General features: G+C 43.5%; 1 long non-coding RNA gene across 1 annotated transcript; it reads left to right on the forward strand.

Annotated features, from left to right (window-relative positions):
• Window positions 1-20,788: 20,788 nt before the first annotated feature.
• LOC126418827 (uncharacterized) lies at window positions 20,789-185,093 on the forward strand. The gene is made up of 4 exons (XR_007575897.1): window positions 20,789-22,745; window positions 26,463-26,574; window positions 50,612-50,734; window positions 184,313-185,093. It is a non-coding gene; the product is annotated as an uncharacterized LOC126418827 (long non-coding RNA).
• Window positions 185,094-288,358: the final 103,265 nt, after the last annotated feature.

Below are 288,358 nucleotides of genomic sequence, written 5' to 3' on the forward strand. Positions count from 1 at the left end.
GAAGTTAAGTCCCATAGTGCTCACAGCCATTTTGAACCAACAGAGAGATGGACAATTTTACGAAATGTGCAACTAACTACTTTTCATATAGCTTTATTAATTTCAAGATGCTGTCCGGAATTTTACCGATATTCAGTTGTAGACTGGAAATGGGAAACGCTGAAAGATAGAAATGCGAAAATGCAAAAAAATAAAAAAGCATGACGGACTCACATTTAAAAAAAATTGCATTTGAAGGAATGCAAATTAACAGAGTTTCACATCATTCGTAACGTCTGACGGAAAAAGTGTTCCAAAAGACTGATTAGTTTAGAATTTAAAAAATCACAAAAATGAAAGTTTAGGTAAGATATGCGCCGTGCTTGATTTCCAAGAAATCACTTAATTTGGACAATCTCACACCACATATTCGTGAGCAATACCAAAGAATACATTATTGACATCACTGACACAACCAGAAATAAAATTCTGTGTATTTAATTTACGAAAATCGACCCAGACTAACAGGTCCTCGTTTTGTTTTTAGCACTGAATTTATTGGTCAATGGAAGGCAAGGAATATTTCCTAGGACAGGAAGATCATGCAGTTTGAAGCCAAAAAACACGATATTTAGTTTCATTTCATTATACCGCACAACACGCAGTTATATTCACTGCTTGCTGTTTGTAGGAAAGCGAGCGAGAAACAGGTTATAACATGTATACCAGCGCCGTCAGATACGCTCGTCACATTCAGCTTTCCTCATGTCATGAATAACGGAGCATACAAACTGCTAAATCCGGCGGAGGTATTTGGAAGTACAAGTTAAAACCAGTCTCAAGTTATTAGCCGTGACATTTTCAGTGGTTTACAGGAGAAAACGAAAATATCAATTTTGACAGTTGCACATTTTCCAGTTGTCAGTATTTAGTTGGTGCAATGCAGCTATATCTCCGTCAAGAGATGTATTTTGAACGTTGTAGCTGCCTTTTATTTTATAACTTGTAGCTCCATTTTACGTATTCTTATGCATAACACAAACGCTTTTAGCTTCTCTGATCGTAAAATGCAACTGCGCATTCATCAAGTAACCGACAAATGCGATCGTATCGGAAACTACAATATAAAATACACTGAAGCGCCAAAGAAACTGGATTCAGGCATGCGTATTCAAATACAGAGGTATGTAAACAGGCAGAATACGGCTCTGCGGTCGGCAACGCCTATATAAGACAAGTGCTGGCGCCGTTGTTAGATCAGCTACTGCTGTTAAAATGGCAGGTTATCAATATTTAAGTGGGTTTGAACGTCGTGTTATAGTCGGCGCAAGAGCGATGGGACAAAGTATCTCCAAGGTAGCGATGAAAAGGGGAGTTTCCCGTACGACCATTTCACGAGTGTGCCGTGAATATCACGAATCCGGTAAAACATCATATCTCCGACATCGCTGCGGCCGCAAAAAGATCCTGCAAGAACTGCACCAACGACGACTGGAGAGAATCGTTCAACGTGACTGAAGTGCAATCCTTCCGCAGATTGCTGCAGATTTCAGTGCTGGGCCATCAGCAAGTGTCAGCATGCAAACCAAAAACGAAACGTCATCGATATGGGCTTCCTTGATGACTGCCCGACACAAAGATGTACGCCTCGCCTTTGGACTATTGATGACTGGAAATACGTTTCCTGGTCGGACAATACTCGTTTCAAATTGTATCGAGCGGATGGACGCGTACGGGTATGGAGAGAACCTCATCAATCCATGGACCCTTCATGTCAGTAGAGGACTGTTCAAACTGGTGGAAGCTGTGTAATGATGTGGGGCGTGTGCAGTTGGAGTGATATGGTACCCCTAATCGTCTAGATACGACTCTGACATGTGACGCGTACGTAAGCATCCTGTTTGGTTCAAATGGCTCTGAGCACTAAGGGACTTAACATCTGAGGTCATCAGTCCCCTGGAACTTAGAACTACTTAAACCCAACTAACCTAAGGACATCACACACATCCATACCCGAGGCAGGATTCGAATCTACAACCGTAGCGGTCGCGCGGTTCCACACTGAAGACACGCTCTTCCACAGCAGCCGGGACATCCTGTTTGATCTCCTGCATCCATTCATGTCCACTGTGCATTTCGACAGACTTGGACAATTCCAGCAGGACATTGCGACATCCCACACATCCAGGATTGCTACAGAATGGCTCCAAGAACAATTTTTTGAGATTAAACACTTCCGATGGCCACCAAACTCCCCAGAAATGAACGTTATTGAGCATATCTTGGATGCCTCGCAACGTGCTGTTCAGAAGAGAACTCCACTCCCTCGTACTCTTACGGATCTATGGACAGCCCTGCAGGATTCATGGTGTCAGCTCCCTCCAGCACTACTCCAGACATTAGTCGAGTCTATGCCACGTCGTATTGCGACACTTCTGCGAGGTCACGGGGGCCCTACACCGTGGTGTACCAATTTCTTTGGTTCTTCAGTGTAAATACTTACGTCACTCACACGGTAAATGCTAGGCTGCATCAGTGAAGCTGGGTGCTGTAATTTTTTAAGTAATTTTACCTATAGCCACTTAGCCCAACCATCATTGCCGGCTGGCCGGGATGGCCGAGCGGTTCTAGGCGCTACAGTCTGGAACCGCGCGACCGCTACAGTCGCAGGTTCGAATCCTGCCTCGGGCATGTGTGTGTGTAATGTCCTTAGGTTAGTTAAGTTTAAGCAGTTCTAAGATCTAGGGGACTAATGACCTCAGAAATTAAGTCCCATAGTGCTGAGAGCCATTTGAACCATCGTTGCCGGCCAGGGTGGCCGAGCGGTTCTAGGTGCTTCAGTCTGGAACCGCGCGACCGCTACGGTCGCAGGTTCGAATCCTGTCTCGGGCATGGATGTGTGTGATGTCTTTAGGTTTAAGAAGTTCTAAGTTCTAGGGGACTGATAACCTCAGCAGTTAAGTCCCGTAGTGCTCAGAGCCATTTGAACCATTTTTTTGAACCATCATTAACAAGGACGATGAATGTTATACTAGTGGCAGTCTTGGGAAAGAATGACTCGTATCTCAAATCGTACGTGTTTCGACACAAATGTTTATCAATCTTTTCTTAAGATTTTTGGCCGGTACTACCTTCTGTAAGGATATGGGACCCTTTTTTGCGAATACCCCGCGCATTTGAAAGAACAAAACAAAAGCTATTCCGTTCAGCTGAGTGGTTGTTTAGGTTACTGATAGGTGCTTCGGGTGATGGCGAGACTGGCTTTGGTGTCGGTGTCAACCGAGTGCGTAAGAAACTTGGCTCGTTTCTTCTGCGCAGCCGCACACTGCAGCTAGCTGCTTTACTGCGTCACGCCCTCCATAACAGAATATCTCCGCCGTCAACCCCGACCGCCTTTGGAGTATCGAAGGCCGTAACCCCGCGTCGCGACTGAAGGGCTATGATATACTTTTACGCCCCGGCTGACGGCTCGCGTATACCTTCCACCGTCTTCGGTGGTGTAGCTTCACTCTTAGGTCGCTATAGGCGGATCCACTGCGTTACTGTAAACGGGAAGTATGAGTCTCCTCCAGATTTCTCGCTTCCCCTCCGTCTCTCGGGCTGTACGCTTTTCTGTGAGCTGTCTTATAAGCAAAAATAAAAAAGGAGAAGGAGCGCTAGATTCTGCACAAGGCAGGATTTCAACATCCTGAATCTTTACGAGAAATAAGAACCACTACATACGAAATGGGAGTTATAAATCAATGAAGCATTTCGTGGACCCACATTCTTTGCATAACGAGTAAAGCACCGCTAGTAACACATTACAGCGAATTTCTCATCACAAATAGGAAAACTTTGCATAGCACAAAGTGGGCACGAAATAGCGCTATCTAGAAATCTAAAGTAAAATTACTGGGCAGCACATCTGTTGATGGTGAATGATTATTTGACACCTCGAATTATCTTTAAATGTAGCGAGACAAAAGGTTAACTTCTTTGTTCTTTGACTCCGACTTGCTAACAGGTGTTGGCAACTCACATGGGAATACTGTCGTTGTCCGAGAGCATTCACAAAATGAAGCATGAAACCGTATACCGGACGGTTATAATTACTGTGCAGCTACTCACGGAGATCCAGTATCGGCTGTAATCATCGTATGGCAGCGAAACTTCGTAGATTTACTAATTCGTTAATGCGGAACCGTTTTACAATGGAAAAAATAATTCCATTTTTGACCACCAGGTGCAGATACGGCGCTGTACATTCCGTTTCCTAACCCATTCCATATAGAAATCCTCCAACACGTCTTTCTTCCATTCACAGCGCCAGATTTGCACCTAGAGGCCAAAACTGGAACTTTTCTTTCGGTTCCGCATTAACGCATTAGAATATCCACCAAGTTTCACTGCCATACGATAATTACAGCCCATACTGGACCTCTGTGAGTATCTGCACTTTAATTATACCAATCAGGTGCTTATATTCCAGAGCGAAGTGCTTCTCCTCTTATTGTAGTTGCTGATCTTCTTCTTCTCCGACTCCTTCTTTTGCTTCATCCACGTGCACGTCTACCCACAATTTTACCTTGAAATGTAGCAACCTGTACATTGCAGAATGCACCACCATATGACAGAGGTGTCTTATGTTTTTTATACTAACTACAGTTACAAAATATTTTCCCGTTCTCCTCAGTATTTTGTAGTTTGAAGTCTGGTCGGTCCAGGAAAACCTCCAGGTCCACATCTCAAGCGGTATACTGAATTATAGATGTGTTTTGATAAAAATCACGCAAACTTCCTGTTGGTGAATTTCTAAATTCCAGAGCGATAATGGTGTTTTTTAATTAAATTAATCGAAAACAAATGAAATTAAGATTCTGGCTAAAAAATGTTAGCGACAAGATTCGCTGACGACATTACTGTCTTCAGTAAAAGTGAGGAAGAATTACAGGACCAGTTCAGCTCAACTAACATTCGAATGAATACTGAATATTGATTGACAGTAAACCAAAGAAATACCAGAGTAATAAGAAATAGCGGAAATGAGATTAGCGATTAAATGAATTTGAAATCGTGGACTGTGGGCAGGTCGTAAAGTAAGAGAATCTAAGCGTCTGAGACGTTGTGTTACTGAAGAATACTGAGAATTAAGTGGAAGGCTCTCTGCCGATCAGGCAAAGAAAGGAATTTGGGGAAATCACTGACTAGAAGAAAGGACAGTATTAAGATAGCAGGCAATATCTTCCATGAAACTAGAGGGAACTGTAGAGGGGAAAACTTACAAGACAAGATAGAGACTGAAATGTATTCAACAAATAACTGAGGTGGAAAGAAAAACCTGACTACTCTTTGCTGTATAAAAATAGCAACACGATCAGTAAACGTCCGACTATGGATTTTTGAAAGAATCGAATTCCCATACACAAAACAGCTTGAGATGGCAGATTACTTTACAGATGAGTTAACGCGTTAAATACTTGACATTAAGCATGTAAACGAGGAGAAACTTAGAAAAAGTTTGAAATCATGTTTAAAACTTCTTCGAAGTCACTAAGTGCTCTCATTATTAAACACTGGATGAGTATTGTCTGGGTAATTTGGGCTCCTTTTTAAGCAAAATTTACTGTTTTCAAGCATCTCAGTGTTCATGACGTCATATCCCTCAAGCATCCCGTACAGTGATATAATTTTTCAAGTACATTCGGTGGTGTATGTGAATATTGTCTGCAAAGTGTGTTGCAAATAGAGTTAGTAGTAAAGAAGTAACAAACGAAAACGTCATGACAGATGACATGTTTTACAGCATGAACAACGGAAATGTAGTGCTCGATAAACTTTTTTCCTTCCATCACATTGTAATGAAGGGGGAGGAAGTGTCAGCGAGAAGGGGTTCGTAAAAGTTCGAAATTATGTGTAGAGATTGTTGGATTAAATATCTAGCACAACGTTGCAAAGCGATATGAAATGGACCAACGACATAAAGACGGCAATAGGGAAAGCGAGTGGTTGACTTCGGTTTGTTGGGCGTATTTTAGGAACATGTAGACCACACTGGAGCCGCGACAGTACCTGCACTTTTATTGTAACCACCTGGTAGATTGCATTGTAGGACCGACGAAGGGAGGACTGCCCTACAGTCCCTTCTTCTGAGTCAGCTCAGCGTCTCTCAGACATTCAGATATCTGGGAGGCTGGCGGCTGCCGGGCACGCGACAGTGGCGTCGTCCCCTCTGCTGCGAGGTGTGATGGAACAGGGAAGTTCCCCGGCGACCGTGTGAGGATACACGCAGCGGCCCTGTCCGGAGGTCACGTATTGTCGCTGGCGGACTCGTCCTAAGAACGTTACCTGCCGCCCCCCTGGCGCGGGCGACAAAGGAGCGGACCCCTCCGGAATGTGCGCCCTCCCGTGGACCAGCACCTCTCTTCCAGGGATCGTCCACAGCCTGCGCCCTGTGTCTGCCAGTTGCCAAATGCTTGAGGACGGTCAAGCCGGAAACGGCCAACTGTGGCCGATTCACACTGGGCGTCAGCAGGACTTCACGGAATGCGGGGAAACATCACCGTCAAATGGCTACGTGTTCACACTACGGTACCTAGAAGGTCAGCACAACGTGAAGTCGCTTTATTCGGTAATGAAGGGCGTAGGCGAGATTATGAAATACCGCTCACCTTACGTAAAGACGGAATATGGAGACCTACTGTGGTGGTAGGGTTAATTTATCATGAGATGCGTTACTAAAGCAAACAGCCACGATAGAGTTATACAGTCACTTTCCCAGTTCTTATTACGGGCTTCTAGCGATTGTAGACGGAACTTAGCAGGTAACTTAAGTGGCCGGCCACTGTGGCCAAGGGGCTCTAGGCGCTTCAGTCCGGAACCACGCTGCTGCTACGGTCGCAGGCTCGAATCCTGCCTCGGGCATGGATGTGTGTGATGTCCTCAGGTTAGTTAGGATTAAGTAGCTCTAAGTCTAGGGGACTGATGACCTCAGATGTTGAGTCCCACAGTGCTTAGAGCCCTTTGAACCAATTAACTTAAGTGTCCTGGTGTTCGCCGGCCGGAGTGGCGGTGCGGTTCTAGGCACTACAGTCTGGAACTGAGCGACCGCTACGGTCGCAAGTTCGAATCCTGCCTCGGGCATGGATGTGTGTGATGTCCTTAGGTTAGTTAGGTTTAATTAGTTCTTAGGCGACCGATGACCTCAGAAGTTAAGTCGCATAGTGCTCAGAGCCATTTGAACCCTTTTTGTCCTGGTGTTCATTCCATTCTTGTTAATTCAGGCTGTCGTCCGTTGTATCGTTTGGTATCGCTTTGGCATTGCCTTAACGTTTAACTTACCACTATTTTCTAAAACTTTATATGATACTTCTTTTTCGTTTTCTCATGTGTACAAGTGGGTGTAAAAATTGTTATGAGCTTCGGCCTGGTGTTTATTTTCAGTATCACACTTGGTGATGAGCATGTAGTAGCCAGAAACAAGGCGTGGGCTAAGTGTTGAAAAATAGATATAAAATCCTTAAAACTGCAGCAGTGTTTTCAGGCCGTACTAGTAGATAAAGACTTGATTAGGGACCCATCTCTGGAAATATATTGTTTCCCGGTACGAGTACTATTCGGAAAGTAAGTTCCGATCGGTTGCCAAATGGAAACCACTGCGAAAATCCGATGAAGTTTTGTACAGATGTGTTGGGTAGAGTCTCTGGTATACCTGTCGATGGCAGCACGTCGCTCTATTCAATTCTGAGAGTACAGTGAGCACTTAAACATCGCTAAAAAATAGTGTCTCTCGGCAAGTATGAGGACCTGGTGAGAGATTTCGCCTGATATCGTGCAGCCCACATAACAGAACTGTCATGCATTTCGTTCTTCATGATAATTCTCGGCCGCACTCTGCAGGGGCAATGAAGATGCTCCTGCAGCGTTTTCGATGGGAAGTGTTTGATCACCCACAAACGGCCCGTAATTGGGTCGTCCTGAGTTTCATCTGTGCTCATATGAACCACTGGCTATGAAGACAACATTTTGACGTAGACAACAAGCTGTAGATGAGCGTAGAGAATGGACGGAAAGCGCAGGCGACTGCCTTCTCTGACGAGGGTACTGGAAAGCTGGTACAATCCTACTATGGATGTCTAAATCGGAGCGGCGAGTATCTAGAGAAGCAGCTGCAAGCTGTAGCTAGCTGTTGCAAATAAAACATTTGTGATTTTAACAGTGGTTTATATTTCGCGACCGATCGAATCTTCCGCTTCCCGATACATTTTCATCCAGCACCAACAACAGCCGCGAGAAACTGGTACTTGCGCAACTATTCGTGAGGGTTGACTGTGGTGCTCCACGGACGCTCCACACTCTCAACTCTGACGAGGACAACCTGCGTCAGGTAAAAGGAAGCCGACGACGGGTACTCGAAACAATGCGCCCTGCACAGGTTTCTGTAGAGCACACAGCTTGGACTTATTGTCCCCACTGTGCATGTACCTTGAAGCTGGAGCTATTAAAGTAACCCGATCTTCAAACTTATTTTACATCCAATCGGTATATTTTAGGACATAGGTTCCTTACGAAAACTTATCTACTGACTCCCCAGTACAGCCAATAGAGTTATGTAAAAGGAACTGTGAAACACTCTGTCTGATTATAAATACAGAAACCTGCAACCAGCCACTTTTCTTAAACATTTGTTTATGCCATAAAATAGTTTTAGAATCTTCTGGCTCATCTTCAGAGAACCCAAAGGTTACAGCTTTATTTTCGTTCTGTGAAGCTGAGTACAGCTCTGTGACAAAAATCTTTTAATGTATCGCCCGAGCCAGTAACCAGCATCAAGTTGTGGAAGTGAATAAGTAACTTGGAAGTGCTTCATCTGAAGAAAACCCAAAAAAGGCTCGAAAAGTAGTTTATGGGAATAAACAGGTAGTTCAAAAAGTAACTATCTATAGTCTTCTGTGTTTATATTCGGTACACAGTCACGGGTTATAGAACATCCATAACGAAGAAGCTTAATTAAGATAGCAATGTTTATCACACGCCATAGCGGAATCTGTAAAGTTGTATCATATGGTGTATTTTCCGCTGTGCTGAGAAGTAAAGAAATAGGAATAGTGTGGTCCAAACATTTCAAAACATCAATATTTATTTGTTCTACAAAGAACATACACAAAGATGCATCAAAATATATTTAGACGACAATACATAGCGTCTGTTTATTCATTGTGTTATTTATCGATTTCTTTCTCCGTATCAAACAACGTAAAGAAACAGTACTTTTTTCATCAACAGAGTTGACTCCGCACTTTTAAAAGAAGTCTTTTTTTTTAAAAAAAAAAAGAAAATCGTTTCATCCTTTTATGTTCTTATTTAGTCCTTATTTAGGCTTATTCTTTATACAGGAAGTGTAAAATCTAAATCAGTTTTTCCATTTCAGATATTTGGCCACATTTTGAGGTCTTACACTCATAGGAGCAATTTGTAAAGAAAACTAATCAAGCAATAAAAATGATGATTACGAAGAAATAACAACACAATATCCACTACTGTAGCATGAGATACCAAGGAGGGAACAGCTAAACTCCCGATGTCATCTGACGCTACTGACCATACAACAATCGTAACGTAAAAACTTTCTTGCCGAGAATCCTTGACGATGACGCCCCGTTCTGTTCCTTTCTGATGACAGATCGAGTGAATTCTGCAACTTAACTGCCCTTCCTCCTCTTCATCCCCTTTTAAACTGACTGAAATAGACAGCTTAAACCAAATATAACAATAGGTAAGTCACCTATGGAATGATTATTTTATTTTCAAGAACTACCTTTCGAGCTATTTCAGGCTGTCTTCAGATAACGCATGCAGAAGTTTACGTATTCATACCCATAGCATGATGCTAGGCACTGGACATTGCATCACGGGGTGGTATTACTGTGTTGTTAAACTTTTTCAGTGATAATTTACGTTAGGTCAATGACGAAGATGTTCTTGTTCAGGGACTTTTGAAGTACAACTTTTAAATGAATCTATTAGGAGACAAAACGGCTTATGGCACAATTTGACTAAAGAAGGAAGTTGATATGACACGTCCTGAGAAATCAAAGATTCTTCAGTTTGATAATAGAGGGAAATGCGATTTTGGGGGGGGGGGGGGGGTGAGGAGGGATGATAAATTGTAGAGGGGAGCCGTGTTTTAAATAAAGCAAACAGTTTAAAATGGTTGTAAGCTGCGGTATTTGTGCAGAAACGAGGAGAATTGCACAGGATAAACTAGCAAAGAGAGTTACATCAAACCAGTCTTCGGACTGAAGACGACGACCAAAATACAGAGGGCACAATAGGAAGCAGCAGCCAGTAAGAGTCGATTCATTGCCCCAAAAAGAAATTTTCATCCTTGTGGTAGCTTTTGAGCTTCCAGAGTGTCGTCACCAGATGTTGGGTGTTTAATTGTGACCCGAAAAGTTTACTCTCGTATGGTGTATTCAGCTCACAGTAAACAGTCATACGTTGAATGGTATAAACTGGATACTGTTTGTTGCAGGAATATGCTTTTGATGAAACAACAACGTGTGTTGATTTGTTGTAGTATCGTTTCCACACGGGTTACTGATGAAGTTCTGTCTTTCCAGTGTAATTTCAACTGACAAATTAAGTCAATATGAAGGATTTATCATTATGTACAGGGCATAAATTTCTCTTTTGGCTCAACTTTACTATAAAACATTTCATCGCTGAACTAACTTCTTAACTCTTCACTGACTATCATTTTGTGCTGGATTTTCTTTACTGTAGCAATATGAAAAAAGGAAATAAAACTTCATTCCAAATATGTTAATTGTTTTCTTTTCTTATACCTTTCCAGAACTGTTCCAATTTCCTCTAATTCAAAAAAGATACGTTAAATTGTGACACATTATCATGTGAAATGAGTTTCCTATTAATATGTGGTCGTGAGTGGTATGGCTAAGCGCCTAATTTAAAATATTATTTACTGCCGTTGCTGAGACAGAAAGTTGAAAAAAAAGAAAAGAAAAGGCTCTCTGGGAACATTGTTAGCATTCTATCTCCAGCGGAAGGATTTCGACACATTATCATCCTAGAAACGCCGAGACATAAGGTAAGAGACTAGTAAGTTTAAACCTTTCAATTTCTGTTGAAATTCAGCTGCAGTATTGGTAGGAGAAAGGATAGGAAGATCTCACACTGAAAAGTTTTATTTTTCTTGCACCATAAATTTTGTTTCCTAGCGCATCTGACAACAGTAAAAAACCAGTAAAAAACGCAAAGAAACAGTACTCAGAAAATTAATGACTTTAAGGCAGTGGGAAGTCATCAAATGTATGAAATATCTCACTAGATTTTTTGAAAGTTGTGGATTGACCACTGCTAAATGTACACTCTTTTCTTACAAACAACACTTTAAAAAATAGAGAGACACACAAAGAAATAATTGACAATTATATCACTTATCATAGCAACAGAATCAAATCTCAAATCATATCTTATCAGTAGTTCAGTGTTTAGAGTACAAGTACAGTCTCCATGTATCACAGAGCACAGACTTACGTTATTTCCAACAATCTGAACGAAAGTTTGAATCAGCTAACATAAAGTAAATGACAGTACAGCAACAGGAAAAACAAGAATTTTAAAGTCTTTATTGGTATGGACTGTTCTCATCCCTACCTAATGAATTCATTCTGTAAGAACTAGCCAGTGTTTTGACAAAACTTTTATAATATGGTGTTCAATATTACTCAGCAAAAGCTAACTGAAGTTCCGACCAGTGTGGCACTACCTTAGTACTTACTTTCGAGAAAGGGGAACAGCGTTTCGTACACTAGTATTCTCACAAGTGGAGTGCGTTCACACGCTACGCGTCCGTAGGCCAATACACTGAATATAACAACAATGAAACTTCTGCTACACAAAACTCCTTGCACACTTTGACAAAACTTATGTGCAGTGTAACGTAAATGAATCCACATTTCATCTGAATAAACCACCTGCAGCTTTAAACAATGCTTCAGGTTTTGGCACAAAAATTAATCTGCCTATTTTGAAACTTCGTTGTCTCGTTCCCATATACGATGATTCGTTTGTTCTGTCAGCTTTTAAAACTGAATCCCATAAACACAACCATTTTCCTTCTTAGCCACGAACTACACTTATGCGCGACAAAAGCTATATAGTTTTTCGCAAAGGTATATTTCTTCGTGAAACTTCAGCTTCTCCCGGCGTAATTCATTACGGAATAGATCACGGGTGAATGGACGGATGTCGGTGCCCAACGGGCGCAATATTTCGGCAAACGAGCACGTTGTCATCATCAAATACATTGACGAAATGAATCCCCGGAGCTGCAAAAAGGCATTCAGTTCGTCAGCGCGCCCGATAATAGTAATGTGGTCGTATGCCGAAATACCCGATGGGCACAGACATTACTGTGCCCGTCGGACACAGACATCAGGCCGTTCACCTGAGAGCTACTTCGTTTTATTTCTTCGTATTGTTCTTTATATTGCTGAAATTGCTGCCTAATAACACAGTTATCCTTATTATCAATTGGATATAGATTGTGTGCACTCATTTACATCTTTGGGGCAGAGGCTTGAATCCCACTCTTCATATCTCTCCTGTCAAAACTTACACGCAGTTGAATTTCTTAATGTTTTTTTCTTGTTGGTGCGTCATCATTTCCTTCGACATTGCCTCTGCTTTCTACTTCTCAGCTTCAATAAATTTAATGATATAAACAAGTAGTTCAAATGGCTCTGAGCACCATGCGACTTAACTTCTGAGGTCATCAATCGCCTAGAACTTGGAACTAATTAAACCTAACTAACCTAAGGACATCACACACATCCAAGCCCGAGGCAGGGTTCGAATCTGCGACCGTAGCGGTCGCTCGGCTCCAGACTGTAGTGCCCAGAACCGCACGGCCACTCCGGCCGGCTAAACAAGTAGTAATCGTGGCTGCCCACGATAACTTTCCGTGCTCACACCGAGAGGTAACTACGTACACAACCTTGCACTGGAACGTGACTGCACCTAATCATGTGACCTAGTTAGCTCCCATTACGCCCTGGTCTACAGCTGGCTTTGTCGAGTAATGGATAACAACATTCCACTCAGGTAAATAAACTGTTTATTTACGAATCAGAGCACCTGAAGAACAGAAAAAAGTTTCCTTCTTTTTCCATCATACGTCCAGCATGAGAACTGTAGTTGATATGTAACCTGAAACATTTTATGTTAGTGTTATAAATACGACTTGTGTGTGACGTCAAAGATACCGACGTGTAGCAACAAAGAAGGGTTGACAGAAGTCATTAGAATTAGGGTACTTGGTTGAATGTCGGGCGTCTCAAACTGGGAGTGACATTTCGGAGCCAGGGTCTTGGCATACAATACGGATCACGTTTTCTTCCAAACTTGGAAGAGGCGATCGGCGGGGAAGAATTTGACCGTGAGCAAGACAAACAGAAGGCGGCGGCAGCGGCCCGCTGTTGGGGCCCATAAATCCGAGGGGCCTGACGGCGGCCGGCTGTGGCAGCCGGGCAGGGGCGGACCGGGCTACCTGCGCTGGATTCCAGCCGCTCCAGCCCCGGCTCCAGCCTGGAGCTACGCCGCCTCGCCTCGCATCGCGCTGCGCACGCAGACACCTGCGCATCACGAGTCGCCCATTCACGGCAAGCCTGCCTGCTTGTCTGTGCGAATAACTTAGGCCCCATTCAGTCCGCCGACTGCACCTGTTATTAGCTCCCAAAGCCGCTGCCGCAACTGACTTCCAGTAAACACACCAGTACACGCGAAGACCCTGCTTCTACTTCAGAAACGAGTTAATTTCCGGAATGAACCTTTTGCTCTGCGACGAAGTGTGTGCTCTGTTTCGAAATTTGCTGAAGCATTAGAACTACATAGTTCTAATGCTTCAGCAAATTTCGAAACAGAGCACACACTTCGTCGCAGAGTGAAAGGTTCATAGGGAGTCGAACCCGAATCCACGCCGTTCTGAAAAAAAAAGTCCCATGGCTGTCACTAAGCCTATTTAAATTTATCCATGTTATATGGACGTTACTTGAGGACAGCAACTGAACTGTAAGATTTTTATGAAATGGATAACATCATAGACTTCAATTCAATATCAGAACGTATCTCGACACTGTCCTTCAAATCAGGTAATAAAGCATAAACAATTATCAACGCACATGCACCTACAAATGACCATAACAGAAAGAAGCCACAAGGAATTGAAGACTTCTGGGAAGACATGGAGGAAGTAACTAACAACGTACAAGAAAGACATGTGAAAATTGTAATGGGTGATTTCAATGCGCAGCTTGGTAAGGAGAGAAAATTCAGAGAAATAACAGGCCCATACTCAGCACATATTCGCACGAACAAAAATGGGGAACACCTCATAAAATATTGTCAAAACTTTAACCTCAAAATCATGTCAACACAATTTCAAAAACCAATACGAAAACTTACAACATGGAAAGCACCCAACACAGTGTGGGGAGAATTTCAGATTGATCATGTGGCCATATCCAAGAAAAATTCGCGGGAAATTCTAAATGTCAGAACACGTAAAGGAGTCTTCGAGTCTGATCATTATTTGCTACAAGTTAAGATTAGGCCAATCCCAAGACTGAAACAGACAGCGCAAAACAAAATAGTCAAACCTGATCCGGAATACTTGAAGATAAACAGGGATAAAATCGTTGAAGAAATTAATAGGCACTCAATAGACACATGGACAGATCTGGCGAAGGCAGTTCAGAAGACTATGTGCTGGGGACAACCACCTAGAAAACGCAAACATAGGTGGTGGAACGCAAAGTGTGATGAAGCCATTGAGAGAAGAAAGCAAGCATGGGACAAGTTCAGTAGCTACAGAAATTCAGAAACATGGAAAGAATTTCACGAAGTTCAGAAACTAGCATCGAAGGAAATCAGAAGGGAAAAACGAGCATATGACAATAACAGACTAAAAGAAATTGAGGAAGATTTCAAAAGAAATAACACAAGAAATTTTTACAGAACTTTCAAAGAAAATATTAAGGGCTATCAACCCCCTAGCCTCTGCTTCCGAAGAACAGATGGATCCCTGGAAACAAACACAAAAGAAAACTGTAAAATTCTCAAACATTACTTTGATAAACTTCTTAATTGCAAAAAACCTACAGGAAAATTAACATTCCAAAAGACCACATCTAATGCCGATTCTGATCCACCCACAATAGAAGAGATAGAGGAAATCATAAAACAAATGAAAAATAACAAAGCTGCCGGAGAAGATGGTATTATCGCCGAGATCTGGAAACTCCAAGATGAAAACATCACCAAAAAAATCCATAAGATTATCTCCGAAATTTGGATCACAGAGAAAGTGCCAGAGGAATGGAAATGTGCATTGATCCATCCGTTACATAAAAAGGGTGATAAGTCAGATCCAAACAATTACAGAGGCATTTAGCTAGTACCAGTTACATACAAAATTTTCTCTAAGGTGCTATTAAACAGACTAGAACCACAAGCAGATCTGCAAATTGGGGAAAACCAGGCAGGCTTCAGAAAAGGGAGATCATGCATCGAACAGATCTGGAACTTGAGAACACTTTTGAAAGTCAGACAGGCAAGAAACACTGTAGTTACCTTTGTGGACTTTAAAAAAGCATATGATTCCATAGACAGACAGACACTCTTTGACGTACTGGAAGAATATGGTATCGACAGAAAAACCAGGGCACTTATACAACAGACGCTTACAGACACTACCTCCAAGATTAAGTTCATGGGAGAAATTTCGGAACCCTTCCACATACACACGGGTGTCCGACAAGGAGACGGGCTCTCACCAATCCTGTTCAACATGGTGTTAGACAAAATTATCAAGCAGTGGGAGGAACAAGTTAAAGGAATACAGCTGGGAAGAACACGTGAAACCAAAACAATCATAAAATGTCTGGCATTTGCAGATGATATAGCCATACTCAGCAATAATACACAGGAGGCAAAGGAAGCACTGGAATGCTTGCATGAAATAGCTGCCAAAGCAGGTCTGCAGGTATCTTACGAGAAGACACAATATATGGAACGACAGACCAACAATGTACACACCATGCATACGGTATATGGATACGTAGAAAGAGTCGAAAAATTTAAGTATTTAGGGGAATACATACAAATGGGAGGATCAAACAAGGCGGCTAACATGGAACGAACGAAGAAACTCCAGAAGGCATACAAACTCACATGGTCACATTATAATAAGAAAAGCATATCGAGGCAGGCCAAACTTAGGCACTACAAAACAGTTGTATTACCAGAAGCATTGTACGCGTCAGAAACAACCACAATTGGAGCATCAGGCATCATAGACACAGAAAAAATAGAACGCAAAATTCTCAGAAAAATATTTGGACCAATTCACAGAGATGGCATATGGATGAAGCGACCTACCAAAGAGCTGTACCAGCACACTGACAGACTAACAGACGCGATCAGAAAACGCAGATTAACTTTCTATGGGCACATACAGAGAATGGACAACAACCGACTTACAAAGAAAATTTTTGATGTAGTAAACAGCTCAAGCAAGAAAACAAATTGGTATCATGAAATAGACGAAGACTTAAGGCAGATAGGGATCAACAGGCAAATGATAGGAGACAGGAAATACTTCAGAAACAAAGTTAGGAGTGCAAAATTTATTGTAAAGGAGAGAAAGAAGAAAGGAACATTATGGACAGAGCAAAGGAAACAGGAGCACAGCCAAAGGATGAAGAGATTTTGGGAAGAGAAGAGGAAGAAAGGAAAGAAGTGAAAATTGTGTCATCATGTGATTTTCGAGTTCAAACACTGTCCATAAGGGCAACAATGAAATGAATGAATGAATGATATATATTTTGCAACAGTCGCTTGTTCTGTTGGGTTGTTTCGGAGGAAGAGACCAAACAGCGAGGTCATGGGCCTCATCGGATTAGGGAAGGACGGGGAAGGAAATCGGCCGTCCCTTTCAAAGGAACCATCCCGACATTTGCCTGGAGCGATTTAGGGAAATCACGGAAAACCGAAATCAGGATCGCCGGACGTGGGATTGAACCGTCGTCCTCCCGAATGAGAGTCCAGTGTGCTAACCACTGCGCCACCTCGCTCGGTCAGTCTCTTTTAATTCATATTTTATTAGCACGACGTGTTTCGGTAAAATGCTGCCATCATGACGTGCACTTACAGCTACTTTTACATTGTAATTAAAATGAAGTGAGTTTAGTTTCCTTTGCTGCATGTGTCAGTGAGGTTATGTTTCGAAAAAGACGGATTACTGTCTTTATCAACTACTCACCTATTATGTGCCAAGACATGAAATACACCTAGAAGTAAACGTTTCATCTTCATTGCGCACTACTGTTTTAACAATAGAAACTAGTTTCTCTTAGCTTTTAAGACTTTTTGGATTGATGTAAACAAAAGATTGTGAGAGCGTTAAGTTTTGATGCACTTGTTACTGTGCTAAGTATGTCAGACAACGAAATTGTCAAAGAAAAACGTAAGTAAATGCACTAACAAAATGACATAATCATGCTTATCACTTAATGTATACACAATGACATATTTATGTTCACGAACAGTCGTCCTTTTCGATACATAACCTCACTGGCATACACAGCAAAGGAAACTAGCCCCACTGTATTTTAATGACGCTGTAAATGCAACAGTAAATACACCTGATGGGGACAGCTTGCTCCTGAAACGCGTCATGCTAACGAAATATTAGTAGCAAGTGACTGTAGCAGTACATATTATTTTAAAAAAAATATATGACTAATCCACTTTCCGTTTTATGCTCTAATACACTGCAAGTAAATGTGTTACTGTATGTGACGCAAGGCTAATGTGGTATATTCTTAATGAATGAAACGTGTAGAAGGCGTAATCCACTACAAACCTCTGGAAAATTCGAAAATGAGGATGCTAGCCCTCCAAATACGTACAATACGACAAGTTATTAACCCTAGCAGCACCAATGCATTTTCCATAACGAGTAAAACCAGTGGGGCTGGGAGGGGGGGGGGAGTCTTTGATTCAACACCACAAAAACCTAAAATTATCAAATTTCGTTAAACGTGTTTAACTTCTATTAAAAACATATTTTTAAATAGGTATAATATCTCTTAGCAAAATCTTTGCAATACCAATGCATTTTCCGTAATGTGGACGGTGCTTTATGACCAGCACAAAAATTTAAAAAAATACGGGTTTCGTTTATTGTTGTTGATTTTAGTTCGGAACACACTTTTTAAAGGTATATAGATGTGTAGAAAGGGCCCTAAACTTGAAAATATGAATACGACATTTGTTGTGAATAGTTATATTCACTACTAAGGCTTAAATTTTTGGGTGAAGATTTACTGAAAAATTTAAAACAAGTACAGCATCTGATAAAATAAGTCATTAAAAACAATAAATGTTCTTTTAAAAATTTTACAATGTAAAGCACCAGACTATGTTACGATATGTTCAAAAGTTCAAAACGTGGGTACAGCGAACTTCCTCCACCCTCTCCCCCCTCCCCCCCGCCGCCCCCCCCCCCCCCCGCCCGCCCCGAACACCCTTGGTATTGCGAGGATGAGGATTAAATATTATGTGCCTCAGTCAGATAACTGTTTATATTATCTCACTGCAATCTGTTTTTGAGACCCATGACCAGGAACTAATTTTGCTTAGTTACAGCCCTTACAGTCAACGCAACGCCGGCCGGTGTGGCCGTGCGGTTCTAGGCGCTTCAGTCTGGCACCGCGTGACCGCTACGGTCGCAGGTTCGAATCCTGCCTCGGGCATGGATGTGTGTGATGTCCTTGGGTTAGTTAGGTTTAATTAGTTCTAAGTTCTAGGCGACTGATGCCCTCAGAAGTTAAGTCGCATAGTGCTCAGAGCCATGTGAACCATTCAACGCAACGAGCTTCGTCGTAATAAAGTTGGTGTGTGCAAGCCTCTACTCCACGTTTCGGCCGCCAGTATAGTAAACTTCTCCAAGGGGCTCGAACTAGCAAACATAGAAACCAATGCCAACATATAACACATCACAATTTTTGAGTCAAATTCTTCCTCGAGAATCGCTACCTTATTGGCTGGAAGAAACTAGGTGTGCCAAGTACGCCGCAATGACTCCAGCAAATTGTCCAGATTTATGACGACAATGTTCAGCCAAGCTATGCTCCGTTCACAGTAAACAGGCTCACACATCAGGTGTAGTGGATGTTTCTTTGGTAATTTATGTAGCATACTTTCATCCAGATTATGTATCATTAACGGTAGTAATAAGCTGAAAGATACAATAAGTTAAATTCAAAAGGAATTCGCTAACAAACGTTGAAACTGACAAAATAAACCAGAACACCAAACCGTGAACTGCAAACACAAAAGACAAAAACAACGCAGTAAAGGAACATGAGGAATACACGGAACAACAACATGCATGACGAGTAATAGCCACCAGAAGAATGTAATAAGAAGATTTAACTGGTAGACTGTAAGGTCTTTGAATGCCTGCTGTCCATTCTCCACGACAAGAAGCAAAAGTGAGGTATTAACGATGTTGTGAAAGTACATGTGAATCTTCCCGTCTCTAAAAAGACGTAAGAATAGCTTGAGAGGAAACCTGCTGTGATGGACGCAATGTTTTGTAAACTAGTGATAAATAATGCTATTGGAGTAAAAGAAGCTGAGACCAAGGACGACGTATGGAAACCTGGAAGAGTGAAAGCATATACTGACTCTCAAGAGTTTGGCAGTAAGTCTCATTATTCAAAACACTGGAATCCAGAGAGACAAAATTTAAGAGAAGTTGCAAGGAAAATGTCCTGCTTCCACTACATCATTACACTCATATAGACTCTCGGAGTATTCATGATCTTTACTTTTAGATTCCTTGAAGGATAATTAAACATCTTACACAACATAATACTAAAACATACCGGTACATTCTCACTTAAACTGTTTCTTTCAAGAACTTGCTTAAGACTCTTAGATACAACCAAAGAACAATTCTTTACCATAAGTGTCAACACTTTTTTACACCGTAGCAGCATTTTTGTTGAGACAGAGGAAAAAGTAGATGTGTTGTATCTAGTTCCAACCATCTGACTTCTAAATCTCCAGACATACAACACATGCTAGGATTTTCGAATAATTCCTTAGTTTCACACCCTTGGAATGACAAATTTTATCTTACATACCAACAAAACTCTTGAGATGTCTCAAATGAACAAGCTGTGCATATTTGATGAGTAACTGTACTCAGTCTGTACAAGTGACATGCTCGTTTGAGAGACAGACTTTTGAATAACAAAAACCAGTAACAAAACTGAGTCTGCTTTACCTATCTCTGCAAACTGTGCCTTGCCTGGATCATATCATCTACCACGGCGTTCAAAAGGATCCTCATTGTACTTCAGAACAACTTTCATTTACTCCGAACCAGAAAAGAAGGACATCCTTGAGACTTCAGAAGAGGCACTTTGCGAAATGCAAGACTTGAGCCTTCGTGAAGCGGTGCTCGTTCAGGTAAGTCACTTGGAAACGTTAAGTTGTACGTGCTGCACAAAATAACACAACACTTTCACACATCTGCTTCATGTAATTCACACACAAATAAATGACTTACTCTTCTTTTTGTTTAGGTAAAGATACATTACATTTGTATTAAAAATGAAGAAATAAAACAAAAGTTTGTACACAGTGCAGGAGAAAAATGTATATGAAAGTAAATTTAAACTACTCTAGAAAAAGTATCAATCAGTTTTCACAGAATATATATAATGGAAATGGGTCTTAGCTACCATTCAAGTAGTTACGTCAGTGCATAGAGATAATTCCTGTATCCAGTTCCTTGGCCACTGTGGCGTTAGGTGATAGGAAAAATATAAAAAGAGGAGTCATTATGCTTAGGAAGACACTGGACTGCAACAATCACAAAACATGGTAATCAAATCCAGTTTAATAGCACTAAGCACTTAAAACATTTGTGATGCTGACTTATTCTTTTCTTTCAAAGAAATCCTGTTAAGAACGAAAGATCCTCTATGTGATTTCGTGACTTGACGGTTGTACGTCTTCTATTGCAAAGTTAGTAGGCTCATACAACCATCCTAAAGTTATACAGAGGTGAAGAGTTACTTCACTGGAACTGCAATTTTGCTCAAATCGGACATCGGAAGTACTGTGCATGAAGGTAAGTATTATTTTCTCTCAAAGTGACCTCTCCCATGAACATTGGAGGCCTCTTAAGATATGACCTCTTAATTTCGTAGCCACACTTGAGTTCTGAAATTGTATAGACAGTTCTCATTTGTTCATAGGTCAATCTCTTCATTCCAGCTCTAACACTGTTGAGTTCTTCTTACTGACATTCAGTATCAACGTGCTCTTGTTCATTGGCAATGAAAACTTCCTAATGCGGACTTCCAACTCTTCTACTCTAGTAGAGCGGAAATGGTCAGCATGACGAATATTATTATTATTTTCACTTTAGTACAAGTACACCCCGCTGGCCACTAAAGACCTTATGTACAATGAAACTTACCTGCAGTCTTCTTGTATTATGCTTCACCCCATGTAATGTAGTGAAAGTAGATCACACTCTTGCAACAAAATCCCGAAAGAAAATCTCATTCAAACACTACAAAAATACCAAACGACCAACGAGAGAGCGACACACAAAATGACGTACATATGTAGGTGTATATATCATCAAACATTTCTTAAATGGCCACGGATTTACCACTAGGTTTTGTTGGTTCCAACAACAGACTCATAGGAAATTGGAAAATGTATACATCTGTTGACATTAGGTAAAAACAGAAGTTTTTGTGGTGTTTGTTACACGTTGCTATCCAAGCCACACTATGATACTCGTTAACGCTACTACAGCCAATTAGGTTTCACATATCTCTTATCGTCTTAATATCATCTCTGTTGAAATTGCTACATCATTTCCTTCACCGTTTCTCTTGGAATCGTTACCTCCTTCACACAGTTGTGTTAATTGTGGACTCACACATTCGTAGAATTTTTTAAAAGACTTCATATTCCCAGTGACTGTACATTTATTATAATATCCACTATTGCAGCTTCGACTTTCTGGTCATTTTCAAGTGGTTACGGGCGCTGAAGAGTCGGCAGTAGTCATCGTTCATAAAGAGAATAAAAACGACTTGAATCTCTATGGCTCGTGTCAGCCTTTGTCGCACTCACCATCGTTATGTGACAGATAGAATAGGATAAAAACACGTTAATGCTGACTACTACTGCGTTTTCAGCACCCGTAACCATTTGAAAATGACTAAAAGGTCGAAACTGCAATAATGAGTATTGTAACAAACGTATAGTCTTGGTGAATATGAAGTATTAAAAAAAAAAGGCGTAACCTCCTAGTTTCATCAGTCAGGTGACATTCTCTCTCTGTTGAGTTACACTCCGTCGATAGTCTATCGTTTCGATCAGGAGTATCATTGTGTTATGTGTCTGTCATCGTAATAAGTTTATTTGTTGATTACAGTAGTACAGCTGTGCCAATGGAGATAAGCATTTAGCAATCGACTGGAAGGAGGCAGTCCTCAGAGCTAACGAGATACCACAGCTCACTGTTGGTGATGCCGCGGCTCCAGTTTGGTTTTTGACCAGCCGTAACAGGAGCCGCAAACGACGTTCACCTCGCAAAGTCCAAGGATGTCTCCACTGGACAGTCATCTGCATCATGTAGCAGCCTACCACAACGTGAATATGAGGTAAGACAAGCAAAGGAAGTACCCATTCTTTATCCCACATGAAAGATATCTTCAGCGCTTTGTGTGTGTGTGTGTGTGGGGGGGGGGGGGGGGGGGGCGCGGGATTAGCCGACCGGTCTCAGGCGCTGCAATCGTGGACTGTGCTGCTAGTCCCGGCGGAGGTTCGAGTCCTCCCTCGGGCATGGGTGTGTGTGTTTGTCCTTAGAATAATTTAGGTTAAGTAGCGTGTAAAAATGGTTCAAATGGCTCTGAGCACTATGGGACTCAACTGCTGTGGTCATAAGTCCCCTAGAACTTAGAACTACTTAAACCTAACTAACCTAAGGACAGCACACAACACCCAGCCATCACGAGGCAGAGAAAATCCCTGACCCCGCCGGGAATCGAACCCGGGAACCCGGGCGTGGGAAGTGAGAACGCTACCGCATGACCACGAGATGCGGGCTAAATAGCGTGTAAGCATAGGGACTGATGACCTTAGCGGTTAAGTCCCATAAGATTTCACACACATTTGAACATTTGTGTGTGTGTGTGTGTGTGTGTTTGTGTGTGACTGAGTGAGTGTGCGTGTCTAAACGTGGATATTACTAGTAACTGCGAGTTTGAGGTATATATGTTACACCTCAGTTTTACAGAGAGATAAATACTAATGTTAAACTGCGCACATCAATCAGTTACTTGGGGATGATTCAGTTTTCAGGAACATCATGTAAATGTTGTGTTCGTCAAACCGCGAACACAAAAAAGGTCAACACGAAGAATTCACCGACTTGAGAACCGATCTGGCAAGTTCACCACGTTGATGAATAAGCATTTGCCGCGCGGGATTAGCCGAGCGGTCAAGTCGCTGCAGTCATAGACTGTGCGGCTGGTCCCGGCGGAGGTTCGAGTCCTCCCTCGGGCATGGGTGTGTGTGTTTGTCCTTAGGATAATTTAGGTTAAGTAGCGTGTAAGCATAGGAACTGATGACCTTAGCAGTTAAGTCCCACAAGATTTCACACACATTTGACATTTGATTTGATAAGCATTTTTGAGACTGTGGAGATAGACCTATATCTAACTAATTTGGATACATTATGACACCAATAAATTACTAAGCAACAAGGCTATTGGTTCTGAATATGAACAACAGTCAACCCCATATATAAGTCATTGAAAAAATAAAAGTATGACGCGTAAAGTTATGGCAGTGTCAGCGATTATACAGTCCGCCTCGATAGCTAAGTGGTACGCCCAACCGAGTGCTGGGCAAAGGGGCCTGGGTTCGATTCCCGGTTGGGTCGGAGATTTTCTCTTCTCAGGGACTAGCTGTTGCGTTGTCTTCATCATCACATCATCCACATCGACACGCAAGTCGCCGAAGTGTAGTCAAATCAAAAGACTTGCAGCAGGCGACCGGTCTACCCGGCGGGATGGATTTGAACAGTGTTTCATGTTCTCAAGTAGTCAAATGTATTAATTAGTCAATAACAAAGTTTGCCAAGAACTGTTAGTCTTCATTCTATTCCTACACTCTTGCTTCAGCATGCTGTGTAGACGCACTCAAAAAAATGGCTCAAATGGCTCTGAGCACTGAGGGACTTAACATCTGAGGTCATCAGTCCCCGAGACTTAGAACTGCTTAAACCTAACTAACCTAAGGGCACCACACACATCCATGTCCGAGTCGGAATTCGAACCTGCGACTGTAGCAGCAGGGCGGTTCCGGACTGAAGCACCTAGAACAGCTCGGTCACAGCGGCCGGCATAGACGCACTCCATATACGATTCCACAGCTGGTTAACGAGTATAACTCAAACCCAAGAATATACTGGGCATCTGCATACATCAATATTTACACTCTGAATGCAGTGACTAATATACCGGGTGATCAAAAAGTTAGTATACATTGGAAAACTGAATAAATCACGGAATAATGTAGATAGAGAGGTACAAATTAACACACATGCTTGCAATGACATGGGGTTTTATTAGAACCAAAAAAAAATACAAAAGTTCAAAAAATGTCCGACAGATGGCGCTGCATCTGATCAGAATAGCAATAATTAGCATAACAAAGTAAGACAAAGCAAAGATGATGTTCATTACAGGAAATGTTCAATATGTCCACCACCATTCCTCAACAATAGCTGTAGTCGAGGAATAATGTTGTGAACAGCACTGTAAAGCATGTCCGGAGTTATGGTGAGGCATTGGCGTCGGATGTTGTCTTTCAGCATCCCTAGAGATGTCGGTCGATCATGATACACTTGTGACTTCAGGTAACTCGAAAGCCAATAATCGCACGGACTGAGGTCTGGGGACCTGGGAGGCCAAGCATGACGAAAGTGGCGGCTGAGCACACAATCATCAACAAACGACACGCGCAAGAGATCTTTCTAGCAATACTTTTTTTTTTTTTTGTTCTAATAGAACCCCATGTCATTCCAAGCATGTGTGTCAGTTTTTACCTCTTTATCTACGTTATTCCGTGGTTTATTAAGTTTTCAAATTTATACTGACTTTTTGATCACCCGGTACTTACGATGGCCGCCCGGTTAGCCGAGCGGTCTAACGCACGGCTTTCTGGAGCGGGAAGGAGCGCCTGGTCCCCGGCACGAATCCGCTCGGTGGACTTGTGTCGAGGTCTGGTGAGCCGGCCAGTCTGTGGATGGTTTTTAGGTGGTTTTCCATCTGCCTCGGCGAATGCGGGCTGGTCCCCCTTATTCCGCCTCAGCTACACTATGTCGGCGATTGCTGCGCAAACAAGTTCTCCACGTATGCGTACACCACCATTACTCTGCCATGCAAACATAGGGGTTACACTCGTCTGGTGTGAAACGTTCCCTGGGGAGCCCACTGGGGGCCGAACCGCACAATAACGCTGAAAGAGTGGGTCGGTTTGGGGCGGCGGAGGGGTGAAGTGGACTGCGGTAGTCGTCGTGGGGTTGCGGACCACTGCGGCTACGGCGGGGACGGAGCTTCTCCGTCGTTTCTAGGCCCCCGGTTAACATACAACATACAATATACTTACGATTATAGATGTCGTGTATCATGTAACTATGAAAATTTGTGAGTCACATAAAAACTTAGCAATCTGTGCGTTGTTTGCATTAGCATTTTATAACATTGGCGTTGACAGTAATGAAATGCAAATGAGTAGCGACTTATGTTTATACGTTTTCGTTTAGCTGAAAAAATGCGTGAAATGAGTGGGTGACATCCCATTTTGTAATTTTCCGTGAGTGAGTGTGCTGGCAGCGTTATACTTGCAGTGACAGGTGATATGCTTTTAATGTGTTCCCGCCATTGGTATACAGGATACCAGCTGCTTTCCTGAGGACTGAAAACGGTGATAATACAAAAGTACGCATTAACAGTTCCTGGGCGTGACTTCAGGCGTTTCTTTAAGGAATAAGTAGACAAATTTCTGAAACAAGAGTTCTTTTTTCGCTTCTTCCGCGCACACATTCAGGGCGCTAGTTGTTAGGCTCTTGGGAGACATTGGACTGGTGATAAAATATTAAATCAAACGTAGTGCTTTTTTTACTGTTCTTTTTGAAAAATGATAATGATAGGTACAGTACTTGTGATAACAATAGTAATTTCTTATGCAACCTATGAAGAAAACAGTTCTCCCAGAATAGCAACTTAATTTCACAACATGACTTAGGTATTTAACTTTCCAAGCACGTAAATACATTTAGCGTAAGACCGAAACTGCATTGGGTTTTGCAGGCGGCTGTGGCTGCAGCGGCGACGTCTGAGGAGAAAGTGGCGGACTGAAAGTGCTTTGAGGGCCCGCGGTGAATGGCTGCGGGTGGCCCGGACGTCGTCAATGGCAGCTCAGGTAAAGTTCACTCCTTCATTCGTTTCACTTTCCTGTCCTCTTTGTATAGGGTTTATATTATGTTTGGGTGGACTGACACCCATCAGTTACGTGAAAGAAACAAACGATCCACTGAAAACAAAGCAGGATGGTTACGACTATGGTAAGTTTCTGCTGGCATTTAGAATGTCCTTCCTGTGTGGCTGATATAGGTAGGCAGCAGGGGGAAAGCAAAAGACAACGGGAAAACGGGAAGATAAAGCGGACCGAGCAATTACATGGACACATCCATCATGACCGGATTCCTACGTATCCTTCACCGAGTTTTTCTTGCCAGTGTTCCGACATTTGAAAAGATATCGTCAGCAGGTAGGCAGTGATGAGACGTGTGTCAAGGCAAGGGCTCCGTTCTTACTGCATGCAGTGAAACGTTTGACCTCTACACCGATTTTACATCTACTGAACGAACAGAGGAAGTGATAGTTTCGAAGAAAAACACGATTTGCTATACATATTACACTTGGTACAAAGGATAATTGATTTCAGTTTCAGCAGTACACAAGATTTTTATGTCCATAAAATGTGTCCAGATGCGCAGTAACAGCTGCTTCTGCACCACACAACACTGACCGCAGAAGATTCCGGATTCATTGAATCCAACAGTTTGTAGGTGGAAATAAACAGTAGCTACTAACGAACGAGTTAGTCGCATACTCATCTGGCAAACGAAACCATTTCCATTTCATCCGTCTAGACTATAATCCGAACAGCGTCAAATGGCTCGCCACGTCGATGCGCTTGGTACTTTTTTAAATTACTTTTTGTTTAATACAGTCGCATCGTTAGAAGTTAACCACAATCTGTAACAAGTTATCAAATGTTTTTTCATAGTTTTCCGCGATATTTTTTTAAATGAAGATCGTATTCCATGTACGAGTAGTACTCGTCAAACTGACAGAGCACATGTCTCACTTTAAGAATGGCTGTGGTCCGATTATCAGTCCGGAGATAATGATTAAGTTTTTCCGTACCTTCCCTAAATCAATTCAGGGAAAGTCGGCAGAAGCCAAATACTGTTAGATTTGAATCCTGTCAAAGATACACATTACTTGAGAATACAAGGTGGATCAAACATTTCTGGAATCATGAAAATCGGTGGAGGGGAGTACTATACCAGCGTTTATTAACGAGCCACGCTCACATTGGATGTCAAGGACATTTGTGACTGAACTGACGATTTTTTGGTGTGTGTGTGCGTGCGTGTGTGTGTGTGTGTGTGCGTGTGTGTGTGAGGGGGGGGGGGGGAGGGGGGGAGCCGTGGAAGAGGTAGAGGGCACGTTATATTGGATGTAGAGTCATCAAAAATCGTCGAAGTAACCTCAGCCGTGCCCTAGAGAAAAGGACTGGAATTCTTAGTGTTCATGTTGTATATGAATGATCTGATCTGGAAGACAGTATTAATAGAAACATCAAATTTTCTGCAGATAATACATTTGTCTACAGAGAAATATTACCTAAAAAAAGAGCTGTACAAATACCCAGTCATATCTTGATAAAGTTTAGAATGCTCCAGAAATAGGTAATGTGCTTTAAACACTCAGGAATCTAAAATAGTATACTTCACAAAAGGCAAAAAATAGGAAAATCACTTCCTGACATTATGCTCTCGATGAACAACCACGATAAAATTTCCTCCTTCATTACGTTCTTTCTCTCTCAATTTTAATGTTACTCAAATGGCGACGTTTGAATTCGGAATGGTGAAATCAGTAGATTCGGAAACCTACATTATCCTTACGGAAGGTATGTCAAGTCGTAAATGGCGCAAAGTCCCAGGAAACCGTGATCTCAGTTCTTAGAATGAGTGAAGAAGCTCCGTCTCGATCGCTATTTCTTTTATTAATGATGATCGGTTTCGATCTATCACGTCTGCGGATTGAACAGTTATCCAGATGAAATTTTTCGTTCGTTAAGTACATACTTTACATGTCTGGTGTCTCAAGACTCCTTTCCGTGCTACTGTTTCAGTTACTTTCCCATTATCACCTTGTAGTCGTAAATTTCCTTAAGTTCGAGTTGATAACACTCTGCGCTCGAGTTTTGCTACACATTCCGAATATTCCTCTCCTCTGGTTTGCCCTGATGGAGAATGTATCTTTTGCATGCTGTGAGATTCACCGAAAATATATTTTTATCTGTAAGTAAATACATAAAACTGCAACCAGTCACTTTTTTTGAATAGTTATTTATTATTCTATGAACCGGTTTTCGAACCTTTTCAGGTTCATCTTCAGCTGGTTTTCTGGACGTTACATTACTATTTCTATCATAATGCCGGTTGCTGGCTCTTTGACAAGAAGATGGAACAAGCTTTAATGTATAAAAAATGGTTCAAATGGCTCTGAGCGCTATGGGTGGTCATCAGTCCCCTAGAACTTAGAACTACTTAAACCTAACTAACCTAAGGACATCACACACATCCATGCCCGAGGCAGGATTCGAACCTGCGACCGTAGCAGTCGCGTGGTTCCGGACTGAGCGCTTAGAACCGCTAGACCACCGCGGCCGGCTTTAACGTGTCGCCATGACTATCATTTATCTGTCGATATGGATGTAAAATTTAGTTTTTTACTTACTGCGACGGTATGGCTGACTTTTTTCTTTAGTGTCTATGTGTCTGCTTCCATTTTTATGGCGAGATGGTACATCACTTCTCATACTTTTTCACAATCTGTATTTATTTACACTGTGACAGCGAAACTTTGTGTTCCAGAAGAAAAAAGGGCACTCAACTCAGCCTGACAGTTGTTCAGTGTTTAGTTCTTACTACACTAACGCCCTCGTCCGAAGAGCGTAACTCGAAACTGGCAGGTGTAAGAGCCCATTACTTCTCCTTTCATGTTAAGACGTTCTTTCTTCGGGAACAAGGTGAACGACAAGCGTTCCGTTCACGCCTTTGCTTTTCTACAACGTTTCTCACACTCCAAACAGGGTGTTTCAGGAGAAAACCCAAACACGTGGATTTTCTTTGCCTCGGGGAGATGACTGGGTGTTGTGTGTCCTTAATCATCATTTCATCATCATTGACCCGCAAGTCGCCGAAGTGGTGTCAACTAAAAAGGACTTGCAATACGGCGGCCGAACTCCCCCTCATAGGGCCTCACGTCCAACAATGCCATACGATCATTTCATTACCATCTATTTGAAACTATCAGGAACAGGATAACAGTGTGCGATTCAAGCAAATATTGGTAAACTGCATCAGTCATTATTATCTTTAATTTAACGTCACTATACATTTCAATGGTCATGCCATCATCTTGAGGTTGATTATGGTACTTTTACGTTATCCAGTTTGCTTGCGACGAACCCATCTGTAGTGTTTGTATCTAAACAGTCACAGCCCGTAACAAGCAGCTCATTACGGGTGACATATTTGTAAATTTCCGACCGTTACATCTACATCTACTTTACATGCAACTGTGCAGTGAATGGCGGAGGATTATTTATACAGATATTATCCATGCTCAGACCCATTCCATTTGCATTTGCAGAGAAGAGGACATGACTATCACTGTTTATCCATTCACGCTCTACTCTCTTTTCTCTTACTCTGATGCACTTGAGGATTTGTTACACTTTTGACGGGTGTCTCCTCGGTTTCGCGATATCTTCTACCACGTCGCCGAAGGGAAAGATCCCGACCACAGGAAAAGTACTCTACAATACGTCACACCAGAGTCCTATATGCAGTTTCCTGAACAGGTGGACTCTATCCACGCAGAATTTTCGGAAGAAATCTGGTCTACCATTGCCCTTCCCTACTGCCGGATCGCATGGTCGTACTGTGTAACGAAGTGACGTAACACTTTTGGGTTCGATTTGTGCACGACAGATGTTTTTGTCGCCTGTTGCCTAGACTACCTAATAACCTGAAAACAATGAGCCACGAAGGCGTGTCTCCAACAACCGGATTGTAGACACTAGCAGTCCTTCAGTCAAAGTCCCTCAGAGGGTCGAGGCTGGCCAGACACCAGTTGCCAGCATCGATGTGATTTCCTCAAGCTCGCAGCCACCACGCTTAGGTATGGCGCTCCTCTTGCTGAAAACTGGTGTGTTATCGGCGGGCATGTTACCAGACGATCTCCATCACCCAATGGTACCCATGGTTTCCCTCAATCCCAGAAGCCTGTCACTCTTTCTGGTTCAAAACACAGACAGAATGGGTATCTGACTGAATGCTTCGAATCCCTAAGCAGGATTACTTATGCCCTTGTAGCTATACTTCTGACATAGTCCTGTGAATAGGTTTGCTACGTACTTATGCTATTGGCTTTCTCAAGCTCGCTGTGACCCAAGTTGTTAGGGCTGACCAAACTCATAATGGGAGAGTTTCTCAGTAGCATGCAAGTGCTTTGACTTACTTCACGAGTCAAGATCCTAACCACCTCGGCCATGGCTGGCACAATAGCTCCGACTGGGGGAATGTTTTAATATAATGTCAACAACCCTGTCCAATGGCTTACTTGGTTCGATTCCCGGCGGGGTTAGGGATTTTCTCTGCCTCGTGATGACTGGGTGCTGTGTGACGTCCTTAGGTTAGTTAGGTTTAAGTAGTTCTAAGTTCTAGGGGACTGATGACCATAGATGTTAAGTCCCATAGTGCTCAGAGCCATTCGAAGCTTACTTGGTCAGCACGTTCTAGCTGCTCTCTACTGCTTGGCTGCAGTAGAAATACAACTTTAAACATTTGCAATTGGCGCTCTGAACGTTCCTGGGGTGCAGCAGTATGTTAGCTGACTGTCTCTGAAAGAAAAAGGTTGCATAACAATATACACTCAAGCGCCAAATTCAGAGATATGTTAACAGGCGGAATATGGCGCTGCCGTTAGCAACACCTGTATAAGACAAGTGTCTGGCGTCGTTTTTAGATCGATTACTGCTGCTACAATGACAGGTTATCAAGATATAAGTGCATTTGAATGTGGTGTTATAGACGGCGCACGAGCGTAAGACCATTTCACGAATGTACCGTGAATATCAGGAATCCGGTAAAACATCAAATCGGGACCAACGACGACTGAAGAAAAACGTTCAAAGTGACAGAAGTGCAAAACCTTCTGCAAATTGCTGCAGATTTCATTGCTGGGCCGTCGACAAGTGCCAGCGTGCGAACCACTCAACGAAACATCATCGAATGAGCTTTCGGAGCCGAAGGCCCACTCGTGTACCGTCGATGACTGCATGACACAAAGCTTTACGCCTCGCCTGGGCCCGTAAATACTCACTTTGGACTGTTGATGGCTGGAAACATGTTGTCTGGTCGGACGAGTGTTGTATCAAATTTTATCAAGCGGATGGACGTGTACGCGTATGGTCACCACCTCATGGAATCCATGGACCCTGCATGTCAACAAGGGACTGTTCAACCTGGTGCAGGATCTGTAATGGTGGGGGGATATGCAGTTGGGATGATATGGGACCTCTGATACGTCTAGATACGACTCTGACAGGTATCATGTACGGTAGCATCTTGACTGATCACTTGCATCCATTAGTGTCCATTACGCATTCCGATGGACTTGGGTAATTGCAGCAGGGCAATGCGACACCCCACACGTGCAGAACTGCCACAGAGCGGCTCGTGGAACACTTCCGCTGGCCACCAAACTTCCCAGATATGAACATTGTTGAGCATATCTGGGATTCCTTGCAACGCTCTGTTCAGAAGACATCCCCACCCCATCGTACGCTTATGGATTTATGGACAGCTCTGCAGGAATAATGGTGTCATTTTCCTCTAGCACTACTTCAGACAATCGCCGAGCCCATGAAGCGTCGTGTTGCGGCACTTCTGCGTGCTCGCGGGGGCCCTACACGATATTAGGCAGATATATGAGTTTCTTTGGTTCTTCAGTGTACGAAACAACTGGTGAAACATGGCAACAGACATTCTTGCAATTTGATAGCAATCTAATCATGGATGAGTGGCTTCATCCAGAAATGGCATACTTGAGACATTTATGGGCTGTATTTCTCGGCAAATTGACGCCACTGTCAATGCTAGAGACGGTGTTAGTGTGATATGTCACGGGGATGACTAATTTCTGACCCGATAAGCTTATTACGCACCTATCGGAAAAGAGCTAACGAGAATGACGCTAGGGGTGCGATTCCGGCTGAACGGCTGCTGTGATTGCGGAGCCGACTGGCACGCGCTCATCGTACTGAACTCCCCCGCACAACCCCGAGCGTTGTGGCACCTGCGGGAGCCTTTCCTGACGGCCCCAGCGAGTGCAATAACTCGGCCCGAGCGCCGACCCTCGTTAAAAATGGCGCGCGCCTCAAGGGTTGCACTGGCCGTCTCTTAATGATCTGCCCGACCGGGCTCTGCTTCCTTGCCTGCCTGCCGCCTCTCTCCACACACACACACACACACACACACACACTCACATCTGCCCGACCGGGCTCTGCTTTCTTGCCTGCCTGCCGCCTCTCTCCACACACACACACACACACTCACACACACACACACTCACAAAAAGAAACACTCTCTCGATATTGCCGGCCGCAATAAATTTACCCAAGCAATTACAGCCGAGGAAAATCTCAAGTAAAAGGACCCGGCTCTTTTTATGAACTGTTGGCCTCCCTGACAATAGCAAAATTAAAAACTTGCGCGATTATCTGCTTTATTAAGACTAAATTACGTTTTTTTCCCCTCCTTCTTCCCCCTTTCGTTACTCCTTTGAGGAGTAAAAGAGTCCGGTGCTGGGCCGTTGGGGAGACTGCCCGCGGATTGTAACGGTATTGGTGAATTATCGCCACGTTAATTAACGCGGGGCGCATTATTATTTATTAGTTTTGCCGAGGAAACTAATGAAATTTTTATTGCCAGCGACGAAGAAAAAGGAAATCGTTTTAACGCAGGAGTGGTACTGGGGTGCCCCGTACATGTGTTCCGCGAGATTAAACAAACGGAAATAAATACCGGGTATTGTTGCGGTGACAGGCGTAACGAGGCGTTCGTCTTGGCCAGTATGAGCTCGGCCGGACGCCGGCCGTAAGCCGGACCAGTCCACTGCAATTATCGCTGGCCGCCCGCTCGTCTCGTCTGCGCGGCGCAAACAAAAACAAATGACAGCCTACGGCCGGCAGTACTCAGTGACTCGGCGCCACGGATGACCCTCACGGTTGATTTTCCGGACCTCAGAAATCTGCTCACACCGCCAATTACTGCTCACAGCGACTTTACTGCCTGTTAATGTAGTCGCATATCCGCCTCTGATGCCTATTTTGGTCGTATTCTTTAAAACAAAGCGGAAAACAAGTGGCGTGTAGGTTACCCCCAATGTCGGAGGAGATAAGATTTTTTCACACTATATCTCTAAGTCTCTATATGCATTTTAAAAAAAGTCATTTTCCGCTTGCTGCTACTAATTATACTGACAATCACTTCCAATTTTCAACTTTAGCATAGTTGTCGATCAGAAGTAGACAGCATGAGAATATAGCAAATAGTTGCAATATGAAGATTACTAGTATTATATATCATTGGCTACCAGATTGCATGTTCATATGCGTTAAGTCACGTATTTGGACTCCACTCGTGCACGAAGAGGTCAGCAATACCAAATAAACACACTCACCAACAGATATTTGAGTAATCTAAACGACATTGATAATTTTTTTTACTCATCTTCCTTTTCTTACAATGGTGCACTGGAGAGAGTATTTAAGTGAGCTTTACAAACTGATGGTGTGTTGTAATTATAATGAAGCTAAAAATTAGTTCCTTATTGCAAAATTTGCTTATAAAAATCATTGCTAAAAAGAACGTATTTTGACCCAGTCTGGCCTTCTCATAAAACTATGGAGAAATTTTAAAAAAGTTATTGAAACTGTTACAGTTGGAATTCGTGGTAAAAAATAAAAGTGTTACAGACATACATTGCCGAACAAAAAAGTGAAGCAGCTAGAAAACATGATGGGAATTGAAAGTAAATCGCAGACGTACTGACCGTCTGCGAATATATAAATGTTCATAGTTTTAACTCTTTGTGACAAATAGAACGGCGTCCGAAGTGCTATAGTGTTGTTCCTGTTTAGTGTTGTTACCAGGCCTGGTAGGGTACGCAAGAGGGGTGAACAGCGTCAGATATTGGATGATCACTCTGAAGCATGCGCAGATGACGTGTTAAGCATATGAGACACTGAAACTTCCTGGCAGATTAAAACTGTATGCCAGACCGAGACTCGAACTCGGGACCTTTGCCTTTCGCGGGCAAGTGCTATACCATCTGAACTACCCAAGCACGACTCACGCCCTGTCCTCGCGGCTTTACTTCTGCCAGTACCTCGTCTCCTACTTTCCAAACTTCACCGAAGCTCTCCTGCGAACCTTGCAGAACTAGCACTCCTGGAAGAAAGTATATTGCGAAGACGTGGCTTACCCACAGCCTGGGGGATGTTTCCAGAATGAGATTTTCACTCTGCAGCGGAGTGTGCGCTGGTACGAATCTTCCTGGCAGTAGAGCACTTGCCCGCGGAAAGCAAAGGTCCCGAGTTCTAGTCTCGGTCTGGCACACTGTTTTAATCTGCCAGAAAGTTTCATATTCGCGCACACTCCGCTGCAAAGTGAAAATCTCATTCTGGAAACATTCCCCAGGCTGTGGCTAAGCCACGTCTTCGCAATATACTTTCTTCCAGGAGTGCTAGTTCTGCAAGGTTCGCAGGAGAGCTTCTGCGAAGTCTGGAAGGTAGGAGACGAGGTACTGGCAGAAGTAGAGCTGTGAGGTCAGAGCGTGAGTCGTGCTTGGGTAGCTGTGATGGTAGAGCACTTCTCCACAGAAGACAAAGGTCGTGAGTTCGAGTCTCGGTCTAGCACACAGTTTTAATCAGCTAGGCAGTTTCATATCAGCGCACACTCCGCTGCAGAGTGAAAATCTCATTCTGGATATGAGACAGTGTTGTCAGCAACTGATTATGAAAACGGGTATCCATTTGGCCGGCTAGTCGAACCGTGCAGTATCCAGGTTTGTCGGGTTTTCGGATGTGTCTGTGGCCCGATGTAGGACTGTATGGGAGCGTGAGGGGAGGCGTACTTGTCGACAATGTTCCTATCCCCAAAGGGGATGGTCATCCTGCGCACCAAGTATGTCGTAACTCCTTCATATCTACGCCTGCTATACGAGAATCAGTAGTCGCCCCCTGCAACACTCTGTATCGTCCCACAGCATTTATTGTAGGGTAGCAGCAAATGGACTAGAGAATTACTATCCCATGCATAAGCTGTCGTTGACACCATCACACAACCGGATGAGTTTGGAGTGGTGCTGTGACTGGAAATCATGGATTGCTGATGAATGGCGTTGCATTATGTTCAACGATAATAAGTGAGGGATGTCTGATAGCACAACAGTACGTCACGGACACCCTGCATACTCATGTGTTACCTCTCGTGGAACAGTATCATGGTGCCATATTTTCAATACGACAGTGCTCTCTGCATGTAGTACATGTCTCTATGAACTGTCTACGTGATGGTAAGGTGCTCCCGTGGTCAGCAACGTCCCCAACTGTGTCTTCGATAGAACGTGTGTGGGACCAGCTCGGACATCAACTCTGCATCATTTCCAATATCTAGGATGTGAAGGACCAGTTACAACAGTTGTGGACCAGCCGTCCTCAGGAGAGGATGCCCGGGCTTAATGACACCCTTCCCTATCGAATGCATACGAGGTGGAATCCAAAATTTTCGGGACTGGTTCTGCCATCTGGAAAGTAGGAGTAGTAGATCTTTGCACCGCTAGGTGACGAGAGCTTCATATCTGATGAGTCAGTGTGCGGAATGGCATTCAGCTGGGAGGACGTATTGCGTGTCCACAGTGATTTCCGTAATACTCTGTTTGGTGTGTGGCGATTTTACAATGGATCCGCGAACAGAAAAGCGCGTGTGTATCAAATTCTGTGCGAATCTCGGGGAAAGTGATACGGAGATACTTGCAATGATTCAACAAGTGTTTGGGGGACAGAGCATGAGCTGTACGTACATGTTTGAGTGGCAGTCTCGGTTCAGGGCCGTCCATACAGACGTCGAAGATGATTCTCACACTGGAAGTCCCGTTAGCCGCACAACGCCAGATATTGTTGCCAAACTTCAACTATTGTTTCGTGCGGATCGACGTAATACCATTCAAGACCTTGCGGATGAAGTGGGTATTGGTTATGGGACATGTCAACGAATGTTGACTGATGAATTGGGCATGCATCGAATCTCCGCAGAATTTATGCCAAGGATCTTGACTGCCAATCAGAAGACACAGCGTGTTGAAGTGTGCACAGACTTTCGTCAGACAGCATCTGCTGATCCACCCTTCTTGTCATGGGTTATCACCGGCGACGAGAGTTGGATTTACGGTTATGGTCCAGAGACAAAACAACAATCGTCCCAGTGGAAGAGCCTGGGCTCTCGAAGAGCCAAAAAAGGGAGACAGGCGAAGAGCTAAGGGAAGAGTATTATCATCTTTCTCTTTGGTACCAAGGGAATTGTGCACAAAGAATTCGTCCCGCCCAACCAAACAGTGAATTCCGTATACTACTGTAACGTTTTGTGACGGCTCCGTGAAAACGTGCGGCGACGACGCTCCGAACTTTGGCGTCAAGGGATATGGCTGCTGCATCACGACAACGCGCTCTGTCACACGTCCTTGCTCACCAGGACCTTTTTGGCAAAAAACAACATGGTGTTGTACCACACCCACCATACTCGCCAGATTTGGCACCTTGCGACTTGCGCTATTCCCAAAACTGAAACTCAAGTTGAAAGGCTGTCGGCTCAACACTCTAGAGAGGATTCAAGAAGCATCGCTGGCGTTGTTAAACCCCTCAAAGAACATGACTTCCAGAAAATGTTTGACCAGTGGCAAAAGCGCTGGGACTGCTGTGTGCGGATGGGAACTACTTCGAGTTTGATGGTGCCTATTAGTCCTAAGGGAACGTTTTCAACACATGGCAGCACCAGTCCCAAAGATTTTGGATAGCACCTTGTACGTCCATGCCAGAGAAGTGCAGCGTCATACTGATACTTGGTCTGATACCGCCAAATTCTTTATATTATAAATTTGTCTCGATTTTGTAATCACTGAAATAACATCACATATACTCTCAGCCCGTGAAGTTTCATTTCGTTTCCTTCCAAGTTTGTGGCTGCTTCTTGTTTCTTTGTTAGGCAGTTCTTATACTTAAACAAATACCTACTGGGATACGACTATTAGTGTCAGTGGTGTCGAGAATCAGTAGAAATCGTTAAAATTGAACAAATCTCCAGGCTACGATGGAATCCTTGTCAGATTCTATGCCGAATCTGCGGCTGAGCTAGCCCCTCCTGTAACTATAATCTATCGTAGATCCCTCGAACACGAAACCATGCCCAGTTCTTGGAACAAGGCACAGGTCACACCCGTCTACTAGAAAGGCAGTAAATGTGATCAACAAAACTACCGTCCAGTATTCTTGACATCGCTTTGTTGTAGACTCTTAGAACATATTCTGAGCTGAAACATAATGAGGTATCTTGAACAGAATGACCTCCTCAGTGCCAACCAGCCTGGATTTCAAAAACATCGATCATGTGAAACCCAACATGCACTTTCCTCACATGACACACTGAAAGCTTTGGATCAAGGGAGCCCGGTTGAGAAAGTGTTTCTTGAGTTCCTTAAAGCGTTTGGCTCAGTACCGTATCTACGTTTACTGTCAAAACTGTGATCATATGGGATATCAAGCGAAATTTGTGACTGGACTGAGAACTTTTTGATGTGTAGGACACAGCATGTTATCTTGGATGGAGCTTTATCGTCATATGTAGAAGTAACTTCAGGTGTGCTCGAGTGAAGTGTGTTGAAACCTTTGCTGCTCACGTTGTGTGTTAATGACCTTGCAGCCAATGATAATAATGAAATCAGGCTTTTTGCAGGTGATACAGTTATCTATAATGAAGTTCTATTTGAGAGAAACTGCATAAATATTCAGTCAGATCTTGGTAAGATTTCAACGTGATCCAGAACTTGGCAACTTGCTCAAAACACTAAGAAATGTAAAATTTTCGACTTCACGAAACGAAAAACAAATATTGTATGACTATATCATCAGTGAGTCACTGCTGGAATCGGGCAAGTCGTACAAATACCTGGGTGTATCACTTTGTAGGGACATGAAATGGAATGATCACATACGTTCAGTCGTGGTTAAAGCAGGTAGTGGACTTCGGTCTATTGGTAGCCTACTGGGAAAGTGCAGTCAGTCTACAAAAGAGATTTCTGACAAATCAATCGTGAGATCGCGTCTAGAATTTTGCTGAAATGCGTGGGATCCACACCCAACAGACTAACAGGGGATGTTGAACGTATACAGAGGAGGGCAGCACGAATGGTCACAGGTTTGTTACATCCGTGGGAGAAAGTCACAGGGACACTGAAGGAACTGAACTGACAGACTCTTGAAGACAGACGTAAACCATTTCGAGGAAGTCTATTAACAAAGTTTCAAGAACGGTCTTTAAATGAGTACTCTAAGTATATACTACAACCCTATACGTATGGCTCACATAGATATCATGAGGATAAGGTTAGAGTAATTACTGCACGCACGTAGGCATTCAAACAATCATTATTCATTCGCTCCGAACATGAATGGAACAGGCAGAAACGATAATAAATGGTACTATTGGACCCACCCTCTACCATGCACCCCACGGTGGTTTGCAGAGTATGGATGCAGGTGTAGATGACTTATTTATGTTGAGAACTATCAGTACTCAGCGATGCCAACAGTCTTCCTGTTGGCGTTTACTACTTGTTTCTCACTGGCTGTGTTTGCAACTTTACTTGGTACTCTGGCTGTGATGCTGTTTTCAGACTTAACATCTACACCTGTCTCCAACATCAGCCATTTTACACGCATCATTTGGAGGTTATGCTGGCATAGACAGCTAAGCACGAGAACCAAGAATATCCGAAGTATGTGAAAATTATCAGGCCTGAAGATCACCACTCCACGTCTTCCAAGAATTTCTAAGACGGAGAACTGAACATCTTCAGTTCACGATTTGTATTTTATGTACGAGTGAAGCGGTATTCACACAGAGTGGGGCGGTACTAGCAAATTACTACGAAATTCACACGTAGACAGATGAGGCAATCATGGGAGAAAAGCTTAAGGTTCGGTGTAGTATCAATGTGTTGACAGCAGTTTTGAGTGACAGGCTTATAGGGCCACACAATTTACCGAAAAATTTAATAGTTGCTCTTATTCACCAAATATCGTGTAACAATTCTCGCGCTGTTGGAGAACGTTACCCATTCTGAAAGAAATGTCATATGTTTACATGGTACAATCGGAAGTATCCTCTGCCATGCACTTCACAGGTTTTCAGAGTATAGATGTAGTTGGTTTTTGCCGGACGATGCACCATATTGTTTCTACAATCCGTACGGCAGAACATAACAAAAGTTATTAATAAGGAATGGTTTGGTCGAGGAAGTCCAGCAGCGTTGCTTCAGTCATCTAACCTTAATCACTCATATTTGTTGCTATGGATTCATCGAACGATAATGGTGTATTTCACATCCAGCGACAACGTCCACACTTCACAGAATCGTGTGCCTCTTCCATGTGACCAAATCCAGTGGCAGCATGATTTGTTCATATGGATTGGATTCGCTACTCGTTAAGCATGAGGGTCGATGACTGTGAACAATGTCCAGATTCTTATAGTGTCAATAGACATATGACTACCGTAAGACAATATGGCCTACAGCTCAACAATTATTTGTTTCTGGTAATATATTTTCCGCACCGTTCTTACATATTTGGACCTGTATTATAACAACATCGCGGAGTTTCTCTACACGTGTAGGCAGTGCTGGACGCTACCACAGTTGTTTCTGTGAAGAGTTCAGTCGTGCATACTATACGGAAATGAAGTATTTTTTTAAAAAAAAATCTAGAGCTGACAGAAGGAGCTCAAGTCATCTGTACTCGTGGAAGTACGAGGTGTTCGTTTTGAGTACCATCATGGCTTATTCTGTGACGTTCTCCTTCAGATCAGCGGTTATGTCCTCTACATTAGTGTTTGATATTTTTAAAATTTCGATTATACGTAGCCTTGATAAATCACAATATTTAACGAAAATAGGGAAATTATATATATATATTTTTAATCACGTCTTCCTATGTTTTTAAGGTAGCTCCCCCTCCCCCCTTCGGCCATTACTGCAGATACACACAGATCTAATAGAACTGGAAATGCCATGTGGCTAGGGCCTCCCGTCGGGTAGACCTTTCGCCTAGTGCAAGTCTTTCGAGTTGACGTCACTTCGGCGACTTGCTTGTCGATTGAGATGAAATGATGATGATGATAAGGACAACACAAAACCCAGTCCCTGAGCGGAGAAAATCTCCGACCCCGCCGAGAGCCGAACTCGGGCCGTTAGGTATGACATTCCATCGCGCTGACGGCTCAGCTACCAGGGGCTGACACAGATCTAATGAGACACACAATCGTAATACAAAGAACACTTTTCCACTCGGACTGGAGAATCGTATTACCTGAGATGCACGTTACTCCTGCTTACGGACACAAATGATTTCAATAAGCAGAAGGTCGTAGGTTACTTTTTGCAAATGTATTATTTTTAACATTTAGATGACACAAGTGCTTGGGTACTACTGTTATGAACTTTCGCCTTAACTCTCAAAAATTAGACCGTGACGGGGGAACTGCAGAGTCCCACTGGTATCCGACATTATGTTCAAATCCGTTTTCACGTGGAAAGCCACGTAGTATCTACGGCCGTACGTTTTACAAAAACATTAAAGGAGACTGAGGTGTACGATATCGCAGAAGATCAGATAACTAGAGACGAAACGGATGCTCGGATGAGGAGGTTGGGAAGGAAACGGGCTGTGTCTTTCTCCTAGGAACCTACCCAGTTTGCACCTGAAGTCATTTCGCGAAACCATGAGAAACTTAAATCTGTATAAACCGATAGGCACGTCATTGTCCCTGCTTCTGAATGCGAATGAATGAATTAAGAACTGTTCGATACTCATTTTGAAGTACAGTTTGTTCAGTAATTTTGACCATGGCACTAGTTTTTTCGGTCATCAGTTTGTATTCTTAGCACACTCTATATTAGCATGCACAATAAATGAACTGTAGGCTATTTGATCAAAGGAATCTGGACACTAATGTGTAAGGCCGAGCGGTTCTAGGCGCTACTGCCTGGAACCGCGCGACCGCTACGGTCGCAGCTTCGAAACCTGCCTCGGCCATGGATGTGTGTGATGCCCTTAGGTTAGTTAGGTTTAAGTAGTTCTAAGTTCTAGGGGTCAGAAGTTAAGTTCCATAGTGCTCAGAGCCATTTGAACCATTTTTTGAACCAATGTCTAATGCAGAATTGACCACTAGATATCATGGGAGGTGGACGCAGTAATATAGAAGGAGGCGGCTAAACCAAGACCAGGCAAAATGAGATTCTCACTCGGCAGCGGAGAATGTGCTGATATGAAACTTCCGAAAGGCTAAAATTGTGTGCCGCACCGAGACTCGAAATCGGGAATTTTGCCTTTCGCGGGCAAGTGCTCTGCCAATGATTAGAGGAGACGAGGTACTGGTAGATGTAAAGCTGTGAGGAGGGGGGCGTGAGTTGTGCTTGTGTAGCTCAGTTAGTAGAGTACTTGCCAGCGAAAGGCAAAGGTCCCGGGTTCGAGTCTCGGTCCGGGCGCAGTCTGCCTTCGGCAGTGACACAGTGCGGACCGTGTTGCCTGCCGGCCGCGCTGTGGTGCGCGCGCCTGTTTGTTTACGCCGGAGCAGCTTCGCGTGTGCGGTGTTGTGAGTCTAGAACGAGATGGCACACTCGTACAGAAAAACGACTTTGAAGTTCAGTTTTGCGAACGACTATACACGACCAAAGGCACACGAGATTGAACGTTTTTTCAGAGAAGAGGTAAAAATCGATCCACAGGAAATCGTGGGAATCAATTTATCGCTCGTTTCAAGCGTCGTCTATGTCAAGCTTGTTGACGAGGCTGCTTGCGAAAGACTTCTACAACGATCACCGAACGGGTATCGTTTCTGTCATGCCGACGGGAATGTTGGTGCGGTTACAGTCGATCACGCGGGAATGGGGATCCGCACTATACGAGTCTTCGAACTTCCGTTTGAGGTCCCGTCTGAACTTGTTACCGACGCCTTTCGACCATACGGTACAGTTCTATCCCATGTGGCCGAAAAATGGACGAGTTTTACCACGTACCCCGTTTTAAATGGGGTGAGACAAATACGGATAGAACTACGCAAGCACGTTCCCTCTTATTTATACATAGGAGGTTGTCGAGCGATTATAATCTATGATGGGCAACCTCGCACTTGCTCGGGGTGCGGGAAAGAAGGTCACGTCCGCTCGGAATGCCTCCAGCGACGTTTAGTGCAAACTCCACGGGATGACGTTCAGTCGCCACAACCAACGACTGTCTTACCGTTGACCTTTGTGGAAGCCCTGAGAGGCGACGTGAGGGAGACTTCCGATGGGCACCAGCAGCTGCCCCCTATAGAGAACATGGACACCAACGGACTGGAACTCCGACCACCGGTTCCACCACAGCAGACACAGGACACCACAGAAGAGATGCAGCTGACGGCCGCTCCAGGCTCATCCGTGGTGGCTACCAGTGCTTCCACCGAGAGCGTGATAGGCCAGGACCAAGACGGAGGATACGCAACCCCAACAGCCCATGCGGAAGCAAGGCAACGGAAACAGCGTTCGCCGAAGAGAAGAAAGAAGCGTCGACTGACTTCTGCTGACGATAGCCATAGTCCCGAGGGGACAGTGGACGACAACGACAGTATAGACCTGAGACCAGTGGATTCAACAGATACCGAGATGACGATGCAGGAACTACACAGTGACGATAACTTCAACTCTCCTTCTGGTGACCGGAAGGCGGAAGTGGAGACGACAACTGTCCAACATCAGAGCGATGACAACGTTGCCTCCCATCCTTCGACCAGTTCCGGAAATATGCTGGGGGACTGGGCGCAAGAAATGGACCAACAGGAACAGGACGCAAATACGAACGCGACGATTGAGGATAGTCCTGGCCAGAGGCCGGGAGGGGTCGGGAAATGTTGACCAACTTAGGTGTGTTGAGGAGCGCCGGGGGTGCAGATGGACGCTTAATGACACCGCTCTACAACTGATGAACACAAGCCAGGCGTACCGCATTGCCACGATAAACATTAATGGCATACGGACACCGCTTAAAATTCAAATGCTGAAAGATATGTTACGCGCTGCGGACGTGGATATTGTACTCCTACAAGAAGTGCGTTTCACATCGCCGCCGGAGTTCTACGGTTACGAGGCACATTATTCAGTGCACGATGAAAGTGGATGCGGTGTGGCGATTCTCACCAGGGAAGGAATAGGAGTGGAGGACGTCGGGTCTCTCCCTTCGGCACGCGGCATAGCGATCACTGTCGACGGAGTTCGTTTCATCAATTTATATGCACCATCTGGCTCCACAAAACGAAGAGAAAGGACGACTTTTTACACCGAAGAGATAGCACCGTTGTTCGCTGGACGCTTTGATAACTATATAGTGGGCGGCGACTTTAATTGTGTCGTCGACAAAAAGGACCAAGTACCTCATTATGTGCCATGCATGGAACTGCGTGCGTTGATTACCGAAATGGCGCTTCTGGATACCTGGGAACTGCAGCATGGTGACAGACCGGGTTATACGTTTATCACGGGACACTCGGCGAGTAGACTTGATAGAGTGTACGTGACACGAGCTCTACGGACGACGATACTGGATGCCGAAATCTGGCCAGCGGCTTTTACGGATCATATGGCGTACGTCTGTACGATGTCACTAACGCGTCAGAAGATATGGCGGAGTAAAGGTCACTGGAAAATGAATTGTGCACTTTTACGTGACACTGAATGTCACCGGTCGATAGATACGGCCTGGGAGACCTGCGTTCGCCGCCAACGAGCATACACCTCGGTTCTCCAGTGGTGGATTAAATGCGCAAAACCAACGTTACGGAGAACGTTCATACGATACCGGCAGGACAAATCGCAGTGGAACCACACAACGGCTGATTTTTATTTTACAGCCCTGAGGGAGCTGATGACCCAACAACCATCGCCGGAAAGGCACACGGCCATGCGCAGGATCAAAGCCAAGTTATTACAGCTGACGAGACTAAGAATGGAAGGTATAATGGTCCGGGCGAGATTGGCGGACACAGTTGCTGCCGAAACCCCCTCCATGCACCACGTGGTACGTGAACGCCAACGACGACGCAGGACATTGATCAGGGAACTAATCTCTGAAACTGGCCAGCAAGTTGTGCACCAGCGTGATATTGCGCATGTGTTTACCGACTATTTCCGCCAGTTATATGGACCTGTACATGTGAACCACGAGACACTACATGATGTCATCTCGGAAATGCCAGATAGAGGACCACCACTGGATGCAGAGACTTTCATCACCGCGATAACAGAGGACGAGCTGACAGACGCAATTGCCAGGGGGGCTCCGAACAAGTCCCCAGGACAGGACGGCTTCCCAATTGAATTTTACCGCGCCTTTGCATACCTCATGGGACGGACCTGGATTCAGATGTACAACGAACTCCTGTTACCACAGACTGAGATACCTGCCGAATCCACGGAGGGTATCATCATCCCAATACCCAAACCACGCGGTGGCAGAAATCCAGGAGATTATAGACCACTCACTCTCTTGAACTGCGACTATAAGATTTTCGCGCGCATCCTTGGGGCTCGCCTGCGGTCTTCACTTTCTGATAGACTCATAGATCAAACTTGCCTCGGCGGTAAGAGCAACGTACATACGGCGCTCAGTGACTACCGAGATATCATCGCATTAGCAGCGGCATGCCGAGTGCGTGGGGCACTAGTCGCTATTGACTTCGATCATGCATTCGACAGAGTGGATCATACCTTTTTGCATGCGGTGATGGGCAGGTTGGGAATCCCACAGGCCTTCATCCTAGTGATCATGCGACTGTTACACGGCGTACGATCAAAGGTCTCGGTGAATGGGCGGGGCACTGACTACATTGTTATTTCAAGGTCAGTTCGTCAAGGTTGCCCCCTTTCGATATTTTTGTATGCAATGGCTTTGGAACCCTGTCTATATGGTCTCCGATGACGGTTGGAGGGAGTGCCGTTGCCTCAACTGACCTTTCATTGCCGCGCTTATGCTGACGATGTGATGCTGGTGGCACGGACAGGCGAAGAAGTACGTACGGCGTTGGCATGGATACAGCGATACGGGATGGCGGCAGGAAGCGTGCATAATCTACAAAAATCACGCTGCATGAATGTCGGTCGAGGATTACAACCGGGGGAGGAAGGCCCGCTCATCTTAGTTAAGACCATAAAATTCCTAGGTATTACGTTCCACACGGATGTGCAACGGTCAGCAGCGGATAACTACCGACGCATATTGAAGCTGATGCGGACAATGGTGCTGTTACAGAAATTAAGAGCGTTGGATATGATTCAGAGGGTGACCTATGTTAACGTATACCTAGCACCGAGACTCACTCACGTAGCGCATGTCCTGCCTTTAACGCGCACAATGGCATCACGGATACAAGCAACTTTCGGAACCTACGTGAGTGTGGGACACCTGTTTAAGATCCGATACACAACGCTTACGCTACCACCTGGAGAGGGTGGACTTGGTCTAGTGAACGTATATGAAAAGGCACGGGCGTTATTCGTCAGTACGATTTTCCGACAGTGGCGAGGTCGATTTCGCAATATCTCGGGTGCGTTGGCCGATGTACTAGCGCCCACTTCAATGCTGCCCCCCGTCGATGTGGGCAATATTTCATCGAAGCTGTCACATTTCAAGTCTTTTTTTTTGGAACTTAGCTATGTCAAAGATTCCTTCCCAACAACACGACTACCGACGACGCGAGACGTATACCAACTCTTACTGCGCCGGTGCCCCAGGAATACCCTGGAAAAGAAGTACCCAGACAAGAACTGGCGACAGATATGGCACGTTATACGGAACGTTTACCTCCCAACGTCGGTACGCTCAACCTGGTATGTGGTGATAAATAGCAAGTTCGCAACGAATCAACGGCGGCACGCGATTCATTTGGCAGACACTCCACTATGTTTAGGCTGCGCAACAGTGGACACTGATGAACATCGTTTAGCATGTAGTGGGACGGCTCCAGTGTGGCACTTGGCACAACAGATATTGGCGTTCCTGTTACGCTCCACCCCTCACAAAATTTCATCAGACACACTTTTTTTCCCCCAAGAATCTTATTTCCCGGTCCAAAAAGCCAATGCAGTGACATGGGTGCGGGGAATGGTGGTGGGCTACGTGTATAACGAATCGGAAAAGGACAAAATTGATTTTTGGCATTTTCTCCTGGATGGACACACGAAGCTGCAACAGCATAAGAAATATAGGCAAGACTTCGCTAATTACTTGCGACTTACATTTACCGACCCGCCGGCCAGATGGGGTGTAACGGGTGAGAGATGAGATAGACGAAGGAGCCGAGATAGACATCGATCACACTTACGGACCCTTAGTTAATTTCGAGAAGACGACCCAGTCTTACACCAACGTCTGGAGAACGAGTCGATAGATGGCTCTCTTGCTCTATCGAACGTCGGGTCGTGAGCAGGTGTCGCCCCCGACACGAATTTCATTTCATTGCTACAGGAGCATGTTTCTTTTGTATTTGTACTATCCGCAATTGTCTTCATGTCTTTCATTTGAACATTTTCAGTTTTATTCATTTCCTTAATTAATTAAGTTTCTAATTAGCCACTATTTGTCAACATATGGACTTTGTAGACACTATTTATGCGATAGTACAACAAGATGTATGTCACAAAGGTGGTAAGCCTGACATTGGATACAAAAAGAAAAAAAAAAGTGGTCTAGGGGTAGCGTCTAAAAAAAAAAAAAAAAAAAAAAAGAGTTGGTAGAGCACTTGCCCGCGAAAGGCAAAGGTCCTATTAAAAAAAAAATTAAGAAAAAAAATGGATAGAGCATCTGCCATGTAAACAGAATGTCCCGGGTTCGAGTCCTGTTTGAAAAAAAAAAAAGTTAGTAGAGTACTTGCCAGCGAAAGGCAAAGGTCGCGGGTTCGAGTCTCGGTCCGGTACACAGTTTTAATCTGCCAGGAAGCTTCAAGACGAGGCAGACCTGTACTGACGGAGAGGGGCCGTCGTGCATTGCGGACAGTGGTTGTAAAATTTCGTACGAAGTCAACTGAAGGAAAAACTCGCGAGTTCTAAAGTGCTATCAGCAGGTCAGCTAGAGCGATGACTGTGCATAGAGAATTAAAAAGAATGAGGTACAATGGTGGAGAAGCTCCTCATAAGCTACACATTTCGGTAGTCAGTGCTAAGAAACGCTTGAGCTAGTATAGGGAACAACGCCACTGGACAGTGGACGACTGAAAAAAGTGTGATTCGGAGTGATGCATTACACTGTACCCTGTGGCATTGCGTTGGAGGGGTTCCGGTTTGATGAATATCTGGAGAACGTTATCTGCCCTCTTCTGCAGTGCCAACAGTGAACTGCGGAGAGGTGGTGTTAAGGTATATAGGTGTAAGGGCTATTTTTCTTGGCTAGGCTGTGGTCTCCTTTTTGCGCTTAAGAAAGCACTAAAAGTGGAAGGATGCGAACACATTTTACAGCACTGCGTATTGTATGCGGTAGAGGAAGGTTCTGGGGACGGTGAACGTATCAGCATGAAACTGCACTGTGTCATAAAGCATCCAGTGTGGTGCATTCCTCAAATCGACTGGCCTGTCCACAGTCACCACCTAAATCTAGTGGAACTCCTTTAGAATGATTTAGAAAGTCGAATCCGCTCCAGATTCCACCATCAAAAGTCAATATTTTCTCTGGTTTCGGCTCTTTAGGAAGTATAGGGTTCTTGGCCTCCACAAATGTTTCGGTGCTTCATTGCAAGCGTCAATAGCACAGTTAAAGTCGTCATAGAGGCGAAGGGAGGACGCACGCCATATTAACGTCAATTAACAGATGCTTGGTTATATTTGATCAGATAGTATAAGACAGGTGAAATACCCTCAGACTTCAAAGACAACATAATAATTCCAATCCCAAAGAAAGCACTTGTTGACAGGCGCGATAATTATCGAACTATCAGTTTAATAAGTCACGGCTGCAAAATACAAACACGAATTCTTTACAGCCGAATGTAGAAATTGGTAGAAGCCGACCTCAGGGAACATCAGTTTGGATTCCGTAGAAATGTTGGAACACGTGAGGCAATACTGACCCTACGCCTCATCTTAGAAGATAGATTAATCAAAGGCAAACCTACGTTCTAACATTAGTAGACTTACAGAAAGCTATTGACAATGTTGACTGGAATACTCTCTTTCAAATTCTGAAGGTGGCAGGGGTCAAGTACAGGGAGCGAAAGGCTATTTACATTACGTACAGAAACCACATGGCAGTTATAAGAGTCGAGAGGCATGAAAAATGTTCAAATGTGTGTGAAATCTTATGGGATTTAAGTGCTAAGGTCATCAGTCCCTAAGCTTACACACTACTTAACCTAAATTATCCTAATGACAAACACACACACCCATGCCCGAGGGAGGACTCCAACCTCCGCCGGGACCAGCCGCACAGTCGATGACTGCAGCGCTCGAGACCGCTCGGCTAATCCCGTGCGGCAGAGGCATGAAAGGGAAGCAGTGGTTGAGAAGGGAGTGAGACAGAGTTGTAGCCTATCCTCGATGTAATTCAATCTGTATACTGCGCAAGCAGTAAAGGAAACGAAATTTGGAGTAGGACTTGAAATCCCTGGAGAAGAAATAAAAACTTTAAGCTTTGCCGATGACATTGTAATTCTGTCAGAGACAGTAAAGGACCTGGAAGAGCAGTTGAACGGAACGAAGGATATAAGATGAACATTAACAAAAGCAAAACAAGGGTAGTGGAATGTAGTCGAATTAAATCAGGTGATGCTAAGGGAATTAGATTAGGAAATGGGACACTTAAAGTAGTAGATGAGTTTTTCTATTTGTGGAACAATGTAACTGATGATGGAGGAAGTAGAGAGGATGTAAAATGTAGACTGGTATGGCAAGGAAAGAGTTTCTCAAGAAGAGAAATTTGTTAACATCAAGTATAGATTTAAGTTTCAGGAAGTCTTTTCTGAAAGAGTTTGTACGGAATGTAGCTTTGTATGGAAATGAAACATGGACGGCAAGAAGAGAACAGAAACTTTTGAAATGTGGTGCTACAGATGATTGCTGAAGATTAGATGGGTAGATCACGTAACAAATGAGGAGGTACTGAACAGAATTGGGGAGAAGATGAATTTGTGCCACATCTTCAGTAGAAATACGAATCGCTTGGGAGGACACGCTCTGACGTATCAAGAGTTCACCAATTCGGTACTGAAGGGAAGTGTAGACGGTAAAAATCGCAGAGGGAGAGCAAGAGATGAATACACTGGGCAGATCCAGAAGGATGCAGATTGCATTACTTACTCGGAGATGAAGAAGCTTGCAGAGTAGCAAGGAGAGCTGCATCAAATCAGTGGTTCAAATGGCTCTGAGCACTATGCGACTGAACTTCTGTGGTCATCAGTCGCCTAGAACTTAGAACTAATTAAACCTAACTAACCTAAGGACATCACACACATCCATGCCCGAGGCAGGATTCGAACCTGCGACCGTAGCAGTCGCGTGGTTCCGGACTGCGCGCCTAGAACCGCTAGACCACCGCGGCCGGCTGCATCAAATCAGTCTCTGCACTGAAGATCACAACAACAGCAGTGTTTAGTTACAGATGTGTGAATTCTCTCACAAATAAACATAATTAAAATGAAGTCTGAATGTTTATCTTTGTGTTTTCTTTGTAAATTTTTAACATTAGCGATATGTGTAAGTGTGAAGTATGTGTGCTAAATAGACGTTCCCGTTTACAGTGTTGGTGTTGATGCTGACTTGTCAACAACGGCATCATTCTCACTTGTAATGGAGTCATCTGTTACACTTCTGAACTAATATGGACGGAGGTGCATAGAGGAATTCCGTGCCACTTAAAAGAGGTAAGTAACACTTCACCGTTTACAGATTTTATGATTTCTATTTTTGGAATGAAATCTTAGGTGACCATTTGTTACAAGTTAAAACTGTGTGACACCTAAGGCTCGGGGAATTATGTGCTTCAGACTGCACTTTCCGATGACACCTGACAACTCGACTCAATTATGGCGGTTTGCACTGGTTCGTCTCGGCATCTTAGAAACTCCACAGAAGTACTCCTGCTTTGTTGTTGGGGTTTTCCTCAGTATTCTCTCTCCCAGAAGTTCTAATCAGTAGAGAGCGAGATGGCATAGTGGTAAGACACTGGACTCGTATTCTAGAGGGTGACAGTTAAAATCCCTGGTCGGTTATCCCGATTTGGGTTTTGCACTATGTCCCTAAATCATTTTGGAGAAATGCCGCAAAGGTTCCCCTGAAAAGGCACAATCGGTTTCCTTTCGCATTCTTCTCTGATCAAAGTGTGTGCTCTCTAATGAAATCTTCATCAACACGACGACAACCCTAGTATTCTTTCTTTCTATTCCGACTGACAAACACACCCTGGTAGTGAAACTGGTAGCTCCATGCTGTCGAAAAGTAGAGTATGAGTTCGAATTCCAATTCAGCATCTGTATTTAACTTCTAACAAATTATCGCCACAGTTAAAAAGCTGCTAAAAAGTAGCTATGCCTTATCTCATAAACGTTAGTACCTTTTCGTGCAACATTAGGCCATGTTTATTGATTTACTAGAACCTAATATTTACAAATAGTTATGAGAAAGAAAAGTAAAACAGTAACGGCCATATCAGAAAAAGACGCAGCTTAAATTCGTCAGTGAGGAATAGAATAATGAAGATAATGTGCAGGACGTGAATCTGCCCTGTGGAACGTGGTAGAAATGACAGCAAGAGATAAGACGAGAGAGAGAAAGAGAGAGAGAGAGAGACAGAGAGAGAGATAGTACACGCAGAAGCAGTGGGTCAGAAGTAATGAATAGAGAAGGAAAAAAATAATGTTACATGACTGATTCAAAAACTAAAAGAAAGGGAAGCGTACCTAGGAAAAGAAGAAAGCATTTGGCCTACTGTTAGATGGGGAGAATTGGCCGTATACGTCAGTTTTTTAGGAAAGCCTCTACAAGACTTTTAAAAGAAAATACACTTGGCACTGAATTAAGTGCATGTGTGGGGTTGCTTGTTCCAGAAGCAGATTGCATCAGTGTAGAAGTAGATTGGCAAGTGAGACTTAGCATTTCGATTTTGATGATATTATAGGTATTCGATCTCTGATACAGGGCGCTAGAGGCACACACGTTGAGAAGCTTACGCGGTAGGCATAGCCTATGTTAGTCATATAGCTTGTCTAACCGCTTCTATCCGAACTCGGCGTATAAGGCACTAGCATGGTCGAAGAGGTGGATGCCGCAAACGCATGGATCACATCGTACTGGTGATTGATCGGGAAAGCGAATGACTGCACAGATTTCCGGCTCGCGCCCTGTGGAAATATTTCACGAAATTTTTCGAGGGAACAAAAGCGATCTCGTGAAGTGTTGGATCACGTCGCAATGGTGGAGGTCCGACAAAACGAATGTTTGCACAAGATTCTGCCTCACTCTCTGTGGAAATATCTTCCAAAACTTATGGAGGGAACAGAGGTGATTAGAAATCTTCCTGAGCGTGCCTTTAGTATTTCATGTCCAAATGAGATGATAATTTAAGCTACTTAGATTCTTAACCATTTTCAGAAGAATAGAGAGTAAGTTCACAGAGTTCAGCTCTAATCAACTTCCATGAGATACTAAAACCGCTTGGGTCTTCTTTGCATTTATTTTTAGTCCAGCTTGGTGCCTACTTCAACAATAAAAAGAGAACACATGATCAGAGGTTAGCGTCGTGCCGATCGCAGCTAAAGCTTGGAGCGCGAAGTACGGGGAAAGAAATGGTCTATCTTCCTTTCCTGTCTTAGAAAAGCTAAATCTGGTTGTCCGGGCGGAGATTGAAACTGCCGCTCTCCTCAAAAAGAGTTCAGTGTGTTGTCCAATGCTCCTCCTTGGTCGGTCTGAACACTTGATAGGGGGCGGTCGGATAGCATTGTACACGTAAACTTTTTCAAAGTTATAATTTTTCTGCAGGTTTATTTGGAACAAAACAATACTATTATGCGTCACTTAACATAATAATAAAACTCAATATCATTAGAATATATGTTCATTGATTTTACAATAATTTTTTCCATCTTCTGCAATTTAAATGTTTGGAGAATTGTATCGGGCATCAAATTGTGATATGTAGGAAAGTCATTTTTGCTGCAAAAGTTTTACGTTGATCGTAAATGATTATAAACTTCGACTTCTCCGTCATCTCACCTAGTTTGACAAAGAATCTGTCTGCTTGCCCCTTGCTCAGTCCTGCTGCTAGCTGTAAACTCGTAGATTCGGCTTTCCTTAGCCGCACGTCTTCATGCCGTTTCATAAAATGCTAGTCCTTACCCGCTTTACTGAACCGAAGATTTATTTTCATTTACCCTGCATACATATTTGTGCACCAATTTTAAGAAATCATCTGTTACCTTTACAGCAACTGTGTTGTATATATATATATATATATATATATATATATATATATATATATATATATATAAAATTGTCATTTCAAGTCGTCTCACTCTTTCTACAGCTCTTTATCCTAGTTATATCCTGACTTCTCTCTCTTTGCCTATTAAAGAAACAAATCGAGATATCTTTAGTTTTTATGCTATCTATTTTGTTCCCCCACAAATCACACAGAAGCGCGAAACTGTCCGAGAAAATCCACTGTGCGATACAACCAGGTATTCCCTTACACGTCATTATTCATCTTAATGGATGTATTGCCATTATTAGGTGTAGCAAGTACGAGCTTCTGGTAGTCGTCGTCACAGAAACGGTTTTTACAAGAGAACAGTACGAGCGACATATCTCTCACATACAAGGAGAGCAATAATGGACCCAGTGCCGACCTCTTTCCCACTTCTGAGAGAACGTGCCTCCCAGTGCAGTTTCTGAGCCCCACAGATAAGACGCTGGTGTGCGTTTATCAAACAGCTACTGAGCACACTAAAATTACGTACCAGACATGCTATTCGTCGCGGCCTTTTGTTTTCAGCCCCCAATCAGACGATACATCTTGAGAGCTGATTCAAGGTCCATTGTTTTAATACGTCAGGTACTTAATATGAAATTTCTTGCCTTACTTTCTTCGGTAAAAAGAATTTCCATTGGTTAAAATATCCCGTATCATATACATATGTATCTGATGTCATAAGCTCAAAATAGGGATAGGGTGGAATGTGTGCATTTTCTTTCCTCGCCGTTTTGGAGTAAAATGTGAAAGTATGCCATTAGTTATTTCATCCACAATGGGTACGTAGATCCCTGTGGCTATTTCTGATGTCGCTAGTCACTAATTTCGACACAGTCGTTTCGGTCGCGTAACACAACTGCTGTGGGCTTCATAATATATTTTACAGTTTTATGTACAGCCTATAAACTTGCATCAACACTCACAGATTGTATGCTTACGGAGTGCTACGATCGATCAGGGGAAAGAAAGCGGTATACGATCTTAAACAGTAAAATAGTTATTTGAAAACAAGAAGACTTCATTAAGCACCACAAACACGAATAAAAAACGACAGAAGTGCATTCCACTGCATGGCAAGGTCAGAAAACGCTTATTTTGAGAGGTTGTAGCCTATTAACTAGTGTAGTGAAAACTTTTGAAATGTGGACTCTGATTTTTGGGCATGTTCTAAAAAAAATATCCAGAAACAAATTAACTTCCATGTGAGACGAACAGGTCGCAAAAATGGAGAAAGGCATAAGTTTTACAAATTCTAGTAACATGTGTGTCAAAAGTTGGTGTAACGCCATGAATGCAAGCTTATACAGTCGTTCTTAATTTAATGATTATAATAAGGGCATACAAAAGGTATATAAAGAATAAAATTTGGTGATACATGAAAATATTGTCAAAAATCAGCTATACATAAATCGTAGGCTGATGAACGTGCGTAAACGTGTTTACCGTACCAACACGCACACCACGCGTATAAGACTGGTAGAAAACTACTTTTACGAATGAGGAAAAACACGCACACCACGCGTGTAAGACTTGTAGAAAACTACTTTTACGAATGAGGAAAAACTACTTTTACGAGGCCGCGACGGCGCACTTGAAAAACAAGGCATTTTAAACGAGCGTCATCTATGGCTGATAGTATTATTCTCTGCGAACATAAAAAAAACAAAGTGGTAGACGAAAAAGGAAATACTAATGCCAGCAGTAATACTTTTGTCAATGACACAATATAAAGTAAACATACATCTGTAGCCTAGGACGCTACCCACGCTTGTGCAGTTTCAATCATCTCGGAGATACCTATGCGAATGCTGGTGGTGGAAAATAATTTCACTACCAGTACTAGTCCGGCAAGTGAAGGGGAGATGGTGTCCTTTAGTTCCTGGTGAAAGAGAGATGATGGCCTTTAGTTCCTGGTCAACTACAACCGCAGTGTTGTATGGGGTGAGTGCATGTGAGACTGTTTGTTGATGATGAACCGTTCTTAGAATGGATGCCCCCTTGGTGCTATTCGAGAGGGGCACAATATTTTCTGGCATTGGATTTTACTCTCTACCATCTCACTCATCACGGGCAACAATACAATCTCACTGTTAAAAGCTCTGCACGTACTAGTCACAGTCACCTACACGCAGACTGAGTGTGGAGGCTAAGATAGTGTACTAGCATTCTGGAGTTTGGCGGTCCAAATTCCTAAGCCGTCATCAAGATTTAGATTTACTGTGTTTGACCTAAATCGCTTCAGCAAGATCCGGGGCGGTTCTATCGGCAGAGCCGATTTCCTCCATTATCCTTCATGAAACCGAGCTCATGTTGTCCGACTTCATGACCCAGTCATAGACGAGACCCTAAATCCTAATCTTCTTTTCTTCGACTGGTATACTTACGGTACGACACATTTTGGAAAGGAAGTTCTAAGGTGCACGAAGGAAGAAAAATCTTCCCATGTAAACAGTTCAACATGGCTATCTGGATCTCTCAACCAATTACGTCATCAATTTTTAAGTGACATACTGTGTTAATAGTAATGGCTCAACATTTTCACCTACGGAATTCAAGGAGAAAGCAAGTGATCTGATAATAATCTGTCAGACATGCCCAAAGATTCCTGACATTTGTGTGAAAATTTAGAAAACCACGAGTAGCTTACTAACAGTAATTTATTCATCCACTGAGCATTTTGCAACGCTTGTAAGATTTCTTAGCTCAGTATAAGAGAGAAACAAAGTCTTATATACAGTCTTGAAAGTCTGCACACGCATGTCTATTGAGAAACAGAGGGCGGATAGTGAGCCGTGGTCCCGTAGAAGGAAATAATCCGGCACTTACCTGAAGTGAGTCAGAAAAACCGTGGAAAATCCAAGTCAGGGTGACATCTTAATAAATCAACTACTTCAGCCGGTTTTACCTAACGCACAATTTTTTTAATGTTAGTACATGCTCGGGACAAGTCAGCTAAATAACATGAAAAATAATTATAGCACACTAATTATTTAGTCCCAGTTTCAATTGGACAGAGGATAGAAATCCGGCTTACAGCAAGTAAATTAAGAAGTACTACGACAAGAAAAGAAAAAAATATTTATCGAAAAGTAGATACAAGTCCCGAAGTCATCAGTAGGCCCAAACGACGACGGCGACGAAGTTTCTTTACACTTCTCCCAATAAATATTCCTTCGTTTTAACAGGCTCTGAATACACCATATTATTCGCACGGCATTACATAAATTAGTCTTAATTCTGGTTTCCTTGGTGATCGACCACCTGCTTCTCCCCTCACCAAATATTACTAAGATGTGCAGAAATCGTATTATTGTGGAACTTCATGACTGTATGTTCATGAAGCCATCCTTAGGTAAATGTGTCTATCCTTCAGGTGCTACTAATTTGCAAGAATTAACGCTCTTCAGAAAAATAACTAAGTGATTTCGAGCAGTTAGTTGCTATCTGATTTTATGTACTTGTCATTTCTTGAATTTTATAAAGTATATACCCTCGCTCTGTTTATGTGTTCTTGAATATAAATATATACTGTTAGTTCTTAACGTATTTATCTTCAAACAGCTCATAATGCCAAATCATACAATAGAAATATTTTTGGAGTGAGCATCCAGACGCGGAGAATTAATTTTGTGGTGTCCATATGCATTACCATCGTGGTCACGTGATCTCATGACGGGGTAGGTTTGTCCATAATGCGTCCTATAAATTTCCAGTGTCATTACATCACTAGAACAGACAGATTTCCTTCGTAGGTGCTGTGAATTTGGTACAAGCGTTTTGTAGACACCATAACAATCTGCATTTGATACCTGGAATAAATTAGCCTCTTAGCTCTGAAGAGATAAAATGAACGGGTATCGCGTCACGCACCGCCACGTCAGGGTGTATTCCTTCTGTCTGTCACATCACATCAGTTCGCTTAGCCCAGTACCGAATGGCGAAAGTGTAGTTATTAGTCACCATCCGTGATACAAAAAGTCTGAGTATAATATCAGGGTTGAAGAACTAATAACGTATGTTCTTGATCAGTTGTGGTTGGTAATGCGATGAGAAGTAAAACAACATTTCAAAACATACATTTACTTTCTAGGGAATTTGAAGGGTGTCCCAGAAAACACCGACAAACTTTAGGGACAGGTTCCTTCTACAGAAATAGGTAAAAAAGTCTAATAAACATGGGCTCTTAATGCATACCTCAAGAGGTATGAGTAGTTGTTCATCTTAGATACTATGAATCAGATATCTTCTCCTGCAAGGTCTTTGCTTTTCATATTTTGAGAGGATTTGACAGGAGGAGATGCTGACGAAAGCAAAAAAAAGGAGAAGAAAATGGATGCTTTAAGAGCTATGGTCACTTGATCATTTTCACTAGTGTGAAACACGACTGTTCTACTGAATAAGTGCTCATAGCTCTTAAGATATGCTTCTTAGAGCCCATGCTTACTACACTTTTTTTCCTACTTTGGTCCGTACTAGCTCCACCAAAAATGAACAGCAAAGAGTTTGCAGTGGAAGAGATGTTTTTCATACCATCGAATGTGAACAAGTGGTCACGTCTCTTGAATTACCGTATGCACTAGAGCGCTTGTTTACTAGGCATATTTTCTTGTTTTGTTGTAAGGAACCTGTCCCTAGAGTTTGTGGGTGTTTTTTTGAAACATCCTGTATATACATACAAACACATCAAACAATGGCTGTGAAGAATGAACGGTGCCTGTTACCTTATTCACTGTGCTTTTTTCTTTCCCTTTGCGGAACTAACAATGCCATAAACAATTGCATTTTTCTCCACCATTAAAACTGACCGTTCCATTTAAAATGTTACGTAATAGGAACTGCCTCGTGAACTTATATTCTTGTTATATACATTGTGGGTGTCAGCTCTGTTCTTTTATTGTAAAATGCGAATAATTTTTCGCTTTGAGATAACTTACCTCGCATGTTTAAGGACACTCAATGGAAGAAATATCAAAGTCGTCAAAGAAAATTTGCAATTTGCCACGAAAAAAATCATAGTGATAAAATAAATATTATGAAGATACAATAAAAGGAATTCCAATACTATAACACGAGTAAGCAAGGTGAAAATAGGTTAATTTACGACGTCAGCAGACGATGATACTGTCAAAACTTTCATCCCGAAAAACCTTGACATACCGTGCCGTGACGTAACGTGACACGATGGTTCATTCACCTACTTAATATGCCAAATGAAGGTGTCGATTTGCCCAAGCTTATTTGCGTTATATCTTTGCTTCTGTTTATAACGTTTCTGTATCTGAAACAGCTGAATAAAGAAAGCAGTGGAACGACTCGAGCCCTTAGCTGCTGTTTATTGGGCACTGCAAGCGGGTTGTCCCTTCAAAATTAGATCTTCACCCAGTACTTTTGAAAGTACTGTTCAAAATTACCCTTACTTACGACGTAACTTCATAATAGTCGTGAGAATGAGTCTAGACAAACTTCTGTTAGAAGCTGTTCACGTACGTCCTCAATTTACTGTAAGTGTAGAAGAAATAATTTAAGCAACAAAAGGCAAACTTCGGCCAGAAACGTACTTGCAAAGTTAAATAGCCGATTGTTATTCTTAACCTACAGCTTTTGCATGCATTGTAAACTGAAGGGATACTGTAGTCGTTTAGAATACACGGGTTAACAGGCGGATTTCTATTTAATATAATTTATTTAAAGGGATAGTTTCCAGGATTACTTGCAAGCGGTATTAAGCGCTCGTCTGTCATAGCACCGGATATGGATTTTGTTTACACCGTTGACAACAACAACGACAAAAGAGGACAGCTGTATAACTTACCTTCCTCGACATCCAGAGCTTCATGAACGTCAGTTCCGCGTTTTGTGTTCGCAGACTGGAGCTATACTTTTTTGCCTTAGCCAATACAAATACTGAATTATGTAGTTCGTCACAACAGCATAACAGATCTCACGACAGAAGCTATAATAATCGCAGACAGTATTTGTGGATAATCCAGTTTCTGAAGCAGAGACTTCTAACGCACATTCTGTAACCCAGGAAGAGGCTACAATAAACTCTGCTATATCCACAGCTTACATGTATCGAACCACGTGTTTTTTTCCTCATCATAGTTCTCTTGCTACATTTCATACAGTAGGGCATAACTGAAAGAGGAAATGAACGTTGGTCGTGTTTGTTAGCAAGTTTTACACATGTCTCCTCATGACAATCCAGCAGTTCCTGAAATAGTGATTCGGCACTAAATGAAATCCAGACCACTTTCCACAGTACACAAGTCTCGCAATGAACTCCAGCAAGGTAAGAGTAGTAGACACTGGGCCGGCTTCAGTTCATTCATCTGTAGAGTACTTCTGACACAGTTCACCGTTGCAAGATGTTTTGTTATCAACGCTGTAAACAAAAGCAATAAGTAATTTATATCTGGCGCCACGACAGCTGCACTCTCTTGCAGCTAATCTTGAATTCAGCTTTAAAAGGAGATGTCTTAGCTTTTGACGTAGCCCTTACTTCCAAATACGATAATATTATAAACACTGCAACAATTACGCGTAGTTAACATCTCACTACATATTTTTCTCTGGGAATTCCATATGTGATAAGATGTAGGCCTATCAACAACCATACAATATCTTTTTTTTTTTAGTTTAAGCTCTCGAAACTGAAATGGGAATGTGATAAGATAGTTGACAATCATATTGCGTGTAGTGGAGATAACGAATATGATGGGGGAAGTTTTCCTTCCTAAATACAGTTAGCCACATTTGAAACTGAGAAATATTTTTAAATTTCGTCATTTTATATGAATATAATTATTCTTCTGTCAGATCTTCCCGCATACGAAAATTTGGCACGCTTTCATGTTAAACTCTTCCCTCTAATCGAATGTTAAGAATATTAAGACGTACTGGGCTCATTACTGTATACTTATAGGCAGGAAGTATCTCAAGACATACACATGGCAGGTTTAAATACATTTGTAATCTACTTGACAGTCGCTTTTACGGCTTCTGAACGTTGTACTTAAGCTATACCCTACGTCATTCACAAAGTTCACGTTGTGTAACTCCTTTGACGTACGCTTGTGTCAGACAGGAAAGCAAAAACGTTTAAGGGTCGACGGGTAGAGCCTTATTAAACGTAACTGATAAGACGATTATTTCACGTCTAAGGTAAATTCAGAACATTGAATATGGTTCCCATACTTACAATTAGCATAAGTTACGGTAGCCGGAAACAGTCTAGAAAGCTTGCAAGGATTTTGAATGGTAAATTGTACTGAGGAATAATTGTTAAGGAAACAATTTCGATAAACTGCGCCGTTTCCGAGTTAATTAGCACTGAAGTTAGCTAATCAGGATGTCGGGCGCACAGATTCAAGTGGTCAGCAAGACACAATTGGCGTGAGTTGTTCTCATAGCGTAGATGATAGCGCACGAGACTGATTAGTCTCTGTGTTGGGTTCGAGCCTTAATACAGTCCTATGTCCAATATTTATATCCCTCTCTTTTTCGGTTTTAGGAAACCAAACTTAATACACGTTTAACGACATCGTCTCCGGCGGGCCGCTTGAATTGGCGCGCGCAATGACCTGAATGTCGACGTCACTGCAAATTAAACTGGAAACGGCGCAACGTATCGAATTTTTTCTTAACAGATATTTCTTTGTGCAGCCTACCCTGCTGCAAAATCATAACAAGATTTCCAGACTCTTTCCGACTAATCTGTGTATCGCATCACAAGATGTTTCCAAGAAAGTTACTTAAAAAGAAAAGCTTTCCTTTTAATTCTCCGGAGTGCATACTCATGTCCTTAGCAAGCTTCTTGCTAATCAGCAGTTGTCTGTGTCATATAATCAGAGGAATAATGTCTTCCGAGACGTAGAAATGATCCTACACCTTCACTGTAAAATACCTCATCTTACACTCGACTGAGACTTATTCATGTTAATTAAGTGAAACATTTATTAAAGACAAATCTGTAAAATTTTACATAAAAGTCTAAGAACACAAAACGTGCCCTGAAATATTCATAAAGCGATCAAAATAAAATCTCAGTAGTTGGGAAGTACCGTAGTATTCGAAGTTCAATTCTTACTCGCCATTCAAAATTTTTTGTCCATAAAAGCATGGTCTACCATTCCAGTCCCAAATTTGTGGTCTAGGAAGTACGTCACTCGACACGACCGTGAGTGATTCGCATCCTAGCGTTGAAAATATTTCCAGTGTTTAAATTTGACTGCCACGAGAAGGGTAAGTTCCTGATCATATGATAATGCGTCTCCATATTTTCTTGAGTAGGGATGGCTCTTGATAATTCTGTTGATCCATCTTTCCAGGGAGGCTGTTAACATGAGCTATCCTTCTGTTGTCATTCGTGGGAAGTAGGTCTAATTCCATTGCCACCGTATGTTACACATTTGATTCAACATTGCCGACACTGCAGAATACTGCCAGCACATATAGTCGCAAAACTCATGGCTGTGAAAGTTGTTATCGTTTGACAGCTGGGGCGACACAGGCTCTCGAGGTGGCAAGAAAGCAGGTCGCCTCATAGTACTACATACGACGTAGAAAGCGTTAGTTTCGCGTCCAAGTTCTACGAACTTTATGAAATAGTATTGTGGTGTCGCCTGCCAAGTGTTGGTCAAATGTTAAGAGATGACAAAATAATCATAAATATGGCTAAAACCAAAGCAAAGTCAAAAACCAGCGTGTTCATGAAGAAATGTTTGTGAAATTGATATCAGTACTACCCTCAAAAAGAAAACTTAAACACACATGGACGTATGCTCTTATGTGTAAAGATGGACACCATTTGTCGTTTGGGTCTGCTTTGTAGTCCTTAGAAAACCAACTGTCAAAAATACGTCCTTTGTCTTTATAGTTGTTCTATGTGATACGAAATATTGCCTATCAACATTACGACTTTATTGTTACGCTCTAATTACACTACAGTTTTCCTAAAAAAAATATCTTACGGCAATAATTGTCTAGAACTCTGCAACTGAAAAAAAATCCAGGCAACACGATGTCATCAAATGAAACTATTATACGAGTACTGCAAGTAAAATTTGACAGCGTACACGGCTTTCCTGTATGCCGTAGTATAAGAACATAAATTATTAATGCAGCGATAAATATAGAAATTATCTTTTAGAAAGAAAAGTATAAAGATGTACAGAAATCTGTGATGTACTAAGAGACAGATGCCGTAAAGTGAGCGTAGACGGATATAAAGTAACATATTTGTTCTGCCCGCCCGGTTAGCGGTCTAACGCACGGCTTTCCAGAGTGGGAAGGAGCGCCTGGTCCCCGGCACGAATCCACCCGGCGGACTTGTGTCGAGGTCCGGTGAGCCGGAGAAACTGTGGGTGGTTTTTAGGCGGTTTTTCATCTGCCTCGGTGAATGAGGGCTGGTTTCCCTTATTCCACCTCAGCTACACTATGTCGGCGATTTGTGCGCAAATAGGTTCTCCACGTACGTGTACACCACCGTTACTCTACCACGCAAACGTAGGGGCTACACTCTCGTCTGGTGTGAGACGTTCCCTGGAGGGGGGGGGGGGGGAAGGGGGTGTCCACTGGGGGCCGAACCGCACAATAATCCTGAAAGAGTGGTTCGGTGTGGGGCGGCGGAGGTGTGAAGTGGACTGCGGTAGTCGTCGTGCGGTTGTGGACCACTGCGGCTGCGGTGGGGTCGGAGCCTCTCCGTCGTTTCTAGGTCCCCGGTTAACATACAATACAACATATTTGGCAAACAGTGATCTGATTGAGATGTCTAATTCAAATAAAAATGTAAGTAATATCTCATTTCCTTCAATGAGAGGAAGTCAGTGATAGTCAAATTGAGATCATACATTAATGTGACCACCTGTCGAAGCCTGAACAACCACCTTTTGCAGCGTGAACCGCTGCGAGACACACAGGAAGAGATCCAGTGATGTTCTGGAAGGTACCAACAGGGATGTGGAGCCTTCAGTGGCGATAGGTTTCTCAGCTGAAAAATCTAAGCGCGAACAGCCTGATCGAGGGTATTCCACAGATTCTCGATATGATGTAAATTTGGAGACTTTGGTGGCCAGGGTATCAGCATCTTCTTGATGCTTTTCAACCCACGCACCTACACTGCGAGCTGGTAATAAGTTGCATTGTCCTGCTGGTAGATTCCTTCGTGCCGAGTAAAAACAAATTGCATGTAGCGATGGACATGATCCGTAATGATAGACGCATACTTGTGTTGACCCATTGTACCTTGACGAGATCGTCCAGGGAATGTCACGAAAACATTACTCGGACCATCACGCTCCCTCCTCTGGTCGACAGTTGTTGCAGGATGTTTGTTCTCAGATGTTTCAACCCTTACACATCAACGTCCATCTGTCTGATGAAGCATAAAAGGTGATTCATCTGAGAAGACTACCTGTGTCCAGTCGCCGCATTGGCAAGCAACTTCCAGCCTTCGTCGCCGATGAACAGCAGTCAGCATGGGTGCGACAAGCAGGTGCTTGCTGCGGAGGCCCATACGCAGCAACGTTCGCTTAACTGTCATTGAGGAGATACTGTTGGTAGCCCTTGTTTCAACTGGGTGGACAGTTTTCCAACAGATGCACGTCTACTCGACGGTACACATTTCCTCACCCGTCTTTTTCCCCATAATCTACAGCCCGTTGTGCACCACCGCTGACTCGACGTTGATTTTGGATAGCGCCATTTTGCCTTGCACAGTGTACTTTAACAACGGCGGCACACGAACAGTTTACAAATTTAGCCTTTGCGGAAATGCCTCCACCCTTGACCCGAAAGTCAATGGTCATATCCTTTTGGACGTCAGATAAATCGCTCCGTTTCCGAATTAAGACAACGACTGCACTGTTATCCGCGTCCCCCCTTCACATTTTATATACACTCCACTCCTAGTGCTTCCACCTGCCGTCTGTGAGTGGTTACTGTACGTTGATGTGGAACGCAGGCGATATTCATGTTAATATGACTGGACAATGACTAATGTACCTAACCAGCTGTTGTTGGTCATTATTTACTACTCTGGTATACAGGGCATAAAATCCCGTCTGAGGCCTGCGATCATTTTTATGTTAATAATTGGCAACCAATGCTGTACAATCGCAATCAAGTAATGAGATGTTCAACTGACTCTTTTATTAGAGCATGTTACGCGTTTCGGGATACACCCATCTTCAGACATCACAAACTTCAACTCAAAGAAAGTGTCCAATAACATATGACATTGTTGCAGTTATAGTCATATGTTATTGGACACTTCCTTTGAGTTGTCAAGGCTACACGCCTGGTTGGTTAGGAAGGAGTTGAAGTTTGTGATGTCTGAAGATGGGTGTATCCCGAAACGTGTAACATGTTCTAATAAAAAATGGCTCTGAGCACTATGGGACTTAACTTCTGTCATCAGTCCCCTAGAACTGAGAACTACTTAAACCTAACTAACCTAAGGACTTCACACATATCCATGCACGAGGCAAGATTCGAACTTGCGACCGTAGCGGTGGCGCGGTTCCAGACTGTAGCGCCTAGAACCGCTCGGCCACCCCGGCCGGCATGTTCTAATAAAAGAGTCAATTGAACATCTCATGACTTTATTGCGATTGTACAGAACTGGTTACCAATTGTTTACTACTATTCCACGTTAGGCCTCTTAAAGCTGATGACCTCTCTGGGTCCTTAGGAAACCTAAAAATGATCCATACTGTCCACTTCCCTCTTTTCCACAGTTTATTACACTAAACATGCTATTACATAAACCTATAAACGACAATACAATCCAGGTGCTGTATTCCGCTGTACAGCCTGCAGCCAGCTGGCCGCATAATGTCGCAATAGATAACAAAAAAACATGATGAATGTTAAGCTGTATGACTTATAATGTGCTTCCACTGCCTTCACTAGGATAGACGAATCATCGGATTGCAACCTTGCTGTCAAAGTTGAATTTTCAGTTCACACGGGCGCTGCTGTCGTGACAAATGCTGGTATAGTTCTCTCAGTGGATCCTAATGTATTTCTGTGAGGTACATACGCGTCGCTTTGGGTGCAGAATTCATTCACTCTTTAACAGCGAAGGTTTTTAAGGAATGATTTATACGGCACTGTTGACGATAGTGGAATAACATTTTTGAAAACAAAAAGCAAAAAATAGTTTGGAAATGTACGAGCGATGTAGTGCTGCTCACAACCTGTCACTTTCCACAAAATGCGTACGGATGAGTATGTGGTTGATTAAGCTACAAACTTAGGCCAGTACATATGCTGAACGATTAGATTTGTTAGATACATTCCCTCCTGTTAGCCGGCTGCTGTGGCCGAGTGGTTCTAGGCGCTTCAGTCCGGAACCGCGCTGCTGTTACGGTTGCAGGTTCGAGTCCTGCCTCGGGCATGGATGTGTGTGATGTCCTTAGGTTAGTCAAGTTTAATTAGATATAAGTCCAGGGGACTGATGACCTCAGATGTTAAGTCCCATAGTGCTTAGAACCATTTTAACCGTCTTAACCCTGCCGTTAGGAGAGAGCGTATACTTAAAAGTTTGTTTGGAGTCGCTATAAAGGGTCACATAACTATGAAAGAAACTAAAACATAAAAATAAAACCAAAACTGGTAGCCTATCGAAGAGAGGCTACCAGCATGTCTCGAAAACTTACACAATATATCCCTAGAACCTCTTTTCTTGGCCCAACCTACGAATATCATTAAGCTCCGTATAATACTTCCTGAGATGTCCTATGAAGACGGGGGTGTGAAAGATCTCCCTTCTGTTCTTGAACGGGACATAAAGATACCTTACTTAATGAAACAGACTTTGCAGTAGTATGAAGAGTATATACAGGGTGTTTCAAAAATGACCGGTATATTTGAAACGGCAATAAAAACTAAACGAGCAGCGATAGAAATACACCGTTTGTTGCAATATGCTTGGGACAACAGTACATTTTCAGGCGGACAAACTTTCGAAATTACAGTAGTTACAATTTTCAACAACAGATGGCGCTGCGGTCTGGGAAACTCTATAGTACGATATTTTCCACATATCCACCATGCGTAGCAATAATATGGCGTAGTCTCTGAATGAAATTACCCGAAACCTTTGACAATGTGTCTGGCGGAATGGTTTATTCGTTAGCGAATGTCTCTCGTGCAGCAATGGTAGCGGCGCTGAGGGGTTGCCGCGTTTGAATTTTGTATGGATAGAGGTGTAAACTCTGGCGCATGAGACGATACGTGGACGTTGGCGTCATTCGGACCGCAGCTGCAACACGGCGAACGGAAACCCGAGGCCGCTGTTGGATCACCTGCTGCACTAGTTGCGCGTTGCCCTCTGTGGTTGCGTACGCGTTCGCCCTACCTTTCCAGCACGTTCATCCGTCACGTTCCCAGTCCATTGAAATTTTTCAAACAGATCCTTTATTGTATCGCTTTTCGGTCCTTTGGTTACATTAAACCTCCGTTGAAAACTTCGTCCTGTTGCAACAACACTGTGTTCTAGGCGGTGGATTTCCAACACCAGAAAAATCCTCTGTTCTAAGGAATAAACCATGTTGTCTACAGCACACTTGCACTTTGTGAACAGCACACGCTTACAGCAGAAAGACGACGTACAGAATGGCGCACCCACAGACTGCGTTGTCTTCTATATCTTTCACATCGCTTGCAGCGCCATCTGTTGTTGAAAATTGTAACTACTGTAATTTCGAAAGTTTGTCCGCCTGAAAATGTACTGTTGTCCCAAGCATATTGCAACAAACGGTGTATTTCTATCGCTGCTCGTTTAGTTTTTATTGCCGTTTCAAATATACCGGTCATTTTTGAAACACCCTGTATATAGAGAGTTGAAAAATCAAATAAGAACAATACGGATTACTGTACATGTGCCCTTTTTGGACACTCACAAGGGAACCTCCCCATCGCACCCCCCTCAGATTTAGTTATAAGTTGGCACAGTGGATAGGCCTTGAAAAATTGATCACAGATCAATCGAGAAAACAGGAAGAAGTTGTGTGGAACTATGATAAAAATAAGCAAAATATACAAACTGAGTAGTCCATGTGAAGATAGGCAACAAAAAGGATACGGCAAGGTCAGGAATGCCGTGGTCCCGTGGTTAGCGTGAGCAGCTGTGGATCGACAGGTCCTTGGTTCAATTCCCCCCTCAACTGAAAATTTTAATTTTTTACTTTCAGACAATTATCAAAGTTCAGGCACTCACACATAATCAACTTCGCTCTCCAAAATTCCAGGACATGTTCAGATTTGCTTGGACATATGCAGGATTTGACGGTCTACACACGGAAAAATTTGAAAACGTTAAAAACATATGTTTTGACAGAGCACAGGGAAAACTGCGCGACTGTGAAACTGTTGCATTCATTTGTTGGAGTTTATGTCACAAACTCTTATGTATTCATCACTTTTTTGGGAATGATTATCACATCCACAAGAAAACCTAAATCGAGTAAGGTAGAAGAATCTTTTTACCCATTCGCCAACTGCACGCGTTAAGTTCAAATGGCTCAAATGGCTCTGAGCACTATGCGACTTAACTTCTGAGGTCATCAGTCACCTAGAACTTACAACTAATTAAACCTAACTAACCTAAGGACATCACACACATCCATGCCCGAGGCAGGATTCGAACCTGCGACCGTAGCGGTCGCTCGGCGCCAGACACACGTTAGGTGGGTCGACAATATATTCCTGTCATGTGACGCACATGCCGTCACCAGTGTCGTATAGAATACATCAGACGTGGTTTCCTGTGGAGGAATCGGTTGACCTATGACCTTGCAATCAAATGTTTTCGGTTCGCATTGGAGAGGCACGTCCTTTCGTCTACTAATCGCGCCGTTTTGCGGTGCGGTCGCAAAACACAGACACTTAACTTATTACAGTGAACAGAGACGTCCATGAACGAATGGACAGATCATAACTTTGCAAAAATAGAAAAAGTAAACTTTTCACTCGACGGAAGACTCGAACGGAGGATCTCTCGTTCCACAGCTGCTCACGCTAACCACGGGACCACAGCGCTCCTGAGCTCACACTATCCGCGATGTTGCCTATCTTACGCATAGACTACTCAGTTTGTATATTTTGCTAATTTTTTTCATAGTTCCACACAACTTCTTCCTGTTTCCTCGATTGATCTGTGTTCAGTTTTTCAATACCTATCCACTGTGCCAACTTATAACTAAATCTGAGGGGGGTGCGATGGGAAGGTTCCCTTGTCAGTATTATCTCCTAGCTTTGCTTTCGGGTTGAACGCTTGCTGAAGCTATCTGCACATAATTTTTCCAATGTTCTGTATGAAATGTGCGGCAGAGAAATACGAAATATCGCACATGGGAAAGAATCATTGAAACGACAGCACTGAATAAAATATTCATAACCTTCTTTATAGATCAAATTAGAAAAAGAAAACCTCAAGTTTTAGATGATAACGTTCATCTACTTCGGGAATGACTGACTATCGCCACAGGAGGGGCTATGACAGTCAGTTTTTGTGACGAAGGTGGTAAAGGCTATCATTGAAAGTTGAAGACTTTATTTTGAGTCAAAGTGGCAAAAAGACCGACATTATTTTATGCAGGGGATTTACATGGTTTGCGAAACTACCGCAGATAAATTATTTAGAATTACCAAATGGAAGATCAATAATTAAGTATGGCGATATGTATTCAGACTGCAGAACATTTGACAAGTTCGTGCACGGTACGTATTTCAACAATGGATTTTGCTCTCATCAGATGCAGGGAGCCGTTTTCTTAAATGTGCTTGTTCCCTGACTGAACATCTGCCAGGAGGTAGGATGTTGGTGTTGTAGACAGGTAGAATTATCGAAGCACCTACACTGTACTTCGAAACGCTTATTTCTTTCGGTACCGGGCCATTGCTTCGTGGGATAGAATCTCTTGTTACGACAGCGTGCTGAAAAGTAATTCCTCCGAATCTTTTATTCTGTTCTGAATATCTGTAGAAGTATTTACATGTCATGCATACTACTCGATCGACTTTCCCGTTTCGATGAGGCAAGTTGCAACTCTCTGCCTCTAAGAAGGCTTCAAATTGTAACGTGTAACATGGCGGTGTGTAACGAAACTATGTTGGTGCTACAGAAACAGCGTACTGTAATCGGGTTTATCATTGCAGAAAACGTGCCTCCAACCGAAATGAATAAAAGAATGGAAGCAGTGTACGGTGATGATTGTATCGACACCGTTACTGTGCGACGTCTGGTTGTACGTTGTTCACCATTTTGACCCCTCCACAAAGTATCATCAACGCCAAGAAAGTTCAAGACCATACCTTCAGCAGGCAGACTCAAACTTACAACGTTCTGAGATGTTCCAAGGTGTGACGCATTTGGAATTCATGCCAAAAGGCACAACTCTGTAAGGTACTGAGAGATCCGTAGAAAACTGAATGCATGAATCGAAGAGTTCGTCCACATATTATTTAACACCCTCTCCTTCAGCGCTGTGACACATTGAAACGTCCCCTGGGGACGTTTCAATGTACAACGGTCCTACGTCTTGGTTCCATAGTCGTCGATTACCCTTCATGCAGTCCCGATCACGCTCCATTCGTTTTCCGTCTGTTTCCTAAACTTAGGTACGCCTTCAAGGGCTTCACTTGGATAGTGATGAAGCGGTACAATTACAGATTAGGTCGTGGCTCCGTCAACAAAACCAAACATTGTAGAGTGACGGTACGGCAATCTGGTCTCTCGTTCGGAGAAATGTGTTCATCGCCAGGGTGACTATGTTGAGAAATAAATACGTAGACTTGAGGATTAAAGCTGTGGAATGTTTATAAAGTTTGTTTTATTTAAAAAGCGTCGAGAGTTTTCACGTATAAAATTCGGGGACATTACTTTTAAGCACGCCAGCGTACTTTTAATTTTGACGGCTACGTCATAAATCGAGTGCCGGATCTCAAAGCTTGTTTACTGCGACTCTTCTGTTCCTATCAAATTTCCAACAGAGTTCTTTATCAGGCAGTGCCATTAATTCGGAACCTGCATACAAAAATATTGGCGTGTCGTCGTAGACACAGCTATATAACAGCTGAATTCTGTAATAGTTTTCGTCTAATTATGAGTTCCTTATGTGTAAATCACTTTGGCAGTGAACGTGGAGGCCTGCCTCGCCTTCTGCTTGTCCGAGAAGACTTTTTTTTTTTTCAATGGAAGTGAAATTCATCCAAAGGCAGACATCCGTTAATGTTAATCGATATATCAACAGCTTCGGCTACGGTATAGACCACGTGACTAGGAGAACTATCTCAGTCGTGGAAGTATTGCGCACAAACACGAAATAATCGACTCACATGGGCCCAGAAAGAAGTATTACGGTGAGAACCAAGGATGAATGTTTCACTCTGCAGCGCAGATTGTGCTATTTTGAAACTGGTTGATCAAAAGTGTGTGTCTATCCAGGATTGGAATCTGGAAGAATGACTTACAGTTATCTTACGCACTAAGCTTTCATATTTGCCTTAATGAACCGCAGTCCTAAATTCAGTTTTGCCACTATCTGTCTTCTCCTTTTTAAACTATATTCAAATTATGAGGATGGTTCATTAGAGAGTAGGTGAAGTGGCGTCGTCGGCCGGTGTGGACGAGCGGTTCCAGGCGCTTCAGTCTGCAACCGCGCGACCGCTACGGTCGCAGGTTTGAATCCTGCCTCGGGCATGGCTGTGTGTGATGTCCTTAGGTTAGTTAGGTTTAAGTAGTTCTAAGTTCTAGGGGACTGATGACCTCAGCTCTTAAGTCCCATAGTGCTCAGAGCCATTTTTTGAAGTGGTGTCAAATGGAAAGACTTTCAGGAAGAATAACCCTACTCCCTGCTAATAACGAATACGATCCTTCCATTTCTCATTCCTTAACAGCTCGGTTGGAAACAGCTTTTCCCGGGAAAGACCGGGTCTCAGATTCGAATTTGGATCCACTAGATAATTTTAATCTGCCAGGAAGTTTCGCGCTGCGGGAAACTTTGAGATTAAATCAGTATGTGGGTTTACTGCGATATTACGTTAAGGAAAAAGCAAGAAATGAAATGAAAGTAAGTAATGTCATGTATCATTGTAGCCTGGGAAATCCCCAGGGGTAGGTTGAGCCACCTAATTAGAAAGGTTTCTTTTGCGATGTGTGATAGTTGTGTGTATCTGTTTAGTGCAGATGACTGTAACTGGTTTGTGTGTAAAGTATGATGTGTTTATCCTGTATGAAATTGAGAAAAAGGAGAAGTGAAACTCAGCGCCGGCACACAGCACGCTCCTCTAGTAAATCAAAAAGAGTGCTGCCGGGCCTAACGTTTCCATCTGACACATGGATCAACAACAACGACGTCGCATGCATTTACGCCATGAGACACTGGAATTTAATTCAGGACACTGGCGCAAAATCTGGTGATCGGGAAGTACACAGCACGACCTCTCCTCCCCTTTCCGATTAGATACTGGAGGTTAAAATTTCTTCTACCACTTGGATTCGATTGGGGTATTTCACGTTCGAAACTTGAGCTGTCGGCACAAAGACCGTGCGTTCGAACGTCAACGTTGAGCGTACCGAGTACAAAGTGCTACTGAACGCTTAGAGCGACGACGTGGCTTGTGCATACGGTACATGTGCCTCAACGTGATATATGCGATCGCAGCGCGCTCCACTGGCAATTTTCCTCTGAAACTGGCTCGCAAGTCACATTGTTTTAGGGAACAGACGGGCGTAAAAGACCTACGTTAGCTCTATAAAAACGCACATTTTCAGCCTTTTCCACATGCCAGCCGAGTTATTTTGTCTGTAGCGCACATAAATAAAAGATAAAGGAAAGTACGGTCTACCATGTCCAATGAATAAGGACATCGCCAGATAAAAATTCCATTGCAAACAGAGCGATGAAAATTTGCAATAGTTATCCACGTAAGATAAAAATTAATTCATCACTCTCACTTTTTAGTAAAATCCTACCGTTGCTCCTACTTGATAACCGTTTCTATTCTGTAGCAGAATTCTCAGATATGAAATACAAAACTTGAAACAAAGAAGTGCAAGCAATGAAAGCTGTCTTGTAGATAAACCCAGTCGAACGAATTTATTCCTCAAAAACAGCGCACTTCTGTTTACATAAAATCTAATGTTATAGAGAATATTATTCTGTTAAACGTATAAGAAAGGATCAGAACCTGTTGGAGAACGTGAAGGTGAGTAAAAAGAAGTATTTGAATCGAGTCTGACGCGAACCAGCAACACATTATCTGTCTCAACACTAATCTCCGTCTCTACTCATTTCGCTACAACGGCCACATGTGATTTAATTAACATACGTGGCATGTTACGATCTCCTGAAAGCTTTAATCGTAGATATGTTGCTGACTGACATTTAATTATAACGAATTATACCGAGAACAATGCATTTTAGGTGAGTCCTGAATATCGCATGTTTCATAAAAATCAAGTTCCAATAATTCTTTAACCAGCAATATGTCATTTCCTGTCATTTTATTACGAGAAGTCGCACAATTAACTACGGGTTTTCGAGAGGTCAGCAATTTGCAGGTGCTTAGAAATGGCATATGTGCGCAAGGGCTTCAATTGAAAGCCAAAATAATCTTTCGCGACGCTGTAGAGGAGAGTGAAGGCGTCATCTGACGTTGGTGGTATTCTTCCATCTCATCGGTCTACGTTCAAAAGCATGTTCAAAGCTTTAATGCTAGATATTGCCCTGCACGTTCAGAAAGACTCCCGAAGGTGCTTTTTTCATGCCGTGACCTCAAAAAGTTGGCACTCTCGACCCTCAACGTTCGAATACACAGTGCGCAAGCCGACTGCTTTATTGCACGTGCAAGCTTCTTCATCTCCGAGTAACTACTGCAATCTACATCCTTCAGAATCAGCTTAGTGTATTCATCTCTTGGTTTACTTCTACGATTTTTACCCTTCACTATTCCCTCCAGTACTGAATTGGTGATCTACGGAGGCGAGTCCCGGAAATGAAATGACAATGTAGCAGTCCGTAACTACGCATATTAGTTACAAAAGTCCACAGAAGATGAACGTGTGTTACTAATAACAAGAACGTGAATATTATTAAGTAAGATTGGTTTTTGGTGACTGCGTACTGTTTGTGATACTCTGGGTGTTGGTGTGTGATTTTTACCTTCCTTGGTTACACTTAGTTGTTGCTGTTGTTATGGTCTTCAGTCTATGGACTGGTTTGATGCAGCTATGCATGCTACTCTATCCTGTGCAAACTTCTTCATCTCCGAGTAACTACTGCAATCTACATCCTTCTGAATCAGCTTAGTGTATTCATCTCTTGGTTTACTTCTACGATTTTTACCCTTCACTATTCCCTCCAGTACTGAATTGGTAATCTCTTGATGCCTCAGAACGTGTCCTACGAACCGATCCCTTTTTTTACTCAATTTGTGCCACAATTTCGTCTTCTCCCCAATTCTATTCAGTACCTCCTCATTAGTTACGTGATGTACCCACTTAATCTTCAGCATTCTTCTGTAGCACCACATTCCGAAAGCTTCTATTCTCTTCTTGCTAAACTATATATCGTCCATGTTTCACTTCCACACACGGCAACACCTCTCTTCTTCAGAAACGCTTTCTTGCCATAGCCAGTTTACATTTCATATCTTCTATATTTCGGCCATCATCAGTTATTCTGCCCCCCAAATAGCAAAACTTCACTACTACTTTAAGTGTCTCATTTCCTAACCTAATTCCCTCAGTATCACCTGATTTAATTCGACTACATTCCATTATCCTTGTTTTGCTTTTGTTGATGTTCATCTTATACCCTCCGTTCAAGACACTGCCCATTCCGTTCAACTGCTCTTCCAAGTCCTTTGCTGTCTCTAACAGAATTACAATGTCATCGGCAAACTTCAAAGTTTTTATTTCTTCTCCATGTCACCTTCAGAAATATAAAGAAAGTATTCCAGTGAACATTGTCGAAAGCCTTCTCCAAATGCTAGAAATGTTGGTTTGCCTTTCCTTAATCTATCTTCTAAGATAAGTCGTAGGGTCAGTATGGCCTCGCGTGCTCCAACATTTCTACGGAATCCAAATTGATCTTCTCCGAGTTCGGCTTCTACCAGTTTTCCATTCGTCTGTAAAGAATTCGTGTTAGTATTTTGTAGTCATGACTTATTAAGCTGATAGTTCGCTAATTTTCACACCTATCGGCACCTTCTTTCTTTGGAATTGGAATTATTACATTCTTCTTGAAGTCTGAGGGTATTTCGCCAGTCTCATACATTTTGCTCACCAGATGGTATAGTTTTTTTATGGCTGGCTCACCCAAGGCTATCAGTACCTCTAAAGGAATGTTGTATACTCCCGGGCCCTTTTTTTGACTTAGGTCTTTCAGTGTTGTGTCAAATTCTTTACGTTGTATGATATCTCCCATCTCATTTTCATCTACGTCCTCTTCCATTTCCATAATGCTCCCCTCAAGGAAATCGCCCTTGCATAGACCCTCTATAATACTGCTTCCACCATTCTGCTTTTCCGTCTTTGCTTAGAACTGGTTTTCCATATGAGCTCTTGATGTCTACACAGGTGGTTCTCTCTTCTCCAATGGTCTCTTTAATTTTCCTGTAGGCAGTATCTATCTTACCTCCTTACATTTGTCCTCTAGCCATCCTTGCTTAGCCACGTGTACTTCCTGTCGATCTTATTTTTGAGACGTTTGTATTCCGTTTCGCCTGCTTCATTTACTGCATTTTTATATTTTCTCCTTTCATCAGTTAAACTCAATATCGCTTCTGTTACCCAAGGATTTCTACTACCAATCTTCTTTTTACCTGCTTGAATCTCTGCTGCCTTCACTATTTCATCTCTCAAAGCTACCCACTCTTTTTCTACTGTATTTCTATCCCCTGAATTTGTCAATCGTTCCCTAATGCTCTCAAGCCGCAATAAATTCTATATCGTTTAAGAGTGATAAGCTTAATAACAGGGGGCTCCTTTTCTACGCCGAAATTCGATTTGGTCTTGGAAAAGTTCCAATGTGGATTGCATGTAGATGAGGAGAAACTCATAAAATACTGTTATGTTATAGTCTTATTTCTACCAAGCGAAAGTTCAAAGTGGTTTGGGTCGATATTAGTTCCATCCAGAAAGTTTGATTTAGGAGATCTGTGGCGTCTTTAAATCAAGATTCCCGCTTTGTGCGGCGGTTACTTAATACGGACTGCGAGCAAACGCATTCGGTCGAGCGGCATCTTCATGGAGTCTGGAATTCTCGGAGGGCGACTGTCTCCCGAGGTTTCTGAGACCACCGGCCGTCGCTGGCGGTCCGGGCTGCTGTCACCGGCGCCAAGGACGGCCCTGATGGATTTTTATGTTCCGGATACGTTCCATTAACGCGACACACAGAAGCAGGGCAGTCCCGTGTCGCGAAAACACCCCGGCCCGGCTCCCTTATACAGGCACGCCCGCGGAGCGGTTATTACGTGCTATTATCGGTAACTTATTACCGCGCCGCTGGAGACACGTTCCCCCTGGAATGAAGGCGCGACCATTAACGAGCTTTCTGCTCGTCCGCCACCAATAACTCAGCAGCTGCGGGTGACCTACGACCGCCTACCGGCTGCCGTTGAAAAATCTCGTCTCGTACCCCGCACGATACATTGCTCACTTTGTCTTTCGCCGAAGGACTTCCTGTGTTCGCGTCGGGGCTAAACTCTACCCGGCGGTGCAAAAAAATTGACATACTTGGAGCGACCATTGAAACACGGCTTGGTTTCAGCAACGCTTTTGGTAATGTTGATTTCGATATGTTACTTGAACGGCTTGACGAAAAAAAAAAAAGAAAAAAAGTGGAGCACATAGAAGACATGATTGTCTGTTATTGTTGCTTTGTAGACGTATGCACCATCGGTCGGTATGTAAATGATTGAGAGATGCAATTCTCCGTTAGAAGTAGAACGGCCTGGAGATTTCATTACTGTTGTTCGTGTTTAGTATTGTTACCAGGCGTGGTAGGATGTGTAAGAGGTGTGATCAGAGTGAGATTTTGAGTGATCACTGTGAAGGACACGTAGATGCCACGTACTTGTGTGAGACAGTGTTATCAGAGTCTGAAAACGGTCTCACTGAGGGTATCCATTTGGCCGCCTGATTGAATCATGCAGTATTTCGATTTTTGGGGCATTTGGATGCGAGAATGGTCCGATGTTGGACTGCACATGAAGACGAGATCAGGCATATTCGTAGTCAGTGTCCAGTCGACCACAACTGACCATCACGGAGGACCGTTGTGTTGTGTACCAGGAACATTGTAACCTCTTCAAATTGCTCCTGACACCGGAGAACAAGTATGCCCACTGGGCTCGCTGCGAAATTCTGTGTCATCCTGTACCGATAACCGAGGATTGGTAACAGCCGCAGTAGGAAATTACTGTCCCATGCTTAAACTGCCGTTGACACCACAATACCAATTGTTAAATTGTGAAAAGCGACGTCACCGGGAAGCATTAAATGCTGAATGGCGTCACATTGTGTTCAGTGGCGGACGGGGTTCTGCATCGTCAGCAAGTATGAAGCCGACTTGAGAAGATGTCCCATCCTTCCAATGTTTTCGAGAGGAACAGTAATGGTACACCAGGGATCATGACTGTCCCTGTCTTGGAGGTATGGAGAACCATCGTATATGACTTCAGACCGCGCCTGGTTGTGACTGAGAGAGCTGTGATGGTACAACAGTATTTCGCGAATATATAGCTTGCTCATGTCTTACCTCATATGCGATATTCTGGCACCATTTTTCAACAGGACCGCATGTGGCACATGTGCCTGTGAATTGTATGGGTGAAGTTTGTAAGCGGGCTGCTTTCGCGTTGGCAGCGCTGTGTAGCGCTTTGCATTGGATCTCTCACTGCCCTTTCTTTGTAAGAGACTGTGGCTGGTCGGACTTGTTGTTGGAAGTTAATCGCCAGTACTGTTGGGCAGTTGGCAGTTAGTCGCCAGCAGTGATGGATGTACTGTTGGGCAGTTGGAGGTGAACAGCCAGCAGTGATGGATGTTAGATGTGAGAAGTTAGCATTGATGGAGGGTAGATGTCTGAAATGTTAGCGTAGGCTAGCGATCTGTACATGTTCGACTTGGGAGACTGAATATTATTCATGATTATATACCTTTGTACTAGATATCAATGACTATTTATATTCGTGTTTGAACTGGATGTCACATTATTAAGGTAAAAAATAGGTTATTTGGTTTGCAACAAAATCTTTCCTTTGCTAACCACATGCCTATTAGTAGTCAGTGGCTTTAGTAGTTATAATCTTTAATTTTGCTGGTATTATTGACGCTTGCTGCATTGCAGTAGTTCGCATAATGAAGATGAAAATTTTTGTGAGGTAAGTACTTAATGAAATGTATAGGTTATTGTTAAGATTTCTTTTTAGTCAGTGCCATTCTTTTGAATTAATTATTTGAAGTCAGGCCGGCCGCGGTGGCCAAGCTGCTCTAGGCGCTTCAGTTCGGAACCGCGCGACTGCTACGGTCGCAGTTTCGAATCCTGCCTCGTGCATGGATGCGTGTGATGTCCTTAGTTTAGTTAGGTTTAAGTAGTTCTAAGTTCTAGGGGACTGATGACCTCCGATGTTAAGTCCCATAGTGCTCAGAGCCATTTGAACCATTTTTTTTTTAAAGTCAGGTTGTACTTTTTTTGAGCAGTCAGATTGCGTTGCGCTAGAATCTTGTGCGTCGGTGTTGACATGATAAGAAAAAGTGAAGAGAAAGTAGGTTCAGTACGTTCAGTTTTACTGAGCTGTTTCAAAATCAAATAACGTAGAAGTTTCATCTTCTCAGTCATTCCGCAAATTAAGTACTGACACGCTCATTTAAATAAAGAAGTTTCAAGTTTAAGTATCCCCGTGGCCAGCAAGAGCCACAGATGAGTCCGTGATAGAACAAATGTAGGACCAGCTCTGATGTCGACATGACATTAAATATCAGTTACAGTAGTTCTGGACAAGCCTGCCACAGTAGAGGACACAACGGTTTTATGGCGCCCAAGTGAACCGAATCAATACACACATCCGGATGATGAGTGGGCTCACATTGCCAAGTTCTTTGTTAAGTGGACTGGATTCATTGAAATAACGTCACATACCATCTCAACCAGTGAAATTTCATTTCGTTTCCTTCCGCTCTCCTGGATGCCTCGCTTTTTTTTTCTCAGTGAGAGCATTAAAATGAAACAATTGAATTCCTCAAACTGCGTAATGTTGTTGTTCGACAGTTAATTCAAAAACTCATGTCAGTGAGTCATTTGTGGGTCTGACACGACATCACGTAAACGTGTGTTCTCTAGAGTCCTGTGCCCTAGAGCTATTTGTTTCTTCGTTATATGTCAATGATATTTCTTCAGTGTTTCAATTTTCCTACTACCGCTAATATGCCAACGATACCTTCTCCTGCCGTCTGAAGTATGTACGTCGATCTTTATTCAGCATCATAATGGGCATAAAATCTGGAGCTTAATCAAATCCTAAGAAGTCACAGGACATCGTCATATCAGTTGGTCAGCGAACGTTTGTCTGAAACAGTTGCTCGAATGGTACCTAATCACTGTTTCAAAAAATTGTTAAGGATCTTGGCATAGTATCCGATACACATCTAAATCAGGTTAAAAACAAATTGTTGCAGCATAAAAGTAAAATATTTACGTTCAAATTTTAAAGAAATCCAGTTTTTAGTTCTGCCTGTTCTTCACTACTGTGATGTAGCTCAACGCGGCACGAATAATAACAACTCCAGGCGACTCGAACCATCTGTGAGAGCTTGCGTGAGGTATTTGTACAGCACTTGCTTGTTCGATCGTCCCAGTCCTTCCTATACTCAGTTTGGTTGGAGGCGATGGATAGGCGGCCATATTTTCACACATTCAGTTTACCTCACAGGTTTCTGAGTCACTGGTTTTTCCTCAAAACCTCTCCCAGATATCAAACATCAGACATCATTCCGTAATAGCAAAACACTGGATACGTCCAGCATCTCGGCTGTACCCTTACATAACGCGAAATATTTCTCTATCTTCCTCTCCATTTCAGTCAGACGACCGTGGAACGAATTTTCCTGTAACGTGCGTCTTATCCAAAACCACTCAGCATTCAGGAGGAGATTAAAGCTGTATCTTGTTTCATCGGCGTAGTTTTCCTCTTGTCCTATCCCAGTTGTTTTACTTCCGTCCGTCAGAGAAGAAGTATCTCTGTCACAGTGTAAACTATGCTTTCCTCATCGCGTACTTCTATTTTCTCCTTCCACTATATGCCAATATTACTGTATTACTTATCGCCCTTCTTCTGACCAGTCAACGTCTTCTTCACGTTGATTCCTTCAGTTTTGCTGTCACACGTTTCTGCTAGATGTCACTTCTCATGTTCCACATAAACACAATGAGGAAATTACTTAATGTTAATAAAATTGGTTTTACTTAACTTTTACATATTCATTGCTACACGTATCGTCATTATTATTATTATTGTTATTATTATCGTTATTATTATTGTATACTACTCGTGTGCTACACAAATTATGTTGACTCACTAAATGTTCGATCGCTGCATTCGACCGAACCACTGCAGAGTGCTGCCCTCTCTGGAGATATTTGTACCTAAGGGGCAATGGTCAGTTGGCCACTCCTCCAAGGGAACATAACGGTACACTCACAGCGGCGAGGGTGAGAACAGTTTGTGAATGGACTGTCGATTGGTTGACTGTTCTTAGCCCGTGGCCTTGTAAAACGGCAGATACGTATATTTTCACTTGTAAATATTAATCTAATTGATAATAATAAGTTATTATCGCAACTGTCGTCATTCATTACAGTCAGAATGAATTCGAGCCATTACCAAGTCTTCCTAAATACGTAGTCCTCCGGAAAATTTACGATTTATGTTTTCGTCGGTGGACGGTAACTCTAAGTGTGTCGAGTCAGACGTAAGAGAAGGCCCAAAGTCCGTAATCTCGACAGATGAAATAATTGCATAAGCCAACACAAATATTCTTCATTTGTCCGTAGTTGCTTTAAGATTTTTGTGTCTACTTTTGTTCCGTCGTTACAGCTACAGGAAGGGCGTGGTTTTTCGCCAGACGCGTTTCGCTTTATTGAAGTAAAGCATCAACGGTGGTCTGCAATTAAAGATATTTACGATCTGATTTGTTTTTAGATCGAAAAATGGTCCTTCAACAAATTGTTCGCATTTACTTATGGTAATTTCTTCTTCGCTTCTCGCCTACATGGGTAAATGCCGCCTGGTAGAACTTCTTTGGTTCCTTTCTCCGTTAGGTACTGATAATTGTGGTCTAATTTTACGCTGCTTTGCAGAGCTACGTATTTTTGATGTTTAACCCAGCACTATTTCGTACACCACTGTTCACTTTTTATTTGGATACTTTTAAGCGTGTATTGTGTTTCTTAGTGTTCTCAACATTACCACTAGCTTTCCTTTTATCTAATTTTTTTTCTTTTCTCTGTCTCTCTATAGCTTACTACATATGTGTTAGTCCACTTAATTATGGTACTATATATTTATATACTGCGTAAGAGAAGTGAAGGAGTAGTGGTACAGTTTTAATTTTGTGTGGTGAGTAGGTGGGGGAGGGTACGGGGAGAAGCAAAGATGTGTTGAAAGAAAGTGCACAGTAGTGTTACGGTGAGTGAATTGGTGGAAAAATCGAGCAGAAATTGCCGTAAGTAAAAACCAACAATTTGCTAACAAGTTGTTTTTTGATCTAGAAAACAAATCAGGTAAATATATTTAATGACAGACCACTGATGAGCTTTACATCAATAAAGCGAAACGCGTCTGGCGAGAAAAATGCACATTTTCTTGCACCTGTAACGACGGAACAGAAATTCCCTCAGAAACAAGAATATTCCGAGTTTTGCCGGGACGAGTTTTTCGTTAATTGTCTGCTTTGGAGGTTATTTTCGGGAATATTATTACATTCATGAAGTTTGTGTGTGTGTGTGTGTGTGTGTGTGTGTGTGTGTGTGTGTGCGTGACAGAGAGAGAGAGAGAGAGAGAGCGCCTCAGCATGGGCGTAATATCTTGCATTTGAGACTGCAGGTATCAGGTAAATTGTCCACATAGGTAGTGTCTGGTCCAGTTACAAGAAGGTGTGGCTAATATGCCAGCAGGTACATCAGTGAATGGATTTCTTCAGGCCGAATTGTATTTGACTGTCAAAATATTCTTACGATGCAGGCTGTAGGCTGTTCCACAGCAGCCTGTGCCTCACAGTGAAAGCCTTGCGATTTAACAGTTTCTTTTAGTACAAGATTGGTGGATAAATGGGAGGGGCGCGTCTTTGCACCAAAACTGGGGCTCAATGAATATGTGTAGGTTAAAACAGGGATAGAGAGCCAGGCGGGAGAGATAGTCAAAGGCTGTGGCTCTCCAACTACCAGTCTTACAGCGCTTCCTATCGGGTGATAGTGAGTGTTTGGCGCGAGAGACACGTTGATGCTCCCCTTGAATCTCAGTATAAAAAAAAAGTAAATACTTTTCATGATTTTAATTTTTAATACAGATTCATGTTGTGTAGCATGTCAGTACTTTTCCGTTTTCCGTCAGTAGGACTGTGAATAGGTACTAAAATTTATATTTCACGGTGTGCAGGTCTAGCTGTATACCATCTTGTTGTTTCTCTTTGCGTTATCGTCTACCATGTTCGATGACGCGCTATGGTCATCTCTCCCTGCGGATTGGGACAGATGGCCATACCATCTTTGACATAGTTAGCCATCCCGTAAAACTTTATTTTTTAGTTTTGACGGAAACTCTCTTTACATGCGCCAACTAAGAACGTTCCCAAGACTGTTTCTATTAAAGGCAAATGGAGAGAAGAAGACTTCAAACTGTTATTAATAAAGTAAGAAAAGAAAATTATTCAATCAGAAAAGGTTCTATAGAGTTTAATATTGCAAGGAAAACGCTTGAGCGAAATATAAAACCCGGTTGTCATTCAGAAACTGCAATGGGTCCAGGCTCCTGCTTGTGTTTAGCCAGTGAGGAACCCCTCGTGCGATTTCCAGTAATTTTACTTACAAAACTTACCTGCAATAAGGAGTTCAACAAAAGCATGTTAAGATTATTGAATACTCTTTTAATAATATCTCCTCTTTGCTTTTAAAGTGATTTGCCACTTGGCCATCTATCCCTTGTGTGTCTGGCCATCTAACTCTGATACACGAGGAAGATGGTCAAGTCTTACATAGTAAAAAGATAAATTCTTAGTTAATTTGAAATTTGGTCTAACTTCGTACACGAAGTCTTATTTTTTATGATTATGTAAAGCGATATATATAAATTTCTCTTTTTTTGTGTATTTGTGTTTGATATTAGCATCTGAGAAAATTATGTCCATCTATCACTGTTTTACCCTATTCAACAAATTGATGTAGGCCGAGTTCAAGTACTGAGCTAATTCACTGTTCCTAATCATTGGAGGTGTATTCATAGAATGAATGAAAAAAATTATAAGAGATTATATATCGCTCAGTCCGGAATTCCAGTACTCAAGAAAATGTACATACCGATTTTGGTAACCTCGAAGGAGCTGGCATATGCTCAATTGGGTAACTCAGTGAATGTCAAATGATGCACTGGTCAGGGGAAGTGGCTAACCACAGAAAAAATATCAGACTATGCATAAAATAGCAAGATTATCCTGCATACTTATAGGTTAGGTGGACAGATCCAAAAAGGAATAATTTATAAATGAAGAGGTAACTGGCTAAAACGCGGAATGTCAAAAATCTTTAGGAGCGGTCGTGGATGGAAACTCTATCTTCCAAAGCACAGGTTCACTGCAAAGGAATATTCGTACAATGGAATTTGATGAGATGATGTGAGGGATGATTTATACATTCTACATCTACGTCTACATGACTACTATGCAATTCACAGTCAAATGCCTGGCAGAGGGTTCGCTGAGCCACCTGAGGACTATTCTAACATTCCGCTCTCGTACGGCGTTCAGGAATAATAAACAGTTAAACCTTTTCGTGCGAGCGCGGATTGTTCATAGTTCATTTGAACTTTTTTGATATCGTCTGTCAAACGTATCTTGTCTCATACCCTTCTGTAATTCTCCAGAAGAGGACGGCAAAGCGTAGTGTAGGCCAGGGCCTTGTAACTCGTTCAAGGTCTTTTGGTCCACCACCAGTCCACTTGGAGCGCAGAAAGCATCAGTTCATCGTCTCGGTTTCTTATTGAATAATTTAAGGTGCAGTAAGTTCGTTTTTGTTACGTATTAAACAGAAGCTGAATTCACTGCACTGTGTTCCTGATTACCATTCCTTGTGTGTATTACACTGTTGAATTGCATTGTGTATATTTTGCTCGCCTTCTGCTTGATTTTTGCCCACAGCTGCAAATATTACATTTTTGTCTTTGTTTCATATAAATAGAAGTTGGTTTCGTTGCATAGTGTTTCCGCCTACAAGTCAGTGTGTGAACAGCTTGATTTAAATGTGTTGTATGTATATTGCTCGTATTCTAAGTTATTCTTGTTCGCGTCTGTTTTTCGTGCTTTCTCACATTTAAAGGAGAAATCCTTGTTAGCAGGTTTTTACAGAATTGGTGTAAAGCTTCATCACTTTTTGTCGTGGGATGGGTATGTATTTCTGCTTTGAATTGCGTTGCTTCTTGCCACTGAGGATGCTTTGTAGTGTTGGTGACAGAGTGCATAGTTATTGCGTCAGGTACCATTATACAGCAAAAAAATATTCTACATCGAAGAGCATATTTGGACATATGACCGTATGCTATAGTGTGAATGTACTTCCATCGTACTGACTGACACTGCATGTAGTAAACTGTAGTTACACAGAATTCATTAGTACAAGGATTGACTTCTTCCAAAAGGTATGGTTTGTAGTTCCTGTTAGCTTACGAACACATTAACGTAACTACTGTTCCATTTTCAGCACTTGCAAGGAAGACTGCTTTAGTCACTAAGACTACAAGGCAACACGATTCAAAGCAGAAATACGAGTAAATACTCATTCTGTGAAAAGACGAAATAATGCTGAATACCAAATCTGTCAAAAGCTGCTAACAGGGAGGTCTCCAGTAAATGTTTAAAAGTTCAAAACCTGGATACGAACTAAAAACAATACTGTAACCTTACGCGTATTTAGACGAGCTAGTAGGCAGTGGATTATTGGTACATGGTAAGATGGATTTGTTGTAAGGCAGAACGCTAGCGTGTCCGGGTCCCAAGGCGTGCCTTGGCAGTTCTGATTCCGGCTAGGTGGCTGGTGAGGGCGAGTCCTGGTACAAAGATGAGCAGCATCGCTGGAAACGAGTAAATACCAAAGTTGGGAGTTTGATGGCTGCTGCTCGTATGGCGTTTGTGCAGGAAAAAATGCTCCAAGAAATGGTGGCGTATCGGACAAGCCGAAAGATAGCTTCATACAGCTCTATGAGAGTCTGTAATTATTCACATCAAGCATTAAAGCAAATCTGAATGTAGTGGCAATCTCAGCTATATAAGACGCATCCAATGACACAACATCATTTCGATATCCTTAAAAATAAAGAGGACAATATTTCACAGGGAATAAACATTTACGCAATGGATCTCTGAATTAATAACTTTTAATCGCTTAATGCGATCTCAACATGCGATTTCTCAGATGGTAGCATTGTTCTGCAGCTATGATAGCTGAAAGCTACATATCTGTTTCTGTTTTACCTCTTTGCTTATTACTTTCCTAATATCTTTCCATTATGCAGATGTTCGTCAGACATCGTACTCTCCACTATTACACAGCAAATGAATACTGCTTGAATACATCACACTTTGTCATACTCATGTAGTTATGTAATTAACAGTTTACTATTTTGCCAGTAACTTCATTTAAATGCCGTGCTATTAAAAACCGTTATAATTTAAAAGTGGTCAGTCACATTTGTTTGTGGACACCACAATTGAAAAGAGAACCAAGAGACACTTCTGTCAAGAAGGCTTAAATAATTGTTTAAGCAATATTTAAGGACAGTCTGCTGTCATTTATCATGAGCATACTTGCACAAGTGTGCTAGCTTATCTATTTAGGAACTAATTATTACTTATATTTATTGTAAGTGATCTGAGAGTAACTTAATGTTTATGACATTTCTTTATTTACTGTCGTAATACAAATATATTTCAGTTTAGTCTGGGAAGCGGTCAAATTGAGTCAAATCACGTCTGTAGATCTTACGAACGATGTGTTTTTGGTGGCGTCGGCCTTCAGGCAATGGAAAAGCAGACAGCAATTGAACACTACAGGAGTCAAGTGGAGATAGGGACTTTGTGATTCAAGAGCTCAAGAAGCAATTCTGGACACTTTATGTCGAGTTGTTGAAGGCAGACCAGTCTGAGGTAGTTTGCGTGATTTCGTAGTATAAGTGTTTGGTTCTGGACGGTCAACGGTCGCTACATACCTTAATTTCTGAAGGGACTTACATTTAAGGAGGTTTGAATGTGCTCCAGATTAGGAATGTACCTGTTGCCGCTTTCTTTATGGAACTTGAAATGAGCAGAGTATGAATGAGTATTCTTTGTATCAAGTGTGTTAATTTACGAACTATCATGGTGAAGTCTGAACTGTTTTGAGCTGGTGAATATTTCGCGTATTGCGATTACGAAATGGATTTAGTTTTCGCATACCTTTGATGACTATTTAGTTCGAGGATTTTGCTACCATTCTCGTATATCTCTCATCGCAATTTTACTGCAACTGATATGGGTATTTTCTGTCTGTGTTTCAACTGAATATCGGAGGATCACCTCCCGTTTACTTGAGATATCTTTCTTGAATAAACGTTATTGAGCATAATTTTCTGTCGTCTACATCAGTTACCTACGTTAGAATAGAACCTTTGTTATTAAATTAATCATGTAACCTTTATTTTGTATTTTTGTGCATTTCATTAATTTACAATTCTGGCGAACGCATACACCATCTGACTGCGGAATCAGAGCCACAAGTTATTATTTGAGGGAAATTAGCTGCGGGGCATGAGAGGAGACGTGCGTGGCACAACCCTGTGGCTACATCGAGCTCTTCTTTTAAATAGAGCCGTGAGTAGCCAAAGTACCTAAGGTACGAGCAATATCAGACAAAGTCGCAACTGGTTTGCTCATAGGGGATGCTATTAGGCAGAGCAGCTACATAGCAGTAACCGTTAGGTACCGTCGCAGTACTAACAATATATTTACATCATATTTAAATCGAAGAGTTGACACATGGATTCATAAGCTGGAATAATGTACATTGCCCCACAGACCACTATGCAACGGAACGAGATTCTGCTTTATATGAAACAAAAGCAAGTAGACTTTAACCCAGTATACAAATAACATTCAAAATGAAATTCAAAGAGTGCTATACACAGAAGAATTCGCAGTCAGTAACGTAATGCAATGAAACCAGTTTCTGTGCCACGTCATATCAGATGACTTTTAGGTTTTGATGTGGCGCAATTTGTTCCACCTGATGATGGCCACAAGGTGAAAATTGCAATGTTGGGTTTTACCAATAAATAATTTTACAGTCAAAAGCCCACCTTGGTGTAATTTGCCATATTTTACACGATTGTGATCTCCAGCTACGATAGGTTAATCTTCGCTTTTGATAGATATTTCTCAAATATATTACTTTGCAAGGCCACAGAAATCTTTCGGCTTCCAGGCACTCCACTATCGGGCTGGGGTAGGGCCATCCATAAAGTATAAATGTAAAGTATTGTCATCTAAATACTGTATTTCGAATTAAAAATACGGATTTCTAAGCAAAATTTTCTCGTGTTTGGAGTTCGTTGACAGGCAACTAGGATCGGTGCTTCTAATATTTAGGAATTTCTTGGAGTAAGCAGTCTCATTAGTAGATATGTTGCATCTTCTGAGTGTCCCCGACAACATTTTTGTGTGCTCGTTCCAGTTTAAGTGGTTAATAATTGCATTCCCTAGACATTTAGTTGAATTGACAGCCTTTATATTTGTGTGATTTCTCGTGTATTCGAAGTTTAATGGATTGCTTTTAGTATTAAAGTGGATGACGTTATACTTTTTAGTATTTGGAGTCGGTTTCCACTTTTTGTCCCATACAGATATCTTGTCTGAATCATTTGGCAATTGGTATAGATCGTCTGATGACATTATTAGGTGGTAAACTACAGTGTCAGATCCAAACAGTCTAAAAGGACTGCTCAGAATGACCCCGGAAACATTTATATAGTTTAAAAGAATCAAGATGCCTAAACACTTCCAAGGGCGACGCAAGATATCATTTCTGTTTTACTTGATGACTGTCTGTCAGCAGAAATTTCTAACAGGAAATCACGAATCCAGTCGCACAACATAAATGATGCTTCATAGGCACGCAATTAGATTAAAAGCCGCTTGTGAGGAGTGGCGTCAAAAGACTTCTAGAAATCTTAGAAATATGTGATCGATTTGAGATACGTCTTCGATAGCACTGAGTACTTCGTAGCATAAATAGCTAGTTGTGTTTCATAAGAACCATATTTTCGGAATCCGTGCTGAGTGTGTGTCAGTAGATTGTTTCCTTCGAGATAATTCATAAATGTTTTAATGCAAGCACTGATATCGATAATCATCATTCTATACAGTTGCTGTGTTCCTAAGTTGTTGCTATAAGGTGTTAGTTACTTACGACAGTAAAAAAAAATCGTTAGGGCCCATTTTTACCTCCTTTCAAATTATTCAGTTTAGGACGTTCTACCGTCTGTTTAATACTGACCCTGCTGGTTTTGGACAACCTCTAACATTTTTGTGTATTTTTCCTGTCTTGTGGAGTACAACCAGTGCAGCACTTTCGAGTTGTGGAAGTTGTTTTCGGTCGTAAACATTCTATAAATAATTTTGTAAGCTCTTTCATTACTACTCCTCTAGGTTTAATCTTTTCTGTTGAAGCACTTCTCCTTCTTTCATACAAAGAATAACGCTGTATATCGCGTCTAAGATTACTTCTGATGTGCCATGATATTTAATGTTATCTTTCTTTGTGATTCATCTTTGGAACTATCTAAATATTTAAGGCAGTTTTTGAATATTTGTACAATTTTTTTTTTGAATTTTCTCATATCCTCTCAAAGATATGTTGCAACAGTTCTCTTTGATTCATCATATTCTCTCATGCCACTACTACAGTTTGATTGAATCTCTGGCTTTTTCTTAAGTACGTACGCCTCTTTTCTTTGTACAGTTTCTTTCTTCATACCGCAACATATATTACAGTTTGGCCAAATACCTTTATTAATATCACGTCCTTCTACAGAGTGGCTGAAAAACTGGTAAGGGTATTTGATGTGTTGGCAAATGTGCCGACACCTTGTAGATAGAGGAGGCCGAAATGCACGCTATCTAATGCAGACGGGCGTGAATTCTGGAACAGGATAAGTAGTGAATGGTAGCAAGAAAAGTATGCAGCTCCTCAATACTTAACTTTTATCTATCCTTTTGTACATCGCTCTTGATAATAACAAATAAGACTATCTTCAGATACGGTTAATGGCGCCTTGCTAGGTCGTAGCCATGGACTTAGCTGAAGGCTATTCTAACTGTCTCTCGGCAAATGAGAAAAAGGCTTCGTCAGTGTAGTCGCTAGCAAAGTCGTCGTACAACTGGGGCGAGTGCTATTCCGTATCTCGAGACCTGCCTTGTGGTGGCGCTCGGTCTGCGATCACACAGTGGCGACACGCGGGTCCGACATGTACTAAATGGACCGCGGCCGATTTAAGCTACCACCTAGCAAGTGTGGTGTCTGGCGGTGACACCACAGTATTTTAGGGAGGTTATGTTGAGAAACAATTATTTAGAAAAACTTCGACACGTTACGACGTTTCCGAGTCAACTGGCATTGAAGTCAGCCAAGCAGGTCTTTGAGCGCACAATTCTAGCGGTCCGCCAGAGACGGCGTCTCCAAAAGTGTCCATCGTTAGATTTCCTGAAACCGATCAAGAGAGCGATACAGAAATTGTTCTTGACACGATAGTAAGAATTGAACCCGAGCAAACGACCGAGCAGTCTCGTGCAGCATCATCTACGCTATGAGAGCAAATGGCACCAACCGTATTTGGCGGGCCGCTTGAATTTGTGAGCGCAGTGGCCTGATTAGCTAACTTGAATGTTGATTAACTCGCAAACAGTGCAACATGTCGAATTTTTTTCTTAGCAGTTTTTTCCTAGCAGAGTCTGCCTTACAACACCCATACAAACTTTTCAGAATGTTTCTGACCATCCTGTATACATGTTTCGCATTGTTGTTGTTGTTGTTGTTGTGGTCTTCAGTCCTGAGACTGGTTTGACGCAGCTCTCCATGCTACTCTATCCTGTGCAAGGTTCTTCATCTCCCAGTACCTACTGCAACCTACATCCTTCTGAATCTGCTTAGTGTATTCATCTCTTGGCCTCCCTCTACGATTTTTACCCTCCACGCTGCCCTCCAATACTAAATTGGTGATCCCTTGATGCCTCAGAACATGTCCTACCAACCGATCCCTTCTTCTGGTCAAGTTGTGCCACAAACTTCTCTTCTCCCCAATCCTATTCAATACTTCCTCATTAGTTATGTGATCTACCCATCTAATCTTCAGCATTCTTCTGTAGCACCACATTTCGAAAGCTTCTATTCTCTTCTTGTCCAAACTATTTATCGTCCATGTTTCACTTCCATACATGGCTACACTCCATACAAATACTTTCAGAAAAGACTTCCTGACACTTAAATCTATACTCGATGTTAACAAATTTCTCTTCTTCAGAAACGCTTTCCTTGCCATTGCCAGTCTACATTTTATATCCTCTCTACTTCGACCATCATCAGTTATTTTGCTCCCCAAATAGCAAAACTCCTTTACCACTTTAAGTGTCTCATTTCCTAATCTAATTCCCTCAGCATCACCCGACTTAATTCTACCACATTCCATTATCCTCGTTTTGCTTTTGTTGATGTTCATCTTATATACTCCTCTCAAGACACTGTCCATTCCATTCAACTGCTCTTCCAAGTCCTTTGCTGTCTCTGACAGAATTACAATGTCATCGGCGAACCTCAAAGTTTTTATTTCTTCATCTGCAGAGCTAGTTGGCATATAAACTTGTACTACTGTAGTAGGTGTGGGCTTCGTATCTATCTTGGCCACAATAATGCGTTCACTATGCTGTTTGTAGTAGCTTACCCGCATTCCTATTTTCCTATTCATTATTAAACCTACTCCTGCGTTACCCCTATTTGATTTTGTGTTTATAACCCTGTATTCACCTGACCAGAAGTCTTGTTCCTCCCGCCACCGAACTTCACTAATTCCCACTATATCTAACTTTAACCTATCCATTTCCTTTTTTAAATTTTCTAACCTACCTGCCCAATTAAAGGATCTGACATTCCACGCTCCGATCCGTAGAACGCCAGTTTTCTTTCTCCTGATAACGACATCCTCTTGAGTAGTCCCCGCCCGGAGATCCGAATGGGGGACTATTTTACCTCCGGAATATCTTACCCAAGAGGACACCATCATCATTTAATCATACAGTAAAACTGCATGCTCTCAGGAAAAATTACGCCGTAGTTTCCCCTTGCTTTCAGCCGTTCGCAGTACCAGCACAGCAAGGCTGTTTTTGTTATTGTTCCAAGGCCATATCAGTTAGTCATCCAGACTGTTGCCCTTGCAACTACTGAAAAGGCTGCTGCCCCTCTTCAGGAACCATAAGTTTGTCTGGCCTCTCAACAGATACCCCTCCGTTGTGGTTGTACCTACGGTACGGCTATCTGAATCGCTGAGGCACGCAAGCCTCCCCACCAACGACAAGGTCCATGGTTCATGGGGGGGATGTTTTGCATTGTGTTTCTAAATTACTACATTTGATGCTTAATTAACGTAACGTACCTCCTTATTTTAGAATAAATTCCACAGTCTGAAGTTCTGATCTTCTGGCTGACTTCCGCAGTTGAAACACTGTTCCGGTCGGTAACCCGCCGATCTCTAGTAGATAGGTAACTGCATACACGAGTTAGAGTTCTGTATCGCTAATGTTGAGTACAGCCTTTCTTAAGCTCATATACGCGTTGTTTCCGAATTGCCTGGTTCTAAACGGACTTTGACACTAGCAACCAGAAGGAAATGAACTTTTCAGTAATATGAATAGAAATTTTACGGTGCCGTACACAGCACCTAACAGGGAGCTAGAGTACTGACCAGAATTCGTAGGCATTCCACCATCAGGTACGAAGATATCACTCAGTACCTAGAAGAGAAGGCATGATTAGAGTTTAAAGTATCAATAGCAAAGATATTGGAGGCGGAACACTACCTTTCTTAGCCAGTGATGGGGTTCCTCCTCCAGCGGCATTCATATCGTCAGAGCTACCGTCCCGGATTCCCCTGACGAAATTTAGAAGAATTACAGAAAAACATTAGGCATCATGACAAAATTATCCGAAAACGCGTCCCGTGTCTTAACCATGTTACACAAAGCGAACAAGTGGTGACAGTTCCTTCTATATCAGAGTCACACTTCATTTAGAGAAGGAGGAAGAAAAGACTGAAGCGAGGCCTTACCGAAAGAATGAGCCCGCCACTCACTCAAGGCGAATTAGAAAGCCACGGAAATAATAAGCTTTGCAACACCTTGGCAGTTTCTTTCCATAGAAGCTCCACAACGACAAGTAACTATAGAATTTCTATAAATAACCTTAGGCTTTACTAACCATAATTTTTAATACGGATCAAATATCAGGATTTTTTCTGAAGTCGTCTGTTTATCAGTTTGAAGGACCAAACTGGATACGAGATATATGAGTGTGCCTTAACTCAACCACTTTCTCTGTTATCTTCAAAATAGCTTCAGAGATAATTCGTCATCAGTGGCGTTTTCTCTTTTAATTCTTGCAATTTTCTCTGTTCCATGTACTCCAGAAAATTTATAGCTTCATTTACTACTTCGCCAAATGTTAGTCTTCTGCAAATTGAATCCAGTACACGGCATGTTGTATGAGGAAACACAACAGGTTATTAATTTTGTAACGTGGGTGGAATACAAAAAGTAAAAAGAATCAAAGGAAAATCGGAGAATGGAGGGTTACCGCTGAAACTACTTTATAAATAACAAAGAGTCTGCATTAAAGCGCACCGACAAATCTCATATTATTTCCTGTAGACACGGATCACTCAAGATAAGACCTTGATGAATAATGCTAACGGCGGAACCAACAAGAACGTAACCTTCCACAGTGTAGAATCGGATGGTACAATTAGTTATAGTGTAGAACACCATATGTGGTAACAGTGTTCGTTTTCCATCTCTCGGCAGCACTTTACAGATAACTATATTTGTAAGGGTAGAAGAGAAAGGCTCAACTGAATATAAAACAACATGTTTTGTTTTCAACTCATGAAAACCTCGTTTGCATGTGTTCTTCAGTTTCCAAGTCCTTCCAAGCATTGGGAAATAGTGAAATAAACTACGTCAGGTGAGGCAACCGTAATTAGTGTACAGCTGGTAAGAATATCTTACAATCACTGCTCGCAGTACACCAGACTCGATGGCTGTTAATATGTGTATTCATCATTGTTCATCGGGACTCATTTCACTCAATCGAAGTTTTTCGAATAATTGCTGTGTTACGTATTCATTCTATCTGACTGCAGCGAATGGTCTATTTCATGGTACTTTTAGCCAGTGATTGGCAGTGGCAAAATTTAGAGGCACAAACGTAAAGCAGTGATAATGTACTTACGATCTGTTGTGACTGGCACGACCGCACAACACGCTAGCACTCAGCTAACCGCTTGATCGTATTCAGGAGATAAGAGCCCTCCAGTTTCCGATGCACTGGCTCCATTTACTCTCGTTTAGGAATATCCTTTCTACGTCATCCCACTCAGTAACCTGATATTTACACCACAGCTCTGACGGTTGAGAGGGCACTGCAATAGAGCTACCCGAATAACGATGAGAGTGCACTCATTTGGACGCATCATCCGGGAAACCCACCCGATTAATTCTTCGCTCTCATCGCTGTGTACCATTTCCACCATAAACAGGGCAAACCAGAAGTTTATACGGAAGTACTGCGCATCTACTTATACTTACACACACAGAGAAATGTTCCAGGGTAAAACGAGTTTCCAATTGCTAATGGTTCACGTATCTCTAAATTACTTTCTTCAAAATTCGCAACACTTCTTAGCACTCACCGTCTCTAGTGAGAGGCAGAAGGGAATGTCATGGCTAAGGAAGGATCAGTGTGTGAACATCACCGAACATGCCACCCGGAATGTATTTAGAACACCTAAACACACTCCAAGAGAAACTGAAACGAAAGAAGGAAAAACGACGCACCACGAAGGATTTATCCGAATGGGATGTACATGTACAGAGAAACAAATGACTACAACTTCAGAAAAACAGAATGATTTATTCGAGATAAAGAGCGTCACGAATTGAGAAAGTCAGTAACGTCTTTGTCCACCTCTGGTCCTAATGCGAGCTGTCATTCGGCTTGATATTGATTGACAGAGTTGTTGTATATCCTCCTTAGGGATATCATGCCAAATTCTGTCCAATTAGCGCGTTAGATCGTCAAAATCTCGAGCTGGTTGGAGGACCTTGCCCATAATCTTAACGAAATAACGAAAGAGTCGAGAGGATAATGCAGACGACAGTAAAATGTGACATACTATCAGTTCCTAATTTGCTAGATTCTGACGTCCTGTGAATTAAAGGCATTAATTTTACAGAAGACGCATTTAAAATACTAAATTTGTTCCACGAACCGACAAAACTAACACTATGTTCACCGAGATGACTAGTGTAAGTGGAACTAATAAGTTTAAAATAAGTCAAAATGTGGGTAAAGAATCTGTTTAACGAATACCGCATCGTCTTGTTTAATCTGCGAATACTGTGTTTGCAAATATTTCATTTTTTATCATTTAGTACTCTCGAAATTCAATATTACTACTTTCTGACGGAAATGCAACATGGTTCAACAAAGATTAGTTTTGCGCAGGTGCTACCTAACAGTCTGGGATAGTTTGACAAAAATCTTTGCCCTCTTCATGAGAGTTTCAGACTGCCGTTCGAGTCACTACACGAGAAGCTTTCAGTCGCAAACGGCTTGAGTTTATCGAAAACTATGTGCTAGCGCATCTATTGCTCGGTGCTTGTGCATGAGTTTACGGAAGAGCTGTTCGTAAAAAGCTGCCACGCAGCCTACTTCCGATGGTACATGTACTTGACTGATAGTTCAGTTTCAGAGAGAAAGGATTTACGAATAATTCACAAACATTATCCTTTTACAGATCTGCGCCTAAGCCAAACATCGCCCCTTTCTTCAGTGACTATCACTTGCTTAATTTTCCCCCTATAGTAGTGATCGGAAAGGAGATACATAGTCTATCGTCCTTTTACGTAACCAAACTGAAGCGCCAAAGAATCTGCTATATTCATGAGTATTCAAATACAGAGATATGTAGACAGGCAGGAAACGGCGCTGCGATCGGCAACACCTCTATAGGAAAACAAGTGTCTGGCGCTACAAGGGAAGGTTATCAAGACTGAAGTGAGTTTGAACGTGATATTATAATCGGCACACGACCGATGGGACACAGTATCTCCGAGGTATCGATGAAGTGGGGATTTTCCAGTACGACCATTTCACGAGTGTACCGTGAATGTCAGGAATCCGGCAAAACATCAAATGTCCGACATGCTGCGGCCGGAAAAAGATCCTGCACGAACTGGACCAACGACAACTGAATAAAATCGTTCAGCGTGACAGAAAATCAACTCGTCCGCAAATTACTGCAGATTTCAATGCTGGGCCATCAACAAGTGTCAGCGAGCGAACCGTTCAACGAAATATCGTCGACATGGGCTTTCGGAGCCGAAGGCCCACTCGTGTACCCTTGAGGACTGCACGACACAAAGCTTTACGTCTCGCCTGGTCCCGTCAACATCGACATTGAACTGTTGATGATTGGAAACATGTTGCCTGGTTGTTTCAAATTGTATGAAACGAGTGGACGTGTACGGATATGGAGACAACCTCATGAATCCATGGACCCTGTACGCCAGCGGCGCACTGTGGAGTCTCTGTAAGGATCTGGGGAGTGTGCAGTTGTAGTGATAAGGGACCCTGATACGTCTAGATACGACTCTGATAGGTGACATGTACGTAAGCATCGTATCTGATCATCTGCATCCATTCATGTCATTGTGCATTCCGACAGACTTGGGCAATTCCAGCAGGACAATACGACACCCCGCACGTCCAGATGTGCTACGGAGTGGCTCCAGGAACAGTCTTCTGAGTTTAAACACTTCCTGTGGTCACCAAAGTCTCCAAACGTGAACATTATTGAGCATATGTGGGATACCTTGCAACATGCTGTTGACTAGAGACTCCCACCCCGTCGTACTCTTACGGATTTATGGAAAGCTCTGCAGAATTCATGGTGTCAGTTCCCTTCAGCGCTACTTCAGTCATTAGTCGAGTCCATGCCACGTCGTGGTGCGGCACTTCGGCTTGCTCGCAGTGGTTCTACATGTTACTAGGCAGGTGTATCATTTCTTTAGCTCTTCAGTATAGTTCGCCAGTAGTCGTCACGTTGCGCATATCCTGTTTCACACTGTAGGCATAGTTTTCTAACAGTGTATGGGGAATGTCCAAATAAGTAACGCGAATGCATCCGGATGACGTCATCGACAACTGCTGGTATTTTTACAGGAGCACACCCTTCCATTTTCAGGGCATAACTGTTCGCAGTTATGCCTCGAAAATGGCTGGATATATTCCGATCGAAATATCGGTAGTTGTCGAGGACGACAACCGGCTGCATTCCTGTAAATTATTTGAACACTGCACACGCCGTTAGAAACTCAGATCCCACAGTGTAGGTGCACTTTCTGTGCAGGCGTCTAACGCGAATTTGACCACTGGCGTGCAGAGTCACATACAGATGAAGAAAGTCAATTACGGTCTGTATCTAATACACAGCAACGTCTCTGTTCATGTGCAAACAGTCTGGGGGAACTCGGAGCCCATACCTGAGCGTCCACAGCAGCAGGCTGCTTCCACGAATTAAGAGATCATTTGACAATTTGTGTCGGCCGGCACCGCCTCGCCTGTAATCCTGCGATGTGTCAGCTTTTATTGGCTGCAATTAACAAGTTTACAGCGGCGCTGTGGTGGCGCGGCCGCGATAATTGTACCGATTATAAAGCGGCCTTCTATTCGAATGCCAGCGCACCTCTCCGCCGAATGGCTCGTCACGAAGCGCGTGTTTTATCACCCGGCCAGCTGTGGTGACTGCATACTGCGCGAGAGGCAGGTATATCGTTTGTTTGTTGATGATTATGTCCGTGTTATACTGAAGGTCGAAAGAAGGACCACCTCCATACAATTCAGCGTGGAGTCTGGGAACACCGATCGAGCGAAAATTAACTTTTTTCTCTGGACGTCCTGCTGAAGCCACGCATTAAGGTAGTCAGGTAGTCAGTTACATACCAGATTTCTTCACTTACCAAAACCATTTGACTCAGTCCAATGCCAACGCTTATTTGGTATCAAACATAATTTTTGATTGTATCGACGATATCAGAGTAAAGAGGTCGTTGAATGTTGTCCTGGATGAAGACACATTGACAGATATTGAAGTAACTTCAGGTGTGCCCAAGGAAATGTACTGGAACCATTGCTGTTCGTGTTGTTCGTTAATGTCGGGCTGACAATATTAAAAATACAGTCACATTATTCGAAGATGATGTAATGACTTACTCTCAAAAAATGGTTCGAATGGCTCTGAGCACTATGGGACTATCAGTCCCCTAGAACTTAGAACTACTTAAACCTAACTAACCTAAGGACATCACACACATCCATGCCCGAGGCAGGATTCGAACCTGCGACCGTAGCAGTCGCGTGGTTCCGGACTGCGCGCCTAGAACCGCTAGACCACCGCGGCCGGCACTTACTCTCAACTGGTGTGAAAAATTTAAGGACGGAAGTTACTTCCGCATGATGCGCCACTAATAAGAGCTCGCTGAAACTTGGACAATACATAGAAAGAACTGCTCCAATATAGTTCAGTGAGACGAAGAGAAATGATACTTTTATTCGAACAAAATAATAATACTGAACTCACCGCGATTAATGATGATCTCATGATCATTATAAATGGCGGGACATAGTTTTTAATATGGTGTGTGATCACCACAGACGACCGTGCATGCTCTGCGACGTCCTCTCATGCTGGCGAGAATGTAGGCAAGAAGTTTGTGTGGTAGGGCTATCGTTTCCTCCACCAACACGAGTGACAACAGCTGGATGCCCGTTAGTGCATGTGAACGTGCTGCAGTACATCACACCATCGTATGCCACGCTTATTCATTGCGATTTAAGTACTGATAAAGGGCAGGCCGCTCCATGCGCCGAATAGCCTCTCGTTCCACGAGATCCTCCACATGCGCTGCTTGATGAGGTCGTGAATTGTCGTACATAAAAATTAATTCTGGGCCGAATGCACCTATCAAAATGTACAACTAGGAAAGAAGTGCAGTGTCACAATAACGTTGACCGATGAATGTAACGTGGCCGGTCGTTGTGGCCGAGCGTTCTAGGCGCTTCACTCCGGAACCACGCTGCTGCTACGGTCGCAGGTTCGAATCCTGCCTAGGGCATGGATGTGTGTGATGTCCTTAGGTTAGTTAGGTCCACGTAGTTCTAAGTCTAGGGGAATGATGACCTCAGATGTTAAGTCCCATAGTGCTTAGAGCCATGTGAACCATTTTGAATGTAACGTGTTCAAAGATTTGGAGGCCAGTACACCTATGCAACATTATGGTCCCTACACCATTATACCTGGACGAACAATCATTCTCGACTTTGCTGGACGTACCCTCATACACCGAGAAATATGAGTACGTATTGCACCAAGGAAAATTATGCAACATAGTCGTTTTGGTGATCCAGGTATAATGGTGTGGGGTGGCAAAACGTTGCATTGGTGTGCTGACTTCCAGCTCATTGAAGACGGTACACTCATCGTTCAACATTATTATGACGCCGTATTCCTTCCACGTGTGCCTCTTTTCAGTGGTGTATTCACTCGTGACTCCACTTTTATGAATGATATTGCGCCACATCATCGAACAGCTGAGGTGGAATGAGCTCTTGGAACAAGAAGATATTCAGCGAATGGATTGGCCTGCCCATTCCCTCTACTTAAATTCCATCGAGCACGTGTGGGATACTTTGGGGGGATGTATTTCACCAACGATCACCCAGCAGTTGTCAACCGCACTGGTGGAAGAGTTACAAGAGGCGAGGTTCCAGGTTCGATTCTCGACCTGGTCTTTGTTATCGAGCAACATTGTCCTCATTATTCTCATCCCCTCTACGTCTGTGTCCATTGCCGCCGTCAGGGTGCAGCTAGTTGCAGGTGACAGCTCATGCCGGTACCAATGATGTGTGTCGCTTTGGATCGGAGGAGATTGGTTTCGGGCGCTAGCGGAGATGGTAAGGACTGCCAGTCATTGATTGCGAGATTAAGGCGGAGCACACCAACTGCAGCCTCGTCGATAGAACCGACTTGGTCTTTTGGCGCAGAGCCGAGTGGATGATTTGAATCAGAGGCTCATACGGTTCTGTCACCGTGTAGGCTGCAGACTCTTTGACTTGCGCCATCGGGTGGTGGGTGTCCGGGTTCCGCTTAATAGGTCAAGAGTCCACTACACACAAGAAGTTATTACACGGCTAGCGGGGGCTGTGTGGAAGGGACTGGGCGTTTTTTGTTTTTTAGGTTAGACGTTAGAGTGTCTCAGGAAACTACAGAAAGGGCGTCCGTCTAAACGGGGACAGGTAAAACACAGTAAGGTAGTTGTAGAAACGATCGGTATTGTAGTTGTAAATTGTCGTAGCTGTGTTGGGAGAGGACCAGAGCTCCAAGTCCTAACAGGAAGCACTGTAGCTCATATAGTTGTCGGTACGGGAAGCTAGCTAAAGCCGGAAATAAGTTCCACCGAAATTTTTTCAAACGATCCAACAGTGTTCAGAAATGACAGATTAAATACAGTTGGTGGTGGAGTATTTATTCCTATTAGAAGTAGTTTACTTTCTAGTGAAATTGAAGGAGATAGTTCATGCGAAACAGTATGGGTAGAGGTTATACTTGACAATCGGACTGAACTATTAATTGGATCGTTTTACCGATTCCCCCCCCCTCCCCCCCCCCCCCCCCGACTCAGAAGATATAGTTTCTAAACAGTTCGAAGAAAACTGGAGTCACATTTCAAATAGGTTTCCCACTCATACTATTATAGTAGGTGGTGACTTCAGTCTACCCTCGATATGCTGGAAAAATGATACGTTTAAAGCCGACGGCAGGCATAAAACGCTATCCGAAATTGTACTGAATGCTTTCTCACAAAATTATTTTGAACGATTAGTTCATGAGGCCACTCGAAGCGTAAATGGTAGCTAAAGCATACTTGACGTCCAGAATGAGATTTTCACTCTGCAGCGGAGTGTGCGCTGATATGAAACTTCCTGGCAGATTAAAACTGTGTGCCCGACCGAGACTCGAACTCGGGACCTTTGCCTTTCGCGGGCAAGTGCTCTACCAACAGAGCTACCGAAGCACGACTCACGCCCGGTACCCACAGCTTTACTTCTGCCAGTACCTCGTCTCCTACCTTCCAAACTTTACAGAAGCTCTCCTGCGAACCTTGCAGAACTAGCACTCCTGAAAGAAAGGATACTGCGGAGACATGGCTTAGCCACAGCCTGGGGGATGTTTCCAGAATGAGATTTTCACTCTGCAGCGGAGTGTGCGCTGATATGAAACTTCCTGGCAGATTAAAACTGTGTGCCCGACCGAGACTCGAACTCCTTTCTTTCAGGAGTGCTAGTTCTGCAAGGTTCGCAGGAGAGCTTCTGTAAAGTTTGGAAGGTAGGAGACGAGGTACTGGCAGAAGTAAAGCTGTGGGTACCGGGCGTGAGTCGTGCTTCGGTAGCTCTGTTGGTAGAGCACTTGCCCGCGAAAGGCAAAGGTCCCGAGTTCGAGTCTCGGTCGGGCACACAGTTTTAATCTGCCAGGAAGTTTCATATCAGCGCACACTCCGCTGCAGAGTGAAAATCTCATTCTGGAAACATCCCCCAGGCTGTGGCTAAGCCATGTCTCCGCAGTATCCTTTCTTTCAGGAGTGCTAGTTCTGCAAGGTTCGCAGGAGAGCTTCTGTAAAGTTTGGAAGGTAGGAGACGAGGTACTGGCAGAAGTAAAGCTGTGGGTACCGGGCGTGAGTCGTGCTTCGGTAGCTCTGTTGGTAGAGCACTTGCCCGCGAAAGGCAAAGGTCCCGAGTTCGAGTCTCGGTCGGGCACACAGTTTTAATCTGCCAGGAAGTTTCATACTTGACGTCTTAGCAACAAATAATCCCGGACAGCCGGCCGGGGTGGCCGAGCGGTTCTAGGCGCTACAGTCTGGAACGCGCAACCGTTACGGTCGCTGGTTCGAATCCTGCCTCGGGCATGGATGTCTGTGATGTCCTTAGGTTAGTTAGGTTTAAGTAGTTCTAAGTTCGTGGGGACTGATGACCACAGCAGTTAAGTCCCATAGTGCTCAGAACCATTTGGAATCCCGAACAAATAGTGAGTATCGTGACGAATACAGGGACTAGTGACCACAAGGCAGTTGCTGTTAGGCTGAATACCGTAACACGTACAACAATAAAAAAGAAACGCAAAGCGTATCTATATTAAAAAGCTGATAAAAATGTTCTTAACGTCTTTTTAAGAGACAATCATTCTCCTTCCGAACTGATCATGTAAGCGTAGAAAAGATGTGGAATGATTTCAAAGAGATAGTATCGACGGCAATTGAGAGATGTATACCAAGTAAATAAATAAGTGGTGGTACTGACCTCCCGCCGTACACAAAACTGTTCAGATCGCTGTTGCAGAAGAATCGAGAAAAGTATACCAAATTTGAAAGAACGCTAAATCCCCAAGATTGGCAAAGTGTTGCAGAAGTTTGAAAAATAGCGCGTAATTCAATGTGAGATGCTTTTAATAATTTCCACAGCTAAACTCTGTTTCGGAATCTGGCAGAAAACCCAACGAGATTCTGGTCATACATAAAGCACACCAGTGGCAAGTCTCAATCAATACCTTCACTTTGCGATGACAACTGTAAAATCACTGATGATAGTGCCTCTAAAGCGGAGTTACTAAACATGGTTTTTCGAAAGTCCTTAAAAAAAAGCCGAACTAAATATTCCTGAATTCCAATCAAGAACAACTACCAAGATGAGAAACATAGAAGTAGATACCCTCGGTGTACAAAGCAGCTTCAAAGGCAAGGCCTCTGGTTCAGGCTGTATACCAGTCAGGTTCCTTTCAGAGTTAACAATTATGTACAACCGCTCGCTCACAGAAAGATCCTTAACTGAAGATTGGAAAATCGCTGAAGTCACACCAACACCCAAAAAGCTAAGTAGCAGTAATGCGCTGAATTACAGGCCCATATCACTAACGTCGATTTGCAGCGGCGTTTTGGAACATGTACTGTGTTCGAACATTATGAATTAATTCGAAAAAACGATTTATTGACACATTGTCAGCACGGATTCAGAAAATATCGTTCTTGTGGAACTCAAATAGCTCTTTATACTCATGAATTAATGAGTGCTATCGACAGGGGATGTCAAATTGATTCCATATTTTTAGATTTCCAGAAGGCTTTTTACACCGTTCCTCACAAGCGCCTTCTAACGAAACTGCGTGCCTGTGGAATATCGCCTCAGTCGTGCGACTGGATTCGTGATTTCCTGTCAGAAAGGTCACAGTTCGTAGTTATAGACGGAAAGTCATCGAGTAAAACAGAAGTAATATCCGGGGTTTCCCATGGTAGTGTTATATACCCTTTACTGTTTCTTATCTATATTAACGACGTTGAGGACAATCTGAGTAGCCCTCTTAGACTGTTTGCAGATTATGCTGTCATTTAACGTCTTGCAAAGTCATCAGATAACCAAAACTAAATACAAAATGATTTAGATACGATATCTTGAAAGGTCTCTGTTGGATTCCTTTCATGTTAATTTCTTAAATATGTTGTCATTTACGGCATAAATTCCTCTTCTAAATTTACTGTGGTGTTTCTGACTATCTGGGAGGAGACTGAGCAGTGGAACGTGTTACTTTTACACGTAAACAAGAACGATCTGACACACTACTACACTTTAAAACACAGTTTATATGTAATTCATGTCACACAGTCTCATACGGAACCTATATCCGCTTTCTTTTATATACTGTATGTGATAAGATACTGTCATCCCCCTTCCCTTCTGTGTGAGAGGATGAATGAGCAAATGTATTTCTAGTTGCATGCTGGATGGTAGCAGACAAGCCTGTCTGCTAGAGAACAGTAGGACCAACGTCGGAACAGGTAGCTACGCTTTCTAAAAGCAAAGAGGTTTCTATCCTCAGTATGGTCCTGTCCGTCTCTTGTCATGTTGGTACAGGAAGCTGCCTCTCTGGCCACTTCCGTTTGTATTTGTGAGCCACCCTCAGAAAGGGACCAGGCCAGTCTGTCCGCGGCGAGCGTCTGAAGTCGTAAGATCTCCGGCTAAGCGCGTGTCTGCTAAGTCCGTAGGACAATGGATTTCTTAAGTTCAGCCTAACTGAAAATTTAATCACCTTTATTTCAGGTTTAGCTCTAAAATATCTAATGTTATCTTAAATTGCAGCGCAGGGTAATTCGAGTGTGAAGTTCAGAATATATTCCGGTAGTTGCTTTGTCACTACTTTGTGAGTAAAGTGGAACCACGTGTTGATCAGTAACTCTAACTAAGATCATCAATCTTAAATGCTAATGTGCGTGAGATTATAACGTCTCGTCTTGACAATATTTTTCAATATAGCAACTTTTCTTTATGCTCAACCCACGTGGGGTGTACTTTGTGAGACCAGTACCACGTGCTTATACAATTGTTTGACCCATCAGGTTAATAGTAAGACGATAGTAACCAGTTCGAGGTTTTTCTTTTGTAAATTGTTTTTCGATCTAATTTATTTTAATTATCAAAATTATTGTGGAGTTACATTCTTTGTGTAAACCAAGTTGACCACGTGAAGCATGTGGTGTAATCATCAAAGTAGCCCTCAGCTATTCTTTTCGGGAAGATTTCACAGAGAGTTAGTATGAATTTAGTATACCAGTGTGTGGTAATTACATGACGGACAGGATTGCGCTACGAACGTAACTTCTTTGGGTGAAAATTGAATCGGTTGGTTGTGATTAATTTCCTCTTGCATATGTTTCAACGTTATTCGTGTGTTATTTTATGAATGCAGTGTTGTATGCAGTCTCCCAATCTTGGCTCCATATTTGATGTGTTCCGTAAGATTACAATCTCACATTTTCACAATCCTAAGTAAGGCACCAGTTTAGTTATGAATCAAGTTTAATATGCTGAAATTTCAATGATCAATGTTAAAATAAATTTCCAAATATAAACTGATTTATTTCTTTTTATTTAAATTCTCTTTTTTATATATATATCACCGGTTATCGTATGATTATTAAAAGATTATAATTAATGTTAGTCTGGTTGGGAATTTGGTAAGCTAGACTGGATACCTGGTGAAACAGTTGCGCAGTAATGCAAGGTTAACTTCCCCAGACAGCTCACAGCTTTTAAACCGCTTTTATTGTCTATCAGCACCGCTTTCAGAAGAAATTAAAGCAACAACATTACAATCTGTATAGTGAGTAAAGTGGCAACTGACCCTGTATAAATAAAAGTGTGAAGTTATTCACATAAGTACTAAAATAAACCAGATAAATTTCGATTACTCTGTAAGTCACTCAAATCTGAGGGCTGTAAATTCAACTAAAAACTTAGGGATTACAATTAAAAATAACCTAAAGTGGAACGATCACATAGAGAGCGTTGTGCGTAGAGCACAACAAAGACTGCGATTCATTGGTAGCACTCTTAGAAGGTGCAACAAGTCTACTAAAGAGGCTGCTTACACCACGCTTGTCCACCCTATTCTGGAGTATTGCTGTGCGGTGTGGGATCCGCATAAGGTTGCATTGACGGATGACATCGCAAAAGTTCAAAGAAGGGCTGCTCGTTTTGTATTATTGCGAAATAGGGGAGATAGTGTCACAGACATGATACGTGAATTGGAGCGGCAGTCATTAAAACAATGGCGTTTTTCGTTGCGACGGGATCCTGTCATGAAACGTCAATCACCAGGTTTATCTTCCTATTGCGAAAACATTCTGTTGGCACCCACCTTCATAGGGAGAAATGATCATCACGATAAAGTAAGAGAAATGAGAGCTTGCACAGAAAAATTTAAGTGCTCGTTTTTCCCGCGTGCCGCTCGAAAATGGAACGGTAGAGAGACGCCTGAACGCTCTGCCAGGCACTTTATTGTGAAAAGCTGAGTAATCACGTAGATGTAGATGTCATTACCATCTTACTTATGTAATTGCTCTGCAACTGATAATTCTTTCTTTTTCTGACTTCCTTCCATCGTCTCCAGTCTTAGTAATGCCTTCATGAAGTCCTCTTGCTGTCATCAAATCACAAACATCTTCATACCGGCGTTTAGAAAATCGTCCACGCTGTCCTCTCTGTTGTGATAAAACCTTTCCACACTCTTTTCGACAATTTGTTTTCATTCATCCTCTCTTTATGTCCTAAAGTTGTTCTCTCTATTATTGTCTTATAAATTCTCATTGATTCTTACGGCGTCGTTTCGCACATGGTTTTTCCAAAAGATATCGGTACTACTCCAACAGAAGTCTACTCTCAGAGCAAGTAATGTCTGTTGTGCTTCTAATTCAGCTATTAAATCTCTAGCCGTAAGTGGCAATTTTTTTCACCTGTAATCTTGTAGATAACATTTTGATAATTTTTTGCACATCTGTGCTGAAAGGTGCGAGGCTCATTTGAAGTATTGCGCCTTTATCCGAAACGATATTGCTGTTTATATCAAACTTAGTTTTATAGTTTGATGTTTACGTGATTGCCAGGTACTTAGATGATTTTCCGCCTCTGCTTCTCTCTGTTTCAAAATCCAAGTTCTTGAACGTCATTGTGACGCACATAAAGATATTATTATTCTTTCTACTGATTAAGAACCCAAATTATTATGATCTTCTCTCAGCTTTAGCAGCGTACATCTTGCATCTTCTGTGTTTCTAGCTCCTGATCATAGGGAAAAGGAAGAGCATATAGGATGCAGTTATTAATAGGTTTTCGCAAGCTACCACGTTTGTCTCCCAAGTCTTCAGAACTTGGTCTGAGTATATCTAGATGAAAACTGGTGCTGCTGCGTAGAGTTGTTGCGATCGCTTTGAAACCATAAATTTTGGAGAAAATTCATTCAGATCCTACGTAGGTACCTTTAAAAACAAAAGAAACAGCATGTATCATTGATTTATCAGGGGCAGGTAGTTTCACTGAAACAGTTTATATTTCGATTATATTTCAAGAGTAATGAAATATCATTCATTATCCTCAGAACTAAAAATGAAGCATTACTCTTTCATGAAGATGCAGTGCCGTTAGTGGTTGTCTCAAGAATCTGGGGCTGATGTAGTATAGATTACTGGTTTTCCTTGCACCTGTTTCATTCTGGTGCCCTTCATATTGAGCGAACCAGTTGTCCAAGTGAAAACTCGTAATCAAATGACACCTGCTGCGGTAAAAAAATTAAACGGGTTGTTGGTGCAAAATAAGCGTGGAAGGAATGGTCAATAAAAGGAGATAAAGTAATCCCACTTAGTTTGCAACACGCTTACGTATTGCTAGGCAGGAACTACAAGAAAATCAGAGAGATAGAGAGAGAGAGAATGAACCGGATACAGGTGCCACGAGAAAAGAACTCCAGAGAGGGCAGAGTACCTATTGCGATATAGGAGTAGTACGACCAAGTTACCACCATAAGATTAGTTTTTGTTGAGATACGGTACAGCAGCTTCTGTACCTAAACAAATCAAATCAAAGACACTTGATGTCAGGTAACGTTATCTCCAACAGTACTCCGATTCATGTTCCCCGTGACTAGCGACTGGGCTAGCGACAAATGAGTGCGTACGATTTTGAACAAATTGCCAACATGCATGCCAGAAGGGCAAAAATTGAAAGAAATTGGTCACGGTATGGTGTTGGCGTATGATGGAATATAACGGCTAAAGTACTTAGTGCCTAAAGTTTACCCACACTGGTTTATACCAGGCAAAGTGTCACCAGTGCGTTACATTAACCCGTGGTGCCCAATACGTACAGTCAAGACCGTTATTCGCTCTTGTCGTATATGACCCTGAACCGACGACATCTGAGGCTGGAATGCCTGGATGAGTGTAAGCAATGGCCGCGTTGTACAAAGTTTAGCTTTTCGTTCGTTACAATGATTGACACATACACGTCATTTGGCTGATATTTCTGCAAGTGCATTTCGGTATTATGTACATGCAAAATAGCATTATGATGTCAGGAGTATTCACCTTCTTTTGCTGATCCAAGTTAACTGCGTATACGGTCGCATCGTTAGCTGAATGGTCAGCGCCTCTGACTGCTATGCAATGGGCCCGTGTTCCGTTATCGTCCGGGTCGGAGATTTTCTCCTCTTGGGGTTGGATGTTGTGTTGTCCTCATCATCATTTCATCGTCATCGACACGCGAGTCGCCCAATTTGGCGTCAACTGAAAAGACTTACAACTCGACGGCCGAACTTCCCCGGGTGGTGACTGCCGGCTATCAGTGCAATCCGATTGTTTCATGCACACGCGTAGTTCTCGCTCGTAACACCAACTGTCGGAAATTGTGAGAGAACTGAGCGGCATTCTTCTTCCAGCAAACGCCTGATATTCATATAGGAAGATTACAGTATACTGCCTCAACAACTACCGGGTGGAAATGGTTCAAATGGCTCTGTATACTATGGGACTTAACATCTGAGGTCATCAGTCGCCTAGAACTTAGAACTGCTTAAACCTAACTAACCTAAGAACATCACACGCATCCATGTCCGAGGCAGGATTCTAACCTGCGACCGTAGCGATCGCGCGGTTCCAGACTGAAGCGTCTAGAACCACTCGGCCACACCGGCCGGCCTACTGGGTGGAAATTTCAGAGAGTTTCTTATGTAAACGTAGCCACATGCGTCCATCTATAATACAATTTAGTAATTTCTGCCTACTACCTTTTACATATTACGTAAGCAAAAAACTTTTCTACGAAACAGGAGGAGCTGTGTAGGACAAACTTTTTCAGTTTGTTTTCAAATATTAATGTACTATCTGTCTGTATGACATTTTGTATCACTGCGTAGGTAATGGAGATTTTGGTGAGAACGTGCTGCCCTCTTTTTCGACTAAAGTCAACCTTAATTTGGAACAGTGAATGTCTTTTTTTTCTTCATGAGGGAGTACATATAGTGTGAAGCAGTAGTCAAAATGCCTAATGCTTTAAACAGATGTCTACAAGATGATCATGGGTGAGGACCACGTATCATTCTTACAGCAAGTTTTCTAACGAGTAGATCATCCTAACTTACTAGCGCAAATGAATTGTAAACTCTGATCTGAATAGGTTTGTATGTGAAGCCTTAAAGACATACGAAACGGTTCTCTCGTTTATTATATCGACGTTAAATAGGTCTTGCACCAGATCGTTGTGACATCGTAAAGTTATATTTAGCAGTAATCCCACTGTTTTGGTCTGAAATATTTGTTTATTTGGCCACCATTTGCCCTGTGTGGAAAAGTGTCCATATTTCCCTAACCTATCGTTTCAGTGATGGTTCTAGCGTCCAGCGTGTTTCCGTAAATAAATTACATCAGTTTTCTACTGCATGCCTTGTACAAGTCAGGCAGTGAACCATTATCCTATTTTCCTTGATACTGTCGAGAACTTCCACTATAGTCTTACTCCCTGACTGTTACTTCTGTAATTTTTTTTTTTTTTTGTAAATTATGATTGATAGGTATGCTACTAGAATTCTCGCTTTCCCATGTTATCAGGCATGTCTTTTTCACTATTTGCTTAAAGATCGATTATAACCATTGTTAAGACTTTCCATTGTTATCGTCCTATTTCCCAATAGACAAGAAGTTCGATAGTGTTTGAAGGTAATGTAGCTGTACTTCTGTATCGTGTTAGGGAGAACACTAGCTATGTCGGTTCGCAAATTTCTTTTTCGTCTGTTAAGATATTATATTTTTAGCGCCCCATATTTATTTAGTAATAATATTTACATTTGAGTTTAATCATGTAAAACTAGTAATAGCCTGATATATTTATAACGAATTTATTCAACGATACAATACGTATATATTTTTAGCTTTACATGAATATTTTGTTCTTTAAGTGCTGGCGAGTGTAGGAGCGTATTTGGAATGTGCGATTGTGACGTCACATCCTAGATGTCATCGAACGTAAGAACTGTGCTGTCTCGCTCGTACACCTGCATCAGCGCTCAGTAGGTTTACTGGGTTAATAGTGAACATGTGAGATGGTTTTAACTGACTTTTAATTGTGAGAACGTGATATACTGCTGGTGCAAACATTTTACCTTGTAACAGGAATGCTACATCCGCCAACTATGAAGTTAAATTGGGTTAATGATACTTGGTTACGCGATAAACCACGCAAATCTAAGACCTGTTCGTTTACTTAAAATCCTAGCGATTTCTGCTACGAACAGCTTGAAATGGAAGTACACTGTGATCAAAAGTATCCGGACACCTCCAAAAACGGACTTGGAACGTTGTCAGCTGACTAGGTGCCACTTGTTCATACGTCTGTATGCGGGATTTCCACACTCCTAAACATTCCTAGGTCCACTGTTTCCGATATGGTAGTCAAGTGGAAACGTGAAGGGACATGTACAGCACAAAAGCGTACAGGCCGACCTCGTCTGTTGACTGACAGAGACCGCCGACAGTTGAAGAGGGTCGTAATGTATAATAGGCAGGCTCTATTCTGACGATCACACAGGAATTCCAAACTGCATCAGGATTCACTGCAACTACTATGACAGTTAGACTGGAGGTGAGAAAATTTGGATTTCATGGTCGAGCGGCTGCTCATAAGCCACACATCACGCCGTTAAGCCGGCCGGAGTGGCCGTGCGGTACTAGGCGCTACAGTCTGGAGCCGAGCGACCGCTACGGTCGCAGGTTCGAATCCTGCCTCGGACATGGATGTTTGTGATGTCCTTAGGTTAGTTAGGTTTAATTAGTTCTAAGTTCTAGGCGACTGATGACCTCAGAAGTTAAGTCGCATAGTGCTCAGAGCCATTTGAGAGCCACGCCGTTAAATGTCAAACGACGCCTCGCTTGCTGTAAGGAGCGTAAACATTGGACGACTGAACAGTGGAAAAACGTGTGAAGTGACGAATCACGGTACACAATGTGGCGATCTGATGCCAGGGTATGGGTATGGTGAATGCCCGATGAACGTCGTCTGCCAGCGTGTATAGTGCCAACACTAAATTCAGATGCGGTGTTGTTATGGTGTGGCGGTGTCTTTCATGGAAGGGCTAGAACCCATTGTGGTTTTGCGTTGCACTATCACCGCACAGGCCTATATTGATGTAGGCTTCCTACTGTTGAAGAGCAATTCGGAGATCGCGAATGCATCTTTAAACACGATCGAGCACTTGTTCATAATGCAATGCCTGTGGTGGAGTGGTTACACGATAATAACATCCCTGTAATGGACTGGCCTGCACAGAGACCTGACCTGAATCCCATAGAACACCTTTGGTATGTGCTGGAACGCCGACTTCGTTCCAGGCCTCACCGACCGACATCGATACCCCTCCTCAGTGCAGCACTCTGTGAAGAATGGGCTGCCATTTCCCAGGAAACCTTCCAGCACCTGATAGAACGTACGCCTGCGAGAGTTGAAGCTGTCATCAAGGCTAAGTGTGGGCCAACAACATACTAAATTCCAACATTACCGATGGAGGGCGCCACGAACTTGTAAGTCATTTTCAGCTAGATGCCCAGATACTTTTGATCACGTACTTTAGCACATAGATAATATTGGGGGATGGCGAACCGAAGACTGCGATATATTGCCGGAACATTTATTCGTAGAATATGCAAGAGGTCTGCTAACGAGACTGACTACATTTAGCTTGTCCGTCCTCGTGTGGAATACTGCTGCACGATATGGGATCTGTGCCAGGTAGGATTGACATTGAAAAGGTTCAACGAAGGACATCTCGCTTTATAGTATCGCGAAATAGAGGTTAGAATTTAACGAATAAGAAACCCGGGTTCGAGTGGCAGTCATTAAAACAGTGGCATTTTTCGTTGCGGCGAATTCTGTTCACGAAATTTCAGTCACCAACTTTCATCTCCGAATGCGAATGTAAGTATTTAATTGACACCCACTTACATGGAGAGAAATGATCATCGTAATAAAATAAGAGAGATCAGAGTTTGCACGAAAAGATTTACGTGTTCCCGCGCACAGTTCGAGAGTGAAACGATAGGAAAACAGTCTGAAAATGATTGTATGAACTTGTGTGAACTGCAGAATAGTCTTGTAGAAATAATACTGCTAATATTTACGGTTATTCTTCCTAGGTTGGTGCATAGATTAGGTTTATCAAAAACCAGTGCCTAAGCGTACACTCTTAAAAATCAAAATGGACTTCCATCTGTATCTCGCGACTTATTTTCTTTCAACCTTTTCAGTTGCTTCTCACCGCCTACAGGAATTTGTGCTACTGTCAAACGATTATGCGTCTGTACAATCATTCTGCGTTAATGATTTCTTAAATGCAGAATTTAAAACGTGAACTTTCGTTTCATTGTGTTCCGTTTCTACGTCAGACTGGACGACAAGTGACTGAACAGAAGCCGCCGATCCGCTTAGCCACTTTACGTGGATCCAGAATTTTATGGGATTCTTCACAAGTTCTTTCGCTAGCGTACGGCGGTAGAGGTTATGTGCTTTGCGCATCGATCTTTTTATAAGCACAAGATTTTTTACTAGCTTTTGAGCGTCAACTTTTCTGAGTTCGTTTTTGAACCGAGAGTGCAACAATCTCTTGCTTCTCGGCAGTTTCTGTGTTTTGCTCTTATACCCCGCTTGATATTTTCCGTTCGTAATACACTTACTCGACACACACTTGTCCAAATCACGATTTATAGTCAGTTTAAACTTTGTGGACAATTCCTTTTCGTCCCTCATACTGGAGATAAACGTTGTTCATTCGGTGTCTAAGTAGGATGCTATTAACTGCCCATCTACTCTTTCAAGCATAACAACTCTCCTAGCGTTCTTGATGGATTTATTAACTTTAGTAACCATCGTCGCTATGGCATGATCACTGATCCCTGTCTCATACTGTGTATACGATCACGTCTGTCCAGGGTCCAAAATATTTCCATTGTGGGTCGAACTAGTTGTTCGAGGCAATTTTCGGATAATGTGTTCAGGATTGTAAGGAGGCGATACAAAATTTTCCGATTGATGACATTGCTGCAGCTTACAGTACATGCCACGTAACGCGACTCGGATGCGGGCATCTAAGCACACACATGTAGGTAGGGGATTAGTGTCGCATTCTTGTCTTCCGACGTGAGTGCGGAAAATGCAGAAACGTCAAATATGGCGACGTTATTACCAAAATCGGTCCAAACAGGGCGAACATGCTGTTATTCTTTCTCTGCTGCCCAATGACAAGCCGGCCGCGGTGGTCTAGCGGTTCAGGCGCTCAGTCCGGAACCGCGCGACTGCTACGGTCGCAGGTTCGAATCCTGCCTCGGGCATGGATGTGTGTGATGTCCTTAGGTTAGTTAGGTTTAAGTAGTTCTAAGTTCTAGGGGACTGATGACCACAGATGTTAAGTCCCATAGTGCTCAGAGCCATTTGAACCATTTTTGAACCCAATGACAAACATCTGTAGACAGCCATCGGCTATCTGTCGAAAATCACCGTTGTGAAATTGTGCAGCAACGGGTGGTGCTACTTCATGATAACTCATGTCCCCCCATCGCAAATGTAACGCTGTAACGCAGAAGTTTCATCAACTTCACTAGAAGACACTCGATTACCTGCGCTATAGTTCTGATCTCTCCTCATGCGATTAACATACCTTCGGTCTCTTAAAAACTACTTTGAATGTTTGACGATTCCTGTCGGACGAAAATGTCCAGCATGCAGTTACGGGCCTCTTCACTTATCAGGAAACTGTGTTTTACCTAACGGGTATCTTCAAGTTGGTTCGTTTGTGGGTTGATTGCCTCAACTCTCACGGCGATTTTACATGATTAACATACCGATTTTGGACTGTACTGCTTTCAACGGAAACTTTCTGATCATCCTTTATACTTCACAAGGCCGACTGTCGACACCACCCTCAGTGAATCCATTGACTTTCCTGTCTATGCTGTCCGCAGCTCGTGGTCGTGCAGTAGCGTTCTCGCTTCCCGCGCCCGTGTTCCCGGTTTCGATTCCCGGCGGGGTCAGGGATTTTCTCTGCCTCGTGATGACTAGGTGTTGTGTGATGTCCTTAGGTTAGTTAGGTGTAAGTAGTTCTAAGTTCTAGGGGACTGATGACCATAGATGTTAAGTCCCATAGTGCTCAGAGCCATTTGAGCCATTTTGAGCCTGTCTATGCTCGGTAAGTTAAAGAAGCCTCCAGCTAATACTGCATGGTTGGGGTACTTCTGCGCTACTGAGGAAAGCCTTTTTTGAATGACCCTACAACTGTTACGGTGGAATGAGGAAGCTGGGAAAAACAATTGATGATCAAGTAGAGTTCACCTACGTAGGTCACTCGAGGCGAGATAGCTTCGCAGTCAGGCTTAATTTCATCTTCGATAGGCATAATGTTTTTCCCTGCTGCAATGAACAGTCCCCTTTCCATGACATGTAACATGCCGTTCAGGTGTACAGTCCACGCCTCGTTAAACATATCCAATCTTTCTACTTAGAGTTTCATCCAGTTCTCGCTTCGGAGTGTGATTTGAGCGTAACAACTTTCCCGGAAGGTGGTTAAATCGGGAACTTTGTTATGAAAGCTCGACAATTTGCTGCTAGAACTTAGCCATTCCAACTGTCTTTACGTACGTCTGCAGGTTTTCGTGGCTGTTGTCACTGAAGGTAATATGTTTTGCGTTGATAGGCTGCATCATATTTCATCCATGCGATCGACGTTTCAACCCTCTGGTGGGATCTTCCTCAGGATTTTGTGGTGTCCTCGGTTGACTGAACACTGTCAGATACCAGTGACACATTCTCTTATAAAAGAAAGTTGTCCCGTGCTTATGTTGGAGAAGTGGATTTACTGTTTAAAACTATTGTGGCTATCATTGGTAGCCCCTTGTCATTGGATAGAAAATTATTTCTCCCACTCTTACGATGTAGAAGAGTTACTGGTTAAAATGTTTCCTGCTACTATTGGTGGGCCACCGTTTTTGGATAGAAGCGAAACGGGCAGACGAAGAGAGGGGAAATGTTCGTAAAAAATAATATTGTGCGCAGAAGTGGTTACCTGGACGTTGTTTGTATTGTTCGCACACTGCAGTCGCGTATTTACTTCCTCGATGGCGAGGAGCCACGAAGCCGGAAGGCCATAGCTGTAGTCTCTATTGAAGTCACATACGTCCTCAGAAATTTCAATCGCTTCTCGGATTTTACTTCTATAAATGTTGATTTCCTTACCCGGCACACGTTGTTGAAATAAATGTCAAGGCCACAGTCCTCTTTGTGTTCCGGTGCCGCAGATTTCACACTACGTGTAGCCGCGTGTAGCATTCGTGTTTTTCGATACGTTGTTTAACAGTCCTTACCTTCCGTCTACATACATCTCACCATAGCCACACGTCATTTCATAGATGTCCGCTATGTGGAGGTAATGGGATGCCATATTAGGCAATGTATAACACTTAAAACACTTGATAATGGCACTTTGAAGCCGAAATCATGATTGTGTATGTGTAAATGTAACACTGTAAATAAACAAGAGTCTAATGGCGGTACTGACTTTAAAGAAATATATTATGACTGTGGCCCCGCATTATGAAAAAATTAGTAATGGGATGCATCCGTTTTGCATCAGGAAAAGTCTTTTATTTTGTTTTGTCTGAAGAAAGAGCTCTGACTACCAGTTATTCGTAGAAATTTGGTTGGCGATCACGGACCTCAGAAACAAACGATAGCTTAACATAATGAAAAGGCGGTGCCTAACCATTCCTCTTAGTGCAATTAACATTTCGGTTAAAAGCCCTGTCTGTGTACTATCATAGCCAGCGGTCTCCATCTCTTCTTTAAGAAAGCCAACTAAGGTTCCAAGTTCTTGAAATCGCTAGTACGGAAGGGCATGTGAAGAAAGTACATTGAGCACTGCTGCTTCTGGGCTGTGGTGGTGCAAAGTGGTATCTCAATACCTGTTTTAGAGTAAGCTTTCTATACACTCTGTGTCCTAGAGAGTTGCCATAACTTCTACACACTTCTATATACCGAGGGAGCAGGAGACATCTCACTCTCATCCTCCAAGGTAAGGCTGATTTTGGTGTGAATACTATTTAAGAAATTGTGGAACTGTGTAGCTCTTCTTCGATGTGTGGCCATTTTGTGTCATCCTCATAGCGGAATCAGCAGGAAGACTTTAAAGAAGCATTATAAAAAGTCAGCTGCTACCGACGACAAGGGTGACCTCACAGCAACACCGTCACACTGTTCATAAAGTTTTCCTCTATACTGGAAATAGCTCTGTCCTAAACATAATGCAGTTAAGTCAAAAAGATGTGGAGCAACTTTCTCTATTATGACGTGGCCTAACAAACCAGAATATTTTACCTATAGTGTCATCAGTTTGTATGCGATCTGATTTTGCTCTCTGCGTAATGCACTGCAGCCACGTCCCATAGCTGGTCACTTAAGGTAGCGTGCGAGTAGCCTACAAGCTTCGTTTTGTCCGAGAGGTTCGTTCCCAGTCGTAATAATCTACCCATCGTCAGACGGACTATTTCGGTGGATTTCCCCATTTGCCGTGTCGCTGTTAGGATGATTTCTCATACGTCTATGCTCCGTTTATGTACTTTCCTTGCTATCTGAGATGCCTACAACACCACCGGGCTGCATTGTCTCGCGGTGGGCAGCGATCATCATGATTTGACGCGTAGGTGTGTGCATGCGTGGGCGTTTACGTGCGCTCGGTCTCTCTCTAGCGCGCGCGACTGTGTGTGTGTGTGTGTGTGTGACGTTTTTTCTGGATTTGACTAGTAAGAATATGAGAAATTTTTCTTTTAAACACTGATAGAAGTCAAATATTGTCATAGGTTTACACGTAATTCCACATAGAACCACTTGTGGAAGAATTTTTGAGGCGTATCAACTGATAGTGTAGCAGTGTTGGATTGCGTCAGCGAAGCGTACTGAAGCGACAGGCAGTCCCGCAGGGCAAGTCCCCTGCTCTGACAAGAGCGGTGCGACCTGTTTAGAAACGCAACCGGACCGGTCCCCAGTTGCTGCTATCACGTCGTCCCGGAGATAACGCTAGGAACCGTGTTCACAGCCGCGAACGTGCACCATAATTCTGCTTCCTTCTCTCGATTCGCATTCTAATAACAATTGCGAGCGCTACGTTACATATTTATTCTTTAATTTTCCCGTATTAACAAGCTAAATTGAAGAAAAAAATAAAATGTTAGTCAGCCACTTAAATAATGCTCCAGTCATTTTGGAACTGTCGATGGTGTTAAATTAGTTAGTCTCATGTTCCATGCATCATTTGCGCGATAAATCGTAATGATATGGAACAATTCATGTTACATCCACACCGAAAATTAATTTGTAAATATGGCAGCACACTCGGCCGAAGTGGCCGTGCGGTTAAAGGCGCTGCAGTCTGGAACCGCAAGACCGCTACGGTCGCAGGTTCGAATCCTGCCTCGGGCACGGATGTTTGTGATGTCTTTAGGTTAGTAAGGTTTAACTAGTTCTAAGTTCTAGGGGACTAATGACCTCAGCAGTTGAGTCCCATAGTGGTCAGCCATTTGAACCATAGTGCTCAGAGCCATGGCAGCACACTGAATATTTGTGAGTTTTTAAATATATAGATGTGAGTTCGTAATTCCTACCAACCACCTCTTACTCATTACAGTAATAGAAATTCTTCTACGGAATACGGGAAATTGTCAAGGAGAAAATTTAACAGCTCTTTTTAAATTTTTCTATGCAGTCTGTCAGCCTTTTTTGTCACCGGGTAAGTTACCAAACATTTTAGTTGCAGCACTGGAAACCCATTTTCGTGCTAAATACAATCCTAATGTGGGGTAATAAATGTCATTATTCCTTCTTGTATTGTATTTATGCAAATAATTGTTCCTTTTGAACTGTGGTGGATAACCACGGCAACGAACTTCATGAGTGAATAAATATGCTGTGAAGAAGTAGTCAAAATGCCCAACTCCTTAAGCAGATATCTATAAGATGAACGTGAGTGAACGCCACGTGCTGTTCTTACAGCACGATTTGGCCAATGAATACTTTCTTTCTTAGAGATAAGCTACCCCACAACATTATTCCATGCGACATTACTGAATGAAAATATGTAAAAAAAAGTCAGACTACTGATTTGTCTCTCCCCAAGATTTTCAATGATTCTAAGAACAAATGTGGCTGAAGTGAGTTGTTTTAGGAGTTCTAAAATGCATTTTTTCCAGTTTAAATTCTAGTTACTATGGACACCAAGAATTTTTAAAGTTTGCACAATATTTATTACTTCCTCGCTATGTGGTACACCTAATATGCGTGTACTACCCCTAGACATGCAGTCATCTTAAAACTGAGAATAAGACTATTTGCAGAAAATCACTCAATCATACTTTTATGAACATTGTTTCAATTTATTCTGTTTCTGTGTGGTTGCTTGGAACGATTACGATACTAGCGTCATCAGAGAAAAGGACTAATTCTGCTCATCGTATATTAGATGGAAGATCGTTTACATACACGAGGAAAAATAGTGGACCTAAGATTGAGCCTTGGGGAGCCCCATACATGATTTCTCCACAATCAGAATAATGTCCACGAACTGCGTTGGATGAATTACTGAGTATAGCTTAATACAGTGTTTTGATTAGACATGACATTATGGATTGGTTGGCTGTACCATCAGTCCGATAAAACTTCGGTTTATCTAGGAGAATACTGTGATTCACACAGTCAGATGCCTTCGATAGGTCGCAGAAACTACCAGCCGGTACTGTTTTTTTGTTTAATGTTCGTAAAATTTGGTGAGTGAACATTTAATTGGCATTCTCAGTAGAGAAACTCTTTTGAAATCCAAACTGTGATTTGCTGAGGATGTTATTGTTACTCAGGTGAGATATTATTCTAGAATACACCACCTACTCAAAAAATCTGGAAAATGATGTCAGCAGTGAATAAGATCAATAGACATTGACATCTTTCCTGCCATCTTTATTACGAAGGGGTTTGATAACGGCATATTTCACTGTCTGTGGAATAAGTCTTGAGTTAGTGATGCATTACATATTCCATATAAGATAGGGCGTGTTATAATTATGGAAACAAATCTTTAGTATTCTATTGGAAACACCGTCTATATATAATTTTCTTAATTTCTGAAGGTAACGTCGCCGCTGACGATATAGCTAAGCGACGTTTTGAGTACTTACAGGTCTGTTCAAAAAATTCCGGAATTTTGTCCACAAAATTTTTCTACTCTTACCCTTTACTAATTTGCTTGGCCTCGTTCCAGGTACTCTCCCCCATAGCTGAAACACTGCTCCCAACGCCGTTTCCACTTCCGGATGTAGTCTTCGTCCGCCTCTTGCTGGATTACAGGAAGCTTGTCTGCGAATTTACTTTATCTCGTCTATCGTTGCAAATCCTCGTCCTTTCAACAGGGTCCGTAGGGAGCAGGTTTGGAGAGTGCGGAGGATGAAGCAGCACAGTTATTCGTTTATTGTACAATAGTCACGCTGCAACAGCGATGAATGTGCGGGTGCTTTATCGTGATGCAAGAGTCATGAATTCTCTCGTCATATTTCAGGCCGTTTCCCTCTCACATATTCTCGCAAGCGTGCTAACACGTCCCGATAGTACCATCGACTAACAGTTAGCCCCTGTGGCACGAATTCATGATGAACTAATCTTTCAAAGTCAAAGAAAACTATCAGCATGGCTGTGACATTTAACCCGACCTGAGGAGCTTTTTTTGATCTTGGATAACCCTTCCTGTCCCATTGTGAACATTCAATTTTGGTCTCAACATCATAACTAGTTATGATTCTCTTAAGGAACATCTCGTTCTCATCTGCGCAATCCAAAAGCTCCTCACAGGTTACGAGGTGAAGGTCTTTCTGGTCTTGACTCATGAGTCGTGGGACGAACTTGACGGGAACACTATGCATTCCAAGATGCTGTGTCAGGATTTCGTGACTTTATCCAACTGAAATGTTATATTCATCTGAAATCTCTCGGACAGTCAGTCTGCGATTGGGACTCACAGTTTCGTTGATGTTCCTGACATGAGCGTCATCGGCAGACGCCGAAGAGCTTGCTTGACGAGGGTCAACTATAACTTCCGTCATGCCATTTTTAAACTGTGAACCATTCATAACATCGAGTACGGCTTAAGTACCCATCACCGTAGGCTTCATGCATCATTTGGTGAGTCTCTGTAAAAGTTTTCTCGAGTTTCACGAAAAATTTAATGCACACGCGTTGCTCCTCTAACGCTGCCATCTCGAAATTCGCAAACTGCGTGGCACAACGTTCTACTCAATGCAGCACTGAACAATAACTAACAGACATATAAAAATGAAACTTCCAGCAGTTACACAATAAACACTGGTGTATGCAGGGAAGCCAACCGCACTTCGCTCCAACACACCATTGGTGCGAAATTACGAATGTTTCGGAAATTTTTGAACAGACCTCGTATGTTACATGGAATAAACGCAGTAAGGTGAGTCAGCATAGGGTCGAGACAGAACTTCAGAAAGAAGCTAACTTATTTGGACTACACTGTGAAAGAAGATACTCAATTTGTTGGTGTATCAATGTGGACTTTCTAACGTGTATGCACGGATTGGTGAACCACTCGTGGCCATGTAACGCTGTGGAAGACTAGTGGTCGTAAGAAACGTGCTAGCCGACAGGGACTGGCGACCAGTGCCATATTTCGAAAACGACTAAAAATACTGCTGGTAGTAAATGCGACCAGTTTCAGTCTCAATGCGAACTGCATGCAGTCAATATTTGAAGTCGGATACGTCGCTAAAGACCGTTGCTCACAGTTACACGTTCTGAATAGGATAAACAGCACAGAAACTGCATAGTAGCTGACTGGAGGCGTTTAATGTAGTCCGAGAACTCGCAGTTGGGTTGAAAATGGCTCTGAGCAGTATGGGACTTAACATCTGAGGTCATCAGTCCCCTAGACTTAAAACTACTTAAACCAAACTAACCTAAGGGCATCACACACATCCATACCCGAGGCAGGATTCGAACCTGCGACCATAGCAGCAGCGCGGTTCCGGACTGAAGTGCCTAGAACCGCTCGGCCACAGCCGCTGGCTCACAGTTGGGCCCCTTTTCGGATGACGCATTTCGTCGAGGCACCAACGGTGCCGTGAGGCTTTTAATTCAAGTGGTAAGGAGTGTAATTAAGTTCTGGGATGGCTCTGAAATGCTTTGGAGTTGTTCTCGTACCACGACTTGGACCTACTTATTTAGGTTACTGTGAACGTGAACGAGGATATTTATATGAATATTCTCGGTGACCAAGTATTGCTCTTTCTCCTACGACTTCATAAAGAGTAGGGTAAGGAGACTTCTGTCTTCTAAGTTGAGAAGAGTCGCATTCACGGGCTATACACGTGTTTCTAGTTTGAGGAACATCCCCGACTCTATCGCACCTCGTCGGATTCTATAAGTCAACCGATGTTAATCGCTTGGAAATTGTGTGAAACTATGTGGAAAATTGGGGGAAATGTAGCAATAAACATTGAAAAGTGTATATATGGGAAATGGCAGTTCGGTTGAAAAGTTTCCTAGTATGAGAGTCTTTGGTTGCTCGAACACATGAGTGATAATATGTATTACACCAGGGAGAGACAGAGAGAGAGAGGGGGGGGGGGGGGAGAGAGAGAGAGACGGGGAGAGAGAGAGAGGAAGAGAAAGAGAGAGTAAGACAGAGAGGATGGAGAGTGAAAGAGAGAGAGAGAGAGAGAGAGAGAGAGAGAGAGAGAGAGAAAGAGAGTGCTGAAACACGGTTGAATGAGGAGCTTTGATGGTGGACGTGTTGTACAGAGAATGGAATTTTATTTGAGATGCACCCCCCATGTGTAAATGAGGATAGAGGACTATTTTTACATAATTTCACTGAAACGAGACACTTAAGGAACAAGTTACGTGCATTGAGGTTTATTTACTGCAAGAGGTAGCCGAATAATTATTGTAAGGATTATATTGTGTTTAAAAATATCTACGTTTTTGGTACACCTGGTGAATCAGCAATCAGCTGTTCAGAATGTTGATTATTATTCTTCGCTTTTCAACCTCAATTAAAGATGTATCACTGGAAAAGCAAAGAGTAACTATTACGTTATTTAAATGTTATCCATATGAGTTAATTTTTATTATGTATGACAATGCTAGGAAAAAGTCGTAGTTCGTCTTAGTACGACTCACTTGTGTGTTATTAAAAGGAATTGAATATAATTTCATAATACACTTGTATTCATTTTCAAATAATTCGCTGCAGCTGATACTCGTTGTCTAAAGGGAAAGTATAACTTTCAACGCATTGTCACGCCATGCATTATTGCCTGGACAGCTAGCTGCAGTTGGGAAAGACAACAAAACTCTCGTTTGGCGAAGTAGCCTAAGGAAAATGATATGGAACTTAGCTTAGCAGTGATTTATTTCAGAGCCACACATTTCAGAACTTTGTATTCCTGCAGTGTCCAGACGTAGTGGAGCTGAGTACCCGTTGCAAAGCAAGAAACAACTGCAGGGCAAACTATTTGAGGGCAGATTAGGAACTGATTTCATTTGCAAAATTGTCATATAATTCAGTACATGCATTTTTCTAACACGGAACAGTTTCAGTGCGAAACAGTTAGTCATTGTGTGATTATTTCATGAGGAAGTCAGTCTGCATATTAGTGATAACCTTTCTTTGTATTTAACTTCATTTACAAATATCAATTCCGTTCAGATATAGATTAAATGTCTTGTGGCTAGGGCCTCCCGTCGGGTAGACCGGTCGCTGGTGCAAGTCTTTTGAGTTGACGCCGCCATTTCGGCGACTTGCGCTTCGATGGGGCTGAGAGGAAGGCAAGACAAAACCCAGTCCCTGAGCGGAGAAAATCTCCGACCCAGCCGGGAATCGAACCCGGGCCCCTTGACATGGTATTCCGTAGCGCTGACCACTCTGCTATCGAGAAGGCTAATTCAGTTCAGATTAATTAGTACCACACACATTTACATAGTTAAAGATCATGTACAAAAGTAGAGCAGCAAAGGTTATTTCGCATCAGAGTAAATGGGCGACAGTGTAATCGGAATTTTTGAGCACTTGCTGTCACATCGCTAGCGAGGGGTTTTGTCGCACACAGTTTACGTTTACGAAGTTTAAGCGTAAAAGTTTCAACATTCCCTCAGGTTGGTACTTCCACTGACACTAATCATCATTAAGTGCCTTGCTCTAGATGTAGCTTATCCGAAAATACTTGTGGACTCTCTTCCCCGCCGGATTGAAGCCATTATCAAGGATACAAGCGGTACTGCACGGCATTAGTCTGATGTCTCTTGGGGGTGGCTAATGGTTCAAATGGCTTTAAGCGCTATGGGACTTAACATCTGAGGTCATCAGTCCCGCCGACCAGAGTGGCCGAGCGGTTCTAGGCGCTACAGTCTGGAACCGCGCGACCGCTACGGTCGCAGGTTTGAATCCTGCCTCGGGTATGGACGTGTGTGTTGTCCTTAGGTTAGTTGCGTTTAAGTAGTTCTAAGTTCTAGGGGACTGATGACCTCAGAAATTATGTCCCATAGTGCTCAGAGCCATTTTTTCATAAGTCCCCTAGACTTAGAACTACTTAAACCAATCTAACCTAAGGACATCACACACATCCATGCCCCAGGCAGGATCCGAACCTGCGACCGTAGCAGCAGCGCGGTTCCGGACTGAAGCACCTAGAAGTGCTCGGCCACAGCTGCCGGCACTAATCTATGGTTCGGCATGTTTATTGAACCTCTAATTTTATCTTCAGCTACATCCGTTAAGAGCAGAAACAGCAGCTGTATGAACTATAAGTGACACCCCGCTTATATCTAGAGCGAGTTTGTCCGCTATGGCTATCACGGCTTTTGGAAGGTACGTTGTTATGGAAGATTCACGGATCCTCTCGAAGCTGTATTCATCTCTATTAAGTTCCCCTAGTGCATCTCAAAAATACCAGTAAAATGTAGAGTAGTAGGTGACAGGAGTAGTTATATATTTTGTCATGGCAGATGTTAAAATTCGATTTCTAGTAAACAGTGACTGAATTGTAGTCTCACGTACATGCATAAATTTTAGTTCCACTTGAAATCATTAAACGATGTGCCAAGACGACTTCCGACTGGTTGGATTCTTGACTGGAGCACGCTCTTTGAAAATCTGAATAGATAAAATACAGGAACGAAAAGTTGTGTACAGCTTGTGCAAAATCAAGACAACAGCTGTAAAAGTCGAAGGTCACGCAAGGAAGGCAACAGTTATGAAGGAAATGAGGAATGTCTGAATCCTACAAACCAAGTTATTCAATCTGTGCATACAGCAGACATCCAAGGAAACTAAGGAGAAATTTGGAAATGTACTTAAAGTTCAGAGCAAAGAAATCTCGGTAAAAACTTAATGACTCGTCGGTGACATTCTGTCAGAGGCAGTAAAATACTTGGGAGATCTGAGCGGATTTATTATTGGTGGTACCTAAGAGCTTACGATTGTAAATCAACGTGGGTCTGTTTATGAAATAACGGTTCTGCTGCCAGTGAGTGATCTTGATTACTAGCAGAAAACTTATTTCATAAATTTGGAAGATAACAGGAAAGATTTTACAGTGCATTGAAAAGAGATTATAAAAACAACGTTCAGAAAATTAAACGCAAGGGTGAAGCAATATAGTACAATTAATTGTTTGTTTGTATTTTCTGCTAACAGTCACTTTTGTTTTACGTTTAATTTAACGTAGCCCAACGCGTTTCGCGAATGTTCTGCCCAACTTCAGGCGGCTGTGCATACAGAAAATTGTAACTTATAAAAATAAATATTCTTAAACTAGATTAACATGCAACTTTTTGTTTACTGCTCGCTACCGGAGAGAAGACATCACTGTTCATTAATTTCCCGCCGACCATTGCCCTTCCCCTCCTCCCTTCAATTATCTCAACAGCTCCTCGAGTAGCGAAAATAAACAAAAGCTGACATCAAGAAACAATTTTCTGGAAAGGGAAATTTGATAATACTTTGAAATTCTTTTCTCATAATATTTTCCTGGAGCGTAGCTTTATGTGGAAGTGAAACGAGGACGGTAAAGCACACAGCAGGCAAAAAGATAACAGAAGTTTTTGAAAAGCAATGATCTAGAATCGAGGAACACAGAACAGGATAGATTGATTGGTTAATTTGGTAATGAACGGAACTGCGTGTTGGGCTGGCAGAGAGAGAGAGAGAGAGGGGGGGGGGGAGGGGGGTAGGAAGTGGAGGGAGGGAAGTTATAGAGAGACAAACGCGTGACTACGCTAAACAGGGTCCAGCGGGTTAGCGACAGAATGATATCTGTGAACTGATACGGGAATGAGCGAATAATAATGTGGACAAGTTTAGTAGAAAAGACGGAAAACGGGAAATGAATGAGGGATATTAGGATAGTGTTAACATTGTCACAGAAATACTGGTCGTTGTTGGAAAGGACGACAGCTGGAATGTGCTGAGAGGGAAGTTGTTGCCGAATCACACGTAAGGTTTTAATCTCATACTATATGCAGAGTGGTTTTCGGGGTAATTTGTTCTAGATACGTGTGGCTGAAATGGAACAACAGATGGAGCAAGGATTAGTTTTAAGTATAGGTACAGCGAGTATGTATCGGACCTTGCATTTCAGTTGTGGAATAATGAAAATTATCTGATTTTCGAGAAGACTTATTGAGAACACAAGCGAGTGCGAAATGGATGAAAAAGATAGAGCGTGTGAAAATCTAAATGTATATTCGGCCGCCTTCACAATATCTGAAGAAATGAAGTTCTTAGGTGATCAGACACACCAGTGTTATACATACGATACGTAGTAACTTAAGGGTACACACGTGTCTTACGAATTCATTAACGTCTACTTCTAGTCGTCTGGAGTTTTCTCATTAGCGTCGTGTTGAGAATTAAATCACAGTTGATGCGATTCGGCAGAGCTAATGACTGGACTAGCTTTTGTCTAATTTTAGATGAAAATATTTCTCTTAATTTTCGAATTGCATGTAAGGCAAGAGACAGATCCTTGTTGTCAATTTATATGTTCCAAGTTTATGCTGAGATCTTTTACTGTTTTTCTAATACGATTAAAGACAGCATCAAAAAGTGTGGTAGGACGAACATGGCCAAATATTTTCCTGTGAAACAGGAGCTGCTTGCATTAAAAACACCATCAGTTACATTACACAGTTCCTGAAATGGATCTGTAACAATTATACTTTTGTAATTTGACATCAAACAAGTTTGATGGGATTGCCAACTGTAGTTAAGGACATGTCTTCAACGTATGTTATGCTCCAGTCAAATGTAAGATCATTCCATATAATATGAGACTGGGAAAGCAGATACTATTTCCTACTTTTCATATGAGACAGAAATTAACAGAATATCTTTGCACTAATTCGTTAATGGTGAAACGTCCCCTTTGAACAATTATAAAGGACTGTGCTTAAACTGACACACAATATTTTTAGCGCAACGCAAACTGACTTTCAAAAACCCCTACAAAAGAATGGCCATGACTAACATTAGCCTATACGTTTCACAAATCACTTACCTCACCAAAATCTTGGTTACTCGAACTACTGCAATACAGCGAGCGCCACTACTGCCAGCTAAATAAAAGATTCAAACTACGGAAGGCACTAACTACTGATAGACATAGTTAGCAAATGAAAGATTTTAATAGAGAACAAACAATGTATTTACCTTAATAGTCATCAAAAGTCATAATATATATAGCAGTTCATGACATCCAGTCTTACAAATTTCAAAACTCCGCCATTTCTCTCCCCACATCCACCAATGCTGTCGGCTCACCTCCAACTGCTCAACGCAACGCGCTGTTAACATCCATCTGCCCAACACTACATTTGCGGACAACAATGCAAACTAGCCACAGACTGCACACAGCACAGCTAGTGATTTTTCATACGGAGCGCTACGTGGCGTTACCAATAAGAAAACCTGAACAGCCTACTTACAATGGAACGCTGTCGCTGACTGGACCTGAAACATGATACAAATGTTTAGGCTTCCTTGTTAAAATTATCAAATTCTCTACTGTTTGAATTAATTCTGTAAATGTTTATAGCGAAGGAGTGCATGATACTGAATAGTAACCTCGTATAAATGTCTATTCAAATCCAAGCGTTTTGGGTGACATTATCACGTCTCTATATGTACACGTAATGGTACAAAGCTTGAAGCGTTAAGTGACTTACTAAATGGAACTGTGGAGGACAAGCTTATACCGTCTTCCGTCTTCCAGAGTAACAAGCAAGAATGAAGCAGAAGAAGCCAAAAATTGTCAGCCATGCGACCTTCTTACCTGTTCCCAGAAAAGTGTGTGAAGTTATTCCACTCATTTTGATTACAGAATACTGCCGCTGTTTTCGTGAATTACACTGCAGGAAATACTGCTTCCAGCCACAAATTTTTCGAAATGGTCTTATTGTACCGTTACTAGTTTCGGACATGAGCCCATCACCAGAAGGTGGCTGTGACTTCTTTACAAGTTTTACATTCGTGTCCTAAACCAAAATAAGTTTTTTGTGATTGTATGGTTTACAAAGGTTTTTAATTTGCATCCTGAAATGTAACAAACTTTTACTTATACTTATATATACTCCATTCATTGCACAAACTTGCTTCTTGAAAAGTCCTCCTTTACGTGTTATAAGACAGAGGTTTGATTTGCTCTTATGATATATGAACTGAACTAAATATATGTTGCCGAACACATCTGTTTACATCACGTGCTTGCTTGATGTGCCGAAAAACGTGATATGTATGTATATATGGCACACAGTATTGGAGGGCAGCGTGGAGGGTAAAAATCGTAGAGGGAGACCAAGAGATGAATACACTAAGCATATTCAGATGGATGTAGGCTGCAGTAGGTACTGGGAGATGAAGAAGCTTGCACAGGATAGAGTAGCATGGAGAGCTGCATCAAACCAGTCTCAGAACTGATGACCACAACAACAACAAAAAAGGCACACTTCTGGAGATGCGTAGTTACTTCTTCGTGTTTCATGTACTGTGGGAAAACCGAAACAGAAGGGAATCGAAGCATTTGAGATGAGGTGCTACAGACGAATGTTGAAAATTAGGTGGGCTGATAAGGTAAGGAATGAGGAGGTTCTGCACAGAATCGGAGAGGAAAGGAGTATGTGGAAAACACTGACAAGGAGAAGGGACAGGATGATTAGGACATCTGTTAAGACTTGAGGAAATGACGTCCATGGTACTAGAGGGAGCTGTAGAGCGCAAAATCTGTAGAGGAAGACAGAGATTGGAATACATCCAGAAAATAACGGAGGATGTAGGTTCTAAGTGCTCCTCTGAAATGAAGAGGTTGGCACAGAAGAGGAATTAGTGAAACGCTGCAGCAAACAATCAGAAGACTAATAACAGAAAATAAGTAAAAATTAAAAAGAATTCTTCGTAGTTCAGATAGTTCTATTCAGTTATACATTCAATTATTTAGGTTTAATAGATGCAGGTAATGACCAATGAAGAATTTTATCTCTGTCAAACTGCTTTCACATAAATGCTTTAGCTTTAATAACAAATTTTATGAATAGGAGGATGGTCATGCAATGGGCAGTTGCCCGGCTAGCCTGCTAGCCAACGTTTACGTAATTCATTTACAAACATCCTTTCTGAATGCCTATACAACAATAAAGAAAAAGTATCACATATTACCGTCGCTATGTGGATGACACACTTTTCTTATTTGATGTAAGAGCAGAAGAAATTGATCAGTTTGCAAAAGAGCTCAACAACCTCTACCAGAATATAATATTTGCTGTTGAGCATGAAACTGATAATGGTATAAATTTCTTGGAATTAGAAATTAGTAAATACAATGGTAAACACAAAATTAAAATCTACAGGAAACTCACTGTAACGGATGAAACAGTTAGCAGCTCATTTTGTCACCCCAAGGAACACACAGTGGCATATTACACGGCAATGTTCAACAGAATGGAAATAATTCCTGCAGATAAACTGCAAGAACTGAAGACAATCAAATTAATATCCCACAATAATGGTTACAGCTGTGACACCACCACAAAACTCCTCAGCAGAATTAAAAACAAATACACTAACAAAGATAGCTCAAAGTCCAACCAAACAGTACTTAAGCACAAATAGCTCCTCAAAACTCTACCAAACATGTGTACATACTATTCACTGGCATAATGCCATATCAGATTGAAAATTTATTCTGTACTAAAAACAACAAACTTACTTTCTCCACAAACAATAAAATGAGAGACAAAATTGTTCACAACTTAGAATTTTAAAACTGAAGTTCACCACTGATATGGCAGTTACAAATTAAATTGTTATTAGCGCCCCAACTTTTACATTGGCAGATGTTCGATGCTGCGAACACGTGACTGCTCTCAGGCCCAACAACCTAAATAAGTTCGCTTCTCACTTGGCCCAAAACGGGGCACAGAGATAAGCATCGAAGAAAATTCAGAGATGTACGAGGGTCATTCAATAATTAAAGAGACAAATAGCACTGGGGAAAAAACTGTTAGCAAGGCAAGTTAGGTACTCTTATGGCTTTAAGTTGGCATCACTGGGATCAGCCCTGATTAGCTGATGTATCAGCATTGTTTTGTTTATAACCTAAAAAATACGTTTCAAGATGGCGACGCCGCTTGAAACGTCCACATTAGTTGAACAACGTTCAGTTATTCGTTTTTTTAATTGCTGAAGGCGAGAAACCAGTGAATATATACTATAGAATGTTTAAAGCTTATGGTGAAAGTAAATGAATCGTGCAAAGTTTTACAAGTGGGTAGAGCAGTTCAAAATGGTTGCGACTCAGTGACTGACGGAAAGGTTTTCTGGCCGACCAGTTGTAGTTTCAACTCCTTCGCCTGAGAGTCGAATTGATGACACTATTCGTGCCGACCACCGTGTGACTGTGGAAATGATAGTTGATAAGGTTCAAGTTAGTACTGGTACAGTTCATAACATTATCTGTAACAGGATGAAGTACCGTAAAACATGTGCAAGATGGGTCCCAAAGGAGGTGACGCAGTTACACAAAGAAACAAGGTTGAGAGTGTGCACAGAACTAAAGGAACATTATGAAAGAGAAGGTGAGCACTTCCTCAACAAAATTTTAACTTATGATGAAACCTGGGTTCACTATTATCAGCCAGAATTACAAAGGCAAAGCATGGAGTGGAGGCACAGCAACTCACTTGTCAAGATAAAATTAAAAACCGAAGCATCAGGAGGAAAAGTCATCTTGACGGTGTTTTGGCATGCTGAACGTCCAGTATGTTGTGATTATCCCGAATAACAGCGTACAATGAACAGCCAATACTACTCGGATTTGCTTTTAAAGAAGGTGACACCAACCATGAGAAAGAGACGTCGTGGAACTCAAAGGAGAGGTGTGATTCTCCAGCGAGACAACGCACGTCCTCATATTGCTCAAATAACCCGTGAAATCATGACAAAATGGGCTGCAAAGCACTGCCTCATCCCCCTTACTGTCCTAATTTAGCACGTAGTGATTTCCATGGAAGGAGGTATTACGTGGGAAGAGATTCCAAGGCAATGAGGACATGAAAAATTTTAAGGGAAATTGGTTAAAACATCAAGATAAAGAGTTCTTTGCAGCCGGATTAAAAAAAACTGCATAAAAGTGCATAAAAGTTCAACTGGATTACGTTGAAAAGTAGAAAAAATATTGTTTTGTAAAAATTAACGCTTTCTTATGCAGACCAATTTGTCTCTTTAATTATTGAACGACTCTCGTACATTGGGCTAAAAAAGAGTACAGATGAAGTTGATAGAGGAATTATAAGTATACAGCCACATTCACAATAAATCTGACGGCATACTGAATGAGTAACTAGAATTAAATAACCAAATGTAAGTTCAAAATTTCATACAACTTCTATAACTTGAAATGAGAGAAATAATAATTTGATGGAGATAAATTTCTTCATTGTTAATTACCAATATCTTTCGAACCTAAATAATTAATTGTACAGCTGTATAAAATTAGCTGCACTATGAAGAAGTGCCTTCGGAATAACTACAGAATTTTGCCAAATCTGTTAAGACATCAGGTTCTTTGGCACATCAGATGAGCTGCCGATGTAAAGAAATGAAATCGCCATCTTGTATTCAGTTCAGCTCATTGACCAGCATGGACCGTAAAAGAAAATCAAATCACTGTCTTATAATATGTGAAGGAGAACTTTTCAGGAAGTAAGTACAATTAATAGGATATATAAGTGTAAAACGATGTAACCACAAGAAATCTGTTATATTTCACGACGCAAATGAAAACTCTTTGCAAAACATACAATCACTATTTTTTTTATATATTTTAGGGCACAAACGTAAAGCATGCAAACAACTCAACACTACCGTCTGGCGATGGGCTCAGGCCCGAAAATGTTACTGGTACAATAAAATCCTAAAAACTAGTCGCTGGTTCCAGTATTTCCTACACTGTATGTCTGTGACTGTTATTTTCTATCATGCGAAGTAAATATAAGGTCTACGAAATGGCGTCATAATATTTATGTTCGCAAAAGTTACGTGAATCTTTTTATTTTGTTTTAAAAGAAATATAGCACCAAGAGAGAACTTTTTTTCAGGCAGCGAAGTCTTGTAATTCGTCTCGGAGATACTGGGGGTGAAGCAGATCTCGAGGCCAATTTTCTCCTGTAAATTAACCATCAATCACAGGACGCAAAGTCGCCACCCCGCAGACGAGTCTGACTGCTGAGCTAACAAGAAATTTTTCAAACGCTCGGAAAAGTATTAGGACCTCTCTGCAGGTAGGCGCGGGCTTGCCATGGCCAGAGGGTGGTTGTTGGGTGGGTGGGGCAGGTAGCGACTCGCGCCTCGCGCCGGGACAAAGGAACAGGAACGAAACGAAACGAAACGTCCGCTCTGCGCCGGCCTTACCTGCGAATGCCTCTCGCCGACTTCTCTAGCAACAAAACGCCGCCATGTTTTCTGTAGTTCGGAGGTTCAGCTAATGGCTTGTAGTGGAGAATGAAACCGAGTAATTATTCACCGCTGGCAGCCCGTTTCGCAAGAGCGCCATTAACACGTCAGGCGGCCGCAAAGCAGGTGCATTTGCGCAAAGGAAACTCTTTAAGACTCTACCCGCTACGCATTGAAAGAGCAGAAAATCACTGTTAATATTATGGCTAATACCTGTACATTCAACTACAGAAGTAGCACAGTCAGGACTGCTCGTCGTGTACTCATACATAGGGTACCGGCATGGATGAGGTGTGGTGGGGGCAGGCGGGGGGGGGGGGGGGGGGGGGGGAGCGAGGTGAGATGGTTGATTGATTTGGAGGAGGGGACCGAAGAGCGAGGTCATGGCTCCAATCGGATTGATGAAGGATGGGGAAGAAAGTCTGCTTGCCCATTCATGGGAACCATCGCGGCATTTGCCGGAAGCGATTTAGGGAAACCACGAAAAACCTAAATCAGGATGCCCAGACGCGAGTTTGAACCGTCGTGCTTCCGAATACGAGTCCAGTGTGCTAACCACTGCACTACCTTGCTCGGTGGTTGCTTGGAGGTCGGGGTGAGATGCCTGTAGTTTTTACTAGGTTTATCGAGCTTTATTCTCCGTAGGTTTGCTGCTGCCGTTTTGCATTCCTGCAGTCGATTAGTGGGTCAAATGGTTCAAATGGCTCTGAGCACTATGGGACTTCACATCTAAGATCATCAGTCCCCTAAACTTAGAACTACCTAAACCTACCTAACCTAAGGACATCACACACATCCATGCCTAAGGCAGGATTCGAACCTGCGATCATAGTGGTCACGCGGTTCCAGATTGAAGCGCCTAGAACTGCACATCCACACCGGCTGGTGCGATTAGTGAACGGCTTGATTTTCACTTCCTACAAATTTGCCACACACTAATTCTTATTATGTAGAATCCGCTAACTTTCGGCTGGCGTCTCTTACCCAATCCATTGCACCGTCGTGCAGACACGTCACTCAGGCTTATAAGTAGTCAGCACCCTGTGAGGGAGCGATGGAGATATATATATAATGACTAGTGAAAAGGGCAAGAGACTGTTGGCGACAGACGGTTATAAATTCTGTTTCCGTAAGTGTCTCGTCTATGGCGTTCATAGATACAAGAGTGCGAGCAGAACATGTAAGCGTTTTGTGGAATTCTTAAAATTGCGCAGTCGGTTCACAGTTAGGCCATTACCACGAAAGGTTTGACTCTGGCGTAAACCATCAGAGAGTCAGGGTAATATTGTAAGGTGAAGGCCGAAAAAAATTGTGTGAGCGACCCTCCAAACTGATACGCCTCGTGTTAGCTAATGGTGCTATTGACACTCTCACAACTCAGGATTTGGTTCGAATAAAGAAATATATTAGTGCCACTCGATTACGCAAGCTTACGAAGTTTGCAAATAACTTACCGGAAGTACATGAAGCACAAACAGAGTAGAAAATATTTTAATTAGTGTACGACTTTGAAATGAATATTGTCGGTTTCTCACGCAAAAGCAATGTGATTTTTCTGCAAGAGTCGAGAACTTTATTTATGGGTGTGACCGTCAAGAGTTGCCCTAAGCTGTCCCACCACATAATTAATGGGGTAAATGCGAAAACTATTCACCGTTGGTCTTTTTATGCTTCCGAACAAAAGACTGAAACATATAAGGGAGCTTTGTTCTTAATTGCAAGTAACACCAATCCGAACAGTTCTAATGAGAAAATATATATATATATATGTTGTGTTGTTGTTGTGGTCTTCAGTCCTGAGACTGGTTTGATGCAGCTCTCCATGCTACTCTATCCTGTGCAAGCTTTTTCATCTCCCAGTACCTACTGCAACCTACATCCTTCTGAATCTGCTTAGTGTATTCATCTCTTGGTCTCCCTCTATATATATATATAAATTATTTATTATGTAAAATGAACGGATGATAATGGGGAAGAAATGGCTTTAAATATTTTTGTTATTTACTCTTACAGTACGAACTTTGTTGTAGAACCCCTTTTTTTACGTGTGGTAATAAAAATTCATTTAGACCGAATTAAGCACATTTAAAATTACGTGAACTTTAGCAACCCTCTCATGCTGATAAATTCAAACTAACTGATTAATAACATTTATGACTTTGAAAATTAATTAAATTAAACTTTTTACGTATTTTGGCATTGGCACACATTTTCTAAATCCAGTGGTTTTTTAAATATTTACTGAATTCTGTCCCGGCGTTAGCTATGGAACACAAGACTGTCTCTGTTAGCATAAAATGGTTAAATATTGCCAAGCCGACCTGAACGTTTAATTATCATTGACAAAACACACTTCACTATACGTTTAAGTTATTTGCTTTAGAAACTGAAAGAACCAACAGATTAACAACTTCAACGTTAATTATCCGCCTATGAATGCACAAATGTAAAACCAGTAATAAATTCAGTCAGCCTCAGGATCACTGTAAAAGAAAAATATTTCGTAATTCACTGCTAATTTTACCTGCTCCCGATTTACGGGTTTGGTTAATTTTATAGCGGAACAATTTTTTAAATGTGCCACCGCTGCAAATCGTTCGGTCGCGGCACAGCCCAGCAACACCAACGATAATCGCTAAAAATGCTGAAAATTCTTTAAGGAAATATTATAGATGACATGGGCAAGCTAATTTACATTAGTAATACACAATTTTGATAAATTATAATGTATTTAGACCATAACAATAATTTAAATTACACACCTTTATGATATCTCCTCTAATGGCGGCTGAAGATAGATACAGACTAAAGAAGTCTACTCATTCATATAAGGCTACGTTACAGGTTCCTCTCTCTCTCAGCTCTCGAGGAAGACGACAAAGAATGCACATTATGTAGTGCTTTTTATAGTATTGCTGATAATGAATATCTCTTTGTAATCTTACAACATTATTTTCCTCTATGGCTATATTTTACATTTTTTCATCGCAGATATTAACATATTTCGTAATTACATTATGAGTATAGAAATATTACAATCATATATACATCGAGAATATTATTACAGAAAATATTACAATAATAACCAACGTCCTTTACACAAAATTAAATAATATTTTTTGTTAAACAATTATAGTACATACGAATTGCTTTTTTGTTGGTATGAACTGTACGTAGTGTTCTCATTACCGTACAGGTTCCTAACAGGCGTGCCACAGTTGTTGTTAAGCATTTGCAAATGTGCACGCTCGAGTTCGGCAGTTCTGTGTGTCATTTCATTTTATTAATAGTGTGTGTGCTGCCAGGGAACGTTACATTGCCCCCTGGCAGCATTTGGCAAAGAGTTTCTATACTTTGACACAATGCTGCCGGTAACGTTCTTTACAATTCTGGTTTTTTTAATGGAATGGCTCTTTTAATTAATCCCAGGGTTATATATGTTCATGGCTCCCCCATTTAGGCGAAGGCAGACAGGAAACCTGGGCAAAACTGTGCCGGAGCCCAGCCATCCCAGTTGGTTCATGATTAATCTTGTCTCTTTAACAGTCATTGTTTTGAAATGATTTAGCAGTTTGTCACCAACGGTTACATAACATCACAGTTACATACAGTTCAACGAAAGTTTGTTGTGTGTGTTTAACAACTCGTAATTATCATTTTTGTGATATACTGCAAGGTCACTTGTCCTAGGATATATCACTTAGTTTTTTGAAATCATTTAGTACAACGTCACTTTTCATAATGTTCTCACTACCTACGTGTTACAAATCCATCTCCTACGCTTGTTAGTGTTCATTTTCTCTCGTCAATTTATGGGTATACATAATAAGTGTTCAATGTTTGTCAAAAATCGAGTTCATTGACATGTTATGCAGTTAATGTAAATATTTTGGAATATGTCAATAATGCTGTAGTTGGTGAGCGGTGCGGAGTGATTGTTGAGCGGCGCTCGGCGCGGCGCGTCGGCTCCGTGTAGGTCACCGCCCTCGGTGTTGACAGCTACGGCGCGGAGAGGCGTGTGGCTGTCTGGTCTGTTACGGGTTGCTGCGGCCGCTGCATGGCTGAAGTAGCCGGATGCGCGTTGTATATCAGCTCGCCCGTGTGACATCTTCTTGCAGTGCTCCAGCAAACATGCAACAAGTTCACAAACAGTGTACTATCCTTACGGGCATTTTTCCTGCTGTGGGAAAGAACGCACACAGTTATTGGCAGTTATTATTCAGTTGGCCTTCACTAGTCTGGTTTGCACAATGTTTCGTTGTCACAGTAACGCGTTTTATGGGCACACAATATTTTTTCACCATGTCATGACTTGTCATTAGTCACACGCAAGTTTTCACCTTAGAACAAAATGTATCTCTGTAGTCAATGCGCTTTCCTGACGTCCCTTGACACACAAAGAATATTTTTATTTTGTACACACGCACAGTACAAGTTATAGTTTCGTGTTAGTTCCCTGTCCACTTGCACACACGACGATGATAGTTTCTTATTGCTTGTTCGAAACAACCTCGTGACATATTGCTGCAGTTTTAACAGTCACCGTCTGTCTCTACCACACAATACTGCACTTTTGTTTCAGTTTTTTTTCAGTTACAATGTCCGTTGTGCAATTTTTTGTAACAGCACATTCGTAACTTCTTTGTTCGCTCTTTACCAAGAACTTAGAACTACTTAAACCTAACTAACCTAAAGACATCACACACATCCTTGCCCGAGGCAGGATTCGAACCTGCGACCTTAGCAGTCCCGCGGTTCCGGACTGCAGCGCCTAGAACCGCACGACCACCGCGGCCGGCCGGCAATTTTATAGTAATTTAGGAAAGCGTCAGAATTACTCGTATGGGGAAAGCGCCAATAAATGACTGACATGAAATTTATTGGAGGTATCACTGCAATTGTGAACTCTGTGATCGATTTGCTGCCATGCGATCAGTTCCGTTGAAAGGTCACTGCTTAAATGAATGATATCATGTTTAAGATCGAGTAAGAGAACGTTCTATGTTTGCGCTAATGACTACAAAAAAAAAAAATCTTTTCCAGAATGAACGAAGCATAGGTTCCCTCAACACAAGCACAGAAACAAAAGCTATTAATATCTGATCAGAGCTTTATAACCCTTATGACCCGCATTATCCCTCGTCATTGTTCGTAGTAGCACAACGAAAAATTTTATGCGGGTAGTCGTTTCTTGCTTACAGGAAGTTACATATGGTTCGAGCAATGCCCGGTGCGTATTTCTTCCGGCAGTATCTTGCAAGCCCGTTCGTTACGCAAGGACAAGGTGTTACTTCAGAACAATGCAGTGTTGACAGGTGTCGCACGTAATTCCATTTAGTGAGCACAGATGAAGGCTGTTAGCGTAATTTAATTCTGCCATAACTTCTCGACGCCTCTCTTTATTCATTTTATTAATATTCAGCCATGTATACCAATCAATTTTCTTTACTTCAATGTTTTGTTCTGCCTTTCTTCTCTTTCCAACATTCTGCTATTCTTTCCGACGAAGTCTTCAGACTTACGTGAAATACAATTGAAGGATTATCAAGCTAAGGGTGGTAAATAACAAAACGTACTTTGTAGGATATCCACAAAGAAGTTCATACAAATAATATGAATATAAATGTGCAGTAACTCCTCATTAACACTTGCTCATCGACTTTAGGAAAGCAAGTTACTACTTGACATGAACCAAAAATTGCAATTAAACACTGACTATTCTAAACAAATTTGAACCGAAATGGTAAACGCATTCTGCACTTATTCCGTTTGGCATGAACAAGTCATAGGAGTTACCTGCCGTGCCTTCGTAGCACCTAAATAAGCCATCATTGGAGAAAGCCATTTTAGTATGTAAACGCCCTGTTCACACACCACCTAAAGAAACAGAAAAAACTTTTTATGAAAAACTGGTGCTTAGCTCCTGTAGGATGATAATCATTCAATTGCAATGTTGATGTCTTTTTATAGGTATTCTTCTAATTCCGATAACACTTCTGTTTTCATTTCGCGTTGTCTTTGTACTGTGAAATCACAATTCGCATCACTATTCAGCATATAAGGAATAATAGATTCACAATACAGAGAAATCACAGCTGGAATGTGCCGTTCTGACAGTCTGGAACTATTTCCATAACCAAGAATCGAGCCCAGTTACCTTTCGCGCGTTACATATTGGAAACAAGCAGACAAGAGGGAAACAGTCGTGCTTGTGTATCCTATCTGGAAGTGTTTCCAGTTGAATAACATTCAGCACTGTTCCATGTTCTAGATTACGAACTGTTCTCCAAGCTCGATAACACCTGTATTTAAAGCTGTCCTGTTCTTATTTTTTCTAGTTTAGAGAGCCTGTTAAATGCCTATAGAAAGCTACACTTCAAAGCAACCTCTTCTCTAATTAATATGTAGACGATAATTTCATCAACTCTTTCACCATATACTCTGTTCCAGTTATTCTGTTAGAAATACGGAGCAAGTATGTAGTTATCACGAAAAAAGAGTACACACTTAAACTCATTTTCGGCCTATCTATATATATATATTCGTAAAGAAGAAGAGAGTTTGTTCATTTTTTATGTGTCAAGCTCTTCCCTACTGTCTGGAGTAGTAGCTTAACTAAAATTTAAGCGTGCCACATGTGAGCAAGGACCCTGTAAACTTCTAGCATACTGAAATAATTTTACGTCAGCACTCTAAGTCAGCAGCATTGTAAGTTAATCAGTACAATGAAAAACCGGTCGAAGTTGCAAACTTCACATTTTTCTTATTTACGCGATGACTTGCTTCGTACCGGAACCCGTTTTCAAATCATCGTAACATAGTCGTAAACGGTATTTCTGAAAATACAAAAACCTTGTCAAAAATGTGCTAACGAACAGTTACAGCGTGCACAGATAATATATAGATTAGACATACGGATTATCTGTATGCCCTGTAACCGTTCGTTTGCACGATTTTGACATAGTTCTTGTATCTTCGGAAACACCGTTTTTGACTGTATTACGGTGATCTGTAAATGGGTCCCGGCGCGAAACTAGTCATCGAGCGAATAAGAAAAGTGAAACTTGGTGCTTTGGTTGGTTTTCCGTTGTACCAAGGAACTTGTGCCCTTACTAGTGTCTCAGGAATTACAGGCGCCTTTAGAGGCTGTACTTTAAAAATTGGCTATATTATTGATAAGAATTACTATTATTCGTCCTCTACAACTTAATTATATTTTTGCTTTTAACCATACGTTTTTCCGAATGGTTTTAGGCATCTACAGTCTTCTAGACAGGAAATACTCATTATGATTATTATCTGCTTAACGTTTTTTAACTGGTTTGAAATAAGATACATAATAACACCAATTTTAGATTAAATCATTTTTTACATTAAAGTGATGCTACGCAGTACTACGTACAAAAATTCAAATAACCCAAAACAAAATATTTATAGCTAAGCAAATCATTAGCAAAATAACAATTTCGAACAGAGAAGATAGTCACAAGTTAAGGGACACGTTTTTCGTTTAAACCAAAAATGAAATTCAGATACAAAAGACTAATATTGGTTATTCTTATCCGCAAGATAAACAGCTGTTAAGTACATTCTATAAAAACGGCTGTTAGATTTCGAAGGCACATTCAATAACTGTAATGAAAAATTTCTAACACGTGGCTACTTGTTGGTAAGTTTTCTTCACGTACAAGATACGACTTCCGGATTTAAACAGTGTCCTATAGTCAACGTGTCAATATAAATTTTTTCTTGTGCAACTTTTCGGGTGGACAGCGAAATAATTAGTTAATTATAGCATTAAAAGGATCCACCACTAAACTAAAAATTATAGAAATTTTACACTTTTATTTTCTCAGTGTAATAGATATTACAATCCTATTGCAGCTATAATACAATAGGCCTCGTACTTTCCGCTTTCACTAAGAACTTTAGGCTTTTTAGGATCTCAGCAATTATCTTTAATGGAAATGAATTGCTTTTCTTTTAATATTTTACACTGTAACAAAATTATGAAACGTTACAGGGGTACTAAGAGCGTATTATTTCCTTTCAAAGAAAAACGCAACATATTTTCACGAGCATTAGATTTAGATTTATCTTAAAAGTCTCACCAGGAGGGCAAGTGAGGGTTTTTTTTTTTTTTTTTTCTACCGACGGTTGATAAAGAAAAGGCTGCATTCGACTCCAGATAAAAAATGGTAAATGTAGAATGGAAAAGGTATAGTGATCTAGTGATAACATTTACAAAAAAGTGCTACACACGCTCTTTTCTGTAATACAAAAAATTTAGATTATTATTTTTGTTCATTCTGCTTGTACGCACAGTCTGTCACATGTCTAAGGTTTGTTGTTTTAAGAATCACGTATACAGGCACTGTATGACCACAGACTCCTCTTCAGGCCTTAGACAAAGTAGCAACCCTGATGTGTAAAAATTGTACATCACCCGATATTAAGAGCCGGAGCTAGGGGAAGCACCTCAATTAGGGGAGCTTGCAGGGCGCAGCAAGGGAAACGAGCGCTCGAAACCGGCAGAGGTCTGTGAAGGACTGTCTGATCGAGTGGACGTGCAAGCCACTGCCTCGGATGTCACAACATTATGCGGACTTAAAGTCCATTGAAGGACTTGCAATGTTGATAACCGTAATACTTTTGGCCCAATGGATACGCCAGCAATATTCGTCCGTCGGTATTCTTAAGATGATAGCAATAATGTGTGAGCGTTGCGTGGAATAACATGTGAACGACGCTACCAGCGTCGTCTCACGACTGCCTGCAGATCATCTTCACCATGTCAAGGCAACATGTATGCTACCAATCCAACAGTATATCAGGACGTGGACCAGTGACCATATTAACTGTGTTATTGTACGCTCAAAAGTGAATTCCGTGACGCTTCGTTTACTTCGAAACACTAACGTGTGGACATTTATAAGGACGCTACACCTGATCTAAAGAGGTGATCCTGCATTACAAAAGTAACCAAGATAGTAAAATACAGCTAGAAGTTTTAAAAAGTTTCCTTTAGTCAGTGTGCAGAACATTGTTTCATTTCATAATCTTTCCGTAATTTATTTCATTTCCTGTCGCCGGATATTTGCTGCGTGTTACTGTGTTCTCTAGCATGCGCAGAAGTACTGTATCAGTTCTTTCAATTCATGTGTCGCTGTAAGGGCGTTGCTATGTTTGTTATTGCCTGAAACATATCATTATGATGCAGGCTTCCATGGTTTTAAGTAATCGCAGTTCAGGTACGCAATGATGTATACATTTGTTTAAGGTAACAAAATCTCAGTGATTATAACTTAATTTCATATGATGAATTATTTTTCTTTAATTATCTGTCTTTTACAATAAAGTAAAAATTGTTACGAAAATGTTTCTTTTATTTCAAAAGAAGAAGTCAATTGTTGTAATGAACAAACAGAGAAGCTTAAAAATGATTTGTGTATTGATAGCCGTATTACACGACACTATCGTTTTTTATGAAACTGGACAAAATTTACCGTGATAACTTATTCATACAAGACAGCATGCATGTTGTGTGTTCATAGTGTGATGTTCTTATGAGATATAAACTGAAATCAAACAAAAGTAAAGGTTTTATAAATCTCCTACATTAATGAAATGCTCTCTATCCCGGTGTATGAAATAGAACTAAAACAGACCTCCTTATTTCATTACGCAAAACACAACACTGTAATTTCCATCTGAAATACGTAAGCTGCCCTCCTTTTCGCTAAATACTAAAATTCTTTTAATCGGATATTTAGAAGGAAAACGTTGTCGCAAACAGACCATGCCCGGGACAATGATGAAACCGTGTGCCTACTGCTCGTGACATGTTTATAATTAGCTGCCACACAAAATTAATAACCAGTGACAACAAGTGTCTTCTGCGGTAAAAGACGACATCCACTGACTTTGTTTATGAAGCATGAAACAATAGAATACACCTGACAATGTCCCCCTCAATCACACTGCTATAATACACAGTTCAACATCAGTTTATTCTAGAGAAGCCAAACTCTCCTCGTGCTGGTTCAGTACAAATATGACCATAAACACAGGAACGCCTCCCGTGAATTATTCCACGTGCCTGTAGCCACACTTACATGAGTATTCACATAAATTGCGTAAGTCGACATCTAACCCTGTAAACTTACTTCTCTCAACTCGAAATGGGCGCATTTTAATTAATGTTTATGTATCAAATAATATACCCGGCGAGATAAGTGCTTAAATACTTGCTAACTTATATCCCCCCAGCCCATTTGCCGCGATCCTATCTACAAACGTTAAATTAGACCTCAAAATCTAACCGAATAACCACTGCTGAATCCTCGCGCTCGCTTCTGCAAGCAGAGTCGGCGCGACACGACACTGCTCCAGCCGCCAGAAAAGATGCACGGTAACAAAAAATACTACACTGAAGAGCCAAAGAAACTGGTACACCTGACTAATATCGAGTAGTACCCCCGCGATCACGCAGAAGTGCCACAATTCAACGTGGCATAGACTCGACTAATGTTTGAAATAGTGCTGGAGGTAACTGACACCATGTATCCTACTGGGCTGTCCATAAATCCGTGAGAGTACGAGAGGCTGGAGATCTCTTCTGAACAGCACATTGCAAGGCATCCCACATATACTCAACAATGTTCACGTCCGGGGAATTTGGTGGCCAGCAGAAGTGTTTAAACTCAGAGGAGTGTTCCTGGAGCCAAGTTGTAGCAATTCTGGACGTGTGGGGTGTCGTATTGTCCAGCTGGAATTGCTCAAGTCCGTCGCAATGCACAATGGTCATGAATGGATGCAGGTGATCAGACAGGATACTTACTTACGTGTCACCTATCGGAGTCGTATCTGGACGTATCAGTGGTCCCATATCGCTCCAACTGCACACGACCCACACCATTACAGAGACTCCACCAGCTTGAACAGTTCCCTGCTCGCATGCAGGGTCCACGGATTTATGAGGTTGTATTCATACCCGTACACGTCCATCAGGCGATGCAATTTGGAACAAGACTCGTCCGACCAGGCAACATGTTTCCAGTCAACAACAGTCCAATGTCGGCGTTGACCGGCCCAGGCGAGGCGTACAGCTTTTTGTCGTGCAGTCATCAAGGGTACCGGCGAGGGTCTTCGGTTCCGAAAGATCATGTCGATGACGTTTTGTTGAATGGTTCGCATGCTGACTCTTGCTGATGGTCCAGCTTTGAAATCTGCAACAATTTGCAGAAGAGTTGCATTTCTGTCAAGCTGAACGATTCTCTTCAGTCGTTGTTGTTCCCGTTCTCGCAGGGTCTTTTTCCAGCCGCAGCGATGTCAGAGATTTGATGTGTTACCGGATTCCCGATGTTGACAGTACATTCGGGAAGTGGTCGTACGGGAAAATCCCCACTTCATCGCTACCTTGGAGATGCTGTGTCCCATCGCTCACACACCAAATATAATAACACGTTCAAACTCACTTAAATCTTGATAACCTGCCACTGTAACAGCAGCAACTGATCTAACAACTGTGTCAGACACTCGTTGTCTTAGTCGGAACCACGCGACTGCTACGGTCGCAGTTTCGAATCCTGCCTCGGGCATGAATGTATGTGATGTCCTTAGGTTAGTTAGGTTTAAACAGTTCTAAGTTCTAGGGGACTCATGGCCTCAGATGTTAAGTCCCATAGTGCTCAGAGCCATTTGAACCATTTGTTCTTGTTGTCTTATATAGGCGTTGCGGATCGCAGCACCGTATTCTGACTGTTTACTTATCTCTGCATTTAATACGCATGCCCATACCAGTTTCTTTGGCGCCTCAGTGTAGGAGGAAAGGCGAACAGGCTAGTGCGTACTAAGAGTCAAAGAAGTTGTGCTCCTACAAATAGATTCATTGCCGTAAAAGAACTGCGTCACTCTCAAGGACTGCGTTCTTTGGCACCAGGTATCGGAGTGTTGTGATTTATATGGCACGGTCGTCGGCGACCGGGTGGTACTCAACAGGTATGTCTGTGCACCCTCTGTATTTAGCAGGCAGTGACTGTGCTGAGTTTAGAGGTGAAGAGTGTTTGTAAAATTCTCTCTAGGTTGCAGTTATTTCAACAAAACAGTCATTTAAAAAAATCACGTTGTGGACCTACGGGAATCTGCATGGACATATTGACGTATGGCTGCACGTGTTGGGCACAACCTATCGGTGGCGTGTCGCTGCTTTCAGCAGTGGTCTGTGCAACATTGCTACATCTGTAGATCATGTTCTGGACATGCGTGCGGTACAGACGCAAGTCAAGATCGTTACAGCAGTGACCAACCGAACATCATCGGGGAACGAAATCTGGGCGCCTTTTGGACCATTGGGAACCGTCTGGTTGCAGGAGGCCTAAGAACACGTGTGAATCTGTCCTGGTTACTACCGGCACCACGACACTACCAGTCATGGCTACTCTGGTGTCGTAAAGGAATTGACTGGAGAATCGAATGGCGCTCTGATATTTCGGTAATGAGAGTAAGTTCTGTCTGCATGCGATGATAGACGTACACGTATATGGAGCACACATGGTAAGCTGCCTATTCCTGAGTGCCTTCGTCCACGACACACAGGTCCCGTCCTAGGCTTCTTGGTCGGGTGGGCATAAGCTATAACTCATGGTTACATTTGGTGTTGCCCGGCCCATTGCACAGGTTTGCTATCCCTGTGCTATTGCCATTTCTTTGACAGGAAGGTGACGTGTTTTTCCAACAGAACAACGCACGACCACATACAGCTACTGCGAAGCAGCGTGCTTTTTGTGATGTAGAACTATTGCCCTGGCGAACAACGTCAACAGATCTCTCGCCAGTTGAACATGTACGGGACATGATGAAGCGGGAACCTACTCATTTTCCAAGGATTGCAGGAACCATTGCCGAATTTCAACAAAAGACGAAAAATGCGTGGGACAGTGTGTCGCCGGATTCGACATTTTCATGATCGTTTGCATGCAAGAACACACGCCTGCGTTGCCGGCAGACCGGGGGGAGGGGGGGGGGGGAGGGTGTTGGGGTGGTACACTCCGTCCGAATTTATCGTATTCGAATTACCTGCCACCTCACTTGTCAATAAAATGACCTTGTCGTTGAGTGTGTTGCAGTTTTGTTTCCGGCACTGTATCATCCGACGACGTGCAGCTAAGTTAGTTGCTGCGTGTCCAAACTAGGTACGAACATGCACATTGTTCGCTAACATAGAAGACGAACTACATAAATGGCATCTCGATCGCATGGCGCTAGCATCTCGGAGGTATACTGCTGAGTTTTTGTGTGTCTGACGGTGTGCGTATCGTTGATGAGGTGGAGCTCCCCCAGGAGTGAATATCCGACAATCAGCAGGTAGGAGCGCCTAGGCCAGACTCCAGCGGAAAGGGACGCAACGGGGAGGGACGAGAGGGGGGAGGAGGCGGAGGATAGCGGAAGTGAGGCGACTATTAAAACAATGGGCGACGTGCCGCGCATCACAACACCCGCCCGTCTCCGTCTCCGTCGCTGTCTCCTGCACCCCGTCAGCCTGACGGCGTTACAATACAGCACAATGCAACACCGTACAATGCAGTCTCTGCGCTCAAATTCCCCTCCATTCTCAGCTCTTATTGCGGATGAGCGAGCGCAATTTTTGTCGCTTGCTGGTATACCGTAAATAGCGAGTGGTCACTACGAAAAGCTCACGCCATTGTTCATCGCTAAATCCCTGTAGGAGCATCTCCTCACTTTCTGTTGTGTGATCAGATTACTTCTTATTTTCGCTCGTGTCTGGACTGGTGGGTAATTGTACTCCACCAGGCTTTCATATTTTTGTTCGGGATACATTGTCTCAGAAGTAAATTAAAATCAGCGAAGTCCTCCGGTTCTGGTCGACATTTTCTGGACGTTTTCCCTGGTAGTGAGACAAACGTAGCAACTGGAACCTCCTCCCGAATATTCTCAATTGGGATCCTATTTTCTCTCCCCCCCTCCCCCTCCGTACCAGGTCCCATACGAGGTTTGTTCAGAAAGTAAGTGTACTGTGACTATAATGGGCTGCGGTGTTTCCAGTTTTTTTGGTGGTCGGTCTCGGCAACACTGAATGATGGAGGGGACCCCCTGACCAGAGCGAACATCACAGGAACGCAGTAGTACGTAAACACGCGTTATGGTGTCAATTAGCGTTAAAGATATCGGAAAGAAATCCCGTGAAGTGCGAGGCACATGCTGTGATGCGCTTTCTCCTCGTGGAAGCAATAATTACTACCAGTTTTTTTTTCGCCCATCAAAACTGTTTACGACGAAGATGTTAAGAAGGGAAAGAGTATGTTTAAGTAGTGTAGGGAGATCAGTAAAGGCAGAACAACTGTTCATGACGAACAGAGGAGTGGAGACCTTCAATTTTGACTGATAAGCTGCTGCAAAAAATCGAGGAAATTATTCATCGAGACCACCGATTGACAGTGGAGATACTTATTGGAACGCTGAAATACCGGAAATTGTACCCAAGATATATCCCAAAACAGCTGACAGAGCATCACAAAAAACTAAATCGGGTCAATAGCGCCTGCGAGTTTCTTAAGCGAGTTGAACTGGAAGGTGAGGATTTTATGAGATGTGTTGTGACTGGAAATAAACGTGGGTGGCTCATTACACGCCTGAAACAAAAAAACAGTCGTCATAGTGGCGTCATACAAAATCCCCATTTGCCAAAATATTCAGAACTACCTTTTACGATTAAGAAATCGTGGCTTCACAATTTTGTGAACATAAAGGCGTGATTTCGATCGAATTCCAGCCTCAGGGTGAGACCATCAATTCACAACAATACGAGGTGCGGCTAGAAAAAAACCGGACTGATGCTGGAAAAAACATTTATTTACAATTATTTACAATTTCATGTTATCTCCTTCAATGTACTCTCCTCCTCGGTCTCTACACCGCTCCATACGAATTTTCCACTGTTCATAGCAATGCAGCAGATCATTTTCGGTAAGTCCATACATTACTTCCATCGCTTTTTCTTTTACTGCTTCAACAGTCTCAAATCTAGTTCCTTTCAAAGCTGACTTGACTTTAGGGAAAAGAAAAAAGTCACAGGGGGCCAAATCAGGTGAGTAGGGTGGATGATCTAAGATGGGAATGTTGTGTTTTGCCAAAAACGTCTTCACTGACAACGCACTGTGAACTGGGGCATTGTCTTGGTGAAGGATCCATGACTTTTTTCTCCACAAATCGTTCCGTTTTCTCCGTACTCGCTCACGTAGGGTAGCCAGGACGCTAATGTAGTAATGCTGATTCACTGTTTGTCCCTCTGGTACCCAATCAATGTGCACAATCCCTTTGATGTCAAAAAAAAAAAAAAAAAAAAAAAAAACAATCATCATTGCCTTGAATTTCGATTTTGACATTCGTGCTTTTTTTTGTCGTGGAGAACCAGGAGTTTTCCAATGCATCGATTGGCGTTTAGTTTCGGGATCGTAAGTAAAAAACCACGATTCATCGCAAGTAATAACATTTTGTAAGAAGGTGGGATCACTTTCAATGTTTTCCAGGATGTCAGAACAAATCATTCTTCGGCGTTCCTTCTGTTCAATTGTGAGACACTTTGGAACCATTTTTGAACACACTTTGTTCATGTTGAAACTTTCATGAAGAATCTGCCTAACACTTTCCTTGTCAACTCCTGTTAACTCAGACACTGCTCTGATTGTTAAACGGCGATCTTGTCGAACAAGTTTACCGATTTTTTCAATGTTTGCATCAGTTTTTGCTGACAATGGTCTGCCAGTGCGAGTGTCATCACTGGTGTCTTCGCGGCCATCTTTAAATCGTTTAAACCACTCAAACACTTGTGTTCGCGATAAACAATCATCGCCGTACACTTGTTGTAACATTACAAACGTTTCACTTGCAGATTTTCCTAGTTTGAAACAAAATTTGATGTTAACACGCTGTTCTTTCTGTACATTCAACATTTTCCGACGCACAGACAAAACGTCAACTACTTAAAACAGACGCCACGGGCAGACTGAGTGCAGGAGGCAGATGAAACTCGAGCAGTAGGCGGAGCGAGAGTCACGTGACAGGCCACGCGACTTTCAGCCTTATTGCATTCGTTTTATTGTTTCACCAGTACTAGTCCGGTTTTTTTCTAGCCACACCTCGTATTATGGGGCTCAAAAAAACTCAGAAGGAGCATGAAGGAGCATTTGGAACAGGAGGGGAACGCTCACGAGAAGAGTGGGGTTGTTGCACGACAACGCCCGTCCTCTCACAGCTTTAGCCACCAGGTCGGTCTTGGACTCATGTGGCTGGGATGCTTGAACCACCCCGCATTTTCCTGACTTGGCGCCTTCAGATTATCATCTTTTCACCTCCCTGAAGGCATATACGAGTGGGTTAAGTTTTCAACAGACGAACTCGTACAGAAAGAGGTTGTGAAGTGGGGAAAGGAGATGGCGGGAGAGTTAATCTAGGAGCGCATAAAGTAGCTCACCTCAAGCACTGAACGGAATGGCGATTACGTGGAAGAATAACAAGTGTATCGACAATACCATGCAATTTGTTTCAAATACACTTTTCCTAAAAAAAATGTATTAATATCTAGTATGCTTACTGTCTGGACATGCCTCATAGTATTCGGCCGATGTTTGGAAAAGAGCTCAGATCAGTGGGTACTGACACAAATTTTATGCAGTTTTTCCCTTTTGGTTATCAGACAATTAGTGAAACTGACAACGTTGTTCTAAACTTTGCCACCACTTGGGGCGCTATTTCCCTAAACCTACCTTCAAGGTATTTCACTGACGAGATTGAAGAGTACAACTGCTCATCCGAATGTCAAATAAAAGACGAAATAATCTTTCGTAAGACGTTACACATTTTAATATCGTATGGAGAACGTCAAACACAGTGTCAATAAACAGGTTTCTGTTCAGCAATGTGCGATCATAAGTGTATATTCCAGCATGCAGGGTGCACCAGAACACTCGAAAAACTTTCAAAGGTGCCAGTATGGACGAAAACAAGAAAAAATCCAGTAAATCTGGGCTCTTAAATGTATACCTTATGAGAGATGGCAGCTTGTTCAGTAGAGATGTCTTCAACAATAGCGAAGACGAGCGAGTGTTCATTGCTCTTCAGGTATGCGCTTTAGAGCTCTTGTTTATTGGACATTTTTTCCTTGTTTTGGTCCATACTCCAATCTCTCAAAATATGGAAAGCAAAGAACTTTCAGGAGAAGAGGTTTTTCGCAGTAGCGAAGGGTGGCTCATACCTCTTAAGGTATGCATTTTAGAGCCCATCTTTACTAGACATTTTTTCTTGTTTTGATCCATACTAACCCTTCTGAGTTTGTCGGTGGAATTGTGGTTCATCCGCTATACAGGGTTTATAGCGGGTGCGACAGTGGTGTGCTGGAAGTCTAGACAAAAATTCAGCATAAGACACTTGCGGTCTGTCAAATAGGGAAACTGCCACAAACTGGCCAATGAAAACCACCTAAGCTACAGCGATTGCGCGTCGCGCTAGATCATACCGGCCCTGTATCAGTGCCCCATGTACGCGGTTTTACAGTATTAATGCTCTGCTTTCTCTTTTTAGTCTCACTGTTGCCCATGTTTCACTTTCTTGCACTGCCCTCCTAAAAATGTACATGATGGTCAAAACGAAATTATTCTGACAAGTGTTTTCGGCTTTTTACGACAACGTAATCTAAACAGCAAGGAAGCAACTAGGAAACTATCTGAAACTAACAGGGAGGGCAATCGAAACTGGCCCAGAAAATATTTTGTACACCTTAAGATAGGCCATCAAACTTAAGTCATTTGACCTGAGAGCGGATGATGTAAGCTGGGTTGCCTGTCTTAAGGCACACAAAATTTTTCCCGAGAGACTTTTATTTCGTGCACCCTGTAGTTGCTGAAGTAATAGACAGGCAGCACAAAAGTCCAACACAGCAGAAATGCTGGTTAGCTGTACGAATGAAAATCAAATAATTGTCGTGTTAGAACATTATCAGACATCAGTGAATTAACAGCTGACGCATGAAGTTCAGAGTGGCGTTTGATGCGCAGTTTTATGATCAGTTACATTTTATGCAATCTGAATAATCTTTGTAATATTTTTCCTTAATTTCAGCTTCCTCCACTTTGTGCAGTGGTGTTACCTAAGCAGTTAAATTACGCCTGTTATCTCTCACTCATTTTGATATCTGCAAAGTTATTAACTTCGTTACCTTCATGGTTCACCTGAACATTCCCTAGAAGGAATCAGTTGTAAGCAGACCACCCATTTCATTCAACAGTTGTTCGACTGGTTATTAAATGCCTATCTGAAAGAACTATTAGCACTACCATTCTTAACACCACATTTAATGGTATTGTGATTTTATAACTCCGTTCTTTGGTAACCGATGTTTTGTACCATCTTGTTAATTGGTAACAAAAAGAAAAGCCTTTTGCATCTCAGAAGACGCTGCTGCTAACATTTTCGGCAGACGAATTCGATTTTGCTTTTTTTCGGTGCATTGCTCTTTCGTTTCTGATATGAAGTGTTTTATCCGCATATGATACGTAGTGAAAAATAATCAAAGCACTGAGGGATGCAGAGCACCAAATGGCAGGTTTCAGCTTTGTGTCAGTCCATAAGCTGGGTATGATGTTTCATGGAGAACGCTATTGCACGGTATGGAATGGTATAAGGGTTTGAGTACCATTGGCATACATATTTTCACTTGCCACACACAATCAGCATAGGCGACACTGCAAATACGTCTTTCTTGTACTACCAGAGAATCGGTTAACCCATTTCATTCTACAAATAAAATTATCTTTACGAAGGCTTTCGCTCTTATAAAATGCCACGCACAAGCCAGTTACAATCTCAGAATATGTTTATATTTTAATTAGATTGATCTGTAGTTTTGTGCCTTCATTGCAGACACGCCAACTGTCTAAAGTAAGAATAATTTAGCTAAGAAACTAACTGCTGCTTCACAACTGTTACGAATTTCGTACAGCAGTTATCACATAAGTACGTCTTAAGCACAGTTATGGGGAGTAAACTGAAGGATTTAATGCCCGCGTGGTGTTTTCTCAAATGAGATGACTTGCTAAGAAGATAAAACATAGAGGAACTGATTTCTTTTGATAAAGTAAGCAGAACGAGTCTGTTTGAATTGCCGCACATCTGGTATTACGACAGCATCTGCGTTTCAGTTCTATCACTTTGCAACGGTCAGGGGAAGACTGTTGCACATTCCTTCAAAACTAATGAAGACATCACAGGCGTCCAGCAAGATCTGCTTCTCGTTACAGACCAGTTGGAGTACTGAGGATGTCGTAAATATTCGGAATTTAGAGACGTGACCGTCGGGAATAAAACAAAAATTACGAATGACTTTCCGTATCAGTGTATCGGTGTTAACATCAAAGGTATAATGGACTGAATCACAGATTGTTAGAGTGAGCGCTTAGTGTGTAACCCAAGCAAGGCAATAAAAAGTAGAAATACTGCTCAACATTGGTCACTCAGAAAAAATTCGATAATGTAAAGTCTAACATTCCTTCGGCGTAGGGATCTTCTGCGGTGGAGCTCTACAACAGTAAGACAAGAGCGGATCAGAAAAGCAAATAACGGAGTTAGAACAAGAAAAACTATGGAAACCGTAACTCAATTTTCGCAGATGAGCGTTTCGATCCCTCTATTACTAACTTCCTACAGGTTTTGGCAAAGAGAAAGATGAGTATTAATAGATATGATTTCCTTCTAAAATGACATTTTCACTCTGCAGCGGAGTGTGCGTTCATATGAAACTTTCTGGCAGATTAAAACTGTGTGCCGGACCGAGACTCGGACTCGGGACCTTTGCCTTTCGCGGGCAAGTGCTCTGCCAACTGAGCTACTCAAGCACGACTCAACGCTCCGTCCTCACAGCTTTACTTCTGCCAGTACCTCGCCTCCAACCTTCCAAACTTTAGAGAAGCTCTCCTGCGAACCTGCAGAACTAGCACTCCTGAAAGAAAGGAGGTTCGCAGGAGAGCTTCTGTAAAGTTTGGAAGGTTGGAGACGAGGTACTGGCAGAAGTAAAGCTGTGAGGACGCGCCGTGAGTCGTGCTTGGGTAGCTCAGTTGGTAGAGCACTTGCCCGCGAAAGGCAAAGGTCGAGTTCGAGTCTCGGTCCGGCACACAGTTTTAATCTGCCAGAAAGTTTCATGATTTCCTTCTGTTTCCTTTTTATTGATTTATTTACTTGAGTTGTGGTCCATTGGTTCTTGGACTCAGAATATTAATTCTATACGTGATGCAGAAGTTCTCATATATTTGGGTTAGGAATACTGTAGCTCGTTTTCTGACCGAAAACTGTATGTAGCAGATTTGATCCCTTTTACACACAGTAATTCTTGCACATGTCCTTTTGTGGCTAAGTAGGTCTTGGCGCTGAGATTTAGGCAAGTTATGGTATCTGGAAAACTTTTACGCTACTCTATTGCATATGCCAGTTGTACAAGATGTAGAACATCTGCTATCATCATGGTTTGGAAAGTGAGCATCGGAAATCGGAAGAAGATTTAAAATACTGATAATCCTGGTATAGAGTTTGTATAACCTGACTCAAATGGTTCAAATGGCTCTGAGCACTATGGGACTTAACATCTGTGGTCATCAGTCCCCTAGAACTTAGAACTACTTAAACCTAACGAACCTAAGGACATTACACACATCCATGCCCGAGGCAGGATTCGAACCTGCGACCGTAGTAGTAGCGCGGTTCGGGACTGAGCGCCTGAACCGCTAGACCACCGCGGCCGACCCTGACTCAAAACAAAAGGATATAGGAAATACTCCAAAACATTCGTAGCATGGAACTTACCTCAAGCACACTTAGCACTGTGTAGCAGGAGTAAGAAAACATGTCGCTCCTTACTACTAACCTATTAATTCCTGAATATGGAAGTTAACAATTCGTCACAAAAAGATTACGCAAGAAATACACTGAGAACAAAATAGAATGCTAGCGTGTATTACAAGTAATTGGGTCCAGTGAGAGATTCTGAAAAATATAAATATAGCATTAAACAGTCCAGTATTAGATGCAATAATGAATTTTTGTTCGAGATGCTAATAGTTTCATTTTACAATGAACAGTGAATATGCAGGCGTACTTATTTACATTAAACACCTCATTAGAAATTTCACAAACTACATCGCAACCACATACACTGCTTGTATATAAATACATAACCAAGAAAAAGTCTGCACTGGTGGAATCATATACACTCCCGGAAATGGAAAAAAGAACACATTGACACCGGTGTGTCAGACCCACCATACTTGCTCCGGACACTGCGAGAGGGCTGTACAAGCAATGATCACACGCACGGCACAGCGGACACACCAGGAACCGCGGTGTTGGCCGTCGAATGGCGCTAGCTGCGCAGCATTTGTGCACCGCCGCCGTCAGTGTCAGCCAGTTTGCCGTGGCATACGGAGCTCCATCGCAGTCTTTAACACTGGTAGCATGCCGCGACAGCGTGGACGTGAACCGTATGTGCAGTTGACGGACTTTGAGCGAGGGCGTATAGTGGGCATGCGGGAGGCCGGGTGGACGTACCGCCGAATTGCTCAACACGTGGGGCGTGAGGTCTCCACAGTACATCGATGTTGTCGCCAGTGGTCGGTGGAAGGTGCACGTGCCTGTCGACCTGGGACCGGACCGCAGCGACGCACGGATGCACGCCAAGACCGTAGGATCCTACGCAGTGCCGTAGGGGACCGCACCGCCACTTCCCAGCAAATTAGGGACACTGTTGCTCCTGGGGTATCGGCGAGGACCATTCGCAACCGTCTCCATGAAGCTGGGCTACGGTCCCGCACACCGTTAGGCCGTCTTCCGCTCACGCCCCAACATCGTGCAGCCCGCCTCCAGTGGTGTCGCGACAGGCGTGAATGGAGGGACGAATGGAGACGTGTCGTCTTCAGTGATGAGAGTCGCTTCTGCCTTGGTGCCAATGATGGTCGTATGCGTGTATGGCGCCGTGCAGGTGAGCGCCACAATCAGGACTGCATACGACCGAGGTACACAGGGCCAACACCCGGCATCATGGTGTGGGGAGCGATCTCCTACACTGGCCGTACACCACTGGTGATCGTCGAGGGGACACTGAATAGTGCACGGTACATCCAAACCGTCATCGAACCCATCGTTCTACCATTCCTAGACCGGCAAGGGAACTTGCTGTTCCAACAGGACAATGCACGTCCGCATGTATCCCGTGCCACCCAACGTGCTCTAGAAGGTGTAAGTCAACTACCCTGGCCAGCAAGATCTCCGGATCTGTCCCCCATTGAGCATGTTTGGGACTGGATGAAGCGTCGTCTCACGCGGTCTGCACGTCCAGCACGAACGCTGGTCCAACTGAAGCGCCAGGTGGAAATGGCATGGCAAGCCGTTCCACAGGACTACATCCAGCATCTCTACGATCGTCTCCATGGGAGAATAGCAGCCTGCATTGCTGCGAAAGGTGGATATACACTGTACTAGTGCCGCCATTGTGCATGCTCTGTTGCCTGTGTCTATGTGCCTGTGGTTCTGTCAGTGTGATCATGTGATGTATCTGACCCCAGGAATGTGTCAATAAAGTTTCCCCTTCCTGGGACAATGAATTCACGGTGTTCTTATTTCAATTTCCAGGAGTATATTATGGCTTGCAAGGCTATTCTCCTAAATTACATCAGTATATATTCAGCGACGTTCTAGACATAGTTCGCAAGATTATTCTGTGATTTATATTATCTGTAGGAGAAATGCGAAGTCAAGAAGGGAGAGTCGAACAACTACACAGTCAGAACGTTACTCTTTAGTTCGACGCATATGTCTGGCTACAGCGTTGGACCACTAATTTTACAATTGGAACGTTTGTGTTTTTGCAAGACAGGCTTATTAAAGGTAGATTCGGTACATTTTTGCCCTTTGTCTCTTTTTAAAATGTTACAGAAAATGGAGAGAAGTATAATTGAATATGTCCTTCATACTCCTTCTCCCATTACTGGAAATGCTATTACTGATTCGTGTTTGATGATCAGTCGGTTATTAGACAGCATTCTGATACCACAAGGATACGCCTGTTAACGTATCGGTCAAATATTTTGAGTTCACACCGTGAAGCGAATCGGACGATTTCGATTTGCTATGAGAATTCTGAGAAAGCTTAGCGCACCTGTAAAGGAGATGGTGTATTCTTCCCCTCTTCCTACATCTAAGTACTTTTAGGAGTCGGGGAGGCAACTCCTACATATCGGAAGATGTGGGAAATCATACATTGTGCTCTTGTTGGAGATACTTTCCTAGCACTCTGTAAATGTTGAGGTTGTTTTTATATTATAGGATTTAAAAATTTCCATAAGATTAAGTTTGTAGTAGTTTAACCCGTCGTTACTTTTGAAAATTCACAATTTCTCTCTAGGTACTTTCATTTCTCTCTAAGTACATTCGTTTCTACGTTGTCCTAAGTCGTACATTTATTGATGGACATATGATAATTTAACTTTCATACCCTTCACACGTACATCATCCATTTTTGTCATTATTCTGGTTTCAGTAGCAGACTTACGTAGAAATTATCATTAGGATGTTGTAGCTCTTGTTATTTCTGTAGTTTCTGAGAAAAATTGGAGAGGAACTCCGTCTTATGCAAGATAACTTTTATGGTTTTGTTTTATGAGGACTTGTTTCAGCGTTTTGCGCCATCTTCAGAGGTTCCTTTTTTTTTGCTTATGAAACTTTATTGCTTCATGTGTAGATTACTGAATTTTTCTCAGAAGTATTTACATTTGCAAAGGAGCAATCATCAAATAACACTACTCCTAACACAGTCTGAAACGGCCTCCGTAACTGAATAGTCACCGTTGCTGCCTTCGGTGCGGAAAGTTCCGAGCTTGATTCCCGAAGCCTCTTCAGTTTTTTCTGAGGTAGTGAGATATGGAACAGGGGCCACACAGCGTCATAGGGCCAAATGAGGATCTGATTTAATAAAGAAGTAGCGGAATCATCTATCAGAAACGGCTGCAGACATTGGCCAAATACCAATAACATGTCCGACGATCATAAATTGCTCGTAGCACTGTCTTACACGAACTGTCAGCCAATGGACTAGGCCTAAGGTGTGAACTTCGAGTGGTGTTCACGCTCGCGTGGTTTGGATTTTGAAGAACTTCGAAATTTACCTAACAAGAAAGACTTTCAACTGATAAATTCCTTACCTGTGATGGCATAGCGGATTGAGGTGTTCGTTGCAACGTAGTCCTTGTAAGTGTGTTCTCTATTTTTGAATTAACTGCCACCAAATTTTAGAGCGTATGTGGAAAATTAAACTTCCTTTCGCTGGAAATGTTTACCACGTGAGCTACTCTCCTGTTTATTTACGACTGTATTTACCGAATTTGTAACCTCATTTCGAATTAAATAATTTAGGTCTGTCGAAACGTCGGCAGTTTCGTTGCTTTAGTATATTACAGTGGCGCATCCTGATACCCAAAATATCACTGGCCGTATATGATATTACGCGCGACTCTAGTAATCACATGTTAGAAGATAATTCATTACGGTAAACGATCAGACATTTCACGGAAGCTTTCAGTAGTTTCACTGCAGCCTGGACTTCGCATCATAGTAGAAATGTCGATCAAATTTTCTAAAATTTTTGTGGCTCACTACTGCCAAAGACGAACTTCCGCAGAAGCAAAAGCCAGCACTATTTTCACTGATCACCGTATAACGCAGTGAAGCTTTCAGATGACAGTCGCTTAGTTCTTGCTTCTGCGACAGTGGCGGACAAGTACTTTTATGGCACAAGGAAGACTGGTAGTACTAAGAAGATTTTCCTCGTAATTTCTCTCTCATCGTGTTCGATTTTGCATCACGAGGACGTTAGTCTTGGAAGACAAAAGTATGCGTTTGAAGTTAATACTAAAGAGGGAAATAACTTCGTAAGACAGATATCCTCACTGTAACGTTTTGATTTAGTCAGTTCTAGAACAAGAGGTGCGTCAGTGTCTGTGGTTTTTTTTTCCTCTGAAACATCTAGAAAGTAGTGTATGTAACCCGTAAGCAAACAATGTAAGTAATTCAAAACCAGACCTGTATTTTTACGAGAGAAAGTCAAAAAGTAAAGGGGCCTCTGAGAAAGGGACTATTTATTCTAATGATAGAAAACTGAAACATACTTTATTTTTCTACATAACCTTCCTGCACTTCAACGCACTCCGTCCAACGTTTCACAGGTTTTTGATTCAGTCGGAAAAACATTTTTTGGTTGCACCTAAAACCACTTTTGCACTGCACCACTGACTTCTGCATCGGGTGCAAACCTTCTTCCCCTGAGCGCTTCCTCCAACGGTCCAAACATATGGAAACCACTTGGAGCTAGGTCTGGACTGTATGGGTGGCCTTCCAGCAGTTCGAATACGAACACCTTCATTATGTTGGCCGTCTGTTTGACAGACTGTGGCCGAGCGTTATCTTGCTGCAAAATGACACCTTTTCGCAGTTTTCCGCAACGTATGGATCTGATTACACGTTAAAGTTTAGTTTCGCAACACGTCACAATAGTTCTCACTGTTCATAGTTTCTCCTCTTGGCGTGAAATGAACTGCTACCACACCTTCCATGCCCGAAATAGTGTTAGCAGCTGATGGTTGACGTTTAAATTTCTTAACTTCTGGTGGTGATGGTGTTTCCAGACCATGCTCAAAGCCTTCCTTTCCGGTTCGTAATGATGGACCCACGTTTAGTCTACTGCAGCAACGATTTGCTGTAGAAATCCATCTCCCTCGCGATGATAACGAGCCGGATGTTCACGAGAGATTCCCATCCGTTGCTCCCTATGCTGCGCTGACAATTTTTTCGGTATCCACCTTGCACACATTTTTCGAAAATTTTGCCTGTCGCCGCGCGGTCTAAGGCACCTTGTCACGGTCCGTGCGGCTCCCCCGTCCGAGGTTCGAGTCCTCCCTCGGACATGGGTGTATGTGTTGTCCTTAGCGTAAGTTAGTTTAAGTTACATTAAGTAGTGTATAAGTTTAGGGACAGATGACTTAAGCAGTTTGGTCCCATAAGATCTTACCACAAATTAGCCTGTCGTGTAAGATGGAATATACTGAACCATGACTGATATGTAAAATATTGGCGATTTCGTCGACCGTGATTCGTCTGTTTTCCATCACTGTACCCTCAACGACTTGCAAATTGTCCTCACTAGTTGATGTCGATGGCCTGCCCGATCTTTCTTCGTCACATAGAGAAGTTATTCCACGTTTGAAGAGAGCTAGCCATTTGTAGATCTTGCTTCGCGATAAACAGCTGTCATCACACTGCGCAAACATGTGACGAGTAATTTCTGCAGGTTTAATACCTTCGCTTCCTTCTTAGTGCAGATCGACAACGGAGCTGCCACACTTCACGGTCTGCTACAAACAACGACTAACATGGGAATGAGAGTGACATGTTTTGTTTAATTGTTGCAGACGACAATTCTGCAGCCCTGGATGCTAGCAGTGTTACCAAGCTCTATGGCGAGAAATTGCAAAAGTTCCTTTACTTTTTAACTTCCCCTCGTATTTCTGTTATTTTACCACCTCTCAGAATCAGACTCACATTAGATTACAAGTTAGGAGGAGCTTAGCATGACAGAGTGAATTGATGAAGGACAAAGTGGTCGCGAAATAAGGGCTGAGTTTGCTGCTCTGGCTTGCTGACCGATGCATTACTTGATTGAGGTTGACACAATGACGAGTTGCTTATACGTAAAGAGTAAATACACAGCATGGAGTAAGTTGTAGAAGATATACTTAATACCACTAGAATCACAATTTAGCCTGAGGCGTTCATTCAACGACTGGACCAAAAATATTTTTTAAAGTAGTAAGGGATTATGTGTAATTATGAGCAAAGTTATTTATTCATTCTGCGGATGATGTTGTCTGCAAAAGTCCTTCTGTTTCCACGTGCGAAAACGTATTTGTTAATCCATTGTTTGACATTCCTAAGACGGCTCATCACGATAAATGTCGGAATCCATAGTGTGTGTTGTACTGCTGGAACGTCCCACAGTTTCAGTGATAATTTCTTTTGTGTATTTTGCAAAATCTGCAAAAACCTGCCATCGAGAGACAAAACAGGTTACACATGCAAATTTGTTTAGGAATGTCCATTAACATAATTATGAACAATAGTCAAATACTTAGTAATGCTGTCACTGCATTTTCAAAAGCGGAAGACACTGAACAGCAAACGGAACCAGAAACTACACTGACCATTACATAAAAGAAAGCTAATGACTGTATCGTAAATTATAGCAATTTAACCTACGAGAAAACAAATATTCCCGTGTTCCCACAACACAGAGCAGACATCAGATCAGTCCATCCGCCTTCATGGCATTACTATACACTTAGTATGTGTTCTACAATCATAATCAGTAAATGAATCCACATCATCAGTGCATTTCGCTATAACACACAAAGTCCTGTCTAACTATCCAAAAGTGCTACTTGACAACAAAAAGATATTACCAACCCATAATCGGTGTTTTTCGTCACGGCTTCGTTTAGTAACCGGGAGAGCATTGTGGAGGTGCTCCTCTAAGTCCTGTGACTGACGTTACACGAGAGGTGATGTGCATCATAGAGAAGTTACTGTTAAATAAAGAGACTCTATGTTCCAGGAAGAGCAAAGCAACAATTTAATTCTTTCCGTACACAACTTGCATAATGGCCATCGTCTTTCTGCATCTTAAGTCTTTCGTGGTCATAGGCCGCTGTTCTGAACAATGGCAACTTATAAGATTAGTATCAGGCCTGATCCCCAATCAACTATATCATGCCTTAAATACACTTTAAAACAAAACAAACGATGCACCACGAGGAAACTATCCGAATAGGGCAGAAATCGGTAAATGTGATGTCCATGCATAGACAAACAAATTATTACAATTTCGAAATACTGGATGATTTATTCAAGAGAAACAGCTTCACAAATTGAGCACGTAAATAACGCGGTCGTCCACATCTGGTCCTTATGCAAGCAGTTATTCGGCTTCGCATTGATTGACAGAGTGGTGGATGTCCTCCTGAGGGATATCGTGGCAAATTCTGTCCAATTGGTGCTTTAGAACACCAGAATCCCAACAATGCTCTGAACGTTCTCAAATGGGGAGAGATCTGGCGACCTTGCTAATCAAGGTAGGGTATAGTAAGTATGAAGGCAGGCGGCTATTATCTTGCTGAAATATAAGTCAAGCATAGCTTGCTATGAAGAGCAAGAAAATGGTGCGTAGAATATCATCTACGTATCGCTGTGTTGTAAGGTTGCCGCAACTGACGACCAAAGATGTCCAACTATGAAAAGAAATGACACCCCAGACCATCACTCCTGGTCGTCGAGGCGCACGGCGGGCGACAGTCAAGCGCCTCCGGACACGTCTTCGCTGGTATTCGGGGCTCAGTTCAAAGTGGGACTCATCACCGAAGACAATTCTACTCCAGTCAGTGATGTCTCAGGCCGAAGACGTGTCTGGAAGGTGTTACAAGCGATGTTTTTCTTGAAGTTCTCCCGGATGCACGGCCAATAGTAGATGGAATAATCTGTCCGTCGGGACAACTTCAAGAAACACGTCTCATACCTCTTTGGGAGGGGATCACTTAATATGTCCAGACATTGTGCAAACAGCCCCATGTGAGAGCAAGATTATCACTCCACAGTACACCACTCTGTCAAGTGGTTTCAGTTTAGTAAACGCCTTGAAGATAGCTGTACGGTTAACAGCCGAAACAATGAACGGAAAAATTCTGTCATACCGGATGCATGCCCAAAATATGGAGTAAAATAGGCTCAAAACAAGTCCACGCTGTGTGAGAGCTTGGTTTCGAGAGGAGTAATAATGAAAGAATTAGCTTTGTGGAACTGAAGAAAATACCCTTACAGCGAGCTACATTCAGTATCGCGCTGCTGCACCCCATGCTAAGTAAAAGCGTGATCTCCGCCCTGAGGCCATGTCGGCTCCGTCGGTGGCGACCGACCGCCGTGTCATCCTCTGACAACGGCGTCACTGGGTGCGGTCTGGATGGGTGTGCGCTCAGCACACTGCCCCCTTGCCGATTCTCACTGTTCGTGACCCAGCGCCGCTACTACTCTGCCAAGTTCATCTTCAGCTGCCATCACGAGGCTGAGTACACCCCGTTTCAGTCCTACAACCAAGGAAAAGTTTCTGGCAGGTTCGGGAATCGAACCCGGATTCTCTACACGACAGTGAGCCGCTCTCACCACGCAGCTACGGAGGCGGAGGTGCATAGTAGGTAACGTGCTAAGATCGTCCTTGGGATGTTGTCCTCACGTTACTCACAACGTTGCAGCTCAGTCCTATTTCACTCTCCCTCAGTGGCCCTGTTGAGATAATTCAGTATTTGAGAGTGCTTCCTGCGACGAGGCACTGGAGGTTCCAACTCTTCACAACGGCTCGACCGGATTTATCACAACCTTCAGAAAGTCCTTCACCAAAGAAGACGAAGTAAATATTCAATAAATCCAATCAAGAACTGTTGCCAACATGAGAAACTTAGAAGCAGATATCCTCGGAATAGTGAAGCGGCTTAAATCGATTAATAGAAACAAGTCTTCCGATCCAGACAGTATACCAATAGGTTCCTTTCTGGAAAGTTACACAAGTCACACCAATATTGAAGAAAGGTAGTATGAGTAATCCGCTAAATTACTGGCCCATATCATTAACGTCGATATGCAACAGGGTTTTGGAGCATATATTGTGTTCGAACATTATGAATTACCTCGAAGAGAACGGTCAGTCAACACTTAGTGTTGAAACACAAGTTGCTCTTTACACACACGAAGTGTTGAGTGCTATTGACAAGGGATTTCAAATTGATTCCATATTTCTATATTTTCAGAAGGCTTTTGACACTGTACCACACAAGCGACTTACGGTGAATTCCGTGCTTATGGAATACCGTCTCAGTCGTGTGACTGGATTCTTGATATACTGTCAGAGGGGTCAAAGTTCGTAGTAACTAACAGTAAGTTATTGAGTGAAACAGAAGTGATTTCTGGTGTTCCCGAAGGTAGTGTTATAGGAGCTCTGCTGTTCCTAATCTGTATAAGTGATTTAGGAGACAATCTGAGCAGACGTCTCAGGTTGTTTGCATATGAAGCTATCGTTTATCGTCTAGTAAAGTCATCAGAATATCAACAAAAATTGCAAAACGATTTAGAAAAGATATCTGAATGGTGCGAAAATTGGCAATTGACCCCAAATTACGAAAAGTGTAAGGTCATCCACATGAGTGCTCTAACTAATCCATTAAACTTAGGTTACACGATAAATGAATCAAATCTAAAAGCCGTAAATGCAACTGAATACCTAGGATATACAATTATGAACAACTTAAACTGGGAAAAACACATAGTAAATACTGGGGTGTTTATTAGCAGAACACTTAGGAGGTGCAACAGATTTACTAAAGAGACTGTCTATACTGCGCCTGTCTGTCCTCTTTTGGAGTACTGCTGCGCAGTCTGGGATCCTTGCCAGATAGGATTAAGGGTGTACATCGAGAAAGTTCAAAGTAGAGCATCACGCTTTTTTATATTACCGAGAATTAGGGCAGAGGGTATCACTGAAATGATACGTGATTTGGGGTGAACATCGTTAAAACAAAGGCGCCTTTCGCTGCGACAGAACCTTCTCACGAAATTTCAGCCTGCAACTTTGCTCTCCAAATGCGAAAATATTTGGTTGATGCCGACCAACGTAGGGAGAAACGATCACGATAATAAAATAAGGGAAATCAGGGATCGCACAGAAAGATACAGGTGTTAGTTTTTTTTTCGCTCACTGTTCATGATGGGAATAATAGAGAATTATTGTGAAGGTGGTTCCATGAAGCCCCTGCCAAGTACTTACGTGTGATTTGCAGAGTATCTATGCAGATGTAGATGTGGCAGAAAGTGGAGACCAGTCAAATAGAGTGATTCCCTCCGGGTGAAAGAATATGAGCATGACTGCGCACGTGCATCATAATTAGAAAATACTAACCAATTAGGGAAACATTGTAGAAATGGACGAAACGCTTGAGGATCCCATCTCAGTACCGCACTGCTCTCGACAGGGATGTGAGATAACCAACATCCGTAAGTGGGATCGACCCTAAATATGACTGGCCCATTTCCCTAGCGAATCGGAGGGACTGCATGCCTGAAACGCGCACTGGTAACTTGCGGTATAATTCTGTTAAACTCACCGTGTTTTCGTGAATCCGAGAACGACCAGTCTATTTATTCCAAGTAATGTTCATCACAACATAACCATATGGACTAAAAGTTGGTTCTGATGCAATGTAACACAAACTTTCGGCCGCTACACGTAACTGGTTTAAATTATACGCCCTTTTCCTATGAATCCTTTTACTTACGATGTTCGTTTTACTGTGCGCTGTGTGCCAAAAAACGAAATTACCAACAAAACTACAGAAACGAAATGACCTAATCATGCTTAACACATGGTGTGCGCGCTATAACATATTTACATATTTGTCCTCGTAAACAGGTGTCTTTTTCGAATATAACCTTAATGTCACAAATAGGGGAGGAAACTCACATCACTTCATATTAATTACAATTTGAAAGTAACTGTGAATGCAGCTGACGACGGCAGCATGCTGCCTAAACGCGTCGTCTAATAAAATATTAGTAACAAGTGACTGTTGCAGTATATATTATTAATACAGATTACTTTTTTCTAAACGAGCCGTCTCTTTACGGAATCATCTCAGCTCCTCCCTAATTCTCAAACTGCATCATCCCAAATAAGAAATTCATTCTCTGTGCTGCACATCTGCCATCCAGACTCCTCACGCTGCCATGACACAATACTGTCGCTCTCTGGCGCGCAACAGTTCCCAGATCCTTCGCTCGGTCGAGCTCTGGTAGCCAAAGAGTACGTATCACTCATGTGTTCGGCATGCAAAGATGTACGAAGTGTTCAAAAATGTTCAAATGTGTGTGAAATCTTATGGGACTTAACTGCTAAGGTCATCAGTCCCTAAGCTTACACACTACTTGACCTAAATTATTCTAAGGACAAACACACAGACCCATGCCCGACGGAGGACTCGAACCTATGCCAGGACCAGCCGCACAGTCCATGACTGCAGCGCCTCAGACCGCTCGGCTAATAACGGGCGGCGCAAGAAGTGGTAAACATTCCAAATAAACTGTCAAATACGCGGAACGAACTGACATTTCTCACGATATATAAAGCTTTCATCACATTTTCCCCTAATACGTACAACTTTGAGACTGAAAGTTTCTGCATAATCCTGAATATTGACTATCCGTCCCGGGAGAGCCTGTATGCCCACTCGATGGTTCGGAGTATGTCTCCTGCAGGGCCGCAGTTTCTCAGTACACGATACCATTAAACTGAAAATTCATGAACTTTGAATTCGATTGCAAGAATGTGTTGCAAAATCTGATAACCAGAAAGTAACTTGAAATTGCTTATCTGGTTCCCTGTCAGTTCAGACATCCTTAATGGCAAGAATTACTGTCTAAATTCAACGCTCTACATCATCAAGCTTTTAAACTAATAAATTGGTCCTGGAAAAACACAATGTTCCTTTTTTTCTTATTTAATTGTGGCTTATCTCTTGCATAATGGAAACACAGTGACACTAGTGTTGTCTTGAAAGCGAGTCGAATATAACTCGTAGCTCGTACTATGGCATGGACTTTGGGTGCGGACAACGACTTCGGATAAATTATAATATCAAATGCAATTAGGTTTCTGATTAGAAAAGTTATATATTGAAATATTACTTCTTTTTTTCCTTTGCAAATATTAACACACAAAAAGTTACAGTTCTTGAGTGGACAAAAGTAGTAGTCTTTAAGATCAAAATAGGTCTTTTCACAAATGAAACTCGTAAAAATGACATTAAATATTAGACAGTTATTCCTCCCCTAAATTCAAACTGAAAATTATGCATAGCTATTCATCTTTTCCTGTACTCAAGTCTCTGCACCAAGAATGCGCAACTACAGGCTGCAGCAATGATGTACAAAATCTGAAATCAGTTACTTTCATTCTCCGTCTTCAGGCCACGAGTGGCCTACCGGGACCATCCGACCGCCGTGTCATCCTCAGAGGAGGATGCGGATAGGGGAGGCGTGGGGTCAGCACACCGCTCTCCCGGTCGTTGTGATGGTATTCGTGACCGAAGCCACTACTATTCGGTCGAATAGCTCCTCAGTTGGCATCACGAGGCTAAATGCACCCCGAAACATGGCAACAGCGCATGGCGGCCTGGATAGTCACCCATCCAAGTGCCGACCGCGCCCGACAGCGCTTAACTTCGGTGGTCTCACGGAAACCGGTATATCCACTGCGGCAAGGCCGTTGCCTGAAATTAGTTACCTTAAATTACATCCACTTCTATTAGTCATCAAAGTTATTCTCAAAATGATTCAGTCTCTTTCTTTATCTCAAATAATTAATAAATTAACATGTTCCAGTTCCACAGTATATAATTACAACTGTGCCACTCGGCCTGTGCCGTACTACTACTCATAACACAGCCCTGCCGACTACTGTAACTGCTCATCTCACGATTCTTCTTCTTCTTCTTCTTCTTGCGTTACGGCCTCTGTAGGACCAAGGGTAGCCCCTTCGTGGACTGCATTTTCCTCTTCTTCTCCCAGGACCTCTTCATTCTTTCTCTTCTCCTTTCCCGCTCTTCTTCCGGGATCTTCAGTTTCCGTTTCTCCTGGGGACTCCACTGGTGACATTCTAATCTTTTCCTGTATTCTTCTCTGTCATTTATCTCCGGCATATTAGTCGGTGTATATTTGTTCCTCCAATTTTCCTTTCCTTCGACCTTGATCCCCAATTCCAACCAGTCCTTTCAAAGTTCAACAATCCACTTGGTTCCTGTCTTTCCCCTTGTCCTCCCTGTTATTTCCCATACTCTCTTCGTCATTCTGTCCATACTCATCCTAACTACATGCCCAGCAAACCTTGCCCTTTTGAGTCTGATTTCCCCGGATGTTGTTCTCATGTTACGGTACAATTCTTCCCTAGGTCTTCGCATCCACCTCTTTTGGGACCTAGTATTTTTCTCACCATTTTCCTCTCTTCTTTCTCTAGTTGCTCTGCCCCATTTCTTGCTAGTGTCATCGTCTCAGCAGCATGTAATACTGCATTCCTCACTGTTGCCTTGTTGTGGCTTATCTTTGCCTCTGTGGATATATTCTTTTTATTGTATACCTCTCTCGTCATGAAGAAGCCTGACCTCATCTTCCTTATCCTCTCTGTTATTCCCTCCTTGCTCCTGTTCCTTCCTGTTATAAATTCCCCCAGGTATTTAAATTTGTCCACCATTTGCACAGTGCCTTCCGGTGTTTCGCAGTTTGCAGTGGTGTTTAATGTCTTTGCCTTGTTATAGGCGATCCTCAGTCCCACCTTTCTGGCTACCTTACTTAAGTTGTCGAGTTGTGTCTTTGCGTCTTCTTCCGTCTCACTTACTATTGCTATGTCATCTGCAAAGGCTAGGCAGTCCACTTGAGCCCTGTTGTCCTTTTTGTCCCCCACATGGGTCTTTTGTATTCCCATTTCCTCGTTTATTGCTCTCCACTGCCTGATCACTTCGTCCAGTGCTATATTGAACAACAATGGTGACAATCCATTTCCCTGTTTAACACCAATCTTGATCTTAAATTCTTCTGAGAGTGCTGCTCAGAATCTCACCCTTGCTTTTGTGTCTGCCAGGATTTCTTTTATGAGTTCTTGTGTAGTTCCATTGTAAATAGGCTGTATAGGTTTTTTATTGGTAACACCACATAGCGCTCTGTATGAAAATCACTGGCTGTGCTGTGTGCAGTCTGTGGCTGGTTTGCATTGTTGTTGGCTATTGTAGTGTTGGGCAGTTGTCTGTTAACAGCGCGTAGCGCTGCGCAGTTGGAGGTGAGCCGCCAGCAGTGGAGGATGTGGGGAGTGAGATGGCGGAGTTTTGAGAGCGGATGATCTGGACAGAGAAAGTAAATTTGCATGGCTGGGTATCATGGACTGATATATATATATATATTATTATTATTATTGATGTTTTGCCCTTAAAGAGCGCATTTGGACTAAACTACATGGCCAGTTCCTTTTGCTGCCTTCCTTGCTGCCCAAACTTCCCTCATTCGCTCGCTGTGTTTCTGTTTCCGGTCCTCTGTCCATGCTTCTTGTCGGCTTTGTGTCTTCGGCTTCATCTTGATTGCCTTTTTGGTTGCCCATATTTCTTTCATCTTCTGGCTGTGATATTGCTTGCGTTCTTCGGTCCATTTTATGCCTGTTCGTTTGTCGCATTGTATCTCATGTAGTTTACTTTTCTTAATGATGTTTCTGAACTTTATTCTGTCGTTTACTGTGTCTGCTGTTATGTTGAGCTGGTTCAGGTCGTTTTCTACCTCTGCCACCCATTTGTTGTTTCTAGTGGTTACCCAGTCAAAGATCTGTTTGGTCAGCTTGTGTGATGGCATTCTGTATAGGTGTCCATAGAATTGTAGTCTGCGTTTTCTAATCTTTTCTGTGATTGTCTCCGTATGTTTGTACAGTTCCTCTGTAGGTTTCTTGATCCATATTCCATTGTTGTTAGTTGCGCCAAATATTTTCCTAAGTATTTTCCGTTCTACTTTTTCTAATTGCCTGATACGTGTATGCCCTAGGATTAGTGTGGTCTCTGCTGCATATAGTGCCTCGGGGAGCACCACCGTGTCGTAATGGCGTAATTTGGCTTTTTGTGAGATAGACTTCTTGTTGTAATGATTCCACACTACTTTGTATGCCTTGTCCAGTTTAGTCTTTCTTTCTTCGTTTGAGTCTCTGTTATGTCCACTCATTTGTAGTGTTTCACCGAGGTATTTGAAGTTTGCCGTTTTGTAAATCGTGCCATACTTTGTGTTCAGAGATGAGAGTTTCTTTGTGCTCATAAACTGTGTCTTTTCGTAAGAGATCTGTAGTCCAGTTTTGGAAGCGATTTCGTGCAGTTTTTCAATAGCGTCTTTTGTTTCCTTTATACCTTTCGTGACAATCGCCAAATCGTCTGCAAAAGCCAGGCATTTAATCTGTAGGTTTCCTAAGGTTATCCCCTGTTGTGATGTTTCCCATTCTTTTATGACCTTATCTAACACCAGATTGAAAAGGAGAGGTGAGAGGCCATCGCCTTGTCAGACACCTGTGCGAATTTCAAAGGGCTCTGATAGTTCCCCACAGAACTTTACTTTGGAGGTCGTGTTGGTTAAAGTTTGCTCTATGATAGCCCGTGTTTTGTTGTCTACTTTGTATTCTGCTAGAATTTTGAAGAGAGTTTTCCGGTCGATAGAGTCGTACGCCTTTTTGAAGTCAACAAAGATAATGATCAGGTTCTGTTTGTGTTGTAAAATCATTTTCAGGTTCCAAATTTGTTCCGCACAAGACCGCCCTTTACGGAAGCCTGCTTGGTATTCCCCAATCAAGTGGTCGGTTTGGCATTCTAGTCTGTTCAGTAAAGCTTTAGAGAGGATCTTGTATGTGACCGGTAGTAGGGATATTCCTCTGTAGTTGTTCGGGTCAGTCTTGTCACCTTTTTTGTGTAGTGGATGTATCAGGGCAGTTATCCAGTCGCCAGGAATTTTCATGGTCTTCCAGATGTCTTCCAAGATCCTGTGGATGTCTTTGGTGAGTTCTGGGTCTTACAACTTCCAGATTTCCGCGATGATGCCATCTTCTCCTGGTGCTCTACGATTCTTGAGTGACTTTATTATTTCTTTAACTTCTTCTAGAGTTGGAGGTTCACTATCTGGATTGTATGTGCTCGTTTCTGTCAACATTTCTTCCATGGGGGGGTCCGTGTTGAGCAGTTTTTCAAAGTACTTTGCCAGAATGTCACAATTGTTTTTGGTATTGGTTTCTAGGGTTCCATCCGGTCTTCTGAAGCACAAGTTGGGTGGTTGACATCCAGTCATATTTTCTCTGAACGTTCTGTACAAGTTTCTTGTATTGTTCTTCATGAAGTCCGATCCGATCTCTGTCAGTCGCCGTTTGTCATACTGTCGTTTTTCACTGCGAATGATTTTGCTTGATTGCTTCTGTGTTTTCAAGAAGTTCATCCAATTCTCTTGGGATTTATGTCTACTAAATTTTTTCCATGCACTGATTCGTTGGTCAATAGCTTGGTCACATGTGTGGTTCCACCAACGGTGTTTCCGTGTTCGTGGTGCTTGTGCTAGTTTCATGGCCTCTCGGATTCTTCGTGAAAGTTGTGTCCAGTCTGTCGTTTTCTCCATTTTAATTTTGTGTAATATTTGCGTCTGGTTTAAAGTAACGTATTCTGGATCTGGTCTAACAATTTTGTTCTTCTGGAGCTTTTTCTTGGGCAAAAGACGAATCCTGATCTGTAGTAGGTGGTGGTCTGAGTCGAAGTAGCCTTTACGGGTGTCTATGTTCAAAATTTCTTTTTGTGAGTCTTTCTGCACTATTACGTGGTCGATTTGTAGTTCTTGCTTTCCGCTGAGGAATTTCTATGTAGTAAGTTTTCGTGTTGGTTTCTTGAATTTTGTTGACATAATGGCGAGGTCGTGGCTTTTGCAAAAGTCTATCAGATGTTTTCCGTTTTTGTTGGTGTCCTTGTGTGGAGTATGTTTTCCTGTGATATGTCTGTATATCTTTTCTTTTCCGAGTTTGGCGTTGAAGTCTCCCAGTATTATTTTGACTCTATGTGCAGGAATTTTTCTGATAGTTTCTTCCATTGTCGTCCAGAAGTCATCAATTTCGTCCGGGTTTCTCCTGTTGTAGTCATTAGTCGGTGCATGTGCGTTGATTATTGTGTAGGATTTATTGGCTGATTTCACTGTGATGGTGCTGATTCTTTCGTTTGGTGACGAAAAGTCGATTATGCTGTCCGTGATGGACCTGTGTACTGCAAATCCTGTGCCAAAAAGCCTTAGGTTTTTCAGTTGTCTCGATGGTTTTCCTGTGTATATTCTGAAATTCTCCGTGTTGAAATGGTTTTCGTCTGTGAATCGTGTTTCTTGCAGTGCACATATTTTGATTTGAAATTTTTCAAGAGTGTCTGTCAGTTGTTTCATCTTTCCTGTCTTCATCAGTGTGTTCACGTTGAGTGTGCCGATGTAGTGTTTGCGTTTGGTCTTGAGGGAGTTTGAGAAGCTCCGATTCTTCTCATGATGTCCGTGAGCCCCCGGAATCCGATGCTCACGACAATCCCAGTCTATTGACTGGGGCCCGGGGTAATGAGATTTTTCTCGTTGTACCATCATGATTGGTGGATTGTGGAGTATGTATGTAGATGATGTTTAGTAGTTGGATGTATGGCATGCTGCCGAGTACAGCCTGACTTTCCAGATCAGGAGGTTGGTTGAGGCCGCCACTGACATGTGGAGCAGACGCCTTTTGTAGCCGCCCACTGTGGGAACAGACGCTACTAGTAGTTTTGGTCCGCCCCGAGTATTTCATTTCCTCGGTACCACCTATATCTAGGAGGCATTCCCGTATTCGCCACCTGGGGAGGCGCTCGGTTGCGGGTCTACTAACCGCCCCGAGATATATATATATATATAATGACTTTTGTACACTATTAAGGTAAATACATTGTTTGTTCTCTATCAAAATCTTTCATTTGCTAACTATGCCTATCAGTAGTTAGTGCCTTCAGTAGTTTGAATCTTTTATTTAGCTGGCAGTAGTGGCGCTCGCTGTATTGCAGCAGCTCGAGTAACGAAGATTTTTGTGAGGTATATATATATATGCAGCGTCCCCTTAGAAAAATTACACATGACTGTGCTTAAACTGACACACAATATTTCTAGCGCAACTCAATCTGACTTTCAATAATCCCTACAAAAGAATGGCCCTTACTAACATTAACCTATACCTTTCATGAATCACTTACCTCACAAAAATCTTCGTTACTCGAGCTACTGCAATACAGCCAGCGCCACTACTGCCAGCTAAATAAAATATTCTAACTACTGAAGGCACTAACTACTGATAGGCGTAGTTAGCAAATGAAAGATTTTGATATAGAACAAACAATGTATTTACCTTAATAGTGTTCAAAAGTCATAAGCAGTTCATGACATCCAGTCTTACAAATTTACTGTCTCTGTCCAGATCATCCGCTCTCAAAACTCCGCCATCTCACTCCCCACATCGACCACTGCTGGCGGCTCACCTCCAACTGCGCAACGCTACGCGCTGTTAACAGCCAACTGCCCAACACTACAATAGCCGCCAACAATGCAAACCAGCCACAGACTGCACACAGCACAGCCAGTGATTTTCATACAGAGCGCTACGTGGCGTTACCAATAAAAAAAACCTATACAGCCTACTTACACCATCAAGTCCCCTGTTCATCTAACGATTAACAATGTGCATCCTCTCCCGCACATCTTGCAAGGCAGAAATGGTCCAAGCAAGCTTCCAGGCAACACAGCATCTCTAATGACACTGCACACTTATAATTTCAAACAGTACAAAGGCGCTTACGAAGTTCATTAAAGCAAATTACTAGAGAAATGCCTATGAAATTATCTACTGCCCTCTATCAGCCTCAACCACGGATGTGTTAGGACCACCACCGGTTACAACACGACCGTCGTGACTACACTTAAAGCCCGTCTCGCACGGAGCAAGATTCACTGTAAGTTTCCGAGTTGGCTCGCGCGACGGCTACCTTGCGGGCTCCGTCGTTTGCTAGCGGGCTACCTTGCTGGGAACCTTGTAAGATTTCCAGGATAGGTCCGGTGCTATTTTTCTTGTAAGGTTCCCTGCGTGCCACCTGCGTTGGCCAATCATGAGACGTTTCGTTTGTGACGTCAGTCGCGGAAAGCTTGGGCGGGAAGCCATTGTTGATAGTCGCTTTCCTGCTGTTGTGAGGTGCGGTAGGAAGTTCGTATAATTATTAAATAATGGCACCGCAGTGGTCCAAGGAAGCGATTAAATCATTGATATGTACTTATAGAGAAGAACAGTGTCCGTACGTCATGAAAAGCGCAAACTACTATAATAAACACTTGCGTGCAGAAGCACTCGGAAGAGTTGCAAGTGACGTGTGTCTTCTTCGACCATATCCATACGTATAAAATTTGCAAAGGATGTACGATCTTCTATCCTATAAAATAAAGTCGTATATAACAGTCATTATTGGTATATTTATAAAGTCAAACAGTAATGAAATGGTGATACTTTTCAAACAAAAGTAGGTATTATGCGAACTAACCTCAACTCTTTATGAAGCATGGAGAGCACACCCTTTCCAGCGTTTCTCCTCTTAATACAGTTTTTCGTCAATTCTTTCTTTCTTCTTCTCTCATTAGCATGCATTTCTGCATCGTTTAGCACCAAAACAGCTAATAATGGCAGTTTGCTCTGAACATCTGTACCTGAAGGAGCCATCTTCGTTCGATACAACATGCAGCCGATCACAACACAACTAGCTGCCGATCTTGCACCGTGGGAGAGCTTCGACATGGAAGATAGCCGGCTCCCTTCCCTGCAAGCCGGCGATCATGCACGCCATCTCGCAAACTTGCGGCGAACCTTGCTCCGTGTGAGACGGGCTTAAGGGATGGCGTGGGAGTGAGGAAGGTCCTAGGAAGGTAGCAGCGGCAGGTGGCGCTGGGTCAACAGGTAGACGAGCGCGGTCGGCCGTTGCTCGGCCACTGCGGGGCGCCCCGCGGCGCCACGCCTACACGGCCGCGCTATGTCCGCGCTCCAGCCGTCGCGCTACAAATTTATCCGACGCTGCCGAGCAGTGCTGTCGCCGCGACAAGGTGAGACGGGTCGCGCTGCCGGCCCGGCTCTGTTTTACCGACGCACATTTGCATAGCGGGAACGCGCTCCCGCGTCACCCCGCGATTTATGCGCGTAATTACTTCCTCTTACTGTGAATGTAATAGTACAATATTTGAATAATAAATTGAATTTATCGCGTTATATATTTCCGACGCGACAAACTCTCGCGGCCATCTCGCGCGCGCACCTCCTCGGCCCCGAGGAGGTCGGAGGTAAGAGTTTTACGCGCGCGGACCCGAAACGAGTTAATATGGATGGCTCCGGTTTCGGAAAGGCTGGGAGGCTGTGTGTGTGCGGCGACGGCGCGCGGCGCTAGCATGATGACTTGTGGCCCGGCTGCGGCCTGGCGTTGTTGCTCTCCGGCCGCGTGGCGATTAATTCCTGAGCGCGACGGGCGCGCGTGGGCGTCCCGCGTCCTCAGGGCGCGACGGCTCAATCCCGGCGGCCCACGCGGCGTTGCGTCCGAGGCGACCCGGCTGAACCCCGCTCCACGCCGTCGCGGCGACACCTCGGAACTGGAACCAGTGTACCCACACTGTGAAGACGTGTCTCCCACATGTGGTGCCTGCACCGCGTAAATTCAAATGGCTCTGAGCACTATGGGACTTAACTGCTGAGGTCATCAGCCCACTAGAACTTAGAACTACTTAAACCTGACTAACCTAAGGACATCACACACATCCATGCCCGAGGCAGGATTAGAACCTGCGACCGTAGCTGTCGCGTGGTTCCAGACTGTAGCGCCTAGAACCGCTCGGCCACCTCGGCCGGCTGCACCGATCTATGGTCCTTCCAATGCTGCAACATGACTATCACAGCCCGCCCGGTTGGCCGTGCAGTCTAACGCACGGCTTGACGGGCGGAAAGGAGCGCCTGGTCCCTGGCCCGAGGCAGGATTTGAACCTGCGACCGTAGCTGTCGCGTGGTTCCAGACTGTAGCGCCTAGAACCGCTCGGCCACCTCGGCCGGCTGCACCGATCTATGGTCCTTCCAATGCTGCAACATGACTATCACAGCCCGCCTGGTTGGCCGTGCAGTCTAACGCACGGCTTTACGGGCGGAAAGGAGCGCCTGGTCCCCGGCACGAATCCGCCCTGCGTATTTCTGTCGAGGTCCGGTTAACCGACCAGTCTGTGAATGGTTTTTTGCGGTTTTCGATCTGCCTCGGCGAATGCGGGCTGGTTCCCCTTATTCCGCCTCAGTTACACTATGTCGGCGGTTGCTGCGCAAACAAGTTCTCCACGTACGCGTACACCACCATTACTCTACCACGCAAACTTAGGGGCTACACTCGTCTGGTGTGAGGCGTTCCATGGGGGCTCCACCGGGGGCCGAAGCGCACAATAAGCCTGATTTCGGTGTGGGGCGGCGGAAGGGTGAAGCGGACTGCGGTAGTCGTCGTGGGGTTGTGGACCACTGCGGCTGCGGTGGGGACGGAGCCTCTCCGTCGTTTCTAGGTCCCTGGTTAACATACAATACAATACAATGACTGTCACAACGCCTACAAAATTGTTCTTGTAAACAGGGTAGGGTGGTACCTTCTGAATCATATTGCTGTGTAGGCAAAACAAGAAAATATTCTACTGCTCAGCCCATGTGCACATCCTGGACGACATTGTCTTACTTGACCGTTGCTAGACAGGCCGTGCACAACCGACAATAAGTTTTTTTCCAAATGCACTGAAGCGCCAAAGAAACTGGTGTACGTAAGCGTGTTCAAATACAGAGATATGTAAACTAGCAGAATACGGTGCTGCGGTAGGCAACGCCTATATACGACAACAAGTGTCTGGTGCAGTTGTTAGATCGGTTACTGCTGCTACCGTAGCAGGTTATCAAGATGTAAATGAGTGTTATAGTGGGCGAGCGACCGGTGGGACACATCACCTCCGATGTAGCTATGAAGTGGGGATTTTTCCGTACGACCACTTCACAAGCGTACCGTCAACATCAGGAATCCGGTAAAACGTCAAATCTCCTACATCGCTGGGGCCGGAAAAAGATCTTGCATGAACTGGATCAAAGACAACTCAATAGAATCGTTCAGCGTGTCAGCAAAGCAACTCTTCCGCACATGGCTGCAGATTTCCGTGCTGGACCATCAACAAGTGTCAGCGTGCGAACCATTCAACAAAACATCATCGATATGGGCTTTCGGAGCCGAAGACACACGCGTTTTCCTTTGATGACTGTACGACACAAAGCTTTACGCCTCGCCTGGGCCCACCGACACCGACATTGGACTGTTGATGACTGGAAACATGTTGCCTGGTCGAATGAGTCTCGTTTCAGATTGTATCTAGCGGATGGACGTCTACCAGTAAGGAGATAACCTCAAGAATTAATGGACCCTGAATGTCAGCAGGGGACTGTTCAAGATGGTCGGGGTTCTGTAATGGTTTGGGGCATGCGCAGTTGGAGTGATATGCGACCCGTGATACGTCTAGATACGACTCTGACGAGTGACACGTACGTAAGCTTCCTTTCTGATGATCTGCATCCATTTATGTCCATTGTGCATTCCGACAGACTTGGGCAATTCCCGCAGGATAATGCTACACCAACGTGTCCAGGAACACTATTCTGAGGTTAAACACTTCCGCTGGCCACCAAACTCTTCACACAGGAACATTATTGAGCATATCTGAGATGCCTTGCAACTTTTTGTTCAGAAGATATCTCCACCCTCTCGTACTCTTACAGATTTATGGACAGCCCTCCAGGATTCATGGTGTCAGTTCCCTCCAGCACTACTTCAGGCATTAGTCGACTCCATGCCACGTCGCGTTGCGGCACTTATGCGTGCTGCCTGGGACCATAAACGATATTAGGCAGGTGTACCAGTTTACTCGGCTCTTCTGTGTGCATTGAATTCAGACAGTAAACATCCAGAAAGAAATATAAGAGGTTAGACAATATCGCTTGTAACAAACTGCCATGCAATATTAAGTCTTTCTAAAATAAGATCCATTGTTAAAAACCGAGCGAGGTGGCGCAGTGGCTAGCACACTGGACTCGCATTCGGGAGGACGACGGTTCAATCCAGCGTCTGGCCATCCTGATTTAGGTTTTCCGTGATTTCCCTAAATAGCTCCAGGCAAATGCCGGGATGGTTCCTTTGAAACGGCACTACCGACGTCCTTCCCCGTCCCTCCCTAATCCGATGAGATCGATGACCTCGCTGTCTGGTCTGCTTATCACGTGGAACTCCTGCCACTCCCCCTTTTTCTGCAGTATGTATGTCGCTCTCAGACATCCGACCCGTCAGTCGCAAGACTCGCCTCTGAAGATGACCAGCGCAGTTCTGGACGAAACGTCAGGAGAGGGAGAATGGGCTGCCATTCCGTCACAGATATTCATATCCCTCACTGAAAGAGTATCTAGCAGAGTTCAAGCAGTTGTAGAGACTAAGGATGGACACAACCCATATTAATATCAACTATTTGTGTCCGGATACTTTAGATCTGATAGTGTAAGGTAAGATGGGACTAAATGAATCGTTTTGACTTTTTGGGCCCAAAATGTGTGGTAAACATTGTACTACCCGTGTAAAGTTGTAATGGTGAACAGACCACAGTTATAATTTTGTATGATAAAGGTACATTGCTAGTGGTAAACCTTTCTGAGTATGAGGTCAGGGTCCACTCAAACACTACCGCTGAGTTGTTGGTGCGCAGCACGGTAAGTATTAGAGTTAAAATACCAGTACCGAGAACTTCCGTTCCAAGAAGAATCAGGGAAGATATTACTTTTTCCCTCACATTTCTCTCGAAATGACTATGAAGGAAAAATCAGAGAAATTTCAGCTCATGTGTAGGTTTATTTACAGTCCTTCTTTCCACGTACCATTCATGAGTGGAACAAGAATCGGAGTGAAAGGTACGGTCAAACCTTAGGGAGACATGTTTATGTATATAGAAAATCTTTTATGGTGATGGGACCGCGAATACTTTATTTTTATGTTAGATCTCATTTTCTACTATGTGATCAGATTATAAATTACGTAAGTTGTGGCAGCAGTCCTCAAGCAACCGACGAAGCTAGGCATCATTAAGATTTTTCCCTGAATGTTTGAACTGTCATGTTCTTTCAACCAAGCTCAACAGATGAACCTACAGTGCTTACTCAAAGAAGACTACGCCAATCTACTAGAAGATGTGTTTTCATCAGTGCGACGAAACGTATTCTTCATATTATTCGCTTATTTCAGTGTTAATGCAAATCGACTTCTAATTAACAGATTCTACGAAAGACTGCGATAGAAAAACAGTGGACTAGCTCTTTGGCGTACACGTCCTCTGGACCTAAACCCACGAAACTTTCAGTTGTAGAGTCGTCCGAACGCTATTGCGCGTCGAACCACAGTAAAATTTGCAGAGAGCAGTTTTCTTATTCTGTATTCCAGGAGTTTGACCTGACAGTCTGGTCATCGTGTTTTGTCACGTTATGAATAAGACTGCTTGTATGCACCATCCTAGGATTAATGCACTTGAGCATCCACTTCGCTGGTGTCTGACTAGACGTATAAACATAAAATTCAGGGAAGGAAAATTATTCTTATAATGTCCCATCAGTTGTGATGTCATGGCAGACAACGAACAACCCCGGCTGGTTCAGAAATGGGGAAGGAAACAGGACGTGTTTTTTTTTAAGGTATCCTCCCAGAATTGGCCTTAGCCACAAACTTCAAACCGTGTGACGGGACGAGGGACGCGAAGCCTGTTTCTCATAAACAAAACTTCAACGCCTTAAACATATACACCTCTACTATAAGAATCATTGTCAGATAAGTGGCAAAAGGGCACTTCTTATCAGTTTAGTGGGGGTGGGGTGGACGTGGGGAGTTCTTCAAACGGTGCATTAATACCTTAAAAGGCGTGGGGTACTGTTCATGACGAGACGGATGACGACATAAAGTTCGCCGACAACTGCCGTTTGTTCCCCTTTTTCACTCTCCCTCAAACACGACACAGCCCCTACGCTCTACTTACTGTCAAATGTGAGACACCCAAGTCGCAAGCCACCGAAGTAGCATCAAGTCAGAAGTCCCACTCACACTGTGAGTCTCACCACATTGCACTACATCGGGAGCCGTATACAATTTCTGACCTTTCATTGTTCATTAGTACGCTACAGTGGTGTCCGATCATGCTGCCAAACGAAGAACTTTCCTGGTTGTCGCTACGATGACTGCTGTAACTTTCACAGTTGCCTTAAATTCTCTCTTATCACTCGAAAAGTCGAAGCTGTGGTGTCCGTATACCTTGCTCTGATCGACTCACCACTTTCGTGTTCCTGCTAACTCCATCCCTCTGCGTACAGTTACAGGGGTTGATCGGTGGCATTATATTTCACCTTATGATTTAGGTAAAGTGTGACATCCACAAGTTTGATGTAAGATACGACAAAAGAATATCCATTACTAACGAAAGAGAACTTCGACAGGAAAGGTTGTACAGTTCCATTGTTTCTGTCCCTTATGGCACTGTAACACAAAGGGCCCCCTGAATGCCAGGTAGTTGGTCACGAATGGACACTGAGAAGTCGATGACCGCCGAAGCGCAGAGGAAGGCCGTCGCGGCGGAGAGAGCCGTGTGCGTGCACGCACGCGTGTTGCTGTGCGTGTCGTGACGTGACGTCAGGTGCGTGCGGAACGCCGCCTCCCCCGCGCATTCCACTGACCGCCGGAGGCACGCCCCATCTCGACGGCCCGTGCCCTGCAGCTGCGAATGAAAACTGCTAGCCCACCAGCATTCCGCACTGATGATTCATCCTTTCCTCTAGAATTGCCCATTCCTCCTTAACACCTATAGTAATACCGTCGTTTCAGAACTTGAAATCATCGTACATGTTTTGCTGTGCCCTCAAAACATCTGGAGAATCTAAAGTACTTTGTCCGATTAAAAAGTGATGCTCACAGAAGGAGATAGGAGAAAATGACATGAAACTTCACGTGTTGAGAGGGTCTGTGATATTATTTCAGTGACTACAAACTCGAGTCATTCTTACGAAGAACTTCGCAGTAAGCGCCCACTTCTCAACATGTCGTTCTCGACGTCCTTTTACCTCCCCTGAATTGCGTCTGAGGGACACCATTCTTCCTTTTAGAGACGCTGTGAGGTTCCTGGGCCTCACTTTTGATTCCAAGTTGTCGTGGTTGCCGCACCTTAAAGACCTCAAGGTGCGGGCCCTGAAGGCACTGAATATTTTGAAGTGTCTGAGCCATCGGTCCTGGGGAGCAGATCGGGCGAGTCTGCTGTAGTTTTATAGGGATTTTGTCCAGTCGCGTCTTGACTATGGATGCACTGTGTATGGGTCAGCGAGGCCTTCGTATCGGAAGATTCTTGACGCAGTACATTATGAGGGTATCAGGCTGGCCACTGGTGCATTCCCTACTAATCCCATCCCCAGCCTGTGTGCTGAGGCAGGGGAACCGCCGCTCGCCATCCGGCGGAAACTCCTCATGGTGCGACGGGTGTGTCAATTCCTTGCCTGTCCTACCTCCCTTGCGTACCCAACCGTTGCCCGACCGCCTATGGAACGTCTCTTTTCCAGTCGTCCCAGGGCAACGAGACCATTTGGGATTCGTGCCAAGCATTTTCTAGAGTCCCTTGGTGTGCAGCGTGTGGCACCCAACTCCAGGGTTTTACCCGCCTGCCTCCCTGGTTGCTCCAGAGGCCCAGCGTCCTTTTAGACTTGAGAAGCTGCACTCCTGCGTTTGTTTTTATCTTCTTATTTTACGATATTTTAAACCAGCATCCCGACCATGTACCAGTATTTACGGATGGCTCTAAACAGGGGGACTCTGTTGGTTGTGCTGTTGTTTTCCCTGATCGAGTCGTCAAGTTACGGCTTCCTGCGGCGTTTACCATCGTTGATGCCGAATTGTTTGCGATCTTGCGGGCATTGGAGCAGATGAGATGTGTTCCCAGTCTCAAGTTTCTCATCTGTTCTCCCTGAGTGCCCCTCAAACCATGCAACACTTGTACCCAGCGGATACGGTCGTCCAGAACATCCATGATGCCCTACTCCACCTGCAACGGCAGGGGAAGGAGGTTTCTTTCTGCTGGGTGCCGGGGCACGTGGGTATTAGGGGAAACGAACTGGCGGATGTGGCTGCCAAAGATGCATGTTCCCTCCCTCACGTTGTTGTATGTGCCGTTCCCCTCCATGCTGTTACCTCCCTTTTGCGTTTTCGTGTTATGCGTCAATGGGAAGAGGAGTGGTTGGCAGTCGGTGAAAATAAGCTGTGTCTGGTCAAGGCCACCACGCGGCCATGGCGTACGTCCTACCAGTCATGCAGGCGGGATGAGGTTCTCCTCACTCGCCTCCGCATCGGGCACAGACCCCTAACGCATGGTTTTTTACTCCGGCGGGAGGACCCCCAAATTTGTAGTGCTTGTGGCGTCCAGATTACTGTACGCCACATTTTGCTTAACTGTCCTTTATTCTCTGACCAGAGGGCAATGGTTTCCTTGCCACCGGATTTGCCCTCTATTTTGCAAGACGACGCAACGACTGTGATTAAGATCTTACGGTTTTGTGTCCTGTCCAGTTTGTTTCCTCGGATTTTAGGGAGAGGATTTTAATGTGCTGCTGGGTGACTGGCTCACCCAGGTTTTAGATAAGAGGTCCGCCAGTCACGATTACCTACTTGTTTCACTTCGATTTCTGTTCTCTTTTCCTTGTGTTTCCTTTCCTTTTTTAGTGTGTGTCTTCTCTTGTTTTGCCCCTGTGTGTGAGGATTTGGAACTGCGTCAGGTCTGTGTCTTTTAGCCGTTCTCCTTGTTCGCTGTCCGTCTTCGTCCCTTCACCGCATGTGTTCTTGTTTCTATGCGTTTGGGCGCTGATGACCACGCTGTTTAGCGCCGAAAACCTCAAACCACACACACACACACACACACACACACACACACACACACACACACACACAACATGTCGTTGCACCCCTTCCGGCTCGCAGGTATGTGCCGATTAGACTGAAAGGATGCCACAAAGCGATCTTGTACTCTAGTGAGGAAAGCTGGCTCGCAACTGTTGTAACTGGTCTTTGGTATTCTGGATACGGGTTCTGGGACGGAGGTGATGTCCAAGCTGGTCCAGCACATCCTGTATCGGGGGCATATCTTGGGATCTTGCTGGCCATACGAGTACCTCAGCGTAACACAGACACTTCATGGAGACGAGCACAGCCTGTCGATAAACGGCATCGTGGTATTGCTGCTATAGAGGTAACACAATATTTGTATCTATAAATGACACAGAATCATTATACGAGTCCTCCATCATTATCATAGTCAATGGGATTGTCCATCTTGACACCTTTTTACATTTTTCTTACAAAAAATATCACGCAGGTTGTTCTTGACGTACTGCGATGACCTGAGCCATAACTGATGGCTCCACACACTATGACGCCAGGATAACACTGCTGTAGCTCTCCAAAACACTGGAAGAATGGACCGCTGTCCAGGTGGCCGTCATAATCGCCGACGTTGGTCATCCATAGTAGAGCAGAGCCGCGATTCGTCGCTATTGCGATTCATCAACAGTCCATTCTTGCCGGTCACGGCACCAAATCGAGCCATTTCTCTTGTGGTGTTCGCTACAGCGTACACGTGAAACGGTAATTCCCTAGTCCTTCTGCTGCTGGTCTCCGATCAATGGTGCGGAACGACAAAGAGTGTTGCAGGGACTCCATTACTTGTTCTCGAATAGCAGGCGCAGATGTGAAGGGGTTATGGTGTCCTTGGTGCTCCGAAAGGCAGTCCCCCCTTGTTGTGGTCAGATACGGTCGACCGGAGCCTTGTAGACGAACATGCCCTTCACGCCCGCTGCCATTCAGTCCAACATCGGGCCACTGTCACGTCCGAATTCGCCATATCTCTGGATATTGCAGGATTAGACCAGGCACCAAATTGAGACTCCCATTGAGGCCTCTTTCAAAGGGTCAGGCATTCTACATCTACATCTACATTTACATTTAGACTCCGCAAGCCACCCAACGGTGTGTGGTGGAGGGCACTTTAAGTGCCACTGTCATTACCTCCCTTTCCTGTTCCAGTCGCGTGTGGTTCGCGGGAAGAACGACTGCGGGAAAGGCGTGCTCGAATCTCTCTAATTTTACATTCGTGACCTCCTTGGGAAGTCTAAGCAGGGGGAAGCAATACGTATATTCGATACCTCATCCAGAAACGCACCCTCTCGAAACCTGGACAGCAAGCTGCACCTCGATGCAGAGCGCCTCGCTTGCAGAGTCTGCCACTTGAGTTTATTAAACATCTCCGTAACGCTATCACGCTTACCAAATAACCCTGTGACGAAACGCGCCGCTCTTCTTTGGATCTTCTCTATCTCTTCTGTCAACCCGACCTGGTACGGATCCCACACTGATGAGCAATACTCAAGTATAGGTCGAATGAGTGTTTTGTAAGCCACCTCCTTTGTTGATGGACTACATTTTCTAAGGACTCTCCCAATGAATCTCAACCTGGTACCCGCTTACCAACAATTAATTTTATTTGATCATTCCACTTCAGATCGTTCCGTACGCATACTCCCAGATATTTTACAGAAGTAGCTGCTACCAGTGTTTTCCGCTATCATATAAGCATACAATAAAGGATCCTTCTCTCTATGTATTCGCAATACATTACATTTGTCTATGTAAAGGGTTAGTTGCCACTCCCTGCACCAAGTGCCTATCCGCTGCAGATCTTCCTGCATTTCGCTACAATTTTCCAATGCTGCAACTTCTCTGTATACTACAGCATCATCCGCTAAAAGCCGCATGGAACTTCCGACACTATCTACTAGGTCATTTATATATATTGTGAAAAGCAATGGTCCCATAACACTCCCCTGTGGCACGCCAGAGGTTACTTTAACGTCTGTAGACGTCTCTCCATTGAGAACAACATGCTGTGTTCTGTTTGCTAAAAACTCTTCAATCCAGCCACACAGCTGGTCTGATATTCCGTAGGCTCTTACTTTATTTATCAGGCGACAGTGCGGAACTGTATCGAACGCCTTCCGGAAGTCAAGGAAAATGGCATCTACCTGGGAGCCTGTATCTAATATTTTCTGGGTCTCATGAACAAATAAAGCGAGTTAGGTCTCACACGATCGCTGTTTCCGGAATCCATGTTGATTCCTACAGAGTAGATTGTGGGTTTTCAGAAATGACATGATACGCGGGCAAAAAACATGTTCTAAAATTGTAGAACAGATCGAGGTCAGAGATATAGGCCTATAGTTTTGCTTATCTGCTCGACGACCCTTCTTGAGAATTGGAACTACCTGTGCCCTTTTCCAGTCATTTGAAACCTTCCGTTCCTCTAGAGACTTGCGGTACACGGCTGTTAGAAGGGGGGCAAGTTCTTTCGCATACTCTGTGTAGAATCGAATTGGTATCCCGTCAGGTCCAGTGGACTTTCCTCTCTTGAGTGATTTCAGTTGCTTTTCTATGCCTTGGACGCTTATTTCGATGTCAGCCACTTTTTCGTTCGTGCGAGTATTTAGGGAAGGAACTGCATTGATGATTGATGACACTGTCTTACATGGCTACGCCGAATTTACGTTGTGAGGCATCCACTTGTACCTGGAGCCCGATTTTGTAATATATTTCATGAAAAATGATATAAAATGGCTATCATACGTAGAAGAGATTGTATCTTTGATACCACTGAACCAAAGATGTTGCTGAGTGGCAGAATCGCTTGTTAAGTGGGGGCGCACGGAGCGTAGTAGCAGTTGCCGTCGCACTGTGTGAAAGGTAGGATGTAAGGCTTTAAAGCTAGTGGCTAGCTGTGGGAATGAGCTGTTGGCCTATGGACGCAGCATGATAAAGTTCTGTAAGGTAATGAAATTTTGCATATTTAGTTTTAAGTATGCAGCAACGCAATGTGGATCTTGCTAATTTTACTGTACTGACCCTTGAGTGTAGGAATCAAGTATTTGTCATCACATTTAATGTATAGCTTGATTAGGTATGCCAGATTTGTAATATTGTGTGTGTTTTATAATCCTGGTTTTATAACCCTGGTAGAGACAAGTTAAATTACGGAATCTGTTTTGCTAAACCAAGACATCACACAGTAAATTTGGATAACACAAGTTATTTTTTAAAGAACGTTACAACGTGTCCTTCAAGGATCACTCAATATGTGACATTGTTTATGCCTCCTCATATACCCTGCCACGCCAGTTAGCAACAGCAGTGTAGAGTTTTAGTCTGTTGTCCGTTGTATCTGTCACAGAGAAATGTAACTCTAATTATTTTCATAACCACTGGTGGTATGTGTGTGTGTATGTGTGTGTGTGTGTGTGTGTGTTTTTGTGTGTGAGCAAAGCTACAGTGCCAACCGACGGAGTTTTGTGGGTGCTTCACATTATTTTCCATCAGGAAGTGTATAAACAGGAATGAGTACGTTCTGTTCCAACAACCTGTGACTATTTTAACAATCTGTAACTCAAAATCATTGTGCTGGCAATCCCCAGTGCAGATAGTGTGCTTATGTCTATTCCCAATGTTTAGTTTGAAGACTGCAACAAGAATATGGCCTGGAAACAGGGTATCCGAGAAGACTACCTCTACCGGGATGTTGATTAGTAGACTAGAGATACCAATTAAAATCTATAATAATAGGGGATGTACTACTACTACTACTACGGCTGCTGCTGCTGCTAATAATAATAGTAATAGTAATAATAATAATAATAATAATAATAACAGCAATAGTAACGATATAATAATATTTCTTCGAAACGGAGTTCTAATAGAGATATTTCAATCATAGAATTTTCGAGAATGTTTGGACTGCAGCAAAAAAAATAAAAAATGATGAACGATACTGACATATTACCTACACCCACTAACGACAACGACATGTCACTGAAACATGCACAGGTGAAAAAAATAAGAATTTAAAAAAAAATAACTATTGTCATAGACACAAGTAATGAGATTTCGCAGAGAAAAGTCAGCTCAAGATGGTAGTTTCTGTAATAGTATATTACTTGGTTTGTTTGCGTGAATTTATGGACCTTTTCTGACCTGTAATGGTGGTTTATGGTTGTTTCTCCGAATCATATTTACGTTCTAGTCATAGTATTTGAAGAAGCAAAGCAAATGATTTAATGTAAATACTATTCAGTGAATCAGTCTTTGAAATCGATAAACAGAGCAGAATTTTCCCGGTAAGTAGAACATAACAACCACCTGTGTTACGTTAATTTTAAGTAAATTTGCCTGATGATAGATGTACAGTCCTCCGAAACTGTAAAGACATTCTCTTTCGAAACATTTGTAGTCAATTTCTTGTAATATCCTTTTGTAACAATGTACAGTATCTCTCAAAATGTACGCTAAAACAGCAATTTGTTATAGCAACAGAACTAATTCATATATTTGCACCATGTTTCGCTTATGTAACGGACAACCTCAACAAGTTTTGCTTGTGTGTGTTCCAGGTTGTCGTGAGTGAAGCATAATGATAACGCTTCAAGAAAAGGCTCAGTGTGTGGAATGGTTCACTTAGATCAAATCGGAAGAATAGAGTCAAAGGGAACTTCCAGGCACGGTATCGGAAACACCCACCCTCGCAGACGTCGGTACGCAGGTGGTACAGACGTTTGATGCACACAGCAAGCGTTGATTTGAAGCATAGTGGACGACGTGGAACAAGTGAACCCGAAACAGGATGGATACGGTAGGCATTTCAACGTTCTCCACGGAAGTCTGTTCAGAGTTCATCGCAGCAGCTGCAAATCCCTGGAGCGACAGTGCATCGGGTCCTTCGGCAACGTGTGCGTGTGTATCCATGCCGGCTGCAGTTGTTATAAGTATTGACACCAGATTACGAGCCACAACGTATGCAGTTCGTCGTGGACGTTCTTTACAGTTTAGAGAAGGATAGATATTTTCTAAACAACCTAGAATTTTCTGACGGAGAAACATATCACTTGTGTGGTACGGTAAACAAACACAATGTTTGCGTTTGGGGCACAATCAATCCTCCGCATACTGTGACGGATGAAGTACGAGGCCTGTTCAGAAAGTAAGCTCCGATTGATTGCCAAATTGAAACCACAGTGAACATCAGAAATGTTTTACTTGTAACAATTAGCTACACCTTTCAGCTACTTTTCTACGTAGTCGCCGTTCTGACTTAGACTTTTGTCATAGCGTTGTACCAACTTTTCAATAGCCTCATCATAGAAGGCAGCCCCCAGTGCTTTCCGCCAATTCTCCACGCTGGCCTACACCTCGTTGTCTGTGTCAAAATGTTGTCTTCAAAGACAGCGGTTCATGTGACCAGAGATGAAACTCAGGGGGAGACAATTGCGGACTGTATTGTGGGTAATCTCACATTTCCATTTGAAAACGATGCAGGAGCATCTTCATTGCCCCTGCAGAATGCGGCTGTGAATTGTCTTGAAGAAGAAACAGCACGACAGTTATGTAATGTTAGCTGCATAGCTTCAGGCGAAATTTCTCACCAGGCCCTCGTACTTGGCGGCAGACACTATTTTCTAGACATCTTTACGCACTCACTGCGAGCTCAGAAATGAGAAGAGCGACGTGATGCTAACTGGGGTTATACTAGAGACACTACCCAACACATCTGTGCAAGGCTTTATCGGATTTTCATAGTCGTTTCCATTTCGCGACCGATCGGAGCTTACTTTCTGAACGCCCCTCGTACGTTGCCGCCCGAAAGTGAATGTGTTGTTTGAAGGTTAATCGCATTGTGGGACGACTTTTTTTTTTTTTTTTTTTTTTTTTTGGATGAAGTAATTCTATTGGTCCTGTTGCTCTGTTATACTGGAGCTGTTTGCGTTACCACAACTGACTGGCCGCCAAATTACATAGTTACAGTCGTTTTACAACGAGATGGTGCACCACCACTTTGGGCTGAGACTGTGTCAAATGTTCTAGATCACGTGTTTCCAGATTGCTGGATGGGCAGGGGTGGTCCAATTCTCTGGCCTGCTAGATCATCTGTCCTTAAACCGTTAGGCTTCTTTCAATGGGGTTATATGAAGTGCAGTGTCCATCAAACGCCTGTGAACTGCATAACTGATTTAAAGAACCAAATCGAGGCTGCCATTACCACAGTTGGTGTGGATATGTTGTGCCGAGTGCGGATCGTGCTTGAATACAGGCTGGATGTTGTGCGTGCCACAAAAGGCACACATTACGAAAAGGACTGAATAGTATAAAAACTTGGTGAACTACTGTGTCACATAAGCCAAAAATGTTGTGAATATCTTAATTAGTTTGGTTGCTATAACACATTAAAGTTTTACTGTACCTTTTGAGACATCCTGTATTTCAAAAACGTCTAATTTGTACTTCACCAGTTCTGCTTTCTTACACATTTCACGTCTACAAGAAGCTCCTTAATAGCCCTTAATATGCGCCACTAAGATTTTAAGAAGTTGAGAAGAAATCAATGCTTTTCGTTACTCATTCACAACATTGTACAGTAGCAACCAGTAAATATCAAGTGGACCTCATCAAACAAAAGCAATGATTAGGTCCCTAAGAAAGTCAGCGTTTACACCTAGTTAGCAGACAGAAGACGGTCGTCCATAAAACAAGAAGTCCGTCACCGGAGAATGCAGCCGGTCACTTAGCATAGCCGAGATTACAGTGGTCGTTACACAGCTTTTTACGGTACACTTGAACCTTCGTGTGCCTGTGTGCAGCGAGGAACTCAGGAGGTATTAAGTTGTTTACGTCACAGCCGTGAAGATACTAGACGACAAAATGATGCCGGCCGATACTGTTCCACTCCACTCTGTGAAGATTCCCCGGTTAATGCATGTTTTATTAGAGTACTGACATGGGCAGCAGCCTGACGTCCTTTAGCCGCAGACTACGCGAGGGCTCATTCTGGTACGCCCTGCGCTTGAAATACGCGCCCGAGTGCTTTTTAATAGCCTGCCCAGCCGAACAACGACCTGTACAGGAGGGAGCTCTTCTGACCCGACAGAAACAAGACTTGAAATTACATTACTGACGCTGGAATACTCAAAAATATGACCTCATAGCATCTTTAAATTGTTCAGACACTTTCGATTCATGAGAAGTACATAACATTAAAGGCAAAATGTCAAATCACGAGAGGAAAATAAACATTGAAAATCAGATTAAAAATGCAACCGAAATTGGAATGACTTTCTGCCTTAGCAGGCGGCACCGTGTTGTGGATTGACTTCGCAAATGCCTAAGTATGTCAGATTAACAGTATGATCGCACTTATAACTGGTCCAATGATTCCAAACCACACCCAAAAGTGCATAATGTGACGCGAAAAGTGGATTTTAGCTTACAGTTATGTTAGCCGCGGTATGGGCTTTGAGACGCTTTAATTATTCGTAAGCATCACTTAAGTCGTTGCTTAGTAAAATGTCTCTGGAAAGGGTGACATGAAAAAAGTTGACGATTTTGTTAACACTTCAGCACGCAAACAAGACAACAGACGCTCTGCAAATAGGCGCTCCTGGAATCAAAATTACCATATTTCTCGTGTTAAATATCTTAATTGATTTCGTCATCACGAGTGAAATGTTAGAATTGCACAATGCACATAGAACAATGTCTGAAACAGCAACAAAACGAATGATTTCAACGCTAATAAGCCGAGAATTGTGAAGGGGTCGGCAAGCGCGTATTCGACCTGTGACCCCGTAAGAAAGAACACAAGTGTCGTCAATATATGTAAAAATTAATTTTAAGAGACATGTGAATGTCATAAATCTTCATCATCATCTGCATCAGGGGTTGGGCTTTTTGGTACATTCTGTCGCATTCAGAATTGTTTAAGCCATCTGTGCTTTGCTATTCCTGAAGATCTATTGCCTCATGGTTTATATTGCTTTACTGTTTTAGTGGTTCTTGCATCTGTCTTACTGTTTATGTGCCCTTTCCACCTTAACTGATATTGTTTTATTGTGTCTCTTATGTTTTGCGTATTCAGTTCATCTCTAATGTCACCATTTCTCTTTTTATCCGTTAAAGTATATCCAACCAAGTGTTCAAGGAAGTTAATTTCACATGCTTCTATTCCATTTCCATCTCTCTTGTTAAGGATTCAGTTTTCACACGCATAGAACAGCGCAGGTATAGCGATAACCTTGAAGTACTTCAATAGAGCGTCTCTGTGGACTTCCTTGTCCAACGTTCTGTGTGTCGTTGTACAGAAATAGTCAATTAGATGTAACTTATTTTGTATTTCATTATTTTCCCCTGTATAAAACTGTATTTGAATGTATTTACTCGCTCTATGATCCCCTTATCAATCTAGATTTCAATACGCACAGGCTAGTATCCCAAAAATGCTGTTGATTTTGTCTTCGTAATGGCGATGTTTATATTGTATTCTCTGGCTGCTTTACTTCCATAAAAACAGCTTCTTGTAGGTCATTTTCATTCTGACTAACAATTACTTGATCACCAAGAAAAAGCATTGCACTAAAAACCAAATTTGTAATTTTAAAATTCTTAATGAGCGTATCCAAGTTCTGATTACATCATATAAAAAGAGTTTATGAAAGGGAATACCTTTTTGTAACCCCTAGATTTATCCCAGTAATATTATGTCTGCTGTCCCCTATTTTTATTTATATTTTATTATTTATATATAAATCCTGTACAGGTCTTGCAAGATGACATTCCTTTATTTCTTAAAATTTCCCAGTTTGTTTTGATTTATGCATTTTATGAAACGCCTTTGCTTATTCACTTTTCCTATTACTTGCCTTGCAGTGAACATACAAACTAAGCATCATCTTCCATTACGAAACATATATACCACATCTGTTAACATAGGTTCAGCGACAGTCGATAGTCGTTAGTCATTATATCTGATGTTTACAATTAATTCTTACAACAACAAAAATTGTGTGCAAAATCCGACGAGTTACTGAAGACGTCTTTCTCTTAAAAGGAAAATGCTATTGGGATGAAAAATATGAAAATTTCCTGTATAAAAAGAGGCATTCGTTTGTTGTCATTTCAGTCATCAGCCCTAAGATTGGTTTGATACAGTTTTTCTTTTCTGTTGCTAGACAGCTTTCCTGCCTCATGTCGCACCCCTGACGATCTGCTTTGTTTACTCATCTTCAGGCTGGTTCAAATGGCTCTGAGCACTATGGGACTTAACATCTTAGGTCATCAGTCCCCTGAACTTAGAACTACTTAAACCTAACTAACCTAAAGACATCACACACATTCATGCCCGAGGCAGGATTCGAACCTGCGACCTTAGCAGTCCCGCGGTTCCGGACTGCAGCGCCTAGAACCGCACGGTCACCGCGGCCGGCTCATATTCAAGCCTAGCCTTTAAGATTCCCTGCTTCCAGCATACATTAAACTATAGTTTTAGCAACTACTCATGCCTTACTGTGTGTCCAACCATTATATCTCTCCATTATATCTTATCTAACCTTTTCCTCGTTTCTCGTTGAAGAAGGCTTCATTACTCAATCCATCAGTGTCACAGATCATGAAAAGGTTGTTTTAACACCAGATTTCAAACATTTACAATCCTTTCATTGTTTCGATGTCACCCCGCTTCTCATAGTCTACGTTTCGCAGCCATATTGGCTTGCACTTCAAAAACAACGTTTCATGTACTTTTTCCGAGCTCAGGGTTCATACTTTAGGATGTAAGCAGCTTTTTATGAATAAATTCTTATCCTTTCAGCTGAGTGTGCTCTGTCTGAAACTCCCTGGCAGATTAAAACTGTGTGCCGCGCTGGGACTCCAACACGAGCATTGCTCTTACCAACAACTGAGTTATCCACGCTCTACTCATGAGCCTACCTCACAAACTTACGTCCCGCCTCTCTCCTCTTCGAAGGAAGCATATGGCTGAGAAATGACTCAGCCACAACCTGCGGGGTTGTTTCCAGAAATATTTTTTCGTTCTATAGCTGAGTGTGCACACATCTTTGAAAATTTTGTAGTGTAGTGCGGGATCACGCTGTATAACTCTACTCATTCGTATGTTATTTTAATCTTAATTAGACCTGCTGTTATCAGTACCTAATACTTCGTAAGAAATAGAAAAAAAATTGAGCTTTTCGTGTAAATGAAGATGGAGGTGGGAGAGAGGAAAGGAAAGGGAAGGAACTCATCATGACAGTTGCATCTTGATTTAATGCGCCGGTTCGAATCCCGCCTCTGGCATGGATGTGTGTGGTGTCCTTAGGTTAGTTAGGTTTAAGTAGTTCTAAGTTCTAGGGGGCTGATGACCTCAGATGTTAAGTCCCATAGTGATCAGAGCCATTTTGACTTCATGCGGATTCAGCGGCGCCTAGTGAAAATGTGTGCCAGACTGGGATTCGAACCGGAATCTCCAACTTACTAGTCAAGTCATGTCCGAAAGAACAGACATCACACATTCGTATAATATTAGGCTTTATTCGCAAAAAAAAGTTCTGAATCGTGAGCCTCGTTTGTTTAGTGTGTGATCTCACAGAAACTTCATAGCAGAGTGCAAAAACAGCAGCGTCGTAAACTACTCGTCCATTACCACAGGGGCGATATTTTGATGCTATTTATCACTACATAAAGACATAGCTTAAGGTCGAGTACAGCCGCACAACAATACTCCAAATAAGTACTTCCTTAACAGTGGGTTAGTCCGTCGAGGTAGTATGCCCTCACACAGAAGTCTGGAGGCCTCGTGAATGTAAGAGGACGTCTCCAGCTGTGGAGGTGCTTTGGAGAAAAAGCGCTTCCTCTCTAAATGAGAGCCATCCAGTGTCTGATGCACTGAGACAGCAACGTCACCACAAAATAGTGTCGGTGCGGGTTGGATAAATGAGTCACAGGTGAAACAATTAACACTAGAAACCAAGGCATCTTCGGAACATAGACAGGTTGTAACTGTCACGGATTGAACAGGGTTACAAATCAACGCACATGTAAGACAACGTAATGCTGCTGATAGTTTATTTTTATTTCTAGCTACTGTAATCCAACGTTAAATTTGGAAAAGGAAATAAAGTTCATGGAGGAGAAAAAAAAAAACTTTAAAGTTTGTCGATGACATTTCTGCTCTGTCGGGACGGCAATGACGTGGAAAGTAAGTCGGACGGTATGCGGAGTCTCTAGGACAGAGATTATGAGGTAAGTGTCAACAAAAGTAAAGTGAAATTAAGGAGTGCAACTGAATCATATTAGCTGACTCCGAGAGAATTGTTATGAAATAGTTAGAAGTAGTAGACGAATTTGTTATTTGGGTAGTTGGGTTGCAGAGCAACTGGCGAGCGCTGAAATAGAGGGGCATACGATGCAGATTTTCAGTAAAATGAAGCATTTCTGAAAAAGAAACAAATAATTGACGTCTAATGTAAATTTAAGTGTTAGGAAGTCTTTTCGGAGAGGATTTGTCTGGAGCGTAGGTTTATACGGGAGTGAAACTTGGACGATGAACAGTGCAGACACCAAGAGAATAGAGGGTGTATATTAAGTCTGGGAACACTTTCAGTTATTTATTGCACATGAAATAAACATTGTACAGATGTTATACATATTGAATTTTGTAATGAAACTCATAAAGTTCATTTTTTACAAACATTCGATATGCGAACCATGAGTGACCCGGCAGACGTCATTACAGTAATCGAATTCTTGCCATATCCGTCCCAGCACTGTGGCAGTCGCTTCTTGAAACAGCTTTCCCCTTCTGTAGCACGGCCGATCCATCGATGCGGCAGTTTCGTGTTCGGGTACCCACGAACTTCATGATGAAAATGGGGTGGAGCCCCATCCTGATGAAAGATGAACGGAGAGTCCGATTGCATTTGAGGCATCAGCCATTGCTGCAACATGTCCAAGTAGGAATATCCGGTGACGGTGCTCTCAGTGAAGAAGAATGGCCCTACAGTTTTCGACGTGACAAGGCACTTTGGGGAATCACACTCAAATTCAGTGCATTCGTGTGGATGCTTTGTACCCCAAATTCAACAATTATGCCTTTTCACTTTCCCATTAGTGTGAAAAGTGGCTTCATCGCTAAAAATTAACAACAATGCCATCCTCATCCTCATTCAATTGTCGCAACTGATAACAAAACTCCAAACGCTTGTCTTTGTTGTCGTCATTGAGCTTCTGCACTAGCTCCAACGTGAATGGTTTCATAGACAGCATTTCTCGCAGGACATTCCACACTGTCATTGGAGCCATTTCGAGTTCACGGGATGCAGGACGCACCGATTTCTTTGGACGCCTTATCAATGTCTCTCGTATGCGCTCCACATTCACTTCACTCACACTGGGACATCTGCTTATCTTTGCCGGGCTCAAGCATCCAGTCGTAACGAATTTGTTATACCAATGGTAAATGGCCTTCCTTGTTGGTGGCTTCTTACCGTACTTGGTCCTAAACATCAGCTAACAGCTGTAGCATACTTGTTTTTGTCGAACTCCAACACACAGAAAGCTCGCTACGCACCTGAACTCACCATCTTTGCGACTAGCGCTGACTATCGGAAAATTACCAAACTACGCTTTGGCGGTATATATGAAAGAAGACTTTCAGAGTTTCTCTTCAAAATGACATACGTGTATCTGTACAGTGTTTGATTCCTGTGCAATAAATTATTGGAAGTGTTCCCGGACTTTATGTACATCCTGTAGAAGCGTTTTAATAGTGATGCTTCAGAAAATTGACAAAAATTAGATGTGTGTATTTGATAACTAATGAAGTGCTTTCGTACAGAAGCGGGAGGAACAGAAATTTATAGCGCAACTTGACCGAAAGAAGGATTCTCTTAATAGGACATACCCTGCAGCACCATGTAGTAGTTGACTTGGTACTGGAGGGATTAATGGGGAATAAAAACTAATGGGAGAGACCAAGGCAGATTATTGCGTAACAGGTTAAGGTGGATCTAGCTTGCAGGAGTTACGTAGAGATGATGAGACCATGACACTACAGGTTAGTATGGAACACTGCGTGAAACCAGTCTTCGGACTCAAAACAGCAGCAACAACAACAGGAGCAACATTACCACCTCCAACATAAACAACAAAAACAACAATAATAACGAAACTTCCTGGCAGATTAAAACTGTATGCCGGACTAGAACTCGAACTCGGGACCTTTGCCTTTCTCGGACAAGTGCTCTACCATCAGAACTACCCAAGCACGACATTGCTGAGCCATATCTCCGCAGTATCCTTTCTTTCAGGAGTGCTAGTTCTGCAAGGTTCGCTGGAGAGCTTCTGTGAAGTTTGGAATGTAGGAGACGAGGTACTGGGAAAATTGAAGCTGTGAGGACGGGTCGTGAGTCGTGCTTGGGTAGCTCTGATGGTAGAGCACTTGCCCGCGAAAGACAAAGGTCCCGACTTCGAGTCTCGGTCCGGCACACAATTTTAATCTGCCAGGAAGTTTCATATCAGAGCACACTCCGCTGCAGAGGGAAAATCTCATTCTGGAACAATAATAACGACAACAACACCAACAACAGGTCAATATTGAAGTGATCACTTTGTTTCACACCTGAAGAAAGAGGAATCTACCCTGTAAATGTCTGTACATTGTAGAAACCGTAATGAAGCACGGATAAGTCTTATTTAGTCCACCTACCACTAATGAAGAGGTCAGTTTATGAATCTATTAAATACAGTATCGGTAAGTGTTTAGTCCTCCTGCATGGAGCAGCAAGTACCCAAACACGTTTTTGCGCTTTATTCAAAGTCCCAGCCGGTATTTTCTTTGTTGACTTTCATCCGTGGAAGGCTACCTAGTGTAATGGTTAATCTAGTATCAACGAAATCAAAGATTAAAACAAAAATTAAAGTGGAAAACTACTTATGAAAGTGGCACAAGGAACTATGGTCGAGTAAAGATGTAAATCAGAACTGTGTTTCTCTAAAACAAGAGAAAAACATTCCAGTAATCTGGAAACAAATTTATTAGAGAGCAGAAATAATCAGTGGTTTATCGCTTAGAGATGAAACGGAAAGAAATAGCTAATAGTGCTGTACAGCGAAAAGTCACGGCTCCACCTCGTTTACGGGCTCGACTGGTGGTCGCCGAGCTGGCTAAATCTCGGCAAATCCTCTTTAAGAGTTTTCCGAGAGTGACGGCGGCTGTTAGGGGAGGATGCGCCCTGCTTGACCGCGAGCCACAGGGTCCGCGCCGAGGTCGAGCGAGGGAGGCGCAGGGCAGGCTATCGGGAATCAGGGAAAGCGATAGGCCGGCGACGCTGCCCCACCCCGTGCAGCGGCCACCGAGTCCCTCCTGGAGAGCGACAAGTGAGAGTTTTGGCAGGGCAACTCGGCACGCAGGCAGCTGCCAAACAACGTCCACTCCTCTCTTACCACACGGCATCATAGTTTATCCACTGTTGTTCCTGTTACAAAATGCAAATATTTCATCACACCTCCAAGAATCAGAAATACACTATTGGCCATTAAAATTGCTACACCACGAATATGACGTGCTACAGATGCGAAATTTAACCGACAGGAAGAAGATGCTGTGATATGCAAATGATTAGCTTTTCAGAGCATTCAAACAAGGTTGGCGCCGGAGACGACACCTACAACGTGCTGACATGAGGAATGTTTCCAACCGATTTCTCATACACAAACAGCAGTTGACCGGCGTTGACTGGTGAAATGTTGTTGTGATGCCTCGTGTAACGAGGAGAAATGAGTACAATCACGTTTGCGACTTTGATAAAGGTCGGATTGTAGCCTATCGCGATTGCGGTTTGTCGTATCGCGGCATTGCTCCTCGCGTTGGTCGAGATCCAATGACTGTTAGAAGAATACGGAATAGGTGGATTCAGAAGGGTAATAGGGAACGCCGTGCTGGATCCCAACGGCCTCGTATCACTAGCAGTCGAGATGAGAGACATCTTAGCTGCATGGCTGTAACGGATCGTGCAGCCGCGATCCTTGAGACAACAGATCGGGACGTTTGCAAGACAAACACCATCTGCACGAACAGTTCGACGACGTTTGCAGCAGCATAGACAATCAGCTAGGAGACCGTGGCTGCGGTTACCCTTGACGCTGCATCAATGACAGGAGAGCCTGTGTTGGTGTACTGAACAACGAACCTGGGTGCACGAATGGGAAAACGGTATTTTTTCGGATGAATCCAGGTTCTGTTTACAGCATCAAGATGGTCGCATCCGTGTTTGGCGACATCGCGGTGAACGCACATTGGAAGCGTGTATTCGTCATCGCCATACTGGCGTATTACCCGGGGTGATGGTATGGGGTGCCATTGGTTACACGTCTCGGTCACCTCTTGTTCGCATTGACGGCACTTTGAACGGTGTACGCTACGACTCGTCGCTCTACCATTCATTCGATCCCTACGAAACCCTACATTTCAGCAGGATAATGCACGACCGAATGTTGCAGGTCCTGTACGGGCCTTTCTCGATACAGAAAATGTCCGACTGCTGCCCTGGCCAGCACATTCTCCAAATCTCTCACCAACTGAAAGCGTCTGGTCAATGGTTGCCGAGCAACTGGCTCGTCACAATACGGCAGTCACTACTCTTGATGAACTGTGGTATCGTATTGAAGCTGCATGGGCAGCTGTACCTGTACACGCCATCCAAGCTCTGTTTGACTCAATGCCCAGGCGTATCAAGGCCGTTATTACGGCCAGAGGTCGTTGTTCTGTGTACTGATTTCTCAGGATCTATGCACCCAAATTGCGTGAAAATGTAATCACATGTCAGTTCTAGTATAATATATTTGTCCAATGAATACCCGTTTATCATCTACATTTCTTCTAGGTGTAGCAATTTTAATGGCCAATAGTGTAGTTTTCTTTGCTGATGATTTACGTACAGGGATCGCACAAGAGTATGCAAACGTCAAAAACATGACAATCTACCAGGCCTAGTATGTTTTAGGAAACCTGTTGTCATTTAGAACAACATGCAGCGACTCGTAATGATGATGATGGTTTTGTGGCCGCTCAGTATCGTGGTCATCAGTGCCCGTACAAGTTCCAAAACTTTCCATTTCCAGTCTCGGCACTTCCCGAATGATGATGAGACGATGAGGACAACACAAACACACAGTCCCCGGGCGGAGGAAATACCCGACCCGGCCGGGAGTCGAACCTGGCAGCCCGTGACCCAGAGGTAGCAGTGCTAGCCACTAGACCACGAGCTGCGTAAGTGACTCGTAATGGATAAATAAAAGTCCTGTGTGAGTTTCCTGAAAATGAATGGCAAGTTCAGGACACGCTTGGTGTCAAGGGCAGATTCGACGATTCATCCTCGGGCTTATAAAATCCATCCTGAATTATGCGGGCTATGTGAGTAGGGGTCCCATCGTCTTGGAAAACAGCACCACTACTGGGGGACCAACATGCAATGGGCCTGATCTACCTAAATGGCCACACAATCACTGGCAGTAATACAACCTTGCTAATAGCCATGAGGCCAAAGTAATACCACGATATCGTTGTCCAAAATGTGACCTAACCTTCGTCATATTTCAATCTTGAGAGGTAAACTCGGCCAGAGGTTGTATACAATGTGAAACAAGGCTCATCCGACCAAATGGCATTCTTCCGTAGCCCCATAACCTAGGTTTTATAGTTTCGGCACCATGTTACGCTGTTACAGGGACTTGCATCACTGATGATGAGTTTTTTTGGAAATCCTACTCACCCTTCAATCCCCTGCTTATGGAATTCCCTTTGTATTGTTTTGGTGCTGACGGGGTTCGAGAGCGCGACATTGAGTCCTGCAGGGATTTTTGCAGCTGCTGTCTTTTTGTTTTTCGTCACAATTCTCTTCAGTGATCGACCGTGGTGATCACTCCACACACAAACTTTCGTCCGTGTCGTCAATTAGCTGATTATGTTTTCCCGCTTTCCCTGCATGCTTGGTCATGAAAGCATTCACCATACGAGTACCAACGAATTCCTCACGTTCGAAATCACTTAGATCCGACATAATGCACTTACAACTGCACAGAACACTGTTCTGACACTGCAACGTGATGAGGAGTTGGCAAAGGTGCCGTTGTGGTTAGGGACAACAGCATAAGCTGCATGCTTGGCCGGCATTTGCGTTTATCTTGAAGCAGGCATTCCTCCCGGTCTTCCTATATTTATGTCGAGCCTCTGTATTTTATAAAGAAGAAACTTCAGCACTTTAAAATGTAAATAACTTTTTCTTGAAAATTAACAGTAGGTTATCTGGAAATGGATTGGCAGTGAATTACGTAAGGCACAGTACGTACAATTCATTACTGCGTATGGCCTGACCAAACCACTGGCAATAATGCGTGAGGGTAAATGAAACAAAATATTCTACATGCTTAGATATTTCTACTCATTAGAACACGAACTGGAAGTCATATGTTACAGTTTCTTCTCAGACGTCTAAATCCTGCAACGTTCGTGCAACGTTTAATATCAGACTTTGGTAGTAAAACTACTGCATATCTTTGTGATCACATTATGGTGTAACTCGTGATTGAGGAAAGATCTGCTCGACGCACAGAAACGTGTAATCAGCGTAGTATGGTATTCATTCCAGTACATATTGTAAACAACTCTTTAAACAGCCTTGCAGCTAAGGCAGCGGATCCATCGTACGTATACTTTGTTCTGAAGTTCATTGTGAAGAATCTAGCACAGTTCGAGGGGTTGGGTTGTTTGGGGGAAGAGACCAGCGAGGTCATCGGTCTCATCGGATAAGGGAAGGAAGTCGGCCGTGCCCTTTCAAAGGAACCATCCCAGCATTTGCCTGGAGCGATTTAGGGAAATCACGGAAAACCTAAATCAGGATGGTCGTTCTCCTGAATGCGAGTCCAGTGTGCTACCACTGCGCCACCTCGCTCGGTACCACAGTTCGAAAACAATAGTAAAGTTCATAAACAGCATAACAGAACGAGGAGTGATTTACTCTGTCTACCACTCAGTCTTGATATGCCATAGGAAGGAATGACATCTTCAGCCTTAAAAGTATTTGACTACTATGCAGAGATGTAAAGAATTTAGTAGATAATGTAATTAACTTCAATCACGAACTGAAACCATATTAGCTTTTCAATTCCTCTCGTTGCACAGAATTATTTCTGATCGTATAGTACAACGGTCAGTGTGTGTGTGTGTGTGTGTGTGTGTGTGTGTGTGTGTGTGCGTGTGCGTGTGCGTGTGCGTGTGCGTGTTTTAAGTAAACTTACGTTCGGAAATAGAGACTGCGGCCTAATATGCTCTGTACCATGCAGCCACAGTTACAGTATGCATGATTTCCTCCTGGGGGGAGATACTATTCCTCATACGTCTCATACGTCATGCCCTAGCGCCTTCTCCTGCCATACTCTCTGGTAGTGTTGTGTCCGATTCACTTCTCTCGGTGACTCACCTTGCAGTGGATGTGACACAGCGTTGACCAGAATGGCTCCGTATTCGAATCGAGAGCTTGCCGACGTGGTGTTTACTTAAGGAAAGCTAAATGGCAACGAGCGGCGGTCAGCAACGTTATATCGGCAGACCTATTCCTGCCGACAACAACCACAGCATTCAATGTTTGCAGCAGTGTTTCGCCGTTTGTCTGATACAGGGTCGTTTCAGGAAGCTGGAAATCATGAAGGACGTCCCCGAAATGTTCCCACACCAGACTTGGAGCAAAATGTGAGTCACATTGTGGAAGGTGACCGCCATGTCAATACCAGGTAGTTGGCCCAGACGACCGTGTGTAACATTCTCCATGACAACTACTGCTACCCTTATCACTCATAGCGTGTGCAGGGCTTACTAGCGACAGACTTTCCACATCGGGAGCAGTTTTGTCACTGGTTTCTTCACCAACCAACCACGATTTCAGGATTTGTGTCAACTGTCCTACTGACAGATGAGGCCACTTTGATGAGGAGTGGTATATTCAACTTTCATAGCAGTCACCTTTGGGATGTGTGCAGAACCCTCATGGTATGGTGACAGCGAATCATCAGCACCGATGCAGCCGGAATGTGTGGGCCGGTATAATTGGCGAGCGTATTTTGGTACCAGTCTGTCTTCCACGTCTCCTAACAGGCCGGATCCATCGGCGTTTCTTGCTGGTGACTTTGCCTTCCCTGATGGAAGAAGTGCCATTGATGATTCGAAGGGTTATGTCGCTACTGCATGATGGTGCTCTAGCTCATTTCGCCGTTAACGTCCGGACGCACCTCAATCGTGCCTCCCGTGGTCGATGGATCAGACGAGGGGTCCAGTTGCAAGGCCTGCTCGTTCAGCGGGTCTCAACCCGTGTGATTTATGGTTGTGGGGCCATCTCAAACGTGTCGTGTATGCAGAGCCCATTGCAGATGTGGAGATACTGGAGCAGCGTCTTCATGCTGCCTTTGACAATCTTCGAATGCAGCCTAGCCGATGTGAACGTGTGAGACAGAACATGCTACGGCGAGTACATATATGCACGCGTTGAGGCACTTGGAAACTATTTTCAGCACTTACTGTAACTGTGGCTGCGGGGTACAGCATGTACTAGACCACAGTCACTGTAACAATGTATAATTGAATAAATGGCCTCTAGTATGAAAACCATGCATTTACGGACACAAGTTCATTAGATCTTTTTTGCTCCGTATCCTCCCATCGATCGGTCTCTAGAGTTTATAAGCGGTGGAAAAAATCACTCTGTATGTATTATTGAGTGAATATAAAAAACATAGTGATTAATTTGTTGCCGTATCTTTCACCAAATAGTGTACTATTATTGTAAAGCTGACTCGTTGCACATGATAAACAGACTCACAGTTATGATCCACGAAACAAACCGATAGCTACGTAATTATCACGCCATTACTACTACCGAAAAGTGGAAACAGTCCATGTTGTCCATAATGTAATGCGTGCTTTCGTATGTCAGTTTTATTCACGAAAATGTCGTACATTCACATGGCGTTCCAAACATTTAAGGTATCGGTTATGCAGAATCCAAAGTGAGTACTTCGGGGCAAGGTAATTATTATAAAAATGATATATTCATTGCCAGTTAGCTGGCGCTTTACAAAAAATGTTCAAATGTGTGTGAAATCTTATGGGACTTAATTGCTAAAGTCATCAGTCCCTAAGCTTAGACACTACTTAACCTAAATTATCCTAAGGACAAACACAGAACCCATGCCCTAGAGAGGACTCAAACCCCCGCCGGGACCGGCATTTTATAAGAACTGTTCAAAGTGACAACAGCCTCTATCAGTACAGTCATTAGTTCCTGGTGGTCTGACACGAGCGCTTGAGATTTGTCTATTGCGGCAGTTGAAAGCACCAACACGCTTATGAGAGGTGTCATCCAAGAATAATTGAAGCTGTATGGGGTTCAACATCGCAGTACTACGACGAATAATTCATTGATACAAGTGAATTAAAGATTCATAACTGTTTAGCCCCAATGTCTATATGATTTGTTTTTCATACGGGGTAATCTTTACTTCACCAGTAGTTTCCACACTAAATTCCATATTTCATGGACAAGTTGAAGGGAGCTTATTGGTGATACTTCTCTCACAGTATCCAGAATCAGCTTCTCAAATTTTACCACACGAATAATTGCTACTGACTAGTTCTGCGACGAACGACGCAGTTTCTTGTAATCTGCTATCCATGGCGATAAAGTTCTTCCAGTTAGGATGATATACACTGAACAGCCTTTCTCTGTGCATCTGTTCGGGACAACGTCCTATTTCAACATGCGTTCGATACTCGTCTTAAAGTTTCTGTAATAAATGATGGTCCATTTTTGACAACAACTACACATTGTTGCTCCCTAGTCGCTCATAGGGTTACGTTTTGTTACCGTGGTTCCACAATGTTGCATATTCAATTTATTGTTATTCATAAAATTTTGGCAGATTCGACATGTTTTACTCTACTCTGAACACAGTACAATATGTTCCGTTTCTTCCAACAGTACGTCTTGTTCTTTTTCTCCTCATAACTATCCCGTTACCTATGTAAGCATTACTTTTTTTGATCAATAAATTGTAGTCAGAACAGATGTGATTCAATTTGTGATTTGCGAGTTTTTTGCCAGTACATCAGACCACGCCTAGTTGTATGTGAAAAGAGTAGCTGAATGCAACATTCCTGTTGGACACCTAGATTTGTAACTGTTTGCTAACAACTTGATTTTGGCTGGTCAGTTGTTATTTTAATAGTCTTGTATAAAGCTCTAATAAAGTTTATTAGTGTTTTGTGCAGCCATGTTGTTGAAGGATCTGCCATATGAGTTTTCTGTTCTCTCGATGTAAGGGATTTTTGAAATATATGTATGAGAAATTAGGAAAAAATTTGAAAGTAAAATTAAAGGTCAGGTATAGGAAATAAAAACTGAGGTTTAATGATAAGATTGTAACTCTTTCAGAGACGGCAAAGGACTTCAGAAAGCATTTGAATCGAATTTGTAGTATCCAGAATGAGATTTTCACTCTGCAGCGGAGTGTGCGCTGATATGAAACTTCCTGGCAGATTGAAACTGTGTGCCCGACCGAGACTCGAACTCGGTACCTTTGCCTTTCGTGGGCAAGTGCTCGACCATCTGAGCTCCCGAAGCACGACTCAAGCCCGGGTGGTAGTTCAGATGGTAGAGCACTTGCCCGCGAAAGGCAAAGGTCCCGAGTTCGAGTCTCGGTCGGGCACACAGTTTTAATCTACCAGGAAGTTTCGAATCTATAGTAACTTGAAAATCTGTTACAAAAAGAATATCAAGAGAAGTAAATGAAGGTTAATGGAATGTAGACGAATCGAATGAGAGGATGCCGAAGGAATTAGGTCCTAAATGAGACACAAAAAATAGAAGACCAGTTTCAGTATTTTGACAGAAAAATGACTAATGATGGCAGAGGTAGAGAGGCTGTAAAACACAGACTTACAACAACAAGAAAATCATTTCAGAAAAAGAGAAACTCATTGACATCGAATACAAATTTCTGACTGTATTTGCCTTATGGATGATAAACAGTTCACACAAGGAGGGCATAGAAGATTTTGAAATATGGTGTAGCAGAAGAATACAAGGGTGAAATCGATTGTTGTAGAAGCAAAGATGAAATACTGAACAGAATCCGAAAGGAAAGGAAATTGTGACGTAATCTGAACAAAAGAAATGATCGGTTGCTAGGAGACATCCTGAGGCATTCAGGCGCCATCCACTTGGTAATAGAGACAAGAATGAAGGGTAAAAGTTGTAGAGGAAGAAAAAGGATTGTTAAGCAGGTTAAAGTGCATGCACGTTGTAGTAGTCACGCAGAGAGTCTCAGAGAATCGACTAGCGTGAAGGGCTGTATCTTCGGACTGAAGACAACACCAATTGGGTTCAAATGGCTCTGAGCACTATGGGACTCAACATCTTAGGTCATAAGTCCCCTAGAACTTAGAACTACTTAAACCCAACTAACCTAAGGACATCACACACACCTATGCCCGAGGCAGGATTCGAACCTGCGACCGTAGCAGTCCCGCGGTTCCGGACTGCAGATCCAGAACCGCACGGCCACCGCGGCCGGCTGAAGACAACACCACAAGTACCATGTGGGAAGTCATACTGATTTCTTTGTGCTTTTCTATTACTTGTTTAATGGTAGTTCCGTATATGCGCAGTTAGTAGAGGTGCAAAGTCTGTTACTCAGAGTAGCAGTGGAATAATTGCTTGTGCGGAAAGGTGACGAGAACTTTTAGAAAATGTCACAGGTTGTGGTGGAAGAGTAAGAAGAAACTGAAGATGAACGAGAAAATATGAGGCGGAGGCAAGGCATGAAGCTCTCCTACAGTCACACTCTGTGTAATCTTGTGGGAAGGCACACATTCACTTCGTATGCCCCGCGAGGAACCGTTTCGCAGAGCGACGGTCAAGTGGTCAATTAGCTACGAGCGCCGGCTCTGGATGTGGACGGCTGGGCGCGGGACAACAGTAAAATATAAAATTAGCGCGGGGCCAGTCCCGTCCCGGGCCGAGATGCGCATCTCGCCATTAGCATAAGTATTCATTTGGCGGCTTTCTCAAATAGGGGCGGGCGTCGCGCGCTGCGCTACTTTCCAATTTGGCAGCCCATTAACTGCGCGGCGCGGCCGGCGGACACGCAACCACTTAGGCCCGCGCCGCGCCGAGCTGGCTCCGGTCCCGGACCCTCCCGGGCCATGATTTACAGCCCGCTGAAAACGAGAGGACCTCCCCGGCCTCGGGACGGCGCTAACTGACAGCGAGCAGTCGGGCACCCGGCCCACACGCCATACGCACACACTCACCACACCGCGCCGGCTCCGCGCGCGTCCATCCACCGCCAGGACGCCAGGGTGCCGGAGTCGAGGCGCTCCTCAACATCCCCAATAGCTTCGCCTGCTCGCTTCATGAGATACCGTATTAATCTTACATACAAAAATTATTCCTTAGATTTCGCTATGAATATTATGTTAACTGGAGGTGGAGGGGGGATAAAGGAAAGGAACTAATGATATCAGTTGCATTGGGACGTTATGCACAATCAGCGGCGATGAGTGACAATGTGACCAGGACTCGAACGTAGATCTCCTGTTCACTTGGCAGTTGCGTTAACCACTGCACCACCCGGACACAGTGTTTATCGCAAACGCGCGGACTACCTGGCACACTCTCCGGGTGACTTACATTCGCTCCTAGCGCCACCTACCCACAGTCCTCGTCCACGTCCTCCATGCTCGCTAATTTTCGATTCCCGCTAGAGGTCGAACGTAAATGTGCATCCGCACTCAAGGTTGTGGGTTCACTACCCATAGAGGCGAATCGTTTATACGAATGCATGGTATCTGTTCTTTCAGACATTTCCAATCGTTCCTGTTGTGTCCAAGTAAAGTCCCAATGCAGCTGATACCACCAGTGCCTTCCCTTTCCTTTCCTTTCTCTTCCCTTGTTACATAATTTTTATGATGTCGGCTCTTTGCACACTACCTATGTTACCATCCATAACACAGATTCCTGCACTTTCTATCTCTCCACCGGTGTGCCAAAATGTTCCGTCCTCTCCCACCTTCTCTACCTTCTCTACACGGCGGACATGCCGCCGCCTTCACCTCCCCTACACCTTCTCCAGTACGCCGATGACACCGCCTTCCTTGCGCCCACCCAACAACGCTTCCAGGACCTTCTCCAATCCCATCTTGACCGATTCACCACTTGGTGTAACCAGTGGCTGCTCAAGGTGAATCCTTCCCAGGCGACCATTGTAGGGAAAACCACCCCTTCCTTCTATCTCCTCGATTTCTGTCTCACTATCTACGGCCGTCCTATCAACCTCACCCCCACCCTCAATTACCTTGGCGTCACCCTTGACCGTCGCCTCTCCTGGACCCCCTATCTCTGGACGATCCAAGCCAAGGCACGCTCCCGACTCCACCTCCTCAAGCTCCTTTATGGCTGAACATGAGGTCTGAACCCCTCCACTGTCCTCCACACCTATAAATCCCTCATCCGCCCTATCCTCTGCTATGCCCATCCCGCTGGGGTCGTCGCCCCTCCTACCTTCAAATCCTGGAATGTCATGCGCTCCACCTCGCCTATCGTATCCGCCTCCCCTCCCCCACGTGGATCCTCTACGACTTAATTCCGTTCCCACACCTCCTTCTTTTCCTCGAACAGATACAGATCCTTTACACCTCCCACAAACTTGATCCCCCTCACCTGCTTATCTCTCCCATCCGTTCCCACCACAGCCACTGCTGCACCTGAACTCACACATCCCACCCACTCTCCATCTCTCCACACTTGATACCCTTGCCCAAGGAGGCTTCTGCCAATCCCCCTCACTGGTGATGCCCTCATCCCCTCCATCTACCCCTCCGACCAACTTTGATCCTCCCCTTTCTCCCCCTGTTATTCCTCCAGGACACTGTCTTTCCCTCCTCTCCCTCCTCTCTTCCTCCCTCCCCCCTCCCCCTGGGCTTCCACAACCCGCCCTACCCTCTCCCCTCCCCCTCCCTTCTCCTCTCCCACTGGCATCAACACCCTCCCTCTCTCCCTCCTTCCCGCACCTCTTTCCTTTGCAAGTTCCTGGCTTTGTTCGTGAACAGTGCAATTTCGTGTGCCAGAGGTCGTCGCCAGTGCTTGTGTGTGTCTTCGCGTCAGTGTTTCAGTGACCCCGTTTGCGCTCCTCCGTTCACGTGTGTAAACTCGTTCTTCCCCATTGTGTACACTGATGAACGTTTTTTATCGAAGCAGTACGCCCGTGAACGGCTTCATTTATTCTTACTATGTCTGTCTCCCGTTTTTGTCCACCATGTTTGTTTGTTTTTCTGTCTTTCTGTTTCCTGTATGGGTTAACTGTGCTGCAGTCATGGACTGTGCAGCTGGTCCCGGAGGAGGTTTGAGTCCTCCCTCGGGCATGGGTGTGCGTATGTTTGTCCTTAAATAATTTTGGTTATGTAGTGTGTAAGCTTAGGGACTGATGACCTTAGCAGTTAAGTCCCACAAGATTTCATACACATTTGACCATTTTTTTGTTCACTGTGGCTGAAGAGCGGCGCTGATAGGCCGCTGCCGGCCTATCTTTGATGTAAATGTATTAAAATAACAATAAAGAAAAAAATTGCACACCATGCATTCGTAAGACAGATTCGCCTCCATGAATCCACAACTTTCAATGCGAATGCACATTTATGTTCGACCTTCAGTTCGAATCTAAAATTAGCGAGCATGGAGGAGGCAGATTTGTGGCGCTTGGAGGCAATGTACCTCGGCCGGAGAGCGTGCCGAAACAGTCCACGCATTAGCCATAAACACTGTGTTTGGGTCTCGCAGTGATTAACGCAACTACTTAGTAAGCAAGAGATCCTGGGTTCGAGTGCCAGTCCGGCACCCGTTTTAACTAGTCGCTGCTGATTCTGCGTAAAGTCCCGATGCGGCTGGTATACTTACATTTCTTTCTTCCCCTCCACCTCCAAGTTACATAATATGTATCACAGCTGCGTATTCTGCTTGGTGCTTGTTCTTTCGAACATGTCCGAGAGGACAGACCCCTCGCCCTTATATATAACATAATTTACCGTGAGGTCACTGATATTGAATCAAACAAGAAGTTGACCTTGTTATCATGTAAGTGATGTAACAGGACAGGAAAAGAACCCTGTCACTGCTGGATAAAGTGCCACGGTTTACTCCACAGTCGTAACACAACACATACACTATGTGATCAAAAGAATCCGGACACCACCAAAAATGTATGTTTTTCATGTTAGGTGCATTGTGCTGCCACCTACTGTCAGGTACTTCATATCAGCAATCTCAGTAGTCATTAGACATCGTGAAAGAGCGGAATGGGGCGCTCCGCGGAACTCACGGACTTCGAACGTGGTTAGGTGTTGGGTGTCACTTGTGTCATACGTCTGTACGCGAGATTTCCAACCTCATAAACATCCATAGGTTCACTGTTTCCCATGTGTTAGTGAAGTGGAAACGTGAAGGGATATGTACAGCATAAAAGCGTACAGGCCTATCTCGTCTGTTGACTGACAGAGAACATCGACTGTTGAAGAGGGTCATAATGTGTAATAGGAAGATATCTATCCAGACCATCACACAGGAATTCCAAACTGCATCAGAATCCACTACAAGTTCTATGACAATTAAGCGGGAGGTGAGAAAACTTGGATTTCATGGCCGAGCGACTGCTCATAAGCCATATATAACGCTGGTAGGTGCTAAACGACACTTCGCTTGGTGTAACGAGCGTAACCATTGGATGACTGAACAGTGGAAAATCTTTGTGTGGAGTGACGAATCACGGTACACAATGTGGCGTTGCGACGGTAGTGTGTGGGTATGCCGAATGCCGGGTGAACATCATCAGCCAGGGTGTGTAGTGCCAACAGTAAAAAAAATGGCTCAGAGCACTATGGGACTTAGCCGGACGGTGTGGCCGTGCGGTTCTAGGCGCTTCAGTCTGGAACCGCGTGACCGCTACGGTCGCAGGTTCGAATCCTGCCTCGGGCATGGATGTGTGTGATGTCCTTAGGTTAGTTAGGTTTAAGTAGTTCTAAGTTCTAGGGGACTGATGACGTCAGATGTTAAGTTCAAATGGTTCAAATGGCTCTGAGCACTATGGGACTTAACTACTGAGGTCATCAGTCCCCGTAGAACTTAGAACTACTTAAATCTAACTAACCTAAAGACATCACACACATCCATGCCCGAGGCAGGATTCGAACCTGCGACCGTAGCGGTCACGCGGTTCCAAACTGACGCGCTTAGAACCGCACGGCTACACAGGCCGGCAGATGTTAAGTCCCATAGTGCTCAGAGCCATTTGAACCATTTGAACCACTATGCTACTTATCATCTGAGGTCATCAGTCCCCTAGAACGTAGAACTACTTAAACCTAACTAACCTAAGGACATCACACACATCCATGCCCGAGGCAGGGTTCGAACCTGCGACCGTAGCAGTTGCGCGGTTCCGGGCTGAAGCGCCTAGAACCGCTCGGCCACCGCGGCCGGCGTGCCAACAGTAAAATTCGGTGGCGGTGGTGTTATGGTGTGGTCGTGTTTTTCATGGAGGGCTTGCACTCCTTGTTGTTTTGCGTGGCACTATCACAGCACATGCCTATATTGTTGTTTTAAGCTCCTCCTTGCTTCGCACTGTTGAAGAGCAATTTGGGGATGGCGATTGCATCTTTCAACACTATCGAGCACGATCATAATGCACGGCCTGTGGTGGAGTGGTCACACGACATTAACATCCCTGTAATGGACTGGACTGCACAGTCTTCACCTGAATCCTATAGAACACCTTTGGGGTGTTTTGGAACGCCGACTACGCGCCAGGCCTCACCGACCGACATCGATACCTCTCCTCAGTGCAGCACTCCATGATGAACGGTCTCCCATTCCCCAAGAAACCTTCCAGCACCTGACTGAACGTATGCCTGCGAGAGTGGAAGCTGCCACCAAGGCTAAGGATAAGCCAACATCATATTGAATTCCAGCATTACGGATGAAGGGCGCCACGGCCTTGTAAGTCATTTCCAGCCAGATGGTGTCCGGATACTATTGATCACATAGTGTACATGCCATACTGATTAACACGAATCCAGATGACGATGGAAGCATAAGCCCCCCAAAAAGCGTCGTGGAAATAAATTAATAATGACTTGTAACGTTAAACTTGTTGTTTATTTCGGGATATCGTATGTTACGGTAAATCATCCTACACGAAGAGCTCGAAACGCCACTGAAGTATCTCTCAAAGTCATTTAAATTGCGTGACTAACGGTAATTACTGCCTATCTTTCCTATTACGAGAGCTATTCGGAGAGTAAGAAACGATCGGTCGTGAAATGGATATCACAGTGAAAATCAAATTTGTTTTATTTGCAACATTTGAACAGTTAGCTACACCTTCCAGCTATTTCTCTACATTGTTGCCGTTCCGGCTTAGACATCTGCTGTAGAGATGTAACGACTTTCTAACACCGTCGTCATGGAAGGTAACCTACTGTGCTTTCCGACAATTTTCTACTCTTGACAGCAGCTTATTGTCTGTTACAAAATTTTGTCTTCATAGCCAGCGGTTCATTTGAGCAGAGATGTCTGGGCTGTATCGCTAGTGATCAAACACTTCCTACTGCAGGAGCTCATTTATTGCCCCCGCAGTGTGCGACTAGGAACAGTCGTGAGAAGGGTACTGCATGAGAGTTATATTATGTGGGTTCGTATGAAATCAGGAGAAATCTCTCGGAAAATTTTGGAAATTTGTGGTAAGATCTTATGGTACCAAACAGCAGAGGTCATCGGTCCCTAAGCTTACACACTACTTAATCTAACTTAAACTAACTGATGCTAAGGACAACACACACACCCACGCCCGAGGGATGACTCGAACCTCCGACGAGGGATCCGCGCGGACCTCGCGGCTACATCTCACGACATCTCGAAATCTCTAGGCGCGACCCCATACTTGGCCGGAGCCACTTCCTTCTAGGCATTTTTACGCCTCCCTGCGCTCTCAGAACTGGGGAGAGTGATGTGACGCTATATACGGGCATACTAGAGACACTGCCAAATACATCTGAGCAAAGCTTCATGGGATTTTCAATCTGGCTTCCATTTTGTAACCTACAGTAGCTTACTTTCCGAATAGTCCTCGTCCATTCATGGTTATTTTACTTATGTATATTTATTTGCAACTGAAACCGTGCAGTTTGGCGTTAATTTATGACAGGTGGTCATTATGTTTATCACTTAGAAAGAAATCAAGCTGCGATCATGTACGGTCAGTCCTAAAAGTTTCGAGACTGATTTTACTCCTGACGTAAAAGTGACGTCAGGGTAGTACCTATGGTGGTTGTTTTGAGAAGAGAAGTAGATCGACGGGCCAGTTGTGAATAACCAGTGTTAAACAGCAGACGCGTGGTGTCAAAACGCCGAATTGAGTGAAATCTCTAAATCAGATTTTCATTACTTTTTCAGACTCTATTGAAGAACAGAAAGAATGATGAGTGGATGCCTGTCGCGACGTGATTAACTGCAACACGCTTGTAATTATTTTCTGGAAAAACAAAAATCGGCACGGATGACCAAGCTTTTTTTATCAGCACTAACCTAATCCACAAAACGACGAAGTATAAAAATTCACCTGAAGCGTCAAGGCTTTGGCGACATATCCGACATTCAAGCCAGTGTGACGCGCGAATTGAACAACATCCACTAGAGCATTTTTCTGAGAGTTTGAAACGTCCCCTTTGAAAAATTATACAAGACTGTCCTTAAACTGACATACAATATTTTTTAGCGCAACGCAATCTGACTTTCAATAATCCCTACAAAAGAATGGCCCTGACTAACATTAACCTATACCTTTCAGAGATCACTTACCTCACAAAAACCTTCATTACTCGAATTACTGCAGTACAGCGAGCGCCACTACTGCCAGCTAAATAAAATATTCAAACTACGGAAGGCACTAACTACTGATAGGGATAGTCAGCAAATGAAAGATATTAATAGAGAACAAACAATGTATTTACCTTAATAGTCATAATATATATAGCAGTTCATGACAAATTACAAAACTTCGCCATCTCTCTCCCCACATCCACCACTGCTGGCGGCTCACCTCCAACTGCGCAACGCTACGCGCTGTTCACAGCCAGCTGCCTAACACTACAATGGCGAGTATTACAACAATGCAAAGCAGCCACAGACTGCACACAGCACAACAATGCAAAGCAGCCACAGACTGCACACAGCACAGCTAGTGATTTTCATACAGAGGTGGCGTTACCAATAAAAAAACCTAAACAGCCTACTTACAAGTTTCACGTGGTTGTATAGTTCTGTGTGTTTTTTTCACTTGGACACATGAAGCCTTAAACTAAGATTTTGTGGTTTCTGTATTTTTTTTATGAATCCAGTCTCGAAACTTACTGGATTTGCTGGACTAAAAACTTCTCTCTCTACATCTTCAGCCTATTAAAAAGACACATTTTTTTCCAACTGTGAGTGACTTCAAATAAAATTATCTGCTTCCAGATATATTTTCTAGACTCAAACATCTATAATGTGTATATGCAGAGTGAAGCGACAAATGAAATTTGTCTTTCTTTAAATTTTCAGGCTTCAAAAGCGACGTACTTGTTTGCAGCGATGAGGGATTTGACCGACACCAAGGTTGTAGATGTCTGCATTTACGATGTTCGGGAAACTTTCCGGCTCAAAAATCACCTCGTCATCATTTCTGAAATGCCCACCACACAGTGATTTCTTCATCTGAGGGAAGAGGAGATGTTCAGTGGGTGCCGTGTCAGGAGAATATAGGGGGGGGGGGGGAGGAGGAGGGGGATGAGGAGGTGAAGTAAATCCAAATTTAGTAGCCCATAGAGGCCTTTGCAGAAGGAAGTGGGTGTGAAAGACCAAAGACACCGCCTTGGACACCTGACCACGACTCTTCGACCTCACAGTCTCCCATAACCATCCTCCTGCGTCATTTTCCCTACAAGCATAAGCTGTTAACAGCGCACCGTGGTAGTCCCGTAAAACACTCATAATCATCTTTCCCGATGGCGATTGGCTTTTCGCCCTTTTCAGCTGTGGCGAATCCACACGTTTTCACTGCTTGCTTTGCTCCTTTGTTTCGGGGTCACAGCAACAGACCCACCACCCGTCCAAAATACTTGAAACATTTTCTCTGTCACCTCGGTCTGTGGAGCTTTTCGAACGGATGTGAGCAGCACCGAGTTCAGGGTGTTCGGGCATTTGCCATCTTCTAAATATCATGCAATATTTTGAAAATTATCCATGTCTGATTTTCACTTTTCAATACCCCTGCGATTGCGGCACAACGATATTCGAGCACCAGGGCCTCCGTTTGGCCTGTGTTCCGCGGTTTTCCAAAAAAAAAAAAAAAAAAAAAAATGGTTCAAATGGCTCTGAGCACTATGGGACTTAACAGCTGTGGTCATCAGTCCCCTAGAACTTAGAACTACTTAAACCTAACTAACCTAAGGACATCACACACATCCATGCCCGAGGCAGGATTCGAACCTGCGACGGTAGCAGTCGCGCGGTTCCGGACTGCGCGCCTAGAACCGCGAGACCACCGCGGCCGGCACGCGGTTTTCCAAAGGGACATAGTGTGCCATATTGTTCTTCAACATTCTTTGATCACACTGGAAACGTGACTTGCCGTCTGTGACAAAGGAAGATGCATTGCTGCAGTACACTATCACGAGTCGGCATATTTTGTCGTAGATTTGTTGCCCCACAAAAGCAAAAACGGATACTCCACTGTATCAACGGGCTGCGGCCTTTTGCTTTGGTTCATCCAGCGGCCTGTTACGGTACTTCCGAATGGGAATTTCAGTGTGTATCAGAACCGTAGACCTGTAACTGCAAATAAACAAATAAAGATTACGTAACTATTTTTTCGAGACTGTAATTTCAACCGACTTTGACTACCTCTCGTACTGAGGCATCTTCAATGACTTGAAATAAATTAATAAAGTACGTAAAAAAAAAACTGAAGCACCCAGAACGGGAGGATGAAACGAAATTTCAATGATAAAAATATGGAGTTAGATTTACAAAGGACATGCCAGTAAGAGCCTATTTAAAAATATGACGTTAAATCCCTCTGGTCTGGAGGCGTGAACTGATTCGGTTGGGAAAGGTGTCATAAAGCCGTCATACATAAAACAGTTTTAGCAGCGTTTGTACCGAGTAGAACACAAAATTTCACAGCGGCACGTTGTTCACTTAAACTTGCGCCATAAAAAATGAAACTAGAACAAAACAGCGCTAGCAAAAGCAATCGCTGCAGATGAACAAAACAAGCCAGGTCAACAACACGGACGGCACTGAACTGGCAATAAGTACACTACTAGCCATTAAAATTGCTACACCACGAAGATGACGTGCTACAGACGCGAAATTTAGCCGACAGGAAGAATATGCTGTGATATGCAAATGATTAGCTTTTCAGCGCATTCACACAAGGTTGGCGCCGGTGGCGACATCTACGACGTGTTGACATGAGGAAAGTTTCCAACCGATTTCTCATACACAAACAGCAGTTGACCGGCGTTGCCTGGTGAAACGTTGTTGTGATGCCTCGTGTAAGGAGGAGAAATGCGTACCATCACGTTTCCGACTTTGATAAAGGTCGGATTGTAGCCTATCGCGATTGCGGTTTATCGTATCGCGACATTACTGCTCGCGTTGGTCGGGATCCAATGACTGTTAGCAGAATATGGAGTCGGTGGGTTCAGGAGGGTAATACGGAACGCAGTGCTGGATCCCAATGGCCTCGTATCACTAGCAGTAGAGATGACAGGTATATTCTCCGCGTGGCTGCAACGGATCGTGCAGCCACGTCTCGATCCCTGAGTCAACAGCTGGGGACTTTTGCAAGACAACAACCATCTGCACGAACAGTTCGACGACGTTTGCAGTAGCGTGGACTATCAGCTCGGAGACCATGGCTGCGGTTACCCTTGACGCTGCATCACAGACAGGAGCGCCTGCGATGGTGTACTCAACGACGAACCTGGGTGTACGAATGGTACAACGTCATTTTTTTCGGATAAACCCAGGTTCTGTTTACAACATCATGATGGTCGCATCCGTGTTGGCGATCTCTCACCAACTGAAAACGTCTGGTCAATGGTGGCCGAGCAACTGGCTCGTCACAATACGCCAGTCACTACTCTTGATGAACTGTGGTATCGTGTTGATGCTGTGTGGGCAGCCGTACCTTTACACGCCATCCAAGCTCTGTTTGACTCAGTGGCCAGGCGTATCAAGGCCGTTATTACGGCGAGAGGTGGTTGTTCTGGGTACTGATTTCTCAGGATCTATGCACCCAAACTGCGTGAAAATGTAACCACATGTGAGTTCTAGTATAATACATTTGTCCAATGAATACACGTTGATCATCAGCATTTCTTCTTGGTGTAGCAATTTTAATGGCCAGTAGTGTAGCTGCAGAAATGCGTACCACACAAGTTCCTTCCACGGCAGTGTTATTCTTTTTTTTCGGATACCCCCTCGTATACTCATGTGAGGTAATTCCGGTCACAGCTGTCGAAACCGATTCTGAAAACTGACAATGGTAAGCAGCTGGCGTCCGATCTGATCCCATACATGTCCTATCGGGTCAACTCTGGGGTGTCTTGATGGCCTCGTGAGTATCTCAACATCACGCAGACGGTCCATAGATGAGCGTTGTCTTCTTAGAAATAGTACCACCGTCATTTCGCTTGACAGGTAACACATGAGAGGGCAGGATGTTCGTATCGTACCGTTGTGTCGTCAGACTCCCTAGATCAGTATCATCTGTGACCTGAAGTCATAATATATTGGCTCCCAACGCCATGACGTCAGGAGTGACACCGTTGCGCCTCTCCAAAACATTGGAAGAATGTAACCTCTGCCAATTTCGCCACCATACTCGTCGACGATGGTCATCTGGTTCAGGGAAGAGCCGTTAATCTTCGCTGAACGCAATGCGATGCCATTCATCGGCAGTCCAGGTTCCTGGTCACGACACCACCCCAAACGCATCCGTTTGTGTTAGGCTGTTAACGACAGCCTACCTATGGGATAATGACTCCTAACCCTGCTGCATCTAACGTCCGGTCAATGTTGTGGGGTGACACAGAAAGTTGCATGGAGCCCATTACTTATACTTGGATTGGAGGCGCAGATATGAAAGGGATATGATGTGCTTGGTGCATAATACGGCTATCATTCCTTGTGGAGGTCAGATGTGGTCGACCGGAACCTGGACGAGGAGTATACCTGCCCTCACATTCCCGTGCAGTCCAACATTGGACCACTATTAAGTCCGAATGTCCCACAAATCTGGATACTGCACGATTCGATCAGCCGGTCAAATGGAGACCCACAATGAAGTTCTTTTCAGACTCTGTCAGGTGCTGATAACCTTGTGTCACACGAGTACACAGATGCTTCTTGTCTATTGCAGTGATCACCTAACATCTAACGCCGTTCACGACCCCTACATACTTGAAAGGTGGTTATAATTTCGCACCTTACCAGCACTCATCCATATACCTTGCTGTGATCTACAAACACAATTAGGTATCATGTGATCGGTTGTACATCGTACATAAGGAGACTGACATTGTCACGAATGCCTTGTAAATAATTGTTAACGCTTATTGCATGAAAGGTGACGGAGTGTCTTTATTATCAGAACGGCGTAATGAATGATTGCCTACACTAGTAGAGGTTGGAACGACAGTGGAAATGAAAGGGCAGACAGAACTCAAGCCCTGGGTGGAAGGCCCACATAGGTGTGGTGGTCCAGCTCCACACAGGAAGTGCCAAGACGGACAGTCTGGGCACCTGAGCGCGAAGATATAATACAGGGGCGGCCGGCCGTTATCGTGGTAGGGCCGAAAGGATAACCGGAGAGGCCGGCCGCGGTGGCCGAGTGGTTCCAGGCGTTTCAGCCCGGAACCGCACGACCCCTACGGTCGCAGGTTCGAATCCTACCTCGGTCATGGATGTGTGTGGTGTCCTTAGGTTAGTTAGGTTTAAGTAGTTCTACGTTCTAGGGGACTGATGACCTTAGATGTTAAGTCCCATAGTACTCAGAGCTATTTGAACCATTTCATAACTGGGTAATACTTCAGAACTGTGGAAAGCTTGGACATAGCTGAGAGGAAGGAAGAAGTGTCACCTTGGAAACCACGTAGGATGGGTTATTTCCAAGGATTTTTACTCAGAAGTGTACTGTTGTAGGAGTATAGGTTTTTCCTGCAAACGTTGCGCGCTGGACGACAAAAGACTAAAATGTGGTTGATCGGCGTTCGGAGGAAGCTGTAGAGAGGGAGAACATTCCGTGGTTTCGGGAATATGATTCGTTCCTGGGATTACGAGGGTGGGGAGCAGAGCTTTGCCGAGAAGCCAGTGATGGAGAGACGAGGTCTTCCGTTGTGAGCACCCTTGTATGATGGTCGCTCGGTATCAGCTTTGTTGGTACAGACGGACTTGCTGTCGTTGCTCTGAGGAGAGTTTATAGTTAGAACAGTTAGGCACTGTACTGTTGCGAACCTATACGATTCTGGACTTCACCTCCGGGTTTGAAGTCGTCGTTGAGTACGCAGCGTTCAGTAATTGAGAGCACTTCTGCCTATACTTACGTTGAGACGTTATCTGAACTCCGTCCTTGTGGCTGGGAGTTCGCGTTTCTCGTCTGTAGAACACACAAAGGAGACGACAGTATTAGAGTATATTAGCCAGAGGACCGCCTTCTGCCGTCCTAGTGTTTGAAAAAGTTTATTTTTGGCTGGAGTTCTTCCATCGTCGCAGACGAGTGCGAGAACTATCACTTCGACACACCGGAAGCAGTACATACGGTGATATCGCAAATTGCTTCTGCTTATTAGGGCTACAAAGCTAAACAGCTGGGATCATGTTAGTTTATTTACACTGAGGTTTCACACCACCGTAGATAATCTTTGAAAGTAGTGTCTTCTAGTGTTTGGTATGTAGATGATGTCAGTCATCTCGCGTATTGATATTAGTTGGCGCAGTCGTAATAAGGGGCAGAGATTGGCAATTGATTAATAATTTTATTTATGAAATATATACAATTGTAGCTAAAGGGTTGATTTTAATCTACAATAAATATACATTGATCGTGAACAGGCCAAATATCTCACGAAATAAGCGTCAATCGAAAAAACTACAAAGAACGAAACTTATCTAGCTTGAAGGGGAAAACCAGATGGCGCTATGGTTGGCCCATTAGATGGCGCTGCCATAGGTCAAACGGATATCAACTGCGTTTTTTTTTAAATAGGAACCCCCATTTTTTATTACATATTCGTGTAGTACGTAAAGAAATATGAATGTTTTAATTGGACCACTTTTTTCGCTTTGTGATAGATGGCGCTGTAATAGCCACAAACATATAGCTCACAAATTTAGACGAACAGTTGGTAACAGGTAGGTTTTTTAAATTAAAATACAGAACGTAGGTACGTTTGAACATTTTATTTCGGTTGTTCCAATGTGATACACGTACCTTTGTGAACTTATCATTTCTGAGAACGCATGCTGTTACAGCGTGATTACCTGTAAATACCACATTAATGCAATAAATGCTCAAAGTGATGTCCGTCAACCTCGATGCATTTGGCAATACGTGTAACGACATTCCTCTCAACAGCGAGTAGTTCACCTTCCGTAATGTTCGCACCTGCATTGACAATGCGCTGACGAATGCTGTCAGGCGTTGTCGGTGGATCACGATAGCAAATATCTTTCAACTTTCCCCACAGAATGAAACCCGGTGGCGTCAGATCCGGTGAACGTGCGGGCCATGGTATGGTGCTTCGACGACCAATTCACCTGTCATTAAATATGCTACTCAATACCGCCTCAACCGCACGCGAGCTATGTGCCGGACATCCAACATGTTGGAAGTACATCGCCATTCTGCCATGCAGTGAAACATCTTGTAGTAACGTTGGTAGAATAGTACGTAAGAAATCAGCATACATTGCACCATTTAGATTGCCATCGATAAAATGTGGGCCAGTTATCCTTCCTCCCATTATGCCGCACAATACATCAACCCGCCAAGGTCGCTGATGTTCCACTTGTGGCAGCCATCGTGGATATTCCGTTGCCCCATAGTGTATATTATTCCGGTTTACGTTACCGCTGTTGGTGAATGGCGCTTCATCGCTAAATAGAACGCGTACAAAAAATCTGTCATCGTCCCGTAATTTCTCTTTTGCCCAGTGGCAGAACTGTACACGCAGTTCATATCCCATGGCAGCCCCATCTAGCTGTCCAACCATAGAGCCATCTCGTTTCCCCCTTCAAGGCAGACGAGTTTCGTTCTTTGTAGTTTTTTCGTTTGATGCTTATTTCGTGAGATATTTGGCCCGGTCACTATCAGTGGACCACCCTGTGTATTGAACTACAACGTTTATCACTTAGTAGTATCAGTTGCCTTCATCATTCTTTTGTGTTTAGAATGTAATTTACATGTTAGAAAAGAGCATTAAGAGAACCTAAGAGCTGCTTCAGGGGAATGGTCAGATAGGGCCATATCATCTTTTTAGCGTTCATTGTTTTCCGTTGCGCAGATTCATTTTACACCTGCCTGGAATAGCATCTTGGATACTCTACCAGGCCTGGTAACAACATGCACTCTGATCTTTGTTCTACTGCCACAGGGAATTGAAACTATGGTTTGTACCTATTAGATTTTACATTGAAATCCGACTACGTCTTCTGTGTGCTCACTTTTTTTGTCAGCAGTGTATTTTCTCTCTAATGTAATACACCTCTTACTTAGGAGCTATAAACATTTCTGACCCAGACACTTTCTTGGTTAATATATACGTTCTTATACTTCCATTAAAGTGTTGATGTGTTTCACATGTATGCTGACTGAGTAAACTCTTAAATTGAGCACTTTGAAGTATGCAGTCTATAGCCAGGAATGAATATGTCAATCGGTATGGAGTTCGAATGAACACCACGTTTGAAGTAAATGTTTGCAAAAGTCTTATGTATTATAATAAACAACTGTGTATCTCTTTGAAACTGGTGCCAAAACCTTGAAAAATAAGAGAAAGGTGTTGGTTACGTGTATGCTTGTTTGTGGTATATCTGCTTGCCACTTACACATTTCATGGTCGGTTGCTGAAGTTGGAGCTTTACTTCTTAAAGGAATTTCCGAACAATTATTTAAGAACAGATGGGTTGGTAGGTCACTTTCTGAGGCATCAAGGGATCACCAATATAGTATTGGAGGTATGCTTGGAGGGTAAAAATTGTAGAGGGAGACCAAGAGATGAATCCACTAAGCAGATTCAGAAGGATGTAGGTTACAGTAGTTAGTCGGAGAAGAGGCTTGCCCAAGATAGAGTAGCATGGAGAGCTGCATCAAATCAGTCTTTGGAATGAACACCACAACAACAACAACATTTAAAATATGGTGGAACAGGATGTACAGCTCGGGAAGCCAAACAAGTGCACAGGGAAAAGTTGCACGAGAAGCATCATTCAGTTCTAAGAAGTTTTCCACTATGGATAGACACTTTAGTGAAAATGAGTCATTTAAGTCACAAAGAGTGATACAATAGCTTTGACACAGAACTATTCGCACAGCAGAATTTGAGAGATGATGTGGGGAGGTGTGCGAGATAAATTAAACCTATCAACTTACCCATGAAAAGGACACTGCAAGGAATACAACCTGATGTGTTTTACTGGTGCAGGAAGTAAAGCACTCAGTTTAGGACTCTCTTCCATCTATGAAATTCTGACTCTAAATATTTCGGTAATTTGGATGATACTGATACCTCAAACAATAGTCTTGGTTGTTATCAGGGCTTACCGAGGACCTCGTACTAACACGTCAAGTGTATAAGAGCGGGCTTGGTTAAGAATCGTTGTGGATGCCCATTTTCTGCATCTGAGGCAAATAAGTTGAAAGCTGTATCAATACGGAAATGTGAGTGATGAGCTATTCTTTCAAAATCGTAATATGATTTTGGCTAAACTACCTGTTGAAGTTATTGCTTGTAGTTAATAAGAGCCATTTCTATACTGCCAGAGGAGAGCCATACCGGAAGAGAAGTGTGAAGCCTGCCACCACAAACTGGTTTCTCGCTGCTAATCTCAGGACAAAAACCTGGTGCTACAAATCCCATTGAAGTAAGAGGCTGAAGAAGCCAACAACACGCTCAGAGCGACAAGTACGATTTATGGACTGGAAAGTAGCAATAATAACAGTAATAACGCGCAGGAGAGTGACCGTTAAATGACTGGGCGACTGGAGCAGGTGTCGGTCTAGTCACCGCGAAATAAAGATATATGACAGTTCTGGAAATGCGGTTTGGAGCGATACCTACGATTCTTATTATTAGATCATTCTCGCGAGTGCGACAAAGAGCACGAAGTCCTAACACATTAAAATCTTTCTTTCAGTTTTATCGCATAGTAGCTTCCAGCACTTACACATCGCAACGACCCGTTTATAAAATTTGCAGAGAGTTTGTTAATGTCGTACTCGAGAAGCACAAGAAAACTTTACTCTGGACGACCGACGTTCGACCTGCAAACGTTACGAATAATAATATTTAAGGGAATAGCGATATGGAGTGACGTAGCAACAGTTCAGGTTAAGATTCGGTGTACAAGTATTAAGTGTGTACGAGCAGAAGAACATTCGTTTTTGTTTTTCGACAGCCAAGCAGCGAGAAAAATTACGGGAGGAGGATAATATTTACGAGTAATTGTGAGATATTTAAGCACTAGAAAAAAAATTGACTCATTTTTAGCCAAGGTGTGTTTATTGCGCATTTTTATGAAATAAAAATTAGGATTTAAAGTGCAGTAGACAACACGGTAATTAGAAACGAAGTACATACAGAGAGACAGCAAGAATGAGGACGGATAATCGGAACTGTTAATCTCGAAGGAACAATCGAAGTTTTCATTTCAGTTGACTTAGAGAAATTACATTGGGAAGGACCTGGAAGAGCAGCTGAACGGAATGGACAGTGTCTTGAAAGGAGGATGTAAGATGAACACCAACAGAAGCAAAACGAGGATAATGGAATGTAGTCGAATTAAATCGGGTGATGCTGCGGGAATTAGATTAGTAAATGAGAAGCTTAAAGTAGTAAAGGAGTTTTGCTATTTGGGGAGCAAAGTAACCGATGACGGTCGAAGTAGAGAGGATATAAAATGTATACTGTCAATGGCAAGGAAAGCGTTTCTGAAGAAGAGAAATTTGTTAACATCGAGTATAGATTTAAGTGTCCGGAAGTCTTTTCTGAAAGTATTCTATGGAGTGTAGCCATGTATGGAAGTGAAACATGGACGATAAGTAGTTTGGACAAGAAGAGAATAGAAGCTTTCGAAATGTGGTGCTACAGAAGAATGCTGAAGATTAGATGGGTAGATCACATAACTAATGAGGGATCGATTGGTGGGGCATATTCTGAGGCATCAAAGGATCGCCAATTTAGTATTGGAGGGGATCGTGGAGGGTAAAAATCGTAGAGACCAAGAGATGAACACACTAAACAGATTTAGAAGGGTGTAGGTTGTAGTAGGTACTGGGAGATGAAGACGCTTGCACAGGATACTGTAGCTTGGAGAGCTGCATCAAACCAGTCTCAGGACTGAAGACCACAACAACAACATTTGTTAGTGAGAAAGAAATGATGTTAAAATTCGAAATAGCACGTGTGTTCAAATGGTTAATTAATTAAAAGCTGGACGCACCTTTAAGGCGCAAGCTTAATTACTGTGCACGAACGGATTAACGAGCACTTAGAATTAAGGCCCCTAGCGATAGATCCTAAAGTGCAGCGTTACATAACATTAAAAATGAGATTAACTGAAGGTGTTAACAGTAACGAGTTTCAAATGAACACATTAATTTAATTCAGTTAAAGTACGAACATTTAATGCGGCTCAGAAAACCCCTCAGTGAATATTACAAAGCTACACGGCATGGATTACACAAAGTGAACCTGCTGATCCTCAGAGTTACTTGAAATTCTTTAGAATGTGCCCTTTAGACGCAATTGACTTTCTAACAACGACTCGTGAGCTTTTAACTAAACGACACAGTCAGTGTTGGCCTGACCATCGGACTAAGTAACACACGCATCTCCCAAAGCACTGCTGGACTCGAGAAAGATGACTGCAGTGGTGTGACTAAATTCTGTCCAAGGGTTCTCTAAGGTCCGGTGCTGCTAATAATGTTAACCTAAAATTATAAGCAAGAGGCGTGCAGAGCATTTCCACCACAACCGTCTCTCAGAAGCACAGGGTGAGGGGTAGTCTTCCGCTGATACGGACTCTGGAGCACCGATTGGCTACTAGAATGGAGACAAGTCACAACGATCTGTTTAGCGTGAAGACTTTCCGGGAGATTCGCAGTTAATGTAAGCTACCCCCTTCTGCCATAACAGGATTGCTGTTTCTTAAGGCACTCCGCAGCTTCGCTCTGTCGTCCAGAACAGGTGAAACTGCACAGAGAGCTAGTTCTGGCCGTGGAGTAGCGGAGCGCGTGCGAGCGGCGAGCGGCGGGCAGCGCGGTCGCGTCCCTGAGCGAGCGCCGGCCGCGCGCGCCCTTGACGTGTCGCGCGCCGATTAATTAGCCGACACCAGGCACTCCTAACGAGACGCGGGCGCGCCACCACCTCCCAGCCTCCCAGTCACCGGCTGCTGCTGCTCGCGGCTACCTAACCTCACACCTTGCACTGCTCCTGTCACTACCGGCACGTACCAAGTACCGAGCTGCCATTCCAGCTAGCGACAGTGGGCCAGTCCACCTGGCCACTTTGAAAGCTACCATGGGAACCGCGCTTTGTCCAGTTTACAGATAGAATCGGACATCTCATGATCCTTCTGTGTGGTGTTGTCATAGACATTTAAGCCATTAAGTGGCTGAGCCGTGCGTGGCTCGTGTTCCCGCCATCATCTGTTTTTCACCCTGTTCTTAACGTACTTCCACCTCATTACGTTAATTTAAATTACTACTGGCACTGAGTTGCTGCTTTGCCTGACCATGAGCGGCGTTAGCAGCGCGTATCGTTATATCCCCTCTCGTTGTATCTTTTCTCGATTACTATTACTTCCCGGTCGTCGTCTGTCGTAAGGAGTTCGCGTCGCGAGTTCGGGCTGGCAGTCAGTTGGAATGTGTCTGTACCTGCCAGTTGGGGAGTTGCAATGCGGCACTAGTGCAGTCGGGTTGGAGCAGTGAGGTTGTAAGTAGGCTGTTTAGGTTTCTTATATTGGTAACGCCACCGCCACGTAGCGCTCTGAATGAAAATCACTGGCTGTACTGTGTGCAGTCTGTGGCTGGGTGGCATTGTTGGAATTTGCTATTGTGATGTTGGGCAATTGGCTGTGAACAGCGTGTAGCATCGCGCAATTGGAGGTGGGCGGCCAGCAGTGGTGGATATGGGGAGAGAAATGGCAGAGTTTTGAGAACGGATGATCTGGACGTGTGTCCATCAGAGACAGTAAGACAGGATGCCATGAACTGTTTTTCTATACAACAATGAAAGACTGCAACTACAAATGAGATTCTCTCTACAATTACGCACTATCAATAAACAAAAGCTTCACTAATTACACAAACTACAAGAAAAAATCAGAAGATTCCAGTGACTCATCCTGGCAGGGTCGCCATATGAAACGTCCCCTTATAAAAATTATAAATGACTGTGCTGAAACTGACACACAATATTTTTTTAGCGCAACGCAATCTGACTTTCAAAAATCCCTACAAAAGAATGGCCGTGACTAACATTAACCTATACCTTTCATAAATCACTTACCTCACAAAAATCTTCGTTACTCGAACTACTGCAATACAGCGAGCGCTACTACTGCCAGCTAAATAAAAGATTCAAACTACTGAAGGCACTAACTACTGATAGGCACAGGTAGGAAATGAAAGATTTTGATAGAGAACAAGCAATGTATTTACCTTAGTAGTGTTCAAAAGTCATAATATATATAGCAGTTCATGGCATCCAGTCTTACAAATTTACTGTCTCTGATGGACACACGTCCAGATCATCCGCTCTCAAAACTCCGCCATTTCTCTCCCCACATCCACCACTGCTGGCGGCTCACCTCCAACTGCGCAACGCTACGCGCTGTTCACAGCCAACTGCCCAACACTACAATAGCAAATTCCAACAATGCCACCCAGCCACAGACTGCACACAGCACAGCCAGTGATTTTCATATAGAGCGCTACGTGCAAGTGGCGTTACCAATATAAGAACCTAAACAGCCTACTTACAAGGTCTGCGTCGACATGGCTCGCCCGACCATTGCCGCCACGCATCACTTGAGCTGCGCCACGGTCTTGGTGGATCGTCCGTCGGTCGTCCTATCAGACGACGCGTTTTGGCTCGCCGATCATTCATGAGTCGGCTGTGTGTGTGTGTGTGTGTGTGTGTGTGTGTGTGTGTGTGTGTGTGTGTGTGTGTGTGTGCGCTCGCGCGCACGCATCGACTCCCGATTTGTCAGGTTGTGTGTGTATTTCGCGTTATTTCCACTGACGACTATTTTAGATGTTGTCTGCATTCTGAGGGAGTCGGTCGGTTGCTGCGGACCAGGGAAGTTATCTCCGCGCGGTGCAGTCGGCTGGGTCCGCTGCCGGTCCCTGCTCAGTGTCGGAGAGTTTGTGGAGCCGTCCGATCGCTACGAGCCTCATGGTTCACCGACCCAGGACGTCAAAGTTGAGTATAGTTTCAACCACCCAAGCCACGTCCATTCATGTTGCGTGGTTCGTTTCGGTGGTTCGCTGTTGGGGAAGTTTTCATGTGAACAACACCGAGCGTTTCTATTGCTGAAATTTAGCCGCCATGCGGTGCAACTAACCATGTTAGTTGACTACAATTCAATTGCACCAGCGGAATTTTCTGCCTTTTGGCCGTTAGTTTGTTGGTTACCTGCCTGGCCGCTACCGTAGTTTTTAGGGAGTGTCTTTTCCTCACCTGTTGTTGCTGCCCAACGTGATGTGTAGTTTTGACAGCTCAGTTCACATACGTATTTGTTTGGGGATAGTAATACGTGTAATTTTTTTTTTGGAGGGGGGGGGGGGGGGCTTGAATTCTCGTGTACTCCGTCGTGTCAAGCAAGCGGTTTATCGGTCGGTCCGTGGCTGTCCCTTGGTTGGGTTCGCACGAATTAAGTGTAGTTGGACTCACCACCTGCCTTGCATAAGTGAACGAGGGCTGACCGATCCACAGGAGACTCCTGAGTGCCGTTTTCTTAATTACCCTTTTTGCAGTGTTAATGTTGTTGTAATTTAACTGTATTTTTAATTTGACAAGGTTAGTTGTGGGCCTTCAGCCCTGGGAACATGTTCTCGATGTTTCCTTCAAGTCCAAACATGATGATAGATAAACTCCAGTGGAAGACTCTGCAGGAGAGACGCTCAGTAGCTCGGTACGGGCTTTTGTTGAAGTTTCGAGAACATACCTTCACCGAAGAATCAAGCAGTATATTGCTCCCTTCTACGTATATCTCGCGAAAAGACCATGAGGATAAAATCAGAGAGATTAGAGCCCACACAGAGGCATACCGACAATCCTTCTTTCCACGAAAAAACGAGACTGGAATAGAAGGGAGAACCGATAGAGGTACCCAAGGTACCCTCCGCCACACACCGTCAGGTGGCTTGCGGAGTATGGATGTAGATGTAGATGTAAAACATTATCGCCTTCAGCTCTTAAAAGGTTATTGTAATTTCCTCTGAAAGATTTTGCAAGTTATTGTGGACCTTCCGCCGTTGATGTTGCAAAAAGGAAATTTTTAAACTTAATGTATTGTTTTACCGATTTTTGCAATGTATATTTGCTTAATTTGCAGAATTTAGCTTTTTGTCCTTCAGCCACCTTATTGCGTTTGTTTATCTCTTTCTGTGCACCTTGTGGGCCTTCAACCCTGTTAGCATCTTAAAATACCGTGGCCTTCTGCCTTCAGTAATCATCATAATATATTTGGAATTTTGAAGATTTAATCCGGTGGCCTTCAACCGCTCCGCATTCTGATCTCATATATGTATACGATTTATCTTATTCGTAAATTTAACTGTGTGTCATGTCTTTTCAAAATTGAACTTATTCTAAAGCATCTGTTTGGAGGCCTCAGCCGCGAAGCAAATTTAATTCTTTCAAAACTAAATGATAATAAATCACAATTGTGAAATGAATCCTACCGCTACTCCCTTGGCCCTTCCACAATCGTAATTACCTGTTAGCCCTGCGTGATTTAGCGGGTAGTGACAAAAGGTATACTTGCAACACAACAATGAAATTCGTCTGTAGGTCTCATTGGGAATAGCAAAGAATAAACCTGTTAAATTTATTATCTATATTAAAATCTACCAAGACGTATGGTGTAATAGAGAATCATGCCACTGAATAACAAGAAAAACGATTATACATGGTATTACCACTTCCTTACCAGTGGAATGTATACGGTGTCTACATCTACATCCAATTCGATACTCTGGAAATCACATTTAAGTGCCTTGCAGAGGATTCGTCGAACCACCGTCACAGTTCTCTATCTTTCCAATCTCGTACAGCGCGCGAAAGAACGGACATCTATGTCTTTCCGTACGAGCTCTGATTTCCCTTATTTTATTGTGGTGATCGTTTCTCCCTATGCAGGTCGGTGCCAACAAAATACTTTCACATTCGGAGGAGAAAATTGGTCATTGGAATTTCGTGAGAAGATTTCGTCGCAACGAAAAATACCTTTCTTTTAATGACGTCCAGCCCAAATCCAATATCATTTCAGTGACACTCTCTCCCATACTTCGCGATAATACAAAACATGCTGCCATTCTTTGAGCTTTTTCGCTGAACTCCGTCAGTCCTACCCGGTAAGGATCCCAACCCGCGCAGCAGTATTCTAAAAAGAGAACGGACAAGCGTAGTGTAGGCAATCTCCTTAGTAGATCTGTTACACTTTCTAAGTGTCCTGCCAATAAAATGCAATCTGTGGTTAGCCTTCCCCACAACATTTTCTATCTGTTGCTTCCAACTTAAGTTGTTCATAATTGTAATTCTTAGGTATTTAGTTCAATTTACTGCCTTTAGATTGGACTGATTTGTTGTGTAACCGAAGTTCAACGGATTCCATTTAGCACTCATGTGGATGACCTCACACTTTTCGTTATTTAGTGTCAACTGCCAATTTTCGCACCATTCAGATATCTTTTCTAAATCGTTTCGCAGTTTTTATTTTATGATGACTTTACTAGTCGATAGACGACAGCGTCGTCTGCAAACAACGTAAGTCGGCTGCGCAGATTGTCTCCCAAATCGTCTATATAGATAAGGAACAGCAAAGGGCTTACAGCACTACTTTGGGGAACGCCAGAAATCACTCCTGCTTTACTCGATGACTTTCCGTCAGTTACCACTAACTGTGACCTCTCTGACAGGATATCACGAATCCAGTCACATAGTGGAGACGATATTCCATAGGCACGTTTCTGGTCGGCCCCATGACTTTGCGCGCTCAGCGTCCTGACAGGCTAACTTCTTCTAAACGGCGTAATGTATCGAACAAGTTCTTAACAATTATTTCTCAGCACGACCTACGGTGCAACAAACTTACAAGCTTTTCAGACTGTTTCTGACCATCCAATATACCAGTCTTCACCTCTCTATACTGGTTGAGGCGTAGCTTTGTATCGGCACTCAACGGGAACTCTTAACGAGAAAGGAGAGAAAAAGGACAGTTTTCAGGGCAGCTCTTAAGACAAGAAGTTTTGCTCATGGCATAGGCCGCCGCTCTCTGGATGCTGCGACTGCTTCTACCTACTGAAAACACCTGCTGATACTGATCTTCCTTGAAACTTCCTGGCAGACCAAAACTGTGTGCCGGAGCGAAACTCGAATTCTGGACCTTTGCCTTTCGCGGGCAAGCACTCTACCAACTAAAGCTACCAAAGCATGACTCACGACCCCTCGTCACAGCTCTACTTCCTCCAGTACCTCGTCTGCTATCTTCCAAACTTCACAGAAGCTCTCCTGCGAAACTTGAAGAACTAGCACTGCTGGAAGAAAGGATGTTATGGAGACGTGGCTTTGCCACAGCCTGGGGGATGTTTCCAGAATGAAATTTTCCGCTTCGGAGTGCGAGTCTCGGTCCGGCACACAGCTTTACTCTGGAAAGATGTTTCATGTCAGCGCGCACTCTGCTGCAGCCACAGGACGTCGTGTTACGACTCAAACTGGTCGCAATAGGCTGCATGATGCACAACTTCACTCCCGACGTCCATGGTGAGGTCCATCTTCGCGACCACGACGCCATGCAACGCGGTACTGATGGGCCCAACAACATGCCGAATGGACCGCACAGGATTGGCATCATGTTCTCTTAACCGATGAGTGTCGCATATGCCTTGAACCAGACAATCGTCGGAGACATGTTTGGAGGCAACTGTTTTGGGGTGGCATTATGTGGGGCAGACGTAGGCCACTGGTGGTCATGGAAGGCGCCATAATGGTTTTACGGTACGTGAATGCCATCCTCCGACCGATAGTGCAACCATATCGGCAGCATATTGGCGAGGTATTCGTCTTCATGGACGCCAGTTCCCGCTCCCATTCGTGCACATCTTGTGAATGACTTCCTTCAGGATAACGACATCGCTCGGCTGGAGTGGTCAGCATATTCTCAAGACATGAACCTTATCGAACATGCCTGGATAGAATGGGCGACGAGACCCACCAACCATTCTGAGAATCGCCGATGAGGAGTGGGAAAATCTGGACCAACAGTGCCTTGATGAACTTTTGGATAGTATGCCACTACGAAACCAGGCATGTATCAGAGCAAGAGGACCTGCTACTGAGTATTAGAGGTACCGGTGTGTACAGCAGTTTGGACCACCACCTTTGAAGGTCTCGCTGTATGGTGGGACAACATGCAAAGTGTGGTTTTCATGAGCAATAAAAAGGATGGAAATGAAGTTTATATTGATCTCTATTCCAATTTTCTGTACAGATTCCGGAACTCTCGGAGCCGAGGTGATGCAAAACTTTTTTCACGCCTGCTGCGTTTAGACTGAAATGCAAAACATGGATAATATATACATCACCTGTTCATAATGCACTGTCTGTGGTGGAGTGGTTCCACGACAATAACATCCCTGTAATGCATTGGCCTGCACCGAGTCCTGACCGGAATCCTATAGAACACCTTTGGGATGTTTTGGAACGTCGATTTCGTGCCAGGCCTCACCGACCGACATCGATACGTCTCCTCAGTGCAACACTCCGTGAAGAATGGGCTGCCATTCCCCAAGATACCTTCCAGCACTTGACTGAACGTGTGCCTGCAAGAGTGGAAGCTGTCATCAAGGCTAAGGGTGGACCAACACCATACTGAATTCCAGATTTACCGATGGAGGGCGGCACGAACTTGTAACTCCTTTTCAGCCTGGTGTCCGGATACTTTTGATCACGCAGTATAACTGAAGATGATGATTAATGGAGCCACTTGTTTCAGTTGAAATATAACTGTGGTGTTTGTGTGATTTTTTTCCGTGTTAAATAGTTTCTATCTCTTGGTGTACATGTGGAGATTACCGTCATTAGCGTCAGTCCGAAAAGCTTCAAGTCTGATTTTATTCCTGCCGTATAAGCGACGCCAGCACAGGATCCACAGGGGCATCTTGAACTATCACCCGTAAACAAGAGATGTGCATTCGGCCAGTTATGAGCAGACAGTGTTAATCAGCGGACCATCGGCTGTAGTTGCTCAACGTGGTTACATCACAAATCACAATGGAGCAAGACCTCTAAATGAAGGGTTCGAGACATACTCTCAAATGTTCTGGAAAAGAGAAAAAGTGTGTGGAAGATTAGTCCCGCACGCCCCGACTTTCGATCAAACGTAAAGACGCATCAAAGCGTGCTGCGCTTAGATTGAAATTCAAAACATGGAAAATTTTGTTGTGGTAATAAATAATGAAAGATGACGAGAGTTGGCGTTGTGAATGTGTAAAGTTACAAAAAGTGGTTCAATTGGCTCTGAGCACTATGGGACTTAAATTCTGAGGTCATCAGTCCCCTAGAACTTAGAAATACTTAAACCTAACTAACGTAAGGACATCACACGCAACCATGTTCGAGGCAGGATTCGAACCTGCGACCGTAGTGGTCGCGCGGTTTCAGACTGTAGCGCATAGAACCGCTCGGCCACCCCGGCCGGCTGTAAAGTTCACAAAACGAGAAAGTGCAGGAACTCAGATGAGGGATCAAAGCTTTGGCCACATTGCGAACATTCAAGCCAAGATGACGCACGAGATGAGCATCATCCCAAAGGAGGACTTTCCTGACAGATTCACAAACGTTCTGTGCGTTGTACTCAAGTGAGGAAAGACTACATAGAACTTGAGGAATTAGAACCACCATCTTAACTTTGATCTGTTTTTCACTACAGCAGTCTCGAAAATTTTTGGGCCGACAGGGTATGCCACTATAAAGCAGCTGGAAAAGACGTATTAACCATCTTTTGTGTACATATCCTGGACCAGTGGTCAGTACTCGGAATTTTGTTAAATGCAGTTTGATAGCTACAGGGCATTCATTATTGGTTTAGAGTCGTGAAAAGCTTCTAGCCGGTCAAAATAACACAGTGTCCGTCATTTAGACTCGTCTTAACAGAGTAGCAGTGAAGAGAATTAATTCTGGCCCGATAATAAGCATTTCGAGTAAATCTTCGGAGCATTACATCGTCTTCTACTTAGTATACTTGGTGTGGCGACTGCACACTCTAACCTTGAATACCAGTAACACAACCAATTTGTAGTTGCATCACTTCTTTATTGATTACACATGCACATGAATTCATCAGCAGTAATAATCAATTAACAACATTTGTATATCAAGGCCCTATCTACAATTAGTATTTACAATATTAACCGTCACACTTGTGACAACGGCACCTTTACGCGCTGGTAACAACAACCAAAATAATAGATGTAATAGATAACTAAATGTTTGCATGGTCGGCTGTCGCCTTTCTCACTCAGTTTTACACTTACTGAAAAGGTAAAATTAATTTGACTCTATCTGACCTGAAGGGTACTATTAATCGTTTTGTTTACACTTAGCATTCTGCTACACTCAACGTCCGGAAGATTCCAGACTTTATGCAAGCTTAAGGCAAAATGTCAATTTGATGATCATGTGATGGACGCGAGCAAACGTTAATCTATTTCACAAACACACGATCCAAAGGGTGAACTTATACTCAACTTTGGGCAGTAGGAAATCTTCTGCCTAAAACAAGCCTCGTTGAATGGAATAGAGAAATCGCTCGTTAACGGGGTCCGGACGGTCCTGAGTTCAAATCCTGAGATTTCCATCACACTGCAAGCTCGCGGGGCAAGGTTTGCTCGCGTCAACCACTATACACGTTTCTGAAAATAGGAAAACATGAGCGGTAGACTCACTGTAATATATACAAGTTACACAAATATATATACAGAAAAGCAATACCTTAATATAAACATATTACAAGTTAATCAATGAACAGAATTAAGGAGCCTAGTTTCCTTTGATACAAAAAAAGTCTAGATACTACGTGAAAAGATGTGTCAGTCCACACCCAATGACTTAAGGTCCATCTTACAAGATAATCTGTCTTTGCTGAATGGCTGACACGACATAAATCAAACGTGCAGTACCTAACGTGGCAATCAACCTTCGGATAGGTATTTGAAATTGCAATACAAAACTAATGTCACTTCAATAGGTCGCTAATGCAATAAGTACAGCCCCTATAGCCACAGACCAAAATACACACGGCCTCTATCCGATCATAAAACAGAATGTGAACTATATTTATCAGGGCCACTTGCCTTCCACACACACACATAAGAAATTATTAAGAAACAACAAATACCACTAATTCGTAAAACCAGAAAATTCTAAATCTATAACTAAATTAAGAAATGACCAGCCACCTTCAGCGTGCCACTAAGCACCAAATCCAAACTTACAAATGCGAGGCGCTACTTCTAGCCACTTTAGTAACATAATTTCATGGCCGTTCCAGAGTATAACTCGCATCGCCACCACTGCAGTGATTGTCTTGCTGGGCACTAGCACGAGCAACTGCAACAGGAAACAATCCTTAAGTACACAATAATATTGACTATATATAGGAGGAACCCACCACGAAAGCTTGGCGATCAATTTTTTCTTCTTCATGTGAAATTCACATGCCATCCATCCGCATAGCTCTCGAGGTATTAGCAAATTCTGGTCGCCACTGGCCAGCCGTGTCAGTACAACTTATATACCTTCCGGCAGCGGCCCATGCTTCTTTGTTGCTCCAACTCAACTGGTCCTCACGGCATACGGCCGTGACACGTGACATGGTGTCGCCAACTCCCCACAACGACAACATCGAAAGCACGTCACGTCACAGACTGACTCGTCTCATGCGCGGACCCACTCCCCTCGACTTGAGCACGCGCGCCACCATAAATACCCTGCCTCAAAGACGCAAGACAACGAGGCACAGGGACAACGATCAAAGATGGAAGTAAGAATCGATATCGCCTGGCGCCAGAAACCCACCGCCTCGATACTGTTTCGATACCACTAATCTAGCTTGCAGTAGATACAGATGTCACTATTTGAACATCCATCAGCTTTCTGGATATCCAGTATCTTGCATTCAGTTTCTCACCGGACCGAGCAGAACCATTGCTGATCGGCTCTGTCATTGCGTGACGTCCTGATTGTTCAGTATTAATTGGCGTTTGTCAACGTTCTGACGACTCTGCGCTTGTAGGCTCTGCATCTAACGCGACGCTCGTCTTTTCTGTCTTTGCTTAGCTGTCACACTCTTATTCAAATTGAGTGAATTCAGGGATTTTATTTTGCACTCTGGTAAAAATTTCCCATTGATTGCAGTACTGGAGAAGTTTCTGCACATTTCGTATCTGGTAGAAGCTGCCCCTCCTCGGAGGCTGCTGTCGTCTGGGAGTAATCTCGTAACTCTAGAGGTATTATCCGCCAGGTCATATGTAAATACACTCCTGGAAATTGAAATAAGAACACCGTGAATTCATTGTCCCATGAAGGGGAAACTTTATTGACACATTCCTGGGGTCAGATACATCACATGATCACACTGACAGAACCACAGGCACATAGACACAGGCAACAGAGCATGCACAATGTCGGCACTAGTACAGTGTATATCCACCTTTCGCAGCAATGCAGGCTGCTATTCTCCCATGGAGACGATCGTAGAGATGCTGGATGTAGTCCTGTGGAACGGCTTGCCATGCCATTTCCACCTGGCGCCTCAGTTGGACCAGCGTTCGTGCTGGACGTGCAGACCGTGTGAGACGACGCTTCATCCAGTCCCAAACATGCTCAATGGGGGACAGATCCGGAGATCTTGCTGGCCAGGGTAGTTGACTTACACCTTCTAGAGCACGTTGGGTGGCACGGGATACATTCGGACGTGCATTGTCCTGTTGGGACAGCAAGTTCCCTTGCCGGTCTAGGTATGGTAGAACGATGGGTTCGATGACGGTTTGGATGTACCTTGCACTATTCAGTGTCCCCTCGACGATCACCAGTGGTGTACGGCCAGTGTAGGAGATCGCTCCCCACACCATGATGCCGAGTGTTGGCCCTGTGTGCCTCGGTCGTATGCAGTCCTGATTGTGGCGCTCACCTGCATGGCGCCAAACACGCATACGACCATCATTGGCACCAAGGCAGAAGCGACTCTCATCGCTGAAGACGACACGTCTCCATTCGTCCCTCCATTCACGCCTGTCGCGACACCACTGGAGGCGGGCTGCACGATGTTGGGGCGTGAGCGGAAGACGGCCTAACGGTGTGCGGGACCGTAGCCCAGCTTCATGGAGACGGTTGCGAATGGTCCTCGCCGATACCCCAGGAGCAACAGTGTCCCTAATTTGCTGGGAAGTGGCGGTGCGGTCCCGTACGGCACTGCGTAGGATCCTACGGTCTTGGCGTGCATCCGTGAGTCGCTGCGGTCCGGTCCCAAGTCGACGGGCACGTGCACCTTCCGCCGACCACTGGCGACAACATCGATGTACTGTGGAGACCTCACGCCCCACGTGTTGAGCAATTCGGCGGTACGTCCACCCGGCCTCCCGCATGCCCACTATACGCCCTCGCTCAAAGTCCGTCAACTGCACATACGGTTCACGTCCATGCTGTCGCGGCATGCTACCAGTGTTAAAGACTGCGATGGAGCTCCGTATGCCACGGCAAACTGGCTGACACTGACGGCGGCGGTGCACAAATGCTGCGCAGCTAGCGCCATTCGACGGCCAACACTGCGGTTCCTGGTGTGTCCGCTGTGCCGTGCGTGTGATCATTGCTTGTACAGCCCTCTCGCAGTGTCCGGAGCAAGTATGGTGGGTCTGACACACCGGTGTCAATGTGTTCTTTTTTCCATTTCCAGGAGTGTATATCAGCGGTGGTCCTACCACATACTGTTGAGGTAGGCCCCACGTTACCTTTACTTCTGATGATGCCTTTTTATTAAAAGCTACATGCAGAGTTCGGTCTGCTTAGGCGTTTAAATCTAATCTCACCTCTGCAAATGAGCAAATGTTTCAGGAGGCCTTGTCATAGCGTAGTGGTAAGAGTGCGAGAACTTTTTGCAGTCGCAGACGCCTTTCGTAACAGGACTCGGTGAAGTGTCTGCTGTAACGGAGAAATCTAGTGCAGCGTGTACCTGTAACAGAGCGGAGGGCGATGTAGGTAGAACAGTAAAAGAGAGCAGTTGTCACGCGGCCGATTGTAAACCCTGGGTTTGAGTGCGGCGCGACTCGCAGCGGACAGGCCGGCTTTTTCCGAGCCGCGGATGGGCAGAATTTAGTGCTGTCGCCTGCAGGTCGGCGCCTTGAAAAACGCTGTTAGCGGCGCGGCGAGTGTGCAGCGGGCGTCGCTGGAGAAAGCCTGGCAGACAAGCAGGCGGAAAGGCTGGCTGGCTGGCTGGCGTGTCGCCAGGGGAGCCCGCTGCCGCTGCCGCTGCCGCCGTAGCTGGCCGGGAAGCGGCCGCTGCGGGCCCCGTGCACCTGTGCGCCCGCCGTCTGCACCGACACGTATACAAGGCAACGCGTGACACGTCTAATTACCTGCATATTTTGTCTACTGCTGCTTATTCATTCTCAAGTGACCACAGGAAATCGCTACATGCAAAAGTTGGGGAAAAAAAGAAAACCGTGGAAATACAGCGAGAAAAGCGTGCTTGAAACATAAATGCAGACGTTAGTTAAGCCTGCAGGTTGTGGTGTTGTATTTGACCTCCAACTGTAGATGTGCAATGGCAGCAATACGTTACCAGTAGCAGTCGTGGACAAACGGTGTTCTGTGTAGATATGAGTTTGTTGTGTCGAAGTTAAGTGAATTCGAACGTGGGTATGGTATTGGTGTGCGTATTGTGAGTGCTTCCGTAACAAAGGGAGCCGAAGTGTTTTGTGTTTCATGACGCACCGTATCGGAGATTTATACCACATACAGGGAAAGCGGTAAAACATCATCCGCTAACTCACAACGCTGACGAAAATGCACTACTGGCCATTAAAATTGCTACACCAAGAAGAAATGCAGATGATAAACGGGTATTCATTGGAAAAATATTTTATACTGGAACTGACATGTGATTACATTTTCACGCAATTTGGGTGCATAGAACCTGAGAAATCAGTACTCAGAACAACCACCTCTGGCCGTAATAACGGCCTTGATACGCCTGGGCATTGAGTCAAACAGAGCTTAGATGGCGTGTACAGGTAGTACAGCTGCCCATGCAGCTTCTAGACGATAACACAGTTCCTCAAGAGTAGTAAGTGGTATATTGTGACGAGCCAGTTGCTCGGCCACCAGACGTTTTCAGTTGGTGAGAGATCTGGAGAATGTGCAGCCTAGGGCACCAGTCGAACATTTTCTGTATCCAGAAAGGCCCGTACAGCACCAGCAACATCCGGTCGTGCATTGTCCTGCTAAAATCTAGGGTTTCGCAGGGATCGAATGAAGGGTAGAGCATCGGGACGTAACACATCTGAAATGTAACGTCCACTGTTCAAAGGGCCGTCAATGCGAACAAGAGGTGAGCGAGACGTGTAACCAAAGGCACCCCATACCATCTCGCCGGTTGATATGCCAGTATGGCAATGAATATACGCTTCCAATGTGCGTTCACCGCGATGTCGGCAAAAACACGGATGCGACCATCATGATGCTGTAAACAGAACCTGGATTCATCAGAAAAAACGACGTTTTGCCATTCGTGCACCCAGATTGGTCGCTGAGTACACCATCGCAGTCACTCCTGTCTGTGATGCAGCGTCAAGGGTAACCGCAGCCACGATCTCCGAGCTGATTGTCCATGATGCTGCAAACGTCGTCGAACTGTTCGTGCAGATGGTTGTTGTCTTGCAAACGTCCCCATCTGTTGACTAAGGGATCGAGGCGTGGCTGCACGATCCGTTACAGCCATGCGGATAAAATGCATGCATCTCGACTGTTAGTGATACGAGGCCGTTGGGATCCAGCACGGCGTTCTGTATTACCCTCCTGAACCCACCGATTCCATATTCTGCTAACAGTCATTGGATATCGACCAACGTGAGCAGCAATGTCGTGATACGATAAACCGCAATCGCGGTAGACTACAATCCGACCTTAATCAAAGTCGGAAACGTGATGGTACGCATTTCTCCTCCTTACACGAGACATCACAACAACGTTTCACCAGGCAACGCCGGTCAACTGCTGTTTGTGTATGAGAAATCGGTTGGAAACTTTCCTCACGTCAGCACGTTGTAGGTGTCGCCACCGGCGCCAACCTTGTGTGAATGCTCTGAAAACCTAATCAATTGCATATCACAGCCTCTTCTTCCTGTCGGTTAAATTTCGCGTCTGCAGCACGTCATCTTCGAGGTGTAGCAATTTTAATGGTCAGCAGTGTACATATGTCGTAATAGACAGTGAGCGAAGTGAACTGTGACGAAAATGAAGAGGACGACAGGTCCAAATGCCATTGCAGAACTGAATGCCTCGCCCGCGAGAGTTATCAGCACCAAAGCAACGTGAAGGGAGGGAATTGCACCTCCAGCTGGAATGCCTAAACCATGTAAATGACCTTAAACGGAAAAAGTGGTGCCGAAGCCATAAAACCTGCACTTTGGAACAATGGAGGGAAGACATTTGGTTCGATCGTCTTGTTGCACACTGTTTCCAACTAGTGGCCGAGTTTACATCTTAGGCAGCTATGTTGTCGTATTGCGTGGGCCTCATGTTTACTCTGACAGTTCGCAGTATTGCCAAGAATTGTGTGGCAATTTTCGCTGATCAGGTCCATCCCGTGGCTAAATTTTTGTTCTATAATGGTGTCGCTGTCTTCCAAGACGACAGGGTCTCCGTTGACACAGCTCGCGTCGTCGAGGACTGGTTTTGTGAGCGCGAGGATGAATCGTCGCATCTCCCCTGGACACCACAGTCACCAGATCTCAATATTATAGAGTCTTTGCAGTTTGTTGTTGACCGAAGGGTACGTAATCGCTATCCACGTCCATCATCGATAACGGAGCAGCAACTATTTTGCAGGGATAGTCTAAGATAGTGAGCCATATGTTTGTGACTATCAAAGCGAGAAATGTGGTCCAACTAAAACATGCATGTTTTTTTACGTACTACACGAATATGTAATAAAAAATGGGGTTCCTATTTAAAAAAAACTCAGTTGATATCCGTTTGACCTATGGCGCTGGCCACCCATAGCGCCATCTATTTGGCCCGGTCACCGTCAACGGACCACTCTCTCTCTCTCTCTCTCTCTCTCTCTCTCTCTCTCTCTCTCTCTCTCTATATATATATATATATATATATATATATATATATATATATATGAAACTAACATATAAGTACACGTATATGAAAAATGAATTTCATGAATGGTTACAAATGGTCTCCAAGAAACCGAATATAATCAATCCATTCCAGGAAAAGATAACCCACAACACTGTGGAACCACCAGGCGATATCGTAATGTAAGCAAAGGCACTCGAGTCGGTCGTCTGCTGCCATAGCCCGTTAACGCCAAAATCGCCGCACTGTCCTAGCAGATACGTACGTCGGACGTCCCATATTGATTACTGTAGTTGTGTTACGCAGAGTTGCATGTCTGTTATCACTAACAACTGTACGCACACGCCGTTGCCCTCGGTCGTTAAGTGAAGGCTGTCGGCTATTGCGTTGTCCTTGGTGAGAGGCAATCTGTGAAATTTGGTGTTTTCGACACACTATTGACACAGTGGATCTCAGAATATCGAATTTCCTGACGATTCCCGAAATGGAATGTCCCATGCGTCCAGCTCCAGCTACTACTCCTCATTCGAAGTCCGTTAATTCCCGTCGTGCCACTAAAACCACATGGGACGCCATTTCACATGAATCACGAGTGTACAAATGATAGCTCCCCCATTGCACTGCCCTTTTTTACCTTGAGTACGTGATAGCACAGCTATCTGTATACTCGAATGCCGGTGTGCTGTGTGAGTACTGTTATCTCATAACTTTTGTCACTTCAGTGTATGATCGTTATTACACTCCTGGAAATTGAAATAAGAACACCGTGAATTCATTGTCCCATGAAGGGGAAACTTTATTGACACATTCCTGGGGTCAGATACATCACATGATCACACTGACAGAACCACAGGCACATAGACACAGGCAACAGAGCATGCACAATGTCGGCACTAGTACAGTGTATATCCACCTTTCGCAGCAATGCAGGCTGCTATTCTCCCATGGAGACGATCGTAGAGATGCTGGATGTAGTCCTGTGGAACGGCTTGCCATGCCATTTCCACCTGGCGCCTCAGTTGGACCAGCGTTCGTGCTGGACGTGCAGACCGCGTGAGACGACGCTTCATCCACTCCCAAACATGCTCAATGGGGGACAGATCCGGAGATCTTGCTGGCCAGGGTAGTTGACTTACACCTTCTAGAGCACGTTTGGTGGCACGGGATACATGCGGACGTGCATTGTCCTGTTGGAACAGCAAGTTCCCTTGCCGGTCTAGGTATGGTAGAACGATGGGTTCGATGATGGTTTGGATGTACCGTGCACTATTCAGTGTCCCCTCGACGATCACCAGTGGTGTACGGCCAGTGTAGGAGATCGCTCCCCACACCATGATGCCGGGTGTTCGCCCTGTGTGCCTCGGTCGTATGCAGTTCTGATTGTGGCGCTCACCTGCACGGCGCCAAACACGCATACGACCATCATTGGCACCAAGGCAGAAGCGACTCTCATCGCTGAAGACGACACGTCTCCATTCGTCCCTCCATTCACGCCTGTCGCGACACCACTGGAGGCGGGCTGCACGATGTTGGGGCGTGAGCGGAAGACGGCCTAACGGTGTGCGGGACCGTAGCCCAGCTTCATGGAGACGGTTGCGAATGGTCCTCGCCGATACCCCAGGAGCAACAGTGTCCCTAATTTGCTGGGAAGTGGCGGTGCGGTCCCCTAAGGCACTGCGTAGAATCCTACGGTCTTGGCGTGCATCCGTGCGTCGCTGCGGTCCGGTCCCAGGTCGACGGGCACGTGCACCTTCCGCCGACCACTGGCGACAACATCGATGTACTGAGGAGACCTCACGCCCCACGTGTTGAGCAATTCGGCGGAACGTCCACCCGGCCTCCCGCAAGCCCACTTTACGCACTCGCTCAAAGTCCGTCAACTGCACATACGGTTCACGTCCACGCTGTCGCGGCATGCTACCAGTGTTAAAGACTACGATGGAGCTCCGTATGCCACGGCAAACTGGCTGACACTGACGGCGGCGGTGCACAAATGCTGCGCAGCTAGCGCCATTCGACGGCCAACACCGCGATTCCTGGTGTGTCCGCTGTGCCGTGCGTGTGATCATTGCTTGTACAGCCCTCTCGCAGTGTCCGGAGCAAGTATGGTGGGTCTGACACACCGATTTCAGTGTGTTCTTTTTTCCATTTCCAGGAGTGTATTTACAGTTATTGAGTTTCAGTGTTATGAGTCATGTTATATGCATGTAGAAGTATTAATAAAATAAGTTTAAACGTTCCATGCAATTATTTAATTTCAACTGCTGTCTCCCAGAGCACACCTGGGTGGTTACGTGCATTGTCCTAGGTGAAAAAGAGTTAAACTGCCAAATGAAGAGGCACCTTTCGAACTGTAATGGGCCTTGCAAACGGCAACACGGCACAAATTATCAACCTTCGAAAGGATATGTGCTTGTCGTGAATCCGTCAGAGTATAACGCCTCTTCTTCTTGATGATTTGGTTTGATTTGTACTTGGCCTCGGCTAAAGCTCGGCGACAGTCGGTGGAGTGTTGAGATCGTTATCAAGTTACGAAGCCGGCCGGAGTGGCTGAGCGGTTCTAGGCGCTACAGTCTGGAACCGCGCGACCGCTACGGTCGCAGGTTCGAATCCTGCCTCGGGCATGGATGTGTGTGATGTCCTTAGGTTAGTTAGGTTTAAGTAGTTCTAAGTTCTAGGGGAGTGATGACCTCAGAAGTTAAGTCCCATAGTGCTCAGAGCCATTTTTGAACCAAGTTACCAAGACGACGTTACACAAAATAACAGTGCGGAACCGAAATGTCGACGTGCGAGAGATATTTACTTCACCAAGAATCGTAATTAATCGTTCGTAATCGATGTTCAACTGATTAATGACGAAATATTAATGATAAAAACAATACAGTCACATCCACAACAAATTCCCTACAAGCTGGTCGTAATTGCAAGTATCTAAGAAATCGTAACAGTGGGCTTGTTATTTGAGTCAAAGATTCTACACAAGCGCCGAGCGCTACAGTCAAATATCGCTGCGCGTAATTATTATTCGGGAGTTTCATGTCAATAATTTGATAGAATTAAATCACAAATGCACGACTGGGCATGAGAGAGTGTTTTATTGCACAATATGAGTCACTTCCTAACCGAGCCTTGAGAAGAAAACTTTCCCAGGTGTTAGGGGGATTTAAATTATATGCTTCGGATCTATCACTGAAGTTCCATAAACCACGGGCTATTATGAATGAAAACTGTCTATCAGTGTTCGTTGCCTAAATCACTGTCTAAGTAATGTTTAGTTCAATTATCTAGGTAAAAGTTCACTTTATTCTAGTTGGTAAAAGTCCTCCGTTCGAATTCTAATGCCGTGATATTTGAAGTCAGAAGATCGTATTACTGCGTCATAATAGATCACAATTATTCAATCTCAAAAACAATCTAAGCGCGCCTACATGTACGAGCTTTCAAATATATGACCTGCTTCGGCTAACTCTCGTAACGAAGTGACAATGCATTGAATTGTACTTAGTCATTACTCGCGATTCCCAAAGAGTACTCACACGGAGTAATCTTTGGGATCGTTGGTTCTACTTTGCGAATGATAATTTATGCTAATTTTGCGATTTATTATAATTCTGATTTTAATTTTAATGAAATTTAATCTTTCTTTCGTAGATTGCAAAATTATCAAGTCTTAGATTCCTGATTTAATTTCTTGTTATTGTCCTAATAATAGTGATAAATGGAACTTCGTTCGCTTATTCACTTTTCTGGAAATCTGAGACTTGGGGGGAAATCTTTGGGGTGTTGGGAACTAATTTTTGATTTTTATTTCTCGTCCGAGGAAGTGGCATTACAAGAGGTTTTCTACACAGCAGTGTCGGTACGACAAGCTGTTGGCAGAGGGCAGTCAGTGGCTTGCCGGACATGGATGTGGCAGGTGATATTCGCACAAGGTACGCTTCCTCCTTGTTTTGCGTGCGCGTGGCTGGACGCTGCGTAGCGTCGCGTGACCCGGCGCCGTCCTTCGCCGGCGCTGGAATGCCGCCCATATTTACGGCGTCGACGTTTCTGGGCTGCGCCGCCCTTGTCGGCCGAGCTGCTCCGCGCACTCCTCCGCTTATACGCAATCACAGCCTTCGGTGTCGGCCACACGGGTGACTGTCCTCCTGCGTACACCGGAACGTTTACGATAACTCTCTCACTCACGCAAGCCACTTGCCAGGCAAAGTGGTACGTCGACGTTAGAGTGCTTTTTGCCGTCGTCAGACTTATATTGTCAGTAAAATACACTGAAGCCCCAAAGAAACTGGTAAAGGCATGCGTATTCAAATACAGAGATATGTAAACAGGCAGAATACGGCGCTGCGGTCGGAAACGCCTACATTAGACAAGTGTGCGGCGCACTTGTTAGATCGATTACTACAACGGCAGGTTATCATGATTTAAGTGTGTTTGAAAGTGGTGTTATAGTTGGTGCACGAGCGATGGGACACAGCATCTCCGAGGTTGGCGTTGAAGTGGGGATTTTCCAGTACGACTATTTCACGAGTGTACCCTGAATATCAGGAAGCCAGTAAAACTTCAAATCTCCGACATCACTGCGGTCGGAAAAAGATACTGCAAGAACGGGACCAACTTGGCTGAAGATAATCGTTCAACTTGACAGAAGTGCAACACTTCCAAAAACTGCTGCAGATATCAGTTCTGGGCCATCAACAAGTCTCAGCTTGCGAACCATTCAAAGAAACATCAACGATATGGGATTATGGAGCCGAGGCCAACTCGTGTACCCTTGATGACTGCACGACACAAAGCTTTGCGCCTCGCCTGGGCCCGTCAACACCGACAATGGACTGTTGACGACTGGAAACATGTTGGCTGGTCGGACGAGCCTCGTTTCAATTTGTATTGAGCGGGTGGACGTGTACAGATATGGAGACAACCTCATCAATCCACAGACCTTGCATGTCAGCAGGGACTGTTCGAGCTGGTGAAGGCTCTGTAATGGTGTGGGTCGTGTGCAGTTGGAGTGATACGTGACGTCTAGATGCGACTCTGACAGGTGACACGTACGTAAGCATCCTGTGTGATCACCTGCATCCATTCATGTCCATTGTGCTTTCCGTCGGAATTGGGAAATTCTAGCAGGACAATCCGACACTCTACACGTCCAAGATTGCTACAGAGTGACTTCAGGAACACTCTTTTGAGTTTAAACACTTCGGCTGGCCGCCAACCCCCCCCCCCCCTTGACATGGACATTACAGATTTATTAACAGCCCTCAAGAGTTGTGTCAGTTCCATCCAGCACTACTTCAGACATTAGTCGAGTCCATGCCGTGTCGTGTTGAGGCACTTCTGCTTGCTTGCGGGGGCCCTATACGATATTAGGCAGGTGTACCAGTCTCTTTGATTCTTCAGTTTATATTCTTAAGTGATGGTAGTGGGGCTCGAGTTGTAAGTTATCTTGAAAAGTGACAAGTAGATTGCGCGTTCGAGAAGCCAAGGAATACAAATGCGAAAGAAAGGCTTTAGTAACAGACAGATGTGTAGCTTATCTTAATAGCTACGCCCGTGCCACATGTAACGTACTTCGACATATTTAATGCACTTCGTTAGATAACCTAAAACTGAAAGATAACTTCAGAGAACCAATGTTTAGCTTACCGCCAGTCCTCCGATGAGTAGTTTGGTACATATGAAAAGTGCAAGGAGGGGAGGTGGTGAGTACTATGTAATTTTTACCCTCTGGGCGTGATCATAAGGTAGTATTTCCTTTTCTTAACCATAAAGTCTACAAATCCAAAAAGTTTTATGTTGATTTGCTCTCTGCAACTGAAGGAATGGACATGTTAACACAAGAGTGCAGTGACTCAATGTGTTTCCATTTTATTTAAATTTTTTTAGGTTTATTTTTCAGCGCAGACACTTATTACATGAATCATATCCGCAAAAAAAAGGACTGTTTGATATAAAAATATATATTGTTTGAAAAAGCTTTTATTGGCGGATATATTTCACTACAGACCCACTTCACTTTTCTACGTAAATTCCGTCGACGTCTACAGTCCTCCTGCATAGTTCTCCGTCAGGGAAATGAACCAGCTGATAACGTCTGCCTCGAGTTCCTCTCATCTACAAACTGTTGTCCATCAAGGCAGTCTTTTTTTGAGGTACAAGGATAAGCAAAAGTAAAACTGTGTGAGGTCTTACCTATTCAGTGGGTGGTCGAAAAGTTCCCAATGAAAGTTCTGAATATTATCCTCGGTAATTGAAAGGGGGGTGGGGGGATGGACGCGCGATTTCGGTATACAAATTGCACACAATCCGCGATGTCCGAACTTCTCCGTGACTGTCATGTAAATAGTGGCACAAACACCAGGAAGAAATTCATCACTCATAGCACCAATTGTGAATCAGATCGCAGTTTTTTGGCACATCTGTTCTGTACGATTTCATTAGCATGGGTGCTGGGCTTGTGACTCCGCTTTTCACAATGCATATTTGCTCGAGAAATTTTGAACTCTCGACACAACTGTATAAACTATCTTTCACTATTACTTTAGGCTCACAAACCAGGCACAAGTAATCAATTTGCGCAAGCGTCTATTCTTTTGCGCAGATATATCGAATTACAGCGCGCACCTAGCGACTGACGGGAGTAACGTCTTACAAAGCTAATTGTTGTTTTCTTTTAGTCATAGCTGACTACTGAATCATTGTAACGTTTCCTGTGGCTTCCTTCGTAAGGAATTCGTATATTTCGCTGGATTCGTGCAGTCTCGTTCTAATCTGCCAATATCTAAATATCGGGTGGTTGTAATTGAAGTACAGCTACTCACATAGGTCCAGAGTGGGCTATAATTTTCGTACGGCAGAGAAATTTGGTAGATATGCTAATGCATTAATGAGGTGCCAATCTACGCTGGGAAACAAATTAGTCCGCATTTTGACCACCAGGTGCTAATCTGGCGCCGTTCACTGTTCGTATGAGGGTATGGCACGCATGGTGTCATTTGACAAGCCATAACGTGAGTGAACAGTATGGCTATAACTATCGAGAAGGGAGACTGTGTGCTGATATCGAAACTGCTTTCTTCTGAACGGCACGAAATACAGTGCTGAGTTGAGAGAGTACCGACGACTGAAAGGTTTGAGGAAAGGTTCGATGTCATTAAATGGTTTAAAGAAAGTACTAATGAAATTCGGGAATACGGGTCAGCTTGTAGGACGTGCAAAAGGAAGACGTCCTATCCAGGTGGAAGTTAATCACGAAGTTGCTGTCGCTGTAACTCACCATGCAACACACGCTAGGGCTCGCACCGTGTCACTAGAATTAATTTCCTTTACTCTACGTCTGTGGTCACAATTTTTTTGTCATCTAACTACCGGTTTCGGTCTATAATGACCATCTTCAGATCTGTTTTGTAAAAACATCTCCTAATGTACTGCAGCCATATTGGCATCGTCAAAAGTTAAACACACAATTTAGTCGATGCCACTATGGCTGCAGTACATTAGAACATGTTGTTATAGAACAGATTTGAAGATTTATAAATTATAGACCTCAGAAATCAGTCGTCTTATTTTGCAGGTTTTATTTGGCAAATCCAGATTTCGGCTAGTGCTTAGCCGTCATCAGTGCACTATTCTGTGGTCTCGATTCGTGTCAGTTCCCTGTTGTTCGGGCGTCAGTCGGGATTTGCCAAATAAAACCTGCAAAGAAGGACGACTTATTGCTGCGCTCTATAATTTGTAAATAATATCACAGTCGCTGAGTACACCCACTTTCCCAATGGAAGGTAACCTGATGAAGATTTTGCATAGCGGGCCAACACTGCATTTTACAGGTACAAGATGCTCAAGTTAAAAGCTGGCGGTCACCATCCAGCACATAGCATTCAACAAAACGTGCACTTCTAAAAAGCTCACCCCGAGGTATGTACAGTCACAGTTCAACAACAAGAAAACAAACAGGATTCAAAGAACTGTCACTGACGCCCGAACAACAGGGATCTGACATGAATCGAGAGTAGAAAATAGTGCATTGATAGTCGCTAGGCATTAGCCGAAATCTGGACTTGCCAAATAAAACCTGCAGAAAAGGACTACTGATTGCTGCGCTCTATAATTTATAAGTAATATCACAGTCGCTGAGTGCACCCACTTTCCTAATGGAAGGTAACCGGATGAAGATTTGAAGATGGTCATTATAGACCGAAACCGGTAGTCTGATGAGAAAAAAGTTATAACCACAGACGTAAAGTAAAGGAATTTTTTTCTATATTCGGGTCGGTCTTTTATTCGCGACCATGCTGCAGCCTGTGTCACTAGAATTGTCCATACCATGGTCAGCAGTAAGGAAAGTTAAGCTGTCAGTTTTATACTGGTACGTATACAAGGCGCAGCAACTGAAACCTCATGATTCGCAATAACGTTTTGAATTTTCACTTAGGCTTCAGGCACAAATCGAAACTGACAGCATGTGGCCGGGCAATATTCTTAGTAGTGATGAAACACATTTTACACTACGGGATACATTGTATACACACTGCCGCTGAATTTGGGGTACTATTAAACGGCGTGTTGTACACGAAGAGCCATTGCACTCGTGGTATGTGACTGTGTGGTGTGAATTCACAAGCAACTCCAGCGTAAATCGGTTCCGCATTAACGCATTAGCATATCTGCGAAGTTTCGCTGCCATACGATAATTACAGCTTCACCGGACCTCTGTGAGTAGCTGCACTTTAATTATAACCACTCGGTATAAACCTACGGCTTTTTTTTTTTTAATTCGCGTCGTATGTATGTTTCATCGTACAGCGCATACGACATTATAGTAATGCCTTCAGCAGTTAGTGAAAACAGATGCTAAGTGATTCTACACTTGAAACCCCCGCCCTTGCTGAAAGCGAGACTCAAACCGCGACTATTTGTTAATAATGCATAGGTAGTTTATCATTCAGAAATTTTAGCCAAAGGGTTTTAAGAGCAGTGGAATAGGTTTTAAAACGCATATGTTTATTCACTGAAATACAGTTGATATACGATGAGTTTTTCAAAAACTGAAACGTCAGTTTCGTTGATGGTTTAGGAAATGTATGTAGACAAAAGCGGATGCCTTCAGCAGTGTTGTCCTTGCTGGCAATGAGAGAGAGGCAGAGACTGGAGATGGCAAGGGAGTAGGATGGAAGAAGGTGGGGAAATTTACTGACGTGTTCAGTGGTCGTGGATTTGGTAGAAGGGGACAACTGGTGTGAGGTTTGTGTGAAAGAGCGAGACTCAAAACCGCGACCGTTTGTTAATAATGCATAGGTAGCTCATTATTCAGAAATTTTAGCCAAAGGGTTTTAAGAGCAGTGGAATAGGTTCTAAAAGGCATTGAATGATGTGGAAGAACATCTCGGTCAAAGTTGTTGGAAATGGAGGGAGAACATTCCTGACGTGGTGACATTAATGAAGGTTCTGTTAAATCTGCACTGATGGTTAGATCACTGAGTCGATTTGATGGCGAGGTAGAACACAGATTACAGAAATTTGTACTGAGGTAGTTCTTTCTACCGATCGATTATATGTAAATTATGCATCCGAATCGTTCACTGATCTTAAAGTTTATTTCATTTCAATACACTCAAAAAACAAAGAAATACGCAGCGTACCGCAGCTCCGCACCCTCCCCGCTCTTCGCAAAATTTTTAGCCAACAGAACTCGAACCCCGTACACGAAACAGACAGTCGTAGGCATACAAATTCGCTGGTTGTTACAAGAGAATTAGAGCGTATGGACATTGAATGATAGCTAGTGTGTATAACCGGAGTCGTTTATTACCATCGCGAAATCTAACATGAGCTTCCTATCCCCCTCCGTATCCCTATTGCAGCTCCCTACAACCCCCTACCCCAATAGTACAAATACTCGGTACACTCTCGGTATGACACAAATATTGCAAACCACCACCACAATGTTTAGACAGCTACGATAGTCTTTCATCAGTTCCTTTCAAATTAAAGTGTTATATTTTTATCGGCCCAATGTGTCTTCCAGTAAATTGGAGAAAAATGAGGCTTCCCGCGCTGTGAAAATATTTACCCGCAAGAATAGACGTCTAGTTTGAAACTGACTCCTTTCATTATTCTTCGAATCATTAAGACATTTTTTTCGCAAATTGGTGCTTTCTTACGACGGTTAACCGTCTGACGATCAAAACTAGGTCCGTGGAGCTGGGCCGCACCTGCTAGTAGCCTGTACGTCGTGGCCAGCGAGTTGCGCTCTTAGAGAGTAGGTTGGGCGTTTGTCGTCTCGAGACACGTCGTTATTTAAGTGGAAATAAACTGTTGGCACAAGCCGGGAAACTTAGTTTCAGGATCTGCGAGCACCGACCGCCACCCTCCGTGAAGCGCGGAATGGCACCATAAAGTATCGGAGACAAACAGACATAAAGGTCTATCAGGTGAAAGGCCTTCTGTGCGATAAATCCTCCATGTCCGACGTGACCTCGTTGGTGGAGCCGTTACTCCCGGCTGGCGGAGCGATCCCCCGCGCTCCTGAGGTCGGTGTAGGACAGCTCTGGGGGGACGCGTAGAAAGCACCCGCTGCCTGGGCCCGGATGTGTGTCCGGCGCGCGCACTTCCTGCCGAGGTGTCGTCCGAGCCCCCGCTTCTTCCTCAGGAGCCGACCACGGCTCCCTGTAACTCACACTTGATGACAATGCTGGTAACGCAAAATACGCTGAATACGATATTGCAGCACCTTTCTTGTTCAGAAGCACGAAGCAAAGTTCCTTTGGACATGCATGCATGTTCGATAGAACATGCGCTGCGGCGATTAGTGCCGTTATCAAACACATCAAAAAAATTTGCAGTTGTGAACATGGACAACCATCAGCTATGTAACAGAATGACGATAACGAAAATTGGTATCTGAGTGGGACTCGAACCCGGACTTTCCGTTTATCGCAAGCTGTCCCCTTACCATTAGGCTATTCGAGCGCTCTCCACGGCCTCATTTCTGAACAATGCAAGCACTGCAGTTTCACGTCTATCCGCCGTCACCGGGCAGGCGACTTTCAATTTAAATGTCTCCCTTGTACGGGAATATACGTGATGAATGTACGAGTACAGGTTGTAGAGGCGTGGTTGACGACATATTGAAGATCATGTATGGGCGTGAAGCGTGCTCGGGTCGCCTAATAATAAGGCGACCGCTCGCGATAAGTGGGAAATCCGGGATCGATTCCCGGCCTGTCACAAATTTTCATTGCCTTCATTTAATTATACAGCTGATGGCTGTCCATCTTCGCAACTACGAATACATTTCGTATAAGTACGCTACATGTTGGAGCGGAAACTACAAAATACTGTTTGTGAAAGGTAAAGGTGTCGGATGAACCAAAGCGTGCGATATCACTCATCGGCTTTAACTAATTACGTCATTTCAAGCCCCAAAATGCTACACAAACTTGATTTCCAGATGGCGCCCAATAACATCTGAAACGTCCCCGTAGAAAAATTATAAATGGCTGTGCTGGTAAACCCCTTACGTTATTTTATTTTCAAAAATCTGAGCAGAACAGAACGTACTGAGACATTTCTCTCTTTACTTATTCTGATCAACACTAAACTGACACAATATTTTTAGCGCAACGCAGTCTGACTTTCAATAATGCCTACAAAAGAATGGCCCTGACTAACAATAACCTATACCTTTCTCGAATCACTTACCTCACAATAATCTTCGTTACTCGAACTACTGCAATACAGCGAGCGCCAATACTGCCAGATAAATAAAGCATTCTAACTACTGAAGGCACTAACTACTGATAGGCATAGTTAGCAACTGAAAGATTTTGATAGAGAACAAAGAATGTATTTACCTTAATAATGATCAAAAGTCATCATATATATACCAGCTCATGATATCCAGTATTACAAATTTACTTTTTCTGATGGACACACGTCCAGATCGTCCGCTCTCAAAATTCTGTCATCTCTCTCCCGACTTCAACTACTGCTGGCGGCTCACCTCCAACTGCGCAACGCTACGCGCTGTTCACATCCAACTGCCCAACACTACAATAGCGAATATTCCAACAATGCCAACCAGCCACAGACTGCACACACCACAGCCAGTGGTTTTCATACAGAGCGCTACGTGACGTTGCCAACATAAAAACCTAAACAGCCTACTTACACATTACTTTTCTTTATAAACATTAAATACAGAATAGTGCATATTCTTAATAATAAATTATTTAGCTTCCGGGACAGCTGCACGAAATTGCGGCATTCTGGCGCGGAAAAACTGAATTCTAAAACAATTAACGCAGCATCACAATAATAGTAAAATATACAAAACGAAATAACCACAGAAACACGATACATTTTGACATCCAAAATTCTCTAAAATCAGTTTGCGTATTCTAGTTGTATTTGTCTGCTCCTACTGGTTTCCGACAGTAATTTTCCTTCCATGGTTACGTTAATCACTGCTGGCTGTAACAGCAGATTTCCCATACGCTTGTCCCTTACATCCTCACTCATTCGTAGTAATGTTAGAGAATGTTACTGACCTTTAGAAAACACAGCCATGACTGGAACTGTCAAAGAAGAATAAGTATGGAGGAAAAAGAGAACAGAGAGCTGTGGGTATTGAGTAGAGCGCCTGACATAGTAGTACAATTAAACAAAAGCGATTAACCAGGAATGGGTACGTAACGCAGAGCTGTGAAGAAATTGGACGAGCGTTGATTAAATGAAACACGGATGCAGTGTGATCGAGGAAAGTACCGAGACAAACGAATTAGGTGTGGTTGTCGTTAGGGTCTTCAGTACGAAGAGGAGTTTCAAGCAGTCTACTCGATAGCCCATCACGTGCAAGACTCTTCATCGCTGCGAAGTATTGCAACCTACGAGGGCATACTGAATAGTAACGCCTCCGAATTTTTGATGTGAAAACTCTCAAAGCTTTTGAAATAAAATAAACATTATTATCGTTCTACATATTTATTCTTCACGTCTACATGTCTATTTCTCAAGATATTCACCCTGACGACGAACACATTTCTCTCAACGAGAGAGTAGTTCGTCGATAGCGTCGCTGTAGAATGTTTGATTTTGTTGACGGAGCCACAACGTCACGTCTGGTTGCGCCGCTTCATCACTATCAAAGTGAAGTGCTCAAGGCTTTCTTTAAGTTTTGGAAATAGATGAAAATCGAATGGGGCCAAGTCAAGAATGTATGGAGGATAAGCGATGACAGTGAACCCAAAGCGTCGGATAGCCGTAGATGTCGCAGCGCTCGTTGTAGTCAGGCTGTATCATGCCGATGTAGAAGATGCTCAATGTGCGGACGAACTCTTCGAAATCTAAATTCGATTCCAGCGCGCTGATCCTCACGCACCGAAATACGTTACACACCGCCATGTTACACGTTACAATTTGGAGCCCTCTGGCGGCAGAAGGCTACCAATATGTAGACATGAAGAGTAAAGATGTGGAATGTTAACAATCCTTATTTTATTTTAATAGCTTTATGGGTTTTCACTCGAAAAATTTGAAGGCAAACTGGGTATGACTGAGAAGTAGCGGCTTCGGTCACGAAAACTGACAACGGCGGGAAAGTGGTGTGCTGATCTTACGCCTCTCCGTATCCGCGTCCAGTGACACCTATAGGCTGAGGATGACACGGAGGTCGGTCAGTACCGTTATGTCTTTCGAGACTTGTTCGGACGGAGTTTAATTTATGTTAGAACTTCTCCTACTGGACAGAAGTAGTGATCCAGACTTAGGGTTTGTGAAGTTACGACACGATACCTCGGAGCATACGTCGACTGAAAGCTTTCATTCAAAGACCACGCAAAACCGGTGACTGACAAAGCGTCGAAACTGATGCATATACTAGCCAGATTCAACACTGCTCAGTTTAGGCTACCACTGCACATAATACGAATCTACAATATCACCATGGTTGAGTCCATTCTGAGCCTTGCATTCAGCACATGGGCCCATCGTCTCTGTCTCACATCACAGAAAACCATAGTACTGCGCCGACAGAGAAGCACGCTCTTAAGAATGTCGGGAGCGTTTGGGGCCACATCTATACAGACATTACGCGTCGCCCTGGGTATGTACCCAATGTACTTTACCGTACGTTTCAGAGCTGCAGCATACTAGACGAAACAGGCACGACAGGACGAAGTATAGGAAATTACAGGAAAGTAGATAACTGACAAGGAACAACTTAATGAATGGCGAAAAGAGGCCTGGCAGGCCGAATGAGACACAGCAGACAAAGTACGCTTAGTACACACATTCTGCCCGAACATCCGAGAACGAATGAGCATGAAATATATAGATCCGACAGTTGGTATGGTCCACTTTCTTACAGGGCATGGACCGTACCCACAACATTTAAGTGGCGCGGACATATGCAGATATGGAGAAATCGACGCAGCGGAACACATCACATTACACTGTGACACGTTTAGACATATACGACCACGACAACACGACAGCGATGATAGACCACAATGGGTAAGACACCAGATAACTGGTTAGAACTAAACACCATCACAGACCAAATTTCACAAGCACTCCACACACCATACAGACAGGAACGACCATACATGAGACGGAGAATAGGGAATCACCCTACAAGACAAGGCGACACGACAACAACACAACCACTGATTTGGGTGTCTTAACGAAGTCAGAACAAGACGACATGAGTACAAAGAGCAATATAAAAGTAAGTAACAGAAGAATGAAAAAATTATTTAAATAACAGAAGAATGAAAAATTAAACTATATATACCTGGTGTCTTATCCATTGTGTTTTATCATCACTGTCGTGTTGTTGTGGTCGTACATGCCTAAACATGTCGCAGTGTAATGTGATGTGTTCCGCTGCGCCGATTTCTCCATATCTGCATATGTCCGCGTCTCGTTAATGTTGTGGGTACGGTCCATGCCTTGTAAGAAAGTGGACCATACCAAGTGTCGGATCTATAAATGTCATGCTTATATATATATATATATATATATATATATATATATATATATATATATATATATATATATATCTGGCAACGATACAAAACATATAAGGATTGTAAATAATTGCTAAGATTAATTTCATAACGCTTTACATTAAAGCAATACGCTGAACTAAATCTTTCTGGGGAGGCGAGGACCGACGAACTTCTGAAGCTCCCCTTGCACAGGAAAACCTATGTCATTGCCAGTAATTATTCAAGAATATCATACTACTGTCAAATGCCTTCTAAGCTGAAAATATCCCATAGTAGATCGTTTTCCACAAAGCATTGCCAATAACTGCATTATAACGGTAAAATTAATATTAGAAATGTGTACTAATTTATTATATGTAATGAAAAATTGTAAATAACGTAATACAGTACAATCTACATCTAAGCAAACTGCTGCTCCATCTGGGACTGGCTCGAAGTTGATCCGATGTCCTCCTATATGGAACAGCCAGGTAGGGGGACACCTTCTATTAAAAAGCCTCTCCTATCATCAATTCGCTTCCTCTTAAATAAGCTAATTGCTTCCATTTTCTTTTCCTCAAATTACATTCATTTTATACCAGTATTGACTCATTGTTGTTACTCTTGTTTTATTGCTAAAAACAAAATTTTTAGAAGTATGGAACACTGTACTGTGACACGTAATATTGTAAAACGCACCACCTGCTTTTTAAAATAGCAGCAGGTTTCTAAATGCGCAATAAATGAAGTGAAATGGTCCAGTAAGAACGACCTTTGGGTTCTACCAAAACGTGAGAATGATAAAATTATTTTTGCCTTATGTGAAAAAATAATTTAAATTTGTATTGTACTATTTGTAATGGAGATTTTCTAAGACACAGTCTTTACTAAGGAAATGGGCGTTTAACGTCCTGTCAACATGGAATTTCCTACAGACTGTGCACAGGCTCGGATTGTTTCAAGGATGGGGAAGGAAATCTGCCGTGCCCTTCAAAGGAGCCATCCCGGCATTTGCCTGGCGTGTTTTGAGGAAATGAGGGAACACCTAAATAAGGACGATCGAATGTGAATTTGAACTGTTGTTCTCTTGAACGGAAGTCCACTGTGTTACCCACTGCACCACTTTGCTTAGTGACGTCCTTACTGGTGATTGGATACAGAACTTCCGTAGCTTCCTTATAATATGTTCATGGATATTGATGCTTTTATTTATGCGTACTATATACACAACTACATAAAACTTCCTGGCAGATTAAAACTGTATGCCGGACTAAGACACGAAGTCGGGACCTTTGCCTTTCGGTGGCAAGTGCGCTGGCATAAAATTTCCTGGCAGATTACGTATCGCTTGTTTCAGGAGCATTAATCCTGCAAGTTTGCAAGACAGCTCCTGTGAAGTTTGAAATGTAGGAGAAGAGGCATTTGCGAAAGTAAAGTTACTAGGACGGGTCTTGAATAGTGCTTGGGTATCTCATTCAGTTGACATTGATCAAAACAGTAGTAGTTTACTATCTCTTTCGGTACGGTACAAAGGATGTGCTCCAATATTGGGTTTCCATACAGAAAGGACATAAATCTTTGATGAAACTTTCACGATACCAGCAGCTCTTTGCCAGTCATTTGAGTAGTGTTTTCACGGTAACCCCCCACCCCTTCCCTTTCACCAACCTCAGTTAGGGCATACAGTCCAGGAGAAGATGACATGATGCTACCCTTGTTATGGACCCTGACATGGAACACGTAACTACGGACATAGTCTTCGAAAATTCTTCGTCTCGGAGTGTGCTGGGGATGTACCACTCGTTTTTTTTTTTTTTTTTCATTATACTGTGGCCGCGGAAAAGTTTTACTTTTGATTGAGAAGCTATCCTGGTTTTTTTTTTTTTTTTTTTTTTTTTTGTGGACGGCCGAAGTGGCCGTGCGGTTCTAGGCGCTACAGTCTGGAACCGCAAGACCGCTACGGTCGCAGGTTCGAATCCTGCCTCGGGCATGGATGTTTGTGATGTCCTTAGGTTAGTTAGGTTTAACTAGTTCTAAGTTCTAGGGGACTAATGACCTCAGCAGTTGAGTCCCATAGTACTCAGAGACATTTTTGTTTTTTTTGGTCGCATCTATTAAATAGAAATAAAAATAAAAAGCTATTGTTGTTGTTGTTGTGGTCTTCAGTCATGAGACTGGTTTGATGCAGCTCTCCATGCAACTCTATCCTGTGCAAGCTTCTTCATCTCCCAGTACCTACTGCAACCTCCATCCTTCTGAATCTGCTTGGTGTATTCATCTCATGGTCTCCCTCTACAATTTTTACCCTCCACGCTGCCGTACAATAGTAAATTGGTGATCCCTTGATGCCTCAGAACATATCCTACCAATAGATCCCTTCTTCTAGTCACGTTGTGCCACTAACTTCTCTTCTCCCCAATCCTATTCAATACCTCCTCATTAGTTATGTGATCTACCCATCTAATCTTCAGCATTCTTCTGTAGCACCACATTTCGAAAGCTTCTATTCTCTTCTTGTCTAAACTATTTATCGTCCATGTTTCACTTCCATACATGGCTACACTCCATACAAATACTTTCAGAAACGACTTCCTGACACTTAAATCTATACTCGATGTTAAGAAATTTCTCTTCTTCAGGAACGCTTTCCTTGCCATTGCCAGTCTACATTTTATATCCTCTCTACTTCGACCATCATCAGTTATTTTGCTCCCCCAATAGCAAAACTCCTTTACTACTTTAAGTGTCTCATTTCCTAATCTAATACTCTCAGTATCACGCGACTTAATTCGACTACATTCCATTATCCTAGTTTTGCTTTTGTTGATGTTCATCTTATATCCTCCTTTCAAGACACTATCCATTCCGTTCAACTGCTCATCCCAGTTCTTTGCTGTCTCTGACAGAATTACAATGTCATCGGCGAGCCTCAAAGTTTTTATTTCTTCTCCATGGATTTTAATACCTACTCCGAATTTTTGTTTTGTTTCCTTTACTGCTTGCTCAATATAGAGATTGAATAACATCGGGGAGAGGCTGCAACCCTGTCTCACTCCCTTCCCAACCACTGCTTCCCATTCATGCCCCTCAACTCTTACAACTGCCATTTGGTTTCTATACAAATTGTAAATAGCCTTTCGCTCCCTGTATTTTACCCCTGCCACCTTCAGAATTTGAAAGAGAGTATTCCGCCACCTTCAGAATTTGAAAGAGAGTATTCCAGTCAACATTGTCAAAAGCTTTCTCTAAGTCTACAAATGCTAGAAACGTAGGTTTGCCTTTCCTTAATCTAGCTTCTAAGATAAGTCGTAGGGTCAGTATTGCCTCACGTGTTCCAATATTTCTACGGAATCCAAACTGATCTTCCCCGACGTCGGCTTCTACTAGTTTTTCCATTCGTCTATAAAGAATTCGCGTTAGTATTTTGCATCGGTGACTTATTAAACTGATAGTTCGGTAATTTTCACATCTGTCAACACCTGCTTTCTTTGGGATTGGAATTATTATATTCTTCTTGAAGTCTGAGGGTATTTCGCCTGTCTCATACATCTTGCTCACCAGACAGTGGAGTTTTGTCAGGACTGGGTCTCCCAAGGCTGTCAGTAGTTCTAATGGAATGTTGTCTACTCCCGGGGCCTTGTTTCGACTTAGGTCTTTCAGTGCTCTGTCAAACCCTTCACGCAGTATCATATCTCCCATTTCATCTTCATCTACATCGTCTTCCATTTCCATAATATTGTCCTCAAGTACATTGCCCTTGTATAGCCCTCTATATACTCCTTCCACCTTTCTGCTTTCCCTTCTTTGCTTAGAACTAGATTTCCATCTGAGCTCTTGATATTCATAGAAGTGGTTCCCGTTTCTCCAAAGGTCTCTTTAATTTTCATGTAGGCTGTATCTATCTTACCCCTATTCAGACAAGCCTCAACATCCTTACATTTGTCCCCTAGCCATCCCTGCTTAGCCATTTTGCACTTCCTGTCGATCTCATTTTTGAGACGTTTATATTCCTTTTTGGCTGCTTCATTTACTGCGTTTTTCTATTTTCTCCTTTCATCAATTAAATTCAATATATCCTCTGTTACCCAAGGATTTCTACTAGCCCTCGTCTTTTTACCTACTTGATCCTCAGCTGCCTTCACTACTTCATCCCTCAAAGCTACACATTCTTATTCTACTGAATTTCTTTCCCCCATTCCTGTCAATTGTTCCCTTATGTTCTCCCTGAAACTCTGTACAACCTCTGGTTCTGTCAGTTTATCCAGGTCCCATCTCCTTAAATTCCCACCTTTGTGCAGTTCCTTCAGTTTTAATCTACAGTTCAAATAACCAACAGATTGTGGTCTGAGTCCATATCTGCCCCTGGAAATGTCTTACAATTTAAAATCTGGTTCCTAAATCTCAGTCTTACCATTATATAATCTATCTGAAACCTGTCCGTATCTCCAGGCTTCTTCCATGTATACAACATTCTTTTATGATTCTTGAACCAAGTGTTAGCTATAATTAAGTTGTGGTCTGTACAAAATTCTACCAGGCGGCTTCCTCTTTCATTTCTTACCCCCAATCCATATTCACCTATTACGTTTCCTTCTCTCCCTTTTCCTACTACCGAATTCCAGTCACCCATGACTATTAAATTTTCGTCTCCCTCCACTATCTGAATAATCTCTTTTATTTCATCATACATTTGTTCAATTTCTTCATCATCTGCAGAGCTAGTTGGCATATAAACTTGTACTACTGTAGTAGGCGTGGGCTTCGTGTCTGTCTTGGCTACAATAATGCGTTCACTATGCTGTTTGTAGTAGCTTACCCGCATTCCTATTTTTTTATTCATTATTAAACCTACTCCTGCATTACCCCTCTTTGATTTTGTAATTATAACCTTCTATTCGCGTGACCAAAAGTCTTGTTCCTCCTGCCACCGAACTTCACTAACTCCCACTATATCTAACTTTAACCTATCCATTTCCCTTTTTAAATTTTCTAACCTACCTGCCCGATTAAGGGATCTGACAGTCCACGCTCCGATTCGTAGAACGCCAGTTTTCTTTCTCCTGATAACGGCGTCCTCCTGAGTAGCCCCCGCCCGGAGATCCGAATGGGGGACTATTTTACCTCCGGAATATTTTACCCAAGAGGACGCCATCATATTGCTATGGTACAATATCTCATTGACTGAATTATTTAACTTTGTTTCTCTTGTTGTTGCTTAAGGCCTGTCAAATATCCAGTTGGTTATTATAGAGGAGCATTCGATACATATATTTCCATTGTCGTTCTGATGTACAATGAGAATGACTGTTAAACAAGAGCTATGTTACAAAAGTCATCTATAAAATAAAAAAGAAAATATCCAGAGGGGGCGGTGCAGGAAAGGGAAGGCTTAGAATCGGGTTTCGATCCCTGCCCACCCTGTCGTCACGAGCCTGAAGAAGACCGCGCTAATTCGTTAATAAAAAACATAAAAAGGAAAAAGTAAAAAAAGAAAAGAACAAAAAATAATATTAATAAAAATAAAAAAGCTCCACAATCGGTTTATCCCTGAATCGAGCCCCGCTAAATCTTTTTTTAAGTCATACGATTTTCAACAGTAAAAAAAGACAAAAAAAGATTAGGGAAGGACTTTACCGCAAAAGGCAGAAGTCCCGAGTTCGAATCTCGCCCCAGCAGACAGTTTTAATCTGCCATGAAGTTTCATACCAGGAAATATTCTGCTACAGGGTGAAAATTTGATTTCACACTAATACATGTATAGCAAACGGTCAATGGACTAAATATGTGTGTTTTACTACAGCTACAATTGTAATTTTGAGCTTCACGGTAAATGATAACAGCTAAACAGCTGCAGGAAAAATATTTATTAAAATCCTTGACCACGGTTTCGGTATATCTAAATATACCTTCATCAGAAGTACAATACAGTACAATCACATCATGTAATGGTACAATTGTTTTATGTATCTCCACTACATGATGTGATTTTAGTGTATTTTACTTCTGATGAAGGTATATTTAGATATACGAAACCGTGGTCAAGGACTTTTAATAGATCTTTATCTTGCAACCGTTTGGCTGTTATCATTTACCGTGAAGAATTTCAACAGTTGCTCTTTCAGCCATGTTTAAAATCTTGAAGTAATTTTAAGCCCGCCAGCTTTCGTGAACAGACTGTGTAATTTAGGAGCCAAATACAGCGGAAACCGCCTCTGGACAGCAGTGGAATCACAGATCCTTGTGAGGGGCGCGTTTCGTGTCATGCACCAACTCTATTCGAATCGAGGTAACCACGATGTAAGCCGCGTCTGTCGTTGTTAACGATGAGAAACGTGTCCAGCTTGAGCCCGGCTTGAGCTGAGATTGGGTGAAGAGAACAACACCGAACTGGCAGAGAGTCGTTCGTGAGGTGAGGGACCGCTACGAGTTGGAGTAACCACAGTGGTAGGGACGACGAAGTTGCGGATGGAGCTCCGCCGCAACGGATGCGCTCCATTTGTGGGGGCGGCGGGGAGGCGTGCAGCAGGGCGGTGCGCCCCGCTGGGGCTGCGAATTGAGCCGCGGCTGGAGGCGGCCCGGCTGCCAAAGGCGGCGCGCGTCGCGTCGCGCAGCTCGTTACCTGCCGGCCGGCCCCGCAGATGCTGCGCGCCGATTACCTCTCTGTTTACCAGGAGGTCGCGCCGTCAACAGCCGCGGCGCAGCCCGCGGGCGAGAGCGGTTGGCGGCGGGCGTCGTATTAAATTACGGCCGGTGATTTGTGGGTGAGGCGGGTGTTGCGGCGAGACAAAGCGCTGCGCTGCGCCCAGGGTGTCGGCGCTTCGTGACCCGGCGCGTCACGACGGCGACACACCCCGTCCGGCGAACCCGGCCGGCCGGCCGCGCGCGGCCCAGCGCTTCCTCCTGGCGCGGCCGCCCAGGCCAGCGAAACCTCGGGCCGCCGCGCAGGGGACCCCAAGTCTGCCAACGTGTTCCGCAGTTTGTCACTGAACCCACGTAGGTCATGAGGCTGTGCTGAGCTCAGACCGACGTAACCAACGTGGTCGCTAGAAGTGGGTAATTTTCTTTAATTATGTTAGGTTGGTGTTTAACTCCGTACCGTCTTTCTATAATTTCAATACACTACTGGCCATTAAAATTGCTACACCATGAAGATGACGTGCTACAGACGCTAAATTTAACCGACAGGAAGAAGATGCTGTCATTTGCAAATGATTAGCTTTTCAGAGCATTCCCACAAGGTTGGCACCGGTGGCGACACCTGCAACGTGCTGACATGAGGAAAGTTTCCAACCGATTTCTCGTACACAGTTGACCGGCGTTGCCTGGTGAAACGTTGTTGTGATACCTCGCGTAAGGAGGAGAAATGCGTACCATCATGTTTCCGACTTCGTATATAAATGTCGGATTGTAGCCTATCGCGATTGAGGTTTATCGTATCGCGACATTACTGCTCGCGTTGGTCGAGATCCAATGACTGTTAGCAGAATATGGAATCGGTGGGTTCAGGAGGGTAATACGGAACGCCGTGCTGGACCCCAACGGCCTCGTATCACTAGCAGTCGAGATGACGGGCATCTTATCAGCATGGCTGTAACACATCGTGCAGCCACGTCTCGATCCCTGAGTCAACAGATGGAGACGTTTGAAAGACAACAACCATCGGCACGAACAGTTCGACGACGTTTGAAGCAGCATGGACTATCAGTTCGGAGACCATCGCTGCGGTTACCCTTGAGGCTGAATCACAGAGAGGAGCGCCTGCGATGGTTTACTCAATGACGAACCTGGGTGCGCGCATGGCAATACGTCATTTTTTCGGATGAATGCAGGTTATGTTTACAGCATCATGATGGTCGCATCCTTATTTGGCGACATAGTGGTGAACGCACATCGGAAGCGTGTATTCGTCATCGCCATACTGGCGAATCACCCGGCGTGATGGTATGGGGTGCCATTGGTTATACGTCTCGGTCACCTCGCACTGACGGCACTTTGAACTGTGGACGTTACATTTCAGATGTTTTACTACCCGTGCCTCTACCCTCCATTCGATCCCTGCGAAACCCTACATTCCAGCAGGATAATGCACGGCCGCATGTTGCAGGTCCTGTACCGGCCTTTCTGGATACAGAAAATGTTCGACTGTTGCTCTGGCCAGCACATTCTCCAGATCTGTCACCAATTGAAAACGTCTGGTCAATGGTGGCGGGGCAACTGCCTCGTCACAATACGCCAGTCACTAATATTGATGAACTGTGGTATCGTGTTGAAGCTGCATGGGCAGTTGTACTTGTTCACGCTATCCAAGCTCTGTTTGACTCAATGCCCAGGCGTATCAAGGCCGTTATTACGGCCAGATGTGGTTGTTCTGGGTACTGATTTCTCAGGATCTAAGCACCCAAATTGCGTGAAAATGTAATCACACGTCAGTTCTAGTATACTTTCCAATGCATACCCGTTTATCATTTGCATTTTTTTCTTGGTGTAGCAATTTTAATGGCCAGTAGTGTAAACACAACCTGGTACAGGTAATACACACTTTATTCATAAATAATATGTCCTCCTTCACTATTTACAAGAATCTGACAACACTGGGATAGTTTTTTGACTCAGCGATTGTAGAAATCACGTGGTATTCACTCATAGAACTCGTCAACTGACGTTCGGAGCACATTTTCATCCGGAAAGGAAGTTCCTTGAACGTTGTTCGGTAGAGACCGGAAAAGGTGAAAATATGAGGGTACAAGATCAGGTGAATACCGTGGGCGCGCAATGACTTCCCAACCCAACTACTGTGTAGTGACGTTATCGTGAAGAAGCAGCACTTCACACAGGTTTTCTTATTGTTGTTCATCGACTGCGTCTGCAAGGCGTCTCAATTGTTGACAGTAAATGGCAGCAGTGATCATAAGTCGTGGAAGCAAGTCGAAGTACACCACATCGTAGCTGTTCCTCCAGATGTGTAACGTTATCTATTGTATGCGTGCGGGTCTTTGTACGGGGAGTTGCTGCTTTTTTTGAGCTCAGCCACTTCTTTCGTTTCGTTATGGTAGCATAAAGACGCCATCGCTAGGCACCAGTAACGGTACAGCACAGAATGGTGGGTGTTGTTCAAGAGCCAATTGATGACGAGCAAGCGCCGGCCGGTGTGGCCGTGCGGTTAAAGGCGCTTCAGTCTGGAACCGTGTGACCGCTGCGGTCGCGGGTTCGAATCCTGCCTCGGGCATGGATGTGTGTGCTGTCCTTAGGTTAGTTAGGTTTAATTAGTTCTAAGTTCTAGGCGACTGATGACCTCAGAAGTTAAGTCGCATAGTGCTCAGAGCCATTTGAACCATGACGAGCAAGCACATATGCCCAATGGGCACCCGCTGATTTTTGTGATTTTGGCTCGGGCATTCTGTACCAATACACCCGATAATTGAACTTTTCCAATAGCATTCAAATGTTGCACGATGGTGGAATGACCACAGTTCATCGCATCTGTCAGTTCTCCCGTACAATGACGTGGATCATTTTGGAGTAATGCATTTAACGATCTTCACAAAGCTCCAAATGTTTCTTTGAACATAGAGATAAACCATTTTCGTGCAGTTCTCTGATCAATGGCATTATCTCCATACACGGTGCAAATGTTTCTGGCTGCTTCCGCTGCTGTCACCCCTGACCTCAAACAGAAGAATATGTCGCAAATGTTCCGATTTCTTCGCTTGCCCTTCCATTTTGTAGCGTCCACATTCCACTCACTATCACCGAATGACAAAGAAACAATACCTGAAGTGAAATAGCAACATTCAACTACAAATGCAAATGGCAGCCGATAAATAAAGCCATTGAAACCGGAGCATCAACGTGGAAAATAATAACACCACAGTCTTATTCATCAACCTAAAATAAACGAGACACGCCGCAACATTACGGTTTGTTTGCCTCCTGGAGCTGATAAGCGCACCACACAGTCACCCCCAGGAGACATGACGCTAATACATGGCAGCTAACCTTCATAATGACCTTAATTCTATGAGCAAGAAAGTCTACAATTTTTTCCGCGTATACTGCATCACTACATCCAGGTGAATCGTTCATTGAGGAATAGAGCTACCAAAGTGAAGGGGGGTTCATGGCTACATTTCACCCGCTGTTTCACAAAGACCAAGACAAAATCAGTGGGATTCAGATCGGGGTGATTTAATGGGCTAGTCGAGTGCGATATGGTGTCAGTGTGGTGTCAAAACGGGAATATACGGCTATCGTCGTCTTGGAAGACGAAAATGGTCGCAATAAACACACCACGAATTTTGTTTAGAGGTCCGGGGTGAGCGACCTGTCCACATTCAGGGTTGACTTGAGGGTGGAAGTAGTTTTGAGGATGATGGCCGATGGCTGCTCAGAGAAACTTCGTTATTAGTCATACATTTCATTGGGATCAAAACACAGCATACTTAGTGGTGCTCTGTGATGTCACTGCCCACCAGGGCGTGTGTTGAAGGCAGGGAAACGGAAGGCGCTGGTGCAGCGGGCGGCTGTTCCATGCTGTGACGGTAGCAGCTCAGCAGATTTGTGGAGTATGTGGCAGTGAGTGTGACGTCCGGGTACAGTCTTGCAGCCGATAGGAGGATGTACGGGAAGGCGCAGTAGCCCACTGTGGTCCTTGTAGAGGAAGACAGCCCTAAGCAGTATCGGCTGCACCGCCCTGGCCTTGAATGGCTACCCTACAGAGCAGAAGCTCGCCTGTGGCTGAACCAACCCTCGAGGTGGCCCACCAACTGGAAGTCTACAGCACTGGACTTAGAGCCAGCAGTAGGCCTGCAGTTAGAAGGTCAAGTCTCGTGGTGGTTTTTTGCAGAACCATATCGCCTGGTCGTCTGGTGTGGACCTCGCGCATTGTGCCTGCTGGACTGCTATCCCTTTGACTAAAAATGACAAGTGTTCATACCAACTCGGTGTGCACTTGTTTTGCCGAAGCAGCTCTTTATACCACGTATACCATAACAAGCCTGTGGGTTGGATGTGTAGCAAACTATGTCCTTGTTCCATTACCTCTAACTTTCTCGCGTGTGGCGGGGCTACAGTTGAAACAAACATCATGGTTTATGTTGATAGTTACTTGAATGACTGAGAGCAAGAAGGAAAGGAAGCTGAAGTTTTAAATTTCGCGTTTAGGAAATCGCTCACGCAAGAGAATCGTACAAACATAGCCTCGTTTGACCATTGCACAGGCTTCCCTAGGAGGACATAGCAATAAGCACTCCTATGGTAGAGAAACAACTGAAAGAGTTGAAACCAATACGTCGCCACGTACGGATGGAATTTCAGTACCCTAAAGCATTGGCCCCTTATTACTTGCCGGCCGGTGTAGCCGAGCGGTTCTAGGCGCTTCAGTCTGGAACCGCGCGATCGCTACAGTCGCAGGTTCGAATCCTGCCTCGGGCATGGATGTATGTAATGTCCTTAGGTTAGTTAGGTTTACATAGTTCTAAGTTCTACGGGGCTGATGACCTCAGATGTTAAGTCCCATAGTGCTCAGAGCCATTTGAACCTTATTACTTAGCGTTTATCACGGATCTATTGCCCAGCGCAAAACCCCAAGTGACTGGAAACGTGTGCGGGTGACTCTTGTACATAAGAAGGGTAAAACAGCGGACCCGCAAAATTACGGATCAGTATCTTTAACACTGGTTTCCTGCAAAATTGTTAAAAACATTCTCACTTCGAGTATAATAAATCTCCTTGAGATAGAAAGGCTTCTGTCTAGCAATCAGCACGGTTTCAGATAGCATCGCTCGTGCGAAACAGGTTCCCAGATATGTGAGTGGTAGGAAGAGTTCTTAAGTAAAAGAATGTACCTCGTTGTCCTCGGCGGCGAGTGTTCATCAGGCACAAGGGTGTCGTCGAGAGTGTCCCAGTGCAATCTGCTGCTGTTTGCTGATGACGCTGTGGCGTACGGGAAGGGGTCGTCGTTGAGTGACCGTAGGATGATACGAGATGACTTAGAAATTCCAGTTGATGTGATGACTGGCAGATAGCTCTGAAAGTAGAAAAATGGAAGTTAATTTTCGAATACTGAACTAGTAATATGCTGCTTGACACAGTCACGTCGATTGAATTTCTGCGCGTAACGTTGCAAAGCGATATGAAATGGATGAACATGTGTGAATTTTAGTAGGGAACGCAAATGGTCGACTTAAGTTTGTTGGGAGAATTTTAGGAAAGTGTGGTTCATCTGCAAAGGAGACGACACTTCGGACACTAGTGCGACCCATTCCTGAGTACTGCTGCAGGTCAGATTAAAGGAAGATATCGAAGCAAGTCAGGTGCGAGCCGCTGTATTTGTTATCTGTAGGTTCGAGCAACACGCAATTATTTCAGAGATGCTTCGAGAACTCAAATGGGAATCCTTCAAGGAAAGGTGACGTGGTTTCCGAAGAACGCTGTTGAGAAAATTTAGAGATCAGACAGTTGAAGCTGATGACGGAACGATTCTACTGCCGCCCATGTACACTTCGCGTAAAGACGCCAAAGATAAGATAAAAAAATTAGGGCTCTTACGAAGGCACATAGACTGTCGTTATTTCTCTCTGTCATTGCGAGTGGAACAGAAAAGGAAGCAACTAGTAGTGGTACAGGGTACCCTTCGCCATGCACAGTACGATGACTTGTTTGTAGATATAGGTGTAGGTGGTACGTGAGAAACACCAACAAAACTTCACAGAAGTATCTCCACCGTGAACTAAAGTTTCCTTACACTGCAAATTAGACCCCTCATTGGGTCGTTGGTGCACTCGACACCTTGCATCATCTGAGAAGAACAAAGTTGCGACCCATCAGACCACACTATACATCTATAATAAGCTACTGTTCAGTTTATGTGTTGTGAGGACGATTGAAACTGTCTGGCTTTATGAACCGCCGTGAACGTTGGCCTTTTGTGACATACTCGACTGTAAATATCCACAGTACGCAAATCCCTTCCAAATTTTCTCTTGCAAAACGATTTAAATTGAACTTTATTCTCTGATAGTACCAATTCCAGTCGTGTTGATGCCGATTCTCATTGACATGGCGTGACACATATCTCCGGTACCTGTCTCTTCTGATCTTTCTGCGACCACTGTTCTTACGCCGTGTTACATGGCTGCAAGTGGTACACTATTCCTTGTAGATACGATAGACACTGCGATTTTATGCCCCAGCAAGTCGGGCAGTTTCATTACTGCGTGATCATGGACACGTCCAAACGTGATAGATCCTCTGCCATGTCCCGAAAGGCAGATGGAAGCAGAGGACAGCGGATATCACCACAGTCGGCGCAGTCGACGAGAGAAAGTAGCGTGGGGTGGCCCGAATACAACCTAAAAGTATTTCCAAGTCCAGAATTCAGTGTAAACCTCACGAAAGCAGGATAGAAATCAAAGTCAGAATGGAGATGCAATAATGGAATTCTACTTCAGGCACTGTTTCAAGGCTAAGACTTACTTACTTAAATTCTGTGTCCAACTCCGATTTCGTGCCGATGTAATTCGGATAAATATTCCTTAGAATCTATCTCGTTAGCAGTGGTGGCATACCGAGGCAAACAAATGTACTACGTCCGAGACCGGACGACGAGCGACGGAGGGTAATGTCTCTCTACTACCGCAGGCCTGTCCTCTCCTGGGTCGCGGACGGAGCCGTATTTATATTGGACACAAAGTTCGCGCTCGTGGACCATGCCGTATTAGGAAACATTCTCCTCTGACGTCTGTGTCTGGCGCGTCTGTAGTCACGTATTCAGCACAACCTCCCTTAATTTGGGTGTGCGATGCCTGTTTGTAGCTGGTCACCGGGATGACAGCAGTTTGGACGTACTTTCCAAATGATGTTGCAACGCTCCGGCTGGTTCTGGCTCCCAGCTCCCAGCTGCAGGTTATGAACAACTTCTGAGTTCGAAACTTTTTACCTCTTACGTGACTATGGTTTGCGACACCTTCCAGCCATTCTCAACCGTCTCCACGTCGACGCGCCTCACTTAGTTGATTGCATAGAGACGATAGGCATATAAGCGTCATTTCACCACCATGTCTTACGCATCGCTGAAGGGTCATGTGATCACTTGGTGTTACCTGTACCCCATCTGCAGCTCTCCAATTGAGCAGTGTGTCCCTTTAAAGGGGTCCGGTGAGGATACGTTGTCTCGCTTAAATCACTATTCCAGACGTTCCATCAGAAGTAACGGCTAGAAAAGAGAAGACGAAAGCAACAGCACTAGAAGGTCATTGCCTGCCAGATTATAAGAAGGATCTTCGACGGTTAAAATTGAGAAAGACATTCTGTACGCCATCTAAGGGACTAGTATCTCGATCACAGCGAACCAGACTATTACGCGACATAGCGAAGGGTAGAGTCAGTCGTAGTGGGAAATAATTTTATCACGTGACTAGCTCTAGCAACACAGTGCAGGCAAGCAAAGCGCCTATGCAAAATGTCTTCATGGGCACACGCGGCAGCTCACTGTAGACAATTAAATTTATGGACGACGAGAAGGAAAAGAAAGCGACTGTGCTGACGGAAAAGGTGACAGAACATAAAGGAAATCAACATTGAGTCAGTCGATGACGTGAAAATTACGGCTGAACGGAGCCGGATTCATGTACCTATCTCAAAAGAAGAAGAAGAAAATTGTGGACAATTATTATCCCGGTGACAGTATGGATCATTGTGTTACTAGGCAGAAATTTCTGCGATACATGAACAATACAAAGAAACTATCAGTTAAAGAAAATTTCACATCTTTTGTGACACATAAATTTAGGGCAATGGTCCCCAATCTGTGAATAAATACCCCTTGAAGGGTAAAGTGAAATTTTCTGATGGGTGAAAACAGAGTGTTCGATTGTGTTAAAGTCACTAAACTAAATTATTTTTAAAACACCGTCACTGTAACCATCATTTCATAAGACTGTAATACTAATGACATAAGTAACCAAGAACTACATTTTTTAATACTAGCGTTAACATGTGTACAGTGCGGTGGAGGATACATCTTGTGAAAGGAATTTATGAATCTCTTCTACACACTACTTACATGTTTTGCATTTTGTACCATGCATCTGTGACAGTAAAATTGGGACGCACTCAAGACATATGCTTAAATATCTCATGAAAACGCCTTTAGTGAGTTCTAGGCAGTTTCCGCAGTGGACGAGGAATTACTTCATAATTCAATTGGCAAGAGGTAAACGAACTACTTGACAGCACAGCAACACGGATGTGTAATGGCTACGACATTGCTGAAGGGCCCACACAGTACTATTATCATTATTATTATTATTTTACAGAAATCAGACACAAATCACTGACAGCCTTTAGTCTCCCAGTTTCTACCAATTCAGAAGTAAGGGGTACAGTGATTAATTGTCTTACAAACTAAACATTATTATTATTATTATTATTTGGGAAGGTCGTGCACAAAGCACTGGTAGCTTGAAGTAATCCAGCGATCAAATGACTTATAACCTAAGAATAATGCATGCATTTTAAATTGGTTCGTTTTAAATGGAGGTGCAACGAGTGGCTGAAGCAAAGTCGGTCGGGTCAGGAGTGTTTCAGGGAAAGCGTGTTTTTTAACAAGTGTATACTACCAATGTGGACAGTTAACTTTTTCCCCTGCGAAGGAGTTTTGGGTAGCACTCGTGATACATTGACAATTTCTTATCACTCTATATACAAGAAACAGGTTGGTAAAAATAAGCAGTACCAGTTGTATCATTGCCCCATTAGTTAGTGGTATACAAATATTAAATATAACTTATCTTTCGTCATTTAAAAAGTAAAACTTTTTAAAGAAAATTCTTTTGCTTTCTAAACTTTAATATGGCGGTAATGTTGAAAACGGATGGAGGAGGAAGGGGAATGGAGGAGGGTTCTAGCTGACTGGAGTTAGCGGTAATAGTCTCAAAAAGAGTGAGAGCCACTCTTTCTAAAGCTATGAAGGAAACAAAGATAAAACAATATGACTTAGAAAATCGATCTCAAAAATCGCACGCGGCCGACCGTCGTGGGAGAACAGTTTCAAAATCGGGACACTACATTAGATTGTTACTAAAAATTCTGATTTAAAGCAGCTGGTGTTTTATTTAGAAGAAGTGTGCTTCCATACACCTTACACTATGAATAAATGTTCTCTGATTGGTGGAATACCAGCAGTAGTACCAAAAAGCGTGTTGGTCAGTGCTTAAATGTTGTGCTGTGCAAGGTACTGACTTGCAGACGTGTAGCGTGTGACAATGATCTACTCGTAAGGGTACTAGAGTGTGCCCTGTTACTCCCTCCCCCTCTGTCTCGGGGGCACACACCACAGCACTGCCACCCCGACCATTACTTCAGTTCGCTTTGCCGCGTAATAAACCGTGAGGCTCTCCTCTTCGTCACACAGAATGGTGACGCACCTGGAAGTCACTCAGCAGATTCCATCCATCAGTCACAAGGAGAAACACCAATCTCCAGAGGTGAGGATTCCAGTATGCAGTCCGTGTATCGTGAATATGGGGCTGAACAGCTCACAGTCCAGATTTGGAAAGGTCGCCTGAGTACGGTATTGTCCACCGCGGGTGACTTAACCATGAGCTGGTCTGCAGTGCTTCAAGACTTATAGTATTTATATTTTGTCCATAATTAACCTGTGCTCATATATGTCATGCGTTGTTTGCTTCTAATACGATAAATAAATTCGCAAAAATTAAATAAGTTTGGTGCGATACAATCTACAGAGGCCTTTCCAAGTAAACCAGACTCTTAAGTGATTTAGGGACCACTCCTCATACTCGTTCCGAGGAAACAATAATACTTCGAATAAGAAAGAATACACTACAATATCGAAATATCTTATTATCAGTGTGGTACCTTAAGCTAGAGAAGATTCGGTCTAGAACACAACCAACCCTAACAACTAAGCTTAGTTAAGAGCTGGCACTGTCACGGAGATAGACTTCTCATACCTCTAGGCATTTTCACAACCTGTGGCGTCTCCGCCACTCATTTATTCATTTACTGCTATTTTTTAGCCAGGCGGTGTGGCCGAGCGATTCTAGGCACTTCAGTCTGGAAGCGCGCGACCGCTACCGTCGCAGGTTCGAGTCCTGCCTCGGGCGTGGATGTGTGTGATGTCCTTAGGTTAGTTAGGTTTAAATAATTCTAAATTCTAGGGAACTGATGACCTCAGATGTTAAGTCCCATAGTGTTCAGAGCCATTTGTTATTTTTTCCTGTTGTTCCCGTTCTGACTTGCTATTTTAACTAGCAAATTATCAGACATTCAATTCTGGAAATCCTCTGCAATGGTACGAAGTTTTCCACAGTGACATTTGAAATTCTGAAACTGTGTTTCTTTTCCCTACTTCTGAGCAGCTTGCAGGTCATGGAAGGTTCATCATTCTATTCGATCTTTCCTGTTTGCCTAAAACGCGATCGACACGAAAAACATCAGAAATTTTCCATCCGAGAAAAAGTGTTCTTATTGTAGACATGATGCAAACACGTATATGTAACGGGATGTCAAATGAAACACCTTTCAGCCGTCTAGTTTCCAAACTTGTTTTGTATGGCTGCCAGTTCCGGCGATTCACTATGGCATCATCAGGCCGCTGACCGACATGTAAGCAGATGATGCTCGAAGCGATCGCTATAGCAAGCAGAAGTCTACTAACACCAGTATTACTGGCCACTGTTTTGACCAGAACCGAAGTGGACTCTTCTTACATGTCGGTCAGGGGCCTGACGATGACGTAGTAAATCGTCGAAACTGGTAGCCAAATAAAATAAATTTAGAAACTAAACGGCTGAAAGGTGTCTGATATGACATTCTGTATAGAACAGCCGAGTCCCGCAACCGTCTCTGAAAAGACGGACATATAGTATATGCAATGTGCTGTCTCTACACTCCCATCAGGGTAATGGGTGACTGATATTTACAGTGTAATTAAAAGTACGCGGAATGTTGTGGAAAGGAACACAGGACAATCACGCAATGCCTAAAATATTATACTGAACTCAATGGCTATACTGCGATTGAGTCCGCAGCTCGTGGTCGTGCGGTAGCGTTCTCGCTTCCCGCGCTCCGGTTCCCGGGTTCGATTCCCGGCGGGGTCAGGGATTTTCTCTGCCTCGTGATGACTGGGTGTTGTGTGATGCCCTCAGGTTAGTTAGGTTTAAGTAGTTCTAAGTTCTAGGGGACTGATGACCATAGATGTTAAGTCCCATAGTACTCAGAGCCATTTGAACCATTTGAACTGCGATTGATAATTCATTAGTTCCAAGTATAGTTTCCTGAGTGACGTTCACAGTCCTGTAACACTCATTAAAAGACGTAATTGTCAACTTTGACATCTGAATTTATTTTTTTATAAAACCACTAATCCGATTTACGCATTTTGTTATTTTCAAGTTCAGTACTCAGAAACAGAAAAAACCGAGTGTAATACAGGGTTGTAACACGGCCGGCCGCTGTGACCGTGCGGTTCTAGGGGCTTCAGTCCGGAACCGCGCTGCTGCTGCGGTCGCAGGTTCGAATCCTGCTTCGGGAATGGATGTGTGTGATGTCCTTAGGTTAGTTAGGTTGAAGTAGTTCTAAGTCTAGGGGACTGATGACCTCAGATGTTAAGTCCCATAGTGCTTAGAGTCATTTGAACCATTTGATTGTATCACTTCAAGCAAATGTTTTGATGCAGATGGAAGTTATGTTACAAATGGTCTCTTGACTCGTATTTCTTGCTTAAAATATCAGACAAGTAAATGTCATCGTCACACAGTCCATCTGCACTGACGGAGTACTTAAATGAAAACAATATGTTACATTAAGCGAGAACGAAACTATTCACATTATAAAAGGGACGTTAACTACGCTCACTGATACGGTTTTGGTTCAAATGGTTCAAATGGCTCTGAGCACTATGGGACTCAACTGCTGAGGTCATTAGTCCCCTAGAACTTAGAACTAGTTAAACCTAACTAACCTAAGGACATCACAAACATCCATGCCCGAGGCAGGATTCGAACCTGCGACCGTAGCAGTCTTGCGGTTCCAGACTGCAGCGCCTTTAACCGCACGGCCACTTCGGCCGGCTACGGTTTTGGCATGACTCTTATAAACAGTATCAAACTATCGCTACTGTTCGCTGTTAGATAGCAACTGAAGTTGTTGACGAAAAGGACTTGTTCAAAAGTTGTGGCGACACAGAAATTCGATGTGGACGTTTCAAGATAGATAAGAATTATACTTTGCAGACGCATTAACAACAGCCCCATCAGAGCGCACCTCGGTGAAAACTTAAATTTCCTGCCAGATCTTTTACGAATGTTCCGAACATCCAACCTCCAAAATCTTAGAGACAATCCTCGAAGCGAGCTCGGAACTGACCTTTGCTCTACTAAAGAGCTAAACGTGTTAACTCACAAACAAAATGGAACCTTAGTCCTTCTGTGTTACGAAATAAGTCCCTTCATATCGTTTATTGTCTTTCTTTATAGGTTTCAGTCGGCCAGCTTAGGCAGTAAACGAAGTCTCTTGGTGGTGCATTCGCCACAAACGTTGGGTTAGTGCCTTCCCACAGAGTGAGAGTCACTTCGAGAATCATTCTTACATGCATATGTCAGCTTATTTATGATTTACTGATCGTTAACATGTCTCAGCTCTTACTTGTTGAAGGTAGCGTACTTAACAGGTAATGTGACAGTAATGAACTCTGCAGTATCAAGACTATAAGTGATAAATCTAAAATTCCGTTTCCTGATTGACTAGAGTCTCGATCTAGTGGTGACTTGTTCTTATTCTGGCGACAGGAATATTTTCGAGCAACATAACGTTAAACTAAAATACACCAGTAAAAAAGAAATACAGTGTGGACAATATTCTAATTAATTCACAGGTGCCGGCCGGTGTGCCCGTGCGGTTCTAGGCGCTCAGTCCGGAACCGCGCGACTGCTACGGTCGCAGGTTCGAATCCTGCCTCGGGCATGGATGTGTGTGATGTCCTTAGGTTAGTTAGGTTTAAGTAGTTCTAAGTTCTAGGGGACTAATGACCACAGATGTTTAGTCCCATAGTGCTCAGAGCGATTTGAATTCACAGGTTACGGTAAGTATTGTTTAAGAATTACATAATAATAAGCAAACATCTCTCTCTCTCTCTCTCTCTCTATCTCTCTCTCCACACACACACACACACAGACACATACACACACACGCACACGCTACATAGTACACCGACGTAACAAACGTCATGGGATACCTAACAATTTCGTACTGGACTACTTTTTTCCGGCGTATGCAGCAACTCGACGTGGAATGGACGCAAAAAGTCGTTGGAAGTTCCCTGCAGAAATAATGAGCCATGCTGCCTTTATCGCCATCCATGACTGCCCAAGTGTTGCCGGTGCAGGTTTTGTGCACGACCTGATCTCTCGATTGTGTCTCATAGAGTTCGCTGGGTGGCCAAATCATTCGCTGGAATTGTCCAGGATGTTCTTCAAACTAACTACGAACAACTGTGGCCCGGTGACACGGCGCATTGTCATCCATAAAATTTCCATCTTTGTTTGGAAACATGAAGTCCATGAAAGGCTGCCGATGGTCTCCAAACATAACCACTTTCGGCCCACGATCGGTTCGGAAGACCCAGAACGTTCCTTGTAAGCACAGCCCACACCATTATCGAGTCACCACCAGTTAGTACAGTGCCTTGTTGACAACATAGGTCCATGACTTCATGGGGTCTGCGCCACACTCGAACCCTGCCATCAGCTCTTACCAACTGAAATCGGGATTCATTGGACAGGTTTTTGAGTGACCGATAGTCACGAGCTCTGGAGAGGCGCTGCAGGCGACGTTGTGCTGTAACTATTCGCCGTAATCCAGGCGAAAGACTGCTCGAAACAAGCACCGTCCCACGCACGTAGACACATTCACCTGGACATCCATGGGTCCTGTGATAGTAATAGAAGGCACCATGACGTCTGTAAATTACGTTAACAATATTGCAGACAATCTGCAGCCCTTCATGGTTGTTATCTTCCCAGACGAAGGGGACATCTTGCAGGAGGATGATTGACCTTGTCGCAGGGCTAGAACTGCGATACAGTGGTTTGAGGAGCGTGATTGTGAACCACGATGAGGACTTGACCGTCAGAGTAGCGGATCTCAACCCTATGAAACACAACTGGGACGCTATGGAATGATTGCTCCGCCATCTCAAAGTACCGCCCTTAATTTACGGGAATTTCCGTAAACACCTGGTGCCACATATCTCCGGAAACTTACCAATACTTGTGGTATTCATATCACGCAGTATCGCTTCCAGAGGCGGACCCAAAGTCTTTTAAATAGGTAGTCAAAACTTTTACATCTGACTGTAGCCGTTTAATTAACGAACACGAAGTGATGCACAGTGGACTGAATAACAGATTTGTAACATTCTGCTGGCCGGGGTGGCCGAGCGGTTCTAGGCGCTACAATCTGGAACAGCGCGACCGCTACGGTGGCAGCTTCGAATCCCGCCTCGGGCATGGATGTGTGTGATGTCCTTAGGTTAGTTAGGTTTAAGTAGTTCTGAGTTCAAGGGGACTGATGACCACAGATGTTAAGTCCCATAGTGCTCAGAGCCATTTGAACTAGTTGTAGGTGGGAAGGAGGAGCAACCGAGGAAGAATACAAAGGTAATTGTGTTTGGGAAGACGTTGTACAAGAGTATGGGATGAATTTTTATGCAAAGAAGCTTGAGGCTATGGTCACAAGAGAAAAAGAAAAGGATAGGCTTACTGTAAATGTAACAGTGGGTGGGAAACAGCTGAAAACGATGGTAAGTTTCGAGTACTTATAGACTATAGTACAGGAAATTAAATGATATCACGAACTTAGAAGATAAATCTGGGCAAGCCGATAGGTTTATGTGGAGTGTCATAGGAATTATACGGAATTAAGATTTTACTCACAGAAGTAAGAAGGTGGATACGTAAAACATTATGTACAAATTCTGTTGTGCACTGCAGAAACCTGGATTAAGGAGCTAACGAAAAGACAAAGGTGCAGGCGAGTGATACAACGAATTTGAGAGGTCGTAAGGTGTAAAAAAATGGAGAAAATGATAAATGAAAGGGGTAAGGAGGTACTATAAGTGGAACTCCTGAAGGAAAGTTTTAGAAAAAGATGTAAGCAGGTGAAGAGAACCGATGAGGATCTCTCAAAAAAAATAAAAAATAAATAAAAAAAAATAAAAAAATAAAAAAAGAGTAAGGAGGGCTAAACACCAAGGGAAAGGCTAATTGACATGTGTCTTAAAGGACTGGAATAAAACATCAGGAAGATTGCAGAAGGTTGGACAATAATAGCAGCTCACGAAAGTGCAGATCTTGTTAGTGGTAGGAAACTCCGGCGATGGTGGTGAAAGTGAGCTCCACTCCCCCACGGATCCTTCGCATAGTCATTGTAAACAATTAGCTTGTAATTAATCGGCTTCTGGATGGTGCTGTGGCATAGGAAATGAGGCTGAGCTAACTCCATGGAAGTACAACGATACTAGATAACATCCTACGTATTTACTGCAGCATTGGTCTGTAACGTTCAGTAGCATGCTGTTCGAGGTATGTAGATGTTTTCCAGTCTAGGCAAGGAAATTGTTGTCTCTTACAATTAAACCACAACTTTAGTTTCAGGAACCATGGGAGTAGATTTTGTGCTTCTATTAATATCCGACTGCGCTTTATTTGGTCAGAAAACAGATCCACGGCTCAGGAAAATGCATTTTTAGTTCTTGCCAGCAACAATAAAAAGTTCAGTTTTGCGGCCAACTCCTGCTCCACTGAAGAATTTTTAAGTGGAACCAGTTGATGTACTACGTATGCTATTATTATTATTATTATTACTGTATTTGTGTTAATATCACATAATTAAAAACGGGATTCTTCTCATCACGAATCCATGGAACGAAGAGTCCATCTTATCTAATCTAATCTGTTGTCGATTGACAGTACGGAGTCCCAGGTTTCGAATTTTCAATGTTTCACGGATTATGCTGTACTACGTTACGGAAACTTAATATACACTTATAATTGTACGCTAAGAGTGGCTGCCACTGGCAGAATAAACTGGTTCCCAGGTAGGTCATATCTCTTGCAGCTGTTCGATTATGATGTAATCCCTAGTGCTCAAACCAATTTTATGGTTGTTGACCACTTATTTCAAACAGGGTCGACGGAACGTGAACTGTGTCGTGAGAGCAAGTGTGACGTACACTAACCCACAATTTTCTTTACCGAGTGTATCTATATACATATATAGAAACGCTCCGCTTCCATGCAACAAGGAAAGAAAAACCGATGTACGATTTCATTCCTTCCGGTAATACTGAAGTTAATAACGCAGCGTTTTTCCCCTGTGAGTAGGTTGTCTACATTAGGGCTGACATGATGCTATCGTGGTCCCTGTACGGTTATGTATGCATTCCCTTGTTTCCGTGTTTGAATTTTGGCAGGAAAGTTGTGTCCAACAACCAATACAGTCACATAATTTGTTTTGACGTAAATCCTCATGTCACATATTCTTAGATATTTCGGATTTGGACAGAAACTATCAATGGCAATTTGGTTGGATCTTAGAGTTTTCCTCCCAACCTACCAAGTAGGAGATACTTGATTTGCTTGCAAATACAAGCGTGCTAAGAAACACTGAACAAGACCGCGTGCAACTTCCGGCCGAGACTATGTGTTCGCAACATTAAACGGAAAGTGGGCGCCATCGCTGGCTACCAAGAATCTTGGATTTAATTCCTCGGTGCTTTTTAGAATAGAGCCACCGGCAAGGAAGAACTGAGAAGACCAATGAAACTATGGGCATCAGACAGGATATTGAAACAAACGTTCAATGATGACGACGACTGCAACGACAATCGTAATGAAGGTGACGACGAGGCTGTGATCCAAGCTGCTCCGGCTTCCACGAAACTTTCCAGGGAAAAGAAATTCAGGCAGTTATCTACAGCCTCGGTATCCTTGGAGAAATGATACACACTGTGCTGTCTCACAATACATTTACTCATTACCGGTTTCGATCATAGGCCATCTTCAATGTGGAAAAATATCTGTTGTGAAAACTTCACATGGCGTACATGGTATTTAACCTGAAAAGTATACTCCATTGCTGACTTGAAAACTTGAGGAAATCGATACTTAAATAGATATTTTTCCACTGCGAAACCGGTAGTGAATAAATGTGCTGCGGGACCTCACAGTGTGTATCACGCATTTCTCTAAGTCCCAAGAAAAGTTAGTATATCCCGCCTTATAAGCTGGCTTTTCGTCACTAGCGAAATGTATGTCAAAGGGAATCCAAACCACTTGGTAAAAGGAACGTCTAAGGAGGAAGATGGACCCAAGGTGTGATGCTTTACAATTTGTAAATGTCAAAGACTGGCCCTTTTGATCATATCCAATGGCTCACAGTGCAATGACGACTGTATATTTCCTTTTGTTAATGAAGACATCAGGAGCGTAACTGGAGGCTGCGTTTCCAGAGGTGCGAGGCTGCAGGTATTTTGTGAGCCGCGTGATGGAGGGTCCTCTGGAATGGACGCGCACTCACGCGGCGGCGCGGCAGCTGTCACGGGTCACCTTGGTGTCGTCGTCGTCAGCGGGTGACATAATCTCACAAGCCGTCCTACTGGTTTGGCCGCAGCCACGCGTCTCCCCGGCTCTGCTTCTCGTGGTCCTAGAAATGAGATCTGCTGCCCTCGCGGCTACTTCATCACAGGCCCACGATCTGTAGCTCTGAGATGAGCCCCGCCATTGGTGCGAGGCAATCGCAGAACACAGAACGGTCTGGTTTCGCAATATGACTGGAAAAAAAATTGGAGCTAACTTTTTCGGAAATTGCGATAATGACAAAGTGTTTTAAGGGCTAAGTGTCACACGGATAAAATAAAAGTTTTAGATGTGCCTTTTGGCTTACACGGAGGTGACAAAAGTCGTGGAATACGTCGTAACATCGTGTCCGACCTCCTTTTGCCCGGTATAGTGCGGCAACGTGACGTGGCGTCGACTCAAGAAGTGGTAAGAGGTCGTGGACTCAAGAAGTCATGCAGCCTCTGAAGCGTTCAATATGGCGAAAGTGTTGCCGGTGTCAGATATTTGTGGACGAACTGACCTCTTGGTTATGTTGGGTGGGATTTATGTCGATCTATCTGGGTGACCAAATCATTCGCTAGAATTGCCCAGAATATTATTAAACCAATCGCGAACAACTGCGGCCCAATGCCGTTGTTCATTTTCATGCATAAAAACTCCATCGTTGTTTGGGAACATGAAGTCCATGAATGACTGCAAATGGTCTACAAGTAGCCGAACACTTCAGTGTCGGACCATGTAAACACAGCTCACACCCACTTGGAACCACCAACAGCTTGCACAGTGAATTGTTGACATCTTGAGTCATTGGCTTCGTGGTGTCTGTGCCACACTCGAACCCTACTTTCAGTTCTTAGCAACTATAATCTGGGCTCACCTGAACAGGCCACAGCCAGCGGAGAAGCTGTAACGGTAGAACAGCTTTGTCAGGGGAGTTCAGTGACTTCGAATGTGGACTTGTCGTTGGATGACACGTAAAAACAAACCCATCCGTGGCATAACAGCTCTTCTAAGAAATGTATAAAAGGAAGCGAGGAGCATTGTGTTGTCAGTAGTGAAGCAGAAACAGAGGAATGGGTCGGCCAGGAAGCTCATTGGCTTCGAATGTGGACTACTCATTGGATGACAGTTGCGTAAAAAATCCATCAGTGACATTTCAACACTTCCACAGCTGCCCAAGTCAACAGCTGGTGATGTGAGGATGAAGTGGAAACGCGAAGGAACAACCACAGCAGTACCAAAACCATGCAGACCTGAAACTGGCGAACAGGGACAGTCGAGAATTGCAGAGGGTGGTTGTGAAAAGAAATCGCATGGAAGCAGCAGAAGGAATCAAATTTGAGTTCCAAAGTGCTACCGACAGTCCAGCTAACTTAATGACTGTTAGAAAGAATGGGGTACATTACAGTTTCTCATAAGCCACACATCTGTGTAATTGGTCCCGAACGGCTCTTGACATGGTGTAAAAGATAACTTCACTGGATAGTGGGTGACTAGAGATTAGTGATTTGGAGTGCTGAGTCACCCCATAGTCCATGGAATGCGATTATATGGTTTGGGCATAACGAATACCTGTGTAGTGCAAACAGTTAAGTATGGTGGAGGTGGTGTTATAGTATTGGGCTGTTTATCGTGGTTACGGTGTGGTCACATTCATGTGAAAGGATCCAAACACATTTTACAGCACTGTATGCTGTGTAAAGTAGAGGAACAGTTGAGAGACGATAATTGTTTCTGTCAGCATGACAGGGCACGAAGTCACAAAGTAGCACCTGTGAGGCAATCATTTGTGGACAATAAAATTCTTGAAATGGACTGGTCTGCCATAAATCCAGACCTGAACCCAAAGGATCATCTGTGGGATGAGTTAGAACGTCGACATTCCTTCAGACTCCAATGTCCAACAAGATTAACTTCTTCCCTTGAAGTCAAGCAGAGTATATTACAAATATTAGCATAAGTCGTAGGACATGGACAGATTAGAAATGAGATTTCTTAATCCATCGAGTAGATTGATACATTACCTGACTGGCCATGGCCGTTATGCCACGTATCTATACAAAATCAGGAGACATGTGAATGATAACTGCGTCTGCAGCAGTGTGGGCTCATCAGAAAACACATTGTGGGACTGCACGCTCTATGAAGATGCACTGGGCAATGGACGTTAGGTATTAAGGATACTGGATCCCAAAGCAGCACTAAGGAGTGAGTCGACCTGGCGCATCTTGGACGATACTGCAGCCTCATTATCCAGGAAGGCCAAGGAAGACTTCACGAGGAATTCAACCATAAGTCAGTATGCTGTCACCCAGGATAGACAACTTACTCTGTAAATACGAAGAAAATAATTGAGCTCTGCGACCAGCGAGTGAAATATTGTCCCTAGTATCTACATTGCGTTGGTGCAAGAGATCATGGAAGTGTGGACTTCACGAAGCTACAGTGATGGGTGGAATTACTCGCCTTAGTGGAAACGCAGCTGACGTGCTGCCCAACACCCAAGAAATAAGCCGACTATGACTGTGGACTTGGGTAGTATGAGGGCGGACCCAGTGGCGGAGACAACCGTATAAAACTTAAATTCACCAAAATCAATGAACAAACAGAGAACAAATTCTGTAGTGTTTGTAGTAGATTAGTAGCTGGGTAACTGACAAGGGTTTAAGTAGTTTTACAGTAATAAAAGTAGTTTTAGTTGTATCAGAAAGAAATAATTAATACATAATTTATTACTATTCAAGGAAATGTGATTTTATGGTCTGTTTTAGCTTTTCAGGTAACAGGCGGTAATAATGAAGAATAAATAAATAAATAAATGATTAATTCTATGATTTCGGCTCTTGAGGAAGAATGGAGTGCCATTCCTCCACAGACATTCAGACAACCTATTGAAAGTGACCCTGCAGAGATCAAGGCATCATAAGGTAAAGGTTGGACACACCTCATATCGAAGACCAGTATGTAGCTATAGGGGTTGTGTTTTCATAGTGCTCCGCAATAACAACAGGCTAATGAGACGATGTTAATCTCCATAAAATGCACACTCCTGCGCGAAATTCTACAGTACTAAAGTGACTGCTGTGGTGTCCTTCCAGTGAGCAATCCGACATTGTCGCTGTTGCTAGGAAAACTGTATGAAAAGGAAAAAAAGATGGAAATGATACTAGTATCCTAGTCTTAACTGGGGAAGGCGAAATATCTGAGCTCAGTAAGAAACAAGTTTCAAACAGTATGTACGGGTACTAGATTGTGAGCTATGCGTTGATAAAGGTATGTGCAGTAATAAATTTTTTTCAAAGGGAGAACAGAAGATTTTTTGGTGTACCTGCTGTCTGGGAAAGGAAGATGACAAGAATCTGTGGTACGAAACTGCGTCATTTTAGAGTAATCTGCTGTGTGCGTTAGTTACTCACGTGAGTTTAGATGGCTGGAGAGGTAGTGGAATGTAATTTCTGCAGACGACACGGCAGAATGACAGTAATGTCTCCAGCGGAAAATAAAAACATAAAAGAGCGAAAGCGGGTGGACGTCTTTATTGTGGTTGGCATCCATCCAAAACAGCTTATTTTATACGACCGTTTAGAGAGTATAAAGAATGCTCATCGAGCAACAGGAGTTTTGTCTTCAAGTGGACGGGGACGGATAAAATGGTTTGGAAGTCATAAGATGGAAGTTGTATCTATAATTCAACTCAAGTAGGCGTATCCTCCCACATCTCATAGGAATGTAATGGGGCTCACGGAAGAAACTAAAAATCTCTAATAAAACTATCTTAAAGCTAAAAATGATAATATCGGCAAGTTTGAGATATATTTCGGTAACTAACTGAGATGAGACGTCCTTGAAAAACAACTATTTAAAAGATACACAAAACCGGCAATTTTGAAGATACAGCAATGAAATTTTGGACCGTGCTGTTCATGAAATTAACAAATTAGTTGTTAAGTTCCTTTGATTGGATGTATTTAACTTTTTATCGAATTTAAAGATTTTATTTTCAAAAAATAATATATGTATCTTTTTCTCAGAAGTTATTCCAGAGATTTGTACAGAATTTTCTCTGTTTAATCTATCTGCATATAGCAAGCTTCTCTCCTGAAGTTTTTTAAATACATCGAACAGGAAATTTTAATAATTTTTTAATTATAATTCTGTAAGTATAATATTAAATTCATGCAAAATTCCAAGCACCTTGCCCCATACCTCAGCTTACACTCAGAATTTAAAAATTTACTCTTTATGCAACATTTATTTGGTTAATAGAAATAAGAGTACAAAATTCCACATTCTAGCACATTTTCAGGAAATGCAATTTGAAGGTCAACCTAATGCTTTTTCTCATGTATCCTCTTCAGAAGACCCCACGTTTGTATTTAGGACCCTCTTTCCCTTCAAGGCTTCTCTTCTCATTTCTTGTTTTCTGCCTTCTTTCCTTTACCAGCTCTTCAACTGACTTTTCAGCCGTAGAGACGCACTGACATATACTTTTCTCAAGAAACACTGAGTGAAATTTCCTATCTTAAATCCCATTTTCCATAATTGTCATCCTCCCTACTTTCCCATCTTTAAATAAAAGAACTGTATCATAAGTTGCAATTCTGACAACTGTAGTACATGAAATCACAAGGCAAAACTACAACTGCTTCTTCATAAACAAAGAAATAGGCTTGTTATTGTTTAGAGAGACATAAAACAGTGTCTTGGATAATATGCAAAACCAAATAGTATATATCACAGGCTTCTAGATGTGTCCCGCGGCAGTTTGCTTGAAAGTAATCCACGGAACCGTTGTTCACCGAATAAATACTGAAGTTTGCTTCAAAAAGTGGACGTCACAGGAAGCTCGCGTCACACACTTAATTATGTTTCACGCACTTTCGATGCGACTTTATTATTAAAACTTTGGTAACATTTTGTCCATGAGTTCTACTAAAAAATATAAAATAAATTGAAAATTAACATTTTCGTTCAGTTTCAAGAAAATTCACACTTAAATGGCTCAAATGGCTCTGAGGTCATCAGTCCCCTAGAACTAAGAACTACTTAAACCTAAATAACCTAAGGACATCACACACATCCATGCCCGAGGCAGTATTCGAACCTGCGACGGTAGCAGTCGCGCGGTTCCAGACCGCGTGGCCACCGCGGCCGGCTCAGTTAAAGGGAGCGTAAAATATGAATCCTGAGGTCACAGTTAAAGGGAGCGTAAAATCTTAATGCTGAGTTTGGTGTAACGTAATGAGACTGCAAACAAATACCGTTTTAAAGTTGAACAGCCCGTGACTACCATAGCGACGACGAAGATAATGACTTCGAAGAGCTCACGCTCTGCTCGGAGATAAACAGTTCAAATTATTGCGGCTGGGGCAGTAATGATGTCCAGGATTTCGGTAGAGTAATACCTTCCAGCATGCAGTCCCAAATCACCAAGCGGTACCAAATGCGATGAATTGTAAATCCGTCCGCAGTGGGAAGCACAGGCGTACTTGCTGTTGATCTGTCTGGGACATTAGTCTTCTCACGTCCCATTGCCCCTTGCCACTGAACAACGTCACACTGTATTATATTGAACAAACAGTCATTCACGTCATCCACATAGCGAAGAAGCACATCTGAAAAAACCGTGCAATGGTAAGACCAAACAATGGAAAATCATAGCAAGCATAACTTTGGCGCCGGCCGCGTTCGCCGTGCGTTTCTAGGCGCTTCAGTCCGGAACCGCGCAACTGCTACCGTCGCAGGTTCGAATCCTGCCTCGGGCATGGATGTGTGTGATGTCCTTAGGTTAGTTAGGTTTAAGTAGCTCTAAGTTCTAGGGGCTGCTGACCTCTGATTTTAAGTCCATAGTGCTCAGAGTCATTTGAACCATAATTTTGGCCAAGGTATTTTTCAATTATGTATTTACTTACGTACTGTAGTTTATAGGTTAATGGCTATTTTAGTCAATGTTTCACCTTGTTTGATACAGCCCAACAGGTCCTCTTCTGTGGCAAACACTTCATCGCACAGTAGCACATAACATATCTTCAACTGTTCAATGGCACACCACAATTTCTATCTTCCTCTACAATTTTTCCTCTCTGCGGCTGCCTCCAGTACCATGGAAGTCAGTTCCTGATAATGTCTTAACGCGGTTCTTCTAGCCAGTGTTTCCAAATATTCCTTTTCTTGAAGATTGTTCAGAGAACATCCACATTTCTTACCTTATCAATACACTTAATTTTAGGCAACATTCTGAAGCGTTGTTCCCCTCTGTAGTTCAATAAGGAGCCTGTTTGGCTGCTCTGCGGAGGAATCTGGTTTGGTTTCAAGTACTGACAAGGAATCTTCCATAGTGGGTGGCTTGGACTGGAGTACTCTCAACCTCGTGAAGCCAATTGAAAGGTTACTTGATTGAGAAGTAGCTGCTCCAAGCACAACAAAGAAGACAACGACTGGGAGTGCGGTGTGCTGATCTCGTGCCTCTTCTTTGTTGTTGTTGTGGTCTTCATTCCGAAAACTGATCTGATGCTTCTGTCCATGCTACTCTATCCTGTGGGAGCCTCTTCATCTCATTCGAAATACTGCAACCAACATCCTTCTGAATCAGCGTACTGTAAATTTCTTCCTCAAATTAACAGCTGTATTTGATACTAGAAGGCTTATTACAGTGGAGAATGCTGTTTTTTCTTGTGCTATTTCGCTTCAAATTGGCAATTCCTTAGCCGAATCATCGGTACTTGTAAGCACCTTTAGAACCAAGATCTCTGTTGACAGTAACATGTAGTAGTTGTTTTTTAACATCCGGCAGTTTGTAAGACGAATACACCTCTCTTTCTAAGAGACAGTGGTATCACTCGCAAGAAAAACTTATGAGACATGTCCACCCATCGCTGATTTCCAGTCAGTATTATTTCGTATCGCCGGCAATCAGTTATTAGCGAAGTATTATACTTAGCAGCAGGGGATGCGTTATAAGTTCGCCTTGAGCATCAGGCTTATAAAGTACGTGTTCGTGTACCGACATGCGCAAAGGAAATGGCTATGTCCTGTCGTGAGGAAGGTATGGAGTTGACATGGAATACTGTGATTGCAAAGGGAACAGTATGTCAAATCACAAGAATGGTACAGATATTTCTGTTGCAAGAATCACAGCCGTCAGTAGGGTGTATTTCTAATACTTCACTCATTGTTGAATGTCGTTCAACTGAGAGCACAATCGTAGCATTTAATTGTAAGTTTAGCGATCAGATATGTATGTGGCCAATTTCGTCGGACGATTTTGCCTATGCGTGCTTGGTGCGGCGGCGGCGGTGGCCTGTGGCGGGAATGATTCACGTTTCCAGCTACCGGCAGGAGCCGTCCGAATGGAGAGGCTGGTTGGGATGCAGGAATGTAGTTGACTTAGCCATTTCGTCCTCTAGACGGCCGAATAGCGTACTAATACTTAGCAAGTGTTGGACAGCTTTCGTGATCGCTTTGAAATTTGAGAAGGTTCAATATGGATGTGTGTTTACGCTGGACCATTATTCCCTCCCATGTAATTTGTCTGATTGACTGCTTCTTCACATTTCTCATCTTCATTTAGTTGAGAGAAGATAGATTGTGGTGTGTGCTGAGTGCATTTAGAGAGAGTATCGGAGAGAACCAGTATTCGATTTAGGACATACAGCAATGTTGCTGCCTCATGTACCTTGCATAAACATTGTTGTTATTGTGGTGTTTAGTCCAAAGACTGGTATGATGCAGCTCCCCACGCTACTTTATCCTCTGTAACCCTCTGCATAACTTCTGCACCTGCATTTATGTCATCTCGCTCACTTCACTTAAGCTTTGAATTCCATTCTTTTAATGACGTTGTGCCAAAAATTTCTTTTTTCCTCTGTTCGATTGAACAACTCCTCCTAAGACGTCCGATCTACCTATCTAATCTTCAACATTCTTCTGCAACACCATATTTCGAATGCTTCTATTTTCTTCTCTGAACTCTTTATCGCTCACGTTTCATTTCTCTAGAAGGCTACGTCTCATACAAATACTTCCAGTAAAAAACCAAATATTTAAATTTATACTCAGTGTTAACAAATTTATGTTTCCAGAAACGTATTTCTTCCTATTTCCTTGCCGAATTTTATATCCTCACCACTTCTGCTGTCCTTGGTTACTTTGTTGTCCAAATAGCACAGTATACCAAACTGCTTTTAATGCCTCATTTCCTAATCCAATTACATCAGCATAGCCTGATGCAGTTCGACTACCGTTGTTTTAGTTTTGTTGTGTTCATCTCTCAAGATACCATCAGTTGCTTTCAACTCTTCTTTCAACTCATTTGGCGTCTCTGACAGATTTACAATGTCATCGGCAAACCGCAAAGGTTTTATTATCTCTTCCTGAAATTCAATTCTCTTTGGAAATTTCTGCTTGGCGTCTTTTATTGCTTGCTCAGCCTACAGATAGAACAACACTGAGGAGACACTGCAGCTTTGTCTCAGGCGTATCTCAACTGCTACTTCTCTTCCATCTCCTGCAATCCTTACAATTACAATCTAGTTTGCAGATAACTATTCGCTCCCTATATTTTACCCTTGCTGTCTTCAGAATTTCGAAGACTATATTCCAGACAATATCGTCAAGAGCTTTCTCTAGGTCTACCATTGCTATAAATGTGGGTTTACTATCTTTTAATGCATAAGGGTTATGAGATTAGAATGTACATAAGAAACACAACATAAGCAGTTACTAAATATTAAGGTTTTAATTACGCCGATTTTCGAGGCCCATCTCCCTCATTAGGTGGCACCTCCGGTGTTTACCTCAGGTCTATTGCTCCCAGACCATCAATAGTGCCGATATATCTAGAATAATATAAGTTTATCATTTTGTTTACTGAATGCGTTTAGTGGGTTAGTAATTAATTAGTAGAAGATTAATAATTCTCGAAAAGCGTCCAAAAATCAAAATGATATCTCCACAATGTAGGTTGTCTAGGAGTAAAACGCATGAGGTAAACATTGGAAGACCCACAAAATGAGGGAGCAGACCTCCAGAATGCTGTTTGGGTAAAATCTTGAGGTTTGGTAACTGGTTATGTTATCTTTTTTATTTAAATGGTCGCAGATATAGCCTACCAATTGTACATATCTCTTTTACATGTAAAGCAAAGTGTGTGTGTGTGTGTGTGTGTGTGTGTGTGTATGTGTGTGTGTGTGTGTGTGTGTGTCTAGGATCATCTCACAAAGTCTTAGGTAGATTTCAACCAAATGTGGCACAGAAACAGCAGGCATCACAAGTACCAATACTGTTGGGTTTATAACTGTCTTGCTCCAATAGGAGTGCAGATAAGGAAAAAGCATGTTTTTTTAGCCCCTGGTGTATAGACTGCCCTCCTTAACAGGCATGTTGTGTAGGAATAGTATCAGCCTGCCAAATCAATCTGCTTTGCTGGGTAGGCCTACATGAGAGTGTCAAAAACCTTTTTCTGCTCCCTGACATGTAACTGCCATGACTCACAGGTGTGTTGCGTTGGAGTAGGATCGGCCTGATTCACCAACTTGCTTTGCATCAGTGGCCAATAAATGATTTTCAAGCCTGTGATGTGTATCGAGCTGTGCGTGACAGGCATGTTGTGGGTGTATATTGGCCTGATCTATGGAACTGTATTGCAGGAGCTGCATATGTCGATGAGACTGGCCATGGATATGTTGAGAAGGATAGAGGAGAGAGAGTGAGGGGAAAGAGGAAATGGAGGGGAGGAGGCAGAGATGCATGAGGCCAGTGGAAGATGTAGAGGGGTAGTGGTCAGGTGGAAAAAGGGGGAGGCAGAGATGGAAAGAAAAAGGGGAAGAGGATATGGTCAGAGGGAGGGGATGAAAATGAAAGAAAGAGGGAGGAGGATATGAAGGAGAAGGGGAGGAGGAGATTGAAGGATAGAGGTAGGAGGATTAGGTGCACAGACAGAGGGATGAAGAGGTGGACACAGAGAGAAGGAGGTGCGTTCAATGTATATATCGCAGACATACTTGGGCGAAGCTGTGGGGTAAGAGTTAGTGTCAGATGAGAGAGGGGTAGGGTACATACAGAGACAGAGATCGTCAATTTTCTCTCGCTCCATACTCGATGAGAGTAAGACAAGGAATGTTGAATAGTGCTATTAATGTCCCACATCACACACTTTACAGTGGTTTCCAAGGTGTAACTGTAAGCAAACATCCTGAGAAATTTGCACATCCAGCGAAGTGTGTTTGTCACTGAGTTTCCATAATAAGAATTTCTTCTGGTTTCCTGGTAGCGAGGTGGCGCGCAGTTCTCCTGGTGTGTTGCCGGGAGAAACCTAGGGACAAGGTTCTCGATTGGATTACTGGGCGAGGGTGCGAAGCGACGCACAGTTGTCTCGCGGCGGTGATCGGAGGAGTTTAAAGTGGAGCGGGGGCGGCGGTCCTCGGCAAGGAGCGGCCGCCCCTGCGCGGGGGTGGCACTGCAATAAAGGCCGCATATTGCAGTGAGGGCGCCCTGGAGGCCGGCGAGCATCCGTCACGGCGGGCCTAGTTAAATTTTATGGCCGCGTGCCCGCAGATCCGCCGCCACAGATTACTGTCAAACCAGCTGCACGCTTTGAGGAAATTCGTTGTTCTTCCCTGCCGCAACGGCCTACCCGCGCGCGCATTCGCCGCTTTGTGTATACGGGGGAATTCGTGAGGTGAAATACTGCTATGCCCGCGCGAGGGGCAAGGCGGGGCAGCCTGGCCTCTCGTGCAGCGCCGCAGTTCGCAGCGACGCGACTCCGTAGGACACTTTTGTGTTCCGCGGCGGCATTCAGTCGCGCGGACCGCCCTCCGCATACGGAACGAGCGCCGGAATGGCCCGGGCGCGGTCACTGCTCTCGCCTGCTTTGCCTCTTACCGCGACCTCACGTGCGGTTGACTCGCGGCAGTAAGTTTCGAGTCGCACGCGGAAGCAGGTGTCGCATTCTCGTAACACATACCCGTAACTTTATATGGGACCGTTTTAGGGTAAACCATTACTCGGCGGTAACTTCAAAATTTAGGGCATAGTTACAGTCGCTTAGTCGCTTGCCCCCGTACAGGAACTGATCGAGGACACACAGGGGCATCTACCAGAACATCTACAACATTCCCAACATTGTTTATTGAAATTACACTGAAGAGTCAAAGAAACTGGTACACCTTCCTAATATCGTGTAGGGCCCTCCTGAACACGCAGAAGAGCCGTAACACGACGTGGGATGGAATCGACTAATGTCTGAAGTAGTGCTGGAGGGAATCGACATCGTGAATCCTGCAGCTGCAGGGCTGTCCATAAATCCGTAAGAATACAGGGGGGGGGGGGGGGAGGGGGGTATGGATGCCTCTTCTGACCGGCACGTTGCAACGCATTCCAGATATGCTCAATAATGTTCATTTCTGAGGAATCTGGTGGCCAGCGGAAGTGTTTAAAGTAAGAAGAGTGTTGCTGGAGCCACTCTGTAGTAATCATGGACGGGCGGGTTGTCGCACTGTCCTGTTCGAATTGTCCTAGTCTGTCGGAATGCACAAGGGAATGAATGAATGCACGTGATCAGGCAGGACACTTACGTACTTGTTACCTGTCAGAGTCGTATCTAGATGTACGGGGGTCCCATATCACTCCAACTGCAGATGCCCCACACCATTACACAGCCTCCACCATCTTGAACAGTACCGTAATGACATGCAGGGTCCTTGATTTCATGAGGTTGTCTTCATACCCGTACACGTCCATTCGCTCGATACAATTTGAAACTAGAGTCGTCCGACAAGACAACACGTTTCCAGTCATCAAAAGTCTAATGTCGATGTTGACGAAGAGGCTTAAAGCTTTGTGTTGAGCAGTCATCAAGGGTACACGAGTGGCCCTACGGCTGCGAAAGACCACACAGGTGATGTCTCATTGAATGGTTTGCACGCTGACACTTGTTGATGGCCCATCATTGAAATCTGCAGCAATTTGCGG

Source organism: Schistocerca serialis, chromosome 9 (assembly GCF_023864345.2).
Source record: "Schistocerca serialis cubense isolate TAMUIC-IGC-003099 chromosome 9, iqSchSeri2.2, whole genome shotgun sequence".
In the NCBI taxonomy this organism is placed as follows: Eukaryota; Metazoa; Arthropoda; class Insecta; order Orthoptera; family Acrididae; genus Schistocerca; species Schistocerca serialis.